At 37.1% G+C, this 287,226-nt stretch overlaps 1 protein-coding gene, 1 long non-coding RNA gene and 2 pseudogenes across 62 annotated transcripts, besides 14 other annotated features; 2 read left to right on the top strand and 2 right to left on the bottom strand.

The window, feature by feature from the left end:
- Positions 8,893-9,393: an enhancer, noted in NCBI's record as "H3K4me1 hESC enhancer chr10:31873359-31873859 (GRCh37/hg19 assembly coordinates)". NCBI's record gives its function as "activates a minimal SCP1, AML or CMV promoter by ChIP-STARR-seq in primed H9 embryonic stem cells {active_cell/tissue: H9 hESC(primed)}" and the evidence as "EXISTENCE:reporter gene assay evidence [ECO:0000049][PMID:30033119]".
- On the bottom strand, positions 64,020-275,407 carry ZEB1 (zinc finger E-box binding homeobox 1). Of its 56 annotated transcripts, none has more exons than XM_047425684.1 (15): positions 274,532-274,608; positions 238,632-238,680; positions 235,491-235,679; positions 220,651-220,806; positions 218,860-219,021; positions 206,558-206,700; positions 206,026-206,104; positions 132,587-132,787; positions 97,986-98,048; positions 91,315-91,476; positions 82,949-83,151; positions 79,116-79,221; positions 71,888-73,698; positions 69,711-69,891; positions 64,020-67,152 (listed from the first exon to the last, which is right to left on the bottom strand). In XM_047425684.1, exons 11-15 carry the CDS (start codon positions 82,976-82,978, stop codon positions 66,560-66,562), a joined length of 2,721 nt encoding a protein of 906 aa, XP_047281640.1. In that variant the 5' UTR covers positions 82,979-83,151; positions 91,315-91,476; positions 97,986-98,048; positions 132,587-132,787; positions 206,026-206,104; positions 206,558-206,700; positions 218,860-219,021; positions 220,651-220,806; positions 235,491-235,679; positions 238,632-238,680; positions 274,532-274,608; the 3' UTR covers positions 64,020-66,559. The 56 variants fall into 56 exon arrangements, with proteins under 56 accessions (XP_047281640.1, XP_047281641.1, XP_047281642.1 ...); XM_047425685.1 differs by having other exon boundaries at positions 238,632-238,677; XM_047425686.1 differs by lacking the exon at positions 274,532-274,608 and adding an exon at positions 273,126-273,270.
- Positions 84,653-85,159: an enhancer, noted in NCBI's record as "H3K27ac-H3K4me1 hESC enhancer chr10:31797593-31798099 (GRCh37/hg19 assembly coordinates)". NCBI's record gives its function as "activates a minimal SCP1, AML or CMV promoter by ChIP-STARR-seq in primed H9 embryonic stem cells {active_cell/tissue: H9 hESC(primed)}" and the evidence as "EXISTENCE:reporter gene assay evidence [ECO:0000049][PMID:30033119]".
- Positions 85,160-85,668: an enhancer, noted in NCBI's record as "H3K27ac-H3K4me1 hESC enhancer chr10:31797084-31797592 (GRCh37/hg19 assembly coordinates)". NCBI's record gives its function as "activates a minimal SCP1, AML or CMV promoter by ChIP-STARR-seq in primed H9 embryonic stem cells {active_cell/tissue: H9 hESC(primed)}" and the evidence as "EXISTENCE:reporter gene assay evidence [ECO:0000049][PMID:30033119]".
- Positions 86,097-86,297: a silencer, noted in NCBI's record as "peak919 fragment used in MPRA reporter construct". NCBI's record gives its function as "represses an SCP1 promoter by STARR-seq MPRAs in K562 erythroleukemia cells {active_cell/tissue: K562}" and the evidence as "EXISTENCE:reporter gene assay evidence [ECO:0000049][PMID:32103011]".
- Positions 102,398-102,517: an enhancer, noted in NCBI's record as "active region_3240". NCBI's record gives its function as "activates an Ori minimal core promoter by ATAC-STARR-seq in GM12878 lymphoblastoid cells {active_cell/tissue: GM12878}" and the evidence as "EXISTENCE:reporter gene assay evidence [ECO:0000049][PMID:35858748]".
- Positions 125,250-125,544: an enhancer, noted in NCBI's record as "tiled region #3516; HepG2 Activating DNase matched - State 12:CtcfO". NCBI's record gives its function as "activates a minimal TATA promoter and a strong SV40 promoter by Sharpr-MPRA in HepG2 cells {active_cell/tissue: HepG2}" and the evidence as "EXISTENCE:reporter gene assay evidence [ECO:0000049][PMID:27701403]".
- Positions 125,793-126,294: an enhancer, noted in NCBI's record as "H3K27ac hESC enhancer chr10:31756459-31756960 (GRCh37/hg19 assembly coordinates)". NCBI's record gives its function as "activates a minimal SCP1, AML or CMV promoter by ChIP-STARR-seq in naive H9 embryonic stem cells {active_cell/tissue: H9 hESC(naive)}" and the evidence as "EXISTENCE:reporter gene assay evidence [ECO:0000049][PMID:30033119]".
- Positions 199,563-199,702: an enhancer, noted in NCBI's record as "active region_3239". NCBI's record gives its function as "activates an Ori minimal core promoter by ATAC-STARR-seq in GM12878 lymphoblastoid cells {active_cell/tissue: GM12878}" and the evidence as "EXISTENCE:reporter gene assay evidence [ECO:0000049][PMID:35858748]".
- Positions 199,793-199,842: an enhancer, noted in NCBI's record as "active region_3238". NCBI's record gives its function as "activates an Ori minimal core promoter by ATAC-STARR-seq in GM12878 lymphoblastoid cells {active_cell/tissue: GM12878}" and the evidence as "EXISTENCE:reporter gene assay evidence [ECO:0000049][PMID:35858748]".
- Positions 209,611-209,760: an enhancer, noted in NCBI's record as "active region_3237". NCBI's record gives its function as "activates an Ori minimal core promoter by ATAC-STARR-seq in GM12878 lymphoblastoid cells {active_cell/tissue: GM12878}" and the evidence as "EXISTENCE:reporter gene assay evidence [ECO:0000049][PMID:35858748]".
- LOC100505502 (POM121 transmembrane nucleoporin like, pseudogene) lies at positions 229,775-231,025 on the top strand (annotated as a pseudogene).
- SPTLC1P1 (serine palmitoyltransferase long chain base subunit 1 pseudogene 1) lies at positions 232,610-232,911 on the bottom strand (annotated as a pseudogene).
- Positions 252,022-252,161: an enhancer, noted in NCBI's record as "active region_3236". NCBI's record gives its function as "activates an Ori minimal core promoter by ATAC-STARR-seq in GM12878 lymphoblastoid cells {active_cell/tissue: GM12878}" and the evidence as "EXISTENCE:reporter gene assay evidence [ECO:0000049][PMID:35858748]".
- On the top strand, positions 273,377-286,107 carry ZEB1-AS1 (ZEB1 antisense RNA 1). 6 transcript variants are annotated; one of them, NR_148979.1, is made up of 3 exons: positions 274,729-274,928; positions 283,809-283,931; positions 285,672-286,107. It is a non-coding gene; the product is annotated as a ZEB1 antisense RNA 1 (long non-coding RNA). The 6 variants fall into 6 exon arrangements; NR_148975.1 differs by lacking the exons at positions 274,729-274,928; positions 283,809-283,931; positions 285,672-286,107 and adding exons at positions 273,377-273,541; positions 275,284-277,296; NR_148976.1 differs by lacking the exons at positions 274,729-274,928; positions 283,809-283,931; positions 285,672-286,107 and adding exons at positions 273,943-274,309; positions 275,284-277,296.
- Positions 274,034-274,123: a silencer, noted in NCBI's record as "silent region_2276". NCBI's record gives its function as "represses an Ori minimal core promoter by ATAC-STARR-seq in GM12878 lymphoblastoid cells {active_cell/tissue: GM12878}" and the evidence as "EXISTENCE:reporter gene assay evidence [ECO:0000049][PMID:35858748]".
- Positions 274,164-274,613: a silencer, noted in NCBI's record as "silent region_2275". NCBI's record gives its function as "represses an Ori minimal core promoter by ATAC-STARR-seq in GM12878 lymphoblastoid cells {active_cell/tissue: GM12878}" and the evidence as "EXISTENCE:reporter gene assay evidence [ECO:0000049][PMID:35858748]".
- Positions 275,354-275,413: a silencer, noted in NCBI's record as "silent region_2274". NCBI's record gives its function as "represses an Ori minimal core promoter by ATAC-STARR-seq in GM12878 lymphoblastoid cells {active_cell/tissue: GM12878}" and the evidence as "EXISTENCE:reporter gene assay evidence [ECO:0000049][PMID:35858748]".
- Positions 286,108-287,226: the final 1,119 nt, after the last annotated feature.

Below are 287,226 nucleotides of genomic sequence, written 5' to 3'. Positions count from 1 at the left end.
ACGGCATCATAATCTAGTCACCTATATCCTCTCACTACAGTGCTATTTCTCCAACTCCTCTTCCTCTCCTTCCCTCCCTGCTCCCATTATCTGTATTTCTTTATACAAGTTTCCTTCCATTTTCTCTCCTCTAAGTAGCTTGGCAGTAACATATCTGATTTCTACTCTTTAATGGTTTAGCAGGAACTGATCACTACCTAACCTAAATTTACTTTGTGGCAGCATGGTGCTTACATTATTTCTCACTGTATTGCCAGTGCCTGGTTTGTAGATGGAGCTCAATAGATATTTATTATATGAACTAATAAATGAATACAAACATCCCATCTCTTTTTCTCCAGGCTGCTTTAGATGCTAGCACCAGTAACTATGCCCGGCATATAGTAAGTGCTTAATAAATATTTATTAAATTCAGCAATAAACTTAGTTTTGTCCATTTGCATGACAGCTGTCCTGTCTGATTCAGGTTCTCAGCACCTGTGTCCAGAGTCATGTTGCCAAGAGTGACATCAGCAAAATGGCATGCGAGAAGGCTCCAAGTTCTCATTTCCCCACAGATGCATCATAATAAACAAAAGCAAAAACAAAATCTCAGAAGCTATCTTAACCAACTTTGTAGGAGTCCTGGAAAACAAAGGTTTAGCAAACAACCAAATGCCCAATCAAAAAGAAAGCTATCTTCAGAATGGAAAGAAAGTGTGTGAAGTTTTTACTCATCCTTGCCACATCCCCTCAACATCTCCCAGCACAATAGTGGTTTTGGTCTTGAGTAGACAGCAGCCCAGTTCCTAATTATACCCTTGAATAGGAGGGAGAAAACCTTATTTTGAAATTATTGTGGATTTCTGTTCTGAGCTGTCTGAGGGACACCTCAAGGAGTGATGTAAGGTGCTAGTCTGTGTTCCACATAACTCAAAATACAGATGGGAAAATCAGCAGGCACTGCTTTTAAAAGCTACATGTCAATCACAGACCCAGAGATGTCTGGGGCAAGAGATTCTAGGTGGAGACATATGGTAGATCATCTAAGGCCTGGAGGAGAAGCTGGTGTTAAACTCTTGGGAATTAGTACATTCAAAAGTAGTCATGCATACAGGAGAACTTAGGGACTCATGGACATGGCAAGGCAAGATCCAGGCTTGGAAAAATCCTGAGAAGATCTTAAGCTGTCACATTGAGGTGGACTCTAGGCTCAAAGCAAGCCTAGGTAAGTCGTAAAGGGGTTCTTCTAGCACAGAGCCAATCTGCAAAGACTGGGAGAGGTGGATGTTCTCTCATTTTGGTTTCTTTTGGTGGGTACTCTTTGTTTGTTTGTTTGTTTTTTTTAGCTCCTAGTATTTCAGAAAATCTCTGTTAAAACATTACCTGAACATAAGCTAAAGAATAAAAACTTCAGTAATCATACATAACAAGCCATAGTCTTTGCGAAAATTGCTTGAAAAAGTCTTAAAACAAATGTACTAATACAGCCTTCAAGCCTCCAACAACAACAACCAGAAGGAGGAAAGAAAGAGAGGGAGGGAGGGAGAAAGAGAGAGAGAGGGAGCATGCACAGGTGAGCACAGGATCAAGGGAAGGAGTTGAGAGGGAAGGAGGAGAGGGGAAGGAGGGAGCGAGTCAAAGAAAGAAGACAAGACCCCAGCAAATCCTAGGAAGGTGGGATTTCAATTTCTAGAGTTACCACATTATAATAATCAAATACCTAATTTTCAACACCAACAACACAAAATAACACAAGGCATAAAAAGAAACAGGAACACATGGATCATTCAAAGGAATAAGATTAATTGACAGAAGCTGCTCCTAAGAAAGCCTAGACATCAGAAGCACTAGACAAAGACCATAAAACAACTGTCTTAAATATGGCCAGAGAGCTAAGAGAAAACATGAACAAAAAACTAAATAAAATCAGGAAAATGATATATGTACAAAATGAGAATATCTACCAAAATATAGAAATTACTTTAAAAAGAACCAAACAGAAAATCTGAAGCTTAAAAATATAATGATTGAAATGAAAAATTTACCAGAGAAATGCACCAGCAGATTGGAGCAGATAGAAGAAAGAATTAGCAAACTTGAAGAGAAGACAATTGAAAATATTGATTCTGAGGAACAGGATAAAAAAATGAAGAAAGGTGAACAGAATATAAGAATCTTGTGGGACACCATTAAGTGGTTCAACTTATGCATTATAGAAGCTACAGAATAAGAGAGAGAATATCAGAGAGATTATTTGGAGAAATAATGGCTGAAAACTTTCCAGATTTGAAGAAAGACATGAATTTACAAATTAAAGAAGCTCAACAAACTCCAAGAAGTATAAGTCTGAAAGATTCATACTTAGACACATTATAAGATACACATAAATAATAAAGCAGTTACAATAGTGAAGCCAATTAATATATATATTATCTCACATAGTTACATTTTTGGTGACAAGATCAGCTAAAATTTACTTATTTAACTAAAACCCTAATACAAAACAAATGTATTAACTTTAGCCCTGAAAACAATACACTCTTAAAACAACTAATGGATCAAAGAAGAAATAAAAAGGGAAATTAGAAATACCTTGAGAAAAATGAAAACAAAAACTCAAAATACCAAAAGTAATGGATGCAATTAAAGCAGTATTAAAACGGAATTTTTTTTTTTTTTTTGAGACAGAGTCTCACTCTGTCACCCAGGCTAGAGTGCAGTGGCACAATCTCAGCTCATCACAACTTCTGCCTCCTAGGTTCAAGCAATTCTCTTGCTTCAGCCTCCTGAGTAGCTGGGATTACAGGCACCCAGCACCACACCCAGTTAATTTTTGTATTTTTAGTGGAGATGGGGTTTTACCGTATTGGCCAGGCTGGTCTTGAACTCCTGACCTCAAATGATCTGCCCACCTTGGCCTCCCAAAATGCTCGGATTACAGGCATGAGCTACCATGCCCGGCCTAAAAGGGAAATTTGTAGCATAAACACATATGTTAAAAAAGAAGACAGATCTCAAATCAATAACTTAGACTAACTTTACACCATAAGGAATAAGAAGAGTAAACTACACCCAAATATAGGAGGAGGAAGGAAATAATAAGAGCAAATATAAATAAAATAGAGAATAGAAAATGACTAGAGAAAATCAAAATCAAAAGTTGGTTATTTAAAAACAACACAAAATTGACAAACTTTTAGCTAGATTAAGAAAAAGAGAAAAAACCTAAATTACTAAAATCAGAAGTGAAAGTGGCGATATTACTACTGATATTACCAAAATAAAAAGGACTATAAGAGAATACTGCGAACAAATTGGATAAACTAGATGAAATGAAGAAAATGTCTGGAAGAATACATCTACCAAAACAGAATCATGAAGAAATAGAAAATCTGAGCAGAACTATAACTAGTAGGAGATGGAATCAGCAATCAAAAACTTCCCACCAAGTAAAAGCCCTTGACCAGATGATTAGACTAGTGAATTCTACCAAATATTAGAATTTGGCTATTACAAGGGAAAAAAAGAGAAAATATCAAATGTTGGTGAAGATGTGGAAAAACTGGAATTCTTGTGCAATATAAGATGGTACAGCTGTGGTGGAAAACAGTTTGGCAGTTCCTCAAAAAGTTAAACACAGAATTACCACATGATCCAGCAGTTCCACTTCTGATATATACCCCGAAGAATTGAAAGCAGAGATTCAGACAGACGTTTGCATACCAGTGTTCACAACAGCATTATTCACACCAGCCAAAAGGTATAAACAACCCAAAAGTCCATCGACAGCAGAATGGATAAACGAAATGTGGTATATACATACAATAAGAGATTATTTCTCCTTAGAAAGGAATACAATTCTGACACATGCTACAACATGGATGAACCTTGAAGATGTTGTGCTAAGTGACTTAAGGAGTCTTTCCTTACAGAGTCTGATTGTACCCTCCAGCCTTTACCTTGGATCCCAGACCCCTGGCCCGTGTTTGCTTTCTTGTCATGAGCTGCCCTGTGTAAAATTCAAGTGTACAAACACACAGAAAGGCAAACTGTATTGATGGGTGAAGCTCAGCATGGCAGCTGCCTGTAGAATGGGATGTGATAAAAATCTAGATTTGTTTCCCTCTTCCCACCTACAGGTACACTCAGGCCCCAGTTTTTCAATGAAATTTCTAGGGATGATCCTAGGAAGGGACACTCTTTTTTTTTTTTTTTTAATTGAGATGGAATCTCACTCTGTCGCCCAGCTGGAGTGCTGGAGTGCAGTGGTGCGATCTCAGCTCACTGCAACCTCTGCCTCCTGGGCACAAGTGAGTCTCCCGCCTAGGCCTCCCGAGTAGCTAGGATCACAGACACCTGCCACCACACCTGGCTAATTTTTGTATTTTTAGTAGAGATGGGGTTTTACTCTGTTGGCCAGGCTGGTCCTGAACTCCAGAGCTCAAGTGATCCACCCGCCTCAGCCTCTCAAAGTGCTGGGATTACAGGCGTGAGCCACTGTGCCCTGCTGGAAGGGACACTCTTAATCCCAGTAACCTGGATTAACTGGGAGAGGGAGAGGCAGGAAGGAAAAGAGGCCAGTTTCAAATGTGATAAAGCCAAATAAAATGTATAACAAAATAAATTATGTCTTAATAGCTTCAAGCTATTATTAATAAAAGAAGATCCAATGGTTAGTGATTCTTGTTAGACTTGCTTTCATAATAAAATAAGCATACTTTGTTATTAGCATATTAATTGCCAATATCAGATGACAGCATAAAGATTTTAGTTTTTTTTAAAGAAATAGACTAACCATGATCATAATCTTCTTGATAGTATCAGTTTGTGTTTTGAGAGATAGATATGGTGCAACTGTGAATAGCACAGCTCTGTTTATAAATAGTCACAAAAGTCAAGCGAGTTGCACAGGTGTGGTGGTACACGCCTGAAATCCCAGCACTTTGGGAGGCCAAGGTGGGTGGATTGCAAGGTCAGGAGATCGAGACCATCCTGGCCAACATGGTGAAACCCTGTCTGTAATAAAAATACAAAAATTAGCCGGGTGTGGTGGCGCGTGCCTGTAATCCCAGCTACTTGGGAGGCTGAGGCAGGAGAATCACTTGAACCTGGGAGATGGAGGTTGCAGTGAGCCCAGGTCATGCCACTGCACTCCAGCCTGGCGACAGAGCAAAACTCCGTCTCAAAAAAAAAGTGAAGGGAGTTGCATACAAACTATAGAACTGTTACTCTATTCTCAAAGGGTGGCAGGTCCAAGTACCCTCCATGAAACTGCTGGAGGTAACAGAAGAGGACAGGGCATGTTTGTGACTCTCAACACCCCCTTGTCTTTCTTTGTCTGAATGAAGGAGGTAGGGAGCTCCCCTATCCCGGGCTTCAGGCTCCATTGGGCTTCCTGCCTGGGTGGAATTGTCTTTCCTACCTTGGAAAGTCCTCAAAGAACAGTTCTGGAGTCCACGCCCCAGAGTCCACGTGGGGTGGACATAGGACCTTGGGGGTACCAAATGGCGTTGGGCCAATCAGATTCTCTCAAATTTGAATTTGCAAGTTCAACACAAAACCCAAGTCAGTCAGAAAATGTTGGCAGCTTCAGTTAGGAGGTGAGGCAAGGACATGAGATTCTGGGTTCTGGCCTTTGTCTGATGATCATGCTTCCTCTTCCTTCCTCCACTGTCACTCCAGGAATTATGGAGACAATGGAGGGTGCCCTAAACTGTTGCTCTCAGGGAGGGAGCACTATTCCCTCCAGCATCCAAGTCAGCACCTTTCCCTGCAAGAGAGTCTGTACCTTGTAGATAATAGGGTTGAACCGCAGCCTAGGGGCTTAACGTAGGAAAGACAAAACTCGGTTTTGGCCAAAACCCACCCCAGACACTGCCTTTCTTTCCAGTAAGGCTCACCACAGAGGTTAAGGCGTGGAACTGGTTACAGGGAAGGGAGGGGCAGAAAGGGCTGCAGGCGTTGTGCAGGTCCCTCCGCCCAATCTGGACTCGGCCCAATCTGGACTTGCACTGTGGGAATAAGAGGTGAAGCCAGCTGGGCTTCTTGGTAGGGTGGGGACTTGAAGAACTTTTCTGCCTAGCGAAAGGATTGTAAATGCCCCAATCAGCGCTCTGTGTCTAGCTAAAGGCTTGTAAACACACCAATCAGCACTCTGTAAAAACACACCAATCAGCGCTCTGTGTCTAGCTAATCAGGTGGGGACCTGGAAAACTTTTCTGTCTAGCTAAAGGATTGTAAGTGCACCAATCAGCGCGCTGTGTCTAGCTAAAGGTTTGTAAATGCACCAATCAGCACTCTGTAAAAAATGCACCAATCAGCGCTCTGTGTCTAGCTAAAGGTTTGTAAATGCAGCAATCAGCACTGTAAAAACTGACCAATCAGCACTCTGCAAAATGGACCAATCAGCAGCATGTGGGCGGGGCCAAATAAGGGAATAAAAGCTGGCCACCGGAGCCAGCAGTGGCAATCCGCTCCGGTGTGTTTCCATGCTGTGGGAGGTTTGTTCTTTCGCTCTTCACAATAAATCTTGCTGCTGCTCACTGTGGGTCCACACTACCTTTATGAGCTGTAACACTCACCTTGAAGGTCTGCAGCTTCGCTCCTGAAGTTAGCAAAACCACGAACCCACCGGAGGAATGAACAACTCCGGGCATGCCACCTTTAAGAGCTGTAACACTCACTGCGAAGGTTTGTGGCTTCACTCCTGAAGTCAGCAAGACCACGAACCCGCCAGAAGGAAGAAACCGGACACATCTGAACATTGGAAGGAACAAACTCCGGACACACCATCTTTAAGAACTGTAACACTCACTGCGAGGGTCTGCAGCTTTATTCTTGAAGTCAGCCAGACTAAGAACTCACGGGAAGGAACCAGTTCCGGCCACAAGAACAGCAGCTGTTCATGCCCAGAACTGTTTATCAGGCGGGTCACTCCGTGGCCCCATGCAGGCCTGAGGTCACCAGTTCCCTATTTCAGGGGGCCACAAGCTGGGACTGAAGACAGCAAAGCTCAGGGCCATGTACTAGCCCAGGAGTCAGAAGTCCACCATCCAAAGCTGGGTCTGCCACCCTCTCACTCTGCATCCTGTAGTGGAGTTCTCAGGAGCCCTGGGCTTCAAGCGTTCTTTTCGCTTATAGAACGCATCTTTTTTCCCCTCCAATATTTCAAGTTCCTGGATGAGTTCCCATCTGTCCCTGGGTGTAGCATCACCACAGATTCTTCGATGGCTAGGAAGGACTCTAATTTTTCTGTTTCTTATATTAGGTAGGACTTATTTGGCTGTGTGTAATAGAAATCCCAAGTAACAGCGGCTGAAACAGGATCAACATCTCTTTCCTTCTACTGTAAAAGGCTAAATGAAGGTGGCAGGATGGCTCTGCGTTAATCCCCAAACCGGGCTCTCCAGGCCACCTGCTTGGCTATTCCTGGGAGGTAGTTCTGAATTTCATGGCTTAGGGGACTCCAGCCATCACATCCACGTCCCCCAGGCAGGAGGGAGAAAGCAAAAGGTGAGGCACGACCCTTCCTTTAGTGGATCTCATCCCAGATGTTATACACAACCCTTCCCCGACATTACATTGGTCGGCAAAGTCACCTGGCCACAGAGGTGGTCAAGAAATGTAATCACAAACCTAGCCTAATATCGAGAGATCTATTATGCAAGAAAGTATGACGATCAAGGGGATAGCAGTCAGCTTCTGAAACATATTTTACATTAAAATTTTCTGCTATAGTGATTTTTTACATTTCAAAATGCTTACAACATCAAGCAATATGAAGATATATAAGGAAAAATCTTACGGCCTGTGAGGGAACTAATAATACAGCTCAAGGTGTATTCTTTGCCTTTCTTTAGAGTCATTCAAAAATACACAAACTTGGCTAGGTGCGGTGGCTCGCGCCTGTAATCCCAACACTTTGGGAGGCTGAGATGGGCGGATCACCTGAGGTCGGTAGTTCGAGACCAGCCTGACCAACATGGAGAAACCCCGTCTCTACTAAAAATACAAAAAAATAGCTGGGCCTGGTGGCACATGCCTGTAATCCCAGCTACTCAGGAGGCTGAGGCAGGAGAATCACTTGAACCTGGGAGGCAGAGGTTGCGGTGAGCTGAGATTGCACTATTGCACTCCAGCCTGGATGGCAAGAATGAAACTGTCAAAAAAAAAAAAAAAAAACCCACAAACTTTTCTGCTCCCTCCAATCTTAAATTCCTTTTTTTACAGAAATGAAATCATTCTATACACCCTGCACCAGGCATGGTGGTGCACACCTGCAATTCAGCCACTCATCCAAAAGCTGTTGGAGGTTTTGCTTGTTTCTAATACCTAATGAACCTGTTTATTGGTAACTAATTGGCTTTAACCTGTTCTTTTTAATAACTACATAATATCTCACAGTACAGCATAGATTTTATAATATTTTCATTTACCATTCCCTAATTGAATATATGAGGTATCCCCTTTTTTGTCACTGTAAAAAACGTTGCCATAAACAACCTAGTACACATAGCCTTAGCTATTTATTTCGGCAGGACACTAAACCAAAAGTTATGTACAGTTTCAGTAGCAGACGCCACGTGGTAACTTTCTGAAAAGAGTGTCACCAGACATAATGTGAATGACTATGGCCATTTGGCAGCAATCCTTTGCTGTTGGAAGGAAGGAGAGAAAGGTGAAGGAGGGGTGCAAGGAAGACGTCAAGATTTCCAGGAACACTTTTCTTGGTTTAGCAGCCCAGAAAGTGCTTTATCCTCTGCTTCAGAGAGGGAAACAATGACGGCATCTTTCTCTTCGCTGCCTAAGCAGCAGATAAAATCACAGTGCCTGTTTCATGGGCCAGGCCTGCCCTAGGGGAAGGCTGGAATGAAGATTAATTGCGGTGAAGAGAATGGACATGAACTCAACTCATCACAGCCCAGCAAGGGGCCAGGATTTGGGGAGGCAGCACCTGGCCACAGCCCCATGAGCAGAAGGAACAGCGCCTCCCACCCTGACTCACAGAACCTTTCATCCATGCCTAAATGCACAGCTCCCCATTGTTCAGGCAGGGAAACCGAGGCTCAGGTTGCTGCAGGCCTCTCCCAAGTTCACTGGGGAACGTTGGGGCAGAGTCTGGAGCCTCGGACCCCCATTCCCAATGCCATCGCTGGCGGTCTTGCAACTGGCCGGCATCAGCGGGCTTTTTAGCTTGGGTTGGCCTCTGCTTTTTCCAGTTTGCAGCCTGGGGAAGGTGACAGGGTGGTCACACAGGCTTGTCGTGTGTGGCTGTGCACAGGTGGGGGCAGGGATAGAGCAGAGTGGCCTCACAGGGGTGAGGTCTGCAGGAGCAGGAGGCCACAGCTGGGGGTGTGGCGGCAGGAAGTCAGGGAGGCTCCATCCTGCTCCTCCTCTTCCTCCTCGGTCTTCTCAGCTTGTTGGGCATGCCCAGCAGACGGGCAGCTTCTGGTGATAAAGATTAAGCACCTCCCAGCTGGTCAAGGCAGGGAGGGAGTGGGCATTTCCTGACCGTGTTATTCCCGCCCCCCGCCCCAGCCTTATCTCTGCTTTGATTAGGGGTGGAGAACTGAAACCCTCCAGCCAATGAATGACGGCAGGTTTGAGCAATGAGCTTGGAACTGACTGGCTCCCCATCCTGGCTTCCCCTCCACTGCTGGGCGTGTTCTGTTGCTCCTTCACATCAACACAGGGCTCATCCCCACCTGTGGGATGCGGGAGCTGTGTGGGAAGGTCGGGGGCGGGGGGCTTGTTCCCCGACTCTCCCAGCAAGCAAAGGAGAGGACACTGGGGCAGGCTGGCTAGTTCTTTGCATGGCGTCGTGTTTTGATGTTGGGGTATTGGCGTGGGGTGGAATATTCCACTGCCCAGGTTTCCACCTCCTGGAAGGATGCACCGCCACTACCCATCCCCCACAAACCCTCTCTTCCCACCACATGCATACGATTGCATCTGGGGCAGTAAGCTGACCATTGCCCAAGCAATTTTACCGACAGCGAACAGAGAAAATAACCCACACAGTTGGAGAGAGAAGGGCATTTTCTTACAGCTCTAAAGATTCTGGGCATCTCGTGTCTTTCAGTGAAATAACTGCTGTCGTTGTCCACAGACAAATCAGTTATTAACTCGGAATAACTCCAATTTAGGAAGCTGCCTTCCTCACTTGGATCTGTTGGCTCTGTCACTATGGTGACTGGGAAGGTTCTCAGCTTTTTGCAGCCCGGGTGTGGAGGTGAGCGCAACCCACCCTGCAGAGCCAGGACAGGGAGCGAGCGAGCCCCAGCACAGGCCCTGCATCTCACCTTTTTATCAGCAAGTGGCTCTTCCTGCGAGGGGACACCTCATTCCTATCCACCTCCCCCTTGTTACTCAGGAGCTTATATTTAGCTGCTGTTTTGCTCACATTTGGGGAAATGCTGACTTCATGCTCTTCAGGGTGGAGACAGAGGCCAAAAGCTGTTGGATGTTTTGCCCGGCAACTCAGAAAGCTGTTGCATCCCAGGATATTTCTGAATTTAGAAAAGGAAACAAAATCCTCCAGGATAGCCCTGGACTGTTCTAGGGCAAGAGCAGCAGCTAGCTTGTCCTTTTGGATAATCAGATTATGAGCCCCCTGAGGGGCAGCGACTGTGTTCACTTAGTTACTGAATCCCCAGCACCTATGCAGGGCGTGGCTCAGAGACAGTGCTAGATAAATTTTACTGGGCAAATGCAGAGAGACCCTGGGCTCACAGAGAGGCCATGGGCCAGGAATGACTGCACCCAGGAACCCACTGCCTTTTGTGGTAGGGGACCCAAAGGTGACTGCAGCTCAGGCAGGAGGACCTGAGTGGCATTGCCTCAGCCCCTGGGGCAGTGGCTGCATGTTTGTCCCATGGCTTCTCAGGGCTGAGTCATGCTGTACAAGGAAGCTATAGGTTATACCAGGTGACAGGAGCAGGGAAGGCTGCACCCAGGGAAGGCCAGTGTACTCTGGGGCAGTGGGTGGGAGCCCTGAACCCTAGATGCTCTCTGGGGCTCTTTATTTCTGTCCTGCCTGCTCTGCTCCAGCAATTTAAATCCACCAGCCCTAGCAATAGTTGCCAAGATAAACAAACAGTAGAGGAAGCCTGGATCGCAGCTCCCTCCCTTTTGGGGGTGGCCCTGAGGGAGATGTTGGGCTCCACAGAATGCTCTCTCAGGGATGAGTGGAGATGAGGGGTGCCCATGGTGAACTCTTGGGATTGCTGCACGCCAAGGAGATGGGCACAGCCATTTGTTATCTGTAATTAAATTGAGCTAATTTCATTCCGGGGCACACAGCTGGCGAATGAGGGTGCTCAAAAAATGTGATTATCTTATGCCATTTTGTGTAAATGTCATCGTGGTGCAGCTGGAACGGGAATGGACGGGCATTTTTGAGATGTTCCTGGTCCCCTAACTAGGTTGTGTTCTCTTCCTTCAGCATTAAAGTCAATCTCACGTCAAGCCTCTAAGAGCTGATGTAGATGAAATACTGCATTTATGTAATCATTCCACGGACAGACGGGAAAGAGCTTTTTCCAGATAAATCTAAGAACTGAGTGAGGGAGGCAGACAGATGAGGGTCCCTGGCAGTCGCCACTCACAAACCAGCAACAGCCATTCATCTTTCTGGGCTTACCCCAGAGGGGAAATGACTTGAGAGAAACGAAGAAAAAAAACCCAGGCAGCCTAGTTCCCCTTTTAGTCACTGTCCTCCAGTGGCTCTGTGAAAGTAGACAGCCCTCAGGGTCAGGGCTGGAAAAAGAGTCAGAGAACAACAACAACAAAAACGCCCACACAATTATTTTCAAGAGGTGGGTTTGAGACATACACCAAACTTAGGAAGCTCTCTGTGAAAGGTCAAAATCTGACACACTCAGTCAACTCTTTCAAAGACTTACAAGGGGAGAGGCACATACCAATAAAAAGAGGCCAGCAAGGTGACTCGCAACTATAATCCCAGCACTTTCGGAGGCCAAGGCGGGAAGATCATTTGAGACCAGGAGTTTGAGATCTGCCTGAACAATATAAGACCCCGTCTCTACAAAAAATAAAATTAGCCAGGCGTGGTGGTGCATGCCTGTAGTCCCAGCTATTTGGGAGGCTGGGGTGAGAAGATTGCTTAAGGTCAGAAGTTTGAGGTTGCAGTGAGCTATGATTGAACTACTGCACTGCAATCCGGGCAGCATAGTGAGACCTCATTCCTACAAAAATATTTTTTGGCTGAGCGCGGTGGCTCACGCCTGTAATCCCAGCACTTTGGGAGGCCGAGGCGGGCGGATCACCTGAGGTAGGGAGTTTGAGACCAGCCTTACCAACATGGAGAAACCCTGTCTCTACTAAAAATACAAAAAATTAGCTGGGCATGGTGGTGCATGCCTGTAATCCCAGCTACTCAGGAGGCTGAGGCAGGAGAATTGCTTGAACCCGGGAGGCAGAGGTTGCGGTGAGCTGAGATCGCACCATTGCACTCCTGCCTGGGCAATAAGAGCGAAACTCTGTCTCAAAAAAAAAAAATTTTAAATTAGCCAGGTATGGGGGTGCACACCTGCAATCCCAGCTACTCAGGAGGCTGACACCGGAGGACTGCTTGAGCCCAGTAGTTTGAGGTTACAGTGAGCTATGATCTTGCCACTGCTCTCCAACCTGGGCAACAGAGCAAGACATCTAAGATATCATAGTCTACAAAAAACAAAAAAATTAGCCAGGCATGGTGGGGCATGCTTATAGTCCCAGCTACTCAGGAGTCTGAGGTGGGAGGATCCTTTGAGCCCAGGAGTTTGAGGCTGCAGTGAGCTATGATTGCACCAATGCACTCCAGCCTGGATGACAGAGCGAGGCTCTTCTCAGAAACAAGCAAACTGAACAACAACAACAAAAACAAGAGGGACAGCCTCTCTCCAGTGGGCTAAGAACTTTCTGGGCCTTGCAGCCCTCAGCGCTGGCTGTAGGATACAGGCAGGCATCCACACCCTCACTTCCTTCCCTTGCTCAACCCTGCCCTTGGCCTCCAGCCCTCTCAGAAGTCTTTCCCATCTCTGCCTGAAAGAGCTCACTGACTTTTCTTTTCACTGGGGGCATAGCTATAGTGGATGCTGGGGCCTCCCTCGGGACCAGCAGCGTTTGCCTGGATTGGGCTCCTGAATTAGTCCATTCTCACGCTGCTAATAAAGACATACCCAAGACTGGGTAATTCATTAAAGGAAAGAGGTTTAATGGACTCACGGTTCCACATGGCTGGGGAGGCCTCACAATCATGGCGAAAGATGAAGGAAGAGCAAAGGGATGTCTTACATGGCAGCAGTCAAGAGAGATTGAGAGCCAAAAGAAAAGGGAAACCCCTTATAAGAACATCAGAACTCCTGAGACTTATTCACTACCACAAGAATCACCCCCATGTTTAATTATCTCCCACTGGGTCTCTCCCACAACACATGGGAATTATGGGAGCTACAGTTCAAGTTGAGATTTGGATGGGGACACAACCAAACCATATCAGCTCCCTAGAAGAACAGCCTGACTGGAGTGATCGATGGCCGTGCCACTCTTCCCAACCATCAGACCATGGCCGTGGCCTCCTCAGTGGCTCTCTCTCTCGGTTTCGCTGCCCTCCAGCTCTCCATACAGCTGCTTCCCCTCTGTGCCAGGGATTCTGGAAGGTTCCCTTTGTGATTGTCTTGCTGTGAGAGATGAACAAAGCCAAGTGTCCAACATGTTTGTGCACCATGAGCCTAGATGCACTTTCATGAAACCCTGGTGACCTTGCAGTCCTCTGCACCTCTGGCCCACTGAATGTGTTGGTCTCTGGGATTTCTGCAGTTTGCTGCACTGGAAAGGCCCATTATAGATTCAGATTTTAGGAGTGAAGGAGCCCAGCTTCCAGAAGAGGTGTCTCAGATACTAAGGACCACACATGTCATTTTTGCAATGTGCTTGAATTTCTCTATGGTGTGCAATTCATGTGACCACATCAGCTCTGTGTGCTTGTGTCCTTGGGAAGACTACTTGTCCCCATCCACCTCTTTCCTACCCTATACTGCCCCAGCCTGTGCTCAGCCCACACCCGTTCTGCCAAGTCACCAAGTCGCTGGCCCCTCTGCCTCTGGAGTTCACAGAAACATATGGTTTGGGATTGGAAGGGACCTCAGAAAGTAGTTTATGTTTCTGTCATGCTACATAGTTGCTTTCCTATATGTTTTCTCATTTCATCATAAATATGGTCATCCATCCCACTGAGACCACAGACAAAGACACCAAGATCTGGGGAGGTTAAGTGGTTTTGTGAAGGCCACAGCTGACTCCATGCCTTCCTTGGTGTTTCAAATCCCAATGGCTCCTCATTCTTTCCTCCTTCGACTGGCCCCAACCTCTGGTGTCAGTTAAGTTTCATGCATCAAACCTCAGTTCAGCCTTGGCCATCCTAGTGGATGGGACTGCTGGGGACACTGTAAGTCTTGAAGCTCCAGTGGCTTGGACAGGGGTGTTATCAGCAGACGCTAGTTCTCCTGAGCCCCATCCTGGCTGGAAAGTCTTCAGGGCTTTGTTTAGATTCCCCATCATGGTGATTCTGGGCAGGGCTGGCCCAAACACAGATGTTCTAAAGTCCTCCTTCATTGCGGGTCATCCATAATGAGCTGGAAACCCTCTGAAGCACAAGTGAAGCCCCTGCCACAAGCCTAAGCTGTGACTGATGACTCATCAGGTGATTTTATTTAAAATCCCCAGCAGACCTTTTTTGCCATGTGCCTGATGGCAGAGATACCGGAGCTCTTACAGAGCCTCTGACAAAAACAAGCACTGGGGCCAGCTGATGGGGATGTCACCCTTGAACATTTTACAAACACAATGAAGTGCCCGGGGCCATGATGCTAAATCAGAATCTGAGGGAAGAGGATGTGTCTTGGGATTCTCCCTTCTGGGTCTTCATAGACCCAAGATTGGAGAAAGGCTCCTTGTTCCTCCAAGCCAGGTCATGACAGATGACCTGCTCCCTGTGGCTTGATATGGGTTAAGTTCAACCCTAGCAAGTCATCTTAGCCATCTCCCTGCCTTCCAGGGGGTGCACATACATCTTTGTAGGCAAGGGAGAGTCTGACCTATTTTTAAAGACCTTTTTGATGAAGAGGCCCTTTCATCTGAGGACACAGATGAAAGACGCTGGTTTGTGACACTGCTTCCTGGCACTGTTTAGAGCTGGCAGTGCAGAGGAGGACACAGTGATGAGGCCCCACTTGGGTGTGTTGTACCCTAAGAGGGCACAGGATGGAGCAGCCATCCTGGAGGGTGAGAGTGATTGAGGAATAAGGAGGCTTTGGCCAGAGTGGAAAGAAGGGAGTCGTGGTTTTGGAGGAAGGGAGGTTGCATTTTAGGCTGAGAGATGAGGGCATTTAGGGCATGGCATGCTGGCTGGATGCTGCAGCAGTTGGCTGCAGTTGGCTCACCTGCTGGAGGCTGGCAGGGAGCCAACAGGAGGCTTAGTCATGATGTGAGGGTCTGTGCTTAATCTTGAAGGCCTCAGGAACCACTAATCAACTTAAATTGGGCAGTGATATTCAGGCCATTTCTTCCTCAACCTCTGTGTTGAGCTGAGCTGCTGATCAGCATGATGATGGTGACAGTCCTGTTGCAGCTCTCTGGCAGAGCGCTAAAACACAACCCCAGGAAAGAAAATTTTATGGCGCCTCCAGTTTACCCCAGGATGGAAGAATTCAAGCCAGTATGTCCCCATGCAGAAGCTGATGTGTTTTTGGAACCAGATGCTCTGGTCTAGAAAACTTAATGCCTTCTGAGGAGGCTGGGAGGTTTCCACAGGGTTATTCAGACAGAGAGGTTCTTTTAAATAGTGTACTCATAAAGACATTCAGCTCATTTTAATGGGTTGGACCCTGGCCACCATCATCAGTGCCCTTGGTGTTTATAGCTTCATGATGGTCTTTGGTACCAGGAAAGACATTGAGACTAAGGCCAGGTCTGTGGGGCTCAGGCTGGAGAAGACAGGCAGAGACTTCCTTATGCATAGATGGAGTATGCTCCATCGTTATACCTATTTGATTATTTCAGATGCACAAGAAGCCTCCTCCATGACTGAACAACATTCCTGCAATTGTGAAATGAAAGGCTTTGGCTTGGTTAAGGCCTATTTCCCTAATAAAGATCAAGTCCTAGAAGAAGTGTTTTCTTTACTCTCATGAGGTTTTGCAGCTTGTTATAAAACAGTCTGCATGAGACTTTCCAAGAAGAGCTTCCATATGGTGAGTGTAGAGAAAGGGCCAGGGTGCTGGATACATGAGGGAAGCAAGTGGGTGTCTTAGTCCATTTTCTGCTACTGTAACAGAATACCACTGGCTGGGTAATTTGTAAAGAAAATAAGTTTATTTGACTAGTGGTTCTGGAGGCTGGGAAGTCCAAGAGCATGGTGCCGGCATCTGGTGAGGGTTACCCCATGGTGGAAAAGCAGAAGGCAGAGATGAGCACAAAAGACAGAGAGAACAAGTCACCCTTCTTATCAGGAACCCACTCCCAAGATGACTAACTCATCCCAAGATAATAGTATTAATCCACTCATGATTGGGCAGCCATCATGAGCTAATTACCTCTTAAAGGTGATTAGAGGCACCTTCTAATGCCATTGCATTGGAGATTAAGATTCTGACACAAGAGCATTGGGCACACGCACATTCAAACCACAGCAGTGGGAAACCAGAAAGGAAAGTTCATATCTCCATCAGCTGCATTATTTGCCTGGGCTTGGTGATGCTCAGCTGTGCTGTGCCCCTCAGGCAGAGTCAGAGTGGGATGACCTCCAGGCCCTCTACTGGCCCTTCTACACCATTGGCCCAGTTTGCAACCCTTTAAGATGTTCTGAGGGAACCCAACACATTTCTCAACTTAAGGCCAGGGAAGTGGTCTGAATATTTTTCTCTTTCTTTCTTTCTTTCTTTCTTTCTTTCTTTCTTTCTTTCTTTCTTTCTTTCTTTCTTTCTTTCTTTCTTTTTTTCTTTCTTTCTTTCTCTCTTTCTCTCTCTCCCTCCCTCCCTCCCTCCTTTTCTTTCTTTCTTTCTTTCTCTCTTTTTCTTTCTCTCTCCCTCCCTCCCTCCCTCCCTCCCTCCCTCTCTCTCTCTTTCTTTCTTTCTTTCTTTCTTTCTTTCTTTCTTTCTTTCTTTCTTTCTTTCTTCCTTTCTTTCTTTCTTTCTTTCTTTATTAATCAGGACATGTTCCTGTCAAACAATGCTTTTGCTTGTTGGACATTTAGTCTTGGGTGAGCCCACAAAAGCTTGACTTCTCTGTGAGGTGGCTGGATACGATGCAAGCCTTCCTCATGAGCTCATCTCTATTCCCTTGGAGGTGGGGACTCCCTGGAGGAAGCCGGGGCAGTAGAGAAGTGGGGAGAAATAAGGAGAGAGAAAAGGGCAGCCTTTGGGATGTGTGTATGCATGTGCGTGTGTGTGTTTGTGTCTGTCATCTGTCACTATAGTTTTGTCTTCTCTAGAATGGATAGAATCATTAGCTGTTGAGTCTGGCCTCTTTCAGTTAGGTTTCATTCATGTTGTTCCCTTTTCTTGTTGATGGTATTTTCTTCCAATAGAAAGCTGTTTTCATCTCCATGGAAAACCTATTGTTTAGTGTAGCCACCTTCAGCAATTTTCTTAGCTAGATTTTCTGAATAACTTGTTGCACCTTCTGCATCAGAACCTGCTGCTTCTTCTTGTAATTTCATGTTATGGAGATGGCTTTTTTCCTCAAACCTCATGAACCAATCTCTGTTAGCTTCCAGCTCTTCTTCTGAAGCTTCCTTGCCTCCCTCAGCCTTCAAAGAATTGAAGCTCTGGATTAGGCTTTGATTTAAGGGAATACCATGGATGCTTTGGTCTGCTATTCAGATCACTCAAACTTTCTTAGTAATAAAGCTATTCTGTTGTCTTATCATTCATGTGTGCACTGCAGTAGCACTTTTAATTTCCTTCAAGAACTTTTCCTTTGCCCTCCCAACTTGGCTATTTGGTGCAAGAGGTGTAGCTTTTGGCCTGTCTGGGCTTTCCACATGCCTTCCTCACTAAGCTTAATCATTTCTAGCTTTTGATTTAAAGAGAGAGATGTGACTCTTCCTTTCACTTGAACACTTAGAGGCCATCGTAGGGTTATTAATTGGCCTAATTTCAATATTTTTGTGTCTTAAGGAATATGGAGGCCTGAGGAGAGGGAAAGAGATGGGGGAATGACCAATGAGTGAGGCAATTGGAACACACACATTTCTGGATTAAGCTGGCAGTCTTATGTGGACACAGTTTGTGACACAATAGTAACATCAAAGATCACTGATCATAGATCACCATAATAGACTTCATAACAATGAAAGGATTTGAAATATTGCAAAAGTTACCAAAATGTGACACAGAGACATGAAGCAAGCACATGCTGTTGGAAAAATGGCATAAATACACTTAACACAGTGTTGCCACAAACCTTCGCTGTATTAAAAAAGTACAATATCTGCAAAGCACAGTAAAGTGAAATGCAATAAAATTAGTTATGCCTATATACATTTCTATATTTCCGTAAGATAATTAATGTTACGGTCTTTGAATTATTTAAAGCCAGGCGCTTCGGACATCATTTGTGTTACAGGTTTGTTTGCCAACATCCTTGTCAAAGAAGCCTGTCTCTTCAGTGTTGAAAAGCCCGTCTTTCACATAACCTTTTTTCTGTACAACAATTAACAGGCATTAAAAAAATTCTTCCATAGCCTCCTGATCTGTAGAACTTTCCTCGCCTGCAAGTTTCACATTTTTCATGCTGTTTTGCCTTTTGAAACTTGTGAGGCATCCCACACCAGCTGAGAAGGGTTTAACATTTCCCTGACTCTTGGTAACATGACTGTAAATTTATTTGGCTTTCAGCTTCATAACAATGCTGTCCACTATGAATTTCTGATTGGTCATCCTCTCGTGAATTCACACAGTTAGCTGCTTTCCCACCTTTTGCATAATTCCTCATGCACTCTAGATGTTATTTTGGTACTTGCCAAAGCAGTCTCATATACGGATTGATGAATTTCCTCCTCCTTTCTCTGGATGTACTGAGTTGTTGACTCATTAACATTGAACTCACAGCCAACAGCCCTGTAACTCATGCCTGAATGAAGTTTACACATGTATTTTTTTCATAAGGCACATCACTGCTTTCTTACTTATGAACACTAGGCAGACACTTCAGTACTACACATAGGGGCCATTTTAAACAGAGAAATCACTGGCAAAATGCACAGAAATGTGAAAAACATGACACTTGTTTTACAGTTTGAGAGCTGAAACAAGACAACAGAGTGTCACCTTGTTCAGCTTCAGCTGGGACCAGGCATGTTGAAAAACTCAAAGTTTTCACTTCTGTGCATGTATGGGAATGACTGCTAAAATAAATTTTAGCAAGTGGGCGAATTCATAAATGCCATACTTTGGAATTATATCAATATCTAATAGAATAGATTTCCCCACCCTTTGTGTTTCTTCAAAATGAACTTTCCTATTTGTATATATATAGTTTTTCATAGACATTTCATTACGTAGTCTTTGAAACACTGAAGCAATCCAACCGGAATTTTGTTAGGCATTGCATTTAATTTAAAGATTAATTAGGGAATAGTTGACCTTAGACTGTTAAGTTATCCATCTATGAATGTAGTATACCTCACCGTTTATTTAGATTTTCTTTTGTATCAATTAAAAATATTTAAATATTTTTATTTACATTATTCATGAGATAAATTTCTATGTACATTGTAGTTCTTGTAACTATTGTGAATGGTGTCTTATTTTCTATTATATTTTAAAGTTGGCTGTCATAGAATGGCACTATTAATTTTTGTAAGTTGATATTTTATCTTGCAATATTGATACACTTATTAGTTATAGTAATTCATCGAATGGCACTGTTGATTGTTTTAGGTTTACAGAAAATTTAAAAATTAAACAGCAGTTTTAGGCTTACTGCAAAATTGAGAAGAAGGTATAGAGACATCCCGTGGAACCCCTGCCCTTTACATGTGCATAGTCTCTTTCACTATCAACATCCCCCACCAGAGTGGGGTATGTTTCTTACAATTAATGAGCCTACATTGACACATCATTATCACTCAAAGTTCATAGTTTACACTAGAGTTTACTCTGGTATTGTACATTCTATGGGCTTGGACTAATGTATGATGACATGTATCCACTATTATAGTATTTCCCTACCCTACCCCTGGCAACCACTGCTCTTTTTACTGTCTCCACTGTTTTGCTTTTTCTAGAATGTTATATAGTTTAAATCCTATAGTATGTAGCCTTTTCAGATTGGCTTCTTTTACTTAGTAATATGTTTTTAAGTTTCCTCTATGTCTTTTCATGTCTTGATTGCTCCTTTCTTTTTTGCACTGAATAATATTACATTGCTTATACAGGCTAAAGTTTATTTATCCAGTCACTGAAAGACATCTTGGTTGCCCTCAAGGTTTGGAAGTGATGAAAAAAGTTACTATATTGTGTGCAGGTTTTTCATAGACATGTTCTCAGCTCCTTTGAGGGAATACCAAGCAGTGCAATTCCTGTATTTCATGGTAAAGTATGTCTAATTTTGTAAGAAACTGCAAACTGTTTTCCAGATTGGCTATACCATTTTGCATTCCCACCAACAGTGAATGAGAATGCCTGTTGCTTCACATCCTCGCTTATATTTGGTGTTGTTAGTGTTCTGCATTTTGTACCTTCTAATAGGTGTGTAGTGGCATCTTATTGTTGTTTTAATTTGCATTTTCCCAGTGACATATAATGTGGAGCATCTTTTCATATGTTTACTTGCCATCGTGTATCTTTGGTGAGGTGTCTGTTGAGGTCTTTCACTCATTTTTAAACCAGGTCATTTTCTTATTGTTGAGGTTTAAGGGTTCTTTATGTATTTTGGATAACAGCCCTTTATCAGGTGGGTCTTTGGCAAATATTTTCTCACAGTCTGTAGCTTGTCTTTTCATTCTTTTGACAGTGTGTCTTGCAGCAAGGAAATTTCTATTTTTAATGAAATTCAGCTTATTTATTCTTTTTTTAATGAATCATGCCTTTGGTGTTGTATCTAAAAAGCCATTGCCAAACTCAATGTCATCTAGATCTTCTCCTATGTTATCTTCTTCAGCTTTTGTAGTTTTGCATTTTACATTGAAGTCAATGATCCATTTTGAGTTAATACTTGTGAAGAATGTAAGGTCTGTGTCTAAATTCATCTATTTATTTATTTTTGCATATGGATGGCCAGTTGTTGCAACACTGTTTGTTGAAAAGACTATCTTTGCTTCACTATATTGACTTTGCTTCTTTGTCAAAGGTCAGTTGAATACATTGATGTGAGTCTATCTCTGGGCTCTCTATTCTGTTCCATTGTTTTATTTGTTTACTTTTCACCACACTGTCTGGATCACTGTAGCTTTTATAGTAAGTCTTTAAGTCAAGTAGTCAGTCCTCCAACTTTGTTCTTCTCCTTCAATATTGTGTTGGCTATTCTGAGCTTTTGCCTCTCCGTACAAACTTTAGAATCAGTTTGTCAATATCTACAAAATAAGTTGCTGGGATTTTGATTGAGATTGTGCTAACTCTATAGATAAAGTTGGGAAGAGCTGGCATCTTGACAATATTGAATCTTCCTGTATTTGAATATGGAATGTATCTCCGTTTATTTAGTTCTTTTTTGTATTCTTCCATTAGAGTTTTATAGTTTTCCTCATAGATATCTTGTACATATTTTGTTAGATTTATACTTAAGTATTTCATTTGGAGTGTCAATGTAATTAGTATTATGTTTTTAATTTCAAATTCTGAATCTTCTTTGTTGGTATATTTTAAAAATATTTACTTTTGTATATTAGCTTTGTATCCGGCAACCTTGCTATCATTGCTTAGTAGTTCCAGGAGTTTTCTTGTCATTTCTTTTAAATTTTCTACATGAACAATCATGCCATCTGCAAACACATACAGTTTTATTTCTTCTTTCCCATTCAGCATATCTTTTATTTCTTTTTCTTGACTTATTGTATTAGCTAGGACTTCAGTACAATGTTTAAAATGTTGTGTGATGAGACATCTGGACATCCTTGTCTTATCACTGATCTTTGAGGGAAAGTTTCTGGCTTCCCACCAGTAAGTATTATGTTAACTGCAGGATTTGTTTTTTTTTGTAGATATTTTTTATCAAGTTGAAGAAGTTCTCCTCTATTCCTAGTTTACTAATAGTTTTTATCATGAATGGGTGACGGATTTTGCAAATGCTTTTTCTGCATCTATTGATATGATCATGGGATTTTTCCTCTTTATTCTGTTGATGTGATGGATTACATTAATTGATTTTCAAATGTTAAACCAGCCTTGCGTACCTGGGCTACATCTGTCTTCGTTGTGCTGCATAATTTCTTTATGTATTCTTGGGTTCAGTTTGCTAATATTTTGTTGAGGATTTTTGCATCTATGTTCATGAGAGCTATTAATCTGTATTTTTCTTTTCTTGTAATGCTGTCTTCTGTTTTGGGTTTTAAGGTAATGCTGACCTCATAAGGTGAATTAAGAAATGTTCCTTCTGTTACTGTCTTCTGAAAATTACTGTAGAAAATTGGTATAATTTCTTCCTGAAAATTTTGGTAGAATTCACCAGTGAAGCCATTTGGGCCTGGTGCTTTCTGTTTTGGAATGTTATTAATTATTAATTCAATCACCTCAATAGATATAGGCTTATTCAGAATTTCTGTTAGTTAGTGTTAGTTTTGGTACACTATGTCTTTCAAGAAATAGATTCATTTCATCTAGGTAATTAAATTTGGGGGATAGTATTGTTTATGGTATACTTTCATTTATTTTTGTACATGGGAGCTGTAGTGATATCTCCTTTTTCATTTCTGATTATTAGTAATTTATATCCTCTTTCCTTTTTCTCTTGGCCTGTCTAGAGGCTTATCAATTTTATTGGCGTTTTCAAAGAACGAGGTTTTGGTGTTACTGATTTTCTCTATTCATTTCCTGTTTTCAATTTCATGGATTTCTGCTCTAATTTTTATTTTATTTTTTCTGCTTACATTGTATTTAATTCACTCCTCTTTTGGTTTCCTAAGGTGGAAGCTTAAATGATTGATTTTAAATATTTCCTTCTTGTCTAATAAATGCATTCAACCCTATGCTATAAATTTTCCTCTAAGCACTGTTTTCACTGCATCTCACACATTTTGATAAGTTCTATTTTCATTTTCATTTAGTTCATAATATTTTAATATTTCTCTTGAGATTTATTCTTTGACCCATGTGATATTTGTTTATTCATTTATTTTATTTCATTTATAAAATAGACACAGGGTTTCTCTGTGTCACCCAGGCTGGAAGGCAGTGGCATGATCATAGCTCATTTTAGCCTTAAACTCCTGAGCTCAAGCACTCCTCCCACCTCAGCCTCCAAAGTAGCTGGGACTACAGGTACATACCACCAGGCTGGCTAATTTTTTTTTTTTTTTTTTTTGTAGCAATGGTGTCTCACCATCTTGCCAGGCTAATCTCAAATTTTTGGGCTCAAGCTATTCTCCCACCTTGAATTCCCAAAGTGCTGAGGTTACAGGCCTGAGCCACTGTGCCCAGCCACCCATACATTATTTAGAAGTGTGTTATTTAATATCCATGTAATTTTGGATTTTCCAGTTATCTTTCTATTATTGATTTCTAGTTTAATTCCACTGTGGCCCGAGAGCAGACATTATATGATTTCTCTTTTTTTCCATTGTTAAGATGTGTTTTATGGCCCAAAATATGGCCTATCATGGTGAATTCTCCATGTGATCTTTAGAAAAATGTGTATTCTGCTTTTGTTTGATGAAGTCATCTACACATGTCAATTATGTCCAATTAACTGATTGTATTTTTGGGTTCAACTATGTCCTCACTGATTGTTCTGCCTGCTGGATCTGTGCATTGCTGATAGAGGGATAAAGTCTCCGACTATAATAGTGGACTCATCTATTTCTTCTTGCAGTCCTATCAGTTTTTGCCTCATTGTTAGGCAATTCTCCAGTTGTTCTTGAAGAATTGACCCTATTATTATTATTTTGAGATGGAGTCTTGCACTGTTGCCTGGGCTGGAGTGCAGTGGCACGATCTCAGCTCACTGAAACCTCTGACTCCCAGGTTCAAGAGATTCTCCTGCCTCAGCCTCCCGAGTAGCTGGAATTATAGGCGCCCACCACCATGCCCGGCTAATTTTTTGTATTTTTAGTATAGATGGGGGTTTCACTATGTTGTCCAGGCTGGTCTCGAACACCTGACCTCGTGATCCACCTGCCTCAGCCTCCCAAAGTGCTGGCATTACAGAAGTGAGCCACCTCGCCCAGCCCCCTTTATTATTTTGTAATGCCCTTGTCTCTGATAACTTCCCTTGCTTCAAAGTCTGCTCTTACTTTCTTTTGATTAGTATTAACATAGTATATTTTTCTTCATCCATTAACTATTAATTTATATGTACCTTTATATATAAAGTTGTTTCTTATAGATGACATAGTGTTGAGTCTTGTTTTTGGATCCATTCAGACAATCTCTGTCTTCTAATTCAGAATATTGATATTCGAAGTGATTATTAATATAGTTGTATTAATATTGATCATATTGGCTACTCTTTTCTATTTGTCTCCCTTGCTTTTTGTTTCTCTTTTTGTCTTTCACTATTTTTATGCTGTTTTTAGTTTTAATTGAGCATTTTATGTGATTCTATTTTCTTTCCTTTCTTGGCATATTAGTTATACATTTTTTAAACTTTTTTTTAGTGGTTGGTGTAGAGTTTGCAAGGCACACTTACAACTAACTCAAGCGCTATTTCAAATAACACTATACCACTTCATGGCTAGGGTGAGTACCTTATTATAACAAAGTAATCATAATTTCTCCCTTTGTCCCTTGTATAATTGCTGTCATTCATTTTATTAATTTATAAGCATGCATACAGACATGATATGTACATAAGCATACACAATCCAATGCATTATTACTGTTTTGGGGGAAGATTTACCTCTGTTTAATTTTATGTTGAACATTCTTTCATTTCAACATTTATTTATTGAATGTCTACACCATGAAGTCATAGTGCCTTGAATAGGGTTGTATTAAGATGAATGAGGGTTTGAGCTGGGAATGTTATGATCAGCACTAAAATATGGAAGCTATGACAAGCCCAGGTGGATGTGATGAGATTCTGAACTAAGTTGAGGGAAGGGAGAATGGAAAGGAGAAACAAGTCCATACTATTTTGCCCAGACTCAGAGAACAGGTATGTAAATGTTATTTAAAGATCTGCCATGCACGCTCATACCAGATACTCAAAATTTTTTTGAATACAACAGGCCTCAAATCTGAAGAGAGCAGCAGATCTTCCAGCACAGTGCTCGAGCTCTGCTAAGGGACAGACTGCCTGCTCAAGTGACCTCCTGACTGGGAGATACCTCCCTGCAGGGGTCAACAGACACCTCATACAGGAGAGCTCCGGCTGGCATCTGGTGGGTGGAAGCTATGACAAGCCCAGGTGGATGTGATGAGATTCTGAACTAAGTTGAGGGAAGGGAGAATGGAAAGGAGAAACAAGTCCATACTATTTTGCCCAGACTCAGAGAACAGGTATGTAAATGTTATTTAAGAAACAGGCAGCAATCTTTGCTGTTCTGCAGCCTCTGCTGGTGATAACCAGGCAAACAGGGTCTGGTGTGGATCCTCAGCAAACTCCAGCAGACCTGCAGCAGAGGGGCCTGACCATTAGAAGGAAAACTAATAAACAGAAAGGAATAGCATCAACATCAACAAAAAGGATATCCACTCAAAAACCCCATTTGAAGGTCACCAACATAAAAGACCAAAGGTAGATAAATCCATGAAGATGAGGAAAAACCAGAGCAAAAAGGCTGAAAATTCCGAAATCCAGAATGCCTCTTCTCCTCCAAAGGATCACAACTCCTTGCCAGCAAGGGACAAAAACTGGATGGAGAATGAGTTTGATGAATTGACAGAAGTAGGCATCAGAAGGTGGATAATAACAAACTCCTCTGAGCTAAAGGAGCATGTGCTAACCCAATGCAAAGAAGCTAAGAACCTTGAAAAAAGGTTAGAGGAATTGCTAACTAGAATAACCAGTTTATAGAAGAACCTGAATGACATGATGCAGCTGAAAAACACAGCATGAACTTCGTGAAGCATACACAAGTATCAATAGCCAAATAGATCAAGTGGAAGAAAGGATATCAAAGATTGAAGATCAACTTAATGAAATAAAGTGTGAAGACAAGATTAGAGAAAAAAGAATGAACAAAGCCTCCAAGAAATATGGGACTCTGTGAAAAGACCAAACCTATGTTTGATTGGTGTACCTGAAAGTGATGGGGAGAATGGAACCGAGTTGGAAAACACTCTTCAGGATATTATCCAGGAGAACTTCCCCAGCCTACCAAGACATGCCAATATTCAAATTCAGGAAATACAGAGAACACCATAAAGATAATCCTGGAGAAGAGCAACCCTAAGACACATAATTATCAGATTCACCAAGGTTGAAATGAAGGAAAAAATGTTAAGGCAGCCAGAGAGAAAGGTCTGGTTACCCAAAAAGGGAAGCCCATCAGACTAACAGTGGATCACTCTGCAGAAACCCTACAAGCCAGAAGAAAGTGGGGGCCAATATTCAACATTCTTAAAGAAAATAATTTTCAACCCAGAATTTCGTATCCAGCCAAACTAAGCTTCATAGCCGAAAGAGAAATAAAAATCCTTTATAGACAAGCAAATGCTGAGAGATTTTGTCACCACCAGGCTTGCCTTATAAGAGCTCCTGAAGGAAGCACTAAATATGGAAAGGAACAACTGGTACCAGCCATTGCAAAAACATATCAAATTGTAAAGACCATTAATGATATGAAGAAACTGCATCAGCTAATGGGCAAAATAACCAGCTAGCATCATAATGACAGGATCAAATTCACACATAACAATATTAACCTTAAATGTAAATGGACTAAATGCCCCAATTAAAAGACACAGACTGGCAAATTGGATGGAGTTAAGACCCAGTGGTGTGCTGTGTTCTGGAGACCCATCACATGTGCAAAGACACACATAGGCTCAAAATAAAGGGATGGAGGAATATTTACCAAGAAAATGAAAAGCAAAAAAAAAAAAAAAAAAAAAAAAAAGTAGGGGTTGCAGTCCTAGTCTCTGATAAAACAGACGTTAAACCAACAAAGATCAAAAAACACAAAGAAGGACATTACATAATGGTAAAGGGATCAATTCAACAAGAAGAGCTAACTATCCTAAATATATATCCACCCAATACAGGAGCACCCAGATTCATAAAGCAAGTTCTTAGAGAACTACAAAGAGACTTAGACTCCCACACAATAATAATGGGAGACTTTAACACCCCATTGTCAATATTAGACCAATCAATGAGACAGAAAATTTACAAGGATATTCAGGACTTGAACTCAGCTCTGGACCAAGCGGACCTAATAGACAGCTACAGAACTCTCCACCCCAAATCATTCTTGGATATACATTCTTCTGAGCACCACATTGCACGTATTCTAAAATCAACCACATAGTTGGAAGTAAAACACTCCTCAGCAAACACAAAAGAATGGAAATCGTAACAAACAGTCTCTCAGACCACAGTGCAATTAAATTAGAACTCAGGATTCAGAAACTCACTCAAAACCTCACAACTACATGGAAGCTGAACAACCTGTTCCTGAATGACTACTGGGTAAGTAACAAAATTAAGGCAGAAATAAATAAGTTCTTTGAAACCAATGAGAACAAAGACACAATGTACCAGAATCTCTGGGACATAGCTAAAGCAGTATTCAGAGGGAAATTAATAATACTAAATGCCCACAGGAGAAAGTGAGAAAGATCTAAAGTTGACACCCTAAGATCACAATTAAAAGAACTAGAGAAGCAAGAGCAAACAAATTCGAAAGCTAGCAGAAGACAAGAAATAACTAAGATCAGAGCAGCACTGAAGGAGATAGAGACATGAAAAGCCCTTCAAAAAATCAATGAATCCAGGAACTTATTTTTTGAAAATATTAACAAATTAGATAGACCACTAGCCAGACTAATAAAGAAGAAAAGAAAGAAGAAATCAAATAGACACAATAAAAAATGATAAAGCGGATATCACCATTGATCCCATAAAAATAGAAACTACCATCAGAGAATAGTATAAACACCTCTACGCAAATAAACTAGAAAATCGAGAAGAAATGGATAAATTCCTGGACACATACGCCCTCCCAAGACTAAACCAGGAAGAAGTCAAATCCCTGAATAGACCAATAACAAGTTCTGAAATTGAGGCAGTAGTTAATAGCCTTCCAATAAAAAAAAAAAAGCCCAGGAACAGATGGATTCACAGCTGAATTCTACCAGAGGTACAAAGAGGAGCTGGCACCATTCCTTCTGAAACTATTCCAAACAATAGAAAAAGAGGGACTCCTCGCTAACTCATTTTATGAGACCAGCATCATCCTGATACCACAACCTGGTAGAGACACAACAAAAAAAGAAAATTTCAGGCCAATATTCCTGATGAACATTGATGCAAAAATCCTCAATAAAATACTGGCAAACCAAATCCAGCAGCACACCAAAAACTTATCCACCATGATCAAGTCAGCTTCATCCCTGGGATGCAAGGCTGGTTCAACATATGCAAATCAATAAACATAATCCATCACATAAACAGAACCAATGGCAAAAACCACATCATTATCTCAATAGATGCAGAAAAGGCCTTCAATAAAATTCAACACTCCTTCATGCTAAAAACTCTCCATAAACTAAGTATTGATGGAACATATGTCAAAATAATAAGAGCTATTTATGACAAACCCACAGCTAATATCTTACTGAATGGGCAAAAGCTGGAAGCATTCCTTTCGAAAACAGGCACAGAACAAGGATGCCCTCTCTCAGCACTCCTATTTAACATAGTATTGGAAGTTCTGGCCAGGGCAAACAGGCAAGAGAAAGAAATAAAGAGTATTCAAATAGGAAGAGAGGAAGTCAGATTGTTTCTGTTAGCAGGTGACATGATTATACATTTAGAAAACCCCATTGTCTCAGCCCAAAATCTCCTTAAGCTGATAAACAACTTCAGCAAAATCTCAGGATACAAAATCAATGTGCAAAAATCACAAGCACTTCTATACACCAATAATAGACAGAGAGCCAAATCATGAGTGAACTCCCATTCACAACTGCTACAAAAAGAATAAAATACCTAGGAATACAACTTACAAGGGATATGAAGGACCTCTTCAAGGAGAACTACAGACCACTTCTCAAGGAAATAAGAGAGGACACAAACAAATGGAAAAACATTCCATGCTCATGGATAGGAAGAATCATTATAGTGAAAATGGACATACTGCCCAAAGGAATTTAAAGATTCAATACTATCCCCATCAAGCTACCATTGACTTTCTTCACAGAATTAGAAAAAAACTACATTAAATTTCATATGGAACCAAAAAAGAGCCCATATAGCCAAGACAATCCTAAGCAAAAAGAACACAGCTGAAGGCATCACTCTACCTGACTTCAAACTATATTACAAGGCTACAGTAACCAAAACAGAATGGTAGTGGTACCAAACCAGATATATAGACCAGTAGACCAGAACAGAGGCCTCAGAAATAATGCCACACATGTACAACCATCTGATCTTTGACAAACCTGACAAAAACAAGCAATGGGGAAAGGATTCCCTATTTAATAAATGATGTTGGGAAGACTGGCTAGCCATATGCAGAAAACTGAAACTAGACCCCTTCCTTAAACCTTATACAAAAATTAACTCAAGATGGATTAAAGACTTAAACGTAAAACCTAAAACCATAAAAACCCTAGAAAAAACCTAGGCAATATCATTCAGGACATAGGCATGGACAAAGACTTCATGACTAAAACACTAAAAGCAACAGCAACAAAAGCCAAAATTGACAAATGGGATCTAATTAAACTAAAGAGCTTCTGCTCAGCAAAAGAAACTATCATCAGAGTGAACAGGCAACCTACAGAATGGGAGAAAAATTTTGCAGTCTATCCATCTAACAAAGGGCTAATACTTAGAATCTACAAGGAACTTCAACAAATTTACAAGAACAAAACAAACAACCCCATCAAAAAGTGGGCAAAGGATATGAACAGATACTTCTCAAAAGAAGACATTCATGCTGCCAACAAACATATGAAAAAAAGCTCATTATCACTGGTCATTAGAGAAATGCAAAACAAAACCACAATGAGATACCATCTTACACCAGTTAGAATGGAAGTCATTAAAAAGTCAGGAAACAACAGATGCTGGGAGGATGTGCAGAAATAGGAACACTTCTTTTACACTGTTGGTGGGAATGTAAATTAGTTCAACCATTGTGGAAGATGGTGTGGTGATTCCTCAAGGATGTAGAACCAGAAAATACCATTTGGCCCAGCAATCCCATTACTGGGTATATACCCAAAGGATTACAAATCATTCTGCTATAAAGACACACGCACACATGTTTACTGAGGCACTATTCACAATAGCAAAGACTTGGAACCAATCCAAATGCCCATCAATGATAGACTGCATAAAGAAAATGTGGCACATATACACCATGGAATACTATGCAGCCTTAAAAGAAAGGAGTTCATGTCCTTTGCAGGGACATGGATGAAGCTGGAAACCATCATTCTCAGCAAACTAACACAGGAACAGAAAACCAAACACCGCATGTTCTCACTCATAAATGGGAGTTGAACAATGAGAACACACGGACACGGTGAGGGGAACATTACACCCCGGAGCCTGTTGGGGGATGGGGGACTAGGGGAGGGATAGCTTAGGAGAAATACCTAATGTAGGTGACAGGTTGATGGGTGCAGCAAACCACCATGGCACGTGTATACCGACGTAACAAATCTGCACGTTCTGCACATGTATCCCAGAACTTAAAGTATATGTACTAAAAAAGGTACAGATAAAGAGGGAGAAAGAGCTGACAATCTGTGTTCAAAGGGGAACATTTCGATGAAAGATATATGTTTATTCTGAATTCTAAAAACGAAAACAAAGCATGAGATAAACAAGTGAGGAGAGTTCATTAGAAAGAAAGATCTGCACACAGGAAGAAAATCTCCTTCTCTCTGCTCATAGAGTACTTTTTTCATGTCTGTTATAGCCTTAATCGCACTGGATTGTAATTGTTTATTTTCATTTCTCCCATAATTTTGAGTACAAAGATCAGGTATACTATTCATCTTGTGTCCACCTAGCACTATGCCTATCACATAGTAGATACTTGGTAAGAGACTGCTGAATGTCATCTTACTTGACTCGTCTGAAACATTTAAAATTATTGGCCATAACTTTTGAAACACACTCTCTCTTTGCTTTTATGACATTGGATTAACTTGGATCTTCTTTCTCTTCCCTAATAAGTCAGTTTTCTTTGCTGAATCCTCCTTCCTTCAACCACACGTTCAGTGTGGGTATTCTTCAAGGTACTGTTTTATTTTCTCCTCTCATTTCTGTTCTTATTTTTATTTTTATTTTTTTGAGGCAGGATTTCACTCTGTTGTCCAGGCTGGAGTACAGTGGTGCAATCATAGCTCACTGCAGCCTGGACACAAGCAATCCTCCTGCCTCAGCCTCTTGAGTAGCTGAGACTACAGGTGATGCCACCATGCCTGGCTAGTTTTAAAAATTTTTTAATTTTTTTGTAGAGACAGGGGTCTCACTATGTTGCCCAGGGTGGTTTCAAACTCCTGGCCTCAAGTGGTCCTCTCACCCCAGCCACCCAAAATGTTGCAATTACAGGCATGAGCCACTGCACCCAGCCTCTCTTTTCCTTTATATTAAATCTAAAAAAATTCATAGCACTTTATCTCTTTGAATATTTCTTTAATATTCTATCTACACTTGCCTTCTGAAACTTCAATTAGCTATATTTTAGACTTTTTAATGCCATAGTCGATGTTCCTTAACCTCATTTAGATTTTTTTTCATATCTTTGTCTCTTTGTGCTTCTTACTGGAGAATAACACGTGATCTGTTTTCCAGTTCAAATATTCTCCCAGCTCACTTTTAATACAACCATTGAGGTTTTATTTTGTACATAAATTATCATTTTTTCCCCAGAATTATGTTTGGGTCTTTTCTTCAAACCTGCCTACTCAGTTATCTTAGTTTCTTATTTCTTAATCATCTCTATTTTTTACAAAATTGTATTGTAAATTGTCAAATTATAGTTCTATCTATTTGTGGAGGACAGAGTGATGTTATGATTTATGAATACAATATAGAAGAATTAAATCAAGCTAATTAACATATCTATCACATCAAATGCTTATTACTTTGTGTGGTAAAAACATTTGAAAATTTGAAATGTATAATACACTCTTAACTGTTTTCACCAAGCTGTGCAATAGGTCTAAAAAAACCCTAAACCATATTTTTCCTGTTTGAGTCTTTGTGCCCTTTGACCATCATCTCCCCATTTCTCCCACTGTTCAGCCTCTGATAAGCACTATTCTATTCTCTGCTTCTATGAGTACAATTGTTTTAAATCCAGCTTATAAGTGAGAATGTGTAGTATTTGTCTTTCTGTGCCTGGCTTATTTCATTTGTCATAATGTCCTCCAATTCCATCCACGTTGTTGCAAATGACAGAATTTATTTATTTTTCAAGCTTGAATAGTTTTCCATTTTGTGTACATACCAAATTCCCTTATCCTGTCATCTGTTTATGGATAGTTATGTTGGTTCCATAACTTGGCTGTTGTGAATAATGAACATGGTAGTGTGGACATCTCTTCGTTACTGATTTCAAGTCTTTTGCATCCCAAGGTGGGACTGCTGGATCATAAAGATCCAGGTATACTATTCAGCTTGTGTCCACCTAGCACTATGCCTGTCACATAGTAGATACTTGGTAAGAGATTGCTGAATGTCATCTTACTTGACTTGTCTGCAACATTTAAAATTACTGGCCATGTCTTTTGAAACACACTTTTTCTTTGCTTTTATGACACTGGATTCTCTTGGCTCTTCTTTTCAAGTTGGTTCAAATTTTTCTTGAGGAACCTTCATACAGTTTTCTATAATGGCTATTCTATAACGATTTGTCAATTTTGTTTATCTTTTCAAAAAACTAACTCTTAGTTTTGTTGATCTTTTGTATTGTTTTTCTAGTCTCTACTTCATTTATTTCTGTTCTGATCTGTATTATTTGTTTCCTTCCAGTAACTTTTGACTTAGTTTATTATTATTCTCTATTTCCTAGAGGTATGTCAGGCTGTTTATTTGAAATCTTTATTTAATCTTAATGTAGCCTTTATTGCTATGAAATTTCCTCTTAGAACTGCTTTTGTTGCATTCCATAAGTTTTGATTTATTGTGTTTCCATTTTCATTTGACTCAATATATTTTAAAATTTCCTTTTTAATTTGGTCACTGACCCATTTGTTCAGAAGCATGTTGTTTAATTTGTATACATTTGTAAATTTTCTGAAATTCTTCCTGTTATTGATTTGTAGTTACATACCATTGTGGCAAGAAAAAGATACTTGATATGTTTCAATCTTCTTAAATTTTCCAACATTTGTCTTATGGTCTAACATATGATTTATCCTGGAGAATGTTCTATGTATTCTCCACATTCTAGCCTTGAGAAGAATGTGTATTCTGCTGCTGTTGGAGAGAATGTCCTGTATATGTCTGTTAGAGCCACTTGATCTAAAGTGTTGTTCAAGTCTAATGTTTCCTTATTAATTTTCTGTATGGATGATCTACCCATTGTTGAAAGTGTAGTACTGATGGTCCCTAATATTATTGTATTGCTCTCCAACCTTCCCTTAAGATCTATTAATATTTGCTTTATATATTTAGGTGCTTTAATGTTGGGTGCATGTATACTTATAATTGTTATATCCTCTTGATGAGTTGATGCCTTTATTATTATGCCCCTTGTTGGCTTATTTTTTATTACAGTTTTAACTTAAAGTATATTTTGCTTGATATAAGCATGGCTACCCTTGATCTCATTTGGTTTCCCTTTGTATGGAATATCTTTACCCTTCCCTTCCCTATGTGTGTTCTTCACTATGTATGCCTATGTGTGTCCTTAAAACAGAGGTGAGTCTCTTGTAGACAGCATATGGTTGAGTCTTGTTTTCTTCATCCATTCAGTCACTCTATGTCTTTTCATTGAATTTATCCATTTACATTCAAAGTTGCTACTGATAGGTAAGGACTTACTACTAATGTTCTGTTAATTGTTTTCTACCTGTTTTGTATATTGTTTCTTTCTTCCTCACTTGATATGTTTCCTCATTATTTGATGGTTTTGCTTAGTGATATGATTTGAATCCTTTCTTTACTTTTCTTTTCCTTTCTTTTTTTTTTTTTTTTTTTTTTGAGACAGAGTCTTGCTCTGTCACCAGGGCTCACTGCAACCTCTGCCTCCCAGGCTCAAGAGATTCTTGTGCCTCAGCCTCCTGAGTAGCTGGGATTACAAGTGCCTGCCACCATGCCTGGCTGATTTTTGTATTTTCAGTAGAGATAGGGTTTCACCATGTTGGCCAGGCTGCTCTCAAACTCCTGACCTCAGGTGATCCACCTGCCTCAGCCTCCCAAAGTGCTGGGATTACAGGCATGAACCACCATGCCCAGTCTGATTTTTTTCTATTTTTGTTTTGTGCATTTACTTCAAATTTTTTCTTTCTGGTCACCATGAGACTTACATAAGACATTGCATACTTGCAACAGTCTGTTTCAAACTAATAACAAGTTAACTTTGATTGCATACAATAACTCTATCCTTTTTTCTCCCACATTTTGCGTTTTTGATGTCAGAATTTGTATCATTTTGTAATATGTATCTGTTGACCATTTCTTTTAGCTATAGTTGTTATTAATAGTTTTGTTTTTAACTCTCATGCTGGGAATAAAATTGCCTTATATAACACCATTACATCTCTAGAATATTCTGAATACGGCTCTGTATTACTTAGATTATACAATCTGTATTACTTACTATACAATTGAGTTTCATGTGTTCATAAATTTTTTAAATTAATTATCAGCATTTGTTTCAGTTTAAATAACTCTCTTTAGCAATTCCTGCAAGACAGGTTTAATGGTGATGAACTTCTTTAGCTTTTGTTTGTCTGGGAAAGTTTTGTTTTCTCCCTCATTTCTGAAAGACAGCTCTGTAGGTAAAGTATTCACAGTTTTCTTTCTTCTTCTTTTTCTTCGGCACTTTGAAAATATCATCCCACTGCCTCCAGGCCTGCTGAGTTTCTGTTGAGAAATCCACTGATGTGTTTCTTATCTCTTGCTGCTCTCAGATTTTTTCTTGGTCTTTGATTTTTAATCATTTCATTATTATGTGTGTTGGAGAAGTCCTCTTTATTTCAACTTGATTTGCAAGCTCTGTGATTCCTATATCTGGATGTTGGCATCTTTCTCCAGATTAGGGAAATGTTTAGCTAGTATTGCATTAAATACCCTTTCTCGCTCTTTTTCTCTTTACCCTCCTTCTCAAATTCCTGTTATGCAAAGGTTAGGTCTCTTGATGGTGTCCCACAATTCCTGTAGGCTTTCTTCATTCTTTTTTATTCCTTTTCCTTTTTGCTCCTCTTAGGATAATTTCAAATGTTCTGTCTTTAAGCTCACTGATACTTTCTACTGCTTAATCAAGCCTGCTGTTGAAGCTTTCTATTGCATTTTTCAGTTCTGTCATTATATTCTTCATCTCTAGGACACCTACTTGTTTTTATTGTTGTTTTTATTTCTTTGTCAGACTTCTAATTTTGATCATGTATTGTTTTCCAAATGTTATTTGATTTTTTTTCTGTATATTCTTGTAGCTCACCAAACTTCTTTAAGAGGATTATTCTGAATTCTTTGTAATTTCAAATATCTCCATTTCCTTAGGATCCATTGTTGGAGATTTTTACATTTCTTTTGCAGGTGTCATAATTTCCTGAATCTTTGTAATCCTTATATTCTTGCATTGGTGTCTGTGCATTTGAGAAGACAGCCACCTCTTCTGGCTTTTATAAGTGTTCTTTGGAAGGGGTAGACCTTCACTATTTAGTCTAACCTGTGATTCTGGATGGGCCAGTTGGTAATAACTGTGGGCAGGCAGACTTGCTTTTGCATTCTCTAGATGGGTGGGCCACTGCCTTTGCTCTGAGTTCAGGTGGGGCAGCCAGCTGGGCTCTGCAGTCTGACAAGACCACTGACTGAGGTCTGCCATCAGGTAGATGTACTCGTTGGGCACTGTAATCACTTCTGATCAGGCTAGGGCCTCAGAGTGTATTCCCTGGCCAGGTGATGTGGCTGTCTGAGTTCTGCAGTTGGACAGGGTTGCAGAAGGGGCCCTGAGGTTAAGTGAAGTTGTTGCTCAGGGTGGAAAGCACCAGTTGCTATTTCAGTATAAATACATGGTTGAGGTTTGCCTCCCTCCTTAGGTGAGAGGCTTGGGTGGGAATTGAAATTGAGCTGAGTGCTGTTTAAACTTCTGGATGTGGCAGAATTAGCCCCTGCACTTTACCAAAATGTGCTATGGTGGTCATGTCTTTACACTAGCCCCTGCTTTTTACCAAAATGTGCTGTGGTGGTCATGCCTTTGTGTGGGGTCTTGCAGTGGGCTTTGAGGCCCCACTAAGGACTGTTTAAACTCCCATGTGTGGCAGACCTAGCCCCTGTTCATTGCCAAAATGCAGTGGCAGGCGTCTTTCTCATTAGGTCAGGCTTTGGGGAAGAATCTGAGGCTGGGCCTGGAGGTTGGCCATCTAGGGATTCAAGTCAGGTAGAACTTCCCATCACTTCTGGAATGTCCAGCTTGGCTTTGCAGGTAGAGTATGCTGTTAGCTAGTACCTCTGACTGGGCACCACCATTAGCAGGTGCAACATAGAGTTACCACGAAGATCTACAAGCTGATTTTTGTGGCTCAACCTTCTTGCTTTGTTTCTACCTGACCCCAGGTTGTCTAGTCATGTTGTTACCCCCTGTATTTTCCATGGTGTGAGACCAAAATGAGATTCCTAAGAAGTGTCTTGGAATGCTAGGGAAGCCAAATGTCCACTTCTACTTCTCTTTTCCTACTGTACATACCATGAGCCCTGCGAAATCCTCTCTGTGTGGCACTGTGAAAACTTGAGGGAAGGAGAAGGGTGACACAGTCAAAGTGAGACCATTTCTTTTATCCTTCGAATGCAGTTTTTATTTAGTTCTGTGGTCCATGCAGGTGTCGCAGGCTTATTCCCAAGCTTAGAAATCTTCACCAAGATATTCTGATCTGTGGATAGTTGCTAGTTGGACTTGCTGTGAAGGGTAGTGAAGCCTGGGACCTCCTATTCCACCATCTTGCTCTGTTGCTATTAATATTTTGAACCAACTGTCATCTATTAGACCAATTAAGGGTAATACAATAATTTTTTTATTTTACTTTCACTTATTCTTTCTTCAGTGTTCTCTCTTTCTTTATGTTGATCCAATTTCTGACCTATATTATTTTCCTTCTCTCTAAAAAACTTCTTTTAACATTTCTTGCTAGGCAGGTCTACTGGCAACAAATTCTCTCAATTTTGGTTTGTCTGAGAAAGTCTGTATTTCTCCTTCATCTTAGAAAAATAATTTTATGAGGCACAGAATTCTACATTGGTGTTTTTTCTCTTTCAACATTTAAAATATTTCATTCTACTCTCTTTTTATTTGCATGGCTTCTGAGGAGTTGGATATAATTCTTACTTTTGCTCTTCTGGAAGTATGGTGTTTTTCCTCTCTGGCTTGTTTTAGGACTTTTAATCTTAATTTTCTGTAGTTTGAAGAGGATATGCCTACGTCTAGGGTTTTAAAAAATATTTATTCTGCTTGGTGTTCTCTGAGCTTCCTGAATATGTAGTTTGGTGTCTGATATTAATTTGGGGGAATTCTTTGTCATTATTGTTTGAAGTATTTATTCGATTCCTTTCTTTCTTGTTTTTCTAATATTTCCATTATGCATATATTTCACCTTTTGTAGTTACCCCACAGTTCTTGGATATTCTTTTCTGTTTTTGTCTTTATCTCTTTACTTTTCAGTTTTGGGGGTTTCTATTGAGATATCCTTATGAACAGAGATTTTTTTTTTTCTCAGCCATGTCTAGTCTACAAATAAGCCCATCAAAGGCATTCTTCATATTTGTCACAGTAGTTTTGATCTCTAGCACTTCTTTGTAGTTCTTTTTTAGGATTTTGATCTCTCTGCCTAATTAATCATCTTTTCTTGCTTGTGGCCTACTTTATTCATTAAAGCTCTTAGCATATTAATCATAGTTGTTTTAAATTCCTAATCAGATAATTTCAACATCTGTGCCTGCGACGTTTGGTTCTGACTCTTGCTCTGTCTCTTCAAGCTATGTTTTTTTGTTTGTTTGTTTGTTTGTTTTTGTTTTTTGAGACAGAGTCTTGCTGTGTCGCCCAGGCTGGAGTGCAGTGGTGTAATCTCGGCTCACTGCACCTCTGCCTCCTGGGTTCAAGTGATTCTCTTGCCTCAGCCTCCTGAGTAGCTGGGACTACAAGCATGCCACCATGCATGGATAATTTTTGTATTTTTACTAGAGACAGGGTTTCGCCATGTTGGTCAGGCTGGTCTCGAACTCCTGGCCTCAGGTGATCCACCTGCCTCAGCTTCCCAAAGTGCTGGGATTACAGACATGAGCCACCACACCAAACCAAGGTATGTTTTTACTTTTTATTATGCCTCGTAATTTTTCTTGATAGCTGAATTATAATGTACTGGATGAAAAAGAAGTGTGTAAATAGGCCTTGTAATATGGTGGCAGAGGGGAGAAGTATTTCATAGTCCTGTGACTTGATCTGTCTTTTAGTGAGCATATGTCACTGGACTTTGAAATTCACAAATGTTTCTTGGTTCTTTTCTCATCTACTTAGGATGGATAGAGTAGGCTGAGATTCAGTATTTCCCTTCCCCTAGATTACTCATGCTCTGATAAAATCCCAGCAGGTTACAGTGTGGTTAACCACTTTCTCCAGAGGGCAGACCTTGTTAAGAAAAGAAGGTTCTGTTACATTTCAAAATGGTTCCTTTGCCACTTCTCTACTGGAAACGCAAGGGGATCTTTCTCTGATATTCACCATGAGAACCTAGTCAAGCTCCTGGAAGTGAAACTCACAAAAGTGTGAGGGCCCTTCCGCGACCGGATCCCCTGGAGTGTTCAACTCTCTGACTTGCCCACACTGAGCCTCCAGCAATTCATCAATTGCAGTTCAGGTGTTCCTACCCTGGCACTGGTTCCCATGGAGGTTTCTGGTCTGGTATGTCATGATTCTCTATATCTGTACACGTCTCTCCAATTTTGGGGGAAGTGGTTTGCCCTCAAGAGTTATTAATAATAATCTATAAGAGTTATTGATTTTTCACCTTGTTTAACTTTTTACTTGTTGTTAGGACGAAGTGGTGACTTCTAAGCTCCTTACATCTGGAGCTGAAAACTCAAAGTTCTCTGTTGATTTTTCTATGTAGATTATCAAATCTGCAAATAAGGACAGTTTTATGTTTTTTCTTAAAATTCTTCTAGTTCTTATTTTCTTTTCTTGTCTCATAGTGATTGCCAGTACTTCCAGGTTTATATTAAGTAGTAATGGCAATGGTAGTCATTTCCAATCATTAAGGAAATATTTTGGTTTTCCTATTAAATTTGATATTTTTGTTGACTAAGTGTTGATTTTTTGGTATACAGTTTTTATTACTATACAAAAATACTCTTATATTTCTAGCTTTGAGATTTTTAGAAAATAAAAATCATCAATAGATGTTGAATGTTACCTAGCACTTTTCTGCATATGTTACCATAATCCCATGATTTTTTTCCCCTTCAGTCCTTTACTAAGTAGTTAATATGACTGCTTTGATGATGTTAAATTATGCTTGAATTTCCAGGATAAACCCTTCTTTATGATGTAGCAATATCATCAATAACCACTGTTATTGTTTAGCTAATGTTTTGCTTAGGGTTCGTAAGTAGAAAGAACTATAAATTTTCTTGTATTCTTATTTTCAGAGTTTGGTAGGATGCAGTCATAAGACCCTTTGGGTCTGGGTACTTTTGGAAACTTTAATTTAATTCCCTTAATAATTGTTGTTCTATTTAATATTTCTCTATCTTCCTGTGCCATTTTCTTGCATTATATATTTTTTCCAGAAATTGATTCATTTTGTATAGATTTTCTACATTACTTAAGTTCTTAATATTTGTATCATTGCTATATCTCCATTGTGTCATAGTTATTCTGCCTTCTAATTCAGCATTTATCTGATTTGCAACATCTTTGATTTTCTTGTGCAGATGTGCCAGCAGTTTGTCTACTTAATTAGACAGATTTATCTCAGAATATATTTCCACTGGCCAAAGCAGACCCAATGTTCTTTATTTTATTCATTTTTATTTATTTATTTATTTTTTGAGACAGGGTCTTTCTCTGTCGCCCAGGCTGGAGTGCAGCAGCCTGATCTTGACTCACTGCAACCTCTGCCTCCCGGGTTCAAGTAATTCTATTGCCTCAGCCTCTCGAGTAGCTGGGATTATAGGTGCCTACCACCACGACTGACCAATTTTTGTATTTTTAGTAGAGATGGGGTTTCACCGTGATGGCCAGCCTGGTCTGGAACTCCTGACCTACCTCAAGTGATCCACCCACTTCAGCCTCCCAAAGTGCTGGGATTACAGGCATGAGCCACCGTGCCCCGCCCATTGTTCTTTAAAAATCAGCAAAACTTGGCCAGGCACGGTGGCTCACGCCTGTAATCCCAGCATTTTGGGAGGCCAAAGTGGGTGGATCACGAGGTCAGAAAATCGAGACCATCCTGGCTAACACGGTAAAACCCCATCTCTACTAAAAAAAAAAAAAATACAAAAAAAATTAGCTAGGCGTGGTGGTGGGCACCTGTAGTCCCAGCTACTCAGGAGGCTGAGGCAGGAGAATGGCGTGAACCTGGGAGGCGGAGCTTGCAGTGAGCCAAGATAGCGCCATTGCACTCCAGCCTGGGTGACACAGCAAGACTCCTTTAAAAAAAATTTTTTTTTCAGCAAAAGTTTTCCATCTATTTGGTAGTGCTTTTTCTCTTTTCAGTTTTCTTTGGGAAATTTCTAAAGTAGACAACTTATTGGGAATCCTATTAAAGGGGTTTAAGTATATATATAAAATGTAATTTCGTATACTATATGTTAGTAAAGACAACCAGATTGATTATCTTAGGGAGATTAGGGTCCAGAAGAAATCAGCCTACTATTAACCACACAAGCACAAAATTTACAACTGTTAGGCATTCTAAAAGGAAATGCTAAGAGAGATGATAAAAGAAGCACTGACTCCATTATGACAGGGAAGGTTTCTCTGAGTAAGTGATGGGAGTTAACCTGCTGAGGAGAAGAAGAAACAACATTTTATATAGAGGAAAAAGAATGAACAAAGCTCCTGGGGTCAGGCAGCCAGTGTGACTGAGTGAAGAGAAAGTGAAAAAAAAAAAACATTCTGGGATTCCTGTGGCCATGGGTTTCTCTTTGACATTAGTCTGACACAGTGGAATCAGTTGTATGTTTAGATAGAGAATGGTTGGTGAAAAGTCTTAGCTTATAAACTAAAAAAGATAAGCATTAACATTGGAAAAGCAAAATGTCAAATTGAAAGATATAAATCTTATTTGCATTCTAAGAAGAACAGTTGCAAATACATATTTTAGTCATTGAAGATACTTTCAGGAAACACTCCTCTCTAACTCACTACAAGTGCCATAACAAATGTTGGTGTATTAGTCCATTTTGTGTTGCTATAAAGTACCCATATGATATGGTTTGGCTGTGCCCCCACCCAAATCTCATCTTGAATTCCCACATGTTGTGGGATAGACCTGGTAAGAGGTAATTGAATCATGGGGGCAGGTCTTTCCCATGCTGTTCTCTTGATAGTGAATAAGTCTCATGAGATCTGATGGTTTTAAAAAGGGGAGTTTCTCTGCACAAATTCTCTTCTCTTGTCTGCCACCATGTGAGACATGACTTTCACCTTCTGCCTTGATTGTGAGGCCTTCCTAGCCACGTGGAACTGTAAGTTGATTAAACCTCTTTCTTTTGCAGATTGCCCAGCCTTGGGTAGGTCTCTATCAGCAGCATGAAAATGGACCAATACACCGTACTTGAGAATGGGTAATTTATAAAGAAAAAAGGTTTGTTTGGCTGATGGTTCTGCAGGATATACAAGAAGCATGGTGCTGCCATCTGCTTGGCTTCAGGTGAGTCCTCAGGAAGCTTTTACTCATGGCAGAAGGCAAGGGGAGGCAGCATGTCACATGGCAAGGGGTGGGCACCAGGCTCTTTTAAACAACCAATTCTCACATGAACTAACAGAGCAAGAATTCACTCATTACCATAGGGATAGCACCAAGCCATTCATGAGAGACCCACCCCCGTCACCCAAACACCTCTCACTTGGCCCCACCTCCAACACTGGAGATCAAATTTCAATATGGGATTTGGAGGGGACAAATATTCAAACCATATCAGTTGGCTTTGGACAGATAGAAAGTCCAGCCTGAGGAGGTAACCGCTTGAGCTAACTCCAACCCAAAAGGGTCAGTAAGCACCCGCGGATCTCAAACCCCAGGGCAGAGATGGACAGATAGAACTAGTTGACTTTGGAACGATTTGAAATTATTCCTACATTGATTTGAATAGTTTAAGCCCAAAATGTTGAACTGCAAAATTAAAAATAATTTAAATTTAAATTAATCCCTTGAGATCATATAATCCAAGGGAGAAGCTGCAAACATCAGACTTGCTTAAAAGCACAAACTCAGCAGCAATGCATGCTGCTGTGGCACTTTGATCTACTGAGGAAGTGATGGGCATGCACTGGCACTTGAGTCTGCATTGTGCTATATATCAACATTTTGGTTTCAAGATAATACCCACAACCATTAAGTATCTCTTGAAGTTAGTTAACAAAATTAAGGATTACTTAAAGTAAATAAACTGTAGCTGTATAGTATACAAGTGTACCAAAGATGTAACTGTAACTTAACAATTTGAGTCACAAAAGAACCAGGAATTTGAGGGGATGTGATTTACCACTTCTGTTTCTTAGAAGTTGATGCAAAATAATTTGTTCATCCTCAGCTAGGCGCGCTGGCTCATGCCTGTAATCCCAGCACTTTGAGAGGCCGAGGTGGCGGATCACCTGAGGTCAGGAGTTCAAGACCAGCCTGGCCAACATGGTGAAAAGCCATCTCTACTAAAAATACAAAAATTAGCCAGGCATAGTGGCAGGCACCTGTAGTCCCAGCTACTCAAGAGGCTGAGGCAGGAAAATCACTTGAACCCAGGAGGTTGTAGTGAGCCGAGATCATGCCACTGCATTCCAGCCTGGGTGACAGAGTGAGACTCCATCTCAAAAAAAAAAAAAAGAATTTGTTCATCCTCATAGGGTTTTAATAGATTCTTACCATGACACTTATTGCAAACTAGAACATTAAGCATAACAAAAGCCTTATTATGACTATGGATTTAGTAGTGTGACAAACAAATAGCCTTGGATATAAAACTTGAGATTGCTTCATTTGTTCTTGCAACATACGGAATTTTTCTTGCCAAGTCATTACACATGCAGTATGCCTTTCTAATTAAAACTAGTGATTCCCTTTGTCACCATTTATTCCATCATTTCCTGGTGCAGAAGCCTTCATAGCATATGATAAAGTGCCAATATCATAGTCTGAATACAGCTCCTTCATGACTTTTGTTCTTGGCCTTGCTACCCTTCTGTCTCCTATAGAAACCCGGTAGATAAACAGTCTGCATGCTCTTCCCTGAATGTGTCTTGTGACTTCCTGCCTCTATAGTGTAAGAAATGTTGCCTGGAAAGTCATTCTGTTTCTTTCTTCAATCTTGGCCTACTGAAATCCCTACAATTCTTTAAGACTCAAGCGCCATGCCTCTGGAAGCTTTACCTGTCCTTCCTAATTATGTGAACCCAAACTGGGTTCCACAGAACAACAAGCCTATGATCACACAAGGACTGTGCCTCCTGGAGTGTCACAAAACAGAAGTAGCACCTTAAATGCCCAGAGAATTCTTACAGTAGACACCTGTTAATTTTTGTTTGGTTCATCCTTTCCAAAATTTATTTGACTATGGGATTCTGCTTTTTGTTTTTCTTCAAATAACACCCATTAATATCCCAGTAAGCACACTTTGAGAAATGTTTCCCTGCCTCACTGTGTTGCCTCATCTTACATCTTTATTTACCTATGCATTTAGTCAACAAATATTTATTGACATCTGCCAGATGTAGAGAAGAATTAAAAAATGATTCAGGCTTAGAGCCTTGAGAGAAGCTTCCAGTCCAGTGTAGGAAATAAGACAGTAATGGCAGCTTAAGGTAGACCGTTACCTGTCATGAGAGAGGTGCTGAAGAGGCACTCTGGGGACTCAGAGAGGGAAAACATTATTTCAACTCAAGGGAGTGTGTTAGTATGGGTCCTTCAGGAAGCAGACTCCAAGACAGAACTAAATGTGCAGGGATTCAATCAGGAGGTATAGCTGCAGAGAAATGTGGGGTGTAAGTCCATTTTCACTCTGCTATAAAAAATACCTGAGACTGGGTAATTTATAAAGAAAGAGGTTTAATTGGTTCATGGTTCTGTAGGCTGTACAAGAAGCAGCGTGGGATCTGCTTCTGGGGAGGCCTAAGGGAGCTTTTACTCATGGCAGAAGGCAAAGCCTGAGCAGGTGTCTTACACGGCAAGAGCAGGAACAAAAGTCAGGGGGTGGAGGTAGGTGCTATACACTTTTAAACAACCAGATCTCATGAGAACTCTATCACAAGATGGTACCAAAGGAATGGTGCTAAATAATTTATGAAGGATCCACCCCCATGAACCAATCACCTCCCTATGGGCCCCATCTTCAACACTGGGGATTACAATTCGACATGAGATTTAGGTGGGGACACAGAGGCAAACCATATCATTCCACCCCGCCCAAATCTCATGTCCTTCTCACATTGCAAAATACAATCCTCCCTTCTCAATAGTTCCCCAAAGTCTTAACTGATTCCAGGATTAACTCAAAAGTTCAAAATCTCATCTAAGACAGGGCAAGCCCCTTCCACCTATGAGTTTGTAAAATAAAAAACAAGTTAGTTACTTCCAAGATACAATGGGGGTACAAGAACTGGGTAAATATTCTCATTCCAAAAGAGAGAAACAGGCCCCCAAAAAAGGGGCTACAGGCCCCATGCAATTCCAAAACCCAGCAGGACAGTCATTAAGTCTGAAAGCACCAAAATAATTTCCTTTGACTTCATGTCTCACATCCAGGGTACGCTGATGAAAGAGGTGTGCTCCCAAAGCCTTAAGCAGCTCTGGCTCTGTGGTTTTCCAGGGTTCAGCCCCTGTGGTTGCTCTCACAGGCTGGTGTTGAATCTTTATGGCTTTTCTAGGGATCTACCATTCTGTGGATCTGCCATTCTGGGGTCTGGATCTACCATTCTGGGATCTGGAGGACAGTGGATCTACCATTCTGGGGTCTGGAGGACAGTGGCCCTCTTCTCACAGCTCCACTATCAGTGCCTCAATGGAGACTTTGTGTGGGGGCTTCAACCCCACATTTTCCCTTCACATTGCCCTAGTAGAGGTTCTCCATGAGTGCTCCACCTCTACAGCAGGCTTCTGCCTGGACATTCAGGCTTTTCCATACATCCTCTGAAATCTAAGCAGAGGCTCCCAAGCCTCAACTTTTGCACTCTGCGTAACCACAGGCTTCACATCATGTGGAAGCTGCCAAAGCTTACAGTTTGTATCCTCTGAAGGAGTGGCCAGAGCTGCATCTGGGCCCCTTTGAGCCAAGGCTGGAGCTGGAGTGGCTGGGATGCCGGGAGCATGTCCTGAGGCTGAGTAGGGTAGCAGAGCACTGGGCCTGGCCCACAAAACCATTCTTTCTTCCTAGGACTCTGGCCTGTGATGGTAGGAGCTGCTGTGAAGGTCTCTGAAATGCCTTCAAGGCCTTTTCCCCATTGTCTTAGATTGATATGGTTTGGCTCTGTGTCCCCATCCAAATCTCATCTTGTAGCTCCAATAATTCCCACGTGTTATAGGAGGGACCCAGTGGGACATAATTGAATCATGGGGTTGGGTCTTTCCTGTGCTGTTCTTTCGATAGTGAATAAGTCTCACAAAATCTGATGGTTTTAAAAAATGGGAGTTTCCCTGCATAAGCTCTTCTCTTGTCTGCTGCCGTGTGCCCAGTTCTTGTACCCCCATTGTATCTTGGAAGTAACTAACTTGTTTTTTATTTTACAGACTCATAGGTGGAAGGGGCTTGCCCTGTCTTAGATGAGATTTTGAACTTTTGAGTTAATCCTGGAATCAGTTAAGACTTTGGGGAACTATTGAGAAGGGAGGATTGTATTTTGCAATTTCACCTTCTGCCATGATTGTGTGGCCTCCCCAGCCAGGTGGAACTGTAAGTCCACCTTTCTTTTGTAAATTGCCCAGTGTTGAGTTTGACTTTATCATCAGCATGAAAACGGACTAATACAGTAAATTGGTACCAGTGAAGTGTGACATTGCTGAAAAGATACCAAAAAATGTGGAAGCGACTTTGGAGGTGGGTAACAGGCCGAGATTGGAACAGTTTGGAGGGCTGGGAAGAAGATAGGAAAATGTGGGAAAGGTTGGTACTTCCTAGAGACATGTTGAATGGCTTTGACAAAAATGCTGATACTGATATGAACAATAAGGTCCAGGCTGAGGTGGTTTCAGATGGAGATGAGGAACTTGTTGGGAACTGAAGCAAAGGTGACTCTTATTATGCTTTAGCGAAGAGACTGGCAGCATTTTGCCCCTGCCCTAGAGACTTGTGAAACTTTGAACTTGAGGGAGATGATTTAGGGTATCTGACAGAAGAAATTTCTAAGCAGCAGAGCATTTAAGATGTGTCTTGGGTGCTGTTAAAAGCATTCAGTTTTATAAGAGAAGCAGAGCATAAAAGCCCAGAACATTTGTAGCTGGACAATATGATAGAAAAGAAAATCCCATATTCTGAGGAGAAATTCAAGCCAGCTGCAGAAATTTGCATAAGTAACGAGGAGCTGAATGTTACTCCCAAGACAATGGGGGAAGATGTCTCTAGGGCATGTCCACAGGTCTTCACGGCAGCCCCTCTCATCACAGGCCTGGAGGCCTAGGAGAAAATGGTTTCGTGGGCTGGACCCAGGATTCCTGTTTCTGTGTGCAGCCTAGGGACTTTTAGTACCCTGAGTCCCAGCTGCTCCAGCCATGGCTAAAAGGGGCCAATGTAGAGCTAGGGCCATGGCTTCAGAGGGTGCAAGCCCCAAGCCTTGGCTGCCTCCATGTGGTGTTGAGCCTTGTGAGTGCACAGAAGTCAAGTATTAAGGCTTGGGAACCTCCACCTAGATTTCAGAGAATGTATGGAAATGCCTGGATGTCCAGGCAGAAGTTTGTTGCAGGGGCAGGGCTCTCATGGAGAACCTCTGCTAGGGCAGTGCAGAAGGGAAATCCCCCACACAGAGTCCCTACTGGGGCACCACCTTCTGGAGCTGTGAGAAGAGAGCCACCATCCTCCACACCCTAGAATGGTAGATCCACTGACAGTTTTCACTGTGCTCCTGGAAAAGCTGCAGACACTCAATGCCAGCCCTTGAAAGCAGCCAGGAGGGAGGCTGAACCCTGCAAGGCCACAGGGGTGGAGCTGCCCAATACCATAGGAACCTACCTCTTGCATCAGCATGATCTGGATGTGAGACATGGAGTCAAAGGAGATCATTTTGGAGCTTAAAGATTTGACCGCCCCCCTGGATTTTGGACTTGCATGGGGCCTGTAGCCCCTTTGTTTGGCCGATTTCTCCCATTTGAAACAGCTGTATTTATGCAACACCTGTACCTCTATTGTATCTAGGAGGTAACTAACTTGCTTTTGATTTTACAGGCTCATAGGTGGAAGGGACTTGCTTTGTCTCAGATGAGACTTTGGACTGTGGACTTTTGAGTTAATGCTGAAATGAGTTGACTTTGGGGGATGGTTGAGAAGGCATGATTGGTTTTGAAATATGAAGACATGATATTTGGGAGGGGCCAGGGTGGAATGATATGGTTTGGTTCTGTGTCCCCACCCAAATCTCATCTTTTAGCTCCCATACTTCCCATGTGTTGTGGGAGGGATCTGGTGGGAGATAATTGAATCATGGGGCAGGTCTTTCCAGTGCTGTTCTCCTGATAGCGAATAAGTCTCACTAAATATGACGGTTTTAAAAAATGGGAGTTTTCCTGCACGAGCTCTTCTCTTGTCTGTCGCCATGTGAGATGTGCCTTTCACCTCCCACCATGATTGTGAGGCCTCCTCAGCCACGTGGGATTCTAAGTCCAGTAAACCTCTTTCTTTTATAAACTGCCCAGTCTTGGGTATGTCTTTACCAGCAGTGTGAAAACAGATGAATACATGGATATTAGCACTTGGCTCCTCTTTATTTATGCAAATTTCTGTAGCTGGCTTAAATTCCTGTCTTGAAAATGAGATTTTCTTTTCTGCCACATGGGCAGGCTGCAATTTTCCAAACTTTTACTCTCTGCTTCCTTTTAAATGTAAATTCCAGTTTCAGGTCATGTTTTTACTCACATATGTAAGCATAGGCTGTTAGAAGTAGCCAGGCCACATCTTGAATGCCTTGCTGCTTAGAAATCTTCCACCAGATACCCTAAATCATCACTCTCAAGTTCAGAGTTCCACAGATCCTTAGGGTAGGGGCATAATGCCTCCAAATTCTTTGCTAAAGCATAACAAAAGTGACCTTTGCTCCATTTCCCAATAAGTTCCTGATTTCCATTTGAGACCTCCTCATCCTGGACTTCACTGTCCATATCACTATCAGCATTTTGGTCAAAACCATTCCACAAGGCTCTAGGAATTTCCAAACCTCCCCTCATCTTCCCGTCTTCTGGGTCTTCCAAATATTTCCAGCCTTTACCTGTTACCCAGTTTGAAAGTTGCTTCCACATTTTCAGGTCTCTTTATAACAATGCCCCGCTCCCAGTACCAATTTTCTGTATTAGTCCATTTTTGCACTGCTATAAAGAAATACCTGACATTGGATAATTTGTAAAGAAGAGAGGTTTAATTGGCTCACAGTTCTGCAGCCTGTACAGGAAGCATGGTGGCATCTGTTTCTGGGGAGGCCTCAGGGTACTTTTACTCATGGAAGAAGGCAAAGCAGGAGCGGGCATCTTATATGGCAGGAGCAAGATCAAAGCGGGGCGAGGGGCCACACACTTTGAAACAGCCAGATCTCATGATAACTCTGTCACAAAACAGCACCAAGGGACGGTGCTAAGCCATGCATGAAGGATCCACCCCCATGATCCAATCACCCTGCACCAGGCCGCACCTCCAACATGGGAGATTATAATTTGAAATGAAATTTAGGTGAGACACAGATCCAAACCAGGGAGGAAGCTGAGAAAGCCTGGGACAGCCATAGAGCCACCATGCGAGCCTGACCCTCAGTGAAGGAAAGAGGAGGGGGTTAGGTGGAAGAGTGTGCAGCCCAAGGAAGACTTGGTAAGGCTATCGAGAGTTCCTGTGCCAAGTCAGTGTCAGAGTTGACTTGAACCTCCCAGTATTGAGCCTGCCTTAGTCTGTCACACTGGGAGCAAACTGTGGATAGCGTAGCCTCATTGCAAATACAGCAGTGAAATCATGAGTGAAGCTGTGGGTCTATCATGGCATGTAAATGAGGTGCATTACTTGGCTGTAGCACAGAATGGGGTAGAATTTGTGTAGAAGCTGGCACTGGTGTTTGATCTTAATGTACCACGAGAACATAGGGATGAGAGAGAAGAATGTTTCAGGTGTTTTTATCAACGCTTCACTGCATAGGCATGATTGAGTACGTCATTGGCCACTGCTGATTGAACTCAGTCTCCAGACCCATTCCTCTCCCAGGAGGTCAGGGTGTGGGGCTGAAAGTTCCAACCATCTAATTCTCTGCAGGGTTATTCTGGCAGGGCCAGCTGCTCCCTCGAAACATCTGAGGGGCCACCTTAAGTCACCTTGTTAGCACGAACTCAGATATAGTTGAAAAGAGCTCATTATGAATAACAAAAGACACTCCTTTAGTTCAGGAAATTCCAAGGGTTTTAGGAATTCTGTGCAAAGACCAAATCTACAATATATTTTTGTGATATTAAAAAATATATGCTTGGTCCTCATCCCAGTCTCCTGACATACAACTCCTAAAATCCTTGGAATCTTTAAAGTGATAAGTGTCTATTTGTATGCTAATGATTGACTGATGGTTGGCAGTCCCTAGTTAGTTAGCTCCTGGATGGGAGCTGGTCACCAGAAAGACTGAAGCGTGATTAGAGGGTTGGGACTTCCCAATCACACACTCATCCCACTCTCACTTTCAGGGAGTGGAGAAGAACTGAAGTGTAGCTGAAGTTGATCATCAATGGTCAATGATCTAATCAATCATGCCCATGTAATGAAGCTTTCATAAAACCCAAAAGAACAGGGTTCACATGAACTTTCGGACAGCTGAACATGTAGAGCTTCTTGGAGGGTGGCATCCCAGGGAGGGCCTAGAAACTCCATGCTCTTTCTACTATACCTCACCCTACTTATCTCTTCATCTGTACCCTTTCTTTATAATGAACTGGTAAGCATAAGGGTTTTCCTGAGTTCTATGAGCCACTCTAGCAAGTTAATCAAACCCAAAGAGGGAGTTGTGGGAACCCCGATTTATAGCAGTTGGTCAGAAGCACGGGTGGTAATACAACATAGGGCTTGTGATTGGCATCAGAAGTGGGGACAGTCTTGTGGACTGAGCCCTCAACCTGTGGGATCTGACACAATGTGCCCAATACTACCTCCAAATAATGTTAGAATTGAACTGAATTAGAGGACAACCAGCTGGTATCCACTGTGGATGTGTGATGTAAGAGTATAGTAGAAGAAACTACAAAAAATTGTTTTCCTTGCAATTTTTCGTTATATCACAGGCACCTATCTCAAAGAGTTGTTACGAGGATTAAAGAGTTCATAAGAGTGATACACTTAGCTCAGTGCCTGACAAAAGTAAGTGCTCAATAAATATTAGCCATTGTTAATAAAAAGAATCAAATGCTGTAAAATATTTGAAGAGATTTATTCTGAGCCAAATATGAGTGACAAATGTCCTGTGACCAGCCCTCAGGAAGCCCTGAGAACATGTGCCTGAGGTGGTCAGCCTACATTTTGGCTTTATACATTTTAGGGAGACATGAGACATCAATCAACACATGTAAGATGTACATTGGTTTGGTCCAGAAAGGCAGGATGACTTGAAGCAAGGGCTTCCAGGTCATAGGTAGATTCGAACATTCTCTGATTGGCAGTTTGTTGAAAGAGTTAAGTTATTGTCTAAAGACTTAGAATCAATAGAAAGAAATGTCTGGGTTAAGATAAGGGTTGTGAAGACCAAGGTTTTATCACTTAGCCTCCACCATAGCAGGTTTCAGAGAGAATAGACTGTAAATGTTTCTTGTCAGACTTAAAGAGTCTGTTCTATCAGTCTTCACGTCTGTGTTGATGAAAATGCCAGTCAACTTTTCCTGAATTCCAAAAGGAGGGTAAAATGAGGCATGTCTGACCCTCTCCCCAATCTCACTCCCATCATGGCCTGAACTAGTTTTTCAGGTTAAAAGTTTGGAATGCCCTTGGCCAAGAGGGCAAGTCCATTCAGATGGTCAAGGGCTTAGAATTTTATTTTTAGTTTACATCATTAATATTATTATTGAAAATAAGGTGGAAATGCTGAGGAATTTGGATTCTACTCCATAGGCAGTGGTCAAACATGCTTGAGGAGCTGTAATCAAGTTGTCCTTAGGGAAAAATATTTGCACAGCACATAGAAGACAAATAGGAGAGGAAGCTGCTATTTATTGAACACCTACTGTATGTAGCACATGCTGAAATTATGCACACATTTTCTCATTTAATCTTCAAAAGGAACATATTAAGTACATTTTACAAATGAATCTGACAAGTGATTTCTTGCATTTCCAGGTTTAAACTTAGATCTATCTGACTGGAAGAAACCAGCGGGAGGTTTTTTGTGTGTGCATGTGTGTTAGGAAGACAGGTTACAAAGAGATTTGGTTGTGTGAAAGAGGAGAAAGATGCAAATGATGGAGAGGCAATGGGAAAGAAACTGGGGTGGTTTCCATGTGTTGCCCCATGTTGCATGTCTTCTTTGTGTGTGTGACAGTCTGCTTCAGTACATTAAGTTATTTTACACATGAATCTTTCACGGTGCCTGCCTCATAATAGATAAAAACAGCTAACATTCATTACTAACAATGTGCCCAACACTGCTCTAAGAGTTCAATCTATGAACTCATTGAATGATCACAATGGCCTTCCAAGTGGGTGCTATTAATATCATCTCCATTTTACTAGAGAGGAGACTAAGGCACTAAGGTGTTGAGTAGTGATCATCGCCCAAGCTGGGATGGGAACATGGTGGTTTGGTTCCCTATTCTGCCCTTTACTATGACACCCACTGCCTTCCAACTCCATTTCAACAAATACTCACTAAATTAAATTATAGCTCTACTTTCTGATGTCTTGATTTTTACCTTGCTTAATATTTGTAACTAAAATAATGGAGCCTATGGGAATCAGAAAAATCAAGACTGCTGTTTTCTCTTCTGAAAGGAAGAATAAGATGATCAGATCTCCTGAAGATATCCTGCAGGAAAGAGGCTCTCTCCTTCAGTGCCTGCTCCCTACCTGTAGGATTTGGCTTGAGTCCCTGGGTAGATGGCAATGGTTTTTATTGGGATGGGGGTGGCTGGGAATAGGTTGAGGGTAAGAGTGGGGAAGTCAAGAGTCAGTTTGGACCTGGTTAAGTTTGAGATGTCTTTTAGTCATCTAAGTGGACTTATTAAGTGGGTAGCCTGGAACTCAGGGGGCTAGAGATATACATTTGAGAGAACACACTGTTAATTAACCAGGCAAACTTAGAGGGCTTATAAGGGAGTCATGGGTATTCCAGTGTTTTGAGATAAGGTGGAGGTAGAGGGGCTGGCAGAGGAAACAAAAGAATATGCATGACTACTAAGTGAACATAGTAGGAAAATGAAGGCGTAAAGCAGCTAATGAAAATTGTATACAGTTTCAGTTTACAAACTTAGTTATGTCCAGATGAGAAGATAAAGCAGCATTAGCTGATCAATATCAATAGAAAAGGTGACTGTCTCACAGCATCTTACAATGTAGGAGAGAACTATTGAGATATTACAATTGCCCTAAGTGATAATGAACTTGTATATAGTAAGAAACAATATATGAATAGAGTTAGCTAAATAAATATTCTGCTAAGCTATTAGGCTGGGATCAAAACAAAACAAACAAATAAGGAAGCAAAGCTCCCAAACAGTTCATAACTGCTAGTCCTTCTTTGATGAAATTTAAGCCAAATTCACTCTTGTGTCAGTTCTTTTTTTCTTTTATTGGGGGACTAGAAATATAAGACTTATAATGCAATAGTGCATAATCACCAACCCTTCAAAACAATATTACAGGAGAAAGCTAATGTATGCTGGGCTTAATACCTAGGTGATGGGTTGATAGGTGCAGCAACCACCATGGCACATGTTTACCTATGTAACAAGCCTGCACATCCTGCACATGGATCCTGGAACTTAAAATAAAATAAAATAAAATAAAATAAAACAAAACAATATTCCAGGAGGAAAATATCCTTTTCGGATTTTAAAATTTTGTGACTCATCTTGACCTAATATTTAGTAAAAGGGAAAGACCACCTACTGTAGGGTTTTGTCTTCAACACATTCTATATCTCCTTTTTCTTATTTTTGGAGCAAGAATGAATTTGAGAACAGACAAAAAGAAAGCCCAGAGGCCGGGCACAGTGGCTGACGCCTGTAATCCCAGCACTTTGGGAGGCTGAGGTGGGCAGATCACCTGAGGTCAGGAGTTCAAGACCAGCCTGACCAACATGGTGAAACCCCATCTCTACTAAAAATACAAAAATTAGCCAGGCATGGTGGCGGTCGCCTGTAATCCCAGCTACTCAGGAGACTGAGGCAGGAGAGTTGCTGGAACCTGGGAGGCAGAGGTTGCAGTGAGCCAAGATCACACCATTGCACTCCAGCCTGGAGCAAGGCTCTGTCTCAAAAAAAAAAAAAAAAAAAAGCCCAGAAATGAATTCTTGTATAATGGTGAATGAATTTTCGAGATCAGATGAGATCAGGCACGTTCGGGGTGGTATCACCATAAATAAATGGATTTTCCACAAGGGTGCCCAGACTATGCAATGTCTTTTCAATGAATGCTCTGGGAAAAATATCCACATGCCAAAGAATGAAGTTGAACCCTTACCGTACACCATATACAAAAAAAAACTCAAAATGGACTAAAGACCTAAATGTAAGAGCTAAAACTATGAAACTCTTAGATGAAAACCGATGAAAAGCTTTATGACATTGTATTTGGCAATGATTTATTGGATATGACACCAAAAGCACAGGCAACAACAACAAAAAAGCATAAGCTGGGGCCTCATCACAATTATAAATTTTGTGTATCAAAGGATACTATCAAGAGTGAAAAGACAACTCACAGAATGAGAGAAAATATTTGCAAATCATATATCTGATAATGGATTCATATTCAGAATACATAAAGAACCCCTACAACTTAACAGCAGAGAAAACTCAGACAACCCTATTCAAACATGGGCAAAGAACCTGAATGGATATTTCTCTAAAGAAGACATACAAATGGTCAATAAGCACATGAAAAGATATTCAACATCACTAGTCAGAAGAAAAATGCAAATCAAAACTACAATATCACTTCACACCCGTTAAAATGGCTGTTATCAACAAAACAAAACAGAAAATAACAAGTGTTGGTGAGGACGTGAAGAAATTGATATTCTTGTGCATTACTGAAGGTCAGTAAAATGGTGCAGCCACTGTGGAAGACATAAGTTCCTCAAAAAATTGAACTTAGAATTATCATATGATCTAGTAATTCCACTTCTGAGTACACATGCCCCAAAATTGAAAGCAGGGACTCAAACAGGTACTTGCAAACCATGTTCATAACAGCATTATTCACAGTAGTCAAAATGTGGAAACAATTCAATGTCCATCAAAAAATAAATAAGGTGGTTCACACATGTAATCCCAGTATTTTGGGAGGCAGAGTTAGGAGGCTTGCTTGAGGCCAGGAGTTCAAGACCAGCCTTGGCAGCATACAGAGACTCTGTACAAAAACAAATAAAAAATTAGCTGGGCACGATGGTGTGTACCTGTAGTCCCAGCTACTCAGGAGGCAGGGGCCAGAGGAGTCTGAAGCTGCAGTGAGCTATATAAATAGGTAAACAAGATGTGATGTATACAAAATGGATGGAAATTCTGACATATGCTACAATGTAAGTGAAGCTGGAAAATATTATGCTAAGTGAAATAATCTAGAACCAAAAGGATATTGTACCATTTTAATACAATATCATTTTGGTTCTGTTTATGTGAAATATCTTCTGCTTATGTGAAATATCTGGAATAGGCAAATTTGTGCAACAGAAAGTAAAATAGAGGTTACCAGGGCCTGGGGATAGGAGAGAAGGGGTAGTTAGTATTTCAAGGGTACAGAGCTCCTGTGTGGAATCATGAAAAAGTTCTGGAGATGGATGGGGGTGATGAATGCAGAACGCTGATAATGTACTTAGTGCCAATGAAGTGTATACACTTAAAAATGGTTAACATGGTGAATTTTACCACAATAAAAAAAGAGTACACAATCCCAAAAAAGAAATAATGGATTTGAGAATCTTTGATCACCTCTGGCCAGCAAGTCTCTTCTCTTTGTTCTATTGGAGGGTTAAATCTCTTCTGAACTTAGTGACTACCTCAGCGAAGGGGAAAGACATCTATTACAACATTGTTTGTTTGTCAGCCTTCCCTCGATGACATATGCCAGAGCAAAGCAATCTTTACATTTAATCATAGTCCCCTCAGTGGCTTCTAGAGAGAGCCTTGCTCAAGCAGTCTGCTTTGTGAGTAGTTACTACCTGCGGAATTTGTGTTCCACTACCCTGTCCACTTCATAGGAATTATGTAACTAATTCCTAACACACAGCGATACCTACAGCATTCCAGTATTAACCTTGATGCCTGATGAGGACTACATATTTCCACTTTTTTCAGCTTCTGTTTGTGTAGCTGAATCAAAGCCAAGATACGATTGTCCTCTGGGATGGCTAGATGTCCTTATCACCTGTTAGCAGAGAACAATAAGTTGATGTATACTTGTGTATGTGTAAGCACATGTGTATATGTGTGCATAGAGACACACACAGGCACACACATGGTTTTAGAGTTCTTCGTCTACTTTTCCAAGCGTACTTTCATAGATCTTGCCATGTATTTTAGTATATCTCTGAGAAGTAGGTTGGAGCAGAAAATTTCCCCTCATTTAAGTCCGTGAAAAATAAAATTACTGATGAAAACTTACACGAGTTAATACTGACACAAGCTCTATGATTTGTTTACATTGGGAATCATGTTCGTCAGATGAAATTATTGTGCATAATTCATAGGATTTCTGGTGATTTTATATTGATGACCCTGAACATTTTCTAGTCATAATTCCTTATTTTGAAGATCTGGAAAGCAAAAACTTCTTGAGTTTCTAATATTAAAAATGAGTTATGTGCTATCACCATCTAAAATTAACTATACTCTTGAGGAAAGCATTTTCTAAAAGTCACTGTATTTCTAAAATCCTATCTTTTTCAAATGCATAACCATCTCAGGTGAATGTCAAGCCAGTATACATTGCCAGGCCTGCCTCAGTAGTCTGGGTGTTCAGATCTTGGCTTACATTTGGGCCAGTCTAGGGCAGGTCTGGAGAAGCTCCAGGACTTGTAAACTCAGTGAACACCCCACCCCCACCCCAGGAACGTTTGCTGTAGGAAACAGTTCTCGAACACGAGCTGCTGGGTTTGGGCTCTGCCCTGTCTCCTTCTCTTCCACCAGAACAGCTCTGATTGTACATGCTTCACACATTGGATTTCCATCTCTTTTTCAAAAGTTTGAAAATTATTTCCCTCAAGTAAGCCAGGTTTGGACTAGCTCCAGAACTGACCTAATGCTCTGGACAATCTTTGGATCAGAGATGACGTGAGGACAACATCACAGGTCTAGGTTTCAGCAATAGAGGAACACAGCATTTTCTGAAGATACAGATGATTAAAAACATATAACTTGTAATTTGCCTTGAAGATGCCTGTACTGAAGATATTTTCTCCCTTCCCACCTTCTAGTATTCTAAGACTGAAAGAAAAGCAAACCTAATCCAATAACAGAAATATGAGTTACTGAACAAAAAAGGGCAACAAAGCTCAAAACGTATTATTAGAACATAAAAGAGTGCTTACTATTATGCTTAGAATATAAAACAAGTACTTTTGGTCTGTTTTTAATTAGTAAAGGAAATGAGGGTTATGTGAGGTTGACATCAAAAAGGATAATCTGTCCTCCAAATTATAAATTATGTACCTCTGTTATTCTGATGCACTATAACATTTTCTATAGTTTAGATATTATATAGAATTAAATCTACTTTAGCCAAAAAAAAAAATCCAATGTCTAAAAGCAGATGTCATTAGAATGTCTATCTTAGCCAAAGTAACATCCCAACAAGTTATACTCACAAATGCTTAGCTTTCAGAAAGGATAGTTTTCAAAGGTAAGTTGTGAAATGTACAGCAAAGTCACTAAATGAGATAATTCATTGTATGGAATTATTATTTATAAAACAGATTAAAGTTAAAAATGTTTTTCCAAGACTTAAATTTAGAATGACATACCTACCTTCTTTTGAATAAAATCAGATGATTTTTATGTAAAAGTGCATTTGTATTTCTGTTTGAGCTTGGAACTTTTGCTTTCTTATAGCTTCAGGGATTTAATTCATTTTTTGGTTATCTTAATACATTCTCCTATGTGTTTAAAAATCAGCCCTATTGAGCTATAACCTGCAGGCAAAAAAACATGGTTTTAAACACACTAATTTGTTTAGTTTTGACAAATTTGTATATCTATATAGCCACCACACCATCATGTTATACTTGGCATATCTATTTTTGATATTCATCCATGTCATTTGTTGTTATTTATTGTTGTGGTATTCCATTGCATGGATGTAATGCAATTTGTTTATTCATTCACTGGTTGATAGACATTTGAGCTATCTCCAGTTTGGCTATTATGACTAAAACTGCTAAAACTGATGTGAACATATTAATACAATTCTCCAGGTGGATATATGTTTTCATTTATCTTGGATGAATACCAGGGGGTGAGATTTTTGGGTTGTATGTTAAATATGTGGGTTTTTAATAAGAGACTGACAAACTATTTTACCATTTTGAATTCCTACCAGCCATGTACAAAAGTTCTAGTTGCTCTATATCCTGGCCAACATTTGGTGTTTGTTACTGACAGTCTTTTAAATTTCAGCCATTCTATCGGTTGTGTAGTGATAGCATAGTGGTTTTTTTTTTTTTTTTTTTGTCTATTGGTTGTGTAGTGATAGCACAGTGTTTTTGTTTTTTTTTTTTTTTGAGACGGAGTCTTGCTCTGTTGCCCAGGCTGGAATGCAATGGTGTGATCTCGGCTTACTGCAACCTCTGCCTCCTGGGTTCAAGCAGTTCTCTGCCTCAGCCTCCTGAGTAGCTGGGAATACAGGTGCCTGCCACCACGCCCAGCTAATTTTTGTATTTTTAATAGAGACTGGGTTTCACCATATTTGCCAGGCTGGTCTTGAACTCCGGGCATCGTGATCCACCCGCCTCGGCCTCCCAAAGTGTTGGGATTACAGGCGTGAGCCACCGCACCCAGGCCAGTGTATGTTTTAATTTGTCTTTTCCTAGTGACTAATGGTGTTGATCATCTCTTCATAAGCTTATTTCTCTCTTGAATGCTTTCTTTGGTAAAGCGTCTGTTTAAAATTCTGCCCAATTAAAAAATAGTGTTTTCTTCTTTTTATTTAGTTGTAAGAGTTTTTAGATATTCTTTATATATTCAACATGTATAAACACATATTTTTAACAGCTTTATTAAGATACAGTTCACATACCATAGTTAACCCCTTAAAATATATAATTACATGGATTAGTATCCTCACAGAGTTGTGCAGATATCACCACAATCTAATTTAGAACACTTTCATCACCCCCAAAAGAAACTCATACCCATTAGTAGTCAGTCACTCCCCATTCTCTCCCCACCTCGAGCACTACGCAGCCACTCATCTACTTTCTGTCTATATCGATTTGCCTATTTTGGACATTTCATATAAATGAATAATAGAATACGTACTCTTGTGATTGGTTTCTTTCACTTAGCATAATGTTTTCAGGATTCGTCTAGGTTGTAGCATGTACAAGAATTTCATTCCTTTTTAAGGCTGCATAGTATTCCATTGTATGGATACACTACATTTTAACTATTCATCAATTGATGGATTTGGGTTGTTTACATTTTTTGGCTATTATAAGTAGTGCTGCAATGAACATTCATATATAGGTTGTGTAGACGTGCTTTAAACGTCTCTTGGGTATATGCACATATGTTTTGCAAATATTTTCTCCCCATCTGTGTATCCCATTCTGATTTTCTTAACGGCATCTTCTTAACAGATTTACATTTTGATGAAGTCCAATCCAACAATTTTATGATTCATGCTTTTAGTGTCTTATCTAGGAAACCTTTGTCTAACTCAAGATCACAAAGAATTTATTTTCCTCTAGAGGTTTTATAATTTTAGCTCTTATATTTAGGTCTATAATCCATTTTGAAACAATTTTTGTATATGGTATGAGTTAAGAATCAAGTTCATATGGATATCGAATGTCATACAGATATCTAATATCAGCATTGCTTTTAGAAAGGACGATTGTGTCACCATTTATACCTTGAAACATTTGGCAAAAATCAATTGATTATATATATGTGGGTGTCTTTTCTACTATTATTTCTGTTTTCTTGATCTATGTGTCTATTCTCACACCCAATGCAACTTTGTCTTGATTACTGTAGCTTTATAAAAATGTCTCTAGAAATCAGGTAGTGTAAGTCCTCCAACTTTTTTTTTTCAAAATTGCTTTGCCTACTTGAAGTCCTTTGTATTTCCATGTAAGTGTAGAACCAGCCTGTCAATTTCTACAGATACGTTGCTGAGATTTTTAGTGCAATTGCACTGAGTCAATAAATCTTGGGGAGAATTGACATCTTAATGATATTGAGTCTTCTGATCCATGAACATAGAGTATCTCTCAATTTTCATTGCATCTTTAATTTCTTCCCAGCAACATTTTGTAGTTTTCAGTGTACAGGCTTTGCCCATATTTTATCAAATATAAGTATTTTATACTTTTGATATTTAAAACATTTCCATTCTTATTGCTAGATAGAATATGATTGACTTTTGCATAATGGCTGTGTATCTTATAACCTTACATTCACCTTTTCTAGTTTTTTGCAAATTCCTCTGTTTTCCATTCTTATCACTAGATAGTATATGATTGATTTTTGCATAATGGCTGTGTATCTTGTAACCTTACATTTACCTTTTCTAGTTTTTTGCAAATTCCTTGTTTTCTACACAGACAGCCACACTATCTGCAAATAAAGTTTTACTTATTTTTTCCCCAATGTGTATTTCTTTCATTTATTTTTGTCATGTTTCCCTGGGTGGGATCTCCAGTACAATGTTCAATAAAGGTGTGAGAGCAGATATTCTTGCCTTGTTCCTAATTTTAGGGGGAGAGCAGTAGATCCTACACACTGAGTATGATGTTAACTGTAGGTATTTTGTTGATGCTCTTTATTAGGTTGAGAAAACTCCCTTCAATTCCTGGATTGCTGAGAACATCTATGGCTTGGTGTTTAATTTTGTCAGATGCTTCTTCCACACCTATTGAGATGATTGTTTTTTCTTTTTATGCTATAAATATAGTGAATTACACTACAAACGGTCCCTGCCTTATGACGACTTGACTTTATATCTTTCATCTTTATGATGGTGCAAAAGCAATACACATTCAATAGCAACCATATTTTGATCAAAATATTTTTTGATTAACCATAATTCTGATTTTTTTGGGCCAGCAATATGCAGTACAATACTCTTGTGATGTTGCAAAGCAGCAGTGAGCCGCAGCTTCCACTCAGCCACATGATCATGAGGGTAAACGACTGATATGCCACAGTGTACTACGTTGCCAGCATTCAACACGTTCTTATAAAATAGGATTTGTGTGAAATGATTTTGCCCAACTGTGGGCTAATTAAGTGTTTTGAGCATGTTTAAGCTAGGTTAGGCTAGGCTATGATGTTCAGTAGGCATACTAAATGCATTTTTGACATGGTATTTTAAACTTATGATGGGTTTGTCGGGCTTTAACCCCTGGGAAGAAGCATCTGCAACTGATTTTTGAATGCTTAAAAAGCTTGCACTCCTAGGATAAATCTCACTTGGTCATGATCTATTTTCCTTTTGATATATGGTCCAAATTGATTTCCTAAATTTTGTTAAAAATTTTTGTATCCATGTTTATGAGCAACATCAATGTGTATGTAGATTTGTTTCTTGTAACGTTATTGACTGGTTTTGGTATTAGGTTAATGCTGGCTTTACAGGTGAAGTGGGAAGTGTGTTCTCCTCTTCAATTTTATAGATGAGTTTGTGTAGAATGGGTACAGTTATGTTCCTTACATGTTTGGTAGAATTCACCAGTGAATTTGTTTGGGCTGGGAATTTTCTTTTTGGGAAGATTTTTAACTAGAAATGTAATTTCCATTGATAATAGAAATTTAGGTTATCTATTTCTTCTTGAGTGGATGTTGGTAGTTTGAGTCAAGAAATATGTCATTTTCATCTAAGTTGCCAAATTTACTGGCATAAAGTTCATTAATATTTCCTTATTATTTCTTTATAGGCTCTGTAATGATGTGCCTCTCTCAGTCCTGGTATTAGTAATTTGTATCTCTTTTCTTCTTTCCTTGATCTATCCTGGTAGAGGTTTATCAATTTTACTAATCTTTAAAAAAATAGATTCTGATTTCATTGATTTACTCTATTTTGTTTTCTGTGCTATTGTTGTTATTTCCTCTTTCCTGCTTGGTTTCGGTTTAATTTTGTTTTGTTTCATTTCTTAAGATGGAAGCTTAGATAAGATTCAATCCTTTATTATTTTCTAATATAAGCATTTAATACTATACATTTTCTTATATTCATTGCTTTTGCTGCAAGCTACAAGTTTTGATATGTTGTATTTACCTTTAGCTCATATTTTATAATTTATTTTTAACCACATCTGGGCTAATGTGGTGTCAATTTTCCAATAATTTGGGGGATTTTTCAGATACATTTGATTTACTGATTTCTACTTTAATAAATTCTTTTGTAGTCAAATAAAATACTTTATTTGCAATTCTTTTAAATCTGAGAGTTGACTTATGGCCCATAATATGGTCCCTCTTCATGAATGTCCCATGTGTTAGGAAAAAAGTGTGTATTCTGCTACTGTTGAATAGAATGTGAGCTAGAGCAGAGGACAATGTTCACATATTGAACGTCCTAATATATTCTCCCATTGATAGGATGAGATGAAATCTGTTCTACATTTTCATGTCAACATAATCACTGCACTTTAATAGTATCCTTTTCAAGGTTCTTTTTAAGTTTGCACACAGATTTGAAAAATCTCATTCCCCATCCATTCTTTTCCACCAGGCTATGAAATGTATATTGCTCTTATATTTTCCATTCATATACTTCAAGGCGAAGATTGAGATACTGTAAACTATTCTCACATGAGATGTGATACAGGCTAGGTAAGAGCATGGATTTCGGGCTGAACATAGTGGCTAAAGCCTATAATCCCAGCACTTTGGGAGGCCAAGGCAGGAGGATTCCTCCAGCCGAGGAGTTCAAGACCAGCCTGGGAAACAGTGAGACTCCCTGACTCTCCAACAAAAACAAACAAACAAACAAACAAACAGCCAGGTGTGGTGGTGTATGCCTGTTGTCCTAGCTACTCAGGAGGCTGAGGTGGGAGAATCACTTGAGCCCAGGAGGTTTGAGGCTGCAGTGAGCCATGTTCACACCACCATACTTCAGCCCAGGCAATAGAGCAAGACCCTGCCTCAAAAAAATAAAAAAGAAGAAGCATGGATTTGGACTCAGATAAGCCTATGTTCATATCCTCATTCTGCTACTTAAGACGTATGTGTTCATGGGCACATTGTCTTTATTTGTATTTTTTATGAGGCTTTTGTGAACATTTTGATAGTAGTGAAATACCTGTGCATGGCATGAATAAATAATATATGGCCCTGCTATTATTTTTGTTGTATGTCATATGAGGGAATACTGGGAAAGGTCCATGTACGTTTTCTTTCTGAAAAGTTCTGGTAATGCCTAAATTCCTTTATTAGTCATTTATCCATACATATCAAGCACTGCCCTCATTGAACTTTATATTACATTGTGGATACCTCCTAAGAAGAGTATCTTATTCTTAGTTCCTAATCCTTTTCAGTCAGTCTGTTTATTGGTAGCTGCTCTCAGTGACAGGGGAAATCAGGCAACATGGTAACGAGCACCTACGAATATGGGGTCCTAGAAAGGGAAGTGAATTCTACAAAGGAGAGCTGACTAGGATCAGTCCTATCGCTCCTATTGGAGGTAGTCATGTCCACAAGCCAGCAATACCTGTGCCATATACCATGAGGTTAAGCACCAGGAAGACACCTAGAAATACACTTTCAAAAAATCAAAATAGTAAGGCAATAGAAAAAGAAGGCATAATTTATTGTGTCTATTATGACTAGTGTTTAATAAGACTTATAAGAAAATAATCAAATTATTAGATCATTTAACATATATTCTGGAATTAGAAGCAAAAAAAGTGAGAACATAGCTGAGCTCCATAAACATGCAAATTATATTTTTATTCAACAAATATCTGTTGTCCCAACTTATGCCAGGCACCCTGTTAGGCAGTGAGGAATGTGAGAGTGACTATGACAAATGTGGTTCCTGTTCCTAGTGGGGAAGGAATATAAATAATAGTATCAGAGGTATGATGACAGAAGTGCAGGAGCTGAGAGTCAGAAAGGCATCTAAACCCAGGCTTCCCTGAAATGACCTGAAGCATGAAATGCGGAGGATTAAGGATTTCAGGAAGAAGGAGCAACCTGTGAAGAGGTTTTGTCAACTCTGACCTCTCCAGAAACATTTAGCCACAAGAAAATCCATAATTTAGTGGAGAATGTCTAAAACATTTAGTGTTACCCAAATTCAGCTCAAGATGAATCAAATGCAGGATGACAATGTACCCCATTTCACAGTTTTCCAAAGAAAATACTGATAATGATGAAAAGAATGACAGCAGTTCAGGCTTGTTGATGCATTTTATTGTGAGATGGGAGTCTGGTAAAAAACTAGAAAATGACCATGATGTAACAAGGAACTTAAAAATGAAGAGTCAGATCTGTAACTTACATACATGAATACAGGAACAAATTGGCACAAAATGTTAAACATTGTTCCCAACACTGTTTATAGAAGTTAATCCTAATTTGGCTTACTAAGGAAATGAGAGTTGTATGGTTAGGCTGATTTCTTAATAAAACTGCAGAGCATCATGCTATTAGTCACACAGTGAATTTCAAAATTTAAGTTTTATATTAAAAACTGGGTAAAGGTAAAATGACTTGATTGTAGTTGTAAAACTAATACATTCCCATTTAAGTTCTGTTCTACAGTCCAAGGCAAGTATAAATGTTAACATAACACTGTTAAATCAAATCTCAATGCAGGAGAACCAATTGCATCTCTACTTTAAATCTTATCAACTTTCCAAATTTTCATACTAAAATATATTATTGTATTAATACAAACTACAGTATTATACACTACACTGTGTAATAAATAAAGAAATATAAAAATAAGACACATAAATATAAAAGTTTTCTAAAACTAAAAGTACATATGTCAGTAAGAAGGGTATTAATACTGCCAGGTTTGAAGACATACAGTACAAAAATGTTGCACAGATCTATAAACTAAAAGAAATAAAATAATACTGATAGGTAAAAATCAGCTAATGTTGTTAATAAATTGGGTCCATAATAACTAACATTTGGAAACAGTTATGAGCCAAATAACAATAGCATGTCCATGTCTGAAATGCAAGTACATGGATAAAGCAGATTAGAAAATTTCCCTTTCGTTTCTGTAGAGAAATTCTGAAAATCAATCAACATAAAATCAATACCGAGGAATTGAAGGATGAAATGTCCCAGTGTTTCAGTTTCTCTGACAGAGTCAGTGGTTTTAAGTTTTATTTGGGAATTTTGATACAAGAGACAAATCAACAAATGCTAGTTATTGTAGGCCACACATTGGATGAAGGCGGGTTAGAGCCTTGAAAATACTGAGAAATGGCACTTACAGCACACAGGTCTTGCTTAAGGCCAAAGGAGATACAAAGCTTCATGTCATATCCTTCATATGTTACCACATATTCAAACACAATCACAAACACTGATTCTGATGATTTTGCTGTCCTTATCAGATTAACATTGTTAGTCCCTGCAATCAGAACTCAATGGCAATCTTTTGAACTCCATTTTAAACCACGTGAGTAAGAAACTTCAGTTCTTCTATCAGCTGCTTTCTTAAGGCTAACAATACACTTTAAATGATAATACGCTCTACTAAGACATCTAAATATTAGAAATTACTACCTTCTAGACTGAATTTATAAAAGGTAGTTAGCACGGGTTGGAACTACATTATACTTCTCTGTGAAGGGAATTTTGTAGTGCAGAAGTTCTCACATTTTAAAAAACATAATAAAATACTGAAGCGGATTTAGCATATGTTTACCAATAAAAAATTATAAAATTTCTCCCAATTGTACAGCTTAAGAATAAACCAACATAAGAGTGATAATACTGATAAGATAAAACAATGCCAGATGCATATCTAATTAATCAGCTTCCTTTAACCTCTTGTATTGTTGCTCTCTGAGTCATTAAGGTTTTCTAATCTGCTGCATGTTACAAACTTGTTCCTAACTTTGAAAACTGCATGAAAAATTACTAGGTCTGAGGTTCAGGCACACCCGGATTTATTTTGTGTGTGTGTGTGTGTGTGTGTGTGTGTGTGTGTGTGTGTTTTGTATTTTGTATTTTTTTAGTTTTTACTTTACACAGTAGTGAACAGGAATCACAGCATACAGGTTACTGTGTTTCCATGAAAAGCAAGGATAATATTGAACGAAATTCATTATCAATTAGAATTTATTTTCCTTCTAGAAAAACGATTAGGCTTCATTTGTCTTTTCTTCAGACACTTGCTCACTACTCTCGCCTACTTTTTGTCCTAAGCTGCTTGCTTGACTTTCAGCCCTGTCATCCTTCATCAGACCTTCAGTTTTTGCTTCTTCTCCCTCATTCTCTGCCTCTTCTACCTCTTCTTCTTCCACTTCTTCCTCCTCCTCCTCCTCTTCCTCATCCCCTTGTGGTTTTTCACATTCTTTTTCTTCCTGCAATTCTTCCATCTCTTTATCCTCCTCCTCTTCCTCTTTTTCACTGTCTTCATCCTCTTCCCTTGTCAAACTCTCTCTCTCGTCCGAGTCGCCCTGTGAGGGAGACGCCCTGGCACCCACGTGCTCATTCGAGAGGATTTCAGGCCCTGCCTCTTCCTGCTCTGTGCTGTCACGTTCTTCCGCTTCTCTCTTACAGTAGGAGTAGCGATGATTCATGTGTTGAGAATAAGACCCAGAGTGTGAGAAGCGCTTTCCACATTTGTCACATTGATAGGGCTTTTCTCCAGAATGTAATCGCATGTGTTCAATCAAATGATGTTTGTGTTTAAATGCCTTTTTACAGATTCCACACTCATGAGGTCTTTTACCTGCAAAATAAGAATTCTGTTAAATAAAATGGTGGTATTCAGCAAATAAAATCCTTATACGGTTTTTGGGGTACTTCATGTTGTAGAAAGGGGAGGGTTATTAGTTTCATTTTTAAAACATTTCCAGGTCCCAAACTCTTTGTAATATAATATTGCAATTTGGTTTGTTCTTTACATTAAAAAACGTAGTGCTCTACACTCTGCTGTGCAGATGATTAGGTCAATGGGAGCTACATGACATTGAAATGCCAAAAATACAAGCATCATGACAGCGAGGTGGAAAATGGGCCAAGTGCAGCTGGGAGGAGATGTCTGGTAGTGAACGAGCACAGTGAGGGCAGACAGGGACAGACTTGCTGCTCACCTTGTGTTCATTATCACTACAAGGTCCCTTTTTAGTCATTTTGTTTTCCTAGTCACAAGCTCTGCTCCCAGTGAAATTTTAATGTTTACTATACACTTTTTATATACGATAAAACTCATAAATATACAGTATATATACTGAGCTTCTTTAGAAAACCACAGCCATTGTAGTATCTCAGACTTTTTTGCCCCCTAAGAAACAAGTTTTGGCCCGTGAGGGCAATATTGCCCCTCCTGAGAACGCATGGGCTACAGGAGTGTTGCTGCCCAGACATGAAAAGGACTGGCAACAACTGATCATAGTCAGGATCGATAATGTCCAATTTCAGAGCTATCAAGCAGTTAACACTAACAAATGCAGAAATGATTTTTAATTTTAGAAATAGTGTAGTTTTTCATATATATTTTTCACTTTGATATTTGCTAATATTTAACTTTGCCTGAAGAGGAAGGGGATTTTCTAACTCTTCTTAGATCTCTGAAAACCAGAGGACTGAGTTACAAGGGGCTGATTTTGAGAGGTGTGACTTTCTCTTATGTAACCAGTTTTTAGCTCCAAGAACCTTCCAAGTGTCACTGTATGAATCCACAGATTGAAGAAGGAAAAACAATTCTATCTTTTCTCACAAGAGTAAAAAATACACTGAAACAGTTAAGAATATGAAAGATAAATATGGATACTGTAGTCATAATGGCTGGTAGTGGGGGCAGGGAAGAGCAGGTAGGGGATTAAAGAGCTCAGGATAAACCCAGCCCCTTCTACAGCAACCCATGTTAGAGAGAGACACAGGAGTGTGCTGGAGCCAGTTTGTACTGGCTGGAGAGAGTCTACTGCTAAATTTTCAGGAATTCTGCAAGCTGACATCACATTCAAGCTCGAAATCCACCATGATGGGAGTATTTATGCCACAAAAAGCTGCAAACACTACAAATCAGGGCTTCCCCACCCTTCAGAGAACCAGGTGTTAAAATTTATCAGTACTTCACTGATGGAAGGAATGAAATAGGCCAGGAGTTGGCAACTATTTTCTGTAAAGGGTAGTGAGTATTAAAGGCTTTGCAGGCCAAATGGTCTCTGTAGTAGCTTCTCAATCCTGCCATTGTAGAACAGCATGAAAGCTGACATAGACAAAATGTAAATGAATAGGCGATGCTGTCTTCCAACTAATTTTATTTACGGATGCTGATATTTGACTTTCACATAATTTTCATCAGTCATAAATATTCTTTTCATCTTTTCCAATCATTTAAAAATGTAAAAACAAAATCAAAAACTACCATTCTTACCTCATAGAAAAACATGCGTATGCTCACATTTGGCCTGTGAGCTATAGTTTGCCATCCCTGAGTCAACCTAAGGAGGCATATTTTGTGGCAGAATTACAGGATCTCAGAATTACAGGATCTTAGAATCTTCTAGTCCAACCTCTTAGGCAGAACTTCTTACTTAAAACAAAAGATCTTGACTTGCCAGGACAGCTTGCCGCATGCTTATGAAGCAGCTTTTTCTTTTATGAAGCCAGATCCTGTCTCCCTATGACTTTAGCCCACTGGTCTCATATTTTTTATTAATGGGTACTATGTACTATGTTTTTATTAATATAGCATAAGCTTGCATTAAATGAATGCGGACAGAATAAATGCTGTGTCAGCTTAAAGGAAATAAGTCATGAAAAAAACAAAAAAACAGATGAAGCAAAAAACCAAAAGAAAGGCACAGACCTTAAGTACTAGGTAGAAGTGGGCAAACAGGTGAAAATGGCCAGATCAGATAAGTAAAAAATAAGAAAATTAATTCTGGGTCAAGCGTGGTGGCTCATGCCTGTAATACCAGCACTTTGGGAGGCCGAGGTGGGTAGATGGCTCGAGCTCATTAGTTCAAGACCAGCCTGGGCAACATGGCAAAACCCGTCTATATCAAAATTGGCCAGGTGTGGTGGTATGTGCCTATAGTCCCAGCTACTCAGGAGGCTGAGATGAAAGGATGGCTTGAGCCCGGGAGGCGGAGGTTGCAGTGAGCCGAGATTGAGATTGCGTGCCACTGCACTCCAGCCTGGGTGACTAGAGCCAGACCTTGTCTCAAAACAAAATAAAAAAAAAAAAAAAGAAAGAAAATTCTAAAACTTTAGTTTTTAATTTTGCATCTTCCAGTATATCATATCATGGACACTTTATGTTTGTGTTCACTGACATACCTGTGTGTTCATATTTATGTCTCAATAATGAACTACTCTTTTGGAATATCTTGTCACACAAATCACAAGCATACATTCCATTTTCTGTCTTCCGCATTTTCTTTTTGGGCGGTGTAGAATCAGAGTCATTCTGATCCTCTACATTTGATACTCCTTCTGAGCTAGTATCTTGTCTTTCATCCTAGAGGGAGAAAGGTGTGAGAAAATGTAATTTAACATTAAAAGATAAACAAGAGATATACATAAAAGCATGAGATAAAGAACTACTTTAACTTATACTTTTATACTTTCAAGGACTTGACCAAAGCAAGCACACTGATCTTCACTGCACATGTGCCCCAAGGGTGGGGCCAGATCACAGGTGGAGATGACAAAGACAAGAGTGAGGTTGGGGATAACACAGTCAAAACCATAGCAAAGACATATACTCAACTGGTACTGGAAAGAAAGCAAGGACACCGAAAAGAAAGCATGTAAAATATATAGTAACAGAGTTTACCTAGTTTCATGTGAATCATTACTTTACGAGAAATTTGCAGAAGGTTTTAACTTATTAGTTTGCTAATTAATCGCTCATTACTAACTGCATCTTTTGCCTTCATTTTTCTCATTCTGGGTTTCACTAAGCAAAAGCTAACATTCTATTTTTAAAACCTGGTCTTTCAATTGTATCCTCCAGAACTTCAGGGTTCTTTAACCTCCACGGTCTCCTTGAAAAGAGAGAGGTGTGCTCTACCACTTGTCTAAGGAGCAAGATGGAAAAACAATGCAGGAGGGTCTATCTTTTTAACAGAAATAATTGCTAATCAAAATGAACCTTTAGAAACTCCAGGCAGTCTCATGGAGATAATTTTGGGCAGCACGTTCTTATGTAAGCCAAATAACCCTGCAGGGAGCCTGTTGTGGAACTGGGTCCCCTAAGATCTTCCTACCTTATCTAGAGTGTTCCACGCCATTGCCTCAAACCCACACATTTTCTAAAAGTTGAAGGTTTTTCACAACATTTCTTATGGCTCTATGAGGCAAGAGAGGTGCAGCCATTTGTCCCTGTCATTTGTGAGTGGCCCTGGTGCTGAAGTAACTTGATTCTACTTTCACTGCTACTTGATCTAGTCACGTGACACGTGAGTCTATGAAATGCTAAGGATGGCTCTTTTTCTATTCAAAGGCATGCAAAGTGTTCTGTACACTAAAAATTTAGAGGAATTCAATGATCACGTAAGAACTTTTTTTCAAGAGTTATCACAATTACAGGAAACCCAATCAATAGCAATATTTAAGGGAAAACAAAAGCAGCAAATACAAGTTTGAGCAGGATATTGAAATTATTATACTTATAGAAAATATTTGCATAAAATATCAAATTTGTCTCTAGTATTCATTTGATTCCATCAGAAATTGATGGAAAAAATGGGAAAACATCAACATCAGTGACATGGAAAAAGTCTGGACAATGAGGCATACAATAGCTCTATCCAAAACTATTGTGGATTTTGGGGTAAGACCAGTTCAAGGGTTCTTCCTGGACAGAATAAACACTGTTGTGGTAAACACTGTGATAGTTAAGGAGGAAAATGCATATGTATTTTTAGGTTCACAGCCACACTTCCTCATATACATTATGACTGAACACTGTTTATGCACAGTTCATAAAATGATCAGTAAATTCACAAGATGCGTTCTTTGTATACTTCATTCCTGTTTATTTAATTAAAACCTTTTATAAACAGATGTATTAGTATATAAAAGTGATAGATAAGTTTGCCTGGTATGAACCTGTGAATGGGAACATATTTTCATTAATTAATGACCATAATCAAGGCAGAAACTATTACTAATTTTAGGAATTTAGCTATAAAAACAGAAACCCAATTAGCGAGTATTTCAATTTTGTTTTTTGATTTCTAACTTCAAACAGGTTTTTAGCTGGGACTTAAAAATCATCTTTCAGTAGAATAGCATTTCAAACTTTAAGCTGGTAACAATACCCTGGATTAGCAAACAACCAACTGAAGACATCATGCCAGAAAAGTTAAAGCAAACATTGATCCTTTTAAAAATGACAGTTTGTAATAATCTAGTTGGCTCTACGGGACTGATATTTATTAGACAAAGTTAATTGAAATTAGTCAAATAGCATATTACTAGCCAGGTTCAGGATGGAGGTTATTTTTTACCTGATTTCCATTTGGCTGGATCACTTTCAAGGGTGGTTCTTGGACTGCAGGGCTGACCGTAGTTGAGTAGGTGTATGCCACCTGGGGAATCAGAATCGTTTGCTTATTGGCAGCTAGCGCTCTTAAGCATGGAACACTGTTCTGGTCAGCAATGGCCACGATTGTGGGTAACTGGGCAGTGACTGTAGGTATAGCGATATTTATGGGGTTGGCACTTGGTGGGATTACATTTACAACTGGTTCTGAGTCTGTAACACAACTGTCCTTTTGTGGCTCCTTTTTTGCGCAAGACAAGTTCAAGGGTTCTTCCTGGACAGAATAAACACTGTTCTGGTAAACACTAGTGATAGTTGACCTTTCTAATAATTCTCCCTGTTGCTTTGGTAGTGAAAGATCAAGAGGTTCTACTTGTGGCTCTTCTTGTGCACCCTCAGCTGTGTACAAGTAACCCTGTGTATTTCTGGATGAGGAAAGGTTTAGAGGTGATGGGGATGGTGTACTACTTCTGGAACCATTGGTGGTTGATCCCACTGGTAAAACTGGGGAGTTAGTCATCTTCAAAGGACTTTGTAGATTTACTGTGCTGTCCTGGGGTTCATTTGCATTTGCAGATTGAGGCTGATCATTGTTCTTGGCAGGGATATTTACTTTGCCTGGTTCAGGAGAAGATGGTTCAGAAGACTGCACTGAAATCTGTCCAGCTTGCATCTTTTCAAACCACTTTTTTACTACATCCAGTGGTAGGTTTACTGAATCAGCAATTTTTGAGAGCTCTTCTGCACTTGGTTGTGCATTCAAAGCATAATATGCTTTTAGGAGAGACAAGAGGTTCTTTAAAGGTGGCTGACTAGGAGACAAATTGCCATCTCCAGTAGCTGATGAAACAGAGGACTCAGGCTTCTCAGCTTCTGCTGCAGGGAGTGGAGGAGGCTGAGTAGGCTGCTTTAGGTCATAGTGCTTTAATTCTGGAAGTGCATTAATATCTCCTGGACAATCATCACACAGAAGACAAGTGCTATCATTCACCCCCCCTTCAAAGCTTTTGTCCTTCTCAGACTTAACAGTAAGATCTTCTGGTAACTTTTCACTTTTACAACTGTTTGTAGCGACTGGATTTTCTTTTTTTAAATTTTGAGGAACAACTTGAAGTTGGCTAGGCTGCTCAAGACTGTAGTTGATGATAATTTTGGTTGTTCCATCTTGATCAACCAAAGGAAGACTGATGGCTGAAATAACAGAATGGCCACCTTGTTGTATGGGTGAAGCATTGATTGTTTCTTGTTCTTTGGATGCAAGATTGGCTTGATTATTCTCCAACACTTGCCTTATTACATTACCATCTACCGCCACTTTAAGTACATTCTGAATATCACTTAAATTGATACTTATGGGAGACACCAAACCAACTGTTGGCAGAACAACAGCTTGCACCATGCCCTGAGGAGAACTGGTTGCCTGTAATGGGCCACCACCAGTGAAAACCCCATTTTGTAAAGGGGTTGAACAGTTGATTCCTGAAGCAACCACTATGGGTTTGAATTCATAATCCACAGGTTCAGTTTTAATTTGGTTAACAGAAAGTTGTTCTTGAAGGGGTTTATTCTCTATCTTTTGCCGTATCTGTGGTCGTGTGGGACTGCCTGGTGATGCTGAAAGAGACGGTGAAGAACACTGAGATGTCTTGAGTCCTGTTCTTGGTCGCCCATTCACAGGTATCAAGCTGATACATTTCTTACTGCTTATGTGTGAGCTATAGGAGCCAGAATGGGAAAAGCGTTTCTTGCAGTTTGGGCATTCATATGGCTTCTCTCCTAAACAAACAAACAAACAAATTATATTCACTGAATTATTACATATAAATTTTTATGTATCCTCATTTCCCTAAAACAAGCGGTATCAATTTTAAAAAGAAGACTGCCATGCATGCTTGTGACAGAACTGTATTTAGAATAAACTTTTTAGCTTCAAAACCTACATAGATGTGATGAACGCTAGTAACTAAGTCTGAGGTACATGTTCTGCTAACCAATCATGGAATCTTCTCAGCATATGTGTATAATATTTCCACCAATCTTTATAACTTCAAATAATTCTCAAGTATCAAAAGTAATTACATTCTACTCTTTCAAGTATGTTTTTTCTTATCCCATTTCACCGACCTATATAATTTTCTATATTTTACTCTACTCAACCATCTGTAGGAGAAATATTAAAGAAAAGAAAAATAAGTAAAATGTCCCATATGACTTAACAAGTATGAATATCTATCTTTGATTAATAATAATTCCTGTACCCATAGGGCTTTCTTGAAAATAGTTTTTCCCTAATGGGAGGAAAACTTATATAAGATATTCTATAAGCATTGGCTTATTAAACTGAAATGTATATACTCCCAGGATAAACACTGTAGTGGGTATCAAAGCACCTTGGAGTTTCAATTTTAGTGACAGTGGATATGATAAAACATTATTTTTATATTAAAACAGAGAAAAACACATTTGTGTGACTTGCTAGGAAAAGCCACGCACTGTCAAAGTAGCCTTTGGCTTGCAGAGGCTTCCCTCAAGCTGCTTCCCTAGACTCTGTGGGGTAAAAGGCATTTATTCTCCTTGGCTGTTAGGGATACTTTGGTAGAAAATTTTGAAAGCACCGAGCTAAATGGAATATTTTCCTACAAACCTAATGTTTCCTTTGAGTTTTAAGTTATAGTTCACTAATTTATAATTTAAAGGTTACAGACTATAAGCTTCAGTAAGGCAGGAGCCTCTGAGGCTTGTTTGCCATTTATCCCTTGCACCCATCAAAGTACAGGTTGCAAAGATGCTCATTAAACCTTTTTTGGATGAGTGAATGGCTAATTGTTGAATGATGAGATGTGATGACACTGATTTGTCTACTTAGTATCAAAATAAAACTCTCCATCTCCTGCTCTTTTTAAGAATTAAAATGAAAGCAGTGAGGAATCAATTTAAGCCCTACTAAAAATTGCTTAATAGTAACTTCAATGCTATAGTTTAAACATGTGAGTTATATTTTCTAATAAATATGATTATTTGAAGAATCATATATAAGAATTGGAAGAGATTTAAGAAACCCTTGTAGTACAGCCTCCTTTTCAATGAAGAGTTCATTTCATATCATTCTTGACACCAGCTAATCTCTGCTTGAGCTTCTTTAATAAAAGGGGAGTTAGGACCTGCTGGACAGCCCTGCACAAGATGGTCCTGTCTGGTTCTGTTGAGGTCCATGGATTTGGGTTCAAATCCTGGCTCCATCACATAGTATTTTCTTAACCTGTCCAAGCCTTAGTTTTTCAATGTGCAAATGCAGATACATTCTCATTGGACTGTTATAGGGGTCATATGAGATTATATAGCAAAACTCTTAGTATGCTCTCAACAAATGCTAGTCACTTTTTAAAAAGGCAATTCTACTAAGAGACAGGCTGAGTTTGAGCCAAAAAAATAGCTATGATGCCTATTTCCCTATCCTAGTTTGTCCTGATGCCACACAGAACAAGTGTAACTTTTCTTCTCAAGTCAAACCTTCAAATGGATCAAGAGCTGCTATATGTATTCTTAAACTTCTCTTATATAGGTTAAATATACCTAGGTCCTTCAAACATTCTGCACAGGATGTGGGTTTTAGAACCCTTACCTGCTTGTTAACCCACCTCTGGGGATTCTCCAATTTATCAATATTTTTCCAATGCGATGCCTGGAATAGGATTCAATTCTCAAAATACAACAGACAAAAGTTTCCAGTGGGGGTAAAACAAGGAATATACTCTAGTACATCTCTATTTTAACACTTTTAATTACTTGATAACATTTTTACATGAACTACATGCTTATTTTCCTTCTAGAGACGCTAGAAAGATAAACATCTATAAATACAGACTATTTTTTAAAACAGGGGGACAGAAATGGTACGTAAGGGAATGACTTTGGGTCAGGATGACTACATCACAGCCCTAGCTTTGCCATGTACTACCTGAGTGACCTTGGACAAGTTAATTAAGCCCTCTGAGCCTCAATTTTCTCATCAGTAAAAAGTAGAAAATAATAAAACCTACTCCATAGGGTTATCCTGAGGACTATATGAATTAATGCATACAAATAACTAACATGTGGCTATACATAGCTAAGGATCCAATAAGTGCTAGTTATCATTATTATTGTTAAAAATTATCTTGATATTTTATCATTGCCAGAAAGAAAGTTTACACAACAATTATTCTAAAGCCAAAGTCACTATATTTGTTAATTTAAAACTCCTTGTTTCTAGCTTCATAGCTTTACAGTTTATTAGTTAGGCATATCACTAATTTATCTATGGAGGTTAGGGTTTACAAGTATTTTAGCCTGAAGGTTACATCAGGAAGTTTCACTACTCAAAGTTCGGTATACTATGTATACTGACTTTTTTTTTTTTTTAATGGCTAAGGTGGGTGTTTGGCTGCATCTGATACAAAAATTTTCCAGGCAAAAATTACTAAGACCATGGAAAATTATTTTTGGGGGTGGACCACAGCCATATGCAGGTGTTCTTTTGTCTCTAATCTGAGTGGAGGTCTGGTAGCCTTTTCCTCATGATAGCTCAATTCCTACAGGTAGAATCAACTAATTATTAACACACACGGTTCTGCATAGGGTCATGATCAAAATTTTTTGGGTACCAGTATTTAGCAACAATATAGGTAATTTTAGAGAGTATAATTTTGGATCCTGATTCTCAACATCTTTTCAAAAGTCATGTGAAAAGAAAGTTATGGAGGTTTCCTAAAAGATATTCAGCTCTTCCATTATTAGATACCCTAGGCAGAGCTTTTCAAACTATTTGTGGTGAATGACCAGTTGGCTTTGTTTGGTTCTTTTTTAAGTTTCCAATCTACTGTGGACCAATATTTTATAAAATATAGTAAAATGTCACAAAGTCTTGGTATAATAAATGCTAAATGCTTACTCTCAATTTCTGTACTTATCTCAAGAATGAGTAACACAGGGTTTGCAGACTGGTACCAGTCCTGAGATGTCACTTTGGGTAGCCTTTGCTCAAAAATCTTCTCTTGGAATCAACCAGACCATCAGAGAGCTGTGTACTTAAACTGTATCTACGTGGCCACCCTGGAGCAATGCTTTTCCTAAATAGCACTTTGGTGAACTATGACTGGCTTCTATTGAATAATCTGATTTAAAAAAGAAACCCTATCAAATTCTCTGCTGTGTTATTTTAAGGATATTTCTGAGGATTATATAACTTCTGTTTTGTTCTTTTCTCTTTATGTTGTTCCAAGGAATAACGTTTTCTATGGACTTGGTATCAGGAAGGAAGAATAGTCCTTTTTCTAGCAACTGATTTTTTTTTTTTTTTTTTTTTTTTTTTTTTTTTTTTTTTACTTACAGACACCCTGGGTCTTGGTTACTGATTGTCATTTTCTTCCTAAACCTTAGAGCTTAATTTGTGGTCCACTTCCAGCATATGTATGGCATTTCACAGCATTCATTTTGTCCCCCCAACAATTTACTCCATGTTAGTGTTTCTTAATTTTTCCTACATATTTTTAAATTAAAATTACTTGCTATGTTAAAGGTATACAAGCCTCACATTAGATGTTTTAAAAACAAGACAGAAATAAGTACATACATAATGAGTGGACAGTGCAGAGTACAGTGGGAGCTTTGTGTTCCATGATCTGGCCTAAATTTGCATTAGCTTTTGAGCAGTATCAGCATACAGTCAGCTCATATTAAGCTCTGGGCCATTCAAATTTACTACTTGATTGAGACTGATTTTTAAATACCAATGCTTAACTTTCAACTTCTTATTTCTAGACCAGTATTTCAATCCTTGTTCTGATTTATACTTTCCAACTTTGTATTATTTATAGATCTGATAAATCTTCCATGACTGCAATATGACAAAATGAATATGACTCATTATATACATGAATCTTACTGTTAGCTTTATTTTCCTTCCTCTGCCCTGATTTCAACATTTAAAAATCCCTCTTGAATTAGCTATATCTTTATTAACAACTTTAAATCATCTCTGGTAAGAAGGTAGGTTGTTAAAATATATTATTATTGATAAAAATTGTTCAATAGCATAGAAGCTAAGAAACAGAATATTGTGGCAGGCTGCAAAAGACAACCTCTACTTTTTAGAAACAATAATCAATGTGTGAAAATAAATGTTTTGGTAAGGATCTTGGTTTGAGCATTTTCAAGTGGTAACTTCAGCACGTTTAACATTGAGGGTTAGCCTTAATGAGCAATACAGTAAAACTTTTAGAAATGCAGTTCCAAAATAAAACATAAATATCATCAACTATGCTTCACAAAGCTATCCAACTATACTTTTTTTGTAGGAAGATGTTTGTAAAATGTAAATGTCAATACATAATTTTCACAAAATAAGCAATGTGTGAAAACCCATAATTTCCCATTCATGGTTAATAATTTTTTCATTAAAATGATTTAAATCTAAAATAACATATCAAAATTTATCAGGAGATGAACAGATTTCATAGGGCATTGTGGGATACCAGCAAGTTTTCCTTTTGCGCTTTTGTTCAAGTAGTGTCTCCAAAGAAATGCAAATATAGCTCTCTGTTTACTCTGAGTTCCTAAAATAGACACAACACTTTCATCGCATAATAGTATTAACCTTGTAAGTAATAATTTACAGAATGACATGGAATAGACAGGTGAAGATGGTGGGTGAGCACATTTTTCTTTCAGATTCTCATTAATGCTGTAATCCTTTCACTCCCTCTCATTGCCTCTATATCAGCTCTCCAATATTTTCTAATCTTGAGTTCCATTTCAACTTTTCTCAAATAAAGGATGTCTTCACTTCCCTATTCTCTTGTGCAAATCGTATCTCTATACTCTTTTCCATTCCCCTGCTAATTGTGCAAAGGAGGCAATGACATTTACATTCATCAGAAAGCTAATATGTTTTCAGGTTGTACTTACTAAAACATGCTATATTATCTTCTGATTAGGAAATCTGGAGTATGTCATACTATATTAATTTGATATACTTTAGTCAAAGGTTAAGACTCTAATAAAACATAAAATAAACATAAAATTTCTCCCAATTAGTGTATGCCAAAAGAAATGCAAGGAGTTTCTGATCATGTACGTAGATTACATGTTATGATATTTATTTATTACCACATATGCTATGATATTCAGGGTATAGAAAGAAAAAAAATATTTACCACTGTGAATTCTTAAGTGCTCTTTTAGGTGATGTTTGTATTTGAAAGCTTTTCCACACTCAGTGCATTTGAATTTACGATTACACCCAGACTGCGTCACATGTCTCTGTAAGAAAAGAACTGGTATTTTATTTGAAAAGCAAAAGATCTTTAGACTAAAGAACATCCAATCTACTAAGAGTGACATTTTTGTGAGCCTGATGGTTGTTTTGTTTTGTTTCTTAAAGACCTCAAATTGCAGCAGTCACAAAAATCTAACTCTTGAAATTATTAGCAGTTGTAGCAGTCACAAAAATGTAACTCCTGAAATTATTACCAAAAAGGATAGTGATAGTGGGGACAGAATTTGATACAGAAAAATACCAACTTTCTAAAGTATCAGAGTTCATCCTTTATTAAACAATATTCAAAATTAGTAAAAATAAAGTAATATATACTTTGCTAGGAACTAGAGGTTAACTTGTTTGCTTTCCAATTTATAGATATAGAAACCGCATCCACAAATACTGAATAACCTGTCTAAAGCTCACTCAACAGAACAAGGTCCTGAATAGAAGACAGGATTTTTCCTGTACTTTATCCTGTCTCTTCTATTTGATATTTCCAAAATGTACTTTAATCTGATGATTAAAAAAATACTTCCAGTTTTTTCAGCCAAATGTGGATTATTATAATAGCTTTCTGTCTGGTTTATCAAATTCCCATTTTCACATATTTCAAATGTATTCTTCATACTTAGATTAATCTTACAAAAGCACTGCTTGAATTGCATTCTATCAACTCCTCCTCATAAACTTCTGAAGGATCCCCATTAACCCCTCAATAAAGATTCCAAGTCTACAGATTCCAAGATTATAGTCCCTGAGTTTCCAAGATGATTCTTCACCAGTTTTTTATGACAAGTCTATGCCTCAGTCATTTAGCGAGCCATGGTTTTCTGCACACATATTGCTCCTCTTTATCTTTTGGCTTTGGTTTACATAATTTCTTACTCCTTCACTGTGTTTTCCCATAATTTTGACTACTAAGATTCTACCCAGCCTTTAACGGCTTAACTCAACTACTGCTTCATGCTCTTCCAGCTGGAATCTCCCTTCCTTTGCCTTTTATACAGGAAGGAAAGAGAATTAGTACTTACTCTGAATCAGGTCCTACTTCACTAAAACCCATGACTTAAAATACCAAATATATGGTGGCGACTCCCACATTTGTATCTCTAAACCTCTCCCCTTAACTCCAGACTTTTACAACCAACTGCTTATTTGATATTGCCAGTTGGAAGGTGATAGAGATCTGAAACTTAACATGATTAACACCAAACTCTTAATTTCCCTCCTGCAAGCCAGCTCCGTCTTTAGTATTTCCTATCTCTGTGAATAGCACTATCATTTATTTGGTTATAGCTTAGGCCTTAAACTTTGGAGTTATTCTTGATTACCCTCTTACTCATGTACCCTCACCCAATCCATCAGCAAGCATATGAACATATTCTGAAGCCAACAATCTTATTTATCTGTCTGCCACCAAAACCTCTGGCCTAGATTACAGCAAAAGCCTCTAAATGATCTCCCTGCTTCCGTTCTTGTCTCTCTTATCTATCATCCAACAGTCAGTGTTCCCCTAAAAATAAAAATTAAAAATTCCTGGATCCTTGACAGGCATCCCCACTGCACTTTAGAATACAATCCAACGTCTTTATCTTGGCCTATAATATGTAGCCCCCAACACCTCTCTGGCCTTACCTTTCTCCCTTTCACACTGGCCTCTGCTGTTCTCAGTGTGTGCCCAGCAGGTTCTGGCCTCAAGGCTTTCTTATGTTTCACTGTTTCCTCTGACTGGAATGCCCTTCTCCAATATTCCATGACTGGCTCCTTCACTGTATTCAGATATCCCATTCTCAGAGAAGTCTCCCTTCTCTGTGAAACCTAGCAGCTTTCATCACTTTCTATCCTCTTATCCTGCTGTATTTTTCTTCACAGTATGTATTATTTTATTTCTGTTTTATATAATCTACTAATGTATGGTCCCTAATATCAGGGACTTCCTTTTTGACTACTGTGCCTTTAACACCCAGAAGAGGGCCTCACATATAAAAGAAACACAAATGTTTGTTGAATAAACAAGTTAATAAGACTTGAAAATGCTTGTTAGTCACAGTATGATTCTCAAGGGCCAGCAAAATATACATTCTACCTTTTAGTTTGCTGCCTTGCAAACTAAATTGTTTCCAAGACCTCCCAGTTATATTTCCTCACATTACTGGTCCCCATATTTATCACAGCTCCTTCCTGACCTTAGTCTGACCCACGGTTTATATGTAAATCCTACTACATTTGCACCCACTGGAAAAATCATCATAGAATTGGTTTTCATGCTCATCAAAGATTTTGGAGTTTGTTTTTATAATGGCATCTTCTGCTTTCGCCACCAGTTCAATCTGTCCTCTCCTTTCACGATGGCCCTTGGAGTAGAGGGAATATGGTGGCAGCAGCTGCAGGATGGGTCTGCTTCCTGAATGTCACGTGAGTAGGCTCTTTCCCAAGCCTTGTCTACACTGTGGCCACATCACAGCGCTAAGGTATAAAACATACTCTTCTGCTGGTCTCTCTGATAAGACTCATTAATAGGGGCACTAGGAAGGAGACGGAGTTTGCCTTCAGTCGTCCCTTCTCTGTATTAATTTCGTCCTTCTCTTGGAGCTCTCACCTGTTTCAAGTGCTCCTTCATGGGCTTATGGACCATAAACCTATAAAATCTTGGTTCTATTCTCCCTGATTGCCACCCTCTTCTTATTATCTTGTTATTTCATGAGTACTGTTGCCAAAGTACTAAGGAAATAGGTTGACTCTGCTCAGTCATTCTTTTTCTGTTACAATTCTTTTTTGTTGTTTGTTTGGCCTAGCCATCACCTTAGCAAATGGTCTAACTTGTTCTCTATGGGATATGTGACACATATTAGGTACATCCATAGGGCAGAGTTCAGGTATGTAGATATACATCATTCTTTGATGTAAGAAACTGGAAATGTGGCCTAACCCCAACATGTACCCTCACAAACCCTGTGTGGCTGAAAATTTATTTAATTTTTAAAGTTAGAATTAAGGCAATATTAATTTCATTGTTGATGGCTGATAACTATGAGGACCTTGTAAAAGAGGAACAACTGATAAAAGCTTTTTTGACTTTAATCCTAAATATAGAACCAGCAATTTAAATGTAACTTATAGTTACAAAACAGTCTTGGTTTATACTTCTGAAAACTGGGGCACAGTGACACAGAAGTAGAATAAACCATATAAAAATTGAGTCTTCAGAATAAAAAAATCTAAACTTTAGATTTTTAGAGGAGGCAACTCCCTTTACTACGGGGGAAAAAAACCACGTAGCTTATACTGAGAATAAATAGTAACTGGTTCAAAGAAACTTAAACTTTTTAATTTGACTTTCTTGTCAATTTGGTTAGTATAATGTGGTTTATATAGTCAGTACTTATTTTTCCTACACTGAACATTTTAATAGAATGCAATTTAACATCTTCTAAACTTGAAGAATTAACTGTTATGGCATAAGCAAAATAATTAAGTCAAGATGGAAAGGGTCTTACCTGAACAAAATACTGAGTTACCTCTAAAGTAACGTTCATATGTGGTTTTTAATCTCAGGAATGACCAGATAACTCAAATAAATAATCATTTTCACTTTTATAAGGCTGCAGATATAGCACTGTTTAGTACATTCTTTTAACTTTCAAATATATTAAAATCCTTGCCTTCCATTGAGGGCTGAGTTGTCAAAATCTGGAAAGTTAGTGAACTCTCAGTCATTGCACTTACTTGATCTCTTCCTGATTTATGTGATGTCATGTGACGTTCAAGTTGGGTTCTGTATGCAAAGGTGTAACTGCACAGGGAGCAACTAAAGTTATCTTCATTCTTTTCATGACGATATTTAATGTGTTCTTTCAGAGAGGTAAAGCGTTTATAGCCTCTATCACAATATGGACAGGTGAGTAATTGTGAAAATGCATCTGGTGTTCCTGTAAAAGAAAGATCATATATTTTAAATTTAAAACATTCAGAAAATATTACCAAAGTTTCCACTGAGTCCCTATGCTATGTTCCAGATATTGTGCTACCCACTTTATATTTGATCCTCAAAACAATGCAATGATACTCATCTCTATTTTATAAGAGAGAGAACAGTGGTTTCCAGGAAGGTTAAATAACTTAAAAGAAAAGTCACAGAGCCAGAAAATGATGAAGTCAGGGTTCAAATACGGGCTGTCTGACCTTCAAGTCCCATTCTTTTTCCCTAAACCATAATTCTTCCCTTTTGTCATGTGATTAGCTAGAAAAGAAAACAAAAGTAAAATTAGAATGTAGGTTGTCTTTGTAAGTGTATACAGATTAAAGGGGAATTTTGTGCTCTACAACAGAGTCTATTGGTAACAATGGTATGTATCATTATTTATTTAATGTTTATTCCTCTGATTTTGAAAATGAAACTACCAAGTCATCATCATCAAAGAGTAAACAGTACACACACACTATGTTTCCAAGAGTCCCTTGCAGGTAGGTGTGGCCATAGGACTGAGTTCAGACCAAAAAAATAGTGTGTAAGGTGGGGAAGGAAAGACTGATGGGGGCCAGATCTAGGCCTGCTACATAAACACATCCCATGCATGACCCTGCTTGTAATTTCCCCTATTGAAATACACTGGCAAATCTGCTATATAACTGTATATGTATGAATATATATAGCTTTTAGAAAACAAAGGCATTCTGAATAAATTAGTTTACTGAATGAACTTTATTTTTACACTTGGAGCTGTCTAAGCCTGACAATCCTAAAATGTAATATTTTGCCAATTAATATTATTTAACTAAGAGTAGTTTTCCATATTTGACATTTCTTCAATGAAATAAATTAAGTGATATCTTTTTGTAAACATCATCTCTATTTTCATTTTGAATTCACTATAGAAAAACAAACCACCACAGATAATTTCATAAAATCTCCAAGTGCTTTCTGAACATATATTCCTTTATTCAAGTCCATATAAATCAAATGTCTTGCTCAAGGACCAGACTGCAAATAATAGACTGAGCACCTGAATGTTAAATAGTTGGTCAAATATGTTGAGAGAGGGGCTTCAAGATGGCTGAATAGAGGCATCTGGTACTCACCTCCTCTACAAGGAAAAACCAAAATAATGAGGTAATAATCACACTTCACATAGATCATCTAAGAGAGAACACTGGAATTCAACAGAAAAGTGACAGGAAACACCTCAAGTAAGGAAGAAGGAAGTAAAGCAACCTGCAAAGGCTCTCCAATGCAGGGAAAGAGTAAGTGAGAGACCCCCAGGGGTCCACATTCCCACCATGGACTCCTGCAATCCTAGCCATGGGAGAACCCCTGGACCATCGTGGGCTCTGAGACTAACACAGGGAGGTATGTGGAGACCACATGACAATGCTGCTCCGGAGAGGGAGCTTATGCTGAATCTGTACACCCCCTGAGTTCTAAGTAGCTACAGCACAGCACTATTTTGAGAGCCCAACCCCCAACAGACTACATCCTGTTGAGCCCCACTGACATACCTCCCTTCCCAGTCATCACTAATGCTGGTTGCGGCTGCTAAGGCTGAAGTGCAAGCCATTGGCAGTGACCATACCTCCTCCCAGCAGAGGAGCTGCACACATTTTTACATGCCCCAAGGACAGACTCCCCAACAGACTGCTGCCACTGTGGGCTTCCACCGCTGGGGACAAAGTGCTAGCCACTGGCAGCGACCCTAATTTCCTCAGCAGCTGAGCTGCTAAGCATTTATAAGGGACCTGAGGACAGGCTACCCCATCCACAGCCGCTGTCTGGGGCTAAAGCGCACATTTCCCAGCTCCCTCCCTATGGCTGCTGCCACCAAGAGCAACCTTGCCCTCCCCAGTAAGAAGGCCACAGTGCAACCACTGATGTCCTTACCTGAGCACTCTGCTGGTGGCCTGGGATCATCCTGCCCCTGCCATGATAGCCAATGCCTACACACACCACCAAGGGGCCTGAGGACAGGTCCATCTGGCCCAGCTTACCTCCTCCCCAGTTTCCGAGCATGCTATTCAGGGACGTGGGGATGACCCAGCCCAGTCCAACACTGTTGTCACCTGAACACTCCTCCTGGAGGCCTGAGGTTGGGTCCACCCAACCTGCTACTATCACTACAGCTGGCACCCTCCTGCATGCACCACCGGTAGGCCTGGGGACTGACTCACCCAGCCCATTGCAGTCACTGCCAACACCAGCGTGAATCACTAGGGAACCAGAGGGTGTCCTGCCACTGCTACTGCCATTGCCCAAGTGACATCCACTGCCCAGGAGCCTGAGAACCTGCCCACCTGCCCAGCTTACCACTGCCACTACCAGCACCCAAGCAAGCCACCTGGAGTTCCAAGGATCAGCCCAACTGGACCTGCTAACACAAGGTGTCAATGTGCCACCCTGTGGTCTAAGGACAGGTACTGTAAGCCCGTTACTACCACTGCTAGGGCCCAAGGAATGGTCCACCTGGCATCCCTGTCCCAGCCAAACTTCACCTCAGCCTCCACTAACAATTGCACCTAAGCCAACGAGGAAATCACGGACCCTACTCACACTATTTATAACGAAAGATATCATACAGAAATTACACTACCACATGTACCCAGAATCAAAGCCAAAGTGCCCTACTCAACCAATGAAAGCAAATCCAAAAAACCAGAATAATTGACTATTATACCAGATGTGTGGTATCAAGGTAAGAATACAAGAAACATGAAAAAGGAAGGAAATATGACACCTCCAAAAAATACAATAATTATCCAGCAACAGATTCCAATCAAAATAAATTTATGAAATCCTGGAAAATGATTAAAAATAATGATCTTATAAAAGCTAAGTGAGATAGAAGAAAACAGAAAAGCAACACAAAGGAACCAGAAAAACAAATCAGGATATGAATGAGAAATTTACCAAAGAGGTAAGTATCATAAAAAAGAACTAAACAAATTCTGGAATTGAAGAATTCACCGAATGAAAGACAAAAGACAACTGAAAGCTTCAGCAATAGATTAGGTCAAGCAGAAGAAGAATTTTAGAACTTGAAGACAGGTCTTTTAAAATAACCTAGTAAGAGAAAAAAGAATAAAAGAACAATGAACAAAGCCTGTGTGACATATAAGAAACTATAAAGTAACCAAATATTCGAATTTTTGATGTGTTATAAGGCAAAGAGGAAACAAAAGGGATAGAAAACCTATTTAATGAAATAATATCCAAAAATTTCCCAAGTCTAGCAAAGGATTTAGACATCCAGATACAGAAAGCTCAGCGCACCCCCAAATAGATACAATTCAAAAAGATCTTCTCCATGGCACATTATATTCACTGTCAAAAGTAAAAGACAAAGAGATATTCTAAAAACAACACGAGAAAAGTGTCCAATCACTTGTAAGGGAACCTCCATACGACTAATAGCAGTTTATCAGCAGAAACTTTATAGGCAAGGAGAGAAAGAAATGATATATTTATTCAAAGTATTGAAAGAAAAAAACCCTGCCAGCCAAGAATATCATACCCAGCAAAATTATCCTTCATAAATGAAAGAGAAATAAAGTCTTTCCTAAACAAGTAAAAGCTGAGAGAATTCATGACCACTAGACTGGCCCTACAAGAAATGTTTAAGGGAGTCTTATCCATGGAAGTGACAGGAAGATATCTACCATAATGAAAACACATGAAAATATAAAATCCACTGGTAGAACAAGTACAAATAAGAAAGAGAAAGAACTCAAATGTTACCACTATAGAAAACTATCAAACCACAATAATAATCAGTAAGAAAGAAAGGAACAAATGATACACAAAACAACCAGAAATCAAAATGACAGAAATAGGCTCTAACATATCAATAATAATAACATAAACGGATTAAACTTTCCACTTAAAAGGTACAGATTGGCTGAATGGATAAAAACTGTGACCCAGCTATGTGCTGCCTAGAAGAAATTCATCTCACCTGTAAAGATCCATATAGACTGAAAGTAAAGGGACAGAAAAAGATGTCCATGCAAATGGAAACCATAGTGAGCAGGAGTAGCTATAATGAGATAAACTCTTAAATCCAGTAAACAAAACAGTATAAGGGGACAAAGAAGGTCATTAAAGAATGACAAAGGAATCAATTCAGTAAGAGGATATAACAATTCTTAACATATATGTACCCAAGACTGGAGTACCTGGCTATATAAAGGAAATATTATTAGATCTAAAGGGAGAGACAGATTCTAATACAATAATAGTTAGGGACTTCAACACCCCTATCAGCATTAGACAGATCATGTAGAAAGACACTTAACAAAGAAACACTGAATTTAAACTGCATTTTATACCGAATGGATGTGAGACACTTACAGAACATTTTAACCAACTACTAAAGGATACATATTCTTGTCATCAACACACAGAACATACTCTAGGATAGACTGTATGTTGGGACCCATGACAAGTCTCAAACAAATTTTTAAAAATCAAAATCATATCAAGTAGCTTTTAGACCACAAAGTAATACAACTATAGATTTTAATAATAAGAGGAACTTTGGAAACTCTACACACACATGAAAATTAAACAACATGCTTTTGAATAACCACGGGGTCAAGGAAGAAATAAGGAGGAAAATTTAAAATTTCTTTAAATGAAATTAAAATTAAAATTTCTTTAAATGAAAATCAAAACAGAACATATCAAAACCTATGAAATATAGCAAAAGCACTAAGAGGAAGTATATAGCAATAAATACCTAAAACAAAAAATAGAAACATTTCAAATAATCTAACAATGTGCCTCAAGAACTTAGAAAAGCAAGAACAAAGCAAACCCTAAATTAGGATTTAAGAAGGAAAGAAATAATAACAATCAGAACAAAATCAATGAAATGAAGACTAAAAAACAACACAAATAACAAAACAAAAAGTTGGTTTTTTTGAAAAGGTAACAAAACTGATAAACCACTAGCTAGACTAAGAAAAGAACAGAGAAGATGCAAATAAAAAATGAAAAAGAAGACTAACAAATGATACCACAGAAATACAAAAGAGACAATTATGAACAACTATACATGAAAAAACTGAAAAACCTAGAGGATATGGATAAATTCCTGGACACAGCCTACCAAGATTAAATTAGAAAGAAATAGAAAACCTGAACAGACCAATAATGAGTAATGAGATTGAATCCATAATGAATATTTCAAGTCCGGGACTGAAAGGGTTCACTGCTGAATTCTACCAAACTGTCAAAGAAGAGCTAACACTAGTTCTCCTCAAACTATTCCAAAAAACTGAAGAGGAGGGAATTCTCCCTACTTCATTCTATAAGTCCATCACTATCTTGATACCAAAACCAGAGAAAGATGAAACAAAAAAAGGAAAACTATCCAGGTCAATATCCCTGATGACAACAGATACAAAATCCTCAAAAAAATATTCACAAACTAAATCTAACAGCACGTCAAAAAGATAATGCAATATGATCAAGTGGGATTTATCCCAGGGATGCAAAGATGGTTCACCTCCATATAATAAAGGACATATATGACAGAACCACAGCATACTGCATGGAACAAGCTGACAGACGTCCCTCTAAGAAGTGTAATCAGAAAAGGATTTCCACTCCTTCACCACTCCTATTCAACACAGTATTGGAAAGTCCTAGCCAGAGCAATTGGGCAAGAGAAAGAAATAAAAGCCATCCAATTTGGAAAAGAAGTCAAATAGTCTCTCTTTGCAGACTATATGATCTAATATCTAGAAAAACCTAAAGACACAACCAAAAAACTGCAATCTGCTAAATAAACTGAAAGTTGCAGGATACAAAACTCAACATAAAAATCAGCAGTGTTTCTGTACACCAATAATGAACTAGACGAGAAATAAATCAAGAAGACCATCTCATTTATAGTAGCTACAAAAAAGTAAAATACCTAGGGATAAATTTACCCAAGAAGGTGAAAGACCTCTCCAAGGAAAACTACAAAATATTGATGAAAGAAATTGAAGAAGACACAAGTAAATGGAAAGACATCCCATGCTCATGGATCAGAAGAATTAACATCATTAAAATGATCATATTGCCCAGAGCGATCTACAGATTCAATCCAATCCCTATCAAAATATCTATGTCATTTTTCACAGAAGCAGAAAAAACAATCCTAAAACTTTTACGGAACCACAAAAGACCAATATAGCCAAAGCAATCCTGAGCAAAAAGAACAAAGCTGGAGACATCGCACTACCTGACTTCAAAATATAATACAAGGTACAGTAAGGAAAACAGCATGGCATTAGTAAAAAACAGACACACAGACCAGTGGAAGAGAACAGAGAACCCAGAATAAAATCCACATTATTAACAGCCATTTGATTTCGACAAGGCACCAAAAACATACACCAGGAAAAGGACACACTCTCCAATAAATGGTGCTGGGAAAACTGAATATTAACATGTGAAGAATGAAACTGGACTCCTATTTCTCACCACATACAAAAATCAACTCAAGATCAATGAAAGACTTAAACATAAGACACAACACCATAAAACTAGAAGAAAACATACAGAAAACACTCAGGACATTTGGGTAGGCAAAGACTTTATTGCTAAGACTCAGCAAAGGAAACAACAGAGTGAATATCTGCAAATTACTCATCTGACAAGGGACTAATATGAAGAATACACAAACTATTCAACAGATTTAAAAAACCCAAATAATCCTATTGAAAAGTGGGCAAAGGATATGAATAAACATTTCTTAAAAGAAGACATACAAATAGCCACAGATATACAAAAAAATGCTCACCATCACTAATCATTAGAGAAATGCAAATCAAAACCACAATAATATATCATTTCATCCCAGTTAGTATTGCTATTAAAGACAAAAACTAATGAATGCTGGTGAAGATGTGGAGAAAAGGGAACTCTCATACATTCTTGGTGGGAATGAAAATTAGGACAGCCACTGTGAAAATACTACGGAGATTTCTCAAAAAAAACTAAAAATAGAACTATTATATGATCCAGCAATTCCACTACTGGGTATTTATCCAAAGGAAGTTGGTATATCAAAGAGATGCCTGGATCTTCATGCTTATTACAGTACTATTCACAATAGCAAAGATATGGAATCAACCTCAGTGTACATCAATGGATGAAGCAAATGTGGCATATACACACGAATGAATACTATTTGGTTATAAAAAGGGATAAATATGTAAACAAATGTCGCTGATATGACAGAATACTTCAAAATGCTTTATTAGCATTTAATTAAATTACATTAAATATCTGAAAGTAATGAATAACAAAATCAACAACTTATTCTATAATTCAAACTAATTCAGAATGGTAGTTCCTCAATTTTTAGATCGTACTGTATGGACCTGACAAACTTTAAAAGGTTTAACCTTTATTAGAACTACATAATGGATCATTTCTTTAGGTTTCATTGTTTCCTTTCAGTGAGGCTTTTTGAAAGCCTTTTGTCACATAAAAATTTTACGTAAATATACATATATTTTTAAATTTTGTATTTCCCTTTCATTTCTTTGATAACCTAGTTTCTTCTGGTGAAACAATAACATAGTCTTTTCCTCCCAAACTGTATCACAGCCTATTTCTTCTCAGGAGAGTCTGAACACATTTTTATTGCATTTTCCACACTCTGTACGCTGACTATTCATATCAGAGTGGACTAAGGCAGATTCAGGAAAACCACTGTTTCCAAATTAGTATGTTCTGGTATAAAGCAGACAACCATATTTTTATTTGTTAAAAGAATGGTGGGAAAGAATCCAAAGGGCAGTAAAGGTATAGTTCTCACTTCTACTGCCTGCTACCATGTAAGTAAATGGAATTTGATGTCCAGACACTGTTCTAAGCATTTCACGTGCAGTGGCATTACTACCACAATACATGAGCAGCTAATAATTTATTACTGCATGGTCATCATAGTGTTCCATTAATAAAACAGATTACTCTCTATAGGCACCTGTAATAAAGTTTGGTCTTCAAGAATGTTCCCTATAGTAGAGCAGGTTCCCATAGTAGAATGGTAGAAACAAGAATCCTTTAAAGAGGGAAAGAAACACAACTGTTAAGATCCATTTACCATTTTCATCATGACCACTGGCTTCTGGTGTGCCCTGCCTCTGGTCCTCTTCAGGTGCCTCAGGAAAAATGACAGCAGTGTCTTGTTGTTGTAGAAACTCTTCAACATTAGGATCATGGTTTTGCTCATTTTCTGCATCTGACTCGCATTCATCATCTTTTACTAAAAAAAATGCATACTTTTAAGACAGCAATCTCACCACTAAGTTATTACAAAGGTTTTCTAAATAAGAAATTATTTATCTTGAGAGAACATATGATTGTTCTTGAATCTGCAGAAAATATTTCTTGAAAATTAAAAATGAATTCCACTCATTTTGTTGTAATGTATTAAGATATATCTTTGCTTTATAAGTTTAAAATGCTATGAATGTGTGAAATTCTCACAGTATCCCTTTCAAATGTTAAAGTCATACTTCTATTGCATTTTACTAATAAAACACAGAGAAGGCAATATAGTTGACTGAATTCTTTCTCAATTAATGATAAAGCAAGAAAAAAACTTTAGTTCTCAAAGGTCACCTTCTTAGCAACCTATCATATCATAATACTTATTTAAAGTTGGACAATAGACAGCCCCTTATCTGTGGCTTCATTTTCCATGGTTTCAGTTACCTGTGGTCAACTGCAATATGAAATCAGGTGAATACAGTACAAGAAGAATAATTTGAGAGCGAGCGAGGGAGACCACATTCACATAAATTTATTAAAGCATATTGTTATAACCGTATTTTATTATAGTTCTTGTTGCAACTCTGTATAAAATTTATAAATTAAACTTTATCATATGTATGTATGTATAGGAAACAGTATAGTATATATAAGTATTTATTTAAGACACTCAATGGGGGACTCTTGGAATTTATCTCCCACAGATAATGGGGGGGGGAGCTCTACTTTAAATCTGAATAATTCTCATATAAACCACTCTGACGTTCAGTTCAGTTATATGATTTCTTAGAAAATAGTTTTTAATAATTATCTATAGTAAGAAGGATTTCTAATAAGCATCAAAGGGTATCAAATCTATGAAAACTCTTTCTTAGCTACGCTAGTATTCATATAAAACAAGCCTATTCTTTCTCTATTTCTGCCTCAGTAAATGTTTAACTGTGGGATTAAGGCAGTGGCAACTTTTCTTGAATTAGAAAGGCTTATGCTTTGAGAAGGTAGCCCAGCGTGCTGCCAAGTTTCTAAAGCATTATTGCTGCACTATGGTTTTCCTCCATTTCCTCCACTGGCTCCAGAAGAGGGTCTCTACTCCATGCTGGCAACTGCAATGCCTTAGTATGGCTCCCAAATGCCTCAGGGATGACTTCTTTATAGACTCTGACTGAACTGTCAGGTCTAAATTTGTAAAACAGCACTCCCCAGCAGGCTGAAGTTTGGCCAAATTAAAATGGGGATGTATGGGCATCTGTTTGTTCGATGGTTATTAAAACAATCTTGCTACATCTCCTGCACTGTAGCGGTAACCAAACTCATCAGGGTGACTGCTGTTTAAAACCTGAGAACCAATGACAGTAACAAATGGTGATCCTAATTTTTTTCCCCACTTTTCAATAGCTATCAATTATTTAGCATTTGCTATATACCAAGAACTGCATTATTTAGTTCATGTCAGTAGTTACCAAATTGGGATTATTGGATCCAGAGGTAAGCGAAGACTTTTAAAATGTAAGCTGGACTGTTGGGTTTAAAGGAATCAACTCCCGGATCCTCAGCTTCCATGTAAACTCTTTCCTAGCATCCTTGAAAATTCTTCTCCCTGCTCTCCTTTATACAGTATACCTTGTTCTCACTTTCTTAAAAGAAAAAAAGAGAAAAGGCGTATTCCTCTATCCATCCATGACATGATTATGGTACACTGCTTGGAGTGTAAAGTCCTCCAGGGTGCCAAAGGAGTAAAGTTCAAAATACCGATTAGGGAAAGCCTTCTTTACTGACAAATCAAGGCAACAGAGAATCACTATAGGTTTTCTGGTCTTTCCTGTTTACATGAATTTCTATTAGGCATAAAGCACAACTGAAATGGGGGTATGCTGGTCCTGGTTGGGAAGCTGCAATTAACTATATAATATGGCCAGAGGAAGTGAGGGTAATTTTCCCTTAATGACCTCCCTATTATTTAAAAATTCATTGCTTTTCAGGAGACTGATAAGAGCAAAGCAAATAACATTCTCAAACATCATTCCTAGGATTTGTCATTAGGTAGAACAAAAAGCATTTCTGAAGAGCTAAAGCAGAACAAATCAGTGGCATTCTTTTCAAAGCAACTTCAATTTTTCAATTTAAACTAGATAAAAGTAAAAAATGAAATTAATATTTTATGTGATTTCTTACAGATTCCATGTAGAGTTGCTAAGATAGTTAAAATTATTTTTATCAAATTATATTATAAAATATTTATTTCAATTAAGCAATCTCCATCTTATATTTTCTACATCCTAATAAAAATTATAAGTGTGCTAGCTGTTGGAATAATGAGTTTTTAAATAGTATACACTTTTCAGAACTGCATGATCTGTATTTTATATATGAATTTTGCTACTTCAATAAATTCTAGCTTTCCTATACATTGATTAGGTCTAAATATACACATTTAGAGATAAAGATTTTTTTAACATACAAATTAGATTCGATCTACATAATCTTAATCTTGACTTTACTACTTAGTATTATTATAAGATGTATTTACTTATACTTTATGTTTTCTTCATTATTGATAATTTCTATTTTTTTTTTGAGAATGAGTTTCGCTCTTGTCGCCCAGGTTGGAGTGCAATGGCGCGATCTTGGCTCACTGCAACCTCCACCTCCTGGGTCCAAGCGATTCTCCCGCCTCAGCCTCCCGAGTAGCTGGGATTACAAGCGTGCATCACCATGCCTGGTTAACTTTTGTATTTTAAATATATCCTTCATACACTTCCTTATTGATGAGATTTTATAGAATTCCTCAAAATATGTATTGACACACTGAGTTCAAAAAACGAAAAAATGCTTTTTTTCCTGACAGAAAGTAAGTCTGACTTGGCTGGCTGGTGTGATGTTGATAACTGGCTTTGCTGGGTAGGTTATTGGAAATTTTCCAGAAATTGGGTGAACCAATAAGGTATTGCTCAAAATACAGTTCATGTAATAAAAGTGTTTTTCATGAAAAATATACTGATAAAAGATACTGAAATTAACATATTTCAGTTTCCTTAATCATTTCTGAATACATTAAACAAAGTGACTGTGAGAAAAAACATTTTAAAGCCCAAAACAGGTATCATTAGTCCTTTGATAAATAACTATTGGTAAAGTCTTTCTGGTATACGTCCCAGAAAATGAGGGAATAGATGATTGTAATGACTGGGAAACAAATCTTTTTGCAAATTAGATGGCTTTAAATTTTTGTTTTCAACAAAATTGAAGAAATACTGACAGGACATTAAAATATTTTCATTGACAAATAACTTTTGACATTATAGCTGAAGATGCATAAAAACTGAGCAACTCAGTTATAACATAAAATTTTATTTCATCTTTTTATTTGAGAATAAAGGTACCTCAATGCTAAAAAAAAGAAACTGAATGATGAACACTTTTCCTTCTAGAAGTAATATTAAGCTATTACAATTAATTACTGTTTATGAAGTAATTAATATACGTTTGCATAAAATTCTATAGTGCATATAGAATGGAAATATGAGCTCAAAAAGTAAATATTATGACACAACATTTCTTAAAGAGCATTTTCATATTTTTAAAAAAGATAATAGGTATTAATATACTATGGATTTCATATGTAATAGTGATGTTAAAATGTCAATGTTTTACTCTGCCAGAAATTAAATTGTAACTACTGACATTTAAAATGAAAAATTTTATATGTCCATTAAGAAATTTGTGAGACAGTATATAATGTTTACATCCTATAAAATTTATATAACAGTACCTCTTAGGGTTGTTGTAAGAATTAGATTAATTAATATAGTAATGTACTTATTAGTAGGGTACCTGGTATGTAGTAAGTACTATGTAATTGTTAGCTATTTACACCTTAAAGAAGTCCTGCAAGGTGAACATCATAATTTTACAATTAAAATTTTTCCTCAATAGAAAAATTAGGGTCAGAAAAGCTCTTCTGAGATCACAGAGAGAAAATGTATTACTATTAGAGCAGACAAATTGGTATTAGGTGTCAGGTATAAAATCTGAGCTCTTTCCATTAAACTACACTCTATATCCATGAACCCACATTTACCAGGCCCAATTTCAAACTGAGACCAGAATTTCTGCAGTTTTTTAAAATTTAAAGTGTTGGGAAATGCACATCTTGAAAAGGTCAATTATAAAGCAAATGTCCTGGTCTTTAGATGATAAACTTATATATTTAAATATTAGGGAGATGAGCAAATATACACAGCATAAAAGGTAATTGGGTTTTCTTTAAATATGATAAAACTCAAAATTGACAAAGTATAGAATTAAATGACTATATACATGTATTTGAGAGAGCAAATATTTAATATAAACACTGAATATTTTTAAATCTATCTATCTATCTATCTATCTATCTATCTATCTATCTATCTATCTATTTTTCCATCCTGAATAAAGTATCCTCAGGCTTCCTCTTATCTTTATCCTCCATGTTTGAAACTTTCTAAAATTATCAACTATATAAACAAAAAAAGGGACGCTCAGAAGGAACAAAGGATGTTTTCAATGAATTTTTTACTCTGATTACTGAGTTCAGACTATAGTTCCTTAACTTCACGAGCTGCAGAAGGAAGTCTGCTATAAAAAAGATCTGACAACATTCTGAACTAATGATGGCGACTGCTGTACAATGCTTTTGCTCATTTTGTCAGCATATTATTCCCTAGAAGTCAAGGAAGTAACAAAAGCAAAGGCAGGACATCATTTTACAGTTTAACTGCTCAAAAGTCTCAAAAGCTAAATTTCCTTTTAAAGCTACACTCACTGGAGCTTTAATGGAAGTTTGCTTACTCCTAACTCCCCATGTTCCAGGCGAATAATGCAGCAGGGATCATCATTGTGTACGTGGGGGAGATTTTACATTTCAGCAGCAACTTTTGTTAAACACAAATTTGAGAAGGTTACCCTGCCTTCCAGATGCAACTTTTTTGAGGAAATTTACATACTATTCAGTACTTCAAACTGAAAGAATTCATTTATTTTTATAGTGAAGAACAGCATGACAGATAAAATACTGTAAACCTGTGAGCATCTTTTTGGATAGCATTTTACCTAGAAGGGCAAGTTGTCTTCTGTAATTCTGGTAATATAAGTCATCAAAGTTTAACGATTCTAGGTAAAAGTAAATAGTGTACTCTTATGTTTATTAACACTACTGTATTACTACTAACAAATGTCCAGCTTAAATATTTTACATATTCTATAGCTTAGCATGGCAAATATTTGATAACAAGCATATCTGAATACATTATTCATGCAAGTTACACAGAACGAAGTTAGGGGCAAAACATAAAATCGCAGGCTATACGCACCACAAATTATCACATACTCCATTATTATTTAATTATTTTGGAATTCACTTTTAATAACAGCACAAAGATTTACTCTGTTTTACAGAAATGACTGACGAGTATAGGAGTGCTATTGTTTATATTACAGATAAAAATCTAATCTTGACACTTATTAGCCATGAACCATACCTCATCTTACCTAATGAAAGATAATTTGTAAGCCTTTATGGAATATTCCTAAAATGCACAGCAAAGTAAAAAAACAAATCTATAAATGATAACTCATAGAAGAGAAGGAAAAAGAAAATGTAATTAAAACTATATGACAGAAATATCTAATTTATGGTTGAATATACAAAGTACAATTACACTACGTTTAAGTATAATATTTTGAGGAAATGTTTTAAAAATCTGGAATGCATTTTTGAAGTTTACATTCTAACAGTTCTGGCTCTCTTAGGGAACACAATAAAAAGTGACTGGTATTACTATACATAAGATCTGATTTAATTTTTCCACCTACTCTTTTGCTTCTTAAATCTGATCTGAATCCATTACAGAGGAATAGCCTTAAGTTTCAGGGAATATGTACTTTTTAGTCACCTAAAAGCAAATTTCCTTGTTTATTATAATTCAACTTCATTTTACTCTTTTTCAATCACAGAAAATTTAAGAAAAATTTTTGATTCTCGTTTGCTGTGACATGTTCACTCAACTCATTAATATTCATGATTCTCATCGGATTTATAGATAAATCCATGCTTTTTCTATTTTCTTCTGCTTTTTGTCTTGTGGGCAATTCAAAGCAGACCCAGGTAACTAATAACGAAACTCAAAAGTTAGATCTGCATTTCTCTAACTTTGGTCAAAAACTTGATAGAAGTTCAAATCATCATTCAAACACTTATTTTTTGGATTATCTGTAGGTTATACTTGTCATTCTTATAGAATGGAGAAATCTGCTACATAATATGAATCTGTAAGTTACTCTGTATTTAAGGAATATTTACTTCTTTTTATGTAGTGCACCATATGCCTAAGTACTTAAACATTTAAGGAAGGTAAGATAAAAGAGAAGGAAACGGACTAAATTCAGGACTCACAAATGCGAAATCAGTGACACAAAGACCTTCTTTTAAAGGCTATGGTATGAAAGAAAGTCGCAGCAGAGTACCTGTACATCCTGCTTCATCTGCCTGAGCTTCAGGCCCCAGGATTTCTTGCCCTTCCTTTCCTGCTGAAATCAAAGAAGAAATTAAAATAGATCTATAGTGTTCCTAATACAAACGAAAGACAAATGTTTAAAGTTTTGGATATCCCAATTACTCTGATCTGATCATTACACATTGTATACATGTATCAAAATATCACATGTACTCCCCAAATATATACAGCTATTATATATCAATAAAAGATTAAAAAAACAAATCCAGTTGTCACAAACATTTTAACTTCCCGAAATCTGAAAAGGAAACTTTCAGTACAGATTATATTTAATTTGGATTTTTTCCTTTTATGAATATGGTAATGTGTCCTTGAAAAGTAAAGCTGTTTAAAGAAATTAAGTGGACAGTCTTACCAAACTCACGAAGATATCTTAGAGAAGTAAAAGCAGTACAGATTTAGATATTCTGGAATTATAAATATTTTAGGATTATAAGCAAACTGGAATTTTAGTACTATTTTGGGAAAAGAGCTCTACCTATAGACGGTAGAATTATATATTTTTATTTCTTCTCTAAAGCACAAATTTCTATGTTCCAGGCACTGTGCTAGTAACTTACTTCTTTTAAGCTTTGTAACAACATATTTTATAAGTTAAAAAACTTGAGGCTTGGAGAAGTTAAATAACTTGCCCAAAGACATGCCGTTATTAGGTGGTAGAAATGAAATATAAATGCAGGTCTGATTGGCTCCAAAGCCCACTTTCCATCACACTCTTGCTCATTTAACTTGGGTACCAGAAAACTAGAAAGATGACTGGACCAAATGTTACTGTGCCCAAAGTAAACACCTAAGGCATTATGCTTTTTCTTTCACTTTATTCGTTATTCTAATTACTGATATGTAGTAATCAACAATATAGTGCTACTAACAAATATTTTTAGATATCTGTCATCTTCCCTTGCTACCTCTACATTTATAGTGGGCTATCATACAGCATAGGTTCAGAATAAATATTTTGTATTATAAATAAATGCATACTTTTTGGACAAGCAAAAAGTATGTTTTATATTTTCAGGTACATTTTATTTATTATAATAGTGTATTAAGAACATGTGCATAAATGAAAGGCATGAAGAAGTTAAAAACTGTTCTTTTTCTAACTAGTAGCAGAGTATATGTCATAATTATGATCAGAATACTTATACAGTCACACCGAAATAGTGTACTTATCTGCACCCTAATCAAATTGCACTATGTTAGTCAAAAGTCTTGATTGAGATTTCTCTTAGGTTTGATTGTTAAATTGAGAAATAGAGCACTAATCAAGTAAAATCTTTGCATCCCATTATAGCATGTATTTCTTTTAAGTGCCTTGGATTATCACGTGGATTTATTCAGCAGATTTTCTTTACTCATTAACTTTCATACTAGTACATGAAGATGATCATATAGGAAAAACAGTTAAAATATGCACAAACCTCTTTAGATCAATGTAAAAAACACTGTTTTAAGTAGATGATGAGATTAACTTCTGCTGAAGTCTCATTTTACACTTTCCATCAGCAAAATGACAGTTTAAAAATTCTTGGTAAAGTGTTTACAAAGCTGTAGGATAAACACTAGTGTTTGCTAAGTGTCTGCAAACCTCTAGCACCCCCTTTTTCTCGCTTCAATGTGTCTCCTTAAACTAAAATAATAAACAGTATGCCAACTGGGTAATTATATGATGGTAATATAGTTACTGATTATTGTAAACCTATGTTCCTTATTCTTCTAAAATGAAAATCAAAACAGCCAGAGTTACTACCTCGTAAGATGGAATATGACATTGATATTAAAGGTAAAATGACATTTTTGGACACTGCTAATTTTTCTACTTATAACTATTTTAGGAACTGCAATTTGATTAATTTATTTGTTTCTTCATTTCTTCATCCCCCCTTGGGATAAATTCTAGGCTCTTTAGATGAGTATTTAACATACTTCAGAATCTACTCCCAGACCTATTTCCCACAATTTAAAAACTAGAAGTATATTTTTTTCCCTCATTATTGAGGCTGGAGTTTTGGTTGAGCAACTAAGACCATGGTGCCTAATGAAAACAGACAACATCCTAATGTTGGCCTTTAGCACTGCAAAAAAATGCTGCCTTGGGATAGGCTCCTTTCTGCATCAGCCGTGGACTAGCATGAGTGTGTCTGCAAACAGGCTGTGCTAAGTATTTTTCAAGCAGCAGTATCTCTCATGTGTTCTGATCTTACTTCTGGATTTAGGAATTAAAAGGGGAGTAAAGTAATAAAATCTACTTGTACATATTTTTTTCCTGTAAGACGTAATAATGTCAACAGATTAACTGGTTAACCTAAATGCAATTTTAAAAAGAACACTAGAATGCTCCTAAGGTTTTTGTTTATAGTATAAATTCTAAAGCAAATATGTAAGTGAGAAAAATGCCTGAGTAGTAAGACTTTGTTTTTTCAAAATGAAACATAATGGAAAAAGGTGGGCTAAAAAATAAGTCATGAAATATTACTCAGCAATAAAAAAGAACAAACTATTGATACAAGCAACAGCTCAGATGAATTTCCAAGAATTTATAGAGAATGAAAAAGTCAGTCTAAAAGGTTACATACTGTATGATTTCATTTATGTAACTTTCTTCAAATAACACAATTGTAAAGATGGAGATTAGTGGTTGCCAGGGGTAAGGAATGCGGCAAGGTAGAGGGACAGGGGTGAACATGTAATGGGAAACGAGAGCCTGTTAGTGACAGAACTGCTCTGTATCTTGACTGTATCAATGTCAATATGCTTGTTGTGACATTATATTATGTTACCATTGGAGGAAACTGGGTAAAGGGTACACAGGATTTCTCTGTATTATTTGTGAATCTATTATTATGTCAAAATAAAAAGTTTAATTTAAAAATAAGTCAAAGGCAAATATCTCAAATTTAGACCAAAAGAGCTTATGGCTTGTTCTTTTTAGTCATAAGATGAAATTCCTAGTAAATAAAAACAAGGATGGAAAATGTGATTCATTCTAATAAAAATCCAGAAGACTTACTATCATTTGCAGGATAACATAGTTTAAGCTGAAGGACTGATTATTTAGCATATGTGTTAAATTCAAAAACTTGTATTTTTTGAAATTCACACCCATGTGTTTCTAACCATTTCAAATATGTTCATGGGAATATCTTACTGCAACCTCTAAGAAGGCACAGTAAATGCCTAACTGAATCATATTTCCCTTTCCTGGTTTGTCTACTCCTCTTTGACACACATTCACACATGCCATGCACATTTATACCTGTATAGATACTCCTTGACTTATGATGAGGTTAAATATTGATAAACCCCGTTATAAATGGAAAATATCATGTCAAAATGCATTTAATACGCCGGTCCTACTGAACAACACAGTTCAGCCTAGTCTACCTTAATGCTCAGGACAATTACAGTATCCTACAATTGGGCAAAATCATCTAACATGAAGCCCATTTTATAATAAAGTATTAAAATCTCATATAATTTATTGAACACTATATTGAAAATGAGAAACGATTACATGGGTCCTTGGAGTGTGGTTTCTATTGAATACATATTTCTTTCACACCACTGTAAAGTTGAAAAGTCTTAAGTCAATGTTGTAAGTTGGGGACCTTCTCTATACCTTTCCTGAAGTTGCTCCCTCTGCCTAGAAAGCCGTTACCCAGTCCAAATGAGTAACTTCCACAGATTTTTAAAAGGCCAATTCACATCTCTCTCATTCTGTAAGTCATCGCTGAGCCAGCTTTCTGCTATTCCTACCCTATTCCCTGCTAAGGGAAAACTATCAAAAAAGCGAATGCCAACAGATTCCTAAATTCAGACCTGAATGTGTTCAAACTTTAGAGATGAAATGTTTCACTGTATACTTTTCCAGATAGTTTCATTTTCCTGCTCCTGTATCTTCCAATTTATAATATGTATGTGAATATTTGGGGTGTAACTGTATAGCAAAGTTAAAACAAATGCAACTCACAACCTCCATGAACACCCATTAACTTAGATAATGATTAAAAATATATACCTGAGGTCAGATCCAGTTAATATGGAGAATCCACAAACTGTTTATGTCTGCTACTGAATCTAGATAATAAAACTTGAGAATGAAGGAAACGGTTATTTAAAGACTCTAAAGGGTAAGTCACAGCAGGTGGACTGGAGAAGATGACATGACAAGAATTCAGAGTAGCACAGGGTGATTCCCCTTACCTTTTTCTTTCTTCTTCTTTTTTTAAAAGGTACCCCTGGCCTGGATTCAAGGGAGCTTAAAACCTGAAAGTGGGCCCTGGGGCATGGCAGTGAAGGCTCTAGGAGAATCCTTATAGTTTAGGCTCAAGGAGCAGGAAAAGTCTCAAAGAAGAGAAAAATTGCCCTTTTCTCCTTCATTCTCTTGCATCCTAGCCTTCAAGGTAGTAGCAGAGATAATGATAACTGCAAGAATTTAAAACTTTGAGGGAGGGAAAACTTCCTCTCCAGTAGGAGGAGCTGTGGCCCTAAGAGTACAATATAAACTCCACTGAGCTCTTTCTCTCCCTGTCTTCTTTCAGCTCTTCTACAGGCATAGATGCAGGAAGCATGTGGCAAAGTAGGGTAAATAAAGTCCCAGAGTTTTGGCTAGAGGACTGAAAAGCAGAGTCTCCAGGAACTCAAAGTACTGAGATCATGAAAGAGAGAGGCTCAGGAAAGTGACCTCATAAGGCTGTTTATGAACTCTTGGGTTTATGCTCAAACTTCTCATGTGTGAATCTGATCACAGACTGTGAGAAACTAAGTATAGACAGACAATTACCCATGTTCTAGATTGGACCCTGGGTGGTACATGAAGGACAGATCTGAACAGCATTTCAAAGGCTTTGAAAAGTGAACCAGTTGTGGAATCAAAACCTATATACTGGCTGGAGACTGCATCCCGAATACAACTGGATAAATTGCCTGTTAAGCAAAAAATATCAAAATTCTCGATAGGATTTAAATAAGACGAAGTATTAGTCTTATTTAACTTATTAATCTCACAACATAATACTTGAAATATCCAGAATATAATCTCAAATTACTTGGCATGTGAAGAATCAGAAAAAGTCTCAAGTCACATAGGAAAAGATGATCAAAAAATGGCAACATTGGGAAAAAAAGATGTTAGAATTATTAAACTAAGACATTAAGACAACTATTATAAAAATGCTCCAAGAAGTAAGGGTAAACACTGTTGAAAAGAATGGAAAGATAGAATGTCTCAGCAAATGGAAGATATTTAAATAAAAACTAAAAGAAAATTTTAGAACTAAACATACAGTAACCAAAGTTTAAAAATCACTGGATGGGCTTAATAGTAAAATGGAGATAAGAGAGCAAAGACTGGTGAACTTGACAGTACATCAATGGAAACTATCCACTTTGAATAAGACAGAGTAAAAATATTTATTAAAAAATAAAGAGTCTCAGGATAATGCAGGACAATAATAAAATATCTAACTTTCATGTCACTGGAGTCCCAGAAGGAAAAGAGCTGTAGTGCAGAAAAAAAACTGAATAATGTTTAAAAATTTCCCAAATTTAGTGAAAGACATAAACCAACAGATTTAAGAACTGAACCTCAAATAGTAACCTCCTAACCCCCCAAATCTAGGCTCGAACCCATCAATCAAACACTAGGCTCAAATCCATCAATCAAACTAGTTTAAAAAAATACTAAAAAGAGCCAGAGGAAATAATATATAATTATAGGGGATCAATGGACTACAGAGTTATAATCAGAAATCATAGATTCCATAAGAAAGTGGAACATGTTTAAAACAAAAAATATCTGTCAGCTCAAAATTCTAAATTCAATAAGAATATCCTTTAAAAAACGAAGGTAAAATAAAGACATTCTCAGATAAAAAGTATAGTTCATTGCTGGCAGATCTGTTCTAAAAGAATTACTAAAGGAAGACTGTCATAAAGAAGGTGAAATGAGGGACACTTGGAATGTCGGGAATAAAAGAAGAAGAGAAATGATGTAGTACATATAAAAACTATAAAATAAAGGAGGGAGAATAACAAGACTTACATGAAAGATTTATACAATCCACTTGGCAGGGTAAAAGATTGATTCTAAATAGACTGTGAAAAGTTAGGATGTACATTCTAATCCATAGAGCAACCACTAAAAGAAATCTATACAAAGATACATAGTCAAAACTAAATTAAAATGGAATACTAAAAAATATTCAAATGATCCAAAACAAGGCAGAAAAAGAGGACCAGAAGAGTGAAAATACAGAGAGAAAAACAAAAAACAAATAATAAAATGATAAACCCAAATCCAAACATAAAACATTTTATGAAATATAAATGGCCTAAACAAACCAATTAAGGGCAGAGATGATCAGAATAGACCAAAAATAATAAAAAAAATCCCCATTAATATCCTATCTACAAAAATTTCTTCAATTATAATTACATAGTTTAAAAGTAAAAGGATAAAAAATTCTATCATGAAAAATTATATCATTAACCAGAAGAAAGCTAGCGTGATTATAGTAATATCAGACAAAGTAGACTTCAGTGATAAGAAAATTATCAGAGATCAAGAAAAACATTGCATAATGATAAGAGGGTCAATTTGCCAAGAAAACAGAGAGATCTTAAATGTGTATGCCTTTAACAACAGAGCTTTAAAATAAGCAAAGCAAAAATGAACAGAACAAAAAGTAGAGACAAATCTACAATATTCTTGCAGGCTTCTAATACTCCTCTTGCATTAACTGACAGAACAAGTAGACAAAAAATTAGCAAGGATATAGAAGAACCAGGCAACATTAACAACTAGATCCAAATAACATTTATAGATTTATAGAACACACCCCAATGACGAAATTCACATTCTTTTCAAATGTACACAAAATATTCATGTAGACACACCACTTCCAAGATCATAAAACAAAACAAATTTTAAAGGATTTAAATTCTATAAAGTATGTTCTATGATCATAATGACCAGATGTCAATAGGAAAAAGATAAGAAAATCTCCAAAACACTGGAAATTAATAAACTGATTTAGAGAGAATCTATGGATCAAAAAGGGAAATAAAAAACATCAAAATCTGTGGAGTGTCCCTAAAACACTGTATAGAGGGGAATTTATAGCATTAAATGCTTGTGCTAGAAAAGAAGGTCTCAGATCAAAATTCTGAATTGTGTATTAAAACAACAGTAAACAAGGAGCAAAATAAACCCAAAGCAAGCAGAAAGAAGTAATAAAAATCAAAAAGCAATAAAATTAAAAAAAAAAACAGTGAGACAAAAAGCTGGTTCTTTGTAAAGATCAATGCAATGGACAAAACTGTAGTAGGATCGGTAAGCAAAAAAAGAAGCCACAAATTGCTACTATCAGGAATGAAAAGAGAATACCACTGTAGAACCAGCAGATATTAGAAGGATATAAAGGAATGCTCTGAACAATTGTGTAAACATAAACCTAAAGAAGTGAAATAAGTAAATTCCTTGAAAATCAGACACTAAACACATCCAAGATGAATACAAAACCTGAATATTCCTGTAAATATTTTTAAATTGAATTAGAAAATCTTCCTCCTAAGCAAAACAAAACTCCAGGACCAACTTTCACTTGCAAATTTTATCAGATATTTAAAGAAGAAATAACACCAATTTAAATATTTTTTTTAAGGCCAGGATTATTCTAATACCAAAACCATAGGACAATAGTACGAAGAAAATAAAAGAAAAAGAAAAAGAAAAAAAATTATAGACTAACATACCTTATGAACATCGACACAAAAATCTTCAACAAAATATTAGCAATATACAAAAAGAAAATGATAAAGTGAGGCTTTTCAGAGAATAAAGCCTGATTCAATATTTGAAATTGATTAGTGCATTCCTCCATATTCACAGATTAAAGTAAAACCATATGATCATTTCAATTGATGCAGAAAAAGCATTTGAAAAAAAGCAACATTTATTCATGATGAAAACTTGCAGCGAACCAGGAATAGAAGGGAAGTTACTCAATTTGATAAAGCGTATCTACAAGAAACCTACAGTTAACATTACACTTAAAGGAGAAAGACTATGCTTTCTTCTCAAGATTAAGAAAAAGCCAAGAATGTCCGTTATCACCTCTCTTGATGTCTTGCAATAAGTCAATAAAAGAATTACAGGCATACACATTAGAAAGGAAGAAATAAAAATGTCCCTATTTGCAGAAAACAAGACTGTCTACATAGGCAATGAACTGGAAACCAAATTAAAAGAAAAAAACTTCAAGCCATTCACAGTTCTTATCTCCAAAGAAGAAATATATAGGTGTAAATTTAACAAACTATGTACATGATCTGTATTCTGAAATTATGAAACACTGATGTAAGAAAAAGAAAACCTAAATAAATGTAAACACACACCATGTTCATTAATTGGAAGACTCCTCAACACTTTAAGGAAGAAGTCAGTTCTCTCCAAATTGATCTGCATATTTAACACAAATCAAATCAAAATTTCAGCATGATTATTTTTAATATAAATAGATTATCTAAAATTTATATGAAAAGGCAAAGGAACTATAATAGCCAAAATGATTTTGAAAAATAAAATTAGAGAAATAACATCCTCCAATTTTAAGACTTACTATCAAGCTACAGTAATCAGGATTACGTGGTATTGGCAAAAGGATGGATGTACAGATCAACAGAATGGAACAAAGTCCAGAAACTGACCCACATAAATATAGACAATTAATTTCTGACAAAAATGCAAATATATTCAATAGAGAAAGAATAGTCTTTTCAACAAGCAGTATTGGCACAATTGGACATCCATATTGAAGAAATGAAACTTCACCTCAATCTAACATCTTATAAAAAAATTAGGTCAAAATACAACAAGCCCTAATAAAAAGGTGAAGAAAACAAAGAGAAAAACCTGATGATCTGGAGTTAAGCAGAGTTCCTGCACATGACACCAAGCATGATGAAAATCATGATCCATAAAAAGAAAAAGTGATAAACTAAATCTCAATTAAAACTTTTGTTCTGTGAAAGACTAGGATAAGAGAATGAAAAGACAAGCTACAGTAGTCTTTACTACAACTCTAAAGAACTCTCAAAATTTAATAAAATAAGTAACTCAACTAGAAAATACATGTATACATATGTAACAAACCTGCACATTGTGAACATGTACCCTAGAACTTAAAGTATAATTAAAAAAAGAAAAAAAAAACACTACAGAAAAAAAAGAAAAGAAAATACACAAAAGGTGTTAAGCAGACACTTCACTGAAGAGGACATAATAAACACATGATAAAATGTTTAACTTCATTAGCCATTAGGGGAATGCAAATGAAAACCAAACCTGTTATGAAAACACACCTATTAGAATGGTTAAAGTAAAAAATATCTGATAAAACAAAATGCCTGTGGCCATGTAGAGAAAGTGGATCATCTCTTATTTATTACTGGTGGGATGGTACAACCACTCTGGAAAAGTTTGGCAGTTTCTTGAAACATTAAATATATACAACATATTATGCAGCAATCACACTTCTAAATATTTACCCTAGAGAAATGAAAACTTAACTTCACCCCCCAAAACCTGTATACTAATGTTTACAGCAACTTTACTCATAATCTCCGTAAATTGGAAACAACCCAAATGTCCTTCCACTAATGAATGGATAAACTGTGGCACACCCATACAATGAAATACTACTCATTAATAAAAAGGATCAAACTATTGATACACGCAACAACTTGAATACATCTGAGTGAAATAGAAATGTTTCATATTGTATGCTGAGTGACACAGATTATGTTTCATGTTGTATGATTTCATTTTTATAACATTCTCAAGAAGAGAAAATGATAGCAAAAGATCACGGTTGCCAGGATTTGTGGTAGAATGAAAATGTGACTAAAAACGGGTAGCACGATAGTGCTCTGATGATGGAACTGTTCTGTGCCCTGATCGTCATGGTTGCTACATGAATACACTTATGTGTGTGTCTGTTTGTGTGTGTGTGTATTAAAGCTCAAATAAATGAATATCAAGTCAATTTTATAGTATGTTAATTAAAAAAATATTTCCTGAGGTCTTAACACTCAGAAAAAAAAAAGAAACTTACTTTTCTAGTTCTAGGTGCTAATTCTGTAAGTAGAAATCCAGAAGAATAGGAGTGTTTACAGATTTTTAAAACTATTTTAATGTTTTGGTCTCAGTTATTTGAAAGACCAACTGATAATAATACACAATAATGTTTTTGTATTTAATCAATCCACAAGTAGTACAGAAATCAGATCCAGAAATCTTATGAGTAGTTTTACTTTAGGAATAAAAAGAAATGAGGCAGTGGATAAGGGCAAACGCTTTAGAGTCAATTATTCCTAGGTGAAGACATTGGCTCTACTGGGTCCGTGAGTAGACTTTGGGGAGTGATACAACTCAGTTAGTCCTTAGTTTCCACATGTATACGACTAGAGCATTACATCACAGGATTGTTGTGAATACTGAGCTCTCGTTTAGCCCAATGCTTAGCACACTGCAAATGGCCATTATTAGGGATTCTATAAATATACAAATTGTTTTGAGACTCTTAAAATTATCTTTATTACATGTAGAATTTGAAGATCATCTTGTCTGAAACATTTTCACCTCAAATTAATTCATTAAATTTTAAGAGCAGGGTATAAATGGATTGACAATTATAGGAATGATTTAATTAATTAACTAATCCATTCATCCAATTCACTATTTGAGGATCCATCAGCCAGAAACTCTATAGATGTTGAAATACAAAATTGGAAAGACCACTAACATCAAAGAACAAAGGTTGGGGGAGAGAGAGACAGAGAATTACAACATCATTGCAAAAGTGCTGCAACAGAGATGTATGTCATTGGATTACATGATAACCTAATTACCATATTTTTTCTCTAAGTTGTTCTGAAGGAACTTATATAACAAACAGTGACATATTCTTATACAATAGTGATAATGAGTAAAATAATCTAAGGAAATAACATTCAATTTCAGTCATCTGTGTACCCTCATTATCATTCCTTTTCTGTCAGCCAGCAAGAAAAAAATATTCATTTACCGTAAAAACTAAGAATAACCAGCCCACATACAGTATAGGCTTGCTAAACATTTTGACCCTAATCAGTTAAGTAAAATATCCGAAGTCCTGAATCATCTGAGTGACTTATGATAGTACGGAAGTTAATGGCATAGTTTACAGACTCAGACCGCCTGGTTGAAATTACAGATAATAATTACTATCAGTGACTCTGGTAAATTACCTAATGTCTTTTGTACTTATTTTTTCTCATCCATAAAATAGGGCTAAGTAACCTGCTTCATTACAGTATTGCAAGGATTAGATTAATATATAAAACACAATTTAGAACATTACTTGACACAAACTGCTCAGTATAGTTATGATTATTAATATTAGCCAGTGGTTTATGAACTTGTGTGATTTTTTTTACATTGTGGTCTGCAGAATAAGGCATCCATGAAGATGTCCACATCCTAGTACTCTGACCCTGTGACTATATTACTTTAAATGGTGAAATGGACTTTGCAGATGTGATTAAAATTATGGACCTCAAGGTGGGGAGATTATCCTGGATTATTTGGGTGGGCCAGTTAATCACGAGCTCTTAAAAGTGAAAGAGAGTGAGGCAGGAGTGGAGATACGATATGAAACAAACTTGACCTGTTTTCCTGGCTTTAGAGAAAAGAAGTCACAAGCCAAGGAATGCAGGTACCCTCTAGAAGCTGGGAATGGCCTTCAGCCAGCAAGGAAATGGGGTCCTTGTATGATCAAAAGGATCTGACTATGCCACCATCTGAGGAAGAAAATGAATCTTCCCCATGAACTTACAGAAAGGAATACAACACTTAGATTTTAGCCCAGTGAGACCTGGGATGGACTCACAACCCACAGAGCCAAAAGAAAGTAAATTTGTGTTGTTTAAATCGTAAGTGTGTTGTCATTTGTTATGGCAGCAACAGAAAACCAATACAGGTGGTTAAATATTTATAGAACAGAGAGAAGAATGAAGATAACAGCAATCTGCCAGCTAGCTACAGATAAGATTGCCCTGCAGAGGTCAATATTTTTTTCTTTTTGCTGTTTTACTTTCATCAGATACTATGAATCTGAAAATCACCAGTAATGTAGTAATTACCGGATTCTACCTTATTGGAGGCCATGGGAAATTAAAAAGAATATATGATATGGTAACTTCTCTTAAGATGTTTCTATATGGATGGGCATTGATACTGACAGAATTACCTCTGCACTGCTCTATTATATGTATGGATATCATATTTAATGTATATGTATTTTTCTGTTGGACCTATAAGAAAAAAAGAATAGCATGCTTTGGAATCAAATAGACCTGGGTTTGAATCTTGGCTTTCCATTACTTAATGTACCATCTTGGCAAGATATTTAACCTGTCTGAGCCTCATTTTCCTTATTTTTAGAAAGGAGCCAACATCTATCTCACAGAGCTATTCTAAGTATGAAAATAAATAATATTTGGGAAAGCAATTAGCATTAGGTCTGTACAGGTACACTCAGTATTATTTTTCTTACCCAATATATGAAATGTGGGATTGCCACTGATTGTTAATTTATTGTGTCCAGCCTTCCCAGTCCTCCAGTGTTTTAGAGAAGAGGCATATTCTCTCAAACCCCAACCAGGCCTGAACAGAAAAGCCTAATGAAAGCAGAATTAGCCTGATTTATCCTTGCCCCTGAAGTTCAAGGTATCGCGACCAGGTCTGAAATGTGCGGAAGTAAGCTGGCACTCTGCAACATGGAGGCAGATCAGGAAAAGTACAAAAAACTTTCCTTTGGGGCAAGATATCTGACATTCTTTTAGGCTAACAGAATGGGACAAGAGTCAGAGATCTAGGAATGATCCTCTGACCTACTATGCACTTTGTAAACTGAATTATTATTATATTCCAATATTTTTCCTTTTGTTTTATTACTGCTTATTAAAATATTTTTGAAAATTCCAACTTTTTTCAGGTAATACATACTAACAAAGCCCAAGGAAAGGATTTTGCTTCATTTTGATCAGAAATTTTCAAAGTATCTCAATTTGAAAAATTTCAGACTTACAGAAAAGCTGTAAAAAATCAACATTCTTGTATACCCTTTAACCAGTATCCCCTAAAGAGAACATGACATAATCACAGCAGTGTTATGAAAGATATAAAATTAACATTATACAATGCTATTAACTTATCTAGGGACCTTATTTGCCCTTTTCCAGTTTCCCCACTAATAATCCTTTTTTTTTTTTTCTGGCCCAGGAGCCAATTTAGTATGCTACACTGTATCATGTGTCCATAACCTCCTGTAACCTCTACCAAAATTTGATAATCCAATCTGTTTGTCTTTGACAAGTTGCTTCTGTCTTTATTTGTATTTTATGACCTTGACATTGACACTTTTGAAGCGTACTGGGCACTGATTTTGTCATATGCCCCTCAACTTGGATTTCTCTGATGTTTTCTAATTATTAGATTGAGGTGATGTATTTTGAGCAAAAACAGAACTAAAGCAATAGGTGCCCTTGTCAATATACCACACTAGTGGCACATGGTATGTCACTATGTCTTATTACTGGTGATATTATCATCTGTAATTGATCATCTGGTTAAGGTGGTGCCTGCCAGGTTTATTTTTCCACACCAGTTGTGATGTTTCTCTTAGCAATTATTAATTATCTTCTGGGAAAATACTTCAAAATTATGCAAAAAATCTTTTTTCTCATGACACTTTCACCCACTTATTTTAATATCCATTGATAGTTCTTTTAAACAATTATTACCATGATATTTGCCTAATGGTGAGTCTCCATTTCCATATTTACTTATTAATTTATAATTGGATTTCTACTGTAAGGAAGACCTGTCCTTTCCCTCCCAGGTGTTTAAGTATTTATATCAATACAGATGGATGGATATTTCTTTTATTTTCTGGATTATAATAATGCTATCATTATTTATTTTGCTGCTAAAATTGCTCCAGAATTGGCTATTGGGAACTCCTTCAAGTTGGCTCCTGTGTTTTTTTGACATGCTCTCATCATTCATTCATTTAGTCATTCATTTTTTGAGATGGAGTCTTGCTAAGTTGCCCAGGTTGGTCTCAAACTCTTGGTCTCAAGCGATCCTCCTGCCTCAGCCTCCCGAGTAGTTGGGATTACAAAGCCTCCTGAGTAGCAGGGATTGCAGGTGCATGCCGCTGCACCTGAAATTTATTTTTACTTATTTATGTGTACTTACTATTCTAGGCTCATCTTCCATTTTCCCTGCCCTAGATATAGAATCAGCCATTTCTCCAAGGCGGCATAGTACCTTCTACTGGAGAATGGTATTTAAATCCTAGATCTGGGTATTATCTATGTTCACTACTACTGGGTGTCACTGCTTTCATGTCTTGTTAGTAGGCAGGGCTTGGAAATATATGTATGTACACTAACATACCCCATCTATATTTTCATATTTATCTGTTTTTATATATATTCAGAACCATAAGTTCATACTGATACTTCCAATTCCAACTGAACACCATAGCCCTGAACACACTAGCCTTTTATCTTACGGTGAGAAATCTGGGTCTTATTATCTGAAACATATTTACTTACTTGTTATATCCCAGTATACACTTAAGTAGTTTCAGAACAACCCAAATCTCTATGACAAATTTAATAACTGGAAGGAGAATGGAAACAGGGTAGTAGGCATAGGGGGAGGATTGATACTTCCCTGAGTACACCCTTTTGTAGAGCTTATTTATATAACTATGGCAATGTTTCCTATTCCCTCAAAAAATAAATAATTTAAATCATCCAGCAGATAGGGAGAATGAAAAATACAATACCAACAGTAATAAAACTATTATGAATGAGGTATGGAAAACAAGAAATTACCTAAGTAACTTTGGAAAATATTTTAAATGACTACCTATTATAAGGCTAATGACCAAAAGACCTATACACACTGTATTCTAGGTAGCAAATTTGTTTGATTGGTTTTTTAAAGAGGACAAAATGTACACCAAGGTTCAACATTGCAGGGAAAGCCTACACTCCTTCATTAGTGCCACCTCTGAATACTCAAGATACCCAGAAATACTTAAACATTCATACAGTATATTTAGTGCAAATGGAAGTGTTCCCTTATAAGTAGAGCTAAAAAATAAAACAACACTCAGGGGTCATCTGGCCCATTGCTTTCATTTTACATATGTACAAGTGGAACTCAAGAGATGGTACAGCGAAGACTAGAAGCCATGTGCTCAATCTTTTCTAAATCATACACCACCTCTGGTTGAAAATGATTCCAAAGAGTAGGTTCAACTGAATCTTGAAGGATGAATACAATTTGCTTCAAGGCTTAGATAGTGACTGATACATTCTTTACATGTATTACTTATAGTATTTTATTATAATTTATGCCCAAGAAAGCGTTATTACTATGTGCTATATGATCAGAGTTTTAAACATTTTTAACATAAAAAGTTTAATTGTCTTGGCAGTTTTTAAACATGTCAATTTCTAGAGAGCTTTAAAAACTACATGTGAGAAAAATGTTTTTAAATCGCTGTTAACTTGGGACAGTTTTAAAACTCACCAATTGCAAAACATTAAGAAATAGCTAACATGTTGAACAATATTTCACATTATCAGATCAGTTTTATATATGTTTTAAAAACTGAAAGCATAAGGATGCCTTTAAGACAGGTGTTTCAAAAGTTATACTTAAAAAGTTTAACTGACACAAGCATGAGAGTTTTTGGCTGAACCACAAGATCTTGTAAGATTAATACAGACATGTTGGAACATTGCCAACTTATACTTTCTTCTCTACAGAGAATAAAGTTGATAGTATTTTAAGTCAATAGCACTTACTGTATAAATTTTATTTTTAATAACAAACATGTCCTAGTTTAATATTTACAATAAAATACTCCTTTTTCCATATGATTCTTTTAAGAACTTAATCCTAATTTGGAGTTTCATTCACAGATAATAGCTTTTTAAAGGTACTTACTACATACTTAACAATTTCAATAGCATATTATATTTCCCAATATAATTTAGATCTTTGACATTATGTTACAGATCTGTGAATATCAGAATATTAATGTCTTATGTCACATTTTTTATCTGCATAGGTTAAACCATTCTTGCATCCCAGGAGTAAGTCCCAGTTGATCATGGTGTATGATATTTTAAATTTCCTACTGAATTCAATTTGCTATTATCTTGTTGAGGATTTTTGCATTTACCTTCACCAGAGATGCTGGCCTATAATTTTCTTGTGTTCTTATTTGAATTTGATATCATAACAATGCTGGTCTTACAGAATGACTTTGGCAGTATTCCTTTATCTTCAAATTTCTAGAAGAATTTGAGAAGAACTGATTCTACAAGTTGACCACTTGTCATTAATTCTTCCTTAAATGATTAGTACAATTAACCAATGAAGCCATCTCATCTTGACTTGTCTTTGTTGGGAGATTTTTGATTACAGCTTCAATCTCCTTCCTTGGTCTGTTATATCTTCTGTTTCTTCATGGTATATCTTGGTAGGTTGTACGTTTCTATTCATTTATCCATTTCTTCAGGATTATCCAATCTGTTAGTGTATAACTGTTCATAACAGTCTCCTATCATCCTCTGTCTTTGTTTAGTATCAGTTGTAGTGTACCCTTTTCCTTATAAATTTCTTTTTTTAAGATTTTAGATTTGGGGGGCACATGTGCAGGTTTATCACATAGATATATTACATAATAGTGAGGTTTGGGCTTCTAATGTACCCATAATCCAAACAGTGAACAAGCTGTACCCAATTGTAAAATTGTAAATTCGAATTATAAAAATCCGAATTCCCCTTTTACCTTCCCCCTTTTTGGAGTCTCCAACGTCTGATATTTACATCTTTGCATCTATATGTAACCACTGTTTAGCTCCCACTTACAAGTGAGAATGTGCAGTATTCGCTTTTCTGTTACTGAGTTATTTCACTTAGTATAATGGCCTCCAGCTCCATCCATGTAGAAACTTCTAAAAAGGACATAATTTCATTTGTTTTTATGACTGCATAGTATTTCATGGTATATATGGACCACATTTTCTTTATCCAATTATCCACTGATATACACTTAGGTTGATTCCATGACTCTGCTATTGTGAGTAGTTCTGCGATAAACATACATAAAGGTGTCTTTCTTATATAATGATTTCTTTTCCTTTGGGTAGAAGCCCAGTAGTGGCATTGCTGAATTGAATGGTAATTCCATTTTTAGTTTTTTCAGGAATCTCCAAACTGTTTTCCATAGCGGTTGTACTAATTTGCATTCCCACCAACAGTGTATAAGAATACCCTTCTCTCTGCATCCATGCCAACATCTGTTGTTTTCTGACTTTTAATCATAGCCATTCTGACTGGTATAAGATAATATCTCATTGTGGCTTCAATTTGCACTTCTCTGATGATTAGTGATATTAAGCATTTTTAAAATGTTTGTTGGCAACTTTATGTCTTCTTTTAAGAAATGTCTGTCCATGTCCTTTGACCAATATTTAATGGGGTTGTTTTTCTCTTGCTGAGTTATTTGGGTTCATTGTAGATTCTGGATATTAGTTCTTTGTCGGAGGTATGACTTGCAAATGTTTTCTCTCATTCTGTAGGTTGTCTGCTTACTCTGTTATTTCTTTTGCTGTGAACAGGCTTTTTGGTTTAATTAAGTCCCACCTGTGTACTTTTGTTCTTGTTTTATTTTCTTTTGGGGTCTTAGTCATAAATTCTTTGCCTAAGCCAATGTCCAGAATAGTTTTTCCTAGGTTTTCTTTCAGGATTTTAAGTTTCACATCTTACATTTATGGGTCTTTAATCCATCTTGAGTTAATTTTTTAATATGATGAGACACAGAGGTCCAGTTTCATTTTTCTGCATGTGGTTGGCCAATTTCCCAGCACCACTTACTGAATAGGATGTCCTTTCCCCATTGTTTATTTTTGTTGAATCTGCTGAAAGTCAGTTGGTTGTAGGTATGTCACTTTATTTATGAGTTCTTTGTTCTATTCCTCTGATCTATGTGTCCATCTTTATCATGGTATCACGATATCAGTAACATGCTGTTCAGCCTTGTAGTATAATCTGAAGTTAGGTAATCTGATGTCTCTGGCTTTGTTCTTTTTGCTTAAGATTGCTTTGGCTATTCAGGCTCTTTTTTTGGTCCATATGAACTTCAGGATTGTTTTTTCTAATTCTGTGAAGAATGACATTGGTAATTAGGGATTGCTTTGAATCTGCAGATTCCTTTGGGCATTGTGGTCATTTTTAACAATATTGAGTCTTCCAATCCATGAGCACGAGATATTTTTCCATTTGTGTAATCTTCCTGTAGAGAACTTTCACCTCTTTGGTTCAATGTATTCCTAGTTATTTTATTTTTGTGTGTGACTACTGTAAATGGGATAGAGTTCGTGATTTGGTTCTCAGATTCAGTAACAGTATACAGAAATGCTACTGGTTTATGTACATTCATTCTATATCCTAAAACTTTACTGAAGTTGTTTATCAAGTCTAGGAGTCTTTAGGATTTTCTAGGTATGGGGGCATGTCATCAGTGACCAGAGATAATTTGATTTCCTCTTTTCCAATCTGGATGCCTTTTGTTTCTTTCTCTTGCCCAACTGTTCTGTCTAGGACTTCCAGTACTATGTTGAATAGAAGTGGTGTGAGTAGGCATCCTTGTCTTGTTCCAGTTCTTAGGGTGAATGCTTTCAACGTTTCCCCATTCAATATGATGTTGGCTGTGACTTTGTCATATATGATTCTTACTATTTTTAGGTACGTTCCTTCAATGCCTAGTTTTTGAGGGTTTTTAACATGAAGTGACATTGAATTTTACCAACAGCCTCTTCTGCATCTATTGATTGACATGATCATATCGTTTTTCTTTTTAATTCTGCATATATGGTGAATCACATTTACTGACTTGCAAATGTTGAACCATCTTTGCATCCCTGAAATAAAACACACTTGATTGTGATACATTTTGTTTTTGATGTGCGATAAATCTGGTTTGCTAGAATTTTGTTGAGGATTGTTACATTTATATTCATCAGGGAGATAACAAGTATCACAGAAAGAGTTAGGGAGGTATCCTTCCTGCCTTGGTATTTTGGAATAGTTTCTGTAAGACTGGTACCTGCTCTCCTTTGTAGATAAGGCAAAACTGTCCTGTAAATCTCTCTGGTCCTGGGCTTTTTTGTTGTTGGAAGGTTTTTTTTTACTATTGATTCAATTTCCTTACTCATAATTTGTCTGTTCAGGATTTCTATTTCTTCCTGATTCAATCTCAGGAAGTTGTGTGTTCCAGGAATTCACATATTTCTTCTAGGTTATCTAGTTTGTGCACATAGAGATGCTCATAGTAACCCCTGATGAGCTTTTGTATTTCTGTTGTATCAGCAATACTGTCACCTTTATCATTTCTGATTGTGCTTACTTGAATTTTCTCTCTTTTTTCTTCATTAAACTAGTTAGTGGTCTACCAATTTTGTTTATCCATTCAAAGAACAAACTCTTCATTATGTTGATCCTTTTCATCATTTTTTTTTGGTCTCAATCTCATTTGGTTCTGCTCTTTGTTATTTCTCTTCTTCTGCTAGTCCCTTTACTTTGAGTCTGTAGTTGTCTTTTGCCATTAGGTGGGTCTCTGGTAGGCAGCAGATGGTTAAGTCCTGCTTCTTTTATCCAATTTGCTAGTGTTTATTTTTTAAATGGAATATTTAGGCCTTTTATGTTCAAGGTTAATATTAATATGTGTGTTTTTTTCCCATCATAGTTTTGTTAGCTAGGTGCCTTGGAGTCTCAGTTGTGTAACTGCTTTATTGGATCTTTGAGGTTTCTACTTACCTGTGCTTTATATGATGGTGAGTATTATCCTTTCATTGCCATGTTCAGAACTCCTTTGAGCATTTCTTGTAAGATGGTGTAGTGGTGATGAATTCTCTCTATGTGTGCTTATCTGGGAAAGACTATTTCTCCTTCAATTATGAAGCTTAGTTTGGCAGGATATAAAATTCATGTCTGACATTTTTTCAAGGTGGTTAAAAATAGGCCTCTAATCTCTTATGTTTTACAAGGTTGCTGCTGAGATGTCTACCATTAGGTTGATGAGCTTCCTTCATAGGTGATTTGACACTTGTCTCTAGCTGCCTTTAAGATTTTTCTTTCATATTGACTTTGAATAGCCTAATGACTATATGCCTTGGTCATGTTAATGTTGTACAGTATTTTTCAGGTGCTCTCTGAATTTCTTGTATCTTGATGTCTACATCTCTAGAAGATTGGGTGATTTTCCTAAATTATCCCCTCAAATATTTTTCCAAGCTTTCTACTTTTTCCTCTTCTCCATCAAGAATGCCTGTAAGTCACAGTTTTGGTAGCTTTACATAATCCTGTATTTCTTGAAGACTTTGTTCATTTACAAAACTTATTTTTTGTCTGATTGGGTTAATTTGTTTTTTTTTTTCTTTTATTATTATACTTTAAGTTTTAGGGTACATGTGCACATTGTGCAGGTTAGTTACATATGTATACATGTGCCACGCTGGTGCACTGCACCCACTAACTCGTCATCTAGCATTAGGTATATCTCCCAATGCTATCCCTCCCCCCCGCCCCACCCCACAACAGTCCCCAGAGTGTGATGTTCCCCTTCCTGTGTCCATGTGATCTCATTGTTCAATTCCCACCTATGAGTGAGAATATGCGGTGTTTGATTTTTTGTTCTTGCGATAGTTTACTGAGAATGATGATTTCCAATTTCATCCATGTCCCTACAAAGGACATGAACTCATCCTTTTTTATGGCTGCATAGTATTCCATGGTGTATATGTGCCACCTTTTCTTAATCCAGTCTATCATTGTTGGACATTTGGGTTGGTTCCAAGTCTTTGCTATTGTGAATAGTGCCTCAATAAACATACGTGTGCATGTGTCTTTATAGCAGCATGATTTATAGTCCTTTGGGTATATACCCAGTAATGGGATAGCTGGGTCAAATGGTATTTCTAGTTCTAGATCCCTGAGGAATCGCCGCACTGACTTCCACAATGGTTGAACTAGTTTACAGTCCCACCAACAGTGTAAAAGTGTTCCTATTTCTCCACATCCTCTCCAGTACCTGTTGTTTCCTGACTTTTTAATGATTGCCATTCTAACTGGTGTGAGATGGTATCTCATTGTGGTTTTGATTTGCCTTTCTCTGATGGCCAGTGATGATGAGCATTTTTTCATGTGTTTTTTGGCTGCATAAATGTCTTCTTTCGAGAAGTGTCTGTTCATGTCCTTTGCCCACTTTTTGATGGGGCTGTTTGTTTTTTTCTTGTAAATTTGTTGGAGTTCATTGTAGATTCTGGATATTAGCCCTTTGTCAGATGAGTAGGTTGCAAAAATTTTCTCCCATTTTGTAGGTTGCCTGTTCACTCTGATGGTAGTTTCCTTTGCTGTACAGAAGCTCTTTAGTTTAATTAGATCCCATTTGTCAATTTTGGCTTTTGTTGCCATTGCTTTTGGTGTTTTAGACATGAAGTCCTTGCCCGTGCCTATGTCCTGAATGTTATTGCCTAGGTTTTCTTCTAGGGTTTTTACGGTTTTAGGTTTAACATTTAAATCTTTAATCCATCTTGAATTGATTTTTGTATAAGGTGTAAGGAAGGGATCCAGTTTCAGCTTTGTACATATGGCTAGCCGGTTTTCCCAGAACCATTTATTAAATAGGGAATCCTTTCCCCATTGCTTGTTTTTCTCAGGTTTGTCAAAGATCAGATAGTTGTAGATATGCGGCGTTATTTCTGAGGGCTCTGTTCAGTTCCATTGATCTATATCTCTGTTTTGGTACCAGTACCATGCTGTTTTGGTTACTGTAGCCTTGTAGTATAGTTTGAAGTCAGGTAGTGTGATGCCTCCAGCTTTGTTCTTTTGGCTTAGGATTGACTTGGCGATGCAGGCTCTTTTTTGGTTCCATATGAACTTTAAAGTAGTTTTTTCCAATTCTGTGAAGAAAGTCATTGGTAGCTTGATGGGGATGGCATTGAATCTGTAAATTACCTTGGGCAGTATGGCCATTTTCACGATATTGATTCTTCCTAGCCATGAGCATGGAATGTTCTTCCATTTGTTTGTATCCTCTTTTATTTCCTTGACCAGTGGTTTGTAGTTCTCCTTGAAGAGGTCCTTCACGTCCCTTGTAAGTTGGATTCCTAGGTATTTTATTCTGTTTGAAGCAATTGTGAATGGGAGTTCACTCATGATTTGGCTCTCTGTTTGTCTGTTACTGGTGTATAAGAATGCTTGTGATTTTTGTACATTGATTTTGTATCCTGAGACTTTGCTGAAGTTGCTTATCAGCTTAAGGAGATTTTGGGCTGAGACAATGGGGTTTTCTAGATATACAATCATGTCGTCTGCAAACAGGGACAATTTGACTTCCTCTTTTCCTAATTGAATACCCTTTATTTCCTTCTCCTGCCTAATTGCCCTGGCCAGAAATTCCAACACTATGTTGAATAGGAGTGGTGAGAGAGGGCATCCCTGTCTTGTGCCAGTTTTCAAAGGGAATGCTTCCAGTTTTTGCCCATTCAGTATGATATTGGCTGTGGGTCTGTCATAGATAGCTCTTATTATTTTGAAATACGTCCCATCAATACCTAATTTATTGAGAGTTTTTAGCATGAAGGGTTGTTGAATTTTGTCAAAGGCCTTTTCTGCATCTATTGAGATAATCATGTGGTTTTTGTCTTTGGCTCTGTTTATATGCTGGATTACATTTATTGATTTGGGTATATTGAACCAGCCTTGCATCCCAGGGATGAAGCCCACTTGATCATGGTGGATAAGCTTTTTGATGTGCTGCTGGATTCGGTTTGCCAGTATTTTACTGAGGATTTTTGCATCAATGTTCATCAAGGATATTGGTCTAAAATTCTCTTTTTTGGTTGTGTCTCTGCCAGGCTTTGGTATCAGAATGATGCTGGCCTCATAAAATGAGTTAGGGAGGATTCCCTCTTTTTCTATTGATTGGAATAGTTTCAGAAGGAATGGTACCAGTTCCTCCTTGTACCTCTGTTAGAATTCGGCTGTGAATCCATCTGGTCCTGGACTCTTTTTGGTTGGTAAACTATTGATTATTGCCACAATTTCAGATCCTGTTATTGGTCTATTCAGAGATTCAACTTCTTCCTGGTTTAGTCTTGGGAGAGTGTATGTGTCGAGGAATGTATCCATTTCTTCTAGATTTTCTACTTTATTTGCATAGAGGTATTTGTAGTATTCTCTGATGGTAGTTTGTATTTCTGTGGGATCGGTGGTGATATCCCCTTTATCATTTTTTATTGCATCTATTTGATTCTTCTCTCTTTTTTTATTAGTCTTGCTAGTGGTCTATCTATTTTCTTGACCCTTTCAAAAAACCAGCTCTGGGATTAATTAATTTTTTGAAGGGTTTTTTGTGTCTCTATTTCCTTCAGTTCTGCTCTGATTTTAGTTATTTCTTGCCTTCTGCTAGCTTTTGAATGTGTTTGCTCTTGCTTTTCTAGTTCTTTTAATTGTGATGTTAGGGTGTCAATTTTGGGTCTTTCCTGCTTTCTCTTGTGGGCATTTAGTGCTATAAATTTCCCTCTACACACTGCTTTGAATGTGTCCCAGAGATTCTGGTATGTTGTGTCTTTGTTCTCGTTGGTTTCAAAGAACATCTTTATTTCTGCCTTCATTTCGTTAGGTACCCAGTAGTCATTCAGGAGCAGGTTGTTCAGTTTCCATGTAGTTGAGTGGTTTTGAGTGAGATTCTTAATCCTGAGTTCTAGTTTGATTGCACTGTGGTCTGAGAGATAGTTTGTTACAATTTCTGTTCTTTTACATTTGCTGAGGAGAGCTTTACTTCCAAGTATGTGGTCAATTTTGGAATAGGTGTGGTGTGGTGCTGAAAAAAATGTATATTCTGTTGATTTGGGGTGGAGAGTTCTGTAGATGTCTATTAGGTCTGCTTGGTGCAGAGCTGAGTTCAATTCCTGGGTATCCTTGTTGACCTTCTGTCTCGTTGATCTGTCTAATGTTGACAGTGGGGTGTTAAAGTCTCCCATTATTAATGTGTGGGAGTCTAAGTCTCTTTGTAGGTCACTCAGGACTTGCTTTATGAATCTGGGTGCTCCTGTATTGGGTGCATATATATTTAGGATAGTTAGCTCTTCTTGTTGAATTGATCCCTTTACCATTATGTAATGGCCTTCGTCTCTTTTGATCTTTATTGGTTTAAGGTCTGTTTTATCAGAGACTAGGATTGCAACCCCTGCCTTTTTTAATTTTCCATTTGCTTGGTAGATCTTCCTCCATCCTTTTATTTTGAGCCTATGTGTGTCTCTGCACGTGAGATGGGTTTCCTGAATACAGCACACTGATGGGTCTTGACTCTTTATCCAATTTGCCAGTCTGTGTCTTTTAATTGGAGAATTTAGTCCATTTACATTTAAAGTTAATATTGTTATGTGTGAATTTGATCCTGTCATTATGATGTTAGCAGGTGATTTTGCTCGTTAGTTCATGCAGTTTCTTCCTAGTCTCGATGGTCTTTACATTTTGGCATGATTTTGCAGCGGCTGGTACCGGTTGTTCCTTTCCATGTTTAGTGCTTCCTTCAGGAGCTCTTTTAGGGCAGGCCTGCTGGTGACAAAATCTCTCAGCATTTGCTTGTGTGTAAAGGATTTTATTTCTCCTTCACTTATGAAGCTTAGTTTGGCTGGATATGAAATTCTGGGTTGAAAATTCTTTTCTTTAAGAATGTTGAATATTGGCCCCCACTCTCTTCTGGCTTGTAGGGTTTCTGCCGAGAGATCCGCTGTTAGTCTGATGGGCTTCCCTTTGAGGGTAACCTGACGTTTCTCTCTGGCTGCCCTTAACATTTTTTCCTTCATTTCAACTTTGGTGAATCTGACAATTATGTGTCTTGGAGTTGCTCTTCTCGAGGAGTATCTTTGTGGCATTCTCTGTATTTCCTGAATCTGAATGTTGGCCTGCCTTGCTAGATTGGGGAAGTTCTCCTGGATAATATCCTGCAGAGTGTTTTCCAACTTGGTTCCATTCTCCCCATCACTTTCAGGTACACCAATCAGATGTAGATTTGGTCTTTTCACATAGTCCCATATTTCTTGGAGGCTTTGCTCATTTCTTTTTATTCTTTTTTCTCTAAACTTTCCTTCTCGCTTCATTTCATTCATTTCATCTTCCATCGCTGATACCCTTTCTTCCAGTTGATCGCATTGGCTCCTGAGGCTTCTGCATTCTTCACGTAGTTCTCGAGCCTTGGTTTTCAGCTCCATCAGCTCCTTTAAGCACTTCTCTGTATTGGTTATTCTAGTTATACATTCTTCTAAATTTTTTTCAAAGTTTTCAACTTCTTTGCCTTTGGTTTGAATGTCCTCCCGTAGCTCAGAGTAATTTGATCGTCTGAAGCCTTCTTCTCTCAGCTCGTCAAAGTCGTTCTCCGTCCAGCTTTGTTCCATTGCTGGTGAGGAATTGCGTTCCTTTGGAGGAGGAGAGGCGCTCTGCTTTTTAGAGTTTCCACTTTTTCTGTTCTGTTTTTTCCCCATCTTTGTGGTTTTATCTACTTTTGGTCTTTGATGATGGTGATGTACAGATGGGTTTTTGGTGTGGATGTCCTTTCTGTTTGTTAGTTTTCCTTCTAACAGACAGGACCCTCAGCTGTAGGTCTGTTGGAGTACCCTGCCGTGTGAGGTGTCAGTGTGCCCCTGCTGGGGGGTGCCTCCCAGTTAGGCTGCTCGGGGGTTAGGGGTCAGGGACCCACTTGAGGAGGCAGTCTACCCGTTCTCAGATCTCCAGCTGCGTACTGGGAGAACCACTGCTCTCTTCAAAGCTGTCAGACAGGGACATTTAAGTCTGCAGAGGTTACTGCTGTCTTTTTGTTTGTCTGTGCCCTGCCCCCAGAGGTGGAGCCTACAGAGGCAGGCAGGCCTCCTTGAGCTGTGGTGGGCTTCACCCAGTTCCAGCTTCTGGGCTGCTTTGTTTACCTAAGGAAGCCTGGGCAATGGCGGGCGCCCCTCCCCCAGCCTCGCTGCTGCCTTGCAGTTTGATCTCAGACTGCTGTGCTAGCAATCAGCGAGACTCCGTGGGCGTAGGACCCTCTGAGCCAGGTGCGGGATATAATCTCGTGGTGTGCCGTTTTTTAAGCCCGTCAGAAAAGCGCAATATTCGGGTGGGAGTGACCCGATTTTCCAGGTGCCGTCTGTCACCCCTTTCTTTGACTAGGAAAGGGAACTCCCTGACCCCTTGCGCTTCCCGAGTGAGGCAATGCCTCACCCTGCTTCGGCTCACGCATGGTGCGCGCACCCACTGACCTGTGCCCACTGTCTGGCACTCCCTAGTGAGATGAACCCGGTACCTCAGATGGAAATGCAGAAATCACCCGTCTTCTGCGTCGCTCACGCTGGGAGCTGTAGACCGGAGCTGTTCCTATTCGGCCATTTTCTGATTGGGTTAATTTGAAAGACTAGTCGTCAAGCTCTGAAATCTTTCTTCTGGTTTGTCTAGTCTATTGTTAAGGCTTTCAACAGTGTTTTGAAGTTCCTTCAGCAAATTTATCATTTTCAGATATTCCATTTGTTTTTTAAAAAATATATCTATGTTGTCTTTCATCTCTTAGATTGTTTCTCTAGTTGCTTTGGTTTTCAACTTTCTCTTGTATCTCACTAGGCTTCTTAACAGTCCATATCTTAAATTCTTTATCTGTCATTTCAAAGTTTTCATTTTCATTAAGATTCATTGCTAGAGAGCTAATGTGGTCCTTTAGGGGTGTCACAACATTCTATTTCTTCCTGGTGTTGGAGCTCTTGTGCTGGTTCCTTCTCATGTGTAGAAGCTGGCACTTATTATTTTTGGATTTATCTTCATTTGGGTGGGATTATTTTTCGTTGCCCCTTGAGGGTGTGACTCTTGCATATGTTGGGTTGTGTCCTTTGGCTTTGCTTCTACGTGCTTTTAGGGGGCCAAGGCTCTGTATAAATTCCTTGGTTACAGATAGCCTTAGTGTAGTTGTTTTCTCAAATGTTAATTGTTTGTAGTTTGTAGTAGTGGTATGCTGTATATGTGGTAAGGCTCACTGTCTCCTATAGAGATGCAAAGTTGGAGGTCTTTTGGGGGAAACTTACCTCATTCCTTAGAGCTGTGTACTTGTCAGCAGGAATTATATTGGGTTGTGCAGTTCACCCTACAGGCCAGCAGGTGATGCCTGCAGGTAAGAGCTGTCTGAGTGCTGTGCAATGATATCAACAGTTGCTGCGACAGGACATGCAGTTTTGACCTCCTGGCCAGTAGGTGATGCTGGCAGGTGAGAGGCAGCTGCAGTGATGACAGTGGGATTTTTACTTGGCCTTTGTTGATAAGGAATACAAGAGTGTTCTTGGTGATGGGTGGGGGGTGTGGAGCTCTCAGTGGTCCCATCCCATGCTCTGCTCCCAAGGCTGGCTAGAGGGGGCAAAGCTGGGTGGGACTGGGTCTGGTGAGCCCGTGATCAGGCTCTCTGAGGCAGACGTGACCTTGGTAGGGCTGTAGGGGCAGTTCTCAGGCAGCTGGAACAACACTCTAGGGAGGGGTGCAGGCACCTCTTCTGTGCCACAAGAGCTGGTTCAGGGTAAGAGGGCTAGCCCTGGGATTTCATTCCAGCAGATGGCCATGAGGCCCACTCAGCTTCTACACCCCTGACTGGTGGGTCTCCCTCCAGTGTCCACCCTGGCAGCCGGCCCAATTAGTTATGCAAATCCCAAACCACCTGTGCCCAGACTGCCATGCCATCCCAGGCATTCCAGAATGCAAGACTCCCTGCAGCAGAAAGCAAGGCTATGAGGCTATACCCTTCCTAGTCTATTCTCATGAAGGGAGGGGTGCCCAGCTTCTGTACCACCTGAAAAACCCACACCACACTCTTCCCTGTGTTCTGACAGTGGGGGTTCCTCCCCTGCTTGAGATCAGGCCACAGATCTCATCCCCATATTCCTGGGTGGTATGCTTGAGTCCTGGCAAACTGAGACCAGGCCAGTGGATTTGTCCTCTGGCTCCTTAGGATCAACCACTGGCAGTGATAGGAGGAGTAAAGTGTTCCCAGGTAGCCAATAAACCACTCAGGTGGGGCAATGGAGGCTATGCTGTGGGTCCCACTCCACAGCAATGGCCAGGCAGGCAATCTTAGGAGGGACTGGCAGGCATGGTCGTGTGTGGTTTAGATTCACCTCAGTCCTGCAGGAATGGTGGTGGATCCTGAATTGGTCATGTGAACATGCATGGGCCCCACTCTATCCTGGTGTGGCAGACAGCAGATGTAGCCGCTCGGATGCAGGGCACTCGGGGGTGGGTGCCCAGAGTCACGTTTTGCTGCAGCTGCCTAGCACACTGAAGGCTTTTGGGCTCCTTGTGGCTTCAAGTAGTGCCTCTGTATGGTCTCCAGGCAGCTCCTCCTACCAATCCAAACGTATTCAGGGGTTGTGGGAACTCCTCTAGAATTTCAGAGGTTGACAGTGGGAAAGTGGTGTTCCCGGGTTTCTTCACTCACACCTTCCTTGGGTCCATTCTGGTCCTAAGGTGTCTGGCAATACTGAGCCAGCAGTGTTGCTTCCTACTTCTTCAATCATGTCTGTCATGGCCTATATATTAAATTTCAGTGTTTTCTCTCAAAAGATCTGTTGAAAGTGTGAGGGTTTACTCAATATTTTGGTTCCTCTCTGTAGAAGAGGTGCATCCCAGATCCAGCTAGTTGGCCATCTTTAATCCCTCTCCTCATTTTTCATTTATTATTCTATTTGGATATTCCCTCCTTTTTTAAATTCTAGCTAAATGTTTGTTGATTTTATCTTCTCAAAAAACTAACTCAGTTTTGTTGATCTTTTGTATTGTTTTTCTACTCTTTATTTCATTTATTTGTGCTCTAATCTTTATTATTTCATTCCTTCTTCTAACTTTGGTTTTACTTTGTTCTTATTTTTCTAGTTCCATGAGGTCCAATATTAAGTTGTTTATTTAAGATCATTCCTTATTCTTAATGTAGGCATTTATTGCTATAAAATTCTCTTTTAGAACTGCTTTTGCTGCATTCCATGTTTTGGTATGTTATGTTTCCATTTTTGTTTGTTTCAAGATATTTTTTACTTCCCCTTTCATTTCTTCTTTGACCTTTGGTTGTTCAGGAGTGTGTTGCTTAATTTCCACATATTTGTGAATTTTCCAATTTTCCTCCTGTTACGGATTTATGGTTTCATGCCACTGTTGACAGAAAACATACTTGATATAATTTTAATTTTAAATTTGTTAAAACTTATCTTGTGGCCTAACAAATAATCTGTCCTGGAGAATGTTACATGTTTGAGTGAGAAAAATGTGCATATTCTGCTACTGTTGAATGGAATGTTCTGTATATCAGGTCCATTTTGTCTAGTGTTGTTCAAATCCACTGTTTCTTTATTGATTTTCTGTCTAGATGATTTCTCCATTATTGAAAGCACTGAAGACCCCTATGATTACTGTACTGCTATCTATTTCTCCCTTCAGTTATATTTTTTCTTTACATATTTATGTGCTCCAAAATTGGTGGCAAATATATTTAGAATTGTATCATCTTGATAAATTGACCTCTTTATCATTATACAATGACCTTCATTGCCTCTTGTGACAATTTTTTACTTAAAATTTATTTTGCCTGGTGTAAAAATGGCCACCACTGCTCTCTTTTGGTTCCACTTACATGGAACATATTTTTCCAACCTTCCTCTTTCATCTTATCTGTATCTTTAAAGGTAAAATAAGTCTCCTGTAGGCAGCTTGTAGTTGGGTCAGTTTTAAAAAATGCATTTAAAGCCTGAGCAACATAGCAAGACCCCATCTTTCCATGAAAGTTTTTTTTTTTTTTAAATTAGCCACATGTGGTGGCATATGCCTGTAGTCCTAGCTACTTAGGAGACTAAAGCAAGAAGACTGCTTGAGTCCAGGAGGTTGAAGTTACAGTGGGCTGTGACTGCATCACTGCACTCTACCCTGGTGACACAGCAAGGCCCTATCTCTGTATTAAAAACATGCATAGTAACAATGTATTTTGATTACTGAGTTTAATCCATTTGCATTTAAAGTAATTATTGATAAGTAAAAACTACTGCCATTTTATTGTTTTCTGAAAAGTTTTAAGTGCCTTTGTTTCTTTGCTGCTTCCATTGATATTTTATATATATATATATATTTTTTGCAATCGCATGGTTTATCTTTTGTGTATCTAACACAGTTTTTTTCTTTTAATTATCCAAAAGGCTTACAAAAACCATTTTATAGTCATAACAATCTATTTTAAACTGATAAGAACTTAATTTCCATCACATATAAAAACTACACTTTTACCTCTCCCCTCCCACATTCTGTGTTAATTTATACCACAATTTACATACTTGTATATTGTATATCTATTAAAAATTATTGTAGCTATATTTTAATACCTTGTTTTTTATTTTTATATTAGAGTTACAAGACATTTACACAACATCATTATAGTATCACAGCATTCTGAATTTATTTCTTTTTTAACTGTCCCCTCAGGTATTTATCCTTTGAGTTACAAACAATCCAATTATACTCTTTTATTTTAAAATGTAAAATTAAGTTATTATTGACTGCAGTCACCCTATTGTGCTATCAAATAGTAGGTCTTATTCATTCTTTCTCACTATATAGAATAGTATTTATAGTTTGGAACTTCTTTACTAGTGAGTTTTATTCTTTCATGTTTTCATGTTGCTAATTAGTGTTCTTTTGTTTCAACTTGAAAAACTGCCTTCAGTTTTTCTTACGAAGCAGGTTTAACAGTGACAAAATCCCTCAGCTTTTGTTTTTGGGAAAGTATTTCTTCTTCATTTCTGAAGTATAACTTTGCTGGGTATAGTATGCTTGGTCAGCAGTGTTTTTCTTTTGGCACTTTGAATATATCATCCCACTTTCTCCTTGCTTGACAGGTTTCTGCACAGAAATCTGCCTACAGTCTTATGGAGTCTGCAACTTTTCTTTTGCTGCTTTCAAAACTGTCGTTGACTTTTCATAATTTGATTGTAATGTGCCTTAGTGAAGATCTTTTTATGTTCAATCTATTGGACTTCTTTGATCTTTACAGATCTGAATGTCCATTTGGGCTTTTTGAATCTGTAGTATGGTGTTTTTCACTGATTATAAATAAAAACCTCAGCCATTATTTCTTCAAGTATGGCTGCTGCCCTAGTATCTTTTCTCCTGGCATAAGATGTATTGAATCTTCATGTATCTTAACCTGTTTTTCATATCTTTTCTTTTTTCTTTTTTTTCTGAGATAGAGTCTTACTCTGTCGCCCAGGCTGGAGTGCAGTGGCATCATCTCGGCTCACTGCAAGCTCTGCCTCCCGGGTTCACGCCATTCTCCTGCCTCAGCCTCCCGAGTAGCTGGGACTACAGGCACCTGTTTTTCATATTTTTTCTATGTGTCTCTCTGAGTTCCATTTAGTGTAATTTTTCTCTATCTTCCAAATTATTAATTTTTCTTTAACCCTGTTTAATTTGTTGTTAAATGTATCCTCTGAATTTCAAATTCCTACTATTCAATTTTTTATTTTTAGTTCTATTAGATTATTCTTAAAACACACTGGTTTTATTTTATCATATCATAGCAGATAACCATCTGATTTTTCTTTAAACAAGACAGTAGTCATTTTATAAATCTGTATGACGTAACTCTAGTAATTAGCCTTTATGGGTCAGTTTCTGCTTCCTTTTGTTTCTGGTAATTCTCACTCATGTTTCTACCTTCTTGCTAAATTATTTGGGAGACTTCTATAGTACTAGGATGAAGGTATATTTCTCCAAAAGACTTGTGTTTACTTCTGCCTGGTGCCAATAGATATTTGTAGCAGTTCCACTTTAAACTCAAATATGGCTTGAGATTTTTCAGGCTACACAGCAATGTAAACTTGGACTTCAAATCAGTGCGAGACAGCTTGTGGTTACTACTTCTCAAAGACAATCCTCCATTCCCTGAATACCTAACCAGGGAAACTTTGCTTGTTCACTCTCAAGGATGGTAGAGATGGAAAATGGTTTGCTTTTAGTTCATCCTCACAGTCGAGACATAATCCATACTGCTATTAAACTATCTTTGGTGGTCTTGGGCTTTGTTTCCTCTCAGAAGCCTGAAAATCACCTTACATTTCACTGGCTAGGCAAATGTATTCAGGACCAAAGTGTCTTCTATGATCTGCTCTGTTTACTTCTATGGGTTCCTTTTTTCACTTAGATTTTGACAAGGTAGTGTCTTACTTAGCTCTTTAGAAGTGCTAAGAAGTTTTTTGTTTTTGTTTTTAATCTAGCACCATTAGTTGTTTTCAGTAAAAAGGGTTAGTTCAAATAATCGAACCCAACATATTCTCAGAAGCAGAACCTGTTCACTGATTTTTTCACCTTCCTTTCTCCCTTCATCTACCTTATTCTTATTGCCCCCTTTTTTCCCCAGACAGATCATTTCCTTCTTGATTACCTATTAAGACTCTGGATCAACTACGTAATTCAGGCCACAGATAAGAAATACATAAGAAACCCTTGCTCCAAAAATGTTTGAGCTTAGTATTAACATTAACAGGTTCATAGCTCTACAATTAACCAGCTGCCATAAGTGAGCAAGTCAACTTCTCTGAGTCTCACTTTCTAGAAACCTGGGACTGTATCTAAAAACAGCCCTTTCCAATTCTTATATATTCTATCTCCTTTCTGTCTTTCAATTATCTCCCTTCTATTCCCATCCCATGGGCAACTACTTTAACTCAAAAACCCTTAACACTGCCTGATTATTACAGCCGTCTCGTTGAAGACACTACCTCAGCCTCCCTCCCTCTAAAATTCTTTTTCCATATTACACCAGACTTATTTATAAATTATTTTAATGATGTTCTTCTCATAGCTTCCATGATAAGGTTCAAATTCCTTGACATAGTACACAAATCACTTCATATTTTTTCCCTTGTTTACTTCTCTGATCTCATTTTCTGTGAACACTTTGCTCAAGCCTCTGTGGCTTCATGTATGTTGCCTCTTTTGCCTGAAAACCTTATATTCACTGTACTTTGTCTAATTAACCTCCATCGGTCCTTAAGAACTAAAGACCACTCTGTTTCACTCAGAACTCTTCTACGACTTCTCCTTCCTTCTCTAATTCGGATGCTCCTCCTTGATGCTGCCATATAATGTATACCTAAATAAAACTATAATGTATTTGTGACTTATTTATCTCTCTTCTCCATTAAGCCATATAAACATCATTCATGCAGAGAGTCTTATCCACAGTTGCAACCAATTTCTACAGAGGTTGCTGAATGGACAAATGAACAACACTATAAAATGAGAGGGCTGATTACATTATTTCAAAAGTCCCTTGTTAACCATTAGATTTGTCATATTGTAGAAATCTTAACTTCTGCCAATCTGTGCCTATTATCTGAGCTTTTATCTACACTTCCATATTTCATTATCCAGATAATATCCTGACCTGCATGCCTGACCCACTTTTCCAGATTTTAGTTTTGATATCTTGTCTAGACGACCTCTTTGAACTTGAATTCTTGCTGGGAAGCTTCTCCTTTGACTGGTCTTGGATTCGATTTATTGCGTGTACTTGTTTACCTTTTCTGATGCCCTTGTTCCTGATCCCCAACCTCTCTAATTAATACTATGCCACTTCCATATCCCATTTTTATATCATTGGTGCTTAACCTGGCAAGACAGGCTAAATAATTTAATTAGTTTATTAGGAAAAGTAGAAAGAAGAAATTTTAGAGCTAGAATAAAAGACTAGGTCCAATTTCTCCATTTGACAGATGAGGAAGAAGATTAAACTTTCAGTGTTTACTCACTGAAAGTGCAGCAAGTAGAGGGTCTCCTTACTTTCACCGCTCCTTCCACTCAGCCATACTTTGAGTAAAAGTAAAAATTTAAAGTGAAAAAACCACCTTACTTAAAGGATTCTGATGTATGTATAGAGAGGTTTACAAGCACTAAAAATACCTCCATGATTTATATGTGTTTGGGATTTTTGCATATTGAATTATAATTTCACTATATCTATATGATATTTATTGGTTTCTAAGTAGAGTATTCATTCGGGGTTACAATAAAAAATTAAAGGTAGGTTCAATTATATCAACAATATTTGGAAAGCTTGATCCTGGTTAATAAATTCTACTAAATTTCAATACATTATATGCATTGTAAATATGGTCAAAATAACTTGCTTATTCTGCTTCATAATCCACTTTTTAGTAAGTAGGACACCTAATATTTATTGATAGCCAAATTTACTATTGATTTCAAACTTTTCATCCAATTTATCTTTTCAGTTAATATATATTTTAAAAAACGAATCATGAGAATACAATATTACAAAAAAAAATCAGACTTACTGTCATCCTCCCAGCAGTTCTTAGCATTCCCTTCTCTTTCACTGCTCCTCCCTGGTAACACTGTCTGGTCTGTTGGCAGGTCATCCTCTGGTACACCTTCACAGTCAGCTGCATCTGTAACACTTTCTTCTTCCACAATATGCAGTTTGTCTTCATCATCTGAATCTGAATTTGTTTCTACCACAGTATTATAATTTGTAACTGTAATACAAACAAGAAACAAATAATCAAAACCAACTAGTAAAACAATCAGTTTTTACATCTCAGAAAAATAAAAAAGATGCTTAAAACAGATTGTAATTCAATGTTTTCTTTTAAATAATGTTAACAACTAATTTATTTGACAACACACATATGTAACACTAGATATTACATGACCAAAATGACAAATAGTAGCTACCCTTATTGAATACTTACTATATATAGACCTGCTTTATAAATACTAACCCATTAAATTCTTACAACAATCTTATAACAGCCTTATGAAATAAGAGTTCTACCACTTACTACTTATATCCTTGTTTTATATGTAAGAAAATCAAGGCAGAGAGAGAGTAACTTGTCTAAGATCACAGCTAGGAAGTGGCAGAGCCAGGATTTTAACAGCAACAGTCTGATTCCATATTTTGTGCTCTTAAACTCTATATTAAACCTCCCCTCCAATGATAACGAGCCTACAGCATACGATATTGCTTATGTACAATTAGGGCTTTGAATCCTTAAAGGATTGCAACTTAAGAAAAGAGGCCATCTTTCCTAACAAAATAGCATTACATCATCAAGTTTACCACAAGTATTTTTAAGCTGTTAATGATCCATGCATTACATTATTAATCCAACACTGACTTTAGAAAGAATCAACCAAATTAGTCAATTTCTATATAATTAAGTTTGTCATTCTGAATAACTGACATTTGGAAGTTTTCAAATGAGCACCTTTTTCTATAATTTTTAATGAATTTCAATAAAATATAACATCAGCATTTTATTATTCTGAGTGATTTCTATAGTTCATAGAACCAGGAGTATAAGCTGAGAATAAAATTCTATAAAATAAATAATCTAGTATAATCAATGTTTTCCTTTAGAGTCCTTGCAATAATCACTCTAACAGGATGAATATTTAGTACTTCATTGGGTATGGTCACTAGAATATCTCTTTTAAACTACTTTCAGGGTGATTCTTATTTGCTAAGAAAAGATTCGGAAGAAGGGAGAAAAAGAAGCTTCACTTTATTTAGATAACTAGGCAGTAATTACTATCAGTTATTCTTTCCACTGCTTCCTTAAATTTTCCAACAATTCTTGAAAAATAATCACCTAAATGCTTAAATAATATGTATACATATCCCTCTACACACACACACACACACACACACACACACACACACACACACACACACACACTCCTGAGAACACGAAGGAAGAAATACAATTGAAAATATGGGTAGATATTTAAAGGTGAAAACAAATAACCAAAACTCCAAAACAGCTTTTATAGACTTTAGGAAGACTCTTGTCCAAAAGAGTACCAGAGGTCACCACTGTGCTCACATATTAGGAGTTCTTCAATATCTTGTGTCAGAAGAAAAACGTCAAGTTTTGTTATGCCATTAATATTTTAGTATGAATATGCTTTTCCAGATCTTTTCCCAAGAGTAAATGGTTTTCTCTCTTATTTTATTATAAAAGTAATGCATGTAAAATCAGTCAATGCAAAACATGTAAAGTTAGTAAAGGCAGCCCTATTTTTCCTTCCTCAATCCACTCCATAAAGATAAAAATAATGGCAAATTTTATTAATTATTTCAATGCACTAAGTAGGCATGATGTAACTCATTTTATATACTTTTCTTACTTAGTTGTAACACAAACCTCACCTTATCTTATATTTAATATAAATCCAGCATCACCTATATACAAATGTGTGTATATATAATTCAAAATACACATGATCACATCATACTGCTTTGCCACTTATATTATGCCACTTTATAACATGTCTTGGAAGCCTTTCTATGTCAGTACAGACAGTCCCTGACTAATTATGGCTTGATTTACAATGTTTTGACTTTATGATGGTGCAACACCATTCTGTTTTTCACCCTTGGTACAGTATTCAATAAATGACAAGAGATATTCAACATCATATTAAAACATAGGCTTCATGTTATGATTTGCCCAACTGTAAGCTATAAGTGTTGCAGGCATATTTAAGGCAGGCTAAGCTCAGCTATGATGTTTGATAGGTTAAGTATATTAAATGCATTTTCGATTTCACAGTATTTTCAACTTACGATGAATTTATCAGGACATAACACCATCATAATTCATAAGTCAAGGGGCATCTATATACATAAAGCTTTCTTATTTCCCTCTGGATAGCTACACAGCATTCTATCATACAGATATACTTCAACCTATGATCTATTGATAATTTTTTTGCCTGTGTTAAGCACTAGCAACAATGCCATAATTTTTCTTGTAAATATGTATAATTTTGGCCATTCCTTATATATACTTATCAGATTAGTAGGGGTGAAACTTTAGAGTAAAAGGGAAGACTTATGAAGTAGATACTGTTAAACTGCCTTCCAGAATGGTTTTATGTTTCCATAAATATTATCTGAGGAGGTCTATTCAGTATATCAATACAATAAAGAAAAAAGTCACTTTAATATAGTAATGAGAAAATACGTGTCAAGATGGAAAAACAGCCACACTATGAGCAGCCACACTACAAGCAGAGTGAAGTCCGTGTGTGGGTAAGGGGAATGATTTTTAAAAGGCTGTTTCACAGCTGACTATAAGCTTAAGTTTCCTGACTGTAAGAGTTTCCTGATGGGCCTTTAACTCATAGTAAGAGGCAAATACACACACACACACACACACACACACACAACACACACACACACACACACACACGGAATGGAGATGCTTACTGGCAAATGATGCACAATGCTATTAACTTTCATTTTTACTTTCAGTACTTATTAGCAACCTACTTGATAAAGTCATTTTAAGTTGGCATTTATATATGACAAGCTAAAATTAGAACATGGTAAGTATTTGCTGAGGATTAATCAATTCTATACTCCACTAAGATCTGGCTATCATGTAAGGTCTGGCTCACTGCAAGGCTCTCAAATATGCTTGACCAGTGAAACTGCATGCCTAGATAGCTGACATTCCTGCTGTTTTGCGAAGGGAGGCTTCTGGACATCTTTGGTATCTTGAGTTGGCCATGGTTTTATGCTGATGCCATTCTTACCTTTTAATGATGCAATATTGCAGCCTAGCATTATATTATCAATTTTGTTAGCTGTAGGTTCTCTGGTTGACCTTGGATTGCACATTTAACACATTTATATCTAGAGTATTTTGGGCTTGAAAACTTCCCCCAAATTAGGCTTTAAGACATATATGCATTCTGGTTCAAATGCTTGCTTGCATGGTTCATATTTTTTTACTGAGTTCTTTTTAACCAGAGATACTGGGTGTTCTATTCTGCCCAAGTCAACCATAGCTCAAAGCACTCTTAAAGACTGCCTATCACTTTCTGGGACTCTAGCAGAACTCCTTCCTGTCCCCTGTATAAGCTGCCATTGTAAGATAGATTATGTCATAAATCCAAAACACAGAGATTGTATATATTTTATAACTATCTTGTGAATTTTCCCAGAGCATGTTTGATATGTGTCATAAAATGGGAAAAATCCAAAAAATCAATGTATTTTATCTGCTGAGATGGAAAAAAAGACCGATAACTATTTTCCAAGATTTTTACTGTCTTTTGCTTCTGTCACTTAGCTGAGAGAAAAAAAACAGTGAAAACTGCTGATATTAATGACTGAAACTTAAATTAATAGTCAAGCTTACTTGTATTTCTGAATCTATCATTTTGTTTGTGGATCTACACAGCTTATTTAAAAAATGGCCCACCACCAAAAGCATACAGAGTAATGCAGGCCCTTGATAAATTCTAGTAGCCAATGAGGGCTTCAGTTATCTAAATGTTCTGTCCAATGATCTCTATACCCCTGAACTGTTTAACCTGTGGCTGAAAATATAGTATAGTTTATCTGAAAATAACAATCATAGGTGATCATCACATCTTGATTCTGATTTTAATTAAAATATGAAGAAAGCAAGGGTAAAAAATATGGTAAACAGTTTTAAAAATCTTTAAACATGACTTTAGATAATATGAATTTAAACTTCAATAGAAGATGGTAACATTTTCAATGCATACTTATTGTCATCAGAATGTAAAGACATGTTGACTTCTTGATGGTGGTAGTTGTTGGTATTATTTGCTAATATTTAATGCCAGACACAGCAGTAACCACTGCATACAGTGGTTGTGAAGATATAATGATTTTTAAATGTATTGTGCTTAGATCAGTGTCTGGTACACAGTAAGGACTAGAGAAGTGTTTTCTGCTACTACTATTAGCTTGGTAAATCTTTACAGCAGCTCCTAAGAAGTAGGTATTATTATATATCCCTCTGACAGACAAAGAAAAACAGAGTACCTAAGTAGCCTGTCTGAGGTTATGTAGCTACTAAGTTGAAGAGTGAAAGCCAGGTTGGCTAGATTCCACAGCCTACATACTTCATTATGTGCAAAGGCTCCTGACTGAAAATCGTTACACTGATGAAAAATATTCTTAAACTTTTGTGTGTATACTTATTTTGGGGTACTGAAATTCCATACTTAACAATTTACCACTGCAGATATTTTCTAATGACTAAACAATTTTAACCATTAGAATCTCATAATATTTGAACAGTGTATTACAGCATAATATCATCCTTATAGTCAAATCTTTTTATTATTATACTTTAAGTTCTGGGGTACATCGCAGAACGTGCAGGTTACATAGGTATACACATGCCTTGGTGATGTGCTGCTCCATCAACCCATCACCTACATTAGGTATTTCTTCTAATGCTATTCTCCCCTAGACCCCCACCCCGCCAACAGGCCCTGGTGTGTGATGCTGCCCTTCCTATGTCCATGTGTTCTTATTGTTCAACTCCCACCCATGAGTGAGAACATGCGGTGTTTGGTTTTCTGTTCTTGTGATAGTTTGCTGAGAATGATGGTTTCTGGCTTCATCCATGTCCCTGCAAAGGAGAGGAACTCATCCTGTTTTAGGGCTGCATAGTATTTCATGGTGCATATGTGCCACATTTTCTTTATCCAGTCTATTATTGATGGACATTTGGGTTGGTTCCAAGTCTTTGCTATTGTAAATAGTGCTGCAATAAACATACGTGTGCATGTGTCTTTATAGCAGCATGATTTATAATCCTTTGGGTATATACCGAGTAATGGGATGGCTGGGTCAAATGGTATTTGTAGTTCTAGATCCTTGAGGAATCGCCACATTGTCTTCCACAATGGTTGAACTAATTTACACACCCACAACAGTGTAAAAGTGTTCCTATTTCTCCACATCCTCTCCAGCACCTGTTGTTTCCTGACTTTTTAATGACCACCATTCTAACTGGTGTGAGATGGTATCTCATTGTGGTTTTGATTTGCATTTCTCTAATGACCAGTGATGATGAGCATTTTTTCATATGTCTGCTGGCTGCATAAATGTCTTCTTTTGAGAAGTGTCTGTTCATATCCTTGCCCACTTTTTGATGGGGTTGTTTTTTTCTTGTAAATTTGTTGAAGTTCTTTGTAGATTCTGGATATTAGCCCTTTGTCAGATGGATAGATTGCAAAAATTTTCTCCCATTCTGTAGGTTGCCTATTCACTCTGATGATAGTTTCTTTTGCTGTGCAGAAGCTCTTTAGTTTAATTAGATCCCATTTGTCAATTTTGGCTTCTGTTGCCATTGCTTTTGGTGTTTTAGATATGAAGTCTTTGCCCATGCCTATGACCTGAATGGATTACTCAGGTTTTCTTCTAGGGTTTTCATGGTTTTAGGTCTTACGTTTCAGTCTTTGATCCGTCTTGAGTTGATTTTTGTATAAAGTGTAAGGAAGGGGTCCAGTTTCAGTTTTCTGCATATGGCTAGCCAGTTTTCCCAACACCATTTATTAAACAGGGAATCTTTTCCCCATTTCTTGTTTGTGTCAGGTTTGTCAAAGATCAGATGGTTGTAGATGTGTGGTGTTATTTCTGAGGCCTCTGTTCTGTTCCATTGGTCTATATATCTATTTTGATACCAGTACCATGCTGTTTTGGTTACTGTAGCCAGGTAGTATAGTTTGAAGTCAGGTAGTGTGATGCCTCCAGCTTTGTTCTTCTTGCCCAGGATTGTCTTGGCTATGTGGGCTCTTTTTTGGTTCCACATGATGTTTAAAGTAGATTTTTCCAATTCTGTGAAGAAAGTCAGTGGTAGCTTGATGGGGACAGTATTGAATCTATAAATTACTTTCGGCAGTATGGCCATTTTCACTATATTGTGATTCTTCTTATCCATGAGCATGGAATGTTTTTCCATTTGTTGTGTCCTCTCTTATTTCCTTGAGAAGTGGTTTGTAGTTCTCCTTGAAGAGGTCCTTCACATCCCTTGTAAGCTGTATTCCTAGGTACTTTATTCTTTTAATAGTAATTGTGAATGGGAGTTCACTCATGATTTGGTTCTCTGTTATTGGTGTATAGGAATGCTTGTGATTTTTGCACATTGATTTTGTATCCTGAGACTTTGCTGAAGTTGTTTATCAGCTTAAGGAGATTTGGGGCTGAGACAAAGGGGTTTTCTAAATATACAATCATGTCATCTGCAAACAGAGACAATCTGACTTCCTCTCTTCCTATTTGAATACCCTTTATTTCTTTCTCTTGCATGCCAAGTCTCTGCCCTGGCCAGAAATTCCAACACTATGTTGAATAGGAGTGGTGAGAGAGGGCATCTTTGTCTTGTGCTAGTTTTCAAAGGGAATGCTTGCAGTTTTCACCCATTCAGTAAGATATTGGCTGTGGGTTTGTCATAAATAGCTTTTATTATTTTGAGATACATTCCATCAATACCTAGAGCTCGTGGAGAGTTTCTAGCATGAAGGGGTGTTGAATTTTATCAAAGGCTTTTTCTGCATCTATTGAGATAATAATGTGGTTTTTGTGATTTGTTCCATTTATACAATGGATTACGTTTGTTGATTTGTGTATGTTCAGCCAGCCTTGCATCCCAGGTATGAAGCTGATTTGATCGTGGTGGATAAGCTTTTTGATGTCCTGCTAGATTTAGTTTGCCAGTATTTTATTGAGGATTTTCACATCGATGTTCATCAGGGATACTGGCCTGAAATTTTCCTTTTTTGTTGTGTCTCTGCCAGGTTTTGGTATCAGGATGATGCTGGCCTCATAAAATGAGTTCGGGAGGATTCCCTCTTTTTCTATTATTTGGAATAGTTTCAGAAGGAATGGTACCAGCTCCTCTTTGTACCTCTGGTAGAATTCGGCTGTGAATCCGTCTGGTCCTGGACATTTTTTTTTATTGGGAGGCTATTAATTACTGCCTCAATTTCAGAACTTGTTATTGGTCTATTCAGGGATTCGACTTCTTCTGGGTTTAGACTTGGGAGGGTGTATGTGTCCAGGAATTTATCCATTTCTTCCAGATTTTCTAGTTTATTTGCGAGGTCAATAAATCTTTACAAGAACTTTCACATATTATTTTTAGCACATGATTGCATGCAGCACTGTATCAACTATAGTAATTAAAGTCTCATGTAAATATCTGTTTCTTAAGTAATGTACAATCATAAAAAAGCATTAGATAACTTATATGAGTATGGTTCCAAAACCAATACATTCTCAATTTTTTATTCATTGGTATGAAAGCAAGATCACCTAAATGCTTCATAAAGAATCTCACTATCATCATTTATTGTGACTTGGAATAGCAGGATAGGGCCATGTAGAGGAAGAAACTTAGGGAAGTGGGGAAGAAAGATGGAAAAGATTAACTTTGAGGGCTTCAATTCTTGTCCGACGATAACTGTGGCATGTATTGATTAAAGCCACAGGCGAAGGCCACATTTTTACCTATTTTGGGTTGTGTAAAGGCTTTTCTTTCCAGAGGACACCCTTATTATGTTATGCCTTTAATATGTGCTTAACTATATCCCACTCATTGCCATCAAGCCCCTAAGCATGCACTCATTTGCATGTTAGAAAAGAAAGAGAAAATCTTTCTTAGAAGACTAATCCTTAAAAACTAACAGACTACTTTTAACAAACTGGTTCCACATATATCAGATAAGCATATTGTCATAATTTAAGAAATAACTAGAAAAATACATACACTTTGAGTTGTGTTCTACAGAGCCAACAGACTGTACTCATATTAAGTATAAGAATATTTTACACATTAGCACAATTCTGAGAACACCACAAATTTAGGCATGAATGCTGAGTGATGCAAAGATCGGTGGAAACACTGACCAAGTGTTTCCATCCATTATTCTTTAACATCAATTGGGACTACAATAACATCTCTCTCTCTCTCTCTCTCTCTCTCTCTCTCTCACACACACACACACACACACACACACACACACACACACACATTTTATCCTAAATACAGTCACTGGCATACTGCCTTCTACATAGTAGGTATAGAATTATTTGCTGAACTGAATATGGGACCACACTTTTTTCTTTTCTCAGTGAAGAAACAAGTCAATATACTTAAGTGTTAGCAACAATTCAGGAAAATGAAAACAAAACTGCAGTCATAACCAGACCAGGCAAACAGGTACACAAAATGGAATGGAGAGGTCATGTGGTAATTCATAGGATCAGAGAAAACTTCTGCATATAATATTACTCCAGGAAAGAGGAGCTTGTCTATAAATACTAAGCATTTACTGTAAATTTTTGTTAATCTGACTTTTGACCGAACTGATAATGTTAGCTTACTGTCTATATATATTTTACTGTATAATGAAGGATATAATGTAATATACAAATGTAATGTTATATAATAATGAACAATGTGTATATTATCTAATTTTAATTTAAATAATCTAAAAATAGGTATCATAATGGTTTTAGAGTACCCCAAGTACCATGAACATGTTAGATTTTAGTAATTCTAATGATTCAGTAAATTTTGGGTGAAATTTTTAAATCCTTCTCTAGGTAAAATCTTCATAAACTCTTTTTATATTTTCAAAATATATTTTAAAACATAACTCCAATAAAAGTCAATCATTCTAAATTTTACCCCTGCAAAAGGGGTGGTGGTTTTTAATATCTTCAGATACATGCTATTAATAGAATGAAAACTGATAGGCAAACGCAGGGAAAGGGTTGTCATTGCTCACAGAATGCTAGTTCTTATTTTCTCCTGTCTCTCATTACATGAAAGTTACTAAGGATTCGTAGGATTTCTTTGTTACTCTCTCAGTTCTTGTTCTGGCCTTTCTCTCTTCCTCCACAGATCCTGTATCTATCTGCCCCCAACAAGAGCCATCCTCCCAAATTACCTTCCCCTTTTCCCCTTTTATCTAAACTCCCATCCACTCAATGAGCTAATTTCAGCCAGTGTTCGTACAACTCACAGATAGATGAAACAGTGAAAAAGCAAAGTCCTCAAGAGATTAAATTAAATTCAGTCCCAAAAAAGATGATTCCTTTTTGTGTTGAGGAAAGTATTTGGAGTAAAATAATTCACACTAAATTACCTATAACTAATATTTCCTTCATAAGTAAAGTCTGCATTTATAAAAGGATGCTTTTTAATTCATAGAAACTGTTACTTATGGAAGATAGGTAGTATGACGAAATCTAAGTGTGAAGACAAAATCAAAAATACAAATGCGGAAAGTACTTAGTCAAAAAATAGAGAAGCCATGTAATTGATATATCAGTCCAAAAGCCCAAACTTTAAAGAATCAAGAAAAAAGATAAATTACCAGCCTACTTAATCCTAGAGAAAAAAATTAAGCAGCACGAATGTTCAATATTAAAATGCAAATGGAGTTAACTACAACTATAAAGAAATTTAGGAAACTTACTTTTTAAATATTTTGTCCAAACCTAAGCAAATAAATTTGAAAACCTAGATGAAAACCCTTTCTAGGAAAATGTAAATAATTATCACTGTATTATAGAACTTGGAAAATTATTTAAGAGACATAGACAGACACATCATAGAATAAATTTAGGAAGATAGTAGTTAACCACCCAAAACTGCCAGGTGTTTTCACAGGTAAATTTCTTCAGATCTGTAAAGGACTGATAATTTTGTAACTTTTTAAAGAGAGAGGAAAATGAAAAGTCTGAATTCTAGGAAGTCAACATAATAATTAAAATCTGAGGAAGGATATACATGCATGTGCACACACACACACACAGGCACACATGCGCACGCACGCACACACACACACACACGCTCAGTCCTAAATAAAATATGCAATGGTCCTAAATAAAATATTAAATTAAAAGAATGAAGCAAACATTACTTAATATTAGAAAATATATGTGCTTTTACTATATTAACATAAAGGACAAACGACATCTATAGATACAGAAAGGCATTTGAAAAAAATTCACCATTCCCTTGCTGATACTTTTGCATGAAAAGAAAACTGAAGTTAGTATCATAATAAATGATTATGAATGACAGGCATTTGTAAGATAAAGATGCTTAGTTTCATCATTAGTTAACAATGATTTACAAGAATAAACCAATTTTTAAAAAGAATAAAAGAGAAAGTATAAATATTAGAAAGGAGAAGCAAAATTATTTGCAGAATAACATTTATAGAAAATTCAGGAAAAATCAATAAAAAAACTATTAGCAGTAAGGACATTTGGTAAATGGTTAATTACAAATTTAAAAGAAAAAAATCAATATCTTTCCAACAGAAAAAAATCAACAGCTTTCCAATAATCAACAATAACCAGCTAAAAACACGAAAGAGGAAAAAATTCTATTACTAGCAACACAAATGAAACACATGAAGGAAAAAGCTTAAAATAAAACATGGAGGACCTACATGAAGAAAACTAGCATTCTATGTAAAAGTCATCAAATATTTGAATAAATGAAAAGCTATATCTTGGTTTTGAATAGAATGATTTTGTGTCATAAATATGTCAATTCTACCTAAATTTTTCTATAAATTCAATGCAATTTTGATCCAAATGCTACACATGGTATCTTGGATTCTAAATCTAAATGACTTAGATCAACACGTCTACAGTTTATATAGAGAAGTAGGAGCATGGTCTCTGGAACCTAACTGCCTGGCTCAAATCACAGCTTCACTGCTTACTAGCCTTGTCACCTTGAGCATGTTATATATTCTTCTAATGTCTCAGTTTCCTCATTGCCAAGATTGAAATATTAATAGTATACCCCTGACATGGTTATCACAATGATGAAAATAGGTATATATGCAAAACACTTGGTAATACTGCACATATATTCTTGATACATACTGTTGGTATTATTATCTGAGAAAACAAACACATTAAAATACTCAGGAAAATTCAGAAAAATAATAGTAATGGTGGTGGTAGGAGAACATAAACTAGATATACCAGAGAGTAAACTTTATCTTGAAGCTACAGAAATGGAAATAGATTTGTACTATTACAGGGATGGGCAATCAATGGACTTGAATATAATACAAAATAGACCCTAAACAAATAGGAGTCTTGCAAATTAGTGGGGGGAAAATGCATTATTTAATAAAAATCATTTGGAAAAAAATCAGATCCCCACCCCAAGACTTTCACCAAAATGAAACCCACACGAAATCAAAGACTTTAACTTAGAAAAAAAACTGAAACCATAAAAGTATTAGAAGAAAATATAGGCAGAGAGGAGCCAAGATGGCCGAATAGGAACAGCTCCAGTCTACAGCTCCCAGCGTGAGCGACGCAGAAGACGGGTGATTTCTGCATTTCCATCTGAGGTACCAGGTTCATCTCACTAGGGAGTGCCAGACAGTAGGCGCAGGCCAGTGGGTGCGCGCACTGTGCGCAAGCCGAAGCAGGGCGAGGCATTGCCTCACCTGGGAAGCGCAAGGGGTCAGGGAGTTCCCTTTCCGAGTCAAAGAAAGGGGTGACAGACGCACCTGGAAAATCGGGTCACTCCCACCCGAATATTGCGCTTTTCAGACTGGCTTAAAAAATGGCGCACCATGAGACTATATCCCACACCTGGCTCAGAGGGTCCTACGCCCACGGAGTCTCGCTGGTTGCTAGCACAGCAGTCTGAGATCAAACTGCAAGGCGGCAGCGAGGCTGGGGGAGGGGCGCCCGCCATTGCCCAGGCTTGATTAGGTAAACAAAGCAGCCAGGAAGCTCCAACTGGGTGGAGCCCACCACAGCTCAAGGAGGCCTGCCTGCCTCTGTAGGCTCCACCTCTGGGGACAGGGCACAGACAAACAAAAAGACAGCAGTAACCTCTGCAGACTTAAATGTCCCTGTCTGACAGCTTTGAAGAGAGCAGTGGTTCTCCCAGTACGCAGCTGGAGATCTGAGAATGGGCAGACTGCCTCCTCAAGTGGGTCCCTGACCCCTGACCCCTTAGCAGCCTAACTGGGAGGCACCCCCCAGCAGGGGCACACTGACACCTCACACGGCAGGGTATTCCAACAGACCTGCAGCTGAGGGTCCTGTCTGTAAGAAGGAAAACTAACAAACAGAAAGGACATCCACACCGAAAACCCATCTGTACATCACCATCATCAAAGACCAAAAGTAGATAAAACCACAAAGATGGGGAAAAAACAGAACAGAAAAAGTGGAAACTCTAAAACGCAGAGTGCCTCTCCTCCTCCAAAGGAACGCAGTTCCTCACCAGCAACGGAACAAAGCTGGATGGAGAATGACTTTGACGAGCTGAGAGAAGAAGGCTTCAGACGATCAAATTACTCTGAGCTACGGGAGGACATTCAAACCAAAGGCAAAGAAGTTGAAAACTTTGAAAAAAATTTAGAAGAATGTATAACTAGAATAACCAATACAGAGAAGTGCTTAAAGGAGCTGATGGAGCTGAAAACCAAGGCTCGAGAACTACGTGAAGAATGCAGAAGCCTCAGGAGCCAATGCGATCAACTGGAAGAAAGGGTATCAGCGATGGAAGATGAAATGAATGAAATGAAGCGAGAAGGGAAGTTTAGAGAAAAAAGAATAAAAAGAAATGAGCAAAGCCTCCAAGAAATATGGGACTATGTGAAAAGACCAAATCTACATCTGATTGGTGTACCTGAAAGTGATGGGGAGAATGGAACCAAGTTGGAAAACACTCTGCAGGATATTATCCAGGAGAACTTCCCCAATCTAGCAAGGCAGGCCAACATTCAGATTCAGGAAATACAGAGAACGCCAAAAAGATACTCCTCAAGAAGAGCAACTCCAAGACACATAATTGTCAGATTCACCAAAGTTGAAATGAAGGAAGAAATGTTAAGGGCAGCCAGAGAGAAAGGTCGGGTTACCCTCAAAGGGAAGCCCATCAGACTAACAGCTGATCTCTCGGCAGAAACCCTACAAGCCAGAAGAGTGGGGGCCAATATTCAACATTCTTAAAGAAAAGAATTTTCAACCCAGAATTTCATATCCAGCCAAACTAAGCTTCATAAGTGAAGGAGAAATAAAATCCTTTACACACAAGCAAATGCTGAGAGATTTTGTCACCAGCAGGCCTGCCCTAAAAGAGCTCCTGAAGGAAGCACTAAACATGGAAAGGAACAACCGGTACCAGCCGCTGCAAAATCATGCCAAAATGTAAAGACCATCGAGACTAGGAAGAAACTGCATGAACTAACGAGCAAAATCACCTGCTAACATCATAATGACAGGATCAAATTCACACATAACAATATTAACTTTAAATGTAAATGGACTAAATTCTCCAATTAAAAGACACAGACTGGCAAATTGGATAAAGAGTCAAGACCCATCAGTGTGCTGTATTCAGGAAACCCATCTCACGTGCAGAGACACACATAGGCTCAAAATAAAAGGATGGAGGAAGATCTACCAAGCAAATGGAAAATTAAAAAAGGCAGGGGTTGCAATCCTAGTCTCTGATAAAACAGCCTTTAAACCAATAAAGATCAAAAGAGACAAAGAAGGCCATTACATAATGGTAAAGGGATCAATTCAACAAGAAGAGCTAACTATCCTAAATATATATGCACCCAATACAGGAGCACCCAGATTCATAAAGCAAGTCCTGAGTGACCTACAAAGAGACTTAGACTCCCACACATTAATAATGGGAGACTTTAACACCCCACTGTCAACATTAGACAGATCAACGAGACAGAAAGTCAACAAGGATACCCAGGGAATTGAACTCAGCTCTGAACCAAGCAGACCTAATAGACATCTACAGAACTCTCCACCCCAAATCAAAAGAATATACATTTTTTTCAGCACCACACCACACCTATTCCAAAATTGACCACATACTTGGAAGTAAAGCTCTCCTCAGCAAATGTAAAAGAACAGAAATTGTAACAAACTATCTCTCAGACCACAGTGCAATCAAACTAGAACTCAGGATTAAGAATCTCACTCAAAGCTGCTCAACTACATGGAAACTGAACAACCTGCTCCTGAATGACTACTGGGTACCTAACGAAATGAAGGCAGAAATAAAGATATTCTTTGAAACCAACGAGAACAAAGACACAACATACCAGAATCTCTGGGACGCATTCAAAGCAGTGTGTAGAGGGAAATTTATAGCACTAAATGCCCACAAGAGAAAGCAGGAAAGATCCAAAATTGACACCCTAACATCACAATTAAAAGAACTAGAAAAGCAAGAGCAAACACATTCAAAAGCTAGCAGAAGGCAAGAAATAACTAAAATCAGAGCAGAACTGAAGGAAATAGAGAGACAAAAAACCCTTCAAAAAATCAATGAATCCAGGAGCTGGTTTTTTGAAAGGATCAACAAAATTGATAGACCACTAGCAAGACTAATAAAAAAAGAGAGAAGAATCAAATAGACGCAATAAAAAATGATAAAGGGGATATCACCACCGATCCCACAGAAATACAAACTACCATCAGAGAATACTACAAACAGCTCTATGCAAATAAACTAGAAAATCTAGGAGAGATGGATACATTCCTCGACACATACACTCTCCCAAGACTAAACCAGGAAGAAGTTGAATCTCTGAATAGACCAATAACAGGATCTGAAATTGTGGCAATAATCAATAGTTTACCAACCAAAAAGAGTCCAGGACCAGATGGATTCACAGCCGAATTCTACCAGAGGTACAAGGAGGAACTGGTACCATTCCTTCTGAAACTATTCCAATCAATAGAAAAAGAGGGAATCCTCCCTAACTCATTTTATGAGGCCAGCATCATTCTGATACCAAAGCCTGGCAGAGACACAACCAAAAAAGAGAATTTTAGACCAATATCCTTGATGAACATTGATGCAAAAATCCTCAATAAAATACTGGCAAACCGAATCCAGCAGCACATCAAAAAGCTTATCCACCATGATCAAGTGGGCTTCATCCCTGGGATGCAAGGCTGGTTCAATATACGCAAATCAATAAATGTAATCCAGCATATAAACAGAGCCAAAGACAAAAACCACATGATTATCTCAATAGATGCAGAAAAAGCCTTTGACAAAATTCAACAACACTTCATGCTAAAAACTCTCAATAAATTAGGTATTAATGGGACGTACTTCAAAATAATAAGAGCTATCTATGACAGACCCACAGCCAATATCATACTGAATGGGCAAAAACTGGAAGCATTCCCTTTGAAAACTGGCACAAGACAGGGATGCCCTCTCTCACCGCTCCTATTCAACATAGTGTTGGAAGTTCTGGCCAGGGCAATTAGGCAGGAGAAGGAAATAAAGGGTATTCAATTAGGAAAAGAGGAAGTCAAATTGTCCCTGTTTGCAGACAACATGATTGTATATCTAGAAAACCCCATTGTCTCAGCCCAAAATCTCCTTAAGCTGATAAGCAACTTCAGCAAAGTCTCAGGATACAAAATCAATGTACAAAAATCACAAGCATTCTTATACACCAACAACAGACAAACAGAAAGCCAAATCATGAGTGAACTCCCATTCACAATTGCTTCAAAGAGAATAAAATACCTAGGAATCCAACTTACAAGGGACGTGAAGGACCTCTTCAAGGAGAACTACAAACCACTGGTCAAGGAAATAAAAGAGGATACAAACAAATGGAAGAACATTCCATGCTCATGGATAGGAAGAATCAATATCGCGAAAATGGCCATACTGCCCAAGGTAATTTACAGATTCAATGCCATCCCCATCAAGCTACCAATGACTTTCTTCACAGAATTGGAAAAAAACTACTTTAAAGTTCATATGGAACCAAAAAAGAACCTGCATCGCCAAGTCAATCCTAAGCCAAAAGAACAAAGCTGGAGGCATCACACTACCTGACTTCAAACTATACTACAAGGCTACAGTAACCAAAACAGCATGGTACTGGTACCAAAACAGAGATATAGATCAATGGAACAGAACAGAGCCCTCAGAAATAACGCCGCATACCTACGACTATCTGATCTTTGACAAACCTGAGAAAAACAAGCAATGGGGAAAGGATTCCCTATTTAACAAATGGTGCTGGGAAAACTGGCTAGCCATATGTAGAAAGCTGAAACTGGATCCCTTCCTTACACCTTATACAAAAATCAATTCAAGATGGATTAAAGATTTAAACTTTAGACCTAAAACCATAAAAACCCTAGAAGAAAACCTAGGCATTACCATTCAGGACATAGGCATGGGCAAGGACTTCATGTCTAAAACACCAAAAGCAATGGCAACAGAAGACAAAATTGACAAATGGGATCTCATTAAACTAAAGAGCTTCTGCACAGCAAAAGAAACTACCATCAGAGTGAACAGGCAACCTACAAAATGGGAGAAAATTTTTGCAACCTACTCATCTGACAAAGGGCTAATATCCAGAATCTACAATGAACTCAAACAAATTTACAAGAAAAAAACAAACAACCCCATCAAAAAGTGGGTGAAGGACATGAACAGACACTTCTCAAAAGAAGACATTTATGCAGCCAAAAAACACATGAAAAAATGCTCATCATCACTAGCCATCAGAGAAATGCAAATCAAAACCACTATGAGATACCATCTCACACCAGTTAGAATGGCAGTCATTAAAAAGTCAGGAAACAACAGGTGCTGGAGAGGATGTGGAGAAATAGGAACACTTTTACACTGTTGGTGGGACTGTAAACTAGTTCAACCATTGTGGAAGACAGTGTGGCGATTCCTCAGGGATCTAGAACTAGAAATACCATTTGACCCAGCCATCCCATTACTGGGTATATACCCAAAGGACTATAAATCATGCTGCTATAAAGACACATGCACACGTATGTTTATTGCGGCACTATTCACGATAGCAAAGACTTGGAGCCAACCCAAATGTCCAACAATGATAGACTGGATTAAGAAAAGGTGGCACATATACACCATGGAATACTATGCAGCGATAAAAAATGATGAGTTCATGTCCTTTGTAAGGACATGGATGAAATTGGAAATCATCATTCTCAGTAAACTATCGCAAGAACAAAAAACCAAACACCGCATATTCTCACTCATAGGTGGGAATTGAACAATGAGAGCACATGGACACAGGAAGGGGAATATCACACTCTGGGGACTGTTGTGGGGTGGGGGGAGGGGGGAGGGATAGCATTGGGAGATATACCTAATGCTAGATGACGAGTTAGTGGGTGCAGCGCACCAGCATGGCACATGTATACGTATGTAACTAACCTGCACAATGTGCACATGTACCCTAAAACTTAAAGTATAATAAAAAAAAAAAAGAAGAAAATATAGGCAAATCCTTTTACAAACCTGGAATAAGAAGGCCATTATAAGCATGAAATGAAACCCATAACTATACACAGAAAAAAATCAAGTCAAAAGACAAACGACAAATTGTGAAAAATATGTGCAACACATATGACTAAAGGCTGACATCTTTATTTTACAGAGAATTCTTAAACACTCATAAGATGAACCACCCAGTAAGAATATGCACAAGCAATTCGCACACACAAAAATGAATGCCCAATAAACATGTAAAAAGATGCTCAACCTCAGTAACAGAAGAAATATCCATTTTAATCTTATATTTTTATAATCACTTCTCACGTACACTCTCAACTTTCTTGCTCTCTCTGGCTTCAAAATCTCTATGCTGGCTAATCTCTTACCTTGATTAAACTCCAGCACTCCTAATTCTATATCTCAGTCCCTCTATACTTCAAAGCTTTTTGGAAAAGTTGCCTACATGTGTCTCTAATTTGTTTCTTCCTATTTTATCTTAAATTACTCCAATTACAACACTCCACCAACACTGTTCTTGTCATGACTGTGAGCACTGCTAAATGCAATGACAATTATCAGTCCTCATTTGACTTGATCTTTTAGCAGCATTTGACATAATTCATTACTCTCTCCTTTTCAAAACAATCTCTTCTCTTGACTCTATCAGTTTCCTCTTAACTCACCAACTGCTTCTTTTTCGTTTCTTTCCTCCACTTCCTCAATCTGTTTCATGGCTCTAAATGCCATTTGTTGACTCCCAGTTTTATATCCCAGGTGACTTCTCCTATGAATCCCAAATTATCTACTTGATAGCTCCACTTGGATTTCTTTTTTTTTTATTATTATTATTATACTTTTAAGTTCTAGGGTACATGTGCACAACGTGCAACTTTGTTACATATGTATACATGTGCCATGTTGGTATGCTGCACCCATTAACTTGTCATTTACATTAGGTGTATCTCCTAACGCTATCCCTCCCCCCTACCCCCATGCCACGACAGACCCCGGTGTGTGATGTTCCCCACCCTGTGTCCAAGTGTTCTCATTGTTCAATTCCCACCTAAGAGTGAGAACGTACAGTGTTTGGTTTTTTGTCCTTGCGATAGTTTGCTGAGAATGATGGTTTCCAGCTTCATCCATGTCCCTACAAAGGACATGAACTCATCATTTCTTATGGCTGCATAGTATTCCATGGTGTATATGTGCCACCTTTTCTTAAACCAGTCTATCACTGATGGACATTTGGGTTGGTTCCAAGTCTTTGCTATCGTGAATAGTGCCGCAATCAACATACATGTGCATGTGTCTTTATAGCAGCATGATTTATAATCCTTTGGGTATATACCCAGTAATGGGATGGCTGGGTCAAATGGTATTTCTAGTTCTAGATCCTTGAGGAATCGCCACACTGTCTTCCACAATGGTTGAACTAGTTTACAGTCCCACCAACAGTGTAAAAGTGTTCCTATTTCTCCACATCCTCTCCAGTACCTGTTGTTTCCTGACTTTTTAATGATTGCCATTCTAACTGGTGTGAAATGGTATCTCATTGTGGTTTTGATTTGCATTTCTCTGATGGCCAGTGATAATGAGCATTTTTTCATGTGTCTTTTGGTTGCATAAATAAATGTCTTCTTTTGAGAAGTGTCTGTTCATATCCTTCACCTACTTTTTGATGGGGTTGTTTTTTTCTTGTAAATTTGTTTGAGTTCATTGTAGATTCTGGATATTAGCCCTTTGTCAAATGTGTAGATTGCAAAAATTTTTTCCCATTCTGTAGGTTGCCTGTTCACTCTGATGGTAGTTTCTTTTGCTGTGCAGAAGCTCTTTAGTTTAATTAGATCCCATTTGTCAATTTTGGCTTTTGTTGCCATTGCTTTTGCTGTTTTAGACATGAAGTCCTTGCCCGTGCCTATGTCCTGAATGGTATTGCCTAGGTTTTCTTCTAGGGTTTTTATGGTTTCAGGTCTAACATTTCAATCTTTAATCCATCTTGAATTAATTTTTGTATCAGGTGTAAGGAAAGGATCCAGTTTCAGCTTTCCACATATGGCTAGTCAGTTTTCCCAGCACCATTTATTAAACAGGAAATTCTTTCCCCATTTCTTCTTTTTGTCAGGTTTGTCAAACATCAGATGGTTGTAGATGTGTGGCATTATTTCTGAGGCCTCTGTTCTGTTCCATTGGTCTATATCTCTGTTTTGGTACCAGTACCATGCTGTTTTGGTTACTGTTGCCTTGTAGTATAGTTTGAAGTCAGGTAGTGTGATGCCTCCAGCTTTGTTCTTTTGGCTTAGGATTGTCTTGGCAATGTGGGCTCTTTTTTGGTTCCATATGAACTTTAAAGTAGTTTTTTCCAATTCTGTGAAGAAAGTCATTGGTAGCTTGATGGGGATGGCATTGAATCTATAAATTACCTTGGGCAGTATGGCCATTTTCACGATATTGATTCTTCCTATCCATGAGCATGGAATGTTCTTCCATTTGTTTGTATCCTCTTTTATTTCCTTGACCAGTGGTTTGTAGTTCTCCTTGAAGAGGTCCTTCACGTCCCTTGTAAGTTGGATTTCTAGGTATTTTATTCTCTTTGAAGCAATTGTGAATGGGGGTTCACTCATGATTTGGCTTTCTGTTTGTCTGTTATTGGTGTATAAGAATGCTTGTGATTTTGCCCATAGATTTTGTATCCTGAGACTTTGCTGAAGTTGCTTATCAGCTTAAGGAGATTTTGGGCTGAGACAATGGGGTTTTCTAAATATACAATCATGTCATCTGCAAACAGGGACAATTTGACTCCCTCTTTTCCTAACTGAATACACTTTATTTCCTTCTCCTGCCTGATTGTCCTGGCCAGAATTTCCAACAATATGTTGAATAGGAGTGGTGAGAAAGGGCACCCCTGTCTTGCGCCAGTTTTCAAAGGGAATGCTCCCAATTTTTGCCCATTCAGTATGATATTGGTTGTGGATTTGTCATAAATAGCTCTTATTATTTTGAGATACGTCCCATCAATACCTAATTTATTGAGAGTTTTTAGCATGAAGGGCTGTTGAATTTTGTCAAAGGCCTTTTCTGCATCTATTGAGATAATCATGTGGCTTTTGTCTTTGGTGATATCACCACTTGGATTTCTAATGGGAAATTTTTTACCATAGCCAAATACAATTCCTGGTCTCTCAGTCTTCTCTATTTCAGTAAACGGCAATTCCATTCCTCCAGTTGTTCAGGCCAAAAGTCTCAGTGATAGTTTTGACTCCTCTTTTTCTCTCATATCCCATGCATCTACTCTGGAAGGAAATACCTATAAAAATATATTCAAGATCTGACCACCCACTACCAATTCCCTGCCACTAACTACCTGATGGTACCATCATCTCTCACTTCGAGTACTGTCACTGGTTCCTATCTGGTCTCCGTGCTGCCACCTTTGTCTTCCTGTAGTCAGTTCTCAACACAGCAGACAAAACCTTCTAAAGCATCAGTGGAATCTTGTCAAACCATCTAATGACTTCCCATCCTATTCACTGTAATCCAAGGCCCTCCATGGGCTGACTCTCCTCACCTGTCTCTCTCAGACTTTGTCTTCTACTTTACCCCGGCTCACTGCATTCCAGGTATACTGGCCTCTTGCTTCATATCACTCTACCTGTAATATTCTTTATGAACTGCCCAATTCCACCTCCTCAGGGAGGTCTCCTATGACTGCTCTATTTAAATACCACCCCCACCCCCATTGCACTCCCTATTCTCCCTCAATTTATTTCTTTTAAAAATACTTGTCACTATAATATCTTATTGATTGATTATCTACTACACTACAATGCAAGTTCCATTCAGACAGGAATTTTTTCTGTTTCGATCACCACTGTTCCCCTCATCTAGAACACTGGCTGTAGATACTAATCCCTAGATAAATGATGTTTAGTAAATCGGCAAAAAAGTCCCAGTAACGCCTGACATATGCAAGGTTTAAATAAAAGAGTACACTCTTATATGCTGTGTTACTTTGGCAATATTTATCAAAATTTAAAATGCCGACCTGTTGATCTAACAATTTCTTGGCACCGTGCAAATTAACACATGTATGCAAATATGCATACATATGTTTATCTGAAAACTTGTTTTTAATTACAAAAAAACCTTAATAGTCATCTAAGATATATTGTTTGGTACTGATATAGAAAGTCTTCCAAAATAGTTTGATTCCATCCTTCCAGAAAATACAGTAGATGCAGTATAGTATCCATACTATACATGTGCCTTAACATCAATTCATGATGTCTAGGACATACAAATGAGGAAATCAGGTACCAAAGGAGTGACTTGTTTTTCTGGCTTATTCCTTTGATATTATTTTAATGTTTATATTACTTTAAAAAAATTTTAAAGATATATTTTAAATGTGCAAAGAAAAAGCCAAATAATTTTCAGCATAATGTTGCTAGTGGCAAACTTTAGAAAACTGAACTGGGATTGGGCAAAATATTTGCTGGCTCTCTATGTATGCATGTATGTACGTATGTATATGTGTATATTTCTATAGATGTATGTATATTTTAGACACGAGGTCTCACTCTGTCACCCAGGCTGGAGCGCAGTGGCATGATCGTAGCTCACTGCACCTGTGTACTGCTAGGCTCAAGCGATCCTCTGTGCCTTAGTCTGTCAAGTAGCTGGGACTAAAGGCCTGTGCCACCACACCCAGGTAATTTAAAGAAAATTTTTTTTTTATAGAGACAGGGTCTCACTATGTTGCCTATGGTGGTCTTGAGCCCCTGGCCTCAAGCAATCCTCCGGCTTGGCCTTCCAAAGTGTTAGGATTACTGGTATGTGCCACTGCACCCAGCTCTCTTCCTTAACATTTTTATGTTATTTGAATTTGTTATCACGGTGAATAGGAGGTATAATTAAAAACACTAATCAGGATACTGAAATAAAATCTAAAGAATAATGAAAGGTAAAAAGGACATTTATTAGTTGATGAATACTATGTTGTAAATAAATATCTGTGGATTTTGAAATAAAACAATTTTTATTTTATGGTTTTATGAGACAATAATAAGATCTATTTTCTTATTTTTGAAAGATAGTAGTCTATTTAAAGTATGAAAAACATTTACCTTTCCTATTCATGGCTACATAACATTATATAAAATGAAAAGGAAGGTAATACTTGCTGAACACCAGCACAAGTGACTTCTCCTTCCAGCTAGTGCTGAGGGAAGCTGCTCTCTTACTGCACAGACGCCAGGAGGGAGGCCTCGTGGAGAGCGCACGCTTTCACTTGTCAAGGGCAATGAGCATCCCCAAAGTACAGGTTATAGTATCTCACATACACCCAAACACACAGTCAATTATTTAAATAGTTTCAACCACAGGAGTTGGCATGATTTTCAGCTTTTCTCATCTTATGAAAAAATTTTAAGAAATATTTTGACATTTACTAATCCCAGAAGGTAATTCTCCTTTGATTGGCTTTGAGGCTTATCGATTAGTAGCAGAACTGGTTGTGAAAAATAAGATGAAGGAAGAGGACAAGAATTACATTCTAATTCATTTTATTTGGTTCTCCAAGATTCCTTCAAACTAGTAATGCTGTATGTGTAATTTAAAACTCCTGACCATGGGAAGAGAAATCATAGGAAAAGTGAAAAGAAAAAGATCATGAACCCCAAGGATGTAGTTTGAGGACGGATCCTCCCTTACTTCCATGGGAATGACAACATATAGTAATCTAAGTAAGGCTTATTGGTTGCCAACTAGGAGACTTCCTTTCTGGGAGCTTTCCTGAGAGCCAAATTTCAACATGGGACACTAATTCCCTGAGCCTAGTTTTGTAAAGAAAGTCTTTCTACTCCTTCATTGGAAAGACATGAAAGAACAAGGGGGATAATTAATGAAATTTTAATTGGAATTTATTTCCTGATGAAGTATTAAAAACAAACAATTTATAGGTAACTAGAGTTTAGTTTTACTGAGCTTTTCTAAGCATTATAATATGTTACAAGCTTGAGTTGTCAAATTAGAATGAATAATTTAGTTCCTCTGACTTAAGTGCTTCAGAAGATAGGAGAATGAAGACATTTAATATCTAGTCTCCACCTCTGAGATATACGTAATCTTTGCAAATATGAGTAATATACATGAAGTATTATATAGAGAAATGTCATAGTACATAATTAAATGCTAAATTAAAAGTGATGCAGAAAATAAATACTATAAGAATCCTTACCTAATTATATTAATCTCTCTTTTATGCCTTGCTAATGTGCAACAGAGGTAAAATTGAGTATTTTGTTTCTTTGTTATTTAAAATATATTGTTGGGAAGTTAAATAAATTTGAACTGTAGTACCAAAAAATCCTGATGTTTTGTTTTACCTAAGTTACCTGAGTAGCAGTGTGAATTAAAATCATCTGTGGACATAACTTATTCCAGAAAATAAATAATATCCAATAAAGCAGAAGATCATGCAAACTAACTACCCATTTTCTTATATAAACTTTTTGGAGAATAAGTGGGCTTTGTGATGAAAGAAGTGGACATTCTTGGAAAACACAAACAAATAGAAAATTTAATACCATATATAAAAATGAAGTGGGAAATAGGTATTTTAAACGTACTTTAAAGAAATTATGACCTGTCACATTTCTACTACTGATATATAGAAAAGCTTACAACCAATGCTCCTCGTATACTTCTGCACCCTGCTTCAACCCTGATCCACAAAGTGCTTATTACATATTCAGTGCTTTATATGCACTGAATCCATTAATCCTTACAGAAGCCACTTGAAGAATTTTTATTATCCTTATTTTATAGACAATGAAACTAAGACTTAGATTACATAACTTGCCAAAGGTTGACCAGTTAGTACTGGTAACCAGGACTGTACCCTAGGCCATGTGGCTCCGGACATGCTCTGAACAGGTTACTGTGCTGTCTCTCCAAAGACAGCAGAAGAGTAGAGCCCATAAATGAAAAAAAAGTCCTTACAAAAAAACAAAACAGAATAAAAGTGTGGTTCCCAATGAATTATTAAAGACTTCATTGACAAGTACTTAATCAAATCTTTCTGAACTTCTCAGAATCTAAGATGATAAAACTTAAAGCACCCTTATTATTCTCCTTTACTTCAGAATGAAAATGAAGGACATACATAATAATCACAAAACTTCAGGTCAAGAGATTGTTTTGTTCTCTTGATTCGAAATTTCAGATGGCTCTCCATTGCATATGCCATAAATTCCAAACTCCCATACATGGCGAATAAGGGTCTCCCGACTGCATACATTATCGCTTAAACAATCTCTTCATCTTCACTTGCTACTGTTCTGCAAAGTATATTCAATTTCCCAGACATCCTGAACTTTCATGCTTCTGCTATGTATTCTTCCTCTTCTCTAGGGGCAAATTCCTACTCATCTTTTGGAACTCATATCCCGTCTATCATCAACAATCCTCTCCAGGCACCAATGCCACTAGTTTGCTTCCGCCTGTAAACTTCCTCCTCAGGACTACAATACCATGTCATTGGTCCCTTGTTTCCATTTACCACACAGCAGCCGGGGTGATCTTTCAAAAATGTAAAGCAAAATGTATCACTCTCCTTCTTAAAACCTTTCAATGGCTTTCCATTGTTCCATCATTCCTGCAAGGCTCCACATTTTTGGGCCTGCACCTTTTCCACTATTCTATTCATTCTCGCTAAATGACCTGTTTTTGTTCTTTGTAAATGGCAAGCCTTCTCTACTCCATGCCCCTACACTTGCCTTTCCCTTGGCCTGAGATTCTGTTTCCAACTCCACACAGCTGGGTCTTTCTTTTCCACTCCAGTGTCATAGTTCCAAAGAAGACTTCCATGATCACCTAAACCAACATGCTTTATCCTTTACTCTTTCACATCATCCTATTTCCTTCAAAGCATCCATCGTAGTTTGTAATTATCTTGTTTAGTTACTTGTTTACTTTCTTTTACTCTGTATTAGTTTTCTATTGTTGATGTAACAAACTGACATATCCCTAAGAGGCTTAAAATAGCATACATTTATTATTTCACAATTAGATGCCCAATATGGGTCTCACTGGACTAAAATCAAGATGTTGGCAGAACTGTGTTCTTTCTGGAGACTCTAGGGGAGAATCCACTTTCCTGCCTTTTCCAGCTTGTAGAGGCTGCTGCATTCCTTGGCACATGGCCCCTTCCATCTTCAAAGCCAGAAATGGCCAGTTGAAACTTTCTCATGTCGCATCATTCTGCCACTGACCCTTCTTCAAACTCCAGCTTCCACTTTTAACATTGCATTTTGCCTAGCCACATAACCCGAAGTAATCTCCCTATTCCTTTGCTACTTAATAATCTTTTTTTAAGTAATGTAACATATTCACAGGTTTTAGGGATTAGGACATGGACATATTTGGGAGGCCACTATCCTACCTACCACACTCCCCCACTAAAATGTAAGCTCCATGAGGGCAAGGACATCATTTTGTTCCCTCCAGTAGTCTAAATTCCAAGCTTTACAGGGCATAACAAAGGCATATAAGACATCTGTTGAACTAATGAACAAACTAAAACACTGCTGCTTTATTGATGCTCTTCTTGACCTTTCCTGACTCTTGTTCTTTGCGCTTTTGTATTATTTTTTATTCCGCTACAATAGTGACTATATCCCTTCATGTTTACATTATGTTCACATCTATCATTAGGTCTTTGGTCAAGTGTTCAGTGTTCTGATCATGTGTCAGTAAAGGATTAAGTGTTATGAAAAATGTATTGACTCAACGAATTTTAAAATGAAAGGGACATAAAGTTTCAAAAAGTTTATGTTAATGATTTGGTAATTGTTTTTATGGCTTCCTAATAAAATTCAGAGTATTCTGATAATGTGTCAATAAAGGGTTATCCTGCTGTGAAATATATGTTTATTTAATGAATTTTAAGCCTGGTTAAGCATCTGAAGATATGTCTCAGCTTCGTATTTTATACTTGAGAAAACTGAAATCCAAATAAGTTAAGTAATTTATCTAGTTATATAAAAATTGTGAGCTGGCACTAATTCCAGTTAACTTTCTATAAAACCTACCTCCTAAGGTTACCATGAAGATTCCGTGAATGCATTTAAAAGCACATAAACACAGTGCCCAGCACATAGCAGTGCTTTATAGTGGGGGCACAGATGCTTTATTGGCATGATCATTATTCTAAACATTACATATTGCCCACTTATCAACAACAAAAATAACTTATGCAAAATAGTTAATAAATAATTGCTGAATCAAAGAATGATTTTAAAAGTAACATGGTTAAATAATTTTTAACATGCTAATTGCTTTCCTACTTTTATTTTTATAGAAAAAAGCAGGTAAAGAAAAATAAAGTAGGGCATGCATATTACATTGATCTTTATCATGGAGTCTTCTTTAACTTATTTGAACTAAAAGCAATTTCTTTCCTCCATTATTGTCTTTTCAGCAAGGTCAAAACCATTTTTATAATAATACTAAGGCAGTACTTGCCCTTTTCACTTCTTTGGCATTTGCACTGATGATACAAAGACAATGGTAGGTCAAACTGTTGGCATCTTAGCACTTACCAAGGCAGCAGCAGCAAACTATATCCTTGTAGCCCTCACTGCCACTCATTTCCAGTTAAAAAATTTGCCAGTTTCACTTAAGTACATCCTTGATGAAGTAGTAAAAATTACTTTAATAAGTTTTGACCCTGTAGTGTATGTCTTTTTAGTGTTCTGTACAACAAAATGGGATGTATACACAAAACACTTCTGCTGGACATCAAAGTATAACAGATGTCTTATGGAAAATCACTCCTGGAATTAAGTTGCTACCGAAGTAGCTGCTTTTTTCATGGTACATCTATTTAACTTGAAAGAATAACCAACTGACAAACAATGGTTATTCAGGTTTGAGTATTTGGCAGATATTTTCTCAAAAATAAGCCAAATAAGCCTGTCATTTAAAGGAAGACAAATTGGCCAAATTTGTTGCCAATAAAATTTGAGCTTTCAGATGTAAATGAGAATTTTGGAAAACATGTTAACTGCAGCTGAGTTGAATTTTGCAATTTCCTAATTTTGAAGACCCTTCTGAAGAGATTGGTGCTGCTATTAGTGATTTTTTGATTGGGTAAAATGGAATGTGTCAACATTTGGAAGATCTGGACAATTCAGTGAACCAATATCTTCCAAATAACTAATGCATGATGTTGCAAATTAGTAAGTGGGTAAAAGGCCCACTCAAAGTTCAAGAGAGCAGTGATTTTTTAATGTAACTATAAAATTCATTGATATGGTTTTATATTTTACATCACAACTAAACTTTAAGAAACTGCTACTTGGTGAGTTTTGGTAATCAAAGAATATCCACAATTATCTAAAAAGGCTAATTCCAACTAACTATCTATGTGAGGTTAGGTTTTAATACAGTTCAACACATTGCAACAGCTAGAATATAGAAGCAGATATGAGAATTCAACTGCCTTCTATTAACCCACACATTAAAGAGATTTGTAAACATGTAAAACAATGCCACTCTTTTTTAAAAATAGCTTTTCCTCAAAGATATTTTATGTTAACATGTAGTAACTTTAAGAATGAATAAATATTTAAAATTTTTCTATTTTTAATGCTGTAAATATCAGTAAATATAACCCACATAGTCAAAAGCACTCTGGGGCCGTAAATCACTTTTAAATGAAGGGTTCCTGAGACAAGCATCTTTTGAGAATTGTAGAATTTAATAAGGTTAGCCACTAATCAAATGTATCTATTCACACTGAATTAAAAAAAAATTGAGACAGGGTATTGCGCTCTGTTGCTCACGCTGGAGTGCAGTGGCATGATCACAGCTCATTGCAGCCTCAACCTTCCAGGCTCAAGACATCCTCCTTCCTCAGCCTCCTGAGTAGCTGGGACCACAGGCACACAGTACCACACCTGGCTAATTTTTAAATTTTCTGTAGAGACAGGGTTTTGCCATATTGCCAAGGCTAGTCTCAAACTCCTGGGCTTAAGCAATCCACCTGCCTTGGCCTCCCAAACTGCTAGGATTACAGGTGTGAGCCACCATGTCTATCCTTAAATTAGTTAATTAAATTTCTAAATAAAATATAAAATTAAATTCCTCATTCATACAGCATACATTTCAAGTGCTCAAATAACCACAGGTAGCCAGTGGCTATTAGATAAAATAGAGAACATTTCTTTCATCCAAGAAAGTTCTACCGGACAGTGTTGGTCTATACTATATTCTGAAGGTAGTTATTAGCACTTACTAAGTATCACTGGTATTATTCTTTCAGTATTTTATCATATCTTTGTTAACTCCTTAAAAAGAACATATGCTTTTTGAGGGCAGTAACCAGAATACTGATATCTGTATCCACATACACATGATATTTCAATATATTCCTGTCCAAATTTACAACCACCAAGTCTCCACCTTTTCTGTTCTTACGTGTTTAAAATAAACTGTTTTGTCAATGAATTAATGTTTATGTTGCTTCATTTCACGTTTTCATAAAGATTTAAAGACAATCCTTTTATCTGTTAGTTATACTACGTAGGTCTTACAGTTATAATTAAGAATTTTCAAGTTTTCCTGTGAGTTCTGTACATCTGATTGAAAGTAATGTTTTCATTAAAGTATTAAAATTATTCCATTAGATTATATCCATAAATAATAAAATGATTAAATTTATCTTGAGTGAATTAGTAGCACCTAGGTTCAGAGGATTTTATTTTCTGTATGGCCTTTGTAGGGTTTCTAACTTTTTGAAGTGTGATTTAATAACCCTTATATCCCACTAAAAGTAGGATGCGGAGTTTAAAAAAGCTTATTAAAACTAAAATTTAAAATAAATTTTGTTTATGCTTCTGAGATTTTTACATACTAGGATCCCTGCAACATACTCTGGGATGTAAAAATACTAGGCATGTCCTGTAGTGATATATCTGCCCTCTATTACTCCTCATACAATAGAGATTTATAGTATAATGAATGATTGCTTCTTGGCCTTTTGGCTAAGATCAAGTGTATAGTATAATGAATGCTGCTTCTTATTTCCAGTTTAGTTTAAGGCAATGCTCCCTGGCAGGCAAGGCCACATTTATAGGAAGGAAAATAACAGGAGAGGTATGTGGACTTCTGGTCAGGCACTTTTCTGGTCAACAACAAAGATATGTACCTGGAACTAGGTGAGAGATTAGCTGCTTATATATACACCCAAGCTCTCTGCCAGTTTAGGGTTGTGGATCAACCCCTCCACATACCCCAATAGTTCCTTTTGGAAACAGAAGAAAATTTTTCCTTTTAAAGTTTTATTCTGGGTGAAAAAACCAGAAACATGATCCATAAAACAAATACACTCTTTGTACTGATTTAAGCAGTACTGATTTGGGCCTTACAAAATCATCCCTCCATGCAAAAAGACTGTATACTGTAAGTTGAATCATAGGATTTTATTTCTTCAATGAAAGTAAGTAAAAATAACTGCTATTTAAATGAAGTAATTTTTGTAAATTGTAAACTTTATATTACACTAGCTTCTAAAGCCTCTGTTTTCAATTTTGTCTTGCTATGTAAGTTCATTCTAAACAATTTTGTTTCTGTAGCTAAAAAGGCTTATAATCTAAATATATTTCCATAGACTGATTTATTTCCTATATAAATTATGTGTGTAAATGTGTAGCAATTTATTTCCAAAGTAACATTAATCTTAAGCTAAGCTTAAAAATTTTACATTGTATTAGCAGTGGTAGAAATTATTTTTATTAAAGTAAATTCAAAGTTCATAGTTCAAATAGGATTACATTTTAACATGGCAAAATTAGGAAATTTAGATAAAGGCCATATTACTAAGTAACTATTAAACTGAAAAAAGACAATATTTAATAAGTTCTAGTCATGTCTGCAGGTAGTGGCAGTCTAAGATGCTAAGTTTAAAGGCAGTGTTTGGTTTGCAAAAGGAAGCAGTTTCTTGTATTTTCCTCACATATAATGGGAGAATAATAACTACTTATAAGATTTTTTAAGGACTGAATGAGCAATTTATATAAACTGCCTATCTCAGTAACTAATTAACAGATGACCCTATAAGCTACCACTACACAGTTTCCCCAGTACACAAACACACACAGTTTACCCTGAATTCATTCTAACAGTCTATACCTTAACTAGTACGAAATCTTAAATTGCCTACGATTACAAACATCATTTACAAGTTTAATAAGAAATTCAAAAGATTTATATTTCAAAATCATATGCAATTATATACAAAGAACATAAAAAACAGAATGTCAGAATCTTATATCAATCCTTCCCTCAAGTAAAAGTTCTGCCTATGGCTGGGCGTGGTGGCTCACGCCTGTAATCTCAGCACTTTGGGAGGCCAAGGCGGGTGGATCACCTGACGTCAGGAGTTCGAGACCAGCCTGTCCAACATGGTGAAACCCTGTCTCTGCTAGAAATACAAAAATTAGCCAGGCATGGTGGCAGGCTGTAATCCCAGCTACTCAGGAGGCTGAGGCAGGAGAATCGCTTGAACCCAGGAGGTGGAGGTTACAGTGAGCCGAGATTATGCCATTGCACTCCAGCCTGGGGGACAAGAGTGAGACTTCGTCTCAAAAAAAAAAAAAAAAAAAAAAAAAAAGTTCTGCCTGTAAGTATTCACAACAGATTCACTGGCTTTTTTTTTTTTTTAACTTTTAAATTCAGGGGTACAAGTGCAGGTTTGTTACATAGTTAAACTTGTGTCATGAGGGTTTGTTGTGCAGATTATTTCATCACACAGGTATTAGGCCCAGTACCCATTAGTTATTTCTTCTGATCCTCTCCTTCCACCCTCCACCACTGGTAAGCCCCAGTGTCTGTTGTTCCCCTCTGTGTGCCCATGTGTTCTCATCATTTAGTTCCTACTTAACATGTGAGAACATGCAGTATGCCTGTGTTAGTTTGCTAAGGATAATGGCCTCCGAAACCCTACAAGCCAGAAGAGATTGGGAGTCAATATTCAACATTCTTAAATAAATTCTAACCCAGAATTTCATAGTTAGCCAAACTAAGCTTCATAAGTGAAGGAAAAACAAGATCCTTTTCAGACAAGCAAATGCTGAATTTGTTACCACCACATCTGCCTTACAAGAGCTCCTAAAGGAAACATTAAATAGGGAAAGGAAAGACCGTTACCAGATCCTACAAAACCATACTGAAGTACACAGACCAGTGGCACTATAAAGTCAACCACATAAACAAGTCTGCAAAGTAACTAGCTAACATCATTATGACAGCATCAAATCCACACATATCACTATTAACCTTAAATGTAAATGGGCTCAATGCCCCAATTAAAAGACACAGGATGGCAAACTGGATAAAAAACCAAGATCCAATGGTATGCTGTATTCAAGAGATCCATCTCACATGCAGTGACACACATAGGCTCAAAATAAAGGGAATGAGGAAAATCTACCAAGCTAACGGAAAACAAAACAAAACAAAAAGCAGGGGTTGCAATTCTAGTTTCTGACAAAACAGACTTTAAACCAAACAAAGATTTTAAAAAAGGCAAAGAAGGGCATTATACAATGGTAAAGGTTTACATTCAACAAGATCAAACTATCCTAAATATGTATGTGCCCAACACAGGAGCACCCAGATTCATAAAGTAACTTCTTAAGAGACCTTCAAAGAGACTGAGACTCTCATACAGTAATAGTGGGAAACTTAACACTCTACTCACAATATGAGATCACTGAGACAGAAAATTAACAAAGATATTCAGGACCTGAACTCAGCACTGGATCAAATGGACCTGATAGATATTTACAGAACTCTCCACCCAAAAACAACAGAATGTACATTCTTTTCATTGCCACATGGCACTTTCTCTCTAAAACTGCTCACATAATTGGAAGTAAAACCCTCCTCAGCAACTGTAAAAGAACTGAAATCTTAACAGTCTCTTGGACCACAGTGCAATCAAATTCAAAATCAAGACTAAGAAATTCACTCACTCATACAATTACATGGAAACTGAATAACCTACTCCTGAATGACTTTTGGGTAAATAATGAAATTAAGGACATAATAAAAAAGTTCTTTAAAACTAATGGGAACAAAGAGACAATGTACCAGAATCTCTGGGACACAGCTAAGGCAGTGTTAAGAGGGAGATTTATAGCACCAAATGCCCACATCGAAAAGATAGATCTCGAGTTAACAACCTGACATCACAACTAAAATAACTAGATAATCAAGAGCACACAAATCCCAAAGCTAGCAAAAGACAAGAAATAACCAAAATCAGAGCTGAACTGAAGGAGACAGAGACAAGAAAAAACATTCAAAAGATCAACGAATCCAGGAGCTAGTTTTTTTGAAAAAAATTAATGAAACAGACTGCTAGCTAGACAAAGACCAAAAATTCAAATAAACACAATCAGAAACAACAACAAGGGGGATATTACCACTGACCCCACAGAAATACAATCAACCATTAGAGATTCATTGCCTTTTTTTTTTTTTTGAGATGGAGTCTTGCTCAGTTGCCCAGGCTGGAGTGCAGTGGCGCAATCTCGGCTCACTGCAAGCTCCACCTCCTGGGTTCATGCCATTCTCCTGCCTCAGCCTCTCGAGTAGCTGGGACTACAGGCGCCCGCCACCACGCCCGGCTAATTTTTTTTGTTTGTATTTTTAGTAGAGATGGGGTTTCACCATGTTAGCCAGGATGGTCTGGATCTCCTGACCTCGTGATCCACCCGCCTTGGCCTCCCAAAGTGCTGGGATTACAGGCGTTGAGCCACCGCGCCTGGCCAAGATTCATTGCCTTTTAAAGCAATCAGTTCAAGCCCTATGTCTCAGACAGAGGAAAGGGAGGAAGAAATACAAGGGAGGTGGGGGGAGAGAAAGAGAGTGAGTCATAATATAATTTGAGCCCTGGTATCAACCAGGGCTCACTGAAGCTATCACTTTTCATACTTTTCAGTCCTTCCCTTTTTCGGCTTATACCTACTGAGTTGGGGTTCCAAAACAAATTATTAATTTTGAATAATTCACAAATTATGGCTAAGAATATGGCAATTAGAAGAAAGGTTTTATTTTTGCCATGCCTGGTAGAATTCTTCAGTAAGTGGTGGATTTAGCATTTATATCCAGGATACTGACTCTAGAGCTTGTGCCCTTTATCACAATGCTGTAGTAAATGCTAGCACTATTACACGTCTTTGAAATTTAACAATGGATTTTTTTTTTGAATTACGACAAGCTTGCACACACCTATATGCATCCGGGTTTTTTTTTTAAACATATTTTGATATCTTGTAAAGAGAACCCAAGAAGTAAGAGAGACTACAATGATGCAAATGGTATTTTCCTATTCTTAATAATTTAGATAAAAAAGATGATTTAAGAAGAAATTTTTTCCTACAAAGCTGTCTTCTATATTCATGGGAAGAGGTATACAATTCAAAATCTACTGCTTCAGTTATACAGAAAAACAACACCCTGAAATTGTATTTTACATATGTCTCTGATCCAGATCAATGGGAGTACCATCCAAAGCATGACTATGGAAACAAGAACTAGGGATCTATGTTATATAATCTTGCCTTTTTAGAGTAGAGGCTCACCTATGAGAGGTGTTTGTTTAGGTAGAGGGTAAATCAATTCAAACTAGAGATTTCTGTTGTAAAGGCACTATACAATCTGGCACTAGATTTTCCAGGCATCCATCCAATTACTCACAAACAGGATATGGGTGGGATTAGCTTGTGCACTAGGAACAGTCAGATCACAGGATGTCCCCAGTTGGAAAACCTAAACAACATGAGAGTTCTCTGTACTACTCTAGCGTTATAAAGTTAGACTGACTCTATAATCAGAATGTGCTATTATTCTACAGACTTTAGAGTGAGGTTACCGATATAAAACTGTCTTTTAAGAAAAGTGTCTGAGAAGGCCAAAAGGAACTACGAGTCAATGAATACCTACAGGAAGTTCTCTAAACTGTCCTCTTTTCCCCAAGTATCTCTTAACTAAGAATAGCTGTCAACCTGAGTCATGGGGGTGGGATGAGGGTAGGGGGCAGAGTAATGTTTTCTCTAGGTCACATACTTTGTATTCAACTTATAGCTTGAATCTTCAGATTGGCAACAAGTGCAACATTGGCAAATCTTACAATTCCCTTGCAATTCACAAGTTACAAAGCACTTTAACCAGAACATCCTCAGAACAACATACTGTAACATTGGTAGAGTTGGTATTATCATCACTTTTTAAGGAAAAGATATAGGAAGCTTAGTAAAGCTAAGCAAACTATTCAAATTCACACAGAGAGTAATTAGAAGAAAAGGATTAAAAACAGGTCTCTAGAGTTCTCTCCAAAGTACCATGGTACTCCAAAAATAAATTATTGCAGCGTTCTTTGAATATATCATCACACTTCATTTTTATAAAACATTTGGGCTATTTATATGTATGCATATACAACTGATACTTTCAAACAATTATACCATCCTTTCATAAACACTTGTACTCCAACTTTTTAATAAATGAAGTCAGGTCTAGAAAAATATACCCTTAAGTTCCACCAAAATATAGACTGCTGCACAATAATTTCTCAGACTTGAAAAATAAGACAAGAGGAAATCAAGAGAAAAATTAGGTTTCAAGCCAGATAGTTCAAAAACTTTAAAATGGGTGTAATTTACATAATTCAAAATTTGTGGGTGACTAATGCTAAAATCACAACTGAGTAAATGGGTCCAGTGATGAATTAGTCTAGGAAGTTTTTCATGTTGAGAAATGTGGTTAATTTTGGATTTTTTTATAAAGAATTTCTCAGGTTTATTGTAGAATATATACACAGTAATTTTTACTTTTATTTCTCTAACCTTTGTTGTCTATGAGGCCTGATTTTCTCTGCCACAGTTTTCCCAACCACGTTCTTTTTAGAAACATTACCTCCTGGCTGGTTAGGGAAAACTGAATTGCGATTATTAAAATGCATTTTAGTAAATCTTGAGAATACTTGAGAGTACTACCAAATGACAATGCTCTGAATCCATGAGAACAGTGGAAACTCATTAAGTAATGGTTTCAAAATTTTAAAAATGCTTTCCTAGATTTCTTTTTATTCTCAAATAAAAAGGCTGTCTAACTCAAATTCAATTGATTCAAATTCGTGGTTTTCTGGTCTTTGTATTTAAAATTAGTAAAGATTTAATGAAATACCAAATACACACCTCTTCTTTTTATGGATATATTGGCTATCCCAAATTTCTTCAGGAGTTCTAACATTCCTCCCAGAGTAACAACTGCTGAATGTTAACCTACCAAATGTTTTCAAATTTTCTGTAAGAAAAGAGTTTTTTTCCCATTTAAAAAAAATTTGATTGTATTTATTTTATAGGATAGCTTGAAATGGAAGGCTGATGCTCCACTTAAGGACCGTACTCTGTCTATACTGACTGTTTTGTTTATAGCCTGTACCAAGGTTATTCTTATTAAGCATAAAATGTTGATTAAGCTGAAAATGTAAAATAAGGCAATAAAATATCAAGATTTGGTAAACCACTTAAAAGAGAAAAACCTATGCAATATATTATATCAACAAACCACATGTCAAAACAGAAATTCTCACTTAAGGAAAATAAGGTACATCTGAGCAGCATAAATGTTCTAACACTAGTTTAGCAAACTATGAGCTGTCAAGTTCCAATAACCTATTATTCACACCTCTTTAATCACTTCCACAGAGTTGATTATAAATAGCCTCATACACTTTTAAATAAGGTCATTCTGAAATGAAACAAAGAAGGTAGTAAATATTTTTGTACATAAGGGACTCAAATCCTAACGTACAACAGAACTGTGTATTACTCAAATATTCAATATAAGAAAAGTAACAAAACCTTTTCTTAACTATGTCAAGTATGCACTATATGTAGATTCAATGGAATACCTAAATTGCAGCACCATTTAAATATAGCAGCTTAAATAAAATATCATCCCCAGTAAGTTTCACTCATATTACTAAGCCTCTGGGCATTATTCATGATATAGTAAAATATAATAATCAATTTGTTGATCTAGCTGGAACAATGTTATGCAAAGTCATGATGAAAAGACTAGTCTGCAAAAAAAAATTTATAGTCTCACTGATGATGGCATTGGTTTGCAATAACTCCATAAAGCTGATGGTATAAATGCATTTCTTCAAAGTGAATTTACGTAAACACATATTAGAGAAAACGTAAAATGTTGTAATGAAATGGAAGAACATTTTCCAAAACAATTAAATTAAAATTGAGTATAATGGGGTAAATGGGGTTGGCTGAAATCAACCAAACAAAAGAAAAACAACAACAACAAAAAAACAAAAGCAAATATTTGGCTTTGTATGAAGTATACTTTCTAAAAATTGATCATTACAGAATCTCTAAGAAACATATAAACTATCCTTATTATTCTGGAGTCGTTTTCTATCATGACAGCATCTTAAATGATTATCTGCTGAAATTAGAGTAGCATACTCCTAAAATTTCTCTTTTAAGAACTAGGCCTGAAGAACAACTGATAACAAGTAGCTACAATTACAGTTGCTTTTAACTATTTAAAAATTTCTCATGAAGGTTTCAAACTAAAAACCCTGAAGTTTTCTGGATGAACAAACTTGCTATATAGCCAGCTTTTCTCATTTTTTCCTACAACTAGCCGCTTATAGATAACTCAAGAGATAATACATTATGTTTGGGAAGAGGTAAATTAGAGGTTTTGACTAATTGCTTAAACACTGATCCTCATGCATTTGCATTATATAGTAACACAACCTTTTGGGAGTATACCTATTGCATAAACCTTTGTTACTGGAATAATTTGAAAATAGAAAAGAAGTTGGATACATGCATAATATTAACAAGTTTCACAATCTTTTAAAAAATTACATGCAAGTCCCAATTTCTACTTAATCATTTCCTTCACCTGGTTGTAGAAATGCTTACTTAAAAACATTTACTGCACACAAAAAATTAGTCACCTCTGTTCTGTTTTCCATAAGACATACTTTTTAAACAAAAGCTTTTAGTTAATTGTGGTAAATTAAATATCTTCTGACAAGGTGAGTATAATAGAAAATGGTTGACCATAGAGAAAACCGGGAGACTAATTTGCCCACATTCCAGAAGAGCTGCATGAAGATTTCTGAAATGTAGGCATTGTATCCATATGAAGCACTTCTAATTTTACACTCCTATGCCACAGTCATCAATATTTTATTGGAAGAATTCTCACATGAAAAAGTACATTTATATATACATTTATATATATACATGTATATATATATACACACACACCATGAAATGCTACGCAGCCATTAAAAAGAATGAAATCATGTCCTTTGCGGCAGCATGGATGCAGCTGGAGTCTGTCATCCTAAGCAAATTAACACTGGCACAGAAAACCAAATACTACATGTTTTTACTTCTAAGTGGGAGCTAAGCATTGGGCACACATAGACATAAAGATTGGAACAGACACTGGGGACAACCAAAGGGGGGAACAAAAGAAAAGGAGTAAGGGCTGGAAAGGTACCTATTGGGCACTATGCTCAGTATTTGAGTGACAGGATCATTTGCACCCAAAACCTTAGCATCACACAATATATCCACATAGCAAACCTACACATGTACCCCCAACTCTAAAATGAAAGCTGAGATTATAAAATTATTTAAAAGGAAATATAGATTTTTTGAAAAGTACATTTCTGATATGAAAGCTATGTTCTTCCAAGGCCATGCATCTAATGATGCTACTGCACCATCTTTAATGCTGTTTAACTCAACAGTTTAATTTTACTGTTTAATTCAACAGTAAAACCAGGTAAGGGTCTTTGGGGAAACAATAATCTGAAGATACTGTCTCTAACTTAGTTCTCTTTTAAGAATGAATATAAAATTCTCCTTAGAGCCAATATTCTACAACCTTAAACATGTACTGCACATTTCACAATATGAAGATTCCTGAACATTTTCTTTGGTCCACACATCAAAACTAAGGTAACTGAGATGATAATTCCTACTTTCTACTTCATAGCTTCAGAACTTCACTCAAATGTGAAGAACTATAATTAAGATCCTCTGCTACTACCGTACCCTATGCCAAGCACTTTGCTTTTCCCACACTCTCTGGAGTGACTTACAGGGCTTCAAGATGAAAAGGCTTTGCCCCATTCAAAACATCTATTTGAAAGACTGGTCTTGTGACTTTAATACATGCTGGTCAGTGGGGAGAAAAAGAATAAAGAACTGTAGGCCAGAGTAACAAAACCCCGTCCAGAAAGGATGGCCTGTAGTTCAAATGTGTATCTATGGATCAAAGCAAACACAGGTTTAATCAGGGTCAATGTTTGTGTCTAAGGGGATCAGAGGTGGTCACTTGAAATCAGCGGGGAGGGGGGGAATACTGTGATTTGAGTTGGTGCAGTGATTGATTTACTCAAAACATGTATTGAGCTTTTGTCACAGGTCAGGCACTTTATAGTTAAGAAAATTAATAAATCAGTTTCTATCCCCAAGGATCTCACTAGTAGAGGAGACAGGCATGTAAATAAATTATAATAAAATATGGTAGTTTTAATTGACAGAAACAACTTCAATCCAGGTAGAGAACAAAGAGAAAAGAAGGATTGACTTTCTCAAGGATGGACACTGGAGATAGGTTTCTAGAAATGGAAAGGCTTTAGCAGGGAGGCAATGTCTAAGCTTTTTTTTTCCTAAGCTGGGTTTTAACAGATAAACCAATCAGATAAAAAGAGAGATGAAGGTCATTTCAGAAAGAGAAAAGAGAACTGCTCCCTCCATGCAAATTCCACCAAGCTATCCTTAAATTAGCAGCAGACGCCTGACAGCCTTAAGTTTGCAAGATACTGAATTTTGCTAGATAGCAGATGGTTGAATTCAGGTGTAAAGGCTACACTTAAATTGTAAGAATGTATTTGTTTTATCAATATAACTTGAAACCACTGGTAGATTAATACCACATGGTTGTCCCAACCCATGCATGTGTAGCCCCTCTCATAAGTCACAACCCACACCGATACTCTTCTAAGGTACCCTGGCATAAAAGGACAATACTCCTCCATGCCATGGAGGGTGCATCTGCTAGAACTCACTAACACAACTGCCTGTCCCCCATCTAAGTAAGGTTCTCCCAATCATCCATGCACAGTTTTCCCTACCTGGAGTGGCTGGAGCTAAAATCAGTCACTCTCCCCTAGGCTTCTCCCTAAATTGGTACAAGGCAGGCAAGAAACAGCATTTGTTTTATTATCTGATGAGTTTATGTTTTTCAGCAAATGACTGGAGAAAAAAGTGCCTGCTCTTAGCTTTATTTTTAGAACAAGAAAATTGGTCCTCAGCCAATGAAAAATAAGAGGTACAGGGTCAAGAAACAGGCTGGACTGTTGATGAGATGTTTTGAGAAATCTCGATATCTACGGAATGAAGGAAGAGAAAGAATGGTGAAGAAGTCATCAAAGATATAATGAGACTGAGACAAGCATCACTTGTTGGAAACTAAAAGATGTGAGAGTTTTTACTAAAAAGCAAGTGAGGTGGCCACAATTCTAAGATGACTGACCTCCAATGATCCATGGTCTTCTATCATCCCCTTCCCTTGAGTATAAGTAGGACCTGAGAATATGATGGAATATTACTGTTGTGATTATGTTATCTGGCAAATGTGAAGTGATTCTGCATATGTAATTAAGGTACCCAAACAGCTATTTGTGTTTATCAAAGGAGATTATCCTGGGAGAGCCTGATGTAATCAGGTGAACCCTTAAAAGAGGAGTTAGGCCTTCCCTGAATTCAGAGAGGCAAAGCAGTAAACTCTCTCTATTCTGCCACTTGTGAAAAGGTGAAGAGCCATATTGTGAACTGCCTGTGGAGAGAAGCAACCTTCCTACAAGCACAAGGGAACAAATTCTGTCAAGAACCTGAATGATCTTGGAAGAGGACCCTGAGCTAGATATGAGAATGTAGCCTGGCTGGTACCTTGATTGCTGCCTTAAGCAGAGGAGCCAGCTAAGCAGTGCCTGGACTCCTGACCCATGGAAGCACGAGACAATAAATACGTGTTGTTTAAATCACTAAATTTCTTGTCATTTGTTACGCAGCAATAGAAGGTTAATCCATTAAGGAAGGTCCCAGCTTTTCTAAGAGTAAAGAAGAATCAGGATTTAATTTTTAGGTTGTCCGGTCCTGGGCACATGTGTTATAGGACTTAAGAGTGGCTGTATTTTCAGCAAAGGTCATCGAAGTAGAAATTTAGTAGTATACATTAGAACAAAGAGGAGGTAGGAGAAAATGTAATTAAATTGTTAAGAGATCTCATCTTCACCTAGGATATTCCAGATACTGAGGCTGGGACTACAGACAGGCTAATTCCAGACATACTACTTCGGAGGTATGAGGCCAACATACCGCCTGCTCTACTCAGCTCTGGTTACCCAGACTACAAGCCACTTGATGGCAGATATCATGCCTAACTTATTCATTCAGTCTGTATCCTCAGCTCTCAGCCAGTACCTGGCACAGCTTAAGCACTTCTCGAATGAATGAATAAATGCTTTGTTTTCACCCTTGGCAAGATGAAGCAGCAGTTCAAAATATCTAAAGTTTTATGAGGAAAAATTAGTACAAATCAGCAACACTTCATGATTCCTCAAAAATATCCAACTTAACTCATGGTTAAAGTGCAAATAATTTGAGATGTTACAACAGAGGCAGTGATCTAGTCATCATTCAGCTAACCACAAAATGGTGAATGAGTGCCCACTATGTGGCGGATATGAGAATATGACTCCTGTAACTGATGTCCCCATACTCACTCATTCTACCTGTTCTCTTAGCAAATCTCCACACATTAGCCATAGTATAATTAATATTTTAATAAAACAAGTCATCTTATATTATTCCACTATTCAAAACCTTTTGATGATTTTTTCATTACACTGAGGATAAAATCGAAATCCCTAACTTGGCTGTCCATAATCTGGGTTCTACCTCCCTCTCCGGCTTTACTGCTGCCACAAACCTTATCCCCCCAGGGCATTCATGCATGTTACAGCCTCTGCCTACACCACTGTCTACCACCAGCTCATTGTTCAGATCTCCACTTAAGTTTCTATCTAAATGTCATTTCTTTACAGATCTCTCAATGTAAGTGACCTCTTCTGTACAGCATTTATCTCACAGCTTATAGTTACAGGATTACTTTCTAATATCCATCTCTGGCATTATACTGGAAACTCCATGAGGTCAGGGATTGTGTCTATTTTGCTCAGAGAAACATTACTAGTACTAAGAATACAGGATGAGCATACCTTATCCAAAATCCTTGAGAAAAGAAGTGTTTGGATATCAGATTTTTTTTTGAATATGTACATTATACTTACTGGTTCAGCATCCCTAGTCTGAAAATCTGAAATCTAAAAATGTTCCACTGAGCATTTCCTTTGAGCATCATATTGGCACTCAACAAGTTTCAGATTTTGGAGCATTTCAGATTTGGGACGCTCAACCTGTATACACATTTTTGTTGAATAGATGAAAGTAAATTCCTAGGAGCCTACTCAATCACAAAGGGTGAAACCTATTGCTACTACCAGTCAGAACACAAAGCCCCAGTTAGTAACATGATGTGACTCTAGAACACAATTCCTAACCTCAGTAGAGTACAGAGAGAAGCAAGCAACCAAGGAAACTAACACTTCTACCACCCCACCAAAACGCACAGCAAAATAAACCTTAAACAACATCAAAACCAAACTAGTTCTGTTTTTATTTTTTAAATATTGAGCTAAAGTTAAAATTTTAAAATTCTTAAGAATTCTACTGTTAAGAAAATAAAGGTTTTAAAAAATCACTGATTTAAAATCCTTTAAGACCTGGCTCCTGGCATTCTTCTGCAGCTCAAAGACTGTGCCTATATCCCCCCATCCACTCCGTCCAAACAAATCTACATTCTGGCCTTGGAAAATGACTTCTTCCAACTCCCCTTGGTGTTTTGTTTTGTTTTTGCCACTGGGTATTTGTTCATATTCCCCTTGCAGGAATCCTCCTGCTCTTGTCTGCTGCTTGCCTCTGTTTAGCCATCCCTTCCTCTCAGAGGTGGCGCTGGCATTCCTACATGGGAAGGTTTAGGGTGGCACTCTTTAGGGAGTGCATGCTGGATATTTGACTTCCAGGTGTATTCCCATAGCAAACACACACTGTTACTTTGTTTCATTTGGTATAATTTAGGAGACTGAAGGAGATTATCAGGCACTAAAATTTCCTAATTCCCTCCTTGGTGCAGAGGCTGCTTCTACTAAAAAAGTTTGCTTGACACTCCTAGAAGAGACTAGGTACTCTATACTCTTGTATTTACCTGTATTCAAGAACTTATACTATATTAGGGATGTCTGTCAACCTATCTTTCCCACTAGACTATAAGCAGGCTGAGAGAATAGACTGTCTTTTCATGATTGTAGTCCAGAAATCCAGCAAAATGCCTGGAACATAGTAGATGTTCAATTTTTTTTTTTACTGAATCAAGCACTTTATGAAACCCTATTATGTTCAAAGTACCATATTGGGTGTTCAGAATGAGGAACAGAGATACTGCCTGGTTAAAAATATGAAATGCAAAATATTTAAAATAGCTTAAAATAAACAAAACATCAGGAAATATGGAAGACAGTAAATATTAGAAACTTCTATTAACCAGCATTCCTACAAATCTAAATTTCTAAGTAGAACACCTTATATATCACCGAAGAAGCACTAAATACATTACAATATATTTTCTTATGGTGTGAACTTTTACTGAATAAAGAGTGCTTAGTGTTGTTAAGACAGTATGTGATAAGCCACTCATTAACCAGAATACGCAATTTCCTCTAGATACTCTCAGGATCCAGAATAAAAAGAATGATCCAAGTCAGATGACTACACCAACCTAAACCTCACACCTCACAGGGTAGTTTTAGCTATGATTTTTAAAATTTTAAGGAGGAGAAGGAGTACATCCTTGAAGAGGAAAGATGATGCACTAGGACAAGAAGTGGGAACAGACACACATTGTGCTAAGAATGAATGTTACCATAAGGAGACTGGCATGAAAGAACAAGAATAAGTGAGATTTGGAGAACTCTAAATTTTTAGGCTGAGTTTAGTTTAGATTTGATAACCAACTGGGGACTATAAGTCCTAGCCTGGGGATGGAAAATATACAAATATTGTTTAAATAAATTGTTGGCACATTGTAGGTCCTCAAAGGTCTGCTGAATAAATAAGTTCATGACTAAATGTATTTGAGCAGTGCAAGACTGAGGCATGGTTCTCAGCATGGATGCTGATGTGGTAAACCAGGTATAAAAAGATGAGAGCCAGGGACTAGGGTAGCAGCTATAGAACTGGACAATAATGGTTTTGTAAGTATTCTAACAGCCCAAGTTTTTGCACTGAAGCTCATTTCATTAATCAGAGCAATGCTACCAATAAAAACTTTGGGGGCTTTTATGGTATGATCAAGAAGATGTTTGATGAAAGCGTTTAATTTGGTAAATATGTGCCCATGTTTTTGAGTCATTGGATTAAATACAAAATGTGCAACTGAATTTATTCCTTCTATGCGCTTCTATTTTTCTCTCTGGTGCTCTAAAACAGGACTTAGGTACATTGTAATATCTTTATAAAGCACTTTGATATCTTTAGTCAAATGGCATATTTTAAATTTTGCTTCAATATCTAATAGGAAGAATGACTAAAGAGTTGAGGATTCACATTCCACATTTTACACAAAAACCTACATAATAGTCTTGCACCACACTAATTAAAATGGAAGACCAGAAATGTTGTCTTCCATTTAATCGTTTGGTTCAAGACCATTATGTAGGTAATTGTGAGCTTATGACAAGACTGGAAAATATACATCAGCACAACATCATCTGAGGGTAAGAAATAAATTAGTATTTTATTCTGCTTTGCATTAAAGTAGTAAGCCATAAAAAATGAAAATGCTTAACATTCAATTATATCAATAGCTTAGAAGTCTACAGCACACAAAAAATTAGGAACTCACTTATAAATATATTTAGAACTAAATCGTCTTTCCTAAAGTATGAAGTATTAAATCATAATCAAGAACACCAAAAATAGTCACGATAGTCTTTGTAACTATATGTTAGTATTAAACAACACTTCATATTTGAAATCTGAAAAAAAATCACTTCTTAGATAATCACACTTCTACACAGGGCAAAACTGTAACTGAGAAAATAATTTCAAATGTTTCAACCATTTTTATACCAGCAAAGATAAGAAGACTAATAAGATATTAGTATTTACAACTAAGATTATTAGAAATAATTCCAGTCTCAATTAACAATTAGATATCCCATGTTCTAACGCTCTCTTAAATTTTTGGATGTCAACCTGGACAGCTCTTAAAACACTGGAGAAATTCTGAGTAACTTTTTTATTATTGTATTACAATGAAAGAGAAATCAACCATTTTTGCCAAGAATCAGCTATAAAGTATTATGAAACAAAATAACCAATCAATATTAGTGTTTCTAGATTGCCCTTTAGAAGGCAAAAAAGACAACAAATATCCCAAATACAGATTTTGCTTTCAAATGAAGTTTTCCCTTTATATATATTTAGAACAATCCTTTCGAACTGTATTTATAAAACTGATGAAGGTATGTTAAAGCAGAGCAAATGATAAAAGTCTATGTATGCCAGAAACCAATTACATAACTGAAAAATATCTGATAATTTAAACAAGTCCAATAAGATTTTTTTTTAAATTATAATTTTTTTAAAAGTATAGAAGAATCTTTTACTTGAGAAAAATTAGAAAACGAACATGGTCGAAAAGACTTTAAAATATATGTGATTCCACCACCCATAGATAATGGCTTCTCCCAAAACCTTACCACCACACACACAGGATCAAAGAGATATTTTTCTATACTCGTGATTAGTAGAAGTAGTAGTAGTAATAGTTGCAGCAGCATCAACAGCAGCAGCTAGAATTCTTAGGGTATCATCCTTGCTTAATGTAGACAGTAAAGGGGCTATATATTTTACTAGCACTGTACCATCTTTGCACAGAAATCCTGTTCTCTCTCTGTCGAACAGTTAATTCTATTGAAAACATAGACTTTATATTCCAAAGGGAAACCTTAAAGGCATGGCATTCTACCATCAGCAGTGCCTAGCAGATGAAAGTTCTTTGTAACGTAAGAAGATGGAGGTGGGCAAAGTGGATTGTAAAATGATTTTGAACAAGCAACAATGTACAACTGATAATTTGAATTGAATGAAATCTATGATTCCTGGTTCTCAATAACCTTCTGTGAGTGAGTCTGATCCCTTCATGTTGTTTCAGTTTTAATCTATAATCAATGATTAAGTTTTACAAAGTATGAACAATGCTTTTATCATTCTTTGAGATTTGTGTGCTTTATTTAAATCAAAAATATGGTTTATAATGCTATTTATAACCAAGTGAGGACTGAATTTGACTTTGCTGAGGGAATTTGCAAAACAGAAAGGAGACAGTTATGACAGGTAAAGGGTTTAGCAGAAATATCATGAAGTGTCCACTATGATGCTACACAGAACAGGATATCATGATCAGACATTCTGTAATGAGTTACCATAGGTAGAAATGTGAAAATATCAACTCACAACCTCTAAAATCACTGAGTCATCAATGCAGATACAGAATTAGAGATTGTGCCTTAGTTGAGAAGTAAATTTCATAACTAAAATTAGAACTATAATCAGTTGCATGTAGTAGCCCCTCTAATTTTCAAATTTATTTTAAAGTATTTATGTTTTTATAGGAGCTACATAAGATAGTGATGCATTTGTTATGCTCCAATTAACCTTTTAACAAAACAACTAAAGAGAAAACACCTGACAATCAATTTCATGAGGACAAATTTATAAAACTGTAATCCAGTGTATACATACAAACCAAAAATTTTGGCAAACACCACAATGCATTTAATTTTTTTCATTAAATTACTACCTATTCAGTAGAGTTATTATTACCAGTTGAGAAGATAGAAAAAACAAGTAACATGTACAATTAAAGCTCAACTATTATGTGCCATGCACTATGTTGTGTGCTTTTACACATTAACTTATTGAATTCTGAAAATGGCAATATTGTTTTATTAACTCCATGTTATATATGAAAAAACTAAGGTCAGAGAGATAAAGCAACTTGCAAAAGATTGTACCTATGATTAAAAAGGGTAAAAGGAAACGATAAGTCAAAAATGATTCCGAATTTGCTAGTGCTTGGATGTGCCATCAAGAGGAGAAGGCAATTTGGAAGGGGCGGTCTTTGCAGGGCTGACAGGAAAAGAGGGGCTTGTGGCTATGGACAAGCTCTAATGCATGAGCAGGAAACCAACAGAGCTGTTTAGGGTCAGTTAGAAACACAGATTGGCAGAAAGACCAAGAAATTTTCCCTTTTTTATCAAGTTAATCGCTATGAAATTATAAAAATGTTTAGCCTATAAACAAAATTAAATTGTACTAAATTGCAGTCTTAAAGATACAGACTGTATCTATATTCTTAATAGTCAATATTTTTTATGAGTAGCCCTATTTAGAGATCATATTTTTCTCTTTCAAACTTTTTGCCCTGAAGGAAAACCACTAAATGCCTCTTGGTGGACTCTGCTATCAGTGAGCTCACCAGCCTGTATCAGCTTACTCCTTATCTTTCATATCTGTTTGTCTCATTCCTTTTTAACAAATCTGTTCAGTTCCTTTGTCCAATAGGTTTTGCTTTCTATTTCTACACCACTACCAGTCTACGACCAACTACCAGTGTTTCTCTCCCTCTCTATCTGCAATGACACATTCCCTTCCTTTTTCACTGAAGCTTATCAAAAGCAATTTCTCCCATCATCTACACAATACCTAAAACTCCATCTCCTGTGAAAAGTTTCCCTAGGCTAAAGAAAAAAATGCATTTTTTGCTAGACTATTCTGGCAGATACAAGGGCTTATTACCTAAGAAGCCCAAAAGGCACTTACCACTTTATCAGTATATTCTTTGATTTACGCTACTTGTTTAGTTGCTTGCAGATCCTTCTATATGTCTATACTAATGTTGTATGTTTTAGGCATCTGGTGAACAGATATTATATTTACTTCATTTTTACAGTTAATATCTTGTAATAATGTCATGCAAATGAGGTGTAGAACTAATGCTTCTAATGCTGATTTTCCATATAACCTAAGTATATAATCAATCTTGTGATTTTGGATTAAGATAAATGAAAATCATTTTGTCCATCGATTCTATGGCATTTAAAAATTCCTAAATATATGAGTCTTTAAAAATTGTCTGTTTGCCAGACAAGCAATTGCAGGGTAAGTCAGCTGGCTTTATATAGGGCCTCTCTCTCTCAGTTAGTTATACTTCGAGGATACAGGAGAGTTTTACCACCTTCGCTGGATGAATAACAATACTCCCTGCTTAAACTTTCAGCCAGATGCTTTCTGATATCTGTTGGTATTCTTTACACATCCAGGAGAAACTTTCTGAAAAGCTTATTACACTTTGGACTGAAACCAAGGAAATAAAAAACCAAGCCAATGAGTCCATAGCATTCTATAAGCAGTCTTAAAGAGGTGTGCTTTATCCCATCAATGATAGGCTGGATTAAGAAAATGTGGCACATATACACCATGGAATACTATGCAGCCATAAAAAAGGATGAATTGACGTCCTCTGTAGGGACATGGATGAAGCTGGACACCATCATTCTCAGCAAACTATCACAAGGACAGAAAACCAAACACCGCATGTTCTCACTCATAGGTAGGAATTGAACAATGAGAACACTTGGACACAGGAAGGGGAACATCACACACCAGGGCCTGTCATGGGGTAGAGGGAGTGGGGAGGGATAGCATCAGGAGATATACCTAATGTAAATGATGAGTTAATGGGTGCAGCACACCAACATGGCCATTTATACATATGTAACAAACCTGCATGTTGTGCACACGTAGCCTAGAACTTAAAGTATAATAATAAAAAAAGAGGTGTATTTTATCAATTTTAAAACAAATTCTACAAGTGACATCATAATTTAAAAATTAGTATTCCCTTCTCATTTAGTTTATAAAAGTTAGTTCTCTATTATATGTGTAAAAAAGAGAGGAAAATAAGATATTTTGTAAAAGTAGGACATACTTTCACTAAATCTGCAAAGAAATAAGTAATGTTGTAAATATTTCTCTGCATCCTTTTTACAATTGTGCTCCTGAAAAAATGTTTTAGTCTATATCAGGTGGTTTAAACATAATGAATTCTGGTTGAGATCGTGAAATGGAATTACAAATTTTCAAAAAAAATCTTGTATCGACACATTCAAGTTTGCAAGAATCCTTATGAACTTAAGCAATTCCCTCCCCAACCCCAGTTATTCCACAGTTTATTAGAATAAAAGGTAACTCTCAAATGAAATGATGTAAAAAATTTGGTTTTAGTTGGATTGTGCAGTAAACAAAATAAGCAAAACTTTAGAAAGAAAGAGACCCAGAAAAAGAGCCTAGGTTAGGGTGTCGATTTTAGTTCTTTCCTGCTTTCTCTTGTGGGAGAGAAATTTATAGCATTTAGTGCTATAAATTTCTCTCCTAATGCTGCTTTTTTTTTTTTTTTTTTGAGACGGAGTCTCGCTCTGTCGCCCAGGCCGGACTGCGGACTGCAGTGGCGCAATCTCGGCTCACTGCAAGCTCCGCTTCCCAGGTTCACGCCATTCTCCTGCATCAGCCTCCCGAGTAGCTGGGACTACAGGCGCCCGCCACCGCGCCCGGCTAATTTTTTTGTATTTTTAGTAGAGACGGGGTTTCACCTTGTTAGCCAGGATGGTCTCGATCTCCTGACCTCATGATCCACTCGCCTCGGCCTCCCAAAGTGCTGGGATTACAGGCGTGAGCTGCTTTAACTGTGTCCCAGAGATTCTGGTATGGTGTGTCTTTGTTCTCATTGTTATCAAAGAACTTATTTTTTTCTGCCTTAATTTAATTATTTACCCAGTAGTCATTCAGGAGCAGGTTGTTCAGTTTCCATGCAGTTGTGAGGTTGTGAGTGAGTTTCTTAATCCTGAGTTCTAATTTGATTGCACTGTGGTCTGATATACTGTTATGATTTCCGTTCTTTTGCATTTGCTGAGGAGTGTTTTACTTCCAACTATGTGGTTGATTTTAGAATAAGTGCATCACAATTAAAAGAACTAGAGAAGCAAGAGCAAACAAATTCAAAAGCTAGCAGACGACAAGAAATAACTAAGATCAGAGCACAACTGAAAAAGATAGAGACACGAAAAACCCTTTAAAATAATCAATGAATCCAGAAGCTGGTTTTTTGAAAAGATTAACAAAATAGATAGACTGCTAGCCAGACTAATAGAGAAGAATCAAACAGACACAATAAAAAATGATAAAGGGGATATCACCACTGATCCCACAGAAATACAAACTACCATCAGAGAATACTATAAACACCTCTATGCAAATAAACTAGAAAATCTAGGAAAAAATGAATAAATTCCTGGACACATATACCCTCCCAAGACTAAACCAGGAAGATGTCAAATCCCTGAATAGACCAATAACAAGTTCTGAAACTGAGGCAGTAATTAATAGCCTACCAACCAAAAAAAGCCCAGGACCAGATGGATTCACAGCTGAATTCTACCAGAGGTACAAAAAGGAGCTGCTACCATTCCTTCTGAAACTATCTCGAACAACAGAAAAAGAGGGACTCCTCCCTAACTCATTTTATGAGGCCAGCATCATCCTGATACCAAAACCTGGTAGATACACAACAAAAAAAGAGAATTTCAGGCCAATATCCCTGATGAACATTGGGGCAAAAATCCTCAATAAAATATTGGCAAACTGAATCCGGCAGTGTATCAAAAAGCTTATCCACCACGATTAGGTCAGCTTCATACCTGGGATGAAGCTGCAACACATGCAAATCAATCAACATAATCCATCACATAAACAGAACCAATGACAAAAACGACATAATTATCTCAATAGATGCAGAAAAGGCTTTTGATAAAATTCAACACCCGTTCATGCCAAAAACTCTCCAGGAACTAGGTATTGATGGAACGTAACTCAAAACAGTAACAGCCATTTATGACAAACCCACAGCCAATATCATGCTGAATGGGCAAAAGCTAGAAGCATTCCCTTTGAAAACCGGCACAAGACAAGGATGCCCTCTCTCACCACTCCTATTCAACATAGTATTGGAAGTCTGGCTTGGGCAATCACGCAAGAGAAAGAAATAAAAGGTATTCAAATAGGAAGAGGGGAAGTCAAATTGTCTCTGTTTGCAGATGACATGATTGCATATTTAGAAAACCTCATTGTCTCAGCCCCAAATCTCCTTAAGCTGATAAGCAACTTCAGCAAAGTCTCAGGATACAAAATCAATGTGCAAAAATCACAAGCATTCCTATACACTAATAATAAACAAACAGAGCCAAATCATGAGTGAACTCCCATTTACAACTGCTACAAAGAGAATAAAGTACTTAGGAATACAACTTACAAGGGATGTGAAGGACCTCTTCAAGGAGAACTAAAAACCACTGTTCAAGGAAATAAGAGAGGACACAAACAAATGGAAAAACATTCCATGCTCATGGATAGGAAGAATCAGTATCGTGAAAATGGCCATACTGCCCAAGGTAATTTACAAATTGAATGTTATCCCCATCAAGCTACCATTGACTCTCTTCACAGAATTAGAAAAAACCACTTTAAACTTCATACGGAACCAAAAAAGAGCCCGTATAGCCAAGACAATCCTAAGCCAAAAGAACAAAGCTGAAGGCATCATGCTACCTGACTTCAAACTATACTACAAGGCTACAGTAACCAAAACAGCATGGTACTGGTATCAAAACATATAGACCATTTCTAGTTCTAGATCCCTGAGGAATCGCCACACTGACTTCCACAATGGTTGAACTAGTTTACAGTCCCACCAACAGTGTAAAAGTGTTCCTATTTCTCCACATCCTCTCCAGCACCTGTTGTTTCCTGACTTTTTAATGATTGCCATTCTAACTGGTGTGAAATGGTATCTCATTGTGGTTTTGATTTGCATTTCTCTGATGGCCAGTGATCATGAGCATTTTTTCATGTGTTTGTTGGCTGCATAAATGTCTTCTTTTGAGAAGTGTCTGTTCATGTCCTTTGCCCACTTTTTGATGGGGTTGTATGTTTTTTTCTTGTAAATTTATTTGAGTTCATTGTAGATTCTGGATATTAGCCCTTTGTCAGATGAGTAGGTTGCAAAAATTTTCTCCCATTTTGTAGGTTGCCTGTTCACTCTGATGGTAGTTTCTTTTGCTGTGCAGAAGCTCTTTAGTTTAATTAGATCCCATTTGTCAATTTTGGCTTTTGTTGCCATTGCTTTTGGTGTTTTAGACATGAAGTCCTTGCCCATGCCTATGTCTTGAATGGTAATGTCTAGGTTTTCTTCTAGGGTTTTTATGGTTTTAGGTCTAACGTTTAAGTCTTTAATCCATCTTGAATTGATTTTTGTATAAGGTGTAAGGAAGGGATCCAGTTTCAGCTTTCTACATATGGCTAGCCAGTTTTCCCAGCACCATTTATTAAATAGGGAATCCTTTCCCCATTGCTTGTTTTTCTCAGGTTTGTCAAAGATCAGATAGTTGTAGATATGCGGCGTTATTTCTGAGGGCTCTGTTCAGTTCCATTGATCTATATCTCTGTTTTGGTACCAGTACCATGCTGTTTTGGTTACTGTAGCCTTGTAGTATAGTTTGAAGTCAGGTAGTGTGATGCCTCCAGCTTTGTTCTTTTGGCTCAGGATTGACTTGGCGATGCAGGCTCTTTTCTGGTTCCATATGAACTTTAAAGTAGTTTTTTCCAATTCTGTGAAGAAAGTCATTGGTAGCTTGATGGGGATGGCATTGAATCTGTAAATTACCTTGGGCAGTATGGCCATTTTCACGATATTGATTCTTCCTAGCCATGAGCATGGAATGTTCTTCCATTTGTTTGTATCCTCTTTTATTTCCTTGACCAGTGGTTTGTAGTTCTCCTTGAAGAGGTCCTTCACATCCCTTGTAAGTTGGATTCCTAGGTATTTTATTCTCTTTGAAGCAATTGTGAATGGGAGTTCACTCATGATTTGGCTCTCTGTTTGTCTGTTGTTGGCATATAAGAATGCTTGTGATTTTTGTACATTGATTTTGTATCCTGAGACTTTGCTGAAGTTGCTTATCAGCTTAAGGAGATTTTGGGCTGAGACAATGGGGTTTTCTAGATATACAATCATGTCATCTGCAAACAGGGACAATTTGACTTCCTCTTTTCCTAATTGAATACCCTTTATTTCCTTCTCCTGCCTAATTGCCCTGGCCAGAACTTCCAACACTATGTTGAATAGGAGTGGTGAGAGAGGGCATCCCTGTCTTGTGCCAGTTTTCAAAGGGAATGCTTCCAGTTTTTGCCCATTCAGTATGATATTGGCTGTGGGTTTGTCATAGATAGCTCTTATTATTTTGAGATACGTCCCATCAATACCTAATTTATTGAGAATTTTTAGCATGAAGTGTTGTTGAATTTTGTCAAAGGCCTTTTCTGCATCTATTGAGATAATCATGTGGTTTTTGTCTTTGACCCAGCCATCCCATTACTGTGTATATACCCAAAGGACTATAAATCATGCTGCTATAAAGACACATGCACACGTATGTTTATTGCGGCATTATTCACAATAGCAAAGACTTGGAACCAACCCAAATGTCCTACAATGATAGACTGGATTAAGAAAATGTGGCACATATACACCATGGAATACTATGCAGCCATAAAAAATGATGAGGTCATGTCCTTTGTAGGGACATGGATGAAATTGGAAATCATCATTCTCAGTAAACTATCGCAATAACAAAAAACCAAACACCGCATGTTCTCACTCATAGGTGGGAATTGAAGAATGAGAACACATGGACACAGGAAGGGGAACATCACACTCTGGGGACTGTGGTGGGGTGGGGGGAGGGGGGAGGGATAGCATTGGGAGATATACCTAATGCTAGATGACGAGTTAGTGGGTGCAGTGCACCAGCATGGCACATGTATACATATGTAACTAACCTGCACATTGTGCACATGTACCCTAAAACTTAAGGTATAATAATAATAAATAAATAAATAAATAAGAAGTTAAAAATAAACAAAAAAACAAAACATATAGACTAATGGAACAGAACAGAGGCCTCAGAAATAACACCACACATCTACAACCATCTGATCTTTGACAAACCTGACAAAAAACAAGCAATGGGGAAAGGATTCCCTATTTAATAAATGGTGTTGGGAAAACTGGCTAGCCATATGCAGAAAACTGAAACTGGAACCCTTCCTTACACCTCATACAAAAATTAACTCAAGATAGATTAAACACTTAAACATAAGACCTAAAACCATAAAAAACTCTAGAAGAAAAACTAGGCAATACCATTCAGGACACAGACATGAGCAAACACTTCATGAACAAAACACCAAAAGCAATGGCAACAAAAGCCAAAATTGACAAATGAATGTAATTAAACTAAAGAGCTTCTGCACAGCAAAAGAAACTATCATCAGAGTGAACAGGCAACTGAGAGAATGGGAGAAGATTTTTGCAACCTATCCATCTGACAGAAGGCTAATATCCAGAATCTACAAGGAACTTAAACAAATTTACAAGAAAAAAACAACTCCATCAAAAAGTGGGCAAAGGATATTAACAGACACTTCTCAAAAGAAGACATTTATGCGGCCAAAAAATATATGAAAAAAAAAAAACTCATCATCACTGGTCATTAGAGAAATGCAAATCAAAGCCACAATGAGATATCATCATGCTAGTTAGAATGGCGATCATTAAAAAGTCAGGAAACAACAGATGCTGGAGAGGATGTGCAGAACTAAGAATGCTTTTACACTGTTGGTGGGAGTGTAAATTAGTTCAACCATTATGGAAGACAGTGTGGCAATTCTTCAAGGATCTACAACTAGAAATACCATTTGACCCAGCAATCCCATTATTGAGTATATACCCAAAGGATTATAAATCATTCTACTTATAAAGACACACGCATATGTATGTTTACTGCAGCACTGTTCACAATAGCAAAAACTTGGAACCAATTCAAATGTCCATCAATGATAGACTGGATAAAGAAAATGTGGCACATATACACCATGGAATACTATGCAGCCATAAAAAGGATGAGTTCATGTCCTTTGCAGGGACATGGATGAAGTTGGAAACCATCATTCTCAGCAAACTAACGCAGGAACAGAAAACCAAACACCGCATGTTCTCACTCATAAGTGGGAGTTGAACAATGAGAACACATGGACACAGGGAGGGAACATCACACACTGGGGCCTGTTGAGGTGTGGGAGGCTAGGTGGGGGATAGCATTAGGAGAAATACCTAATGTAGATGACGGGTTGATGGGTGCAACAAACCACCATGACACATGTATACCTATGTAACAAACTGCAGATGTATCCCAGAACTTAAATTTTAAAAAAAAAAAGAGCCTAGGTGTAATAGAAACACGTTCCACTTTAAACAGGTGCGTATTAGATAGCTATCAAATAAAACTAGTAAACTGACAGGACTGTGTAAAAACCACAATGGGCTTATAAATTTCTAAATTTTAATTTCCAAAATCTTTAAAAAATAAAGTTTACAAGCACTATAAAGGCAAGAAACAATTACCACTTTAGAAATAATACTAGGAAAGAATAATTACTAAATAATAAAGTACTGTACTGAATATAAAGCATCAGGCTTTATGGGTAAAGAAACACTTTTCTGGGTAAAGCCCAGCACGTAGTAGGTAATTCAGACATACAATTCTGTAATACCAATTGTTTTTACTTCTCAAACTATGTATATTACATACTGACTTGGTAAAGTCTATTGGAAGTTTGACCACCTTTGACACTTCCATAAGAAAATTTAACAAGCTCCTTTTTCCCCTCTCCAATACTTGGGTAAATTACTAAATAACATACATACACACACAACTGCTTTCAAATTAGGTTAATTTTCCACATTTTTTTAAATGTCCGTAAGTCATCATTTAAAAAATAATTCCCATTTTGGCTAATCTGGGAAAAGGAATTAATAACTAAAAAGACAAGAAATTTCTGCTTCCTGTTATTTCTCATCTGCAGAACAGGCTAGATAATTTGTGAGACTCAGTGCAAAATAAAAATTCAGGGCCTCTTGTGTGAAATTGATTAAGAATTTCAACATAGCAGTAGCAGAACATTAAAAAAGCTGAGCCTTGTGTAACTGTACAGGTTGCACACCCATGAAGCCAGCCTGCTCTTTTTCTCCCTGTGACCTTGACTTTGGTTCACACCATCACCCAGTCCAGTCTCCTGTCAAACACTTACTTCCTCTGAAGTCATCCATCTCTGCCTTCTCTATCTTAGCCACCACATGGCTTACATTCATGCTCTAAGCATGCTACTATCTTCAGATTGAAAAAAATAAAAGGAGAGGTGCAGTTTGAACAAGACAAAAGGCAAGATCCAACCCACAGTTTAATGCAGTACCTCCCAATGATCTTTGAATTATTTTAATTGTAACCTAATCTTTACAAGAAAAGAATAGGAGATATAAAATGCATACAAAGATGAACTTCCTAGAAAACTATAAAGTGATTACTATGTCAAAATAAGTAGTGTTTAAAATACAACTAAATATGTATTTTTTTCAGTAAAGGTGAAAACAAATTCCTTCAAGTAGAAGGTATGCATTTTGCTTCTAACCAGAGTATTCAAGTCAGTTAACATATTTTTTAAATGATTTCAAGGCTACAAAGTTGGTAACTTTTTCAGTAAATGAATACTTGCATAGGCAAGTGCTACGTACAGGCAGGTAAAGAATGTATAAAGCAGGTAAGCAGAGGCCTACATTAATTATTAACAAAAAACTATTCATTTATTCTTTTAGAAACAAGAAAAAGAATCACTGTAATAGAGCACAGACTTTAAGAGTTAAAAAAAAAACGGCTGCAGAAAAGGGTACACAGCAATCAGAGAAGCAAGGATTATACTGATATATAATCTTCAGTCATAAATTTGTTGCTTCAAGTACATTGTTCCTGCTCTTAAAAAGAATGTGTTTTACTATTTTTTAAATTTCCAAAAGGATAACATACTGAATCTTTATAACTTGGTGAAAATTTAATATAGTAAATATAGACTAGTCTGTTCATAGTCAACACGTACATAGTTTATTCCTTAAAGACTATGTGAATTTCCAGCAGCAATCTACCTTTCACATTTTCTGCATCTGTTTTAAAATGTATTTTTATTATTTCAGAAATAAAATATGACTTCTGCAGACCTAACAGTTTTACCATATAATTAGCATTATCAATGTGTTTTTATTTAAGGCAAAAGTATAAGAGATGTTAAGAAGTACCTAGTTTGAAACTATTTCTTGGAAATGTTTAAAATCAATTTACAAAAGGAAAGCTGAATATATAATATACATAATATACTAGTAATCACTCTTTAATATCCACAGTATTGGGCATCTTTTAAAGGAGGCAGTGTAAACGAAAATCTGTAAGAATGTTGATTCTATTATTTTGTCTTAGCTAGCAGATAATTAGGATGAAGATTCTTACTTTTAAAAATGAACTTTTTACATACTAGTCTCATCTCTTTAAAGATCATTATTCCATCTAAGAATTGAATATGTTGACACTCTAAATATTTTTAAAATAATTCTTTAGTTTTGTCAGATGTTTTAATCTGCCAGAAAACTGAATATTAGAGAACCCATCATTACATACATGCACACGAGATTCTGATTACAAGAGGAGAATGTAGGTTAAGTGTTTAATACAGGTAAGAATTTGAAAAAGTTTTAACCAAGTCCTCATACTGCAACAATAACTATTACCTGGTAACTGATAAAGGTTACTCTTTATTAAGTATCAGGTTGTATACTCAGTTCTTTACAAACATTGTCTCTAATCCTCACAACAATTCTGAAACTTAGTATTACTATTTCCATTTTACACAGAAAGAAATAAAATCATCCTCCAAAATAAAGCTTTTCATTTCTGTTTACCTAAGGTTACACAGCTAGTAGAGTAATAAAACTAATATTTGAATTCAAGCTAATTCCAAAGCCTGCACCTTTTCTATGGTAAGCCTCTCCTAGATTATATTTACTATATACATATACTTCTATAACATTATTATATTTGTACTGAATTTCTTTCCAAATAATTTATTGGGATTTCTAACAGCTAATAACAAATAGAGCCCCAAAAGATTGTATTAAGAAAAATTGCAGAATGCTTTTTCCAAGTTTGGCTTTATACATCCAATTCTCCTTGCTCCCAATTTTGATCTGCAAGAAGCTTCCTTTGGCAGAAAAAAGATAAAGTGAGATGGCAGTTGTGGCACTTCCGGTGTCAAGTCAAGCATTTCAGGAGTCAGGAAAGTTTAATCTCCAACAGACTCAAGACTGAGCACTTTATCCTTGTTTCATTATAAACCAAAGTCTTCATAAAAGGTCACTAGACAGCAATCATGAAGAAACAGTAATAAAGTTCAAATAAAAAAAAAACACACAGCAATTGTTTCAAAGCTGGAAGAAACTTCAGCAGTCACTAGTAGTTCAATACTTATTTTACAGGTGAGAAAACTGAAAGCCAGAGAAGTATACTATTGTCCAGGGCCCCACCAGTAATTAATCAAAAATTTTCTTAATGCTCAATCAGGGGCTGTGTCCACTCAGTCAGGCTTCCTTTCAAACTAAACTCATCATTTCAGGAATACCTTCTCCTCCCACTCATACAGCTCTTCTTCCTGATCATCAATTTTTTTTTTCTAGGATCGCTATTCTTTAGCCACTCAGGATAATACTTTGGAGTAATCTTAGACAAACATTTATTTTACATCTTCTTTATCATTTAATCAGAAGGCAAATAGTACTGCTAACAAAACCCTTACATTTATACTTTCTTTTCTGTTCTTATTGGATGGTAACCATACCATCTCCAACCTACACTTTTCCTATGTCCTCCTCCTTGGCCTTTCTTCCTTATCTGGTCTTTCATCTTTCCTGTTAACAACAACAACAACAACAACAACAACAGCAACAACAACAACAACAAAATACTGACTTTTGGTTGCCTTCTGGAAGTTGAAACTTTAATCTGGTATTCAAGGTACTGCTCTACCTAGGTACAAACTCCCTTTGCAGGTTTTAGGGTTTTTTTTTTCTTCTTCTGTTTTCTCTAACCTCTATTCTGGCTTCAGTCATTCTTGGAAGAAACCTGTCCTCCATTTTTTCTTGTCTCTGTGCAATTAACCAAGCTTTATTATTATTTTAAAATAACATCTCCACTGCCTATTATGGTTGGAGTTATATCTGTAAGACTGCACCAAACTGTATTCTAAAGGCATCTGGTTAAAAATATATCAGAAAAATTACCATATAAAAGCTTAAAAACCTAGCACGATGTTAAAATTGCAGTAAAATTGATGGGATAACAAATTAGTGGAGTCTCTTCTGCCATAACACTTATTTTGAAAATGCAAATTTGTTTCAGTGCAGTTGGTTTATTAGAGAACTACATGAGCATAAAGAGAATGTCACCTTTGCTTATGCATGATTTTATCTGCGAGAAACACTAAGTGAACACAGAAAATTGCTGCCAGCTTAACTAAGTCACATAAGAATAAACAAAAAGCACACCTGCACACATCTCAAGTTACCAGCCACTTCAGTTCACCGTGCTTCTGTTACGAGCCACACCCATCACATGCAATGTTACAACTTTCCTTCTGATTTCAGATAATCCTCCTTCTACCACTTCACATTAACTTGGAGATCACAATTCCATACCTACTTCCACAAGCAAACATCAGGGTTTGTTCAAGGTAAAAAGTGTCACTTGTATAATAGTAATTATGTATTTCTTAACCATTTAACATATGTAAAACTGTGCTGCACTTGTTATTAGTTTTCTGTCTTTTTAAAAATGTGTCACTGACAAAATTATTGTGGGCTGTACTCCAACCCCATTTTCCTCATAAGCCCTATGATTTTTATTGCCCAATCTAATTCTGGGTAATTAGCTAAAGGAAATAATTTAGGCAAATGCAAGAAGTTATATGCACAAATATATCACCTACCATATTATTAATAACAGTAAAACAAAACAGCCTTAAGATGTCCAACAGGAAGAAAACAATTTATTAATAATGATACATCAGCAAGATGGTCTATTATTAGTCATTTAAAAAGACTATAATGAAACATGAAGAAATGTATGTCATAATTGAGAAAATTTGGATTATGACTCTATTTAAATCAGTTATGCATATAGTCAAGAAAAAATAATTATGAAATTTGAAACTAATTATTTGGTAGCTTTATGTATTTAAAAATTATTTTAAAAAGCAGTTACTTTAACAAAAGCTATGTTGGTAGGCTGAATTAGTATTTGTTCCATGCTTTTTGAAGATGAAAACTTATAAGACACAGAACAAGGATCCTGAAAAGTTCAGTCTCTGTACTGCCTTTGAAACTCTTCTGGAAATTTAAATTATTTTATAAGTTTTTTTGTAAAAAAATTCCTACTGTACTAAATGACTACTTTTAATGATAAAAGATTCTTTTAAAAAGTATTCACATCATAGCATACTCAAATAGTAATCATATTTAAGTTCAAATAATATTTTTTTTTAGTATTCCACACTTTAAAAATAGAATAAATGGTCAAAGCTAAGGATCTGTGCAAAAAAGAAAGTTCTACATATATAATGATACCAATGTATACAGTCATATTTCTAATACCTTTAGCTCCATGCATGTCATTTACTGGAATATTTGAATGCTTATTCAATGATCCCAGGAGCTCTCAAAAATCCCTGAACTATGTTAAAATTTTGTGTTGGCTATTTTTAAATTCCACTTATTTATTAATTCATCAATATTAACTAAGTGTATAACGTGGGCCAAACACTATATTTCTATGTGCTGAGGACAGACCAGTGAACAAAGGAAACAAAAAGCCTTTATATTCTAGTGGAGGAAGGCAAAAAATAAATGAAAAAAGTAGGTAAAATATATGGGATGGTAGATGGTAACAGGTCTTCAAGAAAAGAAACATAAAGCAGGAAGGAGAATTGGGGTGAAGTAGGGGAAATCTGCAATTTTAGATCAAGTGGCTAAAGAAAGCTTCATTAAATTGACATTTAAGTACAAATCTCAAGTAATGAGAGATTGATCCCTGTAGATATACAGGGAAAGAGTATTACAGAGAACAACCAGTGCAAAGGCTCTAAAGCAAGAACTTGCCTGGCATGTTCTAAGAACAGCAAAGAAGCCAGTGTGGATGACTAGAGCAAAGTGGGTGTGAGCAGGCAGGAGTGGTTGGCAGTGGCTGTCTGGGAATGACAGCCCAGAGCACAGAGCCTGGTAGGCTATTTTAAGAACTTTAGTTTTTATTCTGGTTGAGATGAAAAGTCAATGGAGGATTTTCATCAAAAGAGTGACATAATATGGCTTATATTTAAATATAACTACTTTACCTGCTATATTAAGAATGGACTGAAGTTAAGTCAACAGGAAAAAACAGGAAGACCAATTACAGGAGGCTTTTTGCATCAATACAGGTAAGAGATGAAGGTGATTTGGATCAGGGTTGTAGGAGTAGAGATGGTAAGCAATAACTGAATCTCAGAAATATTTTTGGGACAGAAGCAAGATAATATTTTGGTAACAGAAATGTGAAGAATTATCATATGTGGAATGAAAGGAGGACAGGCATCCTTGGTGACACCAAGGCTGATTAAAAGACAGCAGGTGCTGTTACTCAGATGGGAAAAACTGCCGGAGGAGGTTTTGGTGGGGGAAAGATGAGGAATTCAGTTTACTATATTACATTCTAAGAAGACTACAGGGGCCAGGCACGGAGGCTCACATCTGTAATCCCAGCACTTTGGGAGGCCGTGGCAGGCAGATCACCTGAGGTCAGGAGTTCAAAACCAGCCGGGCCGACATGGTGAAACCCCATTTCTACTAAAATTACAAAAATTAGCCAGGTGTGCTGGCACACGCCTGTAATCCCCGCTACATGGGAGGCTGAGGCAGGAGAATCGCTTGAACCCCGGAGGAGGAGGTCACAGTGAGCTGAGATCATGCCATTGCACTCACTCCAGCTTGGGAGACAGAGCAAAACTCCATATCAAAAAAAAAAAAAAAAAGACTAAAGGACTTCTGATCATTAGCAAATGGATGATCATATAAAGCCATGGTACTATATGAAGTCACTAAGGGAGTGAACATGCAGTTTTAAAGGCCTCAAAATTCCAAATGTTGGAGCATTCCCAATTTGGAGATGGGGAGGCAAGAAGAAATCAGCAAGAGATTGAAAAAGCAGCAGCCAGAGGGGTAGGAGAAAAAAAAACAGGACAGTGTAGTATAGTATCTAAAAGGCCAAACAAGGAGTGTTAAACACCGTTGCCAGGTCAAATAAGAGGAAGACTGAGATGACCATCTGATTGGCAGCATGGCAGTCATTAAGAAGTACAATTCTGGTGAAATGGCAGGGGTTATAGGAACTGAATTCAGACAGCACAGGCAACTACATACTTCAGAGATATAGGCTTTACATGAAAGACATGGGGTAGTAACTAAAGGAGAACTGGGAGTAAGATTTTTTTTAAGATGGGGGAAAAAACTCAACATTATTTGTATGTTGGTGGAAAAGATCCAGTAGTGAAGGAAAAATAATGATGCAGAGAGAGAAGGCAGAATTGCCCCAATTTTTTGAGACTCACTAATTATGACATATCCCCCATTAAAAATAATTTCAATATTTATCCAAAATTTAGAATCATAGTATCTCATACAATAATATTAATAAAATATAATACAAAGAAGCCAATATATATAATGGTTCTAAAAATAAGTATAAATGTTGAATAAACCAATGAATAGTATAATTTTTAAGAGCTGCCCTTCCCAACTCATTAACAGGTACAAATGTTTTCTTTTGCCTTCTTTGCCTTAAGTGGTGTCTTCTAAAACAAAGATTATATTTTAATATTTTTCTTGATCTGAATTGTGGTTGCTGTGTAATATATCCATGAAAAACAAAATCTACTTTCATATTCACATAGTTCTTTGAAGTAGATTACTAAGTCCACACTTTGTTCATACACTTTCAAATCCAGACTTTAGAAAGCGAAACTATTAGCTGAATATTCAGTATAGAAAACAGGTTATCTTATTCAGTCAACTTTGCTAAAATTATATAAATATACTCCCAACTTCAAAAATAATATCTATCCACAAGCATTGTATCTGCTTGTAGAATAACACATGCATCTAGGAGAACTTAAAAACTGTACTTTAAACCACGGATTGGCATTTAAAAAAAGGGCCAGTTAGTAAATACCATAGACTTTGAGGGCCACATAAAATCTCTGTTGCATATTCTCCTTTTTAAAATCCTAATCCCTTACAATCCTTTTTTAAATTTAACAATTTTAAAATGTAAAAACAATTCTTAGGTCATAGGCCATACAAAAATAGGTTTGAGGGCTGGATTTGGCCCATGGGCTATATATAATTTGTTGACTCCTGCTTTAAACAGTTGTGCAAAAGATTAAATATGATCCAGGTAAGTCAAATTTCAGGACTGAAGCTGGACACATTGAAAATTCTTTGTATTCTGCAGAAAGCAGACATATGCCTGTCCAAAAATAGGAAGGAATTTCTACTTGAAATAGCATATTCAGAAACATTCTGTATCTAAAAAGGCAATTGAGCTGTCCTTTTACTGAAAGCCACGGAATTGATAAAATAGCCACTATCTCTGGTTATATAATCAACCCAACTGATATACTTTTCAGGATTATCTCTTAAATACCGTATCAGTAAATAGTGAAATAAAGGGAAAGTATTTAACGTGTTTTAATTTCCCCATTTTAATTTACTGCATTAAAAAAACCCCAAGATGTTGTGCACATGTACCCTAGAACTTAAAGTATAATAATAATAATAATAATAATAATAATAATAATAATAATAAAAAACCCAAGATGAAGCTTCTCGGGAGGCTGAGGCAGAATTGCTTGAACCCGGGAGGTGGAGGTTGCAGTGAGCCGAGATCATGCCACTGCACTCCAGCCTGGGTGACAGAGCGAGACTCCATCTCTACAAAAAAAAAAATAATAATAATAAAAAATAAAAAAGTTTTAAGTTAGGAGAGCTCGAGCTATTTTATTAACTTCTTCTGGACTGTTACATACTCATAAAGGCAATGGATCCTTCCTCCAGAAAAAGAAATACATCCAAACTTTTGCTTTAATTTCAAAGAGATCCAGATTCCCTGAAGCCTATCCATGGATACTGAGTGAAGATATTCTTAACTTAAAAGCACACTAACTTCATTCCTTCAGGTAATTTCACATCAGGTTTCTAAAAAGATAAAACCCTACATAATTATCACATGGTGGTGAGTAAAGTAAAATTACATTTATAGGTAATCTAAACAGCAAGACAATAATCCATGCCTTATGACTGGTGAATTTTTCAGTAATTCAAAACTTCCTTAATGAAGCTTTTCTCTCTCTCCTCACACCAGCTTGTGATTTCTGCTACAGTCTGGCCAGTTTCTCACTCTGCCAATATATGCTGTATTTTTTTCTGCATCAGTTCTCATGAGATGTTACCCTTGCCTGCAGTGTTCTTGCCATACATGTTCAAATCCTGCCTATTTGTCAGGACCCAAATTAAATTCTACCACTTCCATCATTTCTTTTTTGATATTGTAGCCAATAGTTTATTTTCCTGGGATTCACTGCTTTTGTAAACACTATTAAAACAGCGAGTCATATAATAATTTGTGTTATCACACTGTTTTTGTTTGTTCTGAGTATCGCCACCATCGTGCCAGTAACAAAAGGTAGGAGTACTTCTCACCATCATCATCTTAGGCTATAGCACTATTATACATGACATATTTCATAAGTAATTATTAAATAAATGAATTAACTTCAATGGTTTCTGAAAATACTGATTTGGTTGCTCAATGTAAACCTGAATTAGAGGCAAAAATTTAAAAGAAAAAACAACTTACTGTATACTTACAATGTTGTGCAACAACAAAAAACCTCAGTGAAATGAAATTGAGCATTTAATTTTTAAAATTGTATTGTCTGTTAAGTGACAATGCCCAAAGCTAGAGAAAACGCTATAAACTGAAGTGCATGATCATGATTACTTAGTTGTTCCTCTCCACCCCATGGACATGATGGGATAAGAATAAACTGCCTTGATTTTAGTTCAAATTTTGTGGTCTAAATATAGCACTGAATCATAACTGGCTGGCATAAAAGTCTATTTAATGTTCCAGTAGGTCTCAGGCATTTGTTTCATTCAGTGCTAGAATTATTAGTTATCTTCACATAAAATTTTCCACAAGTATAACTAGTCCCAGGCAGCATCGAAAAGAGGTGAAGTCCCTCCTTTACAGCTCCTACGTCACTCTTTTGGCATAATCTTCCTTTAAAATCAGGTGCATTCAACCTGCTCTCTGATGTTCAGGGTTCCCCCTGTGGCACCCTGCCTAGGTTTGTGCTCAGGTCAGACCTCATCCCTATCTTTCTTTTCTTTCCCCTGCCCAAATCTCATGAATATTTACTTCAGTCCATTAAAGTCTTACTAAATAAGTAGGTTATTTCCTATAAACAAACTCATTTTAAGGTGTCTTTATTGTGCTAAAGGAAAGACCATAATGTTGGAAAAACAATGCCTTTAAGTATGAAGGCATTTCACCAATGCCTTTCATATCATATACCTAGGAAGTGCTACTCTTCTTGCATAAAGTTAGCACTAGTTTAGATGAAGTATATTCTATAAATAAAAAGAAAAAAAAGCATGAGATGCAACAAAACCACTCCTAACACATTTAGGAAAAGAGTATCTCGTGAGATTCAGAGGTGAAGAACAGTGAGACTAGACAAGATTTGCAGTTTTCCATATGTAGAACTATTTGTTAGCACACTGTTGTTAATGAAGGTAAGGTTATTCATTAATTCAGTTAATAAAACAGTTGTATAAAGCAGATCTATGCAATGTTTCACAGATGCCTTAACTGTATCAGAAATTGAATTCGTTAATCCCCTGTATCACTAAAGCACAAGCAACAACCCACTTCCTCTCCAGTATTTGGACTTAATGAAGGGCACTGCCATTAACCCCTGCCCAAGTCAGGACCCAGGAGTTATCTCTGGTGTATGATTCTTCATCCCCTCATCCAATTAAGTTCTAACTTGTAAATATCTCTCTATATACCCACCTCTCTTCATCCTCATTGTCACCACACTAGCTCAAGCCCCAGTATCTCTTTCCTAGATTTACTGTGAAGCTTACTAAATTCACACCCTCCCATCCTTCATGATGCAGATTCAGCAATCTCAGAAAAATGCAAATCTGTAGTACATGCATATGACGGAACATTATACAGCTATGAGAACAATTAGCAACCACAGTCAACAATATGGATAAATCTCATAATCGTAATGCTTCACCCAAGTGAATACACATTGTATGCCCCTATTTATATTAAGTACAATGTAGGCAATATCCTCCATATACAGTGAGAAGTCAGGCAAGAGGTCTCCCTTGGTGGGCAAGAGACAGGACTGACTGGAAGGAAAATGAAGGGGAACTTTTAGGATGCTGATATTGTTGTTTTTCTTCATCTAGGTGTTCATCACATAGGTGTGCTAAGTCTGTGAAAATTCACGAAGCAGTATGCTAATGCTTCTATATGTATTAGGCATTAATAAAAAACTTTAGAAAAAAAAATCTGAGCGTCAATGTCTTCCCACTGTTCTCAAGCTAAAGCCCAAAGGCTAGTATCTAATATTGACTTGCAAGATATTTCACCGTACAGTGTCATCTTTCCCTCTCTCCGTGTCTTTTATCTTGAATGTGTTTTGTTCTTCTTCCTTTATGACTCTTACATCTGCTGTGCCCTTAGCTCAAAACACCACCTTGCCTTCTCATTTGGTTTGATTAAATCTAATGTCCCTCAGATTCAGTTAAAATTTCATTTGTGCAACCTGAAATAGATTGTAGTTTTGTTTTCTGACCTCAGATTGGGTTCTGATCACTTCCACTTTCCCACCATCACTCCTCTTTAGCTGTGAGGGCAGGCAATGTGTTTTGTTTACCACTCTATTCTCACAGTTCTCTATAGATTTGATGACTGAATATATTTACTTATATCCTATACAAGGACGTGGCAGGTAGCTGTGGCAAAGTTTCAAAGTCTAAGTACTCCAGTATAAATGATGAGATTGCTAAGAGTGTTTGATATGCAAACTTAAAGGAAATAAAAGTTAAACATTAAATTGTTTATACACAAAAAGATATAAGCCATGCATGTATCTTTCAGGCACAGGGAGAAGTCACTTTTAATGGTTCTTAAATGTATTTGAAAGTTCTATTTTAAACAATATCTATGGTAATAAAACTCTGAAACAAAATCATAAAGTTTTAGTCATTGTCTACACACAGATGTTGAATTGTTTTTAATGTCACGAAAACCAGGAACCTAGCACTGTTTTAATGAATTGAGTGAGGTCAACTAATTGCTTCAGTTTCTTTTAATGAGAAGTCACAAAAATATTTAATATCTATCTACCTCAACTTTTTTGAAAAAAACTATTTACAAATATTTGCAAATATTCCTAAGAAGAATTTAAGCTTTTCTAAATTAAACATAAAATAATTTGATGAATACAAAGTAAAAATATAACTTTTTATTTGTTAGAAATACCCATGGAAAATAACACAGGTGGCCTATCAAGTGGCATTCACAAACTGTTCTTCCTGGATAAAAAAGCAAAATCTGGTCACTTTTTATAATAGCAGAAAAGCATGAGTGATAACTACCTTAAGTGAAAATGTCCGAAGGAATAAAAACAAAACCAAAACTATAATGTTTCAGAAGTCAATACCATTTTCTATAATGAGCTTTATACTATAAATTTTAGAATCTTTAAGCACAATTTAATTTAAATAAAAAATATAAATAGTACAGCTGGGCATGGTGGCTCATGCCTGATAGTCCCAGCTCTTTGGGAGACCAAGGTGGGAGGATCGCTTGAGCTCAGGGGTTTGAGACCAGCCTGGGCAACATGATGAGACCCCCGTCTCAACAAAAAACACAGAAAAATTAGCTCAGCATCTTGGTGCACACCTGTGGTTCCAGCTACTCAGGAGGCTGAAACAGGAGGATGGCTTGAGCCTCAGAGGTCGAGGCTCCAGTGAGCTGTGGTTGTGCCACTGCACTCTAGGCTGGGTGACAGAGTGAGACCTTGTCTCAAACAAACAAAAAAATATATATATGGATATATAATATCATCTATATAAAAGTATATTAATATATTTTACATTTATATATATGTAGTGTTCCAAGTTGCCTTGTTTTCTACTCCTTTCAGAAAATAATTGTCTTTTATATAACATCCTCTATATTTCTTTTTATTCTAATATTCAGTTTATGGTATAAATGCACTAGATCTTAAACTAGGCAGACTTTACTGGTTAGTACCAAGAAAAAGAAAAAATAATATTTCCTTCATTTTGAGAAAAAGGTATTAGTTTCCCTAATTAATACAGAACTTGCTTACTTACCATTTCTAAAGTCCTACTATAACATTAAAAGCATCTTATGATCAAAAAGACCTTAAAATGCCCTTATCACTGAAAACCAACAGGAAGTGTATATAGGCTACTGAAGAATTTCTTTAACTAGGGTTCAGAACCTAAAACTGTCCCAATAATGCCCAGTGTAATGTTTATTAAGGCAATTACCTACTTTTTTAATATTCTGGAAATATAAAAATAACATTATTCACCTATTTTCTTGAGTTTTAGTTTTGGAGACAGAATTTGAAGAGAGAAAAAGGGATTTAAATTATAATGGATAATTCCTTTTCTTTTTAATCTATCTTCAAGAACTTATCACATAGCCTCATACTTTATTGGAAGGCCATTTTAATGTTAACTAGTAGAGTCCACTCAAAGGGCAGAACAGAAGAAAGCATTAGCAAACTAACTGCTCCCATTTAGGCTGGTATTTTCAAGTTTAATTAGTTGAAGTTAAATGTATTTTTCTTTTAAAAATCAGTATGAATTTTAAAGAAATAAACTTTAATTTTCACAAGTATTAAATTTCAAATGAAGATAAGTTAAATTCTTTCAACTTCAGTTTATCAGTAAAATGATCACATTAGACTAGATCACAGTGGTTGTCGACCAAATTTTTTGTTATGAAATCCTCTGAGAATATGATGAAAATATGGACATTCTCCCCAGTAAAAACACATATATACAAAATATGACTGTAATTTTAGGGGATTCAACAGAATCTCTGAAATCCATCCAAGGATCCCCAGGTAAAAAGGGTACTAGATTATATTTCAGGTCTTTTGTAGCTTTAAATTATGGTTTCAGAAATAAGGCAAAAGCCTTTAAACAAAAGGAAGTCAGTCTTGAGAATAAAAGTGAAAAATGCAGACACAACTCATTAGTTTACTCATTGCTGTTGAAGACATTAGCTAAGCAAGGCTGAACATCTTACTTATATAGATGTGTTAATCTGACAAAATAATTCATACCTGAGACATTAGAGGTTAGGCAAAATCAGATTCTTACATAAACCCAGGATATTTCTAGACATGAAAATGTGTGACATTCACAGCTTTCAAATGACAGTAAATTGTCTCCCTCATCCCAACTCCACCATCACCACCAACTCCAATACCTTCCTTCTTAGAGTGAGGAAGAAAAATATATACCGAAAGCTATATTTGAGACCTTTCAGGTGACTGTTTTGGGGGAGGGGCAATATTTTCAAATTCTGAAATTTCTTATTTAGAAATAATTATTGGATCTCACACACACACACACACACACACACACACACACACACACACACACAAACTTACCTGTGGTTCTTGTTCTCTGAAGGAAATGCAGTAATTGAAAACATCCCCACACTCTTGGGTACATTCTCCTAAGTGTGAATGGATTTGGAATGCACCATAGCTTAACTTTGGAACGCTAACTTATGCCACCCTGCACTGGCAGTTGGCATCCACCTGCCTACATAAATAATAATGTAAGCCTGTCATCTTGAGTCATGCACCTTGTGAAGGAAAAGTATTCTCTGGAGAGAGGTGGTGCAATGACTGTCTTTCGAGACAAACAGTCTCTTCTATAGCACTTGAGGGTAGATCCACACTACTAAGGAGGTGACTGTATGCTTCAAAAATGTACTAAAATCAATACATTAAAAATGTTAAAGAATGAAAACGGAAAGATGTTCCTCTGTAAAAGAAGCTCTTAGGAGACTGATTGCTGAACTGGTCAGGATCCAATGGTCAACACCAGAGCTAAGAATTACAAGTACTTAAATACTTGTAACGAAGTAAGCCTAATCCCTGCATTCAGTAGCCTTGTATTTTGTGTTCATGCTTGACTACCAGAGGTTTATGTGACAGATGCAATGGAAACCAATGGTAGGAAAATACCTTGAAATGGCCAAGACCCTGAAAACTGCTGTGGTTACTGTCAAAGGAGAATTAGTTTTCAAGAGAAATGATAGCAGCGTTGTGCTGTTAGATGATCTACATTTTATAAATTCAAGTAATCATTCAAAAATTGTAAAATTTCGTAAACCTTATATCTTAATGTAATAATTTAGATGTAAAATGTTTAAATATGTATGGACTAAATCCTTGCCATTTGAGCCCCTCTTCTGTCTTAAACATACTAGGTCATTAGGAAGAAATGGGCTAGAGATATCTTCTAGTTTACAGGCTGATTTTTGGAGGATTATTAAAATCCTGCGCAGAGAAAGAGATGCTCTATTTTCTAGTCCTCCAAGATTCCAGGCAGCCTGATGATGTCCTCTTCTCAAGTTAAACCAGAGAAGGGTTGTCAGATAAAATATAGGACACCCAGTCAAATTTGAATTTCGAATAAGCAGTAACTTCTTTGGTAAAAGTTTGCCTCAAATATAGCATGGGACAAAATTACACTAAACCATTATTTGTTATTTACTTGAAATTCAAATTACACTGGACATCCTGTTTTGTTTTGTTTTTTCCTTCTGCTAAATTTGGAAACTCTAAACAAGGGGAGTTCGCAGGGTCATCCAGTGGATTTTGGCATGTATGAGGCTAAAATGAGAATTCCACTCATTGTCTAGATCTGAACTGTGGAATATGGTACCTACTAGCCACGTGCGGCTATTGAGCACTTGAACTGTGGCTAGTCCAATATAAGATGTGCTGTGAGTATAAAATACACAGATTTTGAATGCTGAGTATGAAAAAAATCTCATAAAACATTCTATTAATTATATGTTGGAATAATATTTTTGTATATATTGGGTTAAATAAAATGTAATGAAAACTAATTTTGCCTCTTTTTATTTTCTTAATATGGCCATTAAGAACTTAAAATTACATACGTAGCTTCTATTTATGGCTCGAATTATCTTTGTACCATATAGTGCTGGTCTAGATGTCTCCAAAGGCTAGAATTTCTTTGTTGTCCCATCTCTAAAAAAAAATCAGTACGGTAAACACATAAGACTGCTTCTCTCACCTCCCTCCAGCTACCAGAGTAGGTAAAGAGCATGATCATGCCAGGGAAACAAAATTTATAGTAGGGACTAGCATGAACTGGCTAGGAACACTTCAAAAACAAAAACAAAATGTGGCATACAGATACCGATGAAAGACAAATCAGAAACCTGATCTTTGACAAATTCTTACATGATTAGAAAAAAGAAATAAACACTAATATAGGTATGTGTATATGTACACATGAAAATCAAATCTTCTCCCAGATATTAGTTTCAATGGAAGAAGCCCTCGGTACCATTATTTTGGGTTTTCCCTCCTACCTATGATCAAAATCATAGAACAACAGTTGATTTTGTCACCTCCTATGAATTGAGATGGATAAGTTATTAATAAGAATTGTTAAGGAAATGATCTTATTTTTGATACTGTAGATACAGACGGCAAGATCTCATAGATCTCATAGGTCCCCATTTTATTTATACATCCTACAAAACTGATCTGAAATTAGAACACGAGTTCTAGGATAGTGAAATAAACTTTTCTTTTCTAAAGTATGTTGCTAAAATATGTACTATCATAAAACAAAACTCACTTTAAAAAAGGTGTATGTTTAGGGAGACTTCTTAGATTACAAGTATTTTAGTTAGAATAAACCTTTAGTTTGGTTAAGAAATAATAACCTGTTTAGTTATTTCTATAACCCACCTTATAATTTTCATTAGGTTGGAGATTTAATTCAAAGTGTTTTCTCAACTGGCAAAAAGGGATAACATATTTGTCCATTCTATTCTATGCTATTATAAAGGCTAAGATATTTAGCATGCTCTTGCAAATAAAAATTAAAAAAAACTGTACGTATATATAGATTATCTCTATACACCCAATAATCTATATTTCTTTTCTAATAAAACCTACATGATATCTGTTTTGAAGATTTAAATCTTTTAAGTTTACCTGCAGTTATAATAACCAAGACTAGTTCTAACTCCTCGACCATTTACATACAAAAAAAGTAAATTGGTTCTCAAGGTTTTTCAAAAAGGTCCAATTTGTATTTTTTCCTCATTCTAACAGCAAACACACAAGTATTTTTCCTCTTTAATATCTTCTATTATACAGCTATAGGAAGAACAACGGTTTTGAAAAATTATCCTGCATCAGAGGTAGGGTTGCTAGACAAAAATCAGCAGATTACTCCCCACTTTAATGGTCCATAAGAAGTTCACATTTTGTAGAACTAAAGTCTTCAGGATCACTTTAAGAGCTTTAAGAAAAGATAAATGAAAGGGACAAATTTAATGTCTTCACCAGTACTTTAAGTCTCATTGTTAATACTACAGAATACTGGGAATTACAATCTAAAATGTTTTACTAGACATTTAGTCTCTTGTTATTCAAAGTATTCTTGCCTAAGACTGACCTAATCCTAATATTAATGACATTTTCGAAATCAGCATGCTTCTGCTCTTCTCCATAGTCAATTAATGATATCCAAATGACATTTGAATTTAAGACTGGTCATTTTGAGAGACATCTATAGATTATATTAGTTAACAATAAGGTTTTCTGATGTCAGAATTTGGAAGTAAAGCACAGACATTAATTTGCTTATCCTTCATAAGGTTTCCCTGATAGAACCAACATATTTATTCTTCATTTCCTGAAGACAGGAAGAAGTTGTAAGACGAAAAAGAAATTGCCAATTTTAAGTAATTTTTTCAAGTTTTAAGTAATATTTTTCAATTAAGATCTGACATAAAAAATTTTATGATTACATACCTTTTAAAGATTAGATGACCTTTGCTTCCACACTTTCTGAAGTGTAATACAGAATACAAAATGGTTTGAGGGGCTTTCCCTGAAGTAAAGATAAGATACAGCTTCAAAAAGATCATGAAAAGTAATTCTTCACAGCTGGCTCTATCAACTGAAGCTATTATGTCACTAGATTGCCTAAATGGTGTCATTGTTTCAAAATTCTTAATCCATATCTCAAGACATACAAGAAAAATTTTTGATTAACTCCAGCAGTTATTAACTGAATAAATGCAGACTAAACTGGAAGGTTTTACTATGACTGGGATTTTTTTTAAAGTAAAACAAAACAAAAATATCCATACATCCCCAGGACATGCTTCACTTCTAAATAACGAAAAGCACCTCTTGATGAATGTGTGATGTCCTACCCACAGGTAGGGCCTCCCTTCTGTGCGAACGTCTGAAGGTCTCACACCCTCAATGGAGCATTCCAAAACCAGTCTTAGGTTAGGAGCCTGGGCCCACGAGTGTGCACTCACTACACAGTGCTTACCTTTAGAGAACAAGGTGGCTGACACAAACTGATCAAGTTCTCACACCCCACACCTCCAAGAACACTGAAAAAGATCTGCAGATCTTTCTTGGTGCAGGAGGGACCTCTTTATATTCCTCTTGTGGTGGAAGTTTAAGGTTGTCCTAAGGGAGGAGAGAAGAGTAAAAGATTATACTGGGATCAAACTATTTTGATCAAGCTTATCTTCTATATTACAAAATGAAGTTTTGAGAACAGAAATTAGATAAAATCATGAGTATTCTTAAAATCACATTCTCTTCATTCACAAAAATATCTCCTCTAAATACTGCATGTTTCAAATATTACTCCTTAGACCCAAAACCTTAAGTGACTAGTTCAACATCCACCCCCATCACTGGGAAGTTGAGAAGTTGAAAAAATACAGAAAAACTGTAGGTTGCCAAATGATCATAATTATAAATTCCATTTTAAAATATATATACATAGCTAAACTCATTAAAAAGCAATGGGTTAGAGCCAGCGGAAATTCTGTCCTCCCTTTGTATTTCCAAGATAATGGCATATGCTATTTCCTAACAACAGAAAAGTAGCCCTTTGAATTCTGTTAAATGCCACAGAATAATCTACTATAATTAATAAATTAATTTAGTATGAATCAACAGTAGAATCAATCTACTAGAATGTAAAACTCCATGAGGAAAGGAATTTTGGTTTTGTTTTTTGACACACTGATTATCTGTAGTACCTTAAATAGGTCCTGGTACATAGAAAGCATTTTAAAAAATTGCGATGATTAAGAAGAATATTAACCGATTAGTCAATATTCTTAAGGTGAAACTTACATAAAATTAAACAAAAACCTACAAATGTTCTGAGGAGTTTGAAAATATGTTATATAAAATAATACTAATATAGATGTTTAATTATATATTAAATAACTGTTAGGAATACAATATTTTAAGATGCCATATCCTAAAATATTAATGACAAAAATACTATAAATAAATCATTATAATCCAAATTCCTTGAAAGGAATGGAATGCTTTAAGATCAGGAAATCATGCAGAGTATTTTAAAATATATTATTAAATATCAAATATCAGAAGAAGAATATTAATACAGATGAAAAGCAATATACCTTCTTAATGCTTTAGTATTAACTGTTTTCATCCATAGAGAGTAGATCGATATAAATAAAGTGATAAAATGGTTGTCTATAGCTATAATTCTGCCTAAGTAAATCATTACCATAATATTAAATTAAAATCAGAAGATGCCATTCTATATTTCCTTATGTATTTTCGTATGTACATTTTGTCTGACTATAATAAACAGAATATTATTCATTTGTTTTCCTTTAACTTTTAAACTATTATTAAAAACACAGAGACTTATTTCCTTTAAATGTTTTCCAACTGTTTCCAAATTTGATAAATTAGAGAGAAAAAGAAGAAACGCTGGCCAGGTGTGGTGGCTCATGCCTGTAATTCCAGCACTTTGAGAGGCTGAGGCTGGCGGATTACGAGGTCAGGAGTTCGAGACCAGCTTGGCCAACATGGTGAAACCCCATCTCTACTAAAAATACAAAAATTAGTTGGATGTGGTGGCAAGCGCCTGTAATCCCAGTTACTTGGGGGGGCTAAGGCAGGAGAACTGCTTGAACCTGGGAGGTGGAGGTTGCAGTGAGCTGAGACTGTGCCACTGCACTCCAGCCTGGGTGACAGAGCTAGACTCCGTCTCAAAAAAAAAAAGAAAAGAAAAAGAAAAAAAGAAAAGAAAAAAGAAAACAAAATGAAGAAATGCTGAAATCAACATTTGATTAATGGTACTGATAAAGGACTGAATGTGTATACTTTAAAAAAATCTAACATGTAAGGCCAGTAGAATCAGAAGAAACAACTATTTATAAAGTACTTGATTTCATTTGACCCCAAAATCTGAAAATGTAGAATTAAAACTCAAAACATACTGGACAATGTGTATGGTGCATTTCATTTCAGAGTATAAAATACCATTTGCTGTATGGTCAAAACCACAGTAAGAAAACAGGTAGTAAACTTGGGATGTATGTCCACCCTTCATCACTAAAATAATGCTTTAATGGACAGATTATGCTTTGATTACAGGCAATAAAAACCTTTCCACATTTCACAAATAATTCAATTTTATATCTTGTCTCAGGGAATCAGGTTTAAATGTGAAAAAGAGATTTAAAACAAAACTTTAGACTAAAGAAATAAGTGTACACAAAAACTCACTTAATTTAAAAACAATTTTCCTATTTTCAACATGCTGTAAGCCTTTGAACTAACTTTGGGGGGAAGGGGTGAAAACAGTTACAAAGTACTAAGTGCAGATAATACGACAAAAAGAGCTAAAAAGGGGTAAAGACCAACCCAAAGTTGGAAATCTTACTGAAAGGAAAAGACTACTAAGCTGGTTGAGTCTCCCAGGCCAACAAGGGCGAAAAGGGAAAACAAACTCCCTAGACAGAGGAACTGACTAGAAACTTACTCATGCTGTGGATAATGGATCCCTTGCCTCATTTCCACCTGCAGAAGATGAAGTCTAAGTTTACCATATTCAGAGATTTAGGGCTGAATTTTTCATTTCACCTGCAAATACAGATTACTAAGCCATACTAACATCTCATTTTAAGTTCCCTACAAAACTTCCCTGAGCAATCTACTTTCCTTCTTTAATGCTGGCCAATGTTTCTCACGCAATCTGTAGTGAAAGACTGTTTTCTCCCTTTTGGGGACCCAGGTTCATGGACTACCGTCATGACTATACTCAGCTCACTTTGCATAAAACTCTCCAGGCAACTGCGTTAAAACTACTGGCCTGAACTTCAACCGGGGAGACAGGTGATGTGCCTGAATGACACAAATATCACATGGCTGTAAGAGTTTCTAAACCAATATAGAAATTGAGAGTAAGCATTTAGTCATGGATTGATTAACAAACCAGCACCAGTTCATAGCCCATTCTTCAAGGAGCACTGGTGTAGGTCATGCGCAGTGGCTCAAGCCTGTAATCCTAGCACTTCGGGAGGCCAAGGCAAGTGAATTATTTGAGCTCAGGAACTCCAGACCAGCCTGGGAAACATGGAGAAACCCCGTCTCTACTAAAAGTACAAAAATTAGTCAGGAGTGGTGGAACATGCCTGTAATTCCAGCTACTTGGGTAGCTGAGGCAGGACAATCACTTGAATACAGGAGGTGGTGAGGCTGCAGTGAGCTGAAATCACACTACTGCACTCCAGTCTGGGCGACAGAGTGAGACTCTATCTCAAAAAAAAAAAAAAAAAAAAAAAAAAGCACTAATCTAAGTTACAGGAGTAGGATCTTATGTTACTCTTCCTTTATACTTTTTACTGAATCCAATTTCCAGTTTTAATTCTCATGTGCCCTTAGAAACTACTGACAAATAAACTATCAGTGACTGATTCCAGTATATTCCTTTTACCAGTTCTTTCTACAACACTGTACAATAGAACTTTTGGCAATGGCAAAAATGTTCTATAGCTTCATTGTTCGAAAAGGCAAACATTAGCCATATATGACTACTGCTCATTTGGAATGTGGCTAGTGTGATTAAGGTACTGAATTTTTAATTTTACTTAAACAGATGTAAGTTTAAATTGCACATCAGGCTGGTGGCTACCATACTGAACAGTACCAGTACAATGCTGAAGTGTTACATTATTGTCATGTAACCTTTTAAAAATTTAGCATTTTAAAAAAATTACCTATTTCCTTCAATCCTAACACAAATATTTTAATTATGACTATCACTTTCCATACGTACATTTAGTTATGTACATACTTGTAATCATGGCATATAAATTTACTATTTTATTTTCACTTATACCAAACATTTCTCTTTATTTCTGGAACTACACTATCTAAAATTGTGGCCACTAGCCCCATTTATCTATTTAAATTTAAATAATTAACATTAAATTAAAAATTCAGTTTCTCAGTTGCCCTAGCCACATTTTAAGGGCTCAGCAGCCACATGTGCCAAATGGCTACATATTGGATAGTGCAATCACAGAATATTTCTATCACCACAAAGCTCTCCTGAACAGTGTTGTTCTATAGTCTCCAAAAATAATCATTTAAATGTAATATTTTATGTTGCTGTTCTATAATTAGTTTTTAAGCTGGGCATTTTATATATATATATATGTAAAATAATTAGCATAGTGTTTCCTAATATGTTATTATGAAATTTCTAAACATTATTGTGACTCTCAGCATGTATTACTGCATTATTTCCCAAAAGGGTCTGTTAGCACTGCTTACTTGCAAATATTAGATTTCTCTTTTTAAAAATTTATGTCCTTTAATACAATGAAAAAAACCTCATATTTCTTTATTATTCATGTGTCTTTACTTTCATATTCTTAATCTGTCATATTCATTTCTCACTTATGTATTATAATCTTGATATCTAAACTTGCATATTTACAACAATATATAACTTATACCTATTATCACTTTCCTTATAATTTTTAATGTAGTTTCCACAATTTTCTATTATCCTTTTAATCATAATATTTTGGTCCAACAAAAATTTTTAATATTCAAGTATCTTCTGGGTGAGTTCTACTAATTCTTCAAATATGAGATGTAAAGGTATTCTCTCTGTTACCTTTTCTTTTTTATTCCTATGGTTGTGTAATATACGGATGATTTTTGTCTAATTAGTTTTAAGACATATCACTGAATAGTACTATCCAACACCACTGAACAAATATCCTTTAAGTGCCCCTCTCTTAGGAAAGATTATTTTGTCATACATTTAGTTACTGTATATGATAACAGATGGGACAAATTTTGTATTCCTCATAGTGCTCCAGTAATCTATGTTTTACAAAATGAAAACAAGCTTATTTGTTCAGTATTCCTCTTAAGAAAACAACTGTATTAATTCAGTAAAGTATGAGTAGAAGAAAAGAATGAACATAGATAGCATGTTCCACTCAAAAATTAAGAAAATCATTTGCTGGTCTATCACCTATTCAGGATTTCTTAACTCACAAAATGTTAAATGTTTGAAACTAGTAAAGGGGCTGGTTTCACATATGTATTGACACTGGCAGAAACCAAGGTGGCATGCAAGCAGAGGCAGAGAAACTAAGGTCTGAGTCAGCCACAGGGATTTGTGTAAGTCACGGGATCCAGGCCATGTCTCTTGACTCTCACCGGCCATGAAGTCGGGCTTCAAGGGAAATTTACTTTGTTTTTTTTTTTTTTTTTTTTTTTTTTTTGAGACAGTCTCACTGTCGCCCAGTCTGGAGTGCAGTGGCACAATCTCATCTCACTGCAACCCCTGCCACCTGGGGTCAAGTGACTCTTCTGCCTTAGCCTCCCGAGTAGCTGAGACTACAGGCGTGCACCACCACACCCAGCTAATTTCTCTATTTTTAGTAGAGATGGGGTTTTACCATGTTGGCCAGGCTGGTCTTGAACTCCTGATCTCAAGTGATCTGACCTCCTTGGCCTCCCAAAGTGCTGGGATTACAAGCGTGAGCCACTGGGCCTGGCCAGAAAATGTATACTTAAATCTCCAACAGACAGAGAAGTCTCTTCTGGTATCTGGGTAACACACCTATTCTTACATCATCATCACTGTTTTAGACATTCTTGCTTTAAAACCTTTTGATATTTAGTAGGACGAGACTTCTCATTACAGAATCACTATAAAATAAATCACTAGAAATTTTGGAAGTTAGAGGTTAAACCCAAAAATCTTACTTTTAGTCAAATAATTTGCCAATATTCTTGATTTAGAAACAGTTTCTCTGCTTTTATTTGAATCTTAAAATTGTTTCAAATACACTGGATGTTAATTTATTTTCCAAAGATCTAACATCTCTCTCAAATGTATTGCTAGATATTACATCGTTTGTTGCAATTCTGAATGGGATATTTTCCCAGAATGATTTTCACATGGTATAAAGATACAGTATATCTGGTACTTTATTAAATTTTTATTATTTAATAAATCATTTTAGAGCTGATTGCTGTAGATTTTTCTAGATAATTAATCATGTCATCTACAAATGAAATATTTTAGTTTTATTTCTTCTTCAGGTTTTGTTCATTACCAGTATTAAATAAAAATGGGGTTAGTGATGACGGGTGGACAAATTTGTAACAAAAATGGTGATTGTTTCATTCCTGAATTTAAGTTTATCACCATTTATTCTACAGCTTTGGTTAGATGATACTGTTCAGCTTGTTGATTTAATGAAGTATCATGTTCTTTGAGGCTCAACTCATCACTCACAGTTATTTCATCACAAAATAATGTATTTGACCAAATAAAACTGGCAAAAGGTCTCCAACTCCTATAGGACCAACACTGTATATATGTTGACTACATAAAATTATCCTGATACTGACAACGTTCATTAAAATAAGAAATATCTTTATTCTGTGAAAGTCCTCAGAGTCACATGTAAAATAGGTACTCAAGGTGCTATGTGGTCCTTGCAGTATCTCAAGTTACCTTTGGAATGTTACACTAGGTATTAACAGATGATATTTAAGACACCAGGCTTCTTTCCAGTATACATTGTTTCAGATAAATCAAAAAGGTGTAATTTATGAAGGAAACTTCTTCTTACAGAAGAATTTCCACTAATAAATGTGTAAGGGGTGGCAGATTTAAAAATTCATTCTCTTGCAAACCCTAATGACAGAATTGATTTGGAGAACAGTCAGCAACTTTTCCCACGGGAGGAAAGATTGGTAGAAAACTCTCAATAGAGAGATTGGGTTGGCACCACTGCCCAATTTTAGCATTGATAAGAGTATGACAAGCAGACATTATATGCTCCTTGATGTGATGCAGTATGAAGAAACAGTTCCATGTGCAAAGTATTCCTGCATGCCTTCCATCCTCAACACCAAAACCAAAGCTGAACCTGAAACTAATTAAGTCTTTCAAGCCAACTTTTAGTTCGCAGGAAATTCAGAGGCTACAGGAACAAGTTAGAAGGCAACAGAGAAATCCAGAATGGAGGATATTCTACAGGATAGTTTACCCAGTTTTTTCATTAACACATTAAAGGGAAAAGGGGAGGGAAGGAGGAAGAAGGGGGTTTGGGGGTGAGTGAGGTAAACAAGTGGTGGGAAAGAAAAGACCTTTTAATTATACAGCAGTCCAAACAACCAAATGCTATACAGATCTTGGTTGGATTCTGAAAGAACAATCTAAACGTAAAAAGGACATTTTTCAGTTAAAAGCAGAGAAACTGAATACAGAGAGAATATGAGGTGGTTAGTAGTTATTGTTAATTTTGTTGGATGTAATAAAGGTATTGTGGTTATATAAGAAAAATTCCTTCTTTTAAAGAAATGCATATGAAAGAATGCAGGAGTGAAAAGACTTGAAGTCTGGGATCTACTTTAAAAATAGTTGAGGAAAAAGAAGAGAGTAGATGAAGCAAATGTGGCAAAATTTTGCTGATTGTTAAATCTAGGCCATGGGGTTTATTACACTAGTCTCTCTTAAGTGTATGCCTGAAATTTTTTACACTAAGGTTTTTTTTTTTTAATTCAAGCCTTTGGAACATCATCTATTAAGCCAGATATATTCTAGTACAAGTAAATATGGAATTACCTACTCTACTATATAACGAACATTCACGAGCAGTACAAAACAAGGATGCAAAAGATACGGCAGACTGCCCTGTGTGTGACTGGCACAGATTGACCCACGCTTTAAAAGATTTATTTTAAAATTAAATTTGACTTGCACATACTGTTACTGTGTGTGTGTAGAAAGAATATATGTGTATATATATGTATATATATATACACACACAGAGAGAGAGACAGACAGACAGAGACAGAAAAAGAGGAGAATTGGTTAAGTTTCAGTCCAACAATACCTTAGGAAAGAGAATATCAGAAAATGAAATAATTTGTACCCTCAAAACAAACAAACAAAAGAGATGACAGTTTATGGGGTATACTGAACCAGTACAAAGTAGGTTATTTTATGTTGTTACCTTCCTACCTCCATTTCTCAACAAAAGCATGCTGCCTTCTGATTTTATTAGAGCATATTACTTGGGTCTGCATTCTCACAAATTATCTCATGATTCAAATGAGTCCTTCTGTAACTAACTGATACTCCCCTCTCTAAAAGAGACCAACTGGTCTCAGCTACATAATAGGAGTATAAACTGTTACAGCCTCACTGTGCCAAACATAAAATAACGGGGTATTTTATACTTAGTAGGTACTCAGGTATTTAAGTGAATGATAGGTATATGTATCAACAGAAATATTTGAGAGATTTATACGCTCCTCTTAAAAATGTAAATGCATTTCTACTGGGTAAAGTACATGGCAGAAATACATTTGAACTAGAAAGACTTTCTTATATCCCTTGTGTATCTACCACCTGCACATCCACCACTGTTCTAGTGGTTATCATGTATCCCCTCTTATACAAAGTATGTTACAGTGTAAGATGGGATTGTCTGTTTGTCACCTTATTTTCACAACAATTAGGTTATTTTTTGCTGGTCCTTGACTTTACTTTTACCGTGTTAATGATTACTTAATGATATATAAGATTTTTTCCCCAATACACCGCAGTAAGCAAATCCTCCCAAGAAAAAAAAGTTTTTCTTTACGCTAATTGAATTTTCTTATAAACTTGTCTTCTTTCATATCATTGCATGTTAATATTTAATATTATATATTTAATATTACATAATTGTATCTTTTCCCTAAAAATGTTTGCATTCAAAACCCTTGAAAATATTTTAACATCTAAAATACAGTAATTCAAAATATAGGTAGTCTTAAATCTTCTACTAAGCCTATAAAGGGCATCTATTTTAACTCTCATTTTTTATCTGAAAAATTATTCTAATTATGACTATGTTAGCATCTAGTAGTTCAATAAGCACAGCAACTAACTTCTGATGAGTATGTATGTATGAGTATATACATATACTTTTTTACTCAATGTTCACTTGATGCTAAACCTATCAGAGCATAGACCTCCACGACACTAATAAACAACTGGATAATATAGTGGTGCTTCAGTGAGCAGATCACAAATACTCTCCCGCCTTTTTAGGAGTAGTGATTCAGTGAGAACATTTGGTAAAGCAGACGTGAGTATACATACATCCAATATATATGTATTATCCATATATTATATAATGTATATATTATATATGGATATTTATATTATCTGTCTATGCATAATATATACATACTATATATATGTATGATATATGTATTGTGCTTGTTTTAGTTCCTTTCCCTTAAAATGCTAATCTGCTGTTTAATGAATTGGTAAATTATTCTGAGAACTCATGACACTGTCTGAAGAACTAGAAATGCCCTCTAGTGTTGCCAACAGCAGAGTTTGTAATGACTGCTGTCATTATTTAAAATTCATTTATAAAAAGTTAATTCAAAGGTAAACAAATTATTTAGTACATGTTGAAACTTTATTTAAAAAGGAATTTTAATCAACAAGAAAATGTCTGAAAATGAGGCACACTAAAGGAATTTCATGTTTCCCTTGTGAAGTTAAAAAACATTACACTTGACATTAATGAAAAGATCGCAAAGTGATGCAGAAACACTAGATAATTTATGTGGGAATATCTGAGAAGCCTTGAAATAGTACATGTAAAACTCAATTTGAAGGGCATTATACAAAATAATTTTTAGAATAGAATTCTTTTACTCAGTAAATTTGGAAATTAAAACCACCTTAATGAATTCCTCTCATTTCAATTTGGGAAAGAAATATTGGATGGCCATGTGTGTATACACACGATATATATAATAAGGGTACTGAGATGCTAAGATGGCCTCATAATTGTAACAGGTTCATATATCTAAGATACCTCTGTTTATTAGTGGCAGAGCAGGAACTAGTGGCAGAGCAGTCTCACATTTTGTGCTTTAAGTATTCTTTACATGGCTCTTGTCTCCCTAGAGCCTAAGTAGAAGGATAGCATAATTCTTTTAGGCTACCATGATACTATATTAATAGCTAGTGGTTTTCAATAGACAACTGTTGACTGGTTACATTAGAACTAATTGTGGTCATGGGAAACCATACTTGTAGTACTGAAATAATTTTCTCTCATTCAGCATCTTACAATGAAAAAAAAATTCTGTATTGCAAAAAAAAAAAAAAAAAGACACTAGGTTATAAAGTATCTCTAGATGGCATCTCTAGAAAGCCTTTGAGTGACTGCTGAAATTCAGCTAAAGAGGCCCCAAAGCTTAGATGAGAATTTCACGGACTTTTTTTTTGTTTAGCAGTAATAATAAAAGCTCTTTACATACCACTCTGAAATATATATTGTATGTATTTTAAGCATCATCTGCAATTATTTCCGTTGGCACAACTTTATGAATGAAGCAGGATATTTTTAAGATGAGGAAATTATTATTGTAATTATTAACTAAAACAACATATGGAGCCCTTTCTATGCACTTTCCATATGCTAGATACTCTTCTAGCATTTTCATATATCAAATAATATATTTTTCCACAAGATATATACTCTTATTATCCCCATTTTACAGGTAAGGAAACTGAAGCACAGTAGAGTTATGCAGGTTTCCTAAGACTGCAAAGCTGGTAAGTGTCAGAGTTAATACTCACACCCAACCAGTATGACTCTGGAGCCCAACTTCTTAACTATTACAACTTGGTAGTTTTAAATGTAAAACTGCTTCATATAATTGTCTTAAATGACGTTTATAATGTATATAATATGCATGTGTTTATTCTGCTCATATTCACGTTTCTTGGTATCTCAGAAACCTGCAGATCTTTCCACAGCAGTTTCTCATTTTAAATAAGTTATACAAATAATAAGAACTTTTTCAGTCTCTACTAACTGCAAAGAACGTCAGTCTAATTTTTACATCAAAATGAACAACCTCATTTCATGAGGAGTATGAGCGGATTAAAATTAATATACTACAGATCAATTGCAAGGTATACTTAAGGACTGCTTTGTTTTTATAATATCATAAGCCACTATACTTTATTGTAATTACTTGCTTAATGTCTACATTCCCTGCAAGACCTATGGCATCACATCAGTCTTATGCAATGACTGACATACAGCAGGTTGTTGGTAAGAATATACTGAATGAATAAATGTGATTTGCTATTCTATCTGTTAAATTTATTTAATAATGATCTCACTATAAATAGTAGCTCAGTATTTTTAGTAATAACTATTGCACATAAAGTTTTACATATTTATAATTGTCAATATGATGATTTTACGAGATGTGACATAAATTTCCTTCAAATAATCCTCGTGACTTATATCAGCAGGAACTCCTTCTTTTTAACTTCTTCATAACTTCTGCCAAATTCTTAAGAATGGATGTAGAAAGGCACCCCATTTTATTTCTACATTTAAAAGGTTCTTTCTCATATTGAACTAAAAACATTATTTTCCTTTCCATATCTATAAACAATAACTTTTATTTAAATTTTTCTCATTCGAACTTCCAATTCATTTCTTCTAACACCACTGTAATTCGCAACTCATTTCTTCTGAGAGTAGAAACTGCCAAATTCAAAACAAAAGCCATTACACTCCAACATACACAGCCAATCAGACACTGATTATTTCCTATATTGAGAAGTTATATAATTAAAAACTGATGACTATTGGTAGAATTTTGTTTTAGAAAGAAGTCAATTCAAATTCATTTTGATAAAAGAAATGCTATGTATCATCCTCCATCTGCAATATTTACATAATTATGTGTCTTAAATATCTTTTTGTGGCTAAATACCAAATTCTCCACTGGGCATCATGAACCCATCAAAGCCAACTAAACAGAACCAAAAAGAGCTGTCAAAGAAAAATGAATATCATGTACATTCCAAAGCACGTTACCCAGGAAGGAATATATTTCTTCAAGACACTCTTTCTGGAAGGTATGGGAAGGACATCTTTCTCCTAGCACTGACAAGGGGGACTGCCTGGATCTCTAAGTTGAGATCTTCAAATCAGAATACTTGAACTCAGGTTGGTGACTTTGAGTATATCCAGAAAAAAACTAAATTTAGAAGTCACTGCGGAGATGAAGCATAAACATTCAGACATCCAAATGCTCTTTGGATTTTATTTTCCAAAACGTAATCAACATGTATGCTTCTCTGTGTGTGTGTGTGTGTGTGTGTGTGTGTGTGTGTGTGTGTGTGTATGAAAAACATAAATGTCACATTCCCTTCTTTAAAAAGATAAAAAGATATAAAGTTGACTTGATTAAGGAAAATCATACTACCTTTAAAAATGTCTGCATGTAACAATTTTAAATTCAGTTGAGGAAATCAGTGTCCCTCTTCAGGGCTTTCCTTCTTGAAATCCTGTAAGAACTCTCCCGTAAGTGAAATTCTCACGTAAGAATGCTGCTTTGACAGGGTTTTGTTGTAAATTCTTAAGAAATCTAAGAAAATAGAATAGCAGCATAAAAAATGTATTTCTCTATGGTTAGAATTTAGTCTTTCTGATGCCTAGCTTAGCAGATATTAATAGAATTAACTTTAAAAGTTCAAAAGCAAGTTATCAATTCAATCTAATAAATAAATGTGTAGGTTCTGTGCTTTATTTATACACTAACTTTATTGTTCCTACCCTTATAGGAACTTATGCCATTTTATAGTATTGGTTCCAGTTGCAGTGTGTAATTATTATCTACACTGTAATTACCATTGGCACTGGAAGTTCAATAACAGGGAATATCTGTTTTTAACCCCACCATTTTATTCTCAGCACCTACCTAAATGGGTGACACATAGTAGACAGACTATACAAGTATGAATTACTAGACAGAGGGACTAAAGTATGAATGTTGCCATCTCAAGTACTTAGTTCACTGTAAACATTGGAATGATTACATAATGACAGATGCTGTGCTGGGTGCTTGTCACAAGAGCTCTTCCTGATATGTTTGTTATTAAGCTCTAGAAAACAGCTAAGAACATGGCCAGATTCAATTAACATAATTTTGACATCTCTAATTGGGCATGAAAAATTACTTAAACTATGTGAATCGCAAAAATCACGTATTTGACAATAGAATGGTTAACAGAATTATAATCTATTATTAATATGCTAATCTTCATCAGCCATTACCTTGTTATCACAAAACTACTATGTCCGTGGACATGCTGGAATAATCTCAGATAAACATCAATCTTAAAGATTTCAAACTTGCTAAGATCCTACCTCCACTCTTGTCCAAAGCTAACATGACTAATCATGGATCTGATTGGACACAGATGCCCAAAAAAAGGGATATGCAGGAATCAAATATATTCAGGAGAAAAATATAAATTTAAGGTCATCTGAAGTATATGAAAATGTAACCAAATTTAGAAATTATTTTCTCAGTGGGAGTATGTGTAAGGCAGGAGAGAGATGTCTGATTTTATCACCAAAATTTGATTCTGCGCCATATTATGAACAGCTACTTCACTTTGTTTTGGGTATAGAGTATAAACGTCTTATCTTACAAATTTAATAGTTTCCGCCAAAGTATAGTAGCAATTATACATTTTTAAAGAACTAATGTTAAACTAAATGGATTTTGTCATATGATATTATACTTTTTTCTTTCCTATTTTATAATGAAAGTAAAAAACCAAACAGCATTCAACAGACTACCACAAAATGCATGTCTATTTTAAGAAGCACTTATGAAACTGAACAGAAAAACTCAGTTTAGTACAAATTTTTTAGAAGTTAAACTTCAGTCAAGCAATTTTATAATATACTATTTTAAATAACTACAATAAAACTACAAAAATTGAATTTTTAAACCAGACATGAACTATATAATTGATTTTCCATACTTTTATACTATTTATCAACATTAAGTATGTAAAATCTCTTATCTATAAAACCATTCTTTGCATATATTTTATTAAAATATAAGTGACAGACATATAAAATTCAAACACTTGTCATTATGTCCTAGATTTTAAAAGTTCTAAAATTTTAATTCAAATATAATACATTGGTAGGCTTTACACACACACACACACACACACACAATTTAAATGAAAACTCTTACCATTGACTTCCTTTTGATAGTCACTCCATTAGTCTTTCTTGATAGTGCTTTCCTATGTCAAGCAGACAGTAGCCAAATCACAAAATGACATTTGGATGATCATGTCTTCAGATGGGAGTTTTCGGCCAATTGCCAGTTGAGAATTTAAACTGAAAACTAAATTACCCAAACTTTATTAAGTTGTTCCCACACCCACCAACTGATAAGAGCAATAACTCTAAACTGGAAAATAACGTGAATATGATTTGCCTCCTGTTCAAGCAGTCCTAATATTATATTTGAGAAGACATGCTATAATAAAAGAATCCCATAAAATTCTAGTATCTTCTGAAAACGCTTTTAAGAAAATTTCAATCCCTCACCAAAAAGTTACCCCAATTATCCTATAACCCAAATTAATACAAGATAAAAATGGTATTAGATTATATAATAAATTATTGAGTCACAAACTTAGGTTCTGTCAAGCACTGCCTTCACCTAAAAGCTAACTGTAATGTCTGGAAACACTCTGACAGTATCATCTATATTTATATTTATTAAATCATCAACTACTTGTAATAGTACATACCACAAGAAGTTAGAGGTTACACTTTAGCGTAATCCTGCCTGATCATGATACTTTTTGTACTGGGAAGACAAAATTTATCGTTACCAACTTCTAATTATAATATAAAAATGACTCAGCTCCTTTTCTGTACCAATTTAGGTTCTTTTTCTCTTGATTCTTACGGCTACTCTTCATAGGGCCTGTCATTTATATACGATTTTTGACCATAGGCTTTATGATTATTGGGTTGTACAGTCTGTTTTGATCCTTCTCAAGTATTAGACACATTAAATTATTCCCAAATGTTAAGATATATCTCAGTGTCCTAACATACTTTGTGCTCAGCTATAAGTTGGCCCATTTCAATAGTTATTGACAATTTAAGTCTTTAGCAAAAATACAATCAAATAAAGCTAAACTGAAAACATGAAGGAAAGAAAAACACGTCCTTATTTTCCTTAAAAAATGTTTCTGAATTTCAACTATAAAAGGTGCAAAATTAAGTGTACATAACTAGATAGCTATGTAAGACTCAGATGAGTTATAAACATTACACACACCTCAAATTCTCATATATTCTATGTGCAATCCTTCTCTCTCTCTCTCACATACATGTGCATGTGTACACATGCATGCATATCTATCCAGCCTATTTCTGATGTTTACCTATCAATAACCTGATACCAAGGCATTATATAAGAGAATATAAAGTGAATAATCCACTTATGATTAAGAGAAACTGACTTCAGAAACAAAGCCTAGAGCTTAATAAAACTGCTATGTCTTTGAGTTAATAACACTGACCCTCAGTTAGATATACTAGAAATAGCATTATTCTATTCATTCCAATAATTTAAATCCAAAATTCTCAATAGCAATAACACTTATAAACTATTCAGAGACTAACAAAGTTCTTTCCTGGGTGCTATGAGATATAAAGGAAAGGAGCTTATAACCTAAAATATGATGGGGGAGAGTGAGTGGTACATAAAGACACAGAAATGGATAGATTTCCAAGAGAGAAACAAGCACATTGAGGCAGTTTAATAGTTTGAATAGATTTATCACATGTGGGACTGATCTGAGAAGACTTTATATCAAGAAGCATTTTTTAAAGCAGAAAATACATAACGACGTTTTTCTTATTTAGCCTAATGAAACCCACAAAGCAAACTGTGATTAATACGGAATATAGCTATGGAAGTATTCATGTCCTCACTCTGGGAGAAGACCAAAGATAAATTCCTTAGTCAAATGAAATTACAGAACACAGAGATATCTCCTCCAACAACCCCCACCAAAAAATAAGGCTTTCTGTATTTCAGAAACAATTCTAAATTGCTCATTTCAACTCTTCCCAATGATTCCAATCATAATGGCTGTGATGTAATTATAAATCAGGAGACATAATGAAAAGTCACTATCAGATTACAAAATCATGAATTAAAAACCACAGAATGATCCTCTCGGTGTGAATAACATTACTGATAACACATCTACACAAGAAAGCTGGTTTCATGTTCCAGCAGACGATGATCATGAAGTGACTTGTGTTTTTATATAATCTTAAATATATTCTACTCATCCATTATAAGAGTCTTACAATTTGGCCAGGCATGGAGGCTCACGCCTGTAATCCCAGCAGTTTGTGAGGTCAAGGTGGGGAAGACTGCTTGAAACCAGGAGTTCAGACCAGCCTTGGCAACAAAGCAACACCCAGTCTCCGCAAAAATTTTTTTAAAAACAGTCTTAGAATTTAACACCACACACAATTTTACAAATAAAGAAACAGGTCCAGTCATATGACATTATTTACCCAAAGTCACACAACTAGCTGGCAGAAAAATCAAGACCTCTTAAGAACCACAGATGCTCCTTTTACTATAATCAAAGAAAGAAAGAGTTACACCTTAGAAAGAGATACAATTTTATTAGGAAAATTTCAACTTTTTAACCTACATACTCAATTTCAGACATTCACCTCATTAGCTCCGGAAATTGCAAAAAGTCAATTCATAAAGTTAGGGAAAGAAAGTTGTATGATTAACTTAAATTTTACACTTCTCTTTTTATACTATTAGCTTTAAGACATACATTCAACCTTATTTCCAACTCTTCAGACTAAGAATATGAGTTTTAAAAATACGTAAAATTTTTATCAAAACTCTCTCTAAAAATGGTAATTCCCTAGAATGTTCCATGGCATCACATCTATTTTTCGATCTCCTGACCTCGTGATCCACCTGACTTGGCCTCCCAAAGTGCTGGGATTACAGGCGTGAACCACTGCGCCCGGCCATCACATCTATTTTTCTTTCACATCCTGGCACCCTTTTTCATTGGATTGGGTAACAAAGTAAGCCTGCCATATGGATATCAGTAGAAACAGTCTTATCTTGACTGCTTCAGGTGACATAACTCATCCCAATTCTATATAAATGAGCAGCCAGAGAAGTTCAGGAAATTTGTAAACAGGAAATATAAAAAGAAATATCTGCAAATCATACATTTAATAAGGGGTTAATATCTAAAATATTTAAGTAACTCCAACATCTCAATAACAAAACAACAAATAACCCAATTTTTAAAAATGGGCAAAGAACCTAAACAGGCATTTCTCAGAAGACACACAAATGGCCAACTAGTACAAGAAAAAATGCTCGGCATCACTAATTACTAGAGAATTACAAATTAAAACCACAATGCATTATTACTTTACACCTGTTAGAGTAGCTTTTATCAAAAAGATGAAAGGTAAATGTTGGACAGTGTGTGGAGAAATGATAACTCTTATACAGTACATTGTTGGTGGGAATGCAAATTAGTTCAGCCATTATGGTAAATAGTATGGAAGTTTCCCCCAAAAAAACTAAAAATAGAACTACTGTATGATCTAGTGATCCCACTTCTGGTTATATAGCCAAAGGAACTGGAGTCAGTATGTCAAAGGGATATCTGCACTCCTATGTTCATTGTTGCATTATTTACAATAGCCAGGATACGGAAACACCTAAGTGTCTATCAATGGATGAATCAAGGAAATGTGGTATATACAGACAATGGAATACTATTCAGCATTTAAAAAGGGGAAAATTCTGTCATTTGCAACAACATGGATGAATCTGGAGGATATTATGCTAAGTGAAATAAGTCAGGCAGAGAAAAACAAATACCATATGATCTCACTTGCATGTGGAATCTAATAAGATTAAATTCATAGAAGTAGAGAATAGAACAATGGTTACCAGAGGCTAGGGTAGGAGGGTGGTGGGGGGAGTTGATCAAGGGGTATGAAGTTTCAGGTAGAGAGGAAGAATAAGTTTGAGATCTATTCCGTAGCAAGTTGACGAGAGTCAATAATAACGTTTTAAGTATTTCAAAATAATAAAAGCAAATTTCAAATGTCTCAATATGAAATATTATAGGTGAGGTGACAGATATGTTAATTAGCATAAGCACATCACACTGTATACATATATCAAAACATCACATTGTACCCCATAAATGTATGCAATTATGATTGGTCAATCAAAAATATTAATTCTACAAGAAAAATAAACAGGAGATTAAAAAAAGAAATAGTTGAAACACTTTAGATTTAGTTGTAAAGATATGTCCTCCACTAACTCAATTTAGATTCCACTGTCTGTTCAAAGTCAGAACTTACAAGATGTTTCTAGCAAAGCACAACATGCTTGTTAGTTCAACTGGTTTCAAAAGTCAGAGCACTTATTAGGCAACACCTAAAATCATTCATCAAAATTATTTTGGACAGGCAGTGATGGTAAACAAATTACTTCCACCATACCACCACCACAGCCACCACTTTCACTCCCTACTCCACTTCCCATAGTCTATGAACTAAAAGGGAACAAAATATTCTTATCATTTATTATTAAAAAGATAAAATATTTTAGCATATAAAACCAAATTTATCTTATGCTACTAAAACAGAAAATAAATGCTTAACGAGTTTTACTTGAATTACATTAAATCACAAAGTAACATCTCAATACACACACACATAATATTCAGGAAAAAAATTTAAAAAACAACAAAACAATAAAAAATAATACAAATAAAAATCAATATAATAGCTATTTACACAGCATTTGTATTGTATTAGGTATTATAAGTAAGCTAGAGATGATTTAACGTATACAAGAGGATGGGTGGGTGCAGTGGCTTATGCCTGTAATCCCAACACTTTGAGAGGTCAAGGTGGGAGGATCGCTTGAGCCCAGGAGTTTAAGACCAGCCTGGGCGACACAATGAAACTCTATCTCTACAAAAAAGTTCAAAAGTTAGCTGGGCATGGTGGTGCGTGCCTGTGGTCCCAGCTAACTTGGGAGGCTGAAGTGGGGGGATCGATTGAGCCCAGGAGGTCGAGGCTGCAGTAAGCCATGATTGTACCAGCGCACTCAAGCCTGCGCGACAGAGCAAGACCATGTCTCAATAAATAAATAAATAAATAAAGTACATGAGAGGATATGCATAGCTTACATGCAAATACTGTGGGACAGTATTTGGATTTTGGTATCTGAGGGTGTCCTGGCACCAACCACCTGAGGATACTGAAGAATGACTATACATATAGACACACATCCATATAGAGTAAATATATATGCATCTACGTGTGTATGTCTATGTGTGTGTGTATATATATATATATAGTATATAATAAAGCACTCTTCCTAAAATCATGTATTTTAGAAAGTGTAATTATTTAAAAATTTTCCTCAATGTTCTACGTTTTTGGGTGCATGCTTACTTTTTCACCAAGAATTGTGACAGGCTTCCTAAAAGCAAGAGCAAGTATCTATATTTAGGTCTAGTTGTTGAAGTATTCCTATATAGAGTCAGCATATTGATACTTCAATTTATATAAGAACCAGTTTACATTCATATCATTCACATCACTTAAAGCAATCCTTTAGAAAGTGAGTTTAAAAACTATCAACCAAAAAAATATGCCTCATCCTTTTCATGGATTCTTGACCTATTTATAAGAAAGTCATTTTGGCGACAAGTTACTTAATTTATATCTGCCACAGTTTCTCCATTTGTATAATGAAGATAATAGCGTATTACCACATAGGCTTGCTGTGAACATTAGGTTAATAGTTGCAAACTGCCTAGAAAAGTGCAGTAAGTACATCATAAGCCTTCGAAAGCAGAGCTAATACAATCATCATCATCATCACTACCATTATCACTACTACCACCACCTTCATAAGCATCTCAACTGATTGTTAGTAAAAGTGTAGAGTCCTAGGCCACACTCCCAGAGATTTCAATTCAGTATCACACCAAAGTTGGGGAATATTGTGTTAAAGAGAAAGGGGAATAGATAAATAGCCAAGACACTACGTATACCAGTATCATCTTATAAATACAGTAACGGGAAGCAAAATACTTTAAAACAGAAAAAGCTTCAGTTTTAAAAGTCCAGTAACACCTTTACTTCCTCCTCTAAAATACACACAACTTATCCCCAAACCCAGTGGTTGCTTTCCAATGACCCTACTACTCAAGAGTAGATAGGATACAGAAATAAGTAAGAGGTCCCGGGCTCAACAAAGAGTTGAAGAAGCTTATATACTTCATTACTTCTTGGATAGAGAATAGCTAGCAATTTCACACAAAAATATTTGTGAGTAGAGCAATTATCAAATATTTGAGCACTAACTGTATGTGGAATGCTAAAGGGGACTGAACTATAAGACATTAAACTTTCCTGGAATCGCACTGGGAAAATAACCTCCCACTTTCTTCCAAGGATCACTGGAGTCTTGCTCCAGCTCAAGCAGTATACGCTGGGAACTCAGAGAAGAGATTTTAGTTAGGGTCGATAGGAAGGCTTCATAGAAGAAAAAGATCTTTGCTAGACCTCATAATGACTAAGATTTTTATAGATAGAAATTGCATTTCAGGTCAAAGAAAACAGTGTGAGCACAAAGCAGAAACTTGGAAGTACTACAGGTATTTCAGGACAGTACGTTGAATATTTGCCAACACTGGAAAGGATGGTTTTATTCTCTGCTCAAAAATCTAATTAGTACTTCAGGAAGATTGTTTTAGCAATGGTGTACATCATGGGGTATGTTATGATAGTGTAACCCTGGCTTTGAAAATGGACAGAGACAGGAATCTAAAGGATTATTTAAATTATGGCCAGGCGCAGTGGCTCACGGCTTCTAATCCTAGCACTTTGAGAGGCTGAGGTGGGAGGATCACTTGAGTCCAGGAGTTTGAGAGGAGCCTGCGTGACACAGCAAGACCCTGTCTTTACAAAATTAAATAAAACAAAACAAAATTAATTAATTGGCAGTGAGGACAAATTAGGTATCAAAGATGATTTAAGTATTATGTCTGTTTTTTTCTGGAACTTCCCAGTCTGTCCTGGTATATTCAAGATGAAGGAGATGGTAGACAGTGAGAGCTATAAAAAGTAAGTTCAGGGCTAGTCAGAGAGATTTTAGATTGGGGGAAAGGACTAACCTGTGGGAGCAAAGGTAGAGAGCAGTTTGAGCAAAGACTTGAAAGCGGGAAAGTGCAAACATTATTCTCAGGTTGATTAGCTCTGATTTGCTAGAGCCAGCAGCTCGCAACTGCCTTTTCTTTCCAATGCATCAAAAGGCCCTAAACGTGTTACTGAGGAAGAAAGAAGAGGCAAAACGGTTTAATGCACAGAATGCCTGTAAATGATGGTAACCTGGAGTTTAAATTAAATATTAAATTATGTTCCCTATATTCAGTAGAGCATACAAATGTATTTCGATATAGCTGATCATGTAAAATGTTCACAAATTTGGCCTGGCCAACAACAAAAATCAACAATAAAGCTTTGCTATATTCAATCTCACCCCTACTTTTTCAAAAAATTTTAATAAGCAATTTTTGTGGAATTCATTATATTACACATATGGATCTTCTCAATCGAGTGATTCATATGACTGTTAAATAGCTCCTTAAAGATAGAGGCCATGCTTTTCTTCTTTTTTCCCTCTGGTACTATCAAAACTCAACAGTATAAGGTATGGATTTAGTATACTTATTAAATGAAAGATATCCTATAATATGACCTGTGAATGGATTAAATAAAAGGTATGTACAGTTATAAAATTCCATAACAACAGACATGCAATTTATTTTTTTATTTTTTAACTTCTTGCCTTTTAATAATATCTTTGAATATAGATGGTTTCAATTCTCCAATAACAAGATGTAGAGTGGCCAAATGGTTTTTCATACATGTTTCCCTAGTCCAGACACCCAAGAGTATGTCCCTCTCTTGGGCATAAGAAAACCTAGAGTTATATTTAGGGCATCATGTGTGGTGAATAGTTGACCAAGCTGGCATGCTCACAATGACCAAATTATGTTTGTCATATTTTAATCCAATACATTGATCTACTATGAACTTGTAAATAATCTATTTGCTTTCTAGACACATTCCAGGAAGACCAGAGAAACTGACTTTTATCCATATGGAATAATCCACTGGCAAATTTCTTTTAGGACAGACCAAAGCTGATCTATAACATAATCTTTACATACTTGGATCCTTCCCATCAGACGAGAAAGAACATCTGGGGTGAAAGGCTCCATTAGAAGAGCAATGTGGGATGGTGCTGTGCTGACAACTGGTAGTTCCTGCCCTACGTCTTTGTAGAGGACTGGAGCCCAGAGCATGCCATGGTCAACTCGTATGTTGAAGTGAAGACCTCCTTCGAGGTGTGCATGTGCTTATTACAGATATGCCACGGTGCTAAGTACCCCAGGACTACATGAAAAAATAAGAATAGATGCTGTATCCATGATCATGAGGCACACAGGCCAGAGCGCCAGCTGTGGAATCGCACAGCCTGGGTTCAAAGCCTGGCTGGGCCATGACCACCTGAATGACCTGAGGAATGGTCTCAGGCAAATTTGTAAAAAGTGGAGACCCTGCCTGCCAGGGAGGCATGTGGTAAGAGGTGCATCCAGTCAGGTCAGGGCACTGCGTCCTCTCTTTGGAAACCTGCGGAGCAAGGCTGGTGGCCCTTGAGGCCACGGCAGCCATGGAGAAGGCGGGCCTGGCTCCAGGTGGCACAGAGGCACTGGAGAGGCCCCGGGGAAGCCTGGCGCGATCTGGCTGGTCCTGCGCTCTGCTTCCAGGTTCTGGCCCTGTAACCTGGGGGACAGGGCCGGCCAAAACAGGGCCACTGGGTGCTAGCCAGCACCTGGGCCAGGCGCCAGGTGGAAGGGCTCTGGCGGATCAGCCTCGCACCCCCAACAGCCCCACAGGGGGGCCCATCCAGGGCCACACACTTGCCCCCAGGAGCAGGATATCCCTGAGGCTAGAGTCCAGCTGGACCGGTGGAAGGGTCTCACCCTTTGCCCTTTGACTCCTCTTGTAGGCACCCTCGCTGGGCTCCTAAGCACTCCTCCACACACTGGCTCTGTCACCAGCCCCATAGTGATGTCATAAACTCCCAGATGCCCAGTGTGCACCCAGCCACAGAGAAGTGGGTGACTTAGGAGTATCCTCTCCGCTTCTGACCCTTAGTTTCGTCTGTGCACAACTCACTCAAAATGGGCAACTCGCTAAGCGTATTTTGTTCCTGGTTCTGCCGCAGGTCCTGGCCATGCCATCGGCAACCTGCTCGTCTTGTCCGTGAGGCCTTCCCAGCTGGCCGGGCTCACCCTGCAGCTCCTGCACCTGTGCCTGCCCGGGGAATTGTGGGCCGTTTCCCACTCCTCTTCAACCGTCAGCGACATCTTGGGCCTTCTTTTCCAGTCAGGTGGGACGGCGCCCCTATGAGGCTGTGTCTTATCCCTCGGAACACGGGCACCCCACAGAGGGTCCTGCGTCCTGTGGTCTGGAGCCCCCCCTCAAGGAAGAAACCCGTGCTGTCTCCTCACAACTCCATAATGTTTGGACACCTCAGCCCCGTAAGGATCCCTTGTCTCAGAGGCAAGTTTAACCTTCAACTTCCTTCATTAGATGATCAGGTGATCCCAGCCAGGCTCCCGAAGACGGAGGTGAGCGCAGAAGAGCCCAAAGAAGCAACAGAGGTGAAAGACCAGGTAGAGACCCAGGGGCAGGAGGACAATAAAAGGGGCCCCTGTAGCAATGGGGAAGCAGCCTCCACCTCTAGGCCCCTGGAGACTCAGGGAAACCTCACTTCTTCCTGGTACAATCCCAGGCCCTTGGAGGGAAATGTCCACCTCAAGAGCTTGACAGAAAAGAATCAGACTGACAAGGCCCAGGTGCATGCAGTGAGTTTCTACTCCAAGGGCCATGGAGTCGCCAGTTCACACAGCCCTGCTGGAGGCATCCTTCCCTTTGGGAAGCCTGACCCACTTCCAACAGTGCTCCCTGCCCCAGTTCCGGGCTGCTCCCTGTGGCCAGAGAAGGCGGCCTTGAAGGTGCTGGGTGAAGACCACCTGCCCAGCTCTCCAGGCTTGCTGATGGTGGGGGAGGACATGCAGCCCAAGGATCCTGCAGCTCTTGGATCAAGTAGGTCTTCTCCACCCAGAGCTGCCGGCCACAGGTCCCACAAAAGAAAACTGTCGGGGCCACCGCTGCAGCTGCAACCGACCCCTCCCCTGCAACTGAGGTGTGATAGAGACGAGCGGCCCCCACCGGCAAAGCTTCCATGTCTATCTCCTGAGGCACTGTTGGTGGGTCAGGCTTCCCAAAGAGAAGGACGCCTCCAGCATGGCAACATGCGTAAGAACATGAGAGTGTTAAGTAGAATATCAAAATTCAGGAGACTAAGACAGTTGCTTAGGAGGAGAAAGAAGACACGGCAGGGCAGGCGTGGTGGCTCATGCCTGTAATCCAGCACTTTGGGAGGCCCAGGCGGGCGGATCAGGAGATCAAGAGATTGAGACCTGAGGAGCATCTCTGCCTGCACCATCTGGGAAGTGAGGAGCGCCTCTGCCCTGCTGCTCCACCATCTGGGAAGTGAGGAGCGCCTGTGCCCGGCCACCGCACCATCTGGGCAGTGAGGAGCGCCTCTGCCCGGCCCCCGCCCTGTCTGGGAAGCGACAAGAGCCTCTGCCCAGCAGCCTCACAGTCTGGGAAGTGAGGAGCGCCTCTGCCCAGGCCCTGCCCCGTCTGGGCAGTGAGGAGTGCCTCCGCCAGGCCGCCGCCCTGTCTGGGAAGTGAGGAGCGCCTCTGCCCAGCCACCGTCCCGTCTGCGAAGCGAGGAGTGCCTCTGCCCGGCCCCCCTACACTCTGGGAAGCGAGGAGTGCCTCTGCCCGGCCCCCCTACACTCTGGGAAGTGAGGAGCGCCTCTGCTCGGCCACCGCCCCGTCCGGGAAGTGAGGCGCGCCTCTGCCCAGCCGCCCACTATCTGGGAATTGAGGAGGAGCGCCGCCTCTGCCTGGCCTCCACCCCATCTGGGAAGTGAGGAGCACCTCTGCCCAGCTGCCTCACAGTATGGGAAGTGAGAAGCGCCTCTGCCCAGCCGCCGCCCCATCTGGGAAACAAGGAGCGCCTCTGCCCCGCCGCCGTCCTGTCTGCGAAGTAAGGAGTGCCCCTGCCCGGCCTCCTCACCGTGTGGGAAATGAGGAGCGCCTCTGCCCCGCCGCCGCCCCGTCTGCGAAGCGAGGAGTGCCTCTGCCCAGCCTCCTCACCGTCTGGGAAATGAGGAGCGCCTCTGCCCTGCCGCCGTCCCGTCTGCGAAGCGAGGAGTGCCTCTGCCCGGCCTCCTCACCGTCTGGGAAATGAGGAGTGCCCCTGCCTTGCCGCCGTCCCGTCTGCGAAGCGAGGAGTGCCTCTGCCCGGCCTCCTCACCGTCTGGGAAATGAGGAGCGCCTCTGCCCTGCTGCCGTCCTGTCTGTGAAGTGAGGAGTGCCTCTGCCTGGCCTCCTCACCGTCTGGGAAATGAGGAGCGCCTCTGCCCGGCCACCGTCCCATCTGGGAAGTGAGGAGCGCCCCTGCCCAGCCGCCGCCCTGTCTGGAAAGTGAGGAGCACCTCTGCCCAGCCCCCTCACCATTTGTAAGGGAGGAGTGCCTCTGCCCAGCCCCTGCACCGTCTGGGAAGTGAGGAGTGCCCCCACCCGGCCCCCTCACCATCTGGGAAGTGAGGAGGGTCTCTGCCTGGCTGCTGTGCAACCTTCCAAGTGTGAAGTGACAGCCTTGTGTGTGATCTTTCTGCCCTCCCCAGGTTTGCATTTTCGACATTAAAGTTTACTTTTTAATTTAAAAAAAGGAGATCAAGATCATTCTGGCCAACATGGTGAAACTCCGTCTCTACTGAAAATACAAAAATTAGGCGGGCATGGTGGCTTGTGCCTGTAGTCCCAGCTACTCAGGAGGCTGAGGCAGGAGAATGGCTTGAACCCGGGAAGTGGAGGTTGCAGTGAGCCGAGATCGCACCACTGCACTCCAGCCTGGTGACAGAGCAAGACTGCGTCCTGAAACGATGTTGTAGTTGAGAGCAGGATGGTCTTTTGGGACAGGAGGAACAAGAGGTTCTGGTTGCCACTCTTCAATCAGTTCTTCTTTTTCCTTGACTGTAAGATCAGATCGTTCTTGTAATTTGTAAGTCTTAGAGAAAAGAAGTCTGATTATCCAGAGTATCAGAATCCCTTCCAAAATAAGATGGTAAGCAGGAGCCTTGTAAAGCGCCTGTACCATCTCCACCAGAACCCACTGCTCCGTGGCGGTCGCCATAGTTAGCTGCTTCCTCCAGACATGCAATTTATTAGAGCATCCATGCAGTACTGTTTCAGGTTACTGCAGCTCACTGTAACGCCACTACTGTGGCACTAGTAAATGCAAAATGGCCTTGAGAACTCTGTGAGATTTTACTTTAAGTGTATATATGATTTCTAGGTATTTACCTTTGCATTTAAAAAAATCACTCACTAATTTACGAACTCTCTGGGGATATTCATAAAATATTTCAACGTGATTAGACTCGGATAAAAAAACTGTTTTCCATGTTTATTTAAAATATATTTCTTGCATCTAAATTTATATTTTCAGTCTCCAAAATATTTCAGCACATTTTATTCATCTGATCCACTGAATTAACCAATAATATCTTGTCACATACCATTCATTTCTGAATAATTAAAGAGATCTTAACAGCTGTCATATTTTAGGGATACTGACCCTTTAAACCTTATAGCATCATACTAAAATAGGCAAATACCATTTCCAAAGTAAGTGGGTCATTTATCTTAAAGTATAAGGAAAGGAACTAGCATTTGTTAAAATACCTCCTAAACTATATCCATTATATTTAATCCTTACAACCGTGAGAGATAGTATATACAAACCCATTTTGCAGTTGTGAACTTGCTTAAGGTCTCACAGCTATTAAATTATCCTGTTTTAATTCCCATCATGTTTGTCTAGCTCCAAGTCTAAGCTCATCCTTCTTACAATAACTACCTGGAACACTGCCAAGTACCATGTTAAAAAAGAGACTATGGCATAAAGGGGCAGGAGCAGGGGCACAGGGCAGGACTTAGTGAAGTAAAAGCAAACATTGTAAAGTCCAAGTACTTTACTCATTGAAGTGCTCTTCAAATCTATTATGAACATTCTTTCTCTTACTTTATTCACAGACACCCTTCTCTGTACACTAGTAGCTATCAGAATTAATATCAAGCTTTGAAAAAACAGACACTTTATACAAATGCAAAGCAACAATAGCTACTGAGAATTATTTTTGAAAGGACAAATGGCCCTATGACATACCTCAGTAGCCCTGAGGCAGTGTCTTCCTGAATACACTGTCTTAAGAAATTTTCATCAACAATCCACAGTCACTATATTTTATAACAAGAGGGGTTGAGATTAACTATTCTAGCAATCAAAGAAGATAGGTGTTTGTTATCTGGAAAATTTACTAACTGAATGTCCAATGATGCTATGAATAAAGATGAATAAAATTTTGATTTTTCTAAAAAAATTCAGGAAGTATCTATGGTATCATTTTGTACTTTCCAAACAGAATAGAGTGTACAAATTATAAATATAGTTAATAACATCAGTTAGTAATAAACATAATTAAAAGCATTACAAACATAGAGAAAAATATTAAAAATTCCAAAAGGTATAAGGTTCTTAATTTTAAGAACAGAAAAACCATGGTTCCTGTGTTAACAGAAGCTGGCAGTAAACATACCCCTTTCAAAGTTAAAAGAGTATTTCAGAATGGAGTTTTAGAGCCTATAGCACTTTATAAATGAAGGTGGAATTTTTGTTACTCCAATGTACTCCTTTCTTCTTTCCCTCTCTTTCCCTGCCCTTACCTCTATATCATAACACATAAGAGTTCTCATTTTACTTTAAGAAAAATGCTATCTCATCTAGTATAAAAAGGTGAGACAACTTTGCATTTTAAATTAACATAGGGTCTTTAGGAGTTTTGAGGATTTCAATACCAAAATGCATACAGGTTGGATCTTTAAAAACTGTTACAGCAGAAGTGCCAAAACACAGTCTCTCTAGCATTTTGAACAAGGTTTCACAATAATTAGCACTGCAGTAGGTAATTTAACATGTGTGACCTTTTGTATAGTAACAATTCTAAATAACAGCCAAGAGCACAGTCATTTATTTGTTTGTTACCTTGATTTGGGGCAAAACGACACAAGAAGACCAGTTCTACACAAAGAATTAACACAGTACTGTGCTAATATAAGTAAATAAAGTTTAGTTCAAAGAGAAACAAATAATAAAAAGTCAAAGAGAGAACTGAGCTGGCAACTGAGAAGCATAAACCATTTTGGCCTACATTTGTTTGTAATGACTATGTGACCCAGATACTAAAATATTTGGCTAACATTCAGAAATCTAGCAACTGAAAGAAATAAGATATATGGTTGGCTGGTTAAATATTTTAGCCAAAATAACAGATTCTTAAAATCATGCATTATTATAGTATTTTCTACACAGAAAATTTTTAAACTTTAAAAATAAGTATTTCTTTTTTGCTTTGTAAATTATCCCATAAATTATACTTCACCTTTATAATCAGACAATAAAGATGACACTATTTACTACAGAGGTTATGATACAAAACTCCTTTGGAGAGAAGAGCTGAGAGAAAATATACTTTTTAAAAGTAATTTATTTAAGAAACTGTATTTTCCTAAACTATCTTTGTTCCATTTATGGCCTGCATAGTTTACTCTACAGACAGGTGTCTATTAAATGAGAAGAGAATTTTTGGGAAAAAAAAATTCTTCAACTCCGAACTATATAAGCTCTGCTAATGAGGGTGCTTGAAACACAGGAGTCAGAGAGTAGATTCACTAGGGACTCGACTTCATACTTACAGGCTTGATGGGGGAAGGTGGTGTTTCACATAAGTAAAAAACGTAATACACAATCCTTAATGCAACTGTGGTGGACCATGCTGAGAGCCTATCCAACGCTTCCTTCTTCCTAATGATCCATGATTGGATTTCTATATCCACATCTCTCCCAGTGGTCAATGCGCCTCAGGGTAAGCTGACTGTCCTGAGCTGCAAGGGTAGACCACAATTAATCTAATCCATTATGGTAAGCTCATCCCTTTTGCCAACGATTAGTTAAGGCATATTTAGAATTAAGCTAATTTAGGACAATAAGGAGCAAGTTGGGGGCAGGAGTGCATAAGGACTTCTCAGAGAAAAGAACCTATATTGCCCATGAGAACGCCAAGAGAAGTTTATTTCTCTCTTTGGATCTGAAGGAGGAAACACACAATCCTGATTGCAGCCAGCAGCCATTTGGCAACTACAGTGTTGGGATAAAGGAAATATTATGGATAAAGAGTAGAGTAGACGACAAACTGAGTCCTTGAAAAAAATCACTGAGCCACTGGCGTAACTAATCCTAATATATGTATTTTCTTATGTGAGCTAACCAATATTCTTTTTATTTAAGCCAAATTAGACTAATTTGGAAACTAATTAGCTATTAGGAAACTAACAATTGCCAAGTTCTATTTTCATTACTTTTAGAAAACTTTAGAATTTTACCCATTCCTAGCTTTAAAAAAAAACCATATGCTACTTTTTGTATATTTTCCTGATTTCCTACAGTGATTGTGTATTACATGTGCTATTGGGAGCAGAGTTATTCAATCTTAGTGTACCAATATGACCTCTTCTTGATCATCAGTATAAAAAATTATGCTTTTAGTCTAGTAATGCTTTCAGGGGCCCATGATGTACTCAGATCGCTATGTTCTTATAGCCTGATTTTGCTCCAATATCAACTGTCTCTTGTTCCTGCTGTACTCTGCTCACAACAGTTTCAGAGAACCACTACACTCTCATCTACAGTTCATTGGTTCTCTACGCCCTGTGCATTCTCATCCTACTCTGAGTTCCCAGTTATACACACGCAGATGGCTGAAGTTGCTAGAAGTATGTTCTGAAGCATATGAAAATTATTCTCAGGACAGTGAATTTCTTTTTGAACTTAGTTTAAAAATATAACCTAGATAACTAGTTTTGTACTTCTTTTAAAAAGTATCTCATTTATGCCTTCCCTTCCTCCCTTCTTTTGGCATTCACTTTTCCTAGAAATACTTTTGACCTCTTACTTTTAAATAGATATTGAAGATTTCTATATGGTCAAGGCTATAAAACAACAGCCTATGGGCCAAATATATTTAACAGGTCGATTTTGCCCTGTAGAGTTATTGTCACAGAGTATCTTAAAAACACCTAAATTAATTACCAACTAATTTACATAAAAATCTGTATTTTAGGATCCTTTGGAAAAACTGAAATATTGGGTAACAATCAGCCTGAATACTCCCATGATCACCATCAGATGGAGCAGAATATTAGCTGTCCCTCTACTCAGTTAGATGAGCACAAATTCTCTAAAGCCCCAGTCTCATTATTATTTCCCTAAATGGCCTAATTCTTTATAGTTAAGGCCCGTATAGGTAGTTGACTATGGTATCCCTGATACAACAGGCTAGTAACAGCCATAGGTACATGAAAGAAATAAGATTGGTTAAGAAAGTACAGAAGTTCATAAGGAATTCTGTGAAGTCTGTTTCCAAAATGTTTCCTCCGGCATCTTTTAATTTAACCAGCAGTCTATCTCTAGAGCCAATGATCCAGCAATAAATTCTCTGAATAATCATGAAAAAAGTGTTTCTTAATAGAAAGCTATTTGAAACAAAAGGGTTAAATTCTTCATGTAAGTTTCAATCAATCAACCAATAGGAAAATCCTAAAGAGTCACCTTCCAAATCTGATATTCATTAATAAGTGGTGTAAACAAGATGACCTGCACTATATATATATATATATACACATCATATATGTCCAAAATTACTTATGTGTTTTATGTATAAATCAGGAAGTCAAATTATCTTTTAAAACTAAGTTCTCCCTATACTCCCTATATTAGTTAATGAAGTCAAACAATAACAAGAATTAGCACAATTCAAAAATTATTTTTTAAGGAACGATGTTTTCTAAATTATATTTATAATATAGTCACTTCCTCCTAACATTAAGTACAAGTTACCTGAAAGTATTTTAGAGATAATCTTATAATCAGATTCTATAGGTGGAACAATAACAATACTATTAATAGTTTTACATTTCTGTCAAATACAAGGCTTTGTTCACATCCCAAATTTCAAATCTATTCCCTTCTCTCCAGCTCCACTGCTGTAACCATCATCTCCAACCTGGCCTACCGAAATAGCATCTAACAACAATGCTTCTATATATACTATAGTCAGACTCATGATTTTCAAATGAAAAATTTAATCATGGCATACCCCGATGCTTAAAACCTTTCCATGGTTTCCCAATATCCCTTAGGATATAGGTCAAAAAATCCTGAAGAATGCATAATCTCTTTCCTACATTCTTCTCTACATTTACTTATCCTTCTTTTCAACGCTCACACTGGAATCTTTTCAGTTCTTCCTTTTACTTTTGTAGATGCTATTTCTGTTGCCTGCAATGTTCCATCCTAACCCTTCTCCTAATTCCTAGGCTTAAGCTAACTCATGCTGATTCTTCCAATCTCAGCCCAAAAGTTATTTCTCATGTCCTACCCTCAGTTCACATTCAACACTCCCCCACCATCCCAGAGCAGGTTAAGTCCGCCTGTTATATTCTTTCCTATCATCTTACAATTTCTCCCTTAATGCTCATCTTAGTTATAATTATTTGTTTAGTTCCAAAGCTGCTGGTTTCGTGAGGACATGGAAAGATATCTGTCTTGTTTACTGTGTTACACTATCATTTAACACAATGACTGGCAAGAATAGCATTTAATAAATATTTGTTGAATAAATGAGTCTCATTAAATCAAACCCACAGATAAATGAATTATTGTTGAAAATGCAGCATAGTATACAGCACAAATATCTGGAAGTCCTGAAGACCTGGTTCATGATTCCAGGTGGACTACTTGCTGTATGACTTTAGGGCTCAAACACCCAGATTCTTTACCTTAATAAGAATATTATCCAATGCCTGCTCTGTCTTCCTTAAACAGCTGCTGAGAGAAAAAAAGGAATAATTTACTTTCTCAACTCTTAAAGCACATTTTTTTCACAGTAACATTTTTCAAATCAATAGGAGTCTTACCAAAGATATCAAAAGAACTTTTAATAACAAAGGAGATACTATACAAAATACTATAATGCTTTGTATTACACCCACGTGTATTATTGTATCTCTGTGTGAACTTAGACATGACTAAGAATTTACCTTCTGTTCACTTATCAGCATCAACAGAACTATGCACAGCTAAATTTTAACTTAATTTGAAATCCCTAAATTACCTCTTAAAATGTCTTTTAAAGATCACTATAATGCAGCATTGAAACAAAAAGTTATTATACATGCAGAACTTTCTGTGACATGTGGCTGAATTATGTTTAATGAAGGTTTCACAAGTGATAATTCTGAGCAGATACCAAATATCTGGCTGTTAAAGTCTTCTGGATGACTTTCAAGAGAAGTTATTTAACTTCTAGTGAAATGTAATATAATTAGTAAAAAAATTTTAATTAAATAGGAAATGGAAACCTCGCCAAAGTAATTCCTGGACATGGCTCAGAACGACACTATCAATCCTAAAAGTGTTAAAGATCAGGAAGAGCAGCATTTGCTACAGTGCCTATGGCCCAAAGGAATTCAGAATAATCCTTAGAAAAATTCTCCTCCTCCCCCAAGAAAAGTGTTTTATTTTTCCAAAAAGAGACATTAAAAAGTTGTTATGAAATCAAAGAATGTGCCTTACAATTGATGAGCTTTTAGAATCGAGAAAATATAGTAATATGCATGAACATATTCTTTAAATTAACTGCTATACAAACAGGTAATTTTAAAGGTGCCCACTTTGTGCTAAGTACAAAAAAAGTGCTTTATATAAAACTTAAAAGCTTCTCCCAAAGTCACTTATAAAGTCAGTGTTTGAAAATGAAAAGATGAAATGGGATTCCAATATCATTGTTTCAGAAGAAATAAAATGTTCCCCCTAACGCTGAACAGACAGACTTGACAAAACTAAATCCACTTCTTTTGCTCTGTTCCCACTTTAAGCACTGCCCACATAATTCATAACACTGTCATTTGTTAAATTCTTTAAAATATTCTGAGAAACTAATTCTAATATCTAATCACTAGCATCCAAAAGTTCTTTGTGTCTATCCTCATTCTTTCAATTATTATATTCAATGTAATATTTCACTTGATTTTGTATTTTGCTGATACTGTTTTAAGCAATATTCACCTCAGTCTTATCTTCAAGAACAAATCAGGACATGTGCTTTCAGTTAATCTTCTGTAAGTAGTAGTACTGGTTTTCTGTGACTCCTTCTCCTGGTGACCAAAACTATGTATTGCCAATATGACAGGTTGGTGGTGCTGGTGACTAATGAGACTAAAACCAACAAAGCTGACTCATAATCAAACCTTTGACTGTGACTATTCAGTACCTGTTTTAAAATATTTTATCTCTATTCCTTCTTTAGAAATGATCATTGGAAAATTATCTCTTTAGACTTCTTTCTCTGATTCAGTATCTTAATCTCTTTGGCTAGGTACTTGTCAATTTGATCATAAACAAATTCTGGAATTGACCTAAAAAGATGGCTTAGGAAAGCTGTAAGATTTTTCTGCAAAATAGAAGGTAGAACAGAATGTAGAACTATGGCAAATAGCCACTTGTTTCTACCAATTAGTAGCTCATTACATTGTGAGTAGCCTATATACAGTGGTTTATAAAGAATTCTAGCATTAGACAGATGCTTGTATTAGAAGATCTATAAATTATGTTAATGTTATAAACTTTATTCAGATTGGAACTATTGAACTATCTTGGTAAGACAAAGACTTTAGATGAATTATGATTTATCTTTAAAACATACCTTTAAGTATTATAATCACAAATATAAAAATTAAACATGAGGGACATGGGAAAAGAAACAGGATGGGAGTAATGGAATTTCCAGCACTACGCTGTGTACTTCCAAATTATCTCACTTAACTGTCAATCCTGTGAGGTTGATACTACTACTGTCATACAGATGAGAAGACAGTGGCTGATAGCTCTTAAGTGACCCTAGTGTAAATCCAGTGGTCAAATCCATGTGTGCTTGACTATACCAGTTTCTGAAATGTGGTAATGGCAAATACCCATGCTCAGCAAAAACTGCACTTCCTTGTGGTAGTTTGCATTTCCATAGATGGCTGCAACAATACATCCCAAACCATTTGCTCTTCTACAGTGTAATCTTGCTACTCCATCTTTAACAAATGAAGCCTATTTCTCTTCCTGTTGATCTGGGCTGGCCTTGTGACTTGTTTTGATCAACAGAATGGGCAGAAGTAATGCTAAGTAACTTCTAAATATGGCCCTTTAAAAGGCTGCAGCTTCTTTGCCCTTGGAACATTTCTTTTTGGAATCCAGCTACCATGTTGTAAGCAAGCCCAACTAACTTCACAGAGAGGCACACTTAAGGAGAGCTGAGGCACCCAGGCCACCCCCAACTGTGCTCCACGCCAGCAGCCTGCATCCACTGCCAGCTATGTAAGTGAGGCCACTGTGGACTGCCCTCTTTCCTAGCACCCCAGCCAAGACCACACAAAGCAGAAGACTCACTCAGTCAACTCTCAAAATTATGAGAAATAATGAATTACTGTTGTTTTAAGCCATTAAACTTTGGGGTGGCTTGTCATGCAGCTACTAATGAAGTGAAACACTCACCATCTTCCTTAGAAATGTATTTCAACAATGCCAGTGTTGGCACTAGAAGGGCCAATAAGAAGCCAAATTTTTGTTTTTTTGTGACTACCGAAATAGAATTATGGAAAATCACAGTAACGCTTAAATTTCAATAATTACTAAAAGTTACACTCATTTTACATTGAAAAACAACATGGTTCAGCACTTAAAATCACAATGTTTCATAAAATCACAATGACTTTGGATAAATTTAATACTGAGTGAAACACTAAGTCTTATGAAAATAAGGGCAACGCTTAAAAGTTTGAAAAAGAAAGGCAAATAGGTAACAGAATAAAGTCTGATTATATCAAAATAAAGCTCATATATTTGATTTGTATCCTATGTATTATGAATTATATGCTTTACATGTATTATATAGCCTATGTATTATGATTATGGGCTATATAAAGAATTAGTATACAGTAAAACATACTACATTGAATTTTACTAAACATAATGTTTTGTCTTATTTAGAAACTTCTTTAAAGATAAACATTGTATTTGGTGAAGTATCAGTATACCAGCAAAATACTACTTCATAAAAATTTCCAGTTGACAGAAGTCTGGATTACAGTCCGTTGCCTTATTTTAAATTTCTGTTATACAACTGTAAAAGTCTTGTTATACCATGAAATATGCTGAATACATGCAGACTTAAAGGAATATTTTTAGATAACCTCTGAAGGATATCAGATAATTTATTACAAAAATAAGGATTAGTTAATTTATGAAGGATAAACATAATTTCCAGTAGTGACATTATCAAAGAAGATTATTGTGCTAGAAAGACAATTGCCCTGACCCAATAAAAGAGTCTCTTATGATTTAAACAGCAGAGAGAAAATAATCTAGCGTAATTCCAATTTTGGTGCTATAATAAAAGGTAGGAAAAAAAGGAAGTCCACATAAATACCTAATACAGTCTTCATAATTCTTAGAAAATAAAGAATTCTAAAATAGCAAGTAAAGAATTTTGAAAATTCTATGCTTATCAGACTGATGCTGAAAAGTTATTTAGTCTAGTAAAAAAGCATTTCTGAAAAAACTAGAAAAAATAAATGATTTACTCAATTTTAAAACTTAATTTTGTTTTGACGCAGACACTACGAAAGATTCTATATCCAGAAATAAAATCCTATTTTGCTAAAAAGAGATTTCCAGAGCAACTGTACCGTAAGAGTAAGGTCTAGCAATTTACAACTACTATATTTCTTTTCAGTTGCTACTAGAAAATATACATTCAAGACAGATTCTTAATTCTCTTCCATGACTCCAGATACTCAGCTAACACTGAGGTTGAAACTATGCCCAAGTCCCTGCATATTCACACAAGGTTGCTATTTGGCTGCAAAGGAGCCTTTTACAAGAGAGAAAGTGAACATAATGGGGGAGAAGGGAACTGAAGAGAAAGAAAAAGCTGCTTTTGTGCCATATGAATTATTTATTCAGTCAAGCAATGAACTCACTACTTCTAACTCTAACAATTTATCAGAGAACTCTAAATAGTGAACTCAAAGGCTTAGTTTGAAAATTATCACTATTCAGCCAAGCTGTAATTTTTTCCACTTGAAAATGTTTTTAAAACATAAATTGTATTTTATCCAGTAATTTCAATTTCCAATTTATAAATTTTATAATCAGAGCCAAAGTGTTAATTTTTAAAACAGACCCAAAAAAAACCCCAGATAATAACTTTCATCACAGGCTATTAGGAATTAACAAACTACTCATTTTTTGTTATTCTTAGTTTAGGAAGCTAATTATAGACATGTCAATTCATGAAACCTTAAATTATTACTATTTGTGTTCAACTGATAACCAAGTATCTTAAACTAGTTCAAGAAAACCTTTATTCATCTGGTGAGTGCTGTTGAGATTTATTTTACCAAAGTCTCCATGAGGTAGTCCTGGTTCTTGATCAGTATAGACAGACTAGACTCAGATTTCTCCTACAATCAGTAATGATGTTTAGTTGCCTAAATTATTAATAGAGATTAAATCACTTTGGAATAAGAATAGAGATAAGGTACTTGCTTCTTGAAAAGAGAAATAATCAGGTCCAATCTGTGCCCAAATGGCCTTTTCTTACATATCAAAGATAATGCAGAATTTTTGCCACCTTTCTCATCATAAAATAATTTACTTAAAAAATATGAATATAATAGAGAGACCACACATTTATGGTCAATTGATTTTCAATAAAGATGCCAAGAACACACAATGGGGAAAAAACAGTCTCCTCAATAAATGGTGTTGGGAAAACTGAATGTCCCCATGCAGAAGAATGAAATTAGACCCTCATCTCACATCATTTACGAAAATCAACTCAAAATTGATTAAATACTTAAACATGAAACCCGACACTATAAAACTCCTACAAGAAAACATAGGGAAAAAGCTCTCTGACACTGGTATGGGCAATGACTTTCTAAATATGACCCTAAAAGTATAGGCAACAAAAACAAAAATAGACAAATAGGATTACATCAAACTAAAAATTTCTGCTCAGCAAATAAAACAATCAAGAGTGAAGAGACAACCTGCAGAATGGGAGAAAATATTTGAAAACACACCATACAACTGATAAGACATTAGTATCCAAAACATGTAAAAAGCTAAAGCAACTAAATAGCAAGAAAATAAATAAACCTAATAAAAAAACAGCAAAGGGTGCAGACATTTCATAAGGGATGACATACAAATTGCCAACAGGTATATGAAATAGTGCTCAGCATGACTAATCATCAGGGAAATGCAAATTAAAACCCAATGAGAGACTACCTCACACCTGTTAGAATGGTGATTATCAAAAAGATGAAACAGAACAAGTGCTGATGAGGATGCAGAGAGAAGGAAACCCCTGTACGCTGTTGCTGGGAATGTAAATTGGTACAGCCACTATGGAAAACAGTATGGAGGGTCCTCAAAAACTAACATTGGAGCTATCATATGATCCACCAGTCTCACCAATAGTTATAAATACAAAAGAAATGAAATCAGTGTGTTGATGAGGTATCTGTACTCCCCTGTTCATTTCAGCATTATTCGTAAGAGCCAGGATATGGAATCAACCTAAGTATCCATCAACAGATGAACTGATAGAGAGAATGTAGTATACGCACACAACAGAATACTATTCTTCCTTCAAAGAGAAGAAAATCCTGTCAGTTGCAACGACACGGATGAACCTGGAGGACATTATAATAAGTGAAATAAGCTAAGGCACAGAAAGAGAAATGCCAATGATCTCACTTATACGTGGAATCTAAAACAGTCTAAATCATGGAAGCAGAGAGTAGAATGGTGGTAACCAGAGGCTGGGGTGTAGAAGGGGTGGGGAAATGTTGGTCAAAGGATACAAAATTTCATCTAAACAGGAGGAATAAATTCAAGAGATCCATGGTAAATCATAGGCCTACAGTTAATATACTGTACACCTGAAAATTGTGAAGAGTAGATTTTAGGTGTTCTCACAACAAAAAGTATGTGAGGTAATGCATATGTTAATTAGCTTGATTTAGCCATTCCACAATGTGTACATATATCAAAAAATAAAGTTGTACACCATAAATATAATTTTATCAATTTAAACAAATAACAGAAGATAATGAAAATATTTTGTATTTTGTGTAAATGAATGAATAACATACTTTTTTTTTGGCTTGAGTCATTCTGTAACCTAAAACGGACACAGAACACAACTTCTTTTGGAAAGTTACACACTTGTCTCCTTACACTTTCATTTTCTATTTGAAATGGTTTGAAAATCCCTAAGTCTCAGGAGGAGTGTCTATCTGACATAATTTTATGGGACTCTATTTTTTCTTTTTTCTTTTTATTTTTTGAGACCGAGTCTCACTCTGTCACCCAGGCTGGAATGCAATGGTGCAATCTCAGCTCACTGCAACCTCCACCACCCAGGTGCAAGTGATTCTCCTGTCTCAGCCTCCTGAGTAGCTGGGATTACAGGAGCCCGCCACCACACCCGGCTAATTTTTGTATTTTTAGTAGAGATGGGGTTTCGCTATGTTGGCAAGGCTGGTCTCAGACTCCTGACCTCAAGTGATCCACCCACCTCAGCCTCCCAAAGTGCTGGGATTACAGGTGTGAGCCACTGCACCCAGCCTAGACTCTATTCTTAAAAAAACCAGAAGAGCAAATCATGTTTTGTGCATTTCCCCTAACTTGCTCCTTTTTCTAGGTACATCTGACATTCCCTGCTTCTGCTTTTTTCCCAGACAAATCACTTGGTAATATATAGGCACTGATTCTCCTTGATTATACTCATATTTTACAGAATGAGAATTAAGGCCAGTAGAATAGTTAAAATTCACCTGAGTTATGGTGAGGAAAGTAAGGCCCACACAACCTATGTTACTAACCCAGATATCTACAACTAGTATGTGGCACAGCAAAGATTAAAGAACATGTTTCCAGACACCATCTGTTGCTCTTTGCAAAATGTCCCCACTAATTCCCCTGAAGGGCCCTGGAATTCATATCTGGGAGTCTATACAACTGATAAAATCTTTGCAACACACTTTAGTAATAATTTACTGTGAGGCTTAAAAGGGTATGCCCAATAATTCTACTCCTGGGATTCTATCCTATCATAAAAATCCAACTTGTCAGACAAGCTTCATATATAATTATTCCCATCTAGTATTTATGATAAAAATTGTTTTAAAATTTTTTTAATTTTTCAAAATGTCCAATAATAAGGGGAGACGCTATTTCCACTATAATGAAGAAATTTAAAATGTTTATGTTAAAGGTTTATGAAAGTGTTAAAAGAGGCACTTTCCTATGTCTAGTGACCTGTCAGGAGGCAACAAGTTACAAAAATACATGAATGTATGCTAAATAAGTGTTTTCAATCAAATAAATCATTAGATCTTACCCAGGCATGGTGGCTCATGCCTGTAGTCCCAGCTACCTAGGAGGCCAAACAGGAGGATCACTTGAACCCAGGAGTTCAAGGCCAGCCTGGGCAAAATAGCTAGACCTCATCTCTAAAAACATTAAAATTAAAATAACACAGATATATGCTAAACAAATGTTTTCAATAAAATAAATCCATAGATCTTCACTGAGTGAGAGTCTATCACATTAAGACTGACAGAGGCAAGACTGGAATCTTATTTTAAACAGGTGGCAGTTACACAGGGAGAGAGAATGATCTACTTTATGTAAGAAATACATTGCTTTAGTTTCTTTAAACTGGCATTGCACAATTCATTTTCTTCCTCATAGGGAAGAAAAACCTGCCTCGATAATCACTTGAAGGTAGTTAAAAAATGAGTTTCCTAACACCTCCCCACCACATAAAAAAACTTCAAGGTCCTCATTATTAAAGCTGAGCTTTATCTTACTTTGGAAAACTGTAATAAATATCTTCCAAGTGTTTTTAAGAGACTAAAGGAAAGTCCTCCTTTAAAGCACCACATCTCACTTATCAAAGCTTTAAACCATCCTCAGTAGTTACAGGCCTTAAACTTAAAAATCTGTAAATCTTGTCTTATCTTAACCCCAAGGAAAAGACTTAATTAGCAAAAGTACAGTCTGAAGACGATAACTGACTTAATTGAGCATGCATGGTTATACTTTTAAGACAGAAATGGGACTTACAATGTATGTAATTTGACAAGATTTAAGTTCCCTTCACACAATAAGAACAACCAGACTAAAGGCAGCGAAAAAACGGTGGTATTTTTCCTAACAGGATATTTTTCTATTTTAGATGATATTTCATTTTTCTTCATCAAGTGGTCTGCTCTTGACTTATCAAGACATGATAGAAAAGGACATTAGATGGCTTTATCTATCTCAAAAAGAAAAAAAAAACTCTACGTGCAAAAGTTTCAATTTTATATTTATTTTTTGCTAAAAGCAGTATTTTTACTCCCAAAGCCATCTAATTTAAAATAAATCATTAAGGGCAACTACTAAAACACCTCAAAAAGGTACTATTTCATTCAAATTTGTAAGCACTAAACTCACATCATCCTACCTTTATTTTGGGTCTAAAGTTTCCACGTATCAACAACTCATATTCTTTTACTAGTTTCTGTAACTAGAATTCTGAAAACCAACTATCCAGTTACTTAAAATAACCCTGAAGTAGCTGAAACATCCAAGTTAGCAAGAAATTTCCTATAGTTCTGTTCATAGGGAGGTAAGAGTTTTTCCACACAAGACATAGAATTTTTCTTCTGAAACAAAGCAGATGAGCTACAGTGAACAAATTGTAAATTAACTAATAGTTGTCATAAGCTTCCCTATAAACTCCCTACATTTTAATGATGACTATTCATACTTCCAAACAACTGGACACAGTAAGAAAATCGTAGCTTCTGCTTCAAACTAGCTCTTGTGATGTAAGCCAAATTACATAACTTTTTGAGGTTCTCAGTTCTATCTATAAAATGAACCAGACCAGATGGATTTTTAAGGTCCCTTTCCACTTTAAGAATCTATATTTCATTTTCTCTGAGACTTTTAAAAATCTTTTTCAAAGGTGGTAAGGCATCTTTGGAAGAAGGAAAAGAATTTCTTTCTTTTTACAGTAAAAGAAAATATTTTCACCTTTTTCTGACAATCTGCACAGAAAAGTTTTCTAGGCTCTCTCCTAGCATTTTCAATACCCCCTTGGGATCTAGGGAAGCTGATTTCCCTTTTAACAAGATGATCTCTATAAATGAATGAGGCTGTTTCTGCTAATGGCCTCCTGTTCACCATTCTCCTTTTAGAGTATCAGCTACTAATTCCAACTGGGCAGGTTTACCTACATATCCTGCTTAGTCAAGGTGGGCCTCATAACCCACACAAGTTGATCTCCCATAAAAGGTGTTAGCAGTTGATTTGGTTTTGTCTTTAGCTCTTTATGGGAACATCAAGGCTTCTGGGAAGTAGTTTTATACAGGTGGACAACTCATAACACTTAGCATCTACATTCCCCACATAAAATGCCACAAACCTACAGAACAAAATGAATTTTAGTTACCAGTTTACTTTCCTGTCATTAAGAAAATTCTAAAACGTAAAATTAATGTTTCTACTTTAACAGGTTTAATAGGATTTATTACATTATATAATACAACCCCCGCCCCTGCCAATCTATTTTTTTCTATCACAGTGTATACTTTAATCTTCAGGTAAATGGAGTAACTGACAAATGGAGTGATTTAAGAGCACTATAAATGAAAAGACTAGTCAACAAAAATGCTAAGTACATAAATGGTTTAGTGAAATGTCTGTGAATCTGGATATTCAACATGCTAATTTGGGCTTGACCACCTCCCCAACTCCCTTCTGCCTCTCCCAAATTGTAAAATCCAAACTAATTCTTCCAGTAGAAAACTTCCAGTCAAACATTAACATCTGGATAAATTTTTAAATGTTTTTATTTTCTGTATTTTCCCGTATCAAAATATCAGACATCTCCTCTGGTAATATTTTTCATTAATTTAAATTTCAAGTTAAGATTTCTTTTTCATTAAATCTATTAAAAGAATCTTAAGCTTTAATCACTAAACTGCTGATTCAGAAAAACAAACAAACATGAATTAGTTCTCAACTATTCCAGGAGTCCACCTTAATATGTTCAAAATAACCCAGAACAAGTTAAAATGTCCAGGATAGCAAGAAAATTCCCACAATCGGAGTCTAAAAGGAGGTAAGGATCTTTTCACTCAAGGCACTGAATAGAGCTTTTCTTCTAACACAAAGTGTATGAGGTACAGCGAACAAACTGTAAAGGTAACTAGTTCTTTTGTCATATGGTCCCCTACAACCTTCTTATATTTTAACAATTAATGACTATTGGCAGCTTCTAACCAGTAAGGATACAATAGTTTCTGCTGGGGAAATTGAAGTGAGCCTAAGCATATTACTAATTTTCTAACAGATTATCAGAACTCAAATCAGAAAATTTAAATGAGTAACATTCAAGAATTTTCTATTTCATTACTGTAAAGTTGACATTAAATCTTAAATACTTATTTAAGTATATTTATATGTAAGTATTTTATACTTGAGTTGACAAATTGTCAAAATTACCAAATTAATGTAAAAAATACACAAATAATCTTTTAATATATACTACATATATCCATGAACATATGAAAAACTTAATTACTGGGAGACAATCTAATCTAATTATTGACTTTAAAAAGTGAGATTTTAAAAAGCCCATGGCTATATATTTACTTAATATAATTTGTCAGTTAATGTGCCTATTACATAACCAAAGACACCAGATCAAATGGTAACCAAAAATACCAACCAGCAACCCATCTAGTCTGCTCTGCATTTATGTATGATATCACCAGGATCCAGTGAGGCTGTCAGAAAAAGTATGGAGAAGACAGAAAGTCCACCTACACTTAGCCTGCACCTTTTCCTCAGAAAGAAATGTCACCCCTTCCCCAAGAAACCTCTATAATAGAAAAAGAAAAACGTGGGGATTATGCCAAATTGACCCCAAGCTTTAGTCTCCTCCTCAAGGCGCATTCAGTAAAAACATCGAAACACACATCTGATTTGACAGGCATTTGAGTTTACAAAGAACACGGTAAAATGAAATCATACTTGGAGCATTCATGGGTTCTGTGTCAAAGGTCACTTAGTAGTATTTCATCTGCTGCCTACTAAGATTTAAAGCGGGCAGAGAATAGAGAGCCACCAAACCATAGCACACCTGCTCTAAATGGCACCTTCAGAATCATCTCCTCCAACCTTTTCATTATACAAACACATTTTATAACATATTTGATTAACTCTGAATTTCCTAAGAGCTATGACAGAATGATACTAATTTCTGTGAAAGACATACACACACAAAAACAAAGATAAGCAGGCACAACCACAAAATGAAAAATTCTATAAATCAAAGGCCGTACTTTAAATGTGTATGATAAAAAATAAAAATAAATAAATAAATGTGTATGATAAATAATGAAATCTTAGGCTTAATACAATACTATAATGGATTGCTGGATTTTTATATTTCTCTGAAGAGAAACGTTCAGGATACAAATTACAATGCTATGGAAATAGATGAAAAGAAATTAGAGACTTTAAAAGCAAATGAAATATCAGATTGAATCATCTCTAAAAATGAAACAGGATTGCTCATCAAAACATTCTAAAAATGATTAACTTAAAATGTTAACTACAGTTTAGTGCTAAAATGAATAAACTTTTTCCTGTGCCACAATATAACATAGAAAGCTCTCAAGAGCTTCATGAAACAAAACCATTCAAAAAGAAAAATGGGGGAGGGGAAGGGTAAAAGGATCGGCAAGGAAACTGAGAATAAATGCAATCCACTAGCCAGTGGCTAAAGATTTAGAAGAGCAAGTGCATTTTGTTTTTACCGTCCTTGGAATGTGTACCCAACAGCTATGAAACAAAGAGGTGAGATGTGCTGCCACAAACACAAACAAAAATTTTGTTCTACTACTATATAAAAAGGAGGAGGTAGCTTTTCTTGCAGGGGAGAGATACAAGATTTAGAATTCATACCTTAAGTAGAGCTGGCATGTCAGGTAAAATTTGAAACTTTTGTATTTATATTCTGAATATTTCTGGAGCTTTCCAACGAGCTTATCCATATGGGGGAAATAAATTATATGCAGCAAGCCCAATTTATTCCTGTCTTTTCAGCAAACCAGATCTAACCTCAATCTACGTTTAAAAAGCTAGAATTGAAATAAGAAAGCTTATCTATTCCACTCTCTGCTGCTTCTTATCTATAGATCTCCAATTATACCACTTCATTTATGAGGATGGTATCATAATGTTCCTCTCTATTCAAACTTCTAGTATAACCTTAGGAGCCTTCAACATCTACATCGACGCCTACAGAGATTCAATAATAAACATCCTTTACTCCACTGCTAAGACTTGACCCTTTGTCATAACACTGAACAACCCTATCTCAAAAAATCATAACCTCCACCATTTTACTCTCTGATGATAACTTTCTCCCCTTCTACATCTCTCATGCCTTTATTTCCACTATCCTCAGAGAGATCTCCAGACCTAAAATTTCTCTATTTTCCATCAGCTCCCTAATCCTGGGCTCAATTCCTTTCCTACTGGCTCTACCACTAAAAATTGTGAATGTAAGTTACTTAATCTCTTCTTACCCGGTTTCCATATCTGTAAAATGGGAATAATAGTATGTATCTCATATTCTCTCATTTATTCAACAAGTATTTGAGCCTATTCTGTATGTCAGGCACTGAGAATAGCACAGACAACAAAGCATACCCACCTTGCTCTTATGGAACTTACATTCTAGAATCTTCTGTAACAACTATGGTTGTGGTGAGGGTTAAGAGTTAATATACGTAAAGAATAATGTACAGCACATAATTTGCAATATTTGGCACAGCTGATCATCTAAACTGCTCTAACTTCAAACAACTTGGTTTCCCTAAACTCACAACTTTTACTGTACCATCTGGTAAAACCTCAATCCTAGACTAATGTTACATTCTGATCTCCCCCACCAATTTAAGGCTTCTAAGGAAATCACAACGATATAGATTTGTTCCATTAAAAATGTGTGGTTTCTAGTCTTGCTTGGATCTTCAGGTTGGCCCACTGATTATTTCATTTTTTTCAGTTCCTTTTCTTATCTTTGTGGGGCTTCTTTTTCTCTACTTGACTCTGAAACACTTCTGTTCTCCAAGCTCCTGTCTTCTGACCTTTTTTTCTCTTCAGCCCACACACCTTCCCTTGATGGTCTTATGCTTTCAATCACCTCCTGCAAACTGATGAACTCTTCAAGCTGTATTTCCAGCCCAGGACCCCCATCTATATCCCACAGCATCAAGTTCAAAGGTTAACTGCCTTGTTAGCCTTCCTCCATTAGTGATGTCACAACCATCTTAAACTCAAAATATCCAAAACTGACTTCCGTTTGTCTCCTCAACTGATTATTCATATATTCACTCTGTTTGGTGTCATCGCTATCCCTGGAATCACCTCAGCTAGAAACTTTGGAGTTAATCTCGTCCATTTTTTCTCTCCCACTGGTCATTTCCAAGCATCGAGTCCTACTAAATTTACTATTTATCAACAACAAAAAAAGTACAGACTCTGAAATCTACTCCCTCTTCTCCATTTCTATTAAGTGTCAGTTTAAGCCCTCGTCACCTCTTATCAAGCTAACTACTTCCCAAATGGCCTCTCTGCCTCCAATCTTTTTCCCTTCAAATTTATCCTTCACATCAGCTATCAGAGTACTCTACTCAACCTGAATACAATCAAATTGGGCCCCTACTTAAAACCCTTCAATGACTGTCCAACTCACAAAAAGATGAAGTTCAAGCTCCTAAACATGGCATTTAAAAAGCTTCCATGATTTGGTTTCGTATCTCTCCAGACTCAACTCCAATCACTCTCTTACCCTTATCTCATACTCCTTCCAACAGAGATCTGCTTGTATGTCCAGAACATTCCATGTTGTTTCTCACCCATGTGCCTTTGCTCCTGTTCTCCTTTAGGCTATTCCTCTCTTCCTATTCCCCTGGGCCCTCTCATTTCAATGCTCATGCACTCACAATCAATATCTACCCTTCCTTGTCTCTCCCACTGACCTCCCTTTAGTATTCAGTTCAGGCATTATCTTTTCAAGTAAGCTTTCTCTGGCCATTCTTTCCATTTCTCTGTATTATAGTGACCATGCTTTATACAAGTGTCTGTTTTGTGACTGTATCCTTCATTTGACTGTGAACTCCCTAAGTATAGACCACAGCTTTACCTACCATTCCATCTCTAGCACTTGGCACAGTGCCTAGAACATGGTAGGCAAACATCACATGTTTGTAACATCACACTATTCAGTCTCATACCAATACCAAGTCATCAAGTACCAAATTGTAAAGTTACATAAAACTGAAGATCAGAAGCTGGATGATTTGTTTTTCTTTTCTGAATGTTAAGTGCTACTACTAAAATGCTATCAATGGGTCTTAAAGATTAGCTGCTACTCCATTCAACAAAAAACAGATTTCTATATTGCTAGAGTTTACCCTCTAAATGATTTCAAGTCTGTCCTAAAAAAGTAAGTTAGTAATTCATAAAATGTATCCCTAGGTGTTTTGACATCTGAAAAAAATATATCCTGTACCAAAAGCAGGATATGCTTGGTATGGAAAGGGAGAAACAACACTTGATGCCACAAACAATGCAATCATCCTAGATAATTCATTGAACCCAATTTTTAAAAGAAAAAATTTAATATGAATACACATGAACCTTACAGTAATGCACACAAATAAATTATGGAGTAACATAACAATTTTGCATTAATTTTAAAGATACAATCAAGAAATATTTCTCACTTTCTGAGAAACATTTCATGACGTTTATACCCCAAAATCTACCAGGGGTATAATTTGTTCTCCTGTGCTGTGTTGATATGGATTTATCTAAAATAACATAAAAATACCATATATTATATGACCTCCTCTCCCTAGTAGAGAAATGAAGCAAAACAAATAAGAGATGTGGGTGGTACACTGTCATAATCACCCAGAGCTCTCTGTGAACATCCCAAATTATCTGACTTGATGGTCACAGCTATAAACTGCTATAAACTATTTTATATAGGTTTTTTTTTTTTTTTAATTTGAGACAGAGTCTCTCTCTGTCGCTGGAGTGAGTGGTGCAATCTCAGTTCACTGCAACCTCTGCCTCCCCGGTTCAAGCGATTCTCCTGTCTCAGCCTCCTGAGTAGCTGAGATTACAGGTGTGCACCACCACACCTGGCTAAGTTTTTTGTATTTTTAGTAGAGAAGGGGTTTCACCACATTGGTCAGGCTGGTCTCGAACTCCTGACCTTGTGATCCACCCACCTCAGCCTCCCAAAGTGCTGGGACTACAGATGTGAGCCACGGCGCCTGGCCTTATATAGGTTCTTAACAAAATAAATGTCTACTTCACTGCAAGAGCTTTCCTTTTTATTTAAAAGTAAATAAGTCCTTACAATATGCCACACATGTGCAAAGAGACAGGAAATACTCTCTCTCAGAAGATTCTCTAAAAGTGAATTTAGGCCATATAAACCATTTCTGCTCTAAAGAAAAATCATTAACAGTCATGTGTTTTGCCTGTTAAAACCATGTGTCACTGAAAGTTAAGCTATTTAAAGTAGCTAACAAAAAGCACAAAGAGAAGCTGAAATTCTTAGAGATGTTTTATATCTATATATATAGTGAGCATATATGGCTACAGGATGAGATCTTCTCTCAAGAACTTCTACAGTAAATGCTCTAAATGGAGTGTGGGTCTGAATGGGTAAAGAACTATTACTCTAAAGGATTTGTCTGATTCTTCTCTCTTTGCCTGGTGCCTCACTTTAGACTACTACTACTAGTTTCTTCACAAATTACTTAGAATTTTCCCTGTTGACAGTCTAACTCTATTTTACTATGAGAATTTCCCAAAGGTATCATGTCAACATCCCTGAATCAAATATCACTCTCCCATAAATGATTTATACATCATTTATGATGTATAAATATCAAATTTATACACGCTACTGTTAAACTCTTATTTTAAATCATGACTCCATTAACCCACCTTTGGAAGAAGAAAGTACACTATCACCATTTGTGCATTACGGGTAGATCTGCAATCAGACTAACAGGTACTTTTGCCTATCTATTTTTCTCATCTCATGAACGTACGGACACAAAATTCATTGAAGAGTAAATCTAAGCAATGTCCAGCAGTGTGTAATTTACCAGTATTGCTTTTTACATTCTCAGATCAAACAAAGGGAATAATATAATTATTTCATCATAATCTGACAATATGCTGGCACCGCTCAAAAATAGTACCCTGTTTATTAAAGAACATTGAAATAGATGACATACTCCTCTTAGAGATCTACTTCATATGGTCTCTTACAGCTTAGTGGTTAAGTGCACAGACTGTGGAACCAGACTGCCTAGGTTTGAACACAGGCTCCACTTACTAGCTAAGTGACCTTACCCAACACTTTCCGTGCCTCAGTTTCCCTTTACCTATCAAAGATAGCAGGATCTTTCTCATAGGGTTGCAATGAATACTAAATAAATTAATATTTTAACGATATTGAGAATAGTGCCTGATACAAAAATGCTATTGTTTGATAAACAAAATAAAATGTAAATATTCTAAAATGAAATGTTATATCCACAAGTGCAATAGTAACACACATATTTTAAGTTAGAAAAAAATATAATAAGGTAATACCTTTCTCAAACTTCCTAAAAGGTGGTCAATAAACAGAAAATATGTAAAGGTAGAAGCCAAGTAAATTTAGTGACTACAAAAATATAAAAGAATTAAAAATGCCTATACCCCTAAAAATAAATGAATACATTTTGGAGTATCACACAACCAGGGTTAGAAATTATTATGCTTAGGCCGGGCGCGGTGTCTCATGCCTGTAATCCCAACACTATGGGAGGCCAAGGCAGGTGGATCATGAGGGTCAGGAGTTCAAGACCTGCCTGGCCAAGATGGTGAAACCCTGTCTCTACTAAAAATACACAAATTAGCCAGCGTGGTGGTGGGTGCCTGTAATCCCAGCTACTGGGGAGGCTGAGGCAGGAGAATCGCTTGACCGGGGAGACGGAGGCAGCAGTGAGCCGAGATTGCGCCATTGCACTCCAGCCTGGGAGACACAGCAAGACTCCATCAAAAAAAAAAAAAAAAAAAAAACAGAAAGAAATTATTAAGCTTTATCTGCTATATTAAATACAAAGATAGTATAAAATACTAAAGATACTCAAAAGAAATTGATTACATTTGAGAACTCACAAAAATTAAACATACGTACATAGGAAATACATGGCAAATACTGAGTTCCCCCAAAAATCATTCACTTTTATTTTTTCAGTTACTATTTTAGATTAAATGTTGATTATCAGTAGCCATAAATTACTATCAGTAATTATTAATATCAAACATTAAAGAATTCTATAAAATAAATTTAAGGTATAATAAGTAATACAATAAATATCTGAGTTCCACCATCGTTTTTTTTTAAACACACATTATCCTGACCTGTGATATCTACTCTGTGTCCAAATTCACTCATTCCTAAATTTTATGTTTATCATAGACTTGTATTATGTGTATTGGTATCCTTAAACAATATATTACTTAATTTTGCGTGTTCTTTGATTCTATATAAATGGAATCACACTATATTCTTCAGTGATTTGTTTTGTTCGAACATTATTTTCCTAGGATGATCCAAGTTGTTAAGCACAGGTGTAATTCATTCATTTTTCAGTATTGTGTTGCATTCCATTGTATAAATATACTACAATTTACTTATCCTATTATTTATTTTTTTGTTTTGTTATTGTGATCAGTACTGTATAAACAACTACATACATTACCTGGTATGTCTGTATAGAGATTTCTCTAAGACATAGGAATACTGGGTCATAGTGTTATGTGTATCTTCAACTTTAATAATGTGAAATTATTTCCCAAAGTGAATGTACCTACTTACATTAGCATCTGCAACGCCTAAGTGTTCAGTTGTTCCATGTCTATACCAACAGCAGTATTAGCTGGCTTCTAAGTTTTGAGAATCTAGGAGACATGAAATGCCTTCTTAACGTGGTTTTAATTTGCATTTCCCTGATTCCTAATGAGGTTGAATATCTTATAATACACTCCTTGGCCAAACGAGTTTATTCTTTTGTGAAGTGCCTATTCAAGCCCAGTTTTCTATCAGATTGTTCATCTTTATTTCCCTGGGTGGTAGATTTTGATATGTGCTAAATACGGGATTAGGCACTCTACAGTATCTATTAGTGAAACAAAATTCTTAATTTTGATGTAGTCATATTTGCCAATCTTTTGCTCTGTGTTTTATGCCTTTTTATCTTTACTCAAAGTCATAGAGATATTCTAGCCTATCATCTTTATAAAGTGTTACCATTTTACTTTACCTATACCTTTACCTTACCTACAGATTTAGATCTATAATCCTTCCACTGGTTTCTCTAAATAGTGTGAGGCAGCAGTCCAACCCCAATTTTTTCCATTTAATTAACCAACAACCCCAATTATTGAAAGGGTCATCCTATTTCACTCATTGGCAATCCCAGTGCCATCACAGATCCATTTCATGAATGAGTATCTTGCTATTATCTCTTAGTTCTTCCATGTAAGTTTTTGGATTAGCGTGTCAAATTCAACAAAAACCTGTCAATATTTTGATCAGATGGCACAGAACTTACAGATAAAATTGGGGAGAAATGGCACCATTACAATGTTCAAGTCTCCTTTTATAAACATGGTACATTATGCTATTTAATTAGATCTTTATGTCTGCCAATGTTTCATAATTTCTCCATAAAGATATTGAGCACGTTGTTAGATTTACTCACAGTGTTTTATACTTTTATGATGATATAATGCTACCTCTTAATTGCATTTCTATGCCAGCAAAAAGTCTGAAAAATAATTGAATTTGTATAATAATTCTGCATCCAAATTTAAACTTTGAGTAATTCATCTGTGAATTTTTCTGGGTTACACAGATAATCATATAATCTGCAAATAATAATAGCTTTTTCTTTCTAATCATTGTATCTTTGTTTGTTTACTGTACTAGCTATACTTCTAGTACAATGTTGACTAAAAGTGGCATTAGCAGGCACACTTGTCCTTTGATATCAAAGGGAACCAATGCCTTCAATACTTTACCATGAAGTGGAAAGAAGGTAGGGCTGGAAATTTTCTTTGGAAAAAAATGCCTTTATCAGGTTAAGAAAGGGGCCTTCTCATTTACTGACTTGCTAAGAGTTTTATCACAGATGGATCTATTGAGATGCTCACATGATTCTTTTCCTTTAAACAGATGATGTGGTAAATTCTATTAAGTGACTTTCTAATATAAAACCAACTTTGAAATTCTAGAGTAAACCCAACTTGGTTATGATGGGTTACTTTCTTACACATTATTGGTCAAGTACAGTAATTCCCCTTTATCAACAGGGCATACGTTTCAAGACCCCCTGAGGATGCCTGAAACCATGGATAGCATGGAAGCCCTATAAATACTATGTTTTTTTTTATTATCTGATGACCAAGACGGCTACCAATGGTAACTAATGGGCAGGTAGCATATACAGTGTGGATATGCTGGACAAAGGGAGGATCCACATCCTGGGCGTACAATTTAAAACATATGAATTTTTATTTCTTGAATTTTCCATTTAATATTTTCGGACTGTGATTGAGCATAGGTAACCACCTACAGATGGATAAGGGGGTACTACCATGTGATGATATCTAATCTATGAATTTTTGTACATAGGTCTGAGTTAAAGACAATCATCATTTTTTATACTTAGAGCTTCGTAAAAAAAAGTTGGGGACAGTCATTTCTTTTTCCAAACCATGAAATACTCTCTGTACAACTGGAATTATTGTTCCTTGAATGTTTTGTAGAATTTGCCAGTAAACCTGTCTAGAATTGGTATTTTTTTCTTTGTAAGAATATTTTTCCTTTTTGTTTTAAGGGTATTCCATTTTCTATTACTTCTTGGGCCAGCATGAGCTACATTTTTTTTTAGGAATTGGTCCACTTAATCTTTCAACTGCATTAAAATAAAGTTGATCATTCATGAAACACCTGTAGTAACATTCCCATTTTCATTCCAGATACTGCTTTATGACTTCTTTCCCCACCTATTAATCTTGCCAGTGGTTTGCTAATTTTGTTACTCTTCTCAAATAATCTATTTTTAGTTGCATTGTTTCCTTTTTGAATTACTTTTACTTTCTCTAGTTCATTAATTATTCCCCTGTTATTTCAATCGGGGAGTATGCTTTTTTTCTAATTCTTAAAATTGCATGTTTATTATTCCTCAACCTTTAGTCCCATAATATAAGCATTAAAATCTATAAATTCCCATTTTAGCTATACATAAGTTGTCGTGTACAATAATTTACTGCTATCATTACAAGTTTTTCTTTGATCCACAAGTTATTTTGAAATAAACATGTTAATTTCCAAAACACACACACACAAAATTTCTATTTAAGTTAATGGAATTGTAAACAGAAAGTGTAATGTGATGCCAATCCACTGAAATTTGTTAAAGCTGGCTGTATTTGACCAGAATGTGATCAGTTTTTCTAAGTGTTCCTCCTCTACTTTAGTTGTGGAATACAATGTTCCATACGTGTCCATTACAGCAGGCTTGTAAGTCCTGTTATTAAAATCATCTATATTTTTCTTAATTTTTTTCTGCTTGTTCTCACATTAACAGAGATTATTTTAAATAAGCTATAATAATGATAAATTTACCTATTTCTTCTGCAGTCCTAGTTTCTGCTTAATGTATTTTGAAAGTGTATTATCAGGTAGTCACTTATTTAAAATTATACCTTCCTTTTATAACTATTGAGTGACCCTCACTCTCTCGGACAGGTTTTCTGCCTCAAAGTCAACTTTACATGATATATATAGCCATACAACATTTCTATTGGTTAGTAGTGTCAGGAATATCTTTTTAAATCCTTTTTACTTTCAAGCGAGAATATGCTTTTTAAGGTATTGCTTGTAAACAGCATATAAATATATTTTGTTATTTTATCCCATCTAATAACCAGTTTCTGTTAAGTGGAGGATTTTTTCAACTCATATGCACTGTAATTACTAATATATTTGCACTTATTGCTGCTATGTACTTTTGTGCTACTTGTCTTCTCTTTTCCATGTTTTCTTTCTTCAGCTTCTTTACCTTTTTTTCAGATTGAATATTGTTTCTTGTTCTACTTCCCTTCTCTACTAGTTTGTAAGGTACACATACCTTCTAGATTTTTATTCCTTATCTTAGAAATTTTAACATGCGTTAAAACTTACCAAGCCTACCCGTAGCTAATCAATAATTTTACCCTCCTCCCAAGTTTTATATAATGTCTGTCTGAAACTAAACATATTTACCACTTCTTGTGTTCTTTATCCTTTTTACATTTCAGACCATCCATCTACAACTATTTTCCTTATCTGTGAGAATGTGGTGATCAGAAACTCAGAGAATGTAATGGTGGAAGTATGATCCAATACTGTTACTTGCACTGCTGACTTTACATTAAAGATATATAGCAATTCCCAGGCTCTATACAACTCAGGTGAAAATGAACAAGATGGGAGTGTTGCTGTGAAACCTTAAAATAGCTAACACCTTGCTTTCCTCTCCACATGCTTAATATACTGTCAAAGAATAGGCTGTGAAGATCTGCCTTACTGCTTTATACCATTTTTGAAATTAGTACAGTAAAACTCCTTTATCTATTAGCAAGAGGAAGATGATGTTCCCCACCAAAAAAGTCAGCTTAACTTGATAAAATTATATAGCATTTTATAACCATTCAGTTTCATTACTGTCACAGATAATACATAGGCAGGTTAAGCATGTAAACAAGGTATAGTAAAGTATAAACAAATACTAATGAAATGAGGTTAATTTTTAAAGTTTTGGTTAAAAAATACGCTATATAATAACATAGAACACAAAAGTCCCTGAATATACAAAGTAGATCACATGTGAAATGTTTAGAAAATTGATGCATAAATCAAGCACTAATTTTTACATGAGAATTATTAAACTTAAGAGGTTGAAACATGATAAAGGTATTTCCTCAGCAGCTGGTCTAAAAAAAGGCACTGGTTTTAATCTATCTTGTAGTATACAGCATAACCTCCAAAAAAACAGTGAACTGTTTCTATTCAAATAAAAACATATACCAGGCCTGAATTACAGCTATTCTGAATGAGAAACATTCAGGTAAATAAAGTTTTATTTTATTTATTAAATATCTATGACACAGAACTGATATCAAAGTACAATAACATGTTCACAAGGTGGAGCTCTATGCAGAACCATTAATAAATGCCAGAAATAATCTAGAAAATTAACTAGTAATAGTGAATGAAGAGTATTTTATGTCTTTGGAGAGCCATAATTGATAGAAGTAAAAACATTTTATTCCATAGGTTTGTAAATCCACAACACATTTGTTTGCACTGATTTACTGATTTGAGAAAAGGAAAAAAAAATATACAATTCCCCCTAACAGTGCAGGGACTAGAAATGCACAGCCAAACTTGGTGCACAGATACCAGCCACTATAACGTAAGGCTGCTTATGCTTCTAGTAGCGTAAGTCTTCTACTAATTTATGGTGGTGGTAGAAGTGGTAGTGGCAGCACCATTTCGAAGCAATTACTATGCAAATCTATTAGTATTATCAGAATAGATAAGCAAAAACTCAGGAAAGCAGGATACATCAGGTTTTACAACTTTTTTCACTTTTAGTAAAGCAAGCATATATATTCTTAAATTTTTAATCATATTAACACTGAGTATATAAAGAAACATAATATTATAAATTACTGTATATAAATGTAATCATGTCACTCTTTGCTTCAAGACCTGTGGTAATTTCCCATCATGTCCAAGATAAAATCTAAATTCAGGAAAGCAATATAAAGCATTTTTTCTTCATTTGCTTACTATCCAATTCTCCAGCCTCATCTCTAGCCATTCTTCCGCTCACCCTACAGTTTTACCAAACGTGACTTGAGTCCCACAATATGTGTGTGCATGTGTGTTATGCCTTTGCACATAATATTCCCCCTGTATGGAATATTATTTTCCACTAGGATATTTTACTAGGATAACCCACACACATACTTTAAGACTTGGTTTAAGCACCATCCCCTCTATGCATATAAGACAGAATATCACATCAGTTACCAAACTGTATTCTAAAGGTTTCTTTCCTCATTTTTCTTCCCTACCACACTATAATCTCCTTAGGGCAAGGTACTACATCTCTCATCTTCAGGGTCTCATTACCTTGCATACAATAATCCATCATATTCATCCCACAGATGAACAAACATAGGCCCAGATAAATGGAATTATTTTCTCAATTTCAGAGGCCAAATAATGGCAGATTCAATATTAGAATTTAACACTTCGGGCCAGGCGTGGTGGCTCACGCCTGTAATCCCAGCACTTTGGGAGGCTGAGGCAGGCAGATCACGATGTCAGGAGATGGAGACCATCCTGGCTAACACGGTGAAACCCCATCTCTACTAAAAATACAAAAAATTAGTCGGGCATGGTGGCACGCGCCTGTAATCCCAGCTACTCAGGAGGTTGAGGCAGGAGAATCACTTGAACCCAGGAGGCGGAGGTTGCAGTGAACCGAGATGCCACTGCATTCCAGCCTGGGCAACACAGCAAGACTCCGTCTCAAAAAAAAAAAAAAAAAAAAAAAAAAGAAAGAAAGAAAAAAGAAAAGAAAATGAAATTTAAGACTCCTTCCCAGTTCAATGCTTTTTCTATAAATGCACCTAAGGATACCAGCTCAGAAGGAATTATGCATTAATATACAGAACGTTCAAGACAGACACAGAGCTAAAAGGAGTATTAAAAAGCGAGATCTGTAAAAACAAAAATAAGGCACAGGTTACTTATAACGAATTTTCAAGGAATAGGAATAGGTGATAAAATAAAACAGAAAAGTTAAAAAACTATCTTAAAATAAGAATTACATAGGAATAAGTAACATCTATATTTTCTAAGAAATGAAAGAAATAAATATAATAAACCCATCTGTAATCAACTTATCAAAGTTAAAAGTAACTAAAAACTTTTTCTTTAGCTATAACAAAGTGAGGAGGTAAAATATGTAGCCAAAAATCAGTAAGATCAAGCATTTATCTCAAGGAGAAAACTACATCCCTTAAAAACTCAAGATAAATGTTAGGTTTAAACAAACTCCCCATCTAAAGATAAAAGCTACGGAACATGAAAATGAATTGGTATAGTGCTAAATTCCTTAAAACCTTGTAGGAAATAAGAAACCTTGAAGACAACACTCGCATTCCCCTAACTAGGGCCACTCTCCTTAGGCATCTTTCTCTGAAACTGTATCCTCAATAAAGTATATTTCAGTGAATTAAAATGTGTCAAGGACATGAAGAACCTTGAAAACCCCAACTAGGCACAATGTACTCACTCTCAGTTAAAAATGTTCAAAACCAGGGAAGTAGGACTTGTGTTCCTCTATAATCCTGAGCTTTGGGTATTAGTTGGGCCCTGAGAAACATTTTTAAAAATTTCAAATAAAAATTCTTATGCCAAATTCTGGTGAGTTAAGACCAAACATTAACCTGAAATGGATTACAGACCTAAATGGTAAAGCTATAAGCTTCTAAAAATACATGGGAGAAATCCTGAAGATCTGGAATAGGCAAAGATTTCTCAGAAAGGACACAAAGCTTAAATGAATAAAATTATGAATTAAACTCCATCAAAATTTAAAGCTTTGGCACTTCAATGGTACCATTAAGAAAACTGATAAGCCAACAGAAAGAGAGAAATATCTTTAATACTTGTATCCAACAAAAAATTTTGGTCCAGAATATACAAAGAACTCTTACAACTGAATAATAAAAAGACAAACAATCCAATTAAAAATGGACAAATTATTTGAACAGACAGTTCACAAAGGAAAATATACAAGTGGCCAATACATACACCAAAAGATCTTCAAACATCATTAGTCACCGGTGAAATCCAATCAAAACCAAAATGATACTACCACTCATCTACTAGAATGGTTAAAATTAAAAACATGGACAATTGTTTGCAAGGATGTGGAACAACCAGAACTCTCATACATGGCTGGTGGAAATGTAAAAATGTTTGTTACAAGCAGTTTGCAATTTTGCAGCTTCTTACCAAGTTAAACATATACTTACTATATGTACTTAGAAGTACAGTTACCTGTACTATAACTGTACTCTTAAGTATTGACTCAAGAAAAATGTAAGATATATATGCATATAAATTTTATGTAAATGTTCACAGTAGCTTTATTCATTAGAGCAAAGAACCAGAAACAACCCAAGTTAATAGTTCCACTGCAGGTGAATGGCGACACAAATTGTGTATTTGGTGATATAACATTCATACAATGGAATACTACTCAGCAATACAAAAGGAATGAGCTACTGATACTTATTAATTTTGATAATATCCTGTGCAAAAGAAGGTGCACAGAAAGGACATACTGCATGATTCGGTTTATATGAAACTCTAGAAACATTAAATCTAACCTCTAGTGACCAAAAGCAGATCATTGCTAGGGGGCAATAGGTGGGGAAGATTGGCTGAGATTAAGTACACAAGAACTCTTTAGGATGATGGAAATAATGTTCTATTACATCTTGACTGTGGTAGCAGTTACACATGTATGCAAGTATGTCAAAACTCTATCAAAATGTACATGCATAGTGGTATATCTTATTGTATATAAATTATACCTCAATTAAGTTCACACGCACACACACACACACACACCAGGGTATGGTTTTAACTTTTGGCTTAGAATAGTCCTGATCTATACCATAGGAACACAGTAAGACAGCCATCTTCTTAAATACATTCCCAGCCAAATGGATATATGAGAAGGTGCAGACTCCATGTTGCTTAGACTATTCAAATATAGAATGCACAGCTTTTATTCCTTGGACTTGAGTTCTTTGATTTATGTAACAGAATAACAATGGGACATTATCCTTGAAGTTCATGTCAATGTTATACATAAAAGTGATATGGTAAGGTCTCTCTCATATAATGGCCCTTAAAAAGATCCAAGGAATCCTTCCTAAAGCTGAAAGACATACCAAAAGTAGCATTAAGATGAAGCTTCAGTGTCTATTGATCATTTAACAGCTTTGTCCAAGGTCTGAACTAAGCAATGTTAAATGTCAAAGTTACACAAACAATGTACAAATTTTACAGCAACCCCCTTTCAGATGGTAGTTACATTAGCTGGAGTTAATACTGGTCAAAAGGATAAAAAATTGTCAGCTGATCCAAGATATATTTAAAATAAATAAGTAAAATTTTAAATGAACATGTGTTGAAAACTTAAAACATGTATTAGGCACAATGCGTCATATGCTTCATTTAAACTTTCCCAATTCTTAGACTGTCATGTCCAATTTACATGCAGAGAAACTCAAGCATAAAAAGACTAAGTAACCCGGCCAGGGTGATAGGTAGTAAGTTACAGGATCAACCCAAACTCTTAACTGCTATACTTGTTCCTCTTAAGAAAGGGTGTATTCAAAAGGTGAACTCCTGATGCATTAGACATATAAATACAAAAAATACAACTAAGAAACTAATAGAAGAAAATCCAGGAAAATATCTTTATAATCTATAGATTAGGAAGGACTTCTTACTACCCATAAAGTCAAAATTTTGACATTAAAATTAAGGATTCCTGTACCAAAGTCAAATGACTGAAACGTTGGGGATTATCATCTTAAATACACAAGAGAAATGGAAATCTATCCAAAAAGAGGGGTAAAGGGTATGAATAGGCCAGATATGGAAAGGGAAACCCAAACAGCTAGCAAGGATATGAAGAAATGATCAACCTCCCTAATAAACAGAGAAACATAAATTAAAGCAACTATCAGATTATATTTAGCAACTGAAAAATTAGCAAAATGTAGAATGTTGTACAATACCGAAGGCTGGCAAAAACGTGAGAAAATAGTTCTTTTACATTGTTGGTGAGCGTAAAAAATGGTGTTGCTGTTTTTAAAATAATCTGACAGAATTTAGTAATTATTAAATATGTGATTGACCTATACTCAGCAATACTATGTCTGGACAATACCATGTCCCTAGATATGGTAGTGCTGAGAAACTCTTCCACAGCCATTAGCAACACGTAGGAGGATGTTTATTACAGAATTATTGGTATCTAAGAATTGGAGTCAATCTGGGAATCTGCCATTAGGGGAATTGATAGGTAATTTGTGCTTACTACATAAATGAACTACTGCAAGGTTAAAAGCAATGAACTAGCTGTACATATAGCAACATATCTAGCTATCAAACAATGCTAAGTAAAGAAAGTAAATTATATGTCAGGTGCAGTGGCTCACACCTGTAATCCCAGCACTTTGGGAGGCTGAGGCAGGTGGATCAGCTGAGGTCAGGAGTTTGAGACCAGCCTGGCTAACATGGCAAAACCCCATCTTTACTAAAAATACAAAAATCAGCCAGGCATGGCGGTGTGTGCCTGTAATCCCAGCTACTTGGGAGGCTGAAGCGGGAGAATCACTTGAACCTGGGAGACAGAGGTTGCAGTGAGCTGATATCGCGCCTTTACACTCCAGCCTGGGTGACAAGAGTCAAACTGTCAAACTGTCTCAAAAAAAAAAAAAAAAAAAAAAGAAAAGAAAAGAAAAAGAAAGTAAATGATAGAGCAAAGTAGCACTTATAGCACTTATGTAAATACAAAACACACAAAAGAGGTACAAAATTTTACAAGGCTAGCTACAAAACCAACAGCATATAAAAAACATATTAGATTGGGTCCAAGGTAGGAAGGATAGAGTGAATGGGAGCTGAAATTGGGAATAGTGACCAAAAGTATAATCCAAATGAGAGGATGCCTCTAAATAATACTAATGCTCTGCATCTGAAATATTTTAAGTGATATAACTACATCAACTACTAAATTTGACAGATGTATGCATATGTATTAGAACTTGCCTTTGAGATGATGAAGCATTCTACACATTTTGGTTTTAAGTATAATAAATTTGAAAATTCATGGTATCTAGTTCTTGCTTGTTACCGTCTTAGATAAATATGCTCAAATGACCTAATGAAAAGAATACCGAACTAGGAACCCAAAAAGCTGTGACCTAGTCCAAGCTAACTAGTAACATAAACTTGGCAAAGTCATCTTATCTCTTTGACTGTCTGCTTTACTGCAAAATGGCTTTGGATGATTCTCCCAAATCTCTCCAGTCCAAAATTATTCCACTTCATTTTCTTAATGAATATTTATTCATATAAAGTTATTTTTTGTCTACTCCAATTCCTCCTTCCTTTACTTTCTCCCTCCCAAATAAAGCAAAAGCCAAGTGTATCAAAAGAGATTCAGAAAAGTGATGTAGCAATAGGAGCAAATAGCAACTTAACTTTAGGGTAGAAAGGAGAAAACGTTAAAGAGATACAGTGATTTTGACAGCCTTTTCAAGTATTCAAGGCAGAGCAAGGTTACCCTGAGCCCAGGTTCAGAAAATCTACTCCTTGAAGGATTTCACTACATGTTATTCCATATGTCACTGTATCTGCCTGGCATTACCCCTTCTTAAAACACACATTAAAGTCTCTTCTAGAGTTTCTACTTAAAGACCCTAAATTTCAGCTTATCTGTGTCAGTTTTCAGATAAAAAGTTATTTTGGAAAAGATGAATCTTCCATATTAAAAATATATGATTCCAAGAAAATGAGTTTTTTTCATCAGCAAACTAGTTACACTCAGCACTATCTACTTAAAAAAAAAAAAAAAAACCCAAAACCAAACACTCTGCTAGAATTGTGGATTAAATGAATACAAAGACCTTAAGAGTAAGGGAAATCAGAATATATTTTAGGCCGTGAGCATGAATAGTAACAGATATATAAATAATGGTGTCATATTTTATTAAAAGATAATTGAAATCAGAGTACTTAAAATATCTTAAACATTTAAAATTAGAATATTTTAAAAAGAGAAAACAGAGGACTTTCAATATAGAATAAAACAATAAAAAGAAATTAACATAATTTATAAATTTATCTTCCATTCACATTTAATTTTAAATCTGAATGGGGGAGGGGAAGGGAGAGGGAGGGAATTAAGAGATCACAAAACATCTGTTATGAATAATTTCAGCACAGATGTAGTTGTTACTGCAAAAGAGATGAAGGTTTTCCCAGGTTGCCATACTGTAAGGTTTTCTACAAACATAGTTCATACCTCAACCTCCATGTACCAAGTCTCAATAAATACATAATGTTGATTAGGAGGAGAAATGTGCATATGGACAGATAAATGCAATCCCTATGTATAGAGGGAACGTGTATTAAACAACAGGGAGCTGTTTGAAGAAAGAGAAAAGTAACTTTGTAGAGAATGAAAAAAGCTTAAAGTTTCACAGCTATAATACAAATAGACACTTGAATTCAATTTTTTGCTTTTCCTTTCATAATCTTTCCATTTATCTACATCCATATTATATAATCCAAAAATATGCTTTAACAAAATTAATGAAGTTCTAAAAATTAAGTTGTTTTCTCTGAAAACAATCATAAAGCAAATTTTACTTATTAGAGAGCATTTTGCTACTTAAGTACTGTATTATATTGCCATCTTTTTAAGCAACCCAGTTTTAAGTTAACAGCGTAACCCACCTCCATCAAGGCTAAAATCCAGACATGCTCATAACATATTGAAATTTTTATTTAGTAAAACTAATGTCCTAAAGATGTTTCCTTTAGTGACATAATACTCAAAACACTGCCCCATGCAAAAGAATGATTAGTTTATATGGCAATGCCTACATAATAGATCAAATTTAATTTTAACTAGGGTTGCTACAAAACTTTCTCTACTACATATATTTCTACTTGCTTACTACTTTTAGTTCATATCTAGTTGAATGATTATTTAGCCAGTAATATGTACAACATCTACCCTTTAAAAAGTAGTTTAAAAAATCATTTTATCATATTTCCTAATCAGGACACTTTTTCTAGTTTAAAATTTTTTGAGTTTTCTTTCAACAATGGACTTTTATTTTAGCTTATATCTCAATTAGAAATAAAGAGCATGCATTTCCACATAAATTAGTGACTGTACTGCAAAGAAACCTTTTTCAATCCTATTTCTACAGCTTCAAGTTTTCTAACCTCTCGCTGTACTCTTGCACACTAATGCATATCTTCTTCCAACATCTGCATGATTTTTCTCCTCCTCTGCTGCAATTCAATACAGGTAGTTAAGAGTAGCTAACAATATAATTCCACATGATACTGCATCTGTGTTTACATCTGGCTCTAACCACATGCTTAAAAGTGATTTATACAGGTAAATCCACAAGAGGATAAAGCAAAAGAAAAACACAACTATGAGAAATCATTATGCTCTTATTTTAAAAATATCATTCTCAATTTAACAGAAGTTTCTCAGCACATGCTTCAAAAGCTACTACATAGGAGGTATGCCATTTCAAACATACTAGAGACTAGAGAAAGGAAGAAAACAGTATTAAACAAATATTTCACATGCTTTTTATATCAGGGTCATCTTCATAAACGATTAATATTTTCAATTTATAAGATACTTTAAGTTTTGCTCCATGCTACAATGTATCTCGTGACTTTGTGGCAAAGTTTCTGAGTTCATAAACATTTAAGTGAATCACACCTATTCACTACTGAGCCCTCAGGAATTAGAATACTAAATTCAAGAAATACCTGTCAGGAAATGAAAAACTATTTACACACACACACACACACACACACACACACACGAAGAACCATGACATCCTAAAATAAGAAATTAACACAGGCTTACCTGGCAATTCAATACCTACTTAGTTCAAGATAAACAGTATGGCTATTCCATTACGGTACTGATATTGATGCATTTATAAAAACACCACTAAAAATAATTAAGGAAATAAATACTTCTAATGTTCTACCTAATGAGAGGCTTAAAATTTACAGTTATATTAATATACCTATAAGAACACAAAATGAAAAGACATAACTAAATACAGTCTCATGCAATTATTTATATGCAATTTATATAGTTTCTTGAAAGGAATTATTTAAATACAAGCATACAGCAACGTACGAACTACAGAGTTTTACTGCATATAAGATCTCAAAGCAAACTTATATTCCTTAATTACAACTGACAAATTTAAAACGTATGCACTCACTGATTCTTAACTAAAAAGGTGGGGGAGGGCTACCAGTAGGAAAAGACCTGAAGGGGAAGGAAAAGATAAAATCTAAAAATCACTAACATCTAAGTGACTGCTAGTTACCACCTCCGTTAGTAGCTCTCTGCCAACCCATCCATAGTCTAAGTCTACATAAGTTATATAAAAATAATTACACAGTATTATCAATCAATTGTAATTTTCCTTGCTACTCTTAAACTTTGACCATTTTAGATGTATTTTAACATCTAAAATATATATTTTAAGGGATCTTACTATGAATTTTAAAAAGGGGTGATTAAAAAGTATTCTAAATATGCAACATAAATATGGGTCAATTATTACATATTCTTCTCCAAACCTAAGAACATAAAACAAAATCTTTTTAAAATAAGGAGTAATACAACTGCTCTAAAACAAGAATGAATTAACAGCAATCTCAATTAGAGACTTAAATAACTCAAATTTATAAAATTATTCAAGTTAAAACAGTCCTGCTTCTTTCTAGTTTCGGCAAACTAGAAAATGCTTATGCCTAATTTAACCAAGGCTAGTTTTAAGTAACAATAAGACTCAGAATTATACTGAAGGTCCCAATCAGCACAGTCGATAGAGAGACTTATGATGCTACCACACCAATAATCATTTTTGTTAGCATCCTCTACTGGTGGTTTCCAATGACAGCAAGGGGAAATGGTGCTGATGACAGAAGGATATGTACCTTCTATTCCATCTAAAGAGAATTAATCAGCATGTGGTCATTAGTAGAGTACATCTCTCTCTCAAAAAAAAAAAAGGTAGAACAAGAAGAAAACCACATAGAAGAAAGCAGAAAAAGAAAAAGACAGATTTTTTAAAATGCAACAAAGCATGAAATTATAAATGGTAAAAACTAATTCAAGCAATTCTAATGTCACTCCTTTACGGATGACTAACATCATTAAGTTACCACACAAGGTTTGATGCTTTGGCCAAACCTTACTCAATTGGTTTACCCCTGTCAGTTACATTACCTGATACTCCTTTTAATATCCTACCTTCAGACATATTCCAGAAAGGAAATTAAAATATTTTACAGAAGGCTTAGCAGCAAAATCCACGTATCTTATTTCAAAATGAATAAAACATTATTTACATATATAACAACATAAACTATCTCTACGACAATCTTCCACTGTATATATCACATATTTCTTCATTAAAAAGATTTGAGAGTTAACGTTTTGCCAGGCAATTTTCTCCAATAAACATCTGCAACTTAAATATGACTGCACTGCTAAGAAATATTAACCAGCACATATACTGAGGTTTCACAACACAATGGAATATAACTTCATTTTTAATTTGCAAAATATAAGGCTAAATCAAATAGCATGGCTATAATCACCAGCAATGGATGAAATGCATTTGAGAACAAAAAGAAATACAAGGACAGAGCCAAAAGTGATGAAAATGGAAGATACCTGTAGTAGTACAGTGCTATCTTAAACACCTTTTGTTTTCTGAGAGTAATGCATACTGCAGACAAGACGTTTTGTGCTAAACAGACGCAAATCTGTTTTTCTAATATTAAACACAAAGGAAAAACACTGACAGCAAGCGTGGTAAATAAATCCCTCCCTTGAGAATGAAAGCAGCAGACAGGAGGGGGCTGACATACATGCAGGAGAAAACTAAACACCATCTTTTTTTCTACCTGCACAAGTTGCCATTTGCTGCAGCGATCAAGAACCTCTCTTTCCTGTTGATTTCAAGTATCTTTCAGGATCGCTTTTCCCCCCTTAAGTCATCTGTTGATATGCCTTACGAGTGTAATATTCATATCACAGGATCTCAAGGAGAAAAATCCATTCTTTCCTGTTCAGGTAAACATGTTTACAGCAGCTGCACAGACGCTGGGTGGTTCAGACTCACATGTCACACACATGTCGTCAGCAACAAGAAAAGCCCCTTTCTCTGGCGATCAACATTTTAAATAAGGTAAAAAGCGAACAGCTCTTTCCGAACCAACTTACCTTTCATAAAGCCACATCAGCAACAGCGGCAACAGCTCAATATGGAACACACACTATTTGACGCTAAAACAGGAAATTAAAATTGCAATAGCCTATGCTCCACTCCTTGCTATAACAAGTCATCTCTCCACAATGAGAATACCAAAATACCTTTCGTTTATAATCAACAGACGTCTTTAAAATGCAAGTGTTTATTTGAATAATTAAAATCACGAAAGCAGTGATTTTAATGATGGCTCGAATATATTAAAAATATAATTATGGATTGGAAGGAAACATCTTGAAACAGCTTAAAAATCTTCGTATCTGCTTCTAGACAGGAAATCCCACACAAAATCTAAAATTGCCAGGAAAGGTTACAAAACCTCGCGTTTCGCATCCCAGAGGGGAGGGAGAAAGGGAGCCCAGGCGCGGGGGGTGGGGCTGGGGGAGCACGAGAGAGTTTTCTCCTAAACACGTATTTCCTCGTTTTCTCGACGCTGCAGCGGTCCCATTATAGACGCATTTATTGCCCCTCTCTTAAAAGTCGTTTTAAAAATAACGCAGGAACCAAAGCGAGCCCCTCGGTCCGAAATGTACGTGTAATTCCTTATATAGCCTGGGCTGCGGCCGGCGGCAGGGCCGTTGCCGCCCATTATTATACAAACAGGTACCGGGGCGGCGCAGGCGGGGGCTGCTCTCCCTGCGCTCCCGCCGCCCCCGGGCGGACAAGTCTCGCCCCTCTCGCCACAGGAACTGTCCAGACAATAACAATCAGCAGACATTTCGCTGCTGCACGAGAGGGAGAGAAAGCATAGCATCGCCCCGAGATAACCAGAAATACAATCAACTTACAACGTCTCTCCAAACTGGAAAAGGCGACTGTGCAACCACCACCACATGTTCAGGTCTCGATCCCTCGGGCTGTCTCTCTTTTTTTTTAACTCTCACGCCAGGCAGAGGGGTGTGTGTTTCCCTTGGCACAGCAGCACAAATCAATAAACACTGCAGCTGCGGTGCAAGTAGCAGCCCCGCGCGTCCGTCGGTCCGTCCGCCCCCTCCCCCACCCTCCTTCCACCCGAGACCCAGAGCGCCATCCAAGCCCCATTATCCGGCTTCAGCGCTCCGTGCGTCCGGCCCAGGTAACAACTTCCCCAAAAACCGAAAGAGAAAAGCGCGAGGCGCACGCACACCGGCCCATCCCGGCGCAGAGACCTCGTCTGCCCCGGGAGGGGGATCTGTCTGTGGTGCTTCCCGGTCTCTAAGCCCAGGTAACAACTCCGCAAACACACCCGCCGCCCAGCTCGCCCCCATCCGCGCGGCTCCCGGCGGCGTTAAGTGGGTACCTTTCCTGCCTTGTTCCCCGCGCCGCCCCGCCGCGCCCCGCCAAACGTGGACCCCACTCGCGGGGCTCGCCGCGGAGTCCCCAGGCCGGGGCTCTGGGCCGGGCAGCGGGAGGCGCCAGGGAGGAGGGGCGCTTAGGGACCCGCGCCCCCGCGCCTCTAATCCCCGTTACGCGAGCGCGCCCGGCCCGCGGGTCCCAACTTTACCGCCGCCGGCCGAACCCTGTCCGCCCGCGGCGCGCACAGCCGGCGCCCGCGCACACGCGCGCACAAACCCCACGCAACCCGCGGCCGCCCCGTCCCGCCGCCGCCGCAGCCCGCCTGCCGCGCGCCCACAGCCCGGCCCGAGTCGCGGGGCCCGAGCGACAGCGACGGCGCCGGCCGGGGCCGCGGCGCGCGGAAGCCACTTTGCACGGTCAGCGCCGGGCACAAGTTTGTTCCGCGGCTCCCGGGGGCCTGGGCGCTGAGGGAGAATCGCGCTGAGGGGGCCAGGAGGAGGGGGAGAGGGAGGCGCCGAAGGGCACAAGAGTGGGGAAAAGTGCGGAAAGAAGCAACAGCCGCTCCACCCGGGACCAGAAAAGTGGCCAGTGCGTCCCGGCCGCCCGCCCTGCGCCGGGGATGCGGCGGCGTCGGCGCCGGCTAACGGTCCAGGGAGGCGGCAGGGGCGGCGGGAGCCGCTAGGCGGAGAGAGACCAGGTAAGAGACATAACGGTTCAGGGAGAGCGAGCGGCCGCGGCGCGGCTCCGGCAGCGGCGGCAGCGGAGGGGGGCAGAGAGCACTACTTTCTACTTTCCCACTCCACTTTGCCGTCCCTGCCCCGGCTGCCCCCAGCCCGGCTCGCCCCCCTCACCCCCGGGGGCGCCCCGGCTGCCCAGCTCCCCCTGACTCCGCCGCTCCCCGGTCCCCTCCGCCACTCACCGTTATTGCGCCGCGGGTTCGCCTGCTTTCTGCGCTTACACCTGGGGCCATCCGCCATGATCCTCTCGCTTGTGTCTAAATGCTCGAGTCACCTCCTCCCCCTCCCTCCCCCTTCCCCCCCACCCCTCCGCCTCCACCCCTCCCCCCTCCCCACCGCACCTGGTTTACGACACTCCCGGCTTTACGACATCACCTTCCTTACACCTAGAGGCTCTCGCTCTACGGCCGGAACCTTGTTGCTAGGGACCGGGCGGTTTGCGGCAACCGTGGGCACTGCTGAATTTGAATTGAGGGGCGAGGGAAAAGTTTTCCTCAGGTGTGGTGGGGAGAGGGAGGCGGATGCCGGGAAACCGTAGGGACGCGGTCAGAAAGGCGACGGGCTGTCGGAGTTGGAAAGGTAAAGTTGGAGGCTCGGCGGCGTCCTGCCTCCGCGCTGGCCACACCCGCCGCGGCTGCCCGGGGCAGGGAGGGATCTGGCTGATTCTCCCTGTACCCTGTGCCCTCGGAGCTGCCCCTCCGAGCGCCCAGAGGTCCCCGCCTGCCTGCTTCCTGGAGGCAGGGCTACCATCAGTCCCACGCCTCGCGTGTCCGCCCCCCGCACCCCGGGGCCAAGGAAAGGGATCGCGGTCTGGACTCCCCGGGGAGTTCCCTTGATGAGGGGAAGGGCAGGTTTGGGGACGGCGAGGACACGCGGCGACCGGAGAGAGGCTACCTGACCCGCGCAGCCCGGACTCCCTTCCCTTCCCTTCCAGGGACGCCTGGTTTCCCCCCAAGCGAACCGGGATGGGAAGTGACTTCAATGAGATTGAACTTCAGCTGGATTGAAAGAGAGGCTAGAAGTTCCGCTTGCCAGCAGCCTCCTTAGTAGAGCGGAATGAGTAATACCCACACGGTGCTTGTCTCACTTCCCCATCCGCACCCGGCCCTCACCTGCTGTCACCTCGGCCTCCCACACCCGGTCCGCGCTCCCCGCCCTCTTCCTCGCGTAGAACCGTGGGATCCTAGGTGGCAGGACTCAGAGCTAAGGTATCCACAGGCCATGAATTCCTTCCTAAATGAGCGGTCATCGCCGTGCAGGACCTTAAGGCAAGAAGCATCGGCTGACAGATGTGATCTCTGAACCTGATAGATTGCTGATTTTATCTTATTTTATCCTTGACTTGGTACAAGTTTTGGGATTTCTGAAAAGACCATACAGATAACCACAAATATCAAGAAAGTCGTCTTCAGTATTAAGTAGAATTTAGATTTAGGTTTCCTTCCTGCTTCCCACCTCCTTCGAATAAGGAAACGTCTTTGGGACCAACTTTATGGAATAAATAAGCTGAGCTGTATTTCAAGTAATATAGTTATAAATTAACAATGTAGCAGTTATTGATAGAGAAATTGAGAAAACTGAAACGTGACCGGAGTATTGGAAATAACGTAGTACATCACCTAGCACAATGACACATAGTAGGTGCTCAATAAATTTATGCTTATAATTTTTGTCACTTCTATGGCAGGATTTTTTTATTAGGTTAAAATTATCTTTTAAACACCTTCCGGAATTTTAGAATATTCATTAATAATGTCTTCAAACCTTTCAACTGAAATAAATTTACAGCTGAAGTCTGATGATTTAAAGTTAGAAAGTTTAATCTTGAATATAAATGAACATTTTCTCTCCCACATTTTCTTGGGCATTTTGAGAAGTAAATGCGTTATTTATTGGTCCATGAAATGTGACTGTAAATATTCTTTGCTATACATTATGTCTATATATCTGCATTCATCCTCAATGCCAAAACTAGAATCATTAGTCTTAATGATCATTTTAAGTACAGGCAGTCCTCGCTTTCCTTGATACCATGTTAACCGAAACTTGTGTATGTCAACACGGTGTCCTTGCTTTGCTTGGTTAAGTGTGAGTTCTTCCTCCCTTTTTTTAAGAGTTGTACAATGTTTTTCAGTCGCCTACCGAATCAGGTCATAGACTATGGAATTGACCCCACCCCACCAACATTTTTACAGCTACCCTGATTTCTGACCAGAAAGGAAAAAAAAACTTTCCAGCTCTATCACACATTTTACCTACTCTTAAACTTAGGAGGTATTACAAATAGCATTTTCTCATGTTCTCTTTCTGGCCTGTACCTCCCTGCTAAGCTTCCTTCAGTGTTCATCCTCACCTCATAGAGAGATGAAGTGAAGAGACAAACAGAAGTCATTTTCTTCCTTACTTTAGTGGTTTCTGGTTTAGTTAGTTTGGGCCAAACTGTGGACAAGTACCTTTTCAGGTAACTTTTTTTTCTTATTTCTATGTCCTCAACACCTAGTGGAGTACGTAGCCAATAGTAGATGCTTAATAAACATTTCTTAAATTAATATTGTTGACCTTTTCTGACCCTGTTCTTGACAGTAAGGTACATAATCTGCCTTCATCCCTTTAGTCCTTAGGAACAGATAAAGTCATGGATATGAAAGTGATCACTGTCATTAATATCCACATTAAAATTGCTCTTGATTTTAGTTTCTCCATAATCATTTTCCCTAAACAATGAACTCTGTTCACCTTTTTTTTTAAAATATGCACAGTGAATATTACTGGTAGCCCAAATCTTCTAACATAAAATTTCCATTTTGTAAAAGCTTCTGATAAGCATATATGTTATGAATTGAATGTTTGATTATTATACTTTAATATTCTTGAAAATATTGATACCTGGACTGGAAAGAAAACAGACAAAAGTAAATCTCAGAATAAATTACTGCTTTAAACATGATGCATGTGTGACGGTTGCTTCTTATCTCTTAAATACAGCTAAAGAATAGGGGAAAAATCTTTAGAATCAATTTATAAAAGAAGATTATTAAAATTTAGGTTTATTCAAATCAAACGGTAGGGGATACTAATATATGACTTTAACATGTATCCTGCATTCTTGGTTTTAGTAATTGTAGTGCTGTCATACAGCATACATTCAATATATATGCTTATTTTTAATATGTCAATGAAATGTTAACACACTGCTTCTACTGAGCACTGGGATTATATATGCTGAAGGGAAGATATTCTAAAAATGAATTTCTATACTATTCCAAATTTACAGGGAAAAATGTAAATGGATAGAATAGTTCCAATACTGAGTTTTTTCTATAAATTTTTCATAAACCCTTTGCACCTATTTGCTTTTCATATATGATTCCTGTATAAATTAGGATAAAATTTGACATAAAATTATCTTAAGTTTAAAATGTAGAGATTTCACGGTGTTCCACATGAAGCATATCATTCCCACATACCTCTTCCAAAACACATTGAGAAGTGCAATGTATAATTCTCTAGTCTTCATCAAAATTTAAAGTTCGTTAATTTCATGGAAGGATAGCATGTAAATGCAACTCTTGAATTCAATACCTAATTTTAATCTTAGAGTTTTTGAAGGAAAAAGAATGTGATACATGTTATCCCTCAAAGTACAGAATGTAGAGGTCCCATAAAGCCGCTACTCAATTCTTGTCTCTGACCATGGCTCCTGACCTACAGTAATTCTGGATTTGCAGTTCACCGTGGAACAAAGGAGGGCAATGGTCATTTCACTGTTGCAGTCTCACCAAATTCTGCAGTCATTGAGTCAGGAAGGAAACATGACTACAGGGTGATGCAGAACCCACAGTTGGCCACAGGACCCATGCCAGCCCTTCGAATACAGCCTCCCAGGAGATATCACAGGGACAAATGTTTTCTCCATACTTCCATGTGATTTTTGTTACATAGTTTACCACAGAATGGTTCTTACCCCTCTGGGGAATGAGGCTCCTATTTTTAATGTAAGTCAATGAAATGTTAACACGTGTAGTTTCTTATTTACGAGGTGATTTTTCAGGAACGTGTGTAATACAGAGATAGATATAAATATATGGAGAAAGATGTTTGCAGGATGTCGGTGAATATCCAAAAAGTAAAACTAGTGTTTTCCATGAAGTCACAGTAATTAAAAAGGATTTCTTTCAAAGGCTGCCTCCATAGAAGTTAGATTGTAGTTTCTATTACTAATATTACTTATGAATATGAATAACATTTAATTTTTTCTACACTTAATTATATGTAGGTAACTTGAGAGGAAGCAACACACATATTTTTGATTTAAGTGAATTTTAATTATTTACCATGATATCAGTGGTCTGATAGCTGGTTTCTACTGCTGTTTTTTCTCTTTTGTATCCACGTATTTCTTTTTTCTGTCATCTTGACTTCTTTTAGCAGCTGATTGATTCTGTTACAGAGTATGGCTGTTTCTTTGACCTACAGTGCTGGTGTTCTGTAAACCACAGATCCTCAGTTACAGTCGTTGCCTCTGAACAGAGGCAAGGATTGAACATCCTTGGTGTACATGCATTTAAAATGTTTGCAATCAGTAACAGGTTTTAGATGTTCTACCATTGTATTAAACTTACATGAGAAAGATGGTGATAAATACCCTGTGTCCAATTATATCCACAACTTTAAGATCCCTGGTCACACCCTTCTCATTCTCTTCAGACCTCAGGCCTCTATTTCTTTTCTCTCTCTCTTTATCCTACTTACATAAATAGATCAGACATTGTGCCCCTCCCCCACTGTTTTACTTTGTAATCATTCCCTTCCTCTGTCTTTCTTTGTGCCCGCTCTGTTTGGATCATTTCCCTTTCTCTTTTTGTTTAAAATTTTTTGAATCGTTCCAACTCTGTGAAATGCTTTGCTTTTTCATATTATCCTTGTTATGCTCTGTCCTTCAAAGTCCATTCTCTGCCTTTCCATGCTCTGCGAGGCTGACTTCTGTGGAAGTCACGTCACCCAGGCTTCTTTGCCCTCTGGTTCCTATTTGGTTTCAGCCAATTTGGAGGCTTTGGCAAATGATCAGAGAAAGGAAAAAGAGAGAGGTCAGGATATTTATTCTATTCCCTGCTGCCTGGCTGTGGCTCTAGCTTCGTTCCTCTACCTGAGGTCCCTGGCTCCTGTCCGACACCCTCATCCCATGGCCACAGGTCTTGCCAAGTTCCAGAAACTGCTTCTTCTCTTTGTGTCTTCAGGCCCAGGGTGGTAATGATTGATTGCTTCATCACTCCTTCCTTTAAAACCTGTCCACACCTCTGTAAATAGTCTCTTCATTAAACTCTCTTCAGAGTATCCTTTGAATGTGCTATATGCTTCCGGCCAGGACCCTGAGTAATATGCGTATAGAAATAAAGCATTTTAACCTTATTTCTTACCAACCAATAATTCTGCTATTTCCATTAATTACAATACTAATGTTAAATGTGATATAAATGTCTTATGTCATTTGTTGAACAAGTATATACTCACGTTCCAATGTATGTACTTGCAAAATCTGGCAAACACTATCACGTAGTAATTATTCAATAACCTATTTGTGGAATGATGGCCTCTGCCTTAATCTAAAATCTAGGCGAGACAACTTTTACATATTTAAAACAATGAGAGAAAAAAATCATACCACAATATTAAGATAGAGCTAATTGTCCCTAATATGTTTCTTCCTCTTTTAAAATTATAGAACTGTCCATTTTTATCACACTTGAAATAATTCTTAGCTGGGTGTGGTGGTTCATGCCTATAATCCCAGTGCTTTGGGAAGCCAAGGCAGGAGGATTGCTTAAGGCCGGGTGTTGGAGCCCAGCCTGGGCAACATAGCAGGATTACTCTCTACAAAAAATTTTAAAATTAGCTAAGCATCGTAAAGCGCACCTACAGTTGCAGCTACTCAAGAAGCTGAGGCAGGAGGATGACTTGAGCCCAGGAGTTCAAGGGTGAAGTGAGCTCTGATCACACAACTGCACTTCAGCCAGGGCAACAGAGTGAGACCTGCCTCTAGGAAAAAAAAAATGGTTCTGTTTCTCTTCTTGTATGTATCTAGGTCTCACTATGCTACTTAGTTCTGGCCAAAGAGATGTAAGTGGTGTGCACAACATTGACAAAGATCTTCAAAAACAGATGCTTCACCATCCTTTCCCTTCCTCCTGTGGATTGAAATCCTGCTAGATTTTCTCAACTTGGGCAGAGCTGTCTAGAGCTCCTTAAGTTATGCAGAGCAAAAAGACTGAAGGAGCCTGAGTCCTTGACACTATGGAATACCATTACCAGCCCTGGACTTCCTCCTCCAGATTTCTCTTTCTCTTAGAAAGAAACAAATATACCTCTTGCTTCAGCTGCCATTCTCTTAGGTTTTCTGTCATATGCAGCCAAAGTTAATCCTGTTCCATGTGGGAATGTGTATTTGTTTCCTATTGCTGCTGTTAAAAATTACCACAAACTTAGTGGATTAAAACAACATAAATCGGCCAGGCTCAGTGGCTCACACCTTTAATCCCAGCACTTTGGGAGGCCGAGGTTGGCGGATCGCTTGAGCTCAATAGTTCGAGACCAGCCAGGCAACATGGTGAAACCCTATCTCTACAAAAGGTACAAAAATTAGCTGAGCATGGTGGCACAGGCCTGTAATTCCAGCTACCTGGGAGGCTGAGGTGGGAAGATGACTTGAGCCCAGGAGGTGGAGGCTGCAGTGAGCCATGTTTGCACCACTGCATTCCAGTTTGGGCAACAGAGACCTGTCTCCAAAAAAAAATTGTTTTAATTAAAAGAAAAGTAAATGTATTATCTTACTATTTTGGAAGTGAGAAGTCCAAAGCAGGTCTCACAAGACTCAAATCAAGGTTTTGTCAGAATTGAGTTCCTTCAGAAGGGCCTAGGGGAGACTCCATTTCCTGGCCTGTTTCAGCTTCTAGATGCTGCTCACATTCCTTGGTTTTGAGCCTCTTCCTCCGTCCTCAAAGTCAGCAACATCCAACAGAGTCCTTTGCATCTTGCCAGCTCACTCGTTCCTCTATTCTGCCTCCCTCTTCCAGTTATAAGGGCCTTAGTGACTAAACTGGGCCCACCCAGATAATTCAAAATATCTCTTCATTTAAAGGTCAGCTGATTAGCATGCTTAATTCCATCTACAATGTAAATTCCCCTTTGCCATATAACCAAACCTTTTCCCAGGTTTGGGGGATTAGGACGTGGACATCGTTGGGAGCCACTATTCCACCACTCACAGTATGCAAGTTTTGTATTTCATGATTGAGAAATATGTTTTATTTGTTCATCTTTAATTTGCAGATTTATAGCATTATGCTAATTGGTCATTACTCTGTATATAACATTTACATTGTGCCATGTAGAAGTTTTAATTGTTCATTAGTTCATTTATTCAACTAATATTCTTTTTTTTTTTTTTTGAGACAGAGTCTCCCTCTGTCACCCAGGCTGGAGTGCAGTGGCAGGATCTTGGCTCACTGCAACCTCTGCCTTCCGGGTTCAAGCGATTCTCCTACCTCAGTCTTCTGAGTAGCTGGGATTACAGGCATGCATCACCGTGCTCAGCCAATTTTTTGTATTTTTGGTAGAGACGGGGTTTTACCATATTGGCCCGGCTGGTCTCGAACTCCTGACCTCAGGTGATCCACCCGCCTTGGCCTCTCAAAGTGCTGGAATTACATGTCTAACATTCTTGAGCATATTATATGTGGCAGACACTGCATGGAACTGTAAATGCCTAATATGGTCCCTGACCTCAAGAAGCTTACAGGTTTGTGGGAGAAACATATATTAAAAGGCTGACACAAATGTCAAGGAAATATGGTTTACCTAAGAGAAAGATCTAAACAAACCCAGAGTCAAGGAAATCTTTCTTGGAGAAGTAATAGTGTTGTCAGAAGAGTAGGAGAAGAGAGTATTAAAGGCAGAAGTTACAGCATATGCAGAAATCTCAAAATGAAAGTATAGTGCTTTGTGGTACAAATCCAATAGCATCAAAGCATTGAATAAAATGGGCTCATAGTTCCAGATGAGGCCTCAGAGGTCAGTAAGCAGGAGCCAAGCCGTACAAAGGTGCCAAGGACGTGGGATGTTGCACTGAAAGCACCTGTAGGCCATGAAGGGCCTTGAAGTTAACAGCGTCTACCGTATAGAAGATGTGAATTAGTGTTCTGTGAGGGAAACGAAAAAGTGAGCAGGACAGCATCAAGAGAACTTAACTTTTTAAAAAATTTCAGTTGTTATTTTAGACACAGGGGATACATGTGTAGGTTTGTTATATGGATATATTGCACCCGGGTAGTCGGCATAGTACCTGGTAGGTAGTTTTTCAACCCACACCCCTCCCTCTCTCTAGTAGTCTGCAGTACCTGTTGTTCCCATGTTTATGTCCACGTGTACTCCATGCTTAGCTCCTATTTGTCAGTGAGAACATGTGGTATTTGTATTTTTCTGTCCTTGCATTAATTTTGAATAATCATGTAAGAAGGAATAATTCTGCAAGGAAAAGCAACACAAAAATAAGATGTGACTTTGCAAATTAAGCACACATAAACAATAATATTTGCAGATTATCTTTTTTTTTTTTTTTTTGAGACAGGGTCCTGCTCTGTTGCCCAGGCTGGAGTGCAGTGGTGCGATCATGACTCACTGAAGCCTCGACCTCCTAGGCTTAAGCGATCTTCCCATCTCATCCTCCCAAGTACCTGGGACTACAGGCGTGCACCACCATGCCTGGCTAATTTTTTGTACTTTTTGTAGATACGGGGTTTCGCCATGTTGCCCAGGCTGGTCTAGAACTCCTGGGCTCAAATGATCCTCACACTTTAGCCTCCCAAACTGCTGAGATTACAGGAATGGGCCCCCCTATGCAGCCTAGATTATTTTAACAAGTAGTGCTGCACTGCTGCTAAAAGTTCAGCAATATAAAGCATAATTAATATTTCCCATGTTTACAATATTAATAAAGTTGTTCCAGGTGATACCTTTTTACAGTGGTCTTTCCAGGTCCTAATACTGCCTTAGTACAAGGCATGCCCTCAAAATTATATGATATATGAATTAATATAAAAAAGAGTCCCCAACGTATTTTTTAATACTTGCTATTTTTTCATTATTATATTTACTGCAGCCTAACATATACTAATGTCCTGTCATTCAGATTCTGCATCTTCTAGATTACCTGACATATTTCTGAGAAGGCAAATTAGTTTTCTTTCCCTCGATTTCAGATTACCTCAGCATTTCTCCAGGTGTATCAGAATTCTTGGGGATTAGACAACCACATCCTGGTATGGACTTAGAATACCCAAGAATACCCAGAATAGCTAGTAATTCCCTCACATACATCCGGGTACTTTGTACATATCACTACTGTGGTGTTTATCACTTTTGTTTTTTCATTTTATTTTTATTTTTGTTTGTTTTTGTTTTTAGACAGAGTTTTGCTCTTATTGCCCAGGCTGGAGTGCAATGGCACGATCTCAGCTCACTGCAACGTCTGCCTCCCAGGTTCAAGCGATTCTCCTGCCTCAGCCTCCCGAGTAGCTGGGATTACAGGTGCGTGCCACCATGCCTGGCTAATTTTTGTATTTTTAGTAGAGACGGGGTTTCACCATGTTGGCCAGGCTGGTCTCGAACTCCTGACCTCATGATCCGCCTGCCTCGGCCTCCCAAAGTGCTGGGATTACAGGCGTGAGTCACCGCGCCCAGCCACATTTATCACTTTTACTACTTTTTTTTTTAACATCTGTCTCCTAGTCTGAGCTTTCATTTTTGCATTTCTGATATGGAAAGCATTGTCTGATGGGAAGTACACTCAATAATTGTAGAAAAGAGGGAAAGCTTCTGCAGTTGGTAAAACATTCTGGTCCAGAAGTTTTATGAAGGGCAAATGGGACAGTGTATGTGAAGTGTTTTATGTAGGATCTGGCACATGGTAAACAGTATATGAAAGGTAACAAAAACAGCAAAGCAGACTCTCAGGAAAGATTAGAGTCAGATAGTAAGGGCATAATCCACTAGATTTCTACACAGTGACTTTCTGTTCAAGGCTTAAAGGTAAGATCATTTGTATCCCTAAAAATGTCACTTCAGGCATAGTTGGATTAATTCTAACCTAAAGAGCAAAAAGAAGAGATATTTCACTCATAGGTGGGATTGAACAATGAGAACACTTGGTCACAGGAAGGGGAACATCACACACCGGGGCCTGTTGTGTGGGGTGGGGGAGGGGGGAGGGATAGCATTAGGAGATACACCTAATGTAAATGATGAGTTAATGGGTGCAGCACAGCAACATGGCACATGTATACATATGTAACAAACCTGCACGTTGTGCACATGTACCCTAGAACTTAAAGTAAAATTAAAAAGGAGATATTAACATGCTGTTTGTTTAACATTAGTTGGAATATTATGTTGTCTAGAATAACTGTTAGCTTACATTAGCTCTATTATTTAAGGAACTGTCTACGCGATAAGTAAACTTCCCATTTGAATGGTTCTAGCATAAAGAAAAGACAGATAATTAAGGTGATGGATGTCCCAAGTACACTGATTTGATCTTTACAAATTATATGAATGTATTAAATTATCACATGTTCTTCAAAACTGTGCACATCTATTCTGCATCAATAAAAAATAAGTAAACTTTTTACCTTAGGATAAATTAACAGTATTTGCAATGCAGTTAGATGGCATAGGACTCTTACCATTCTTACACACTTCTTTTTAAAAATACAAGTTGTTGGGCATGGTGGCTCATGCCTGTAATCCCAGCACTTTGGGAAGTCAAGCCAGGAGGATTTCATGAGTCCGGGAGTTTGAGACCAGCCTGGGCAACATAGTGAAACCTTGTCTCTACAAAAAATAAAATTAGCCAGGCATGGTGGTACATACCTGTAGTCCCAGCTACTCGGCAGGCTGAAGCAGGGGGATCCCTTGAACACAGGAGGTCGAGGCTGCAGTGAGCTGAGATTGTGCCGTTGCACTCCAACCTGGACAACAAGTGAGGCCCTGTCTCAAAAAAAAAAAAAAAGTGCAAGTTAAAGACTATAACAGAAATATTAAAACTTAGTCTTGTTTCTTGGTTTGTACCCGTTCAAACTGGTCCAAGCCAAATGATAGGAATTTATAATAAGGATATGAGTTTTTGTTTTTGTTTTTTCACAGACCCTGAGAGTAGACATGTAGGCAGGTCACACAAGTGAAGAATCAGAACATCTTTAGATAGGCAAGCAGCACCCCTCCATTTCTTGCCTCTGAGTCTGTCTGTGCTTCTGTTTTGTTTTCTTTCAGGGCCTACTGCAGTGCATGAAGGTGGTATGGACTCAGAACTCTGAAGTCTGAGGAGACAAATACATGCCCACCATAACAACATCACACAATACCTAGAGTCAAAACAGTTATCCCTATTCCTACCCCCAACTGAGTTATTCAATAAAGCCTGCCTTGTTGAATCTGTTTTCCCATGTATAGTTTATATAGTTACATAACAATTAGTTTTTTCCATATACTTAGGATAACTACATGTAATTTAGTATTCTGCTGTTTTCACTTACATATCACATACATTTTCCTGATACAGGTACATAGTCTTTATATTTGTCATTTTTCACTTGACTGCTATGTTTCTCAAATTGATATACTGTCATTTCCTAAGCCAGTTATATATTGTTGAACATTTAAATTACTCCCTTTTTTGGTTTGTAAATAAACATTGTTATGAAATAGTTTTTGTTTGGTTGGTTTTTGATCATTTCCTGGGAAAGTATTCTCAAAACTGAAATTACTGAATCAGTGGGAGTGAACACAGGTGTGTCTTTTAAAATATTTTATCTCATTGTGGTTTTGATTTGCATTTCTCTGATGGCCAGTGATCATGAGCATTTTTTCATGTGTTTTTTGGCTGCATAAATGTCTTCTTTTGAGAAGTGTCTGTTCATGTCCTCTGTCCACTTTTTGATGGGGTTGTTTGTTTTTTTCTTGTTAATTTGTTTGAGTTCATTGTAGATTCTGGATATTAGCCCTTTGTCAGATGAGTAGGTTGCAAAAATTTTCTCCCATTTTGTAGGTTGCCTGTTCACTCTGATGGTAGTTTCTTTTGCTGTACAGAAGCTCTTTAGTTTAATTAGATCCCATTTGTCAATTTTGGCTTTTGTTGCCATTGCTTTTGGTGTTTTAGACATGAAGTCCTTGCCCATGCCTATGTCCTGAATGGTATTGCCTAGGTTTTCTTCTGGGGTTTTTATGGTTTTAGGTCTAACGTTTAAGTCTTTAATCCATCTTGTATTGATTTTTGTATAAGGTGTAAGGAAGGGATCCAGTTTCAGCTTTCTACATATGGCTAGCCAGTTTTCCCAGCACCATTTATTAAATAGGGAATCCTTTCCCCATTGCTTGTTTTTCTCAGGTTTGTCAAAGATCAGATAGTTGTAGATATGCGGCGTTATTTCTGAGGGCTCTGTTCAGTTCCACTGATCTATGTCTCTGTTTTGGTACCAGTACCATGCTGTTTTGGTTACTGTAGCCTTTTAATACAGTTTGAAGTCAGGTAGTGTGATGCCTCCAGCTTTGTTCTTTTGGCTTAGGATTGACTTGGCAATGCGGGCTCTTTTTTGGTTGCATATGAACTTTAAAGTAGAGAAATGCAAATCAAAACCACAATGAGATACCATCTCACACCAGTTAGAATGGCAGTCATTAAAAAGTCAGGAAACAACAGGTGCTGGAGAGGATGTGGAGAAATAGGAACACTTTTACACTGTTGGTGGGACTGTAAACTAGTTCAACCATTGTGGAAGTCAGTGTGGCGATTCCTCAGGGATCTAGAACTAGAAATACCATTTGACCC

This window comes from Homo sapiens, chromosome 10 (genome assembly GCF_000001405.40).
Source record: "Homo sapiens chromosome 10, GRCh38.p14 Primary Assembly".
In the NCBI taxonomy this organism is placed as follows: domain Eukaryota; kingdom Metazoa; phylum Chordata; class Mammalia; order Primates; family Hominidae; genus Homo; species Homo sapiens.
This window is presented reverse-complemented; position numbering and strand designations above follow the sequence as displayed.

What these genes read in the sequence shown, in the direction of transcription:
- ZEB1 (NM_001174096.2), bottom strand. Translation starts at nt 274,589, where the DNA reads ATGGCGGATGGCCCCAGGTGTAAGCGCAGAAAGCAGGCGAACCCGCGG. An exon ending in GAACTGCTGGGAGGATGACA is followed by an intron (nt 98,049 to 132,586) that starts GTAAGTCTGATT and finishes CTTTGATTTCAG; the next exon opens with CAGGAAAGGAAGGGCAAGAA. An exon ending in GCACTTAAGAATTCACAGTG is followed by an intron (nt 73,699 to 79,115) that starts GTAAATATTTTT and finishes TTGTTTGTTTAG; the next exon opens with GAGAGAAGCCATATGAATGC.